Genomic DNA, 212,723 nt, shown 5'->3' on the forward strand with positions numbered 1-212,723 from the left:
TTTGATGTCAACACTATAGGTTCTTTATTCCTAAATAGAAACTCACTTATAAATTCGTCCACATCAAGTTCATCATCAAAACTCGAAAACAATTGCTTGTCCACATATTTAACTATGGTTATGAATAGACCTTGGAGGTTTTCGGAAAATTAACCCAATTATTTCTAAGTCATTTTACATTGTGTCATATTTGTGTCGATATGTGAAATATAAGAAAATGAACAAAATATTTTATCTGACATTGTTGTAAATGAAATGTTAATATTAGATTTTTATTAGCAACATTCATTTATAGATTTCGATTTTCGAATTCATATTAAGGAACATTAGGATTATTTTTTCAGAGATCTCGAAAACAATGCACTAAAGACAATAAGGACTGATACCTTTAGAGACATGCCTTATTTAAATGTTCTGTAAGTATTTTTCTTGATTACCATAGCTTTTGTTCATTTTAATATATCCCAAACTCAGAATCTGCCACTGCAATGGATTCACCAATTTACTTTTAATTTTTTTCTTTTGAATTTTTGTATGCTTAATTTCCTTAAGTTTGAATAGAACAATTAGATGTTAGCTTTCTAATGGAATAAATAAAAAAAACGTACTTTAAACTTAAAGTAATGTGTACCTTCCTTCACTGGGATTCCCTCTTGAATCTCTTTTATATGACTAATATACAAAAAACATTGACGACATCTCTTATCTACCAGTGGGTTGTAATTATGATGTATCTGCTATACATCAATTATAAATTTTAAGATGTTCCGATAATTTCTGCATTTGATATTTTAATACAAATGTACCCTTAAGTATTTAAAAGTAATATTTAATTTCCGCTTTCGGAAGTATGGGTTTGGATTATTAATGAATTAACCGTTTTGAATACAACATAAGAAGTCATTATTTGACGCTCCTATATATCTCATTCAATTCCGATGAACGACTGAAATGGACACAACATACGCTTAACATGTACCACCACAAACTGGTTTACAGATACAATGTGTCAGTGTCTCAACTCACTAGTAATATGTTTTCGAAATCTTTGGTCTTTATTTACGAGTAAAGTCATCTGTTCTGTTATTTTACCGCTTATGTCAAAATTCAGGTTGTGGAATATTGATGAAGTGTAATAGAGGGGACGCTTATCCTTTCGATTAAATCGGGCTAGCAAGTTTTTCAGTTTATGCGATTCACCTAGTTTCTGTTATTCACTTTGATATGTCTCTTCTCCATCGCTTTACGAGATTTTAGTTCCGATAATCTACTGTCGACTTAATTTGTATTATACTTTATTTGCTGTTGATAAAAGCTAATAAATAAGTCAACACATCAACAAGGGCGGAAATGATTTTGTTACGGTTCAAAAAGATTGAACACAACATGTCAACAAAAGAAACAGTTTACACAATAAAACAAAATGTTTTTCTTTTCCATATCCAATGAGAATGTAAGGAAGAATCATTGTGTTTTTAGCATTTTGCAAGGAAACGATATTAAAGAAATCGAAGAAAATGGTTTTGGCGAACTTCCAAGTCTTCTTTTCCTGTATGTATATTGTGATAAAATTGAAATATTAAATGAAATAAGCTTAATCACCAAAAAAATAACTATGACGTGAAGCGGTTATTTCGATGTAAGCATCATCTGTAAAGTCTAAACGTTAGTCAACTTTCACACTTATCATCTACGATTAATTCTGTAATCTTTAACTTTTTTCGCTCACAGTCAATTCAGTCTTCGTCAGCAGCTTTCAAGACAATTCAATATGATGTGTACGTGTACAGGTTAAAAAACAACGACTAAACATTTTCAACATAGACTAAATAAACTCATCATCGATATCAAGATTGAAATTTTGTATTTGCGCCAGACGCGTGTTTCGTTTACAAAGTAAAAAAAGCTCTAAAAAAAGTTTAAAAAAAATAATACTGTAAGGTCATTCTTGGTCATTCTACCTTCTACTGCGGAAATTAATTATTATTCAGATAAATCGCTCGCAGTAAATTCGGAGCTGTGTTGGCGGGAATTAACATTATATAATCATAAGTATACATATAAAGTAAAATCACAAAAATACTGAACTCCGAGGAAACTGTCTTCGATTCTTTTAAATACTAAGGCTTTCTCTACCCCAGAAATATATTGCCTTTTTGTATTGGGCAAAACGATGCTCTCCAATTTCGAATTCGTATTGTATTTAACCGTTATAACTATTTTAGATTCGAGCGTCACTGCTGAGTATTTTGTAGACGAAACGCTCGTCTGGTAGTAATCCTGGTATCTATGATTGGTTAATTATATAGAACCATGTCAATTTTGTCTGAGTTAGTTGAAATGTTTACCTATTATGTCTGTTTAGTTCACGCATCGTTGTAAATATAACGGAATTTGATGAGACCGTCAATCAAACGAGAGATTTAGAGCTATAGAACAAGGTTCAATCCACCATTTTCTACATTTAGAAATCAGGAATATAACAGTTGTTGTCCATTCGTTTGATGTGTTTTATCATTTGATTTTACCATTTGATTAGGGATTTTCTGTTTTGAATTTTCCTTTGAGATCATTATTTTTGTGATTTTACTTTATACCCAAGAACTAAACAGAATCAGGCTGGCTACAATAGCATGACGTGCATATTTATAGTTTTGTTTATTTTTTTTATAAAGGATTTTGAAAATAAATAACTCAGCCTTGATAATTACAAAAATAAATGGATTGTTCTGTGGTAGTTTAAAAATGAATTACCTGACTTGCAAGGTATTGAAAGTAAAGAATTCAGCAGGTCAGCAGGTTTAATCGAAAGTATGAGTAGCACTAGATTCTTCATAAATTCCATCTTTTTTCCCAAAAAAAATCGGGAAATACTTCCCAAAAAGTATAAATATTATTTAGATAAACTTTGATTGGCCAATGGGCCGAATTGACATTGTTTGATATCTACTCATCGTGTTCGGGGGTCATAAATGGTATACATCATATAGTAATATATAAAGTAAATTAAAATGGTGGTGTTGCGTAAACTAGATTTTATGCATTGGAAATGGTTTTTCGTCTAATAAAAAACAGCTGGGATGTAAAATAGTCATCCCATTTGGACTTGGTGTGTCAGTGTTAGATCACACTCTGGCCTCCGGCCATCGAGATTATCTTACACTGACACACTGCGTCCTCGTGGGATAACTATTTTTGCATTCCTTTTGTAATTTAGTAATTTTGTTATTAATTTGATCATGAGTTTAAAAAAAAAACAGAAGCCACAGACCTAACTATGTGAATTACATTTTTGCTTTATCAAGCATATTGGTCTTTTGGTGTTGTCCCTAGAAACTGAAGTCTTACACTGAATCAATACGTTTTGCTTTGAGACCAAAATATTGTCAAAAAATTATTAAAACAGAACTTGCATTTTCAGATTTAGAACACCGAGAAAGAATGATTTTGTATCATTTTTTCTATAGCTTATTGAGCCTTCAATGGCTTCAAAAACCTTTAAAAAAAAATTTTCTTCGCTCAGCTCGGCGAAACATGTTTTCCAATACTTTTAAAAAAGGCTAGCTTGATACCACCAAACTTTAATACTGCATATGTATACAAAAGATGAATATGCAGTTGGGAATATAAGAAGATTCAATTCTGCAGAGGATGATGATTCGTTCTGATTGAATGGTACATAAGGACTTGACTAAACATGTATTGTTTATGATAAACAAATAATTTAAAAATTGTACGTTTTCGTAAAAAATCTTGCTTCAATGGTGCAGAAAAAAGATAACCTGTCCTCTTAGTTTACAAAAATGAATAACCGATCCAAAACAAATCCTCCTGTCCCCCCCCCCCTGAATATGAAATGGTCGTCCCCTTACCAAAATGAAGGGCCGAAATAGCATATTTTCATTTTTCAAACCAATGACTTGTGACTTGTTGACGAAAAAAGATTTAAAATAATATACTTGTCAAGTGACCGTATATAAACGGGTGATTGAATATATTTTTTATCTTTATAATTCTTTTTTTTCCAGGTCTTTAGTTTCAAACAATTTAATGTGCAGCTGCATTATTCGACCATTTTATCTCTGGTTACTACAACAATCCGGAACGGTTGTTGATGGTGCTATTTGCTCGGATAGGAATGGCCAACTCATAAAAACTCTTCCAAATGTCGATGAGTGTACTGGTATGTAACTTAAAGACAGAAATAGAAGGGCAAGCAGTATTTTTCTGCGTCTTCATGTCCAAATCTTTTACGGTAACGTAACAGGTACCAAAATGATTGTAACAAATTAAAAAAAAATTCTAAAAACAAACAGAAACAACTTATTGGGTTTTGTGTACTATTGTTTGCCTGTTTGCCTTATTCTTATTCTTTTTTAGCCATGGCATTGTAAGTTTATTTTCCATTTATGGTATCTCTCGTTACTCTTTTTGCAACAGATTCAAATTGTTTCATTTGATTTTTTTAAAGAATCAACTCAAAAGTATTGATTTAATTATTCATCTACTCGACATGCCAATACCGTTTCTTACATTGTTGCCAAAATATGTCTTTAAACCATTGTGATTGAAAGTCTCTCTGTCTTTTCTAAAATGCAGTTTGAGTAGTAAGCAAGTTATGAAATCGTGTGACAAGTTCTTGGTTTAATTTGCTGGTTTAAAGGGTTGGCAGGTATGATGATTATTTGAACGAAATTTTGTGTAATGTCAAAGGAGTAGGTCTAGTAAGACCCCTTTTTGGCCTCAAATTATAGCAGTTTTACAAAATTGTTAAAATGTGAACTTTTATTAATGTATTGAAAAGTAGAATGCTGCTGCTACATAAATATTGGCTGTTTTGACAATACATTGCACATATTCGGGTACTAGCATCCTGAAGTCATGCTAAACTAGTGAAATCTTCACAATTTTAGCATTTTAGTTAAAGTTTAGACGGCTTCCGTCTTAAAAGAAAATGGCCGCAATTGTGTTAATTTTTAATATTGAAATGTAAGTTGTATTTGTTGATAACACATAACATAGATGAAGTTTGATGATAAACGAGGATGCGGCCACTTTCATTTTGACAAAAACCATCTGAAAAGTGGCATTTTTGGCATATTCGATAGATTTTTCATAGTTAAGCTTGAATCGGAGTGTTTTTAATGAGTTAATCAGTTAAAATCTTTCACATAAACTAATTGAATCAACTGAAATAGACACTTTAGTGTTTAAAAAATGTTTAAAATCTTTCGTCAGATGAATCTGAAATTTGAGGCCTAAATCGGCCCTTACCGGACTTACTCCCTTGAAGAGTTCACATCAATTAATCAATTGATTTATTTGGTTCGTTTGCTTGATTTATAGAATGATTAATGGACAGTTTTACAACGTGCTTTACCTAAATAAAATGTTTCCCTCTTCCAATTGAATAAGACTTACCGAAAAAAGTCTATTTCACATAATATACGGGGTTGGGTTTCAGAAAACAGGCAAACAAGAGGTGAGTTAGGATCTCCTGGCTGTATACGTTTTCGGGTCAGTAAAATATATCATACAGTTGTATTTATAGAAGTGTGCACGGATTCAAAATCCCCCTCTATTTCCCCTCCCCTAACATGTCATTGTATATATCATTATGAAAAGTAAAATAACAAAAATTATGAATTCCGAGGAAAATTCAAACGAAAGATGAATTTCAACTGAAACATCTTTCAATGCTCTTCAACTTTGTACTTGTTTGGTTTTATAAATATTTTGATATGAGCGTCACTGATGAGTCTTATGTAGACGAAACCCGCGTCTGGCGTAGTAAATTATAATCCTGGTACCTTTGATAACTAATTACACCACTGGGACGATGCCACTGCTGGTGGACGTTTCGTCCCCGAGGGTATCACCAACCCAGAAGTCAACACTTCGGTGTTGACATGAATATCAATAATGTGGTCATTTTTATAAATTTCGTTAGTGATGGCAAAAAGTAAAGTACCACCAGTGAAAAACCTAACATTACCGCAACTAGAACTTATGGCCGCAGTTATTGAAACTAGACTAGCGTCACATGTAAAATCGACTTTTGAATGTAAAAACGTGTTTCTCTGGTCGGATAGCTGCATAGTATTACACTGGTTAAAATCGTCGAAACCGTTAAAACGATTTATTGCGAATCGAGTGCGAGAAATAACGGAATCTACAAATCAACATGAATGGAGATATTGTCCTACAGAATACAATCCAGCAGATCTCTTAACACGAGGAATTGACGCCGATCAATACATCAATAGTGTCATTTGGAAAAAAGGACCAAATTGGTTAACGAATCGGACAAAATGGCCAGAAATAACTCCAACAAGTAAAGCAGTATTGACAATTACAGTAGAAAACGACGACGAGGAATTTCTAAACAATGACGTTCATACTGATAACTATGGTATTGGTAACATATAGACGAGTAACCGCTTACGTTCATCGGTTCATATCTAATTGCCGATTTACCAAACATCTAAGAAAAAGTGGAGTCTTGACGACAAATGATATTAATACCGCGGTGCGTTCATGGATATTAGATTGCCAAAAATCTTCATATTCCGCCGAAATAAAAAGTTAACAGGACACACGAAATAAAAACACAGTGAAATATCCAAGAATAAGACAATTAGGACTCTTCATAGATGACGATGGCCTTGTGAGATGCAACGGAAGGATTCACAATGCACCGATTTCAGAGAATACTAAATTTCCATATCTTATACCTGAATTCATCCACTTACCAAACTGATAGTGATAGATGCACACGAACGTTCACTCCATTCTGGACTAAATGCTACGCTTACTTATGTACGCCAATCGTATTGGGTACCAACACTTCGACAATTTGTTGTGAATTTATTAAACAAATGTGTAACTTGCCGCAAAGTTATGGGAAAATCTTACAACAAACCGGATCCGCCACCCCTACCGAAAATAAGAGTACAGGAAGCTTTGCCATATACCGTCACAGGAGTCGATTATACAGGTGCTTTATACATAAAGAACTTAGAAGGAACTTTAAGGAAAGCGTATATATGTTTATTTACATGCGCATCGACAAGAGCAGTTCACCTCGAAGTTCCAAACTTGAGCGAACATTCATTTATTCAGGCATTTCGACGCTTTGTTAGCCGTAAATCTTTGCCTAAAATTCTAGTATCTGACAATGCAACTACATTCATTGCAGGATCTGCAGAAATAAAAAGATTATGTGAATCGGATATAGTAAAGGATACTTTATCACTTATATGTAGAGTGGACATTTATACCGAAACGTGCACCTTGGTATGGTGGATTCTGCAGGGAGCGCTTGATTGCTCTGACGAAGACAAGTTTGAAGAAAGTGCTTGGACGATCCCAAGTAAACATGGAAACACTTCAAACAGTTGTTACGGAAATAGAAACTATCTTAAATGACAGACCGCTAACATATCCATCGTCCGATATCAAAGACTGTGAAGCTTTAACTCCGTCTCATCTACTATACGGAAGGCGCATTTCAACATTACCGTACCCGCAATCAGAAATTGAGAATATCCTAGACCCGACTAACATGGGACATAAAGATCTTAATAAAAGTGTATACAGACAAACGCAATTGATTCAAAATTTCTGGAAAAGATGGAAACCCGAATACCTTACGTCTTTACGTGAATTTCATAGGACAATCGGAAAAAATGAACAATTAATAAATACAGGAGACATCGTACAAATTCACAACGAATGTCCGAGGATAAACTGGAAAATTGGGATCGTAACCGAACTAGCCAGAGGTAATGATGGACTTGTAAGATCAGCACGAATAAGGACCAGCACAGGAGAAACTACAAGACCGATCGCAAAATTATATCCGTTGGAAGTAACACAAACGATGACAAACAATTTTAACTTTCCAATTGGTGAACAGGAACATATGGAGGACAGACCGAAACGAAAAGCTAGTCTAAAAGCCCGCGAGACGACACAGAAGTGGATTCACCAGTGATGTTAGCGATGAACATTAACAATTACACGTTTTAGTGCAAAGTTGAATTTTATTTTATTTCATAAGAGACTTTAATTGAATTTAATTGCTAAATGTAATTTCCGTTTTCATATGATTTTTTGCTCAGTATAACAAAGAAAAACACAACGCGAGAGACAATTTCAAAGTGATATTATTTTTAATTGACAATTGAGATTTTTAGAAAATTGTGATAATTTTTACTTTTTCGCGGTCCCAGTATATTGAGATTATCGCGGGAACATAACGTTCCAACTATTGTACATGTCTATTGTCGACGTCGTATTGTCAGTGACGTCGCCTTGGACGAAAATACGTACTTGTATATTAAATGTAATGGCTGAACAGTTGTTGTAATATCGTTGCCTGAACTATCATCTATAACATTGTTAATTTTAAGTTGTTGTTCAAATTTTATTTTTTTAAACATATTTCCTAAATTGATAACATTCAGTTAATAGATACAAAGAACAGGTTTAGGTTGGTTAAGACTTGGTCGAGTATGGTTCAGACTAGGTCGAGTATAGTTCAGACTAGGTCGAGTACGGTTCAGACTAGGTCGAGCATGGTTCAGACTCGTATAAAATGGTTAAGTACTGGTCAAGTACAAATTCAGACTGTTAAGTATGGTTCAGATTGCAGTCGAGTATTATCTAGTAAATTTCAGACCAATTCAGACTGGTCGAACACATATATAGGCTATTTCAGACTTTTACTGGTTTGTAGTGAAGTTGTGTTAAACATTATATTAAATACAAAATAGACCACACATGTCATTAAATACAAAATAGACCACACATGTCATTAAATACAATTTGGAATAATAAAAAAGGCCTGCATGCCAGTTGTAATACCGATTTCAATGCGTATAACACATATATCTATACCATTAAGACAAACTAATGAGAGCAATGGAAGAACAAAAGCAAAACATTAATCAAACTTCTTGAATTCAGCTGAAATTCGAGGAACAGAAATAGACATATCAATTAAAAAATAAATAACAAAAATACCGAACTCCGACGAAAATTCAAAATTTAAAGTTCCTTATCAAATGACAAAATCAAAGCTCAAACATATCAAACGTATTCATAACAACTGGTATTTTTTTAACTTCGTACTTGCATTCTCAGTGGCTTCATAGCTAGCTAAATCCCGCACTTGTGAGAGGTTTTAGATAGCGTAAAAAATGACTCCATCCACCATTTTCTACATAAGAAATGACTATATCAAGTGAGAAATATGACAGTAGTTATCCATACGTTTGGTATGATTAAACTTTAGACTTTGGTATTTGATAAAGAACTTTCTGTTTTGAATTATCCTTTAAAATCAGTATTGTTTTTTATTTTACTTATTTTTGTATATTAGTCGCATAACATTCAATCATATTGGCAAAACAAGCAGACATGATTGGTTAAAATGTCAAAAAGATTGGAACAGCAGTCAGCATTGTACTATAATCGTTATCACTATAAAAACACAAATATGTCAACAAAGAAAAACAAAACGGCATATTATCAAAGCACATAAGCATATAAAAAAAGACAAGAATACAATCATTTACCAAAGCACAATAACATAACGAGGAAAAAGTTTAAAAAAACATCTGTAGTGCTATATGATGTAGCGTTAAAAGTTTATCAAATAAGAAATTAAGCAACATTGAAAAAACAGTTTCACAAACTTTAAAGACTATCAACACAATCAAATGAGCATCGCTAGTTGTTAGAATAAACATTATAGAAATGTCCTTACTAACTCAAAATGTACACTTAAAATTTGACCACCAAAATTCCATGTATATGGATCCCTCCATATATAAAATGGAGAAACATATATCCTGACAAAATGTAGAATTGCAAGCAGTCTCACTACAGTATGTGTCAATATAGACTTTTGTTTGTTTCGATAATCAATGACCACAAGTATAATACGGGGATATTTATTGTGACTAATTGACTAATTATAGCAACTACTACTTGAGACTGCAATTGTAGCACAATATTCTAGGAAGTTGAAATTATTTTCCTTTTATATTCCTTATAATAATGCGTCAGCAATTTCATTCCACTAACTATTAAAAGTAAAACGTTAAAGTCATATGTAATATCAATGGTTTATTGTACTAGAACCATTTATGTAGACTTTCATTGAATCATAAATCGTTCTTTCCGTCAACTATATGATTTTGGAGAAACGTAACGTTTCAAGCCGTAATACCGAGTCTTTATAAACGTTTTAAATCGAATTAGAAAAAAAATATATACATTAAATCCAATAACTCATGTACGTAAACCATATGACTTTGGAATCTTAATAGAACTTAGACAGCTTGACGTATGACTGTCAGAGATAATGTCTTAATTTTGCTTACATAAAAAGAATATCATCTAACGATGTAACCTGTTTATCAGTATGAAAGAACCATACACTAAATATGAGTCTTTTAATCCCCAACCATTTTATCAATAAATATTAAAATAAAATTATATTCAAAATAATATTTTTTAATTCTCAAAGAATTTTTTTTAAATGAAATTGAATGCCATAATAATGGACATACTGGGTGCAAAAGTTCACATAATTTAACTTTTTTTTCCTCAACCAATAAATTTATAAATATATGTTTTGCATTTTTTTTTATCCTGATAAATGTTTAATAAATGTTCTACTGCTCTAAAAGTCGTGTTTGCATATATAATTAAAAAAAAAATGACTTCGTTTAAATAAAGCTTAATATCAATAAAGTTGACTTACATGCTCTTTATTCTTTTCAATCCAGCAAATGTTTTTGATGTTATTGTTCTGATTTGATTATGGTTCAATCTCCTATTTTAATCATACAAAATAACAATTGAGAAACCTTTATATGAAATCATATGATATAATACCCTTTATTGTACTATTGTTTTACTGTTATTTGTTATTTGTTTCATTTTTTTTTTTTTTGATTCAACGATTTTGTTTTTGTTCTACGTCATGTTTATACGGATTTAAAGTTAAAACTTTCGGTGCATACTTTCTTTGCATGAGCTGCACGACGTAAGCAGTTCAGCAGACACTTCTCATCCTGTAAGATCCCTTTAATTAATCCCTCGTTTATAATAGCGATTGATTTTGTTTTCCCTTGTTTGTATTGTATCGTTCTGTGGACAATTGTTTGTCATTTGTATTTTATCCTCTGTCATACCTAATGTTGCCTATCTGTTTAAATTTTTACTTTTTTGAATCTACATTTGAATTCGTTATTTTATCATACTTTTTTCGGCTAGTGATTTGGTAGCTCCTTTAAACTAACTGCCCTTTTTCATAAACAATTAGCGTGTGATATCACCCTTATTTTAGATTCTTTTTTCATGTAAAGTTAAAGCAAAATAAATATTAGAAAACATATTTTTCATAGACAAACCGTTGGAAAATAATCATATTTGCAGTCTGAATTTGTCATTTTGATATTAACACCGATTTATTAAACATATTATATGAATGAACCGGAAAAGGCGAAGCTTTTAAAAAATGAAAAAAAATATTATTCTTTTTTTTTCAGTACTGTTTTTACAGTTTATTTGCGGTCAGTCCAATACTGTTTATTATATTCGAAGACATTACCACAAAGGGTTCAAAGTAATAAGATTAAAGTCACCCCTACGAACATTTCACAAGCGTCAAAACGTATTTGTTGACCGTTTTGTAATATAGTCTTTGGAGGGTGTAAACTTCCCACTAACACGATACACCATTACATCATTCACCATAAACTATTATTCCATGAACCCTATCAGTGTGTCATAACATCATACACACTACACATATGCACCATACACCTTACACATTACATCATAATGCAATGCAATTTCAAAGAAAGCGTGTGACTAAAAAATATCTATTTATTCAAAATACGAATTTTGATCACAATATTGTAAATTAATGTATAGAATTAAAAATCAGTTCTTATAAATATTTTGCATAGTTTTAAATGTCGTACACTATTCCTGATTGCACGTTAAACATTTCCCCTAACACCATTCACATTAATATTATAATTAGATCATTGAATGTTGTTTTTATTGGTTTACATATTGATTTTGTTTTCAGTAAATTAAAAGAAAACTAAATATTACTATTAGGTTATATATATACACACATTCATGGATCTACAATCTGTCGATACCTGTATCATGCGTAGGGTCATGTTTTCTCAGACTGTTTATAACGTCTTTACACTAAATCCATTGGATGTTGGATGTGAACGGATTGATAATTTAGTCTTGGATGCTTGATTTTTTAGTTTTTAGTGGCTTTGAACTAGCTATCAGATAACTGCGATTACTCTCAGATCTGTTCCTAATGTTTTTTTTTTGGTTGTTGGATGTACAAGTACCCGGCCACGTCCACATGTATTTTGGTCCATCTGATGAGTTAAGCCTTTTTCAACTGATTTTTATAGTTTGTTCTTGTTTGGCTTTTTCAATATTTTGATATGAGCTTTAGTGATGAGTTTTCTGTAGACGAAACGCGCGTCTGGCGTACTAAATTATAATCCTGGTACCTTTAATAACTATTTACACCACTGGGTCGTTGCCACTGCTGGTGGACGTTTCGTCCCCGAGGGTATCACCAGCCCAGTAGTCAACACGTCGGTCTTATATATGTTATATTTGTTATTCTCGTGGGATTTTGTCTGATGCTTGGTCCGTTTCTGTGTGTGTAACATTTCAGTGTTGTCTCATTGTTCTCCTCTTATATTTAATGCGTTTCCCTCGGTTTTGTTTTTTGTCCATGGATTTATGAGTTTTGAACAGCTTTATACTACTGTTGCCTTTATTTGACATGAATATCAATAATGTAGTCATTTTTATAAATTTTCTAGTTACAAAACTTTGAATTTTTCGAAAAACTAAGGATTTTCTTATCCCAGGCATAGGATACCTTAGCCGTATTTGGCACAATTTTAATGGAATTTTGAATCCTCAATGCTCTTCAATTTTGTACTTGTTTGGCTTTATAAATATGTTGATATGAGCGTCTGGCGTACTAACTTATAGTCCTGGTACCTTTGATAACTAATTATGTTGTACTGTTATACAACTGTCCCAGGTTAGGGGAGGGTTGGGATCCCGCTTACATGTTTAACCTCTCCACATTATGTATGCTTATGTCTGTCCAAAGTTAGGAGCCTGTAATTCAGTGGTTGTCGTTTGTTAATGTGTTACATATTTGTTTTTCGTACATATTTTTTTATATAAACAAGGCCGATAGTTTTCTCGTATGAATTGTTTTACATTGTCATTTCGGTGCCTTTAATAGCTGACTATGCAGTATGAGCTTTGCTCATTGTTGAAGGCCTTACAGTGACCTATATTTGTAAATTGCTGTGTCATTTTGGTATCTTGTATAGAGTTGTCTCATTGGCAATCATACCACATCTCCTTTTTTACATTATCATCATACCTCTTCTACCTTTGTACTATATTCAATAAACCATTACACCATACATTTTTTTATGATTAAACCATACAAAGGCTGAATCTGTTTCACAGATGACGACAATTATGTTTTATCTGTCGTTTTTATAATCCTGTTCTTTTCCTCGAATGAGACATCACCGAATAAGTACTTTTATGTTTTTACTACAGTTCTAAAGTAAAACAACTTTTTTCCTACCCGAAAAGATGGCTTTCAGAAATATCGAGATGAGCTATCCGTATATTAAACCACCGATGAGAAATAAAATGCTAAAATAAAAGAATCAACAAAATCGTCTAAAATTAACAAAATTTAAATACACATTCCTTGTTACAGGACAAAAAAAAATCTGATTTTGTGAAGAAACACACTGATATACACAGCACACACGGATTATCATTACATCGAAATACCGGACTTGTTAATTGACAGAACTTTTGATTAATATTTAAGCTGCCAGTTGGTATTCCAATTGGTACTTATTATACCACACGCAACGAAGTTGCGGGGTATAATGATTTTGACAAGTCCGTCCATCCGTCGTACCGTCCATCCGTCCGTCCGTCTGTCCGCCAATCCTGTTCTTGTCATCCCAACTCTTTTTAAACCATCAGAATTTCATGAAACCTTTTTAGATATTAAGGATATATTATGTAGATGTGCATATCGACAAGAAATTATGATTTAATTTTTTCTAGGAGTTACGCCCCTTTGAAATTATTTGCCTCAATATACTACTGCAACAGTTTGTCACCTCAACTCCTCGGAAAACACACAATAGAATTTCATGAAACTTTGTAGATAATAAGGACATACTCTGATGATGTGCTTATCGACAGGAAATTATGATTCATGTTTTTTCTTCGAGTTATTGGAATTTATCCAGTGACAATGTAGGGTCGTGGGGTATGTGAGCGCGCTCGGTAAGATTCTTTAATTGTATCAAATATTCACCATTTCTAAATATGTTACCAGAAATTAATAGCTACAAATTGAAGATAATCTGTTTCTGTATGTTATATGAGAGTGATTTTTAAACGAATGATGAGTCTCTTGATGATATCTGTCACACATAATTATAAGCCTGGTATTTATGAAAAGATTTGCAAGCTTCGTTAGTAACAAGTGTATTCACTTATTGTTGTAAAAGAGCAATAACTACAAGCCAGGTTTTTTTTTAAATACATGTATACTTACAGAACCTCGACTTTATTCTGGTTAAAGAACGTAAAATCCTCAATGGTTGTTATATCATTGGAATGAATAGAACTGAAAAATAAAAAAACATTCACTGTATGCACGGCTTTCTTTAATTGTGATTACGAACAATAGAGGTGTACATGTATTAATAAAAGATACCGTTGACAAAAACCAGAGTGTTTACTTTTGATAAAAATAAAGAAAGAGATGATAGCTCTTTAAATAACTAAAATTTAACTGTCGAGAGTGGAGAAATATCGTAATACACGAGTTATAGTGTAGGAATTTGTCAAAGATTTTCAGAAATTTGTGTTTTTTATATGCGACGTCATCAGGCATGGTCGCCTTTTTTCATGACGTCACAATAGGAAAATTCAGAAGAAAACAAAACATTTAGACGTCATAATCAAATTTCGACTAATCATTTGCCGAGAACAGATTTTTCACTAGTGAGGAGAAATATTTTTCTCACATCAGTCAGGAAATGTGAAAATAGCACAAAAATTAGAGAAGATATATTTCATACAGGAAAATCGACAGAATTATTAAAAAAACACGACTGCCACAACTGAAAACGACCAAAAGGAAACACAAATATAAACTAGATTTTTGGAAACACGATTTGTAGAAAATTTAAATTCTCCACATGCAAAATAATCAAATAGGTAATTTCATATAATTTCAAATAAAAAAATCCCATAAAAATACGAAGATGGCTAGATCGGCATTTCGTTCGTTTTTTGTTGCTTTGTTGGCCACTATGTTAAACACATATTATTTATCAAATTTGAAATAATCATGAGCAACACAATGGATGTCATCAGTGGAGAAGGATATGTATTACCTTCAAGTGCATCTGACATCGGTTTTATTTTATGCCAGAGTTCCTCTATGTTTGTTTTTCTGTTTTATGGACTTGTATGTTTGTGGTTTAGCCTTTTTGTGTGTTTTGCCATAGCGATGTCAGTTTGTCTTCAACTGTGTAACAATTGAAAATGTGTCTATGCTTTGTTAATAAATCGATTTTTTTTCTGATCATTTTTGTTCAAATTTTGTATTGACGTTGTGATAATATTACTAACCAATTGATTGTAATTATGTTTCAAAAAATGTAACAAACACCAAAATATCTCAAGATGTATACATTTATTACAATGTATAGGACTCCAATGATCGTGTACATTAAGATAACATTTTAAATCACTATTTTAAGCTTCGATTGACATAAAACCTTTTCAAAGTCTACAAATAAAAAATAATATATATCCTATAGTCATTTATAACTTAATTAACAAATGCTAGTTATAAACATACAGTGTTTGAAGATTTGATAGATTTGAAAGCAATCTTGAGTTGAGTCCTCGCATTCTGTTTTCCTCTAAGCCCCTAAATAAATGGAAAACAAATATTTCAAAATAAAAATAATTTTACAATTAAAGACAATTAAAGACCATATGTATTTTGGTGTTATACGTAAGAAATGTGCAGCTTGCAAGATGATTGTGTGTTTCGTGGTCTTATAAAAACTGTGAGAAGCAACATTTAATGAAAGTAAATTACAAGTCAGCAAGTATCAATTTGACATCAGTCTTCTATAACGGGTTTTCTTTACTTGTACATCATGTAAGGTAAGAAAAAAAAACCTTCATTATTTGTTATTTATCAATTATGACACCCTTAAAGGTAACTTTTTAAGGCATATGAACATGAAGACATAAAAAAAATTGTGAACAGTGCAGATGGAATTTTATGATATAAACATATAGAATTTGATTCGTTATGGAGACAAATATTAATCTTCAAAAATTTATATGTTCTTTATTTACTTCTTTGTACTATAACAGCATAAAAAAATAGAGAGATGGTAAATAATAGCCAATGAGAAAATTATGCACGAGTGTTCAAATGACGTGGCTATTTCAGGCTATCATACTGCTTTCAGCAATGACACACATACTATATAGTCTGCTATAAAAAGTGATACAAACGGGGGAAAATTCAAACGAGAAAACTAACATTTAAATGTATATGAAATTATTTACGAAACACAAATATAACAGAGATAAACCACAACAACTGCACTACAGACCCTAGATATGGCACAAGCATATAAAGAATGTGGCGTGTTTAAACATATTTGTATACGCCTAGTCATTCCCCTACAATGGAACAGTGGTATAAGAGGACACCATAAGAACAAACTGTAAAAAACAGGTGTAGCTGGTTGAACTCAAAAGATCGGTACGAGGCATAAAAAAAAAACAACAGTAAAGGGCAATAGGTGATTAACTTTATGAAGCGTGATTTTCATTTACTAGCACTGGATTGATATTGCAGCTGAGGGGCTAAGCGAATTACTAGCTTAGTTGTGGAAATTAACCTAGAAAGTAAGTTTTCAACTGCCTCCAGTAAAGTGATTGATTTTGCGTTTTATTTTAGGTCACTTTTGGTCATAAGCTTTTTATGTGTGCATATACTTACTTTTTCCTTGAAAGATACATCGTGAAATAGACCAAAACACTACGTCAGTTTATGTGATGATACCATGTCGAAACTAGAGGCTCTAAAGAGCCTGTGTCACTCACCTTGGTATATGTGCATATTCAACAAAGGACACAGATGGATTTATGACAAAATTGTGTTTTGGTGATGGTAATGTGTTTGTAGATCTTAATTTACTGAACATTCTCGTTGCTTACAATTATCTCTATTTTTAATGAACTTGGCCCAGTAGTTACAGTGGAAAATATTTTGTAAATTTATGAAAAATTTTAAAGATTGACTATAAAGGGAAAAGGGGTCAATGGACCATCTTAGGTATGTTGACTCATTTTTAGGTCTTATTTTGCTGTTCATCATTGCTGTTTACAGTTTTTATATATCTATTATAATATGCAAGATAAAAACAAAATATGCTAATTTGGACAAGGTGAGCTAATAAGGTGATATCTTATATAAAAGTTCTAAGCATAAATAAACGTTTTGTAAAAGGGAAAATACAAAAAATGGAAGAAAAGGCACAAGAATTCCATTCCTTTTTATATGAAACTGTGTGTCAGTTCAATAGATCATTGTAGTACGATAATATGTATGAACTGTCGTTTCAATACAAAAAACTTTAAAAACATAACATTATTAGTGTAAATTCTGATGGGACAATACAAACTTACAGGGTTTGAAGATTAATCAGTTGACCAAATGCCTCATCTTCAATGGTCGATATGTCATTATATCCAAGCTCTCTGTGTGCCATTATGCATGTAATATTGTATAAATGTATATATATATATATAAAAATATCAACGTTGTTATATTCATCCAACTTAAAAGACTAAATATACAAACGCCAATTATTAAGAAATAGACAATTTAACTTTATTAAGATAAAACCGATTAGCAGCTGAAACAGATATGATTAATTGTCAATAAAGTCGGCCAATAGTTTACCAATGTAAAATCGCGTAAATCGATACATTTCAAGGCAACGACCAAAGCAAAGAACCGCATGAACTACATTTAAATTACAAATAAGGTGAATATCTACTGAAACAAAATGGCAAAGATGAAACAACGCAAGTCATTGCACAGTCTTCAACTATAGTAAAAGTGAATACCGAAAAGTATTCATATAATTTCAAAATAGAAAACATGAGGCTTAGTGGAAATAATACGTCAGACATCAATCAGGATATCCACCACGGTTCCTGGCATATACAAATGACAAAGTTAAATCCGTTTTGACCAATAACATGCAAAAGTGATGTAACAACAACTCATTAAAGTTATTAGTTAAAACATGTCTCACATGTAATTTTTATCTTTAAAAGGAAAAGAAGTTGAAGTTTCAACACACATTTGTAAGTTTAAATACATATTGGCTTAAATTCAGAAAGAGTCACTTCGTTTCCTTTGACTTCTGGCAATGTACAATATTAAACCTAGTTCCATTTGAAATTACATCCCAGATCCTTTGTTCTAACAGGGGTGATCTGAGCCGGATCACCCCTACCAGATCACTCCGGTTTGTGTTTCTTTGTTATGCATGCTTTCCTTTGGTCTGCAACATTTTGGTGGGAATGTCAAATCAACTATAAAACTTATAATTAATTATACTAAAAAGACTATCTATCAAAATTCACGTAGACAAAATCCAGCGTATATGCTGGGATTCCAACTCAAGACCTTTAGCATATCAAGCCACGACACATACCACTACGCCAGGACGACTTGATACGAACAATCACTAATTTAACATTCTTAAAGGAAGCAAGATATTTTTATAAGTGGAGCGAGTTGGTAGACCTTTATTCAGAGGGGTTTAAACCATTTTCGTTAATAAGTGAGTTGTCTGACTGATTGTTCAATTTGATTTTACACTTGTTCAAAAGCTGGGCGAGTCGGTAAACAAGATATGGGCCATTTTTTATAAAGTGGCACTATAGTGTGGGCCAATTGGCCACTGGGCGAGTTGACATTGGTCGATATCTACAAATCGTGTACGGGGGGCATAAAGGGTATACATCATATAGTAAAAAGTAAAATCACAAAAATACTGAACTTAGAGGAAAATCAATTCAGAAAGTCCATAATCACATGGCAAAATCAAATACTTGCAACAGAACGTTAAACATCCAACAATCAATCAAATGAAATGCAAATCAGACGCGCCGATTATTTTTAACTACATAAGGGAGATAAATCGAACACATATATTCGACATGTATACAAACGAAACTCAACGTGAGAATACGTTACATTCAACAACAGAAAGTTGATTGGAACACCGATCTTTAACCACAAAATGAAATGCAAGGTTACAAAAAGACTAAGCAATTGTGAACTGTTGTCTTTAAACACACCTCAATATCGGTAGACACTTATCGTGGATTTTATAAAAACAAAATTACTGCTCCTTAACGATACGTTCGTAGAGTTTCATCCGTTCGTAAGATGTTTACGGTTATGAACGTGTGTGATACTTTTGTTTTTTAGTTACATGGTCTAATTCTTTTACAATTCTATAATGGGAGGTGAAAAACATCGCATTATAAAATATAACATTAGATTAAAACAAATCGAAATTCTGTGTGAAAATTAAAGTTAGAAAAAAGCAATGAGATACGCGATACGTGTACGGAAGCAAACACATGTGTTTAGGAACAGCAAAAACAACAAAGAGCTCGGAGAAACTTTGTGCAAAATGGAATGAGATACTAGTCAGTCCGAAAAATAATATAGATTGTTTTTATGCAAAATGAAACTATAGCCAATTGGTTAGAAAAGTAAATGATTTAAATTCGATTATAATCATAAATGTAAAAGAACGAAGATTACTTGACCTCTGTTTTTGTAGTCACTTTTGTCCTGCTTATCTTAAACCGATCGAGCAAATCGAAATTATATATATAAATATGGGTTATTGACGGCCTTATTTTAGACTTCATGTAGCCATGTTAAAGCAATTATAATTATTTTTTAAGGAAATCTGTTAAGAACACATATTCTTTAATAGTTATCCCACGAGGACGCGATGTGTCAGTGTAAGATCAGCCCGATGGCCGGAGGCCAGAGGGTGATCTAACACTAACACACCAAGTCCGAATCCCAGCTTTTTTTTGTTAGACGAAAAACCATTTCCAATTCATAAAATCTAGTTTAGAACGCCACACAACCATTATAATATACTTAATATTACTAAATGTTACTGTTGCAAGTTCTGTTGCAAGTATTCCATGCTTTTCACGACGGGATTAGCATTTGTAAAAGGATTGAAAAATTGAAAAGTGATTGAGATGACACAAGTTTAGTACATTTTATTTAGTATATCCCATAGTTGGATCCGGTGGGATGCCCGCTCCCTCACTTCTGTGAGAAAAAAACTCTTGGATATATGTTATGTAGTAGTGATACACTACTTTTCAGGAAAGGGATAAGGTTGGATCCACTTAAAACGTTTAGATCTGCTGCATGTGTATGCACTGTCCCAAATCATGAACCTGTTGTGCAGTGGTTATCGTTTGTTTGTGTGGTTCATACGTGTTTCTCTGGGTTTTTTTTATCTATAAGAATAATAAGACCGTTAGTTTTCCTGTTTGAATTTGTTTTCCACTAGTCGTTTTGTGCCCTTTATAGCTCGTTGTTCGGTGTGAGCCAAATCTTCGTGTTTAAGGCTGTATTTTGACCAATGATTGTTTACTATGAATACATTGTGACTTGGATTGAGAGTTGTCTCATTATCACTCATACTACATATTCTAATGTATATGTCGTGTACAAGTTGCAATTTTGTACAGATTGTAACATGTACAAAAATATTGTACATGTTATGATTTGTACAATGCTAAAATACAAGTTATAACATGTACAAAATATTGCTTAAAAATGGTTTTAACCTCTACAAAATTTGAAAACAATAATAAAGCTGAATATAAATTCATAATTCAAATTTATTAAATAATAAAGAATAATTATTAAAAGCAAAAGAAGGTGTTTTATTTACAGCATGCAAAAAAAACTTCATTTTCATATATTTTAGAAACAAGTTTTTCTTTACTTTTTGCTACAAGACAGTCTGAGGGACATGCGATACCTTGAGTAGCACAAAACTTTCATTCTTCTACATTTACACCTACAAGACTTGCAACTGCCTTTCTTACACTGACAAATCACAAAACTTTGCCTTTCACTTAATGATAACTTCCGCACTATCTTTCTCACACTCATATCACTCATTTGGACTTCAACTTTAGACACATTTAAAGTTGCATTTGCAAAACATTGAACCTGGTTCGAGTATCCCTTCAGTTCAATCTTAATTCCATTATTAGATTTAAATTATCCATATCAATATTTTTACAAGCATAGATAGATTATTTTTTGAATTTTTATCATTTTAGAGTTAGCAATTTAAGGGGATATTACTCCGGAATGGTGAATTTCTGAGGGAATCTACATGACATTTTGCTATTTCATATTTTAGCAGGAAAAACCGTACGGTGACACTATCTTTTTTATTGAAATTTTCAAAGCATGTACTAAAATCTATCTTCTGGTATTTTATTTTACAATTATATCATTTAGTTTAGCTTCTAATCACATAATGATATTTATTCCTGAATAATCCATATAACATATGTAATTTTGTCACAACCTGTAGCTTAAGAAAATGCCCGATGATCTATATATGTTTTTATATTATTATATCATATCATAATAAATACTACATCATGTACATTTTGGCAAAGTATGAACAAAGTCTATCATTTTTAATTTAGACTCCCATACCACCTTGGGGTATTAAGTAATTATAAAAAAAACTATTTATCTTGTCATTTACTGTATCAAAAAGATATCACACTAACATTAATTGACAATAACACAAAAATGATGAAACTATTTTTGAGGTTAATGGCATGCTTTGTAATAATAGAAACAAGTTAAAACCATTTTTAAGCAATATTTTGTACAGGTTATAACTTGTATGAGGTACTTTTGTACATGTTATAACTTGTATTTTTGCATTGTACACATTATAACATGTACAACAGTGTACTCGACATATATATCTATCCGTATCTATCGAAGAACCACTGTGCAAATCTTTAAACTTTATAATTTTTTCCTTATATGCACATTTATCTAATCTAGACAAATCGGAACATATTAGTTTTTCACTTGTTGGTACTTATATAGAATTCAACTTATATATATATATACATATACACTCACAGTTGTAGTAAATTCACATTGTGTAGAAAAATATTTGCTTGAACGTAGAGTAGCTTACAATTCCTCAATATCCTAAAATTATAGATAAAAGACACATTATTACAAACTTTTTCATCAATGTTGATATTACACAAATTTAAAGGATGTCTTTCTGAATATATTAAACTACTTCAAAACATAGGAAAAAAGAGTATGTTTACGTTTAAAATTGGTTACGTTTGTTTTGTATTGATTTGGCTAAGGTAAAACATAGTTTTTGGTAGTATATCTTTTAATATTACGTAGTAAACTCTTTTTTATACTTGACCTTTTAAAGTTTTAAATATCAACGATTGAGAGCAAACGATTTGTTTGATGACCAGGTGGACAATATATATGATTCATATCATGAATATTCTACCGGGCCGTGTGTTGCCATCGCTTGTTAAATCAGCTGATGTACTAACAAAGTAATTCTGAAATATATTTCATGATTTCCGTACAAATTAACCTCCATAAGGTGCCGGTGCAGTCGTTATCAAAAGTGGGGAAATACCAAATATAGAACGTAAGAGAGCATAAAAACTTTTGAAAACCCAAACAAAACAGATGTGTCCGTCTAATTACAGCACTTTAGTGTTGACATGCATATTAATTATATGTTGTTGGTTTTTTTTGTTGTTGTTTTTTTTTAGAAATTAACTGTTTGCAAAAGTATGAATTATTCGCAATACTAAGGATTATCTTATCACAGACATAGATAATCTCAGCCGTATTTGGCACATTTTGTTTGGGAATTTTAGGTCATCAATGCTCTTCAACTTTGTACTTGTTTGGCTCTCTAAGTATGTTGATCTGAGAATCACTGATGAGTATTATGTAGACGAAATGCGCGTCTAGCGTATTAAATTATAAGCCTAGTACCTCTGATAACTATTGTCCCAAGGGTATACGACCTTAGCTGAGAAAATTTTCACGTACAATAAATTCACATTTGTTTGAGTGCATTTACATGTAACATGACGATTTTTTAATAAATGGTCAAAAATGCGATATAAACTATTGTGGTGTCAAGAAAAAGAGCATACAAAATAATGGTTAAATTTTATAAATAGTGACCTGGATTTAAAGCTGTCTCATTTGCACTCATACCACATCTTCTTATATCTATTCGATATCAGAATGCGAGTTATTATTTCTTACCCAGTCATATTTCGCATTAATAAAAACCTCGGAATGATTTCTAAATTTACATGAATTGGTTTGGGACCAAATTGATCATTGTATTATGTCAAAACTGAAATCCTGGATAATTGTATTTAAAACGAGGTGAACCACAGTGTAAATACAGTGTAACATAACATTTTACCATAGAAAAAATACTATTTTTTTCATGTATTCATCAATCAATGCTGGAAACTTTCAAAACCGATCTCTTTATAAGAAAATAATAAATTTTAGTACACCAGACTTCTGCATAACCTGAAATTAACACCTGTTTTTGGTAGAGGGTGTTTTACTCAATCTTTCATCTGTATATATGTTTTGTAAAGTGTTTTTTTTTGTCGGTTTTTCTTGCCATGGTTATTACAGTGTCTTTCTTCTACTTTGAATAGATTTTTATTAAGTTAACTTTTTCAAACATGGTTTCAACAGACACGGCTTCGTTCACCTTAGTAGCAATATACTAACTTCAACTGCATATGGGATATACATTTCCCAACTTATTCGGTATTCAAAAGCTTGCAGTTCCTAATAAAACTTTGCAAAACGTCACCAGTGTCTAGACAGAAAGTTGATGAGCCAGGGGTATGTCAAAAACGTCTCGTCCTATTTCTAAAAGGTTCATCGGAAGGTACCAAGACCTTGTTGGTAAATATTCCGTATCAACTTCAAAAATAATACACGATGGTCTTGAAGTATAGATTGTGCGTACTGACGTTGTTGATCGTCTCAATAACTTTTATAGTTTTCTTTTATTTGTCTTTATTACTTTCACTGTTTAGGTCTGTTTTTGGTGATATCCATTTGACTTGGCTCTGTACTTCTGTATGCATCCCGTCATTGTGTTGTTTATACTATCTTTAATGCACACCAGGAACTATTAATATTTTCTTCTCATTTAATATCCCTCGTAATTGTAATATTTTTGTAACAACATATTAATTACGTGATTGTTAATTGTATTGCCTTGACTTTTCTTATTTAAGGTTTCCAACAAATATCCCGTAATACGTTAGGGGTTGTTAGACGTGTGGATTGAACGTTTGTAAACTCCAACTCTGTCTGTGCAATAACTACTCAATAACCGTTAAACTTAGATTTGTGTACTTCGATTTTCAAACTTGTAACCCAGGAATTATGGTCCTTGTTTGATTGATAAATGGTACTTATATGTCGATTCAGAGTGATATCATGATCAATTCTAAAATGCAGTTTTTTCAAATTAAGGTCAGGACTGGTTTTAAAAGTTTTTGATCAATTAACTAATGTAGTCGTGAATAATTTGAGCAATTCTGTTTTGTAAAATACATTTGCACTTACAATGTTTGCAGCCTGACAAGATCTTTAAACGCATTGTTTGATATGACAATTATTTCATTATGATCCAAGTCTCTGTAAGAAAATAAAAAAAAATACGTGTGTACATCTATGAGACTGACTTCATACAGGAACTTCTTAGGAAGAAAAATAAGAAATTAGCAATAACCGTTAACTTTACTTCCGCTATATAGATGATGTTCTCTCACCAAATAATTCAAAAATTGGTAACTATATTGAACGAAATAGCCCAACGAACTAGAGATAAAGGATACAACTGATACAGTTAAGTCTGCCTTATATCTTGACTTACATCTAGAAATTTACGTTGAGGGTCGTCACAAAAGCTGACAATATTTTAAGAGTACAGGTAAAACAACAGAAAATGGACCCAACAAAAACCGGTATTAAAGAGCAAAGTTCAAATAAGGAGAGTCTAAGAGCGATTTCAACACTGTTTTCCTCAGTTTCAGCATGTAACCCTTTTTTTTTGGGTCTCAATCGATTTATGACTTTTGAAAAGAGGGACGAAAGATACCAGAAGGAGATTCAAACTCACAGATAGAAAATAAACTGATAACGTCAGTGCTAAAAATAAAGAGACAAACAGACAAATAATAGTACAAAAGACACAATATAGAAAACTAAAGACTTAGCAACACGAACCCCACCAAAAACTTGGGGTGATTGAGGTGCTCCGGAAGGGTAAGCAGATCCTGCTCCACATGTGGCACTCGTCGTGTTGTTTATGTTATTACAAATTCGGTAAATAGTCTAATTCGAACAAAGGTACTATACTTCTGTTGCCTTTCTTTGATCATTTGTTTCTCTGGTCATTTTTGCCTATTAAATTCGTCATAAAGGGAAATAATTCAGGTAGAAAGTCCTCTGTCAGTTTTAATTTTGATATCCAATGTCTAGATCTCAACCTTCTAATCATTTTTGCCCCGTAAAATTTTCTCTACTTTTAGTGGTTTTCTTGATAATAGACATAAATTTCCTTTTAACCCTATATACTTTGTTAAGCCATATCCGCCATTTTGTTTTGCAGATGTGATAATCAAACATTATAAACTAATTAAACATCCCAATGATGATCGTTGCTAAGTTTGGTTAAATTTGGCACAGTAGATTTTTTTTTAAAGTTGACTGACGTGGACTACAAAAACTGGCGCCACATTATTAGGAAGCTCGCTTGGTCATTTCAAAAAATTCAGCAAAAATAAAGGTCAAACGGAAAACAAAAAACAGTCAAGGATTCAATGATATTTATGAGCGAGATGGTCTCCTTAAATTTCGTTCCTCAAAGCTCTCCAATTTGGTACTTTATTTGGCCTATTTTTACTTCTTTGAATCGATCGTCACTGATGCTTTTTTGGATCCAAAATTGAAATAATTCAAGAAATACTATGTGGAATAATATCGGTCGCAGGAAAAAAAACAGTAAACGAGGTCTGGCGAGACAAAACAGAAGTAACATACGTTTTTCAAGTGGAATTAGAGTGGACGAGAAGAACGACTCAACACTAACGCAATGCCGTTACCTAAATAACGCTTTTCCGGTAGTCTGAAGATAGAAGAATTCAATACTGCCGGTTCTTATTCCGTTAATCAAAAAAACAAAAAAGGGGATATTGACAATTTGGCATACAAAAAAAAAGTGAATACTCGGAGAAGTAGTTGTAACAAACATCTATGCAAAGTTAGGTTTCATTTATTATTCTATTTTGTGATTCTTAGAACGATTTTTTGTAAATGTTCATTAACGGAAGCAATGTGATGAAAACTTCGCGGGTATAAACCTGTCCATCTAAAAAGTAAATATAATAAAAGTTAGTATATTACTATCGTAAATCCCCCTCAAAATAAGTATAAAATACATATTACAATGGAATTTGTTCTTTAAATAGCAGATTAATGTTCACCTCCAGCTTGACAAAGAAAACTAATGCTTTAGATTATGTGTTATTTATATATACAGTAAAGAAGAAAACAAGGGTCCTGGTTATCTTTCTACTGCAGAATCAACAAAACAAATGAACATTGAAATCAAAACGTCTACTTACAATTTTGTAAGATTTCGCAAATTTTTGAAGTATGTGTCTTCTATTTTTTTCAGCTGATTTGAGTCAAGTAGCCTGAAAATGTATATGTAGATATGCATATAGTTTTTAAAAGAGGGACAAAAGATACAAAAATTTGTAAGGGTTCCGCGGAACCCAGTGTCTCGCCTATTTTTGCTGTAAATTGCAGACTCAACAACAATGAGGGAAAAAATCAATAAAAATATTCCTCTTGTTACATGTACTATTTTATGATTGCAAGAAAATCTAAGTCCATTTAAAAGTAAATTACAGAAAAAACTGAGTAATCTTTTTACAAACTTTACTTCTGGATACAATATTATGATCATAAATAAGCTTCTGTCCAAGTTTGGTACAAACCCAGGATAGTTTAAGAAAGTTATTAAAATTTTTAAAACTTTAACCACAGAGTGAATGTAATGGTTCCCTGGAGAAAAACTAAGTCCATTTATAAGTAAAATATGGAAAAAATGGAATTTTATTTTTTCAAAATTTACTTCTGGATATTATCTTATGATCATAAACAAGCTTCTGTGCAAGTTTAGTACAAACCTAGGATAGTTTGAGAAAGTTATTAAAATTCTAAAAACTTTAACTACAGAGTGAATGTTTTGTTTCCTCGCAGAAAAAACTAAGTCCATTTATAGTAAAATACGGAAAAAATGGAATTTTATTTTTACAAAATTTACTTTTGGATACTACCTTATGATCATAAACAAGCTTCTGTCAAAGTTTGGTAGAAATCCAGTATAGTTTAAGAAAGTTATTAAAATTTCAAAAACTTTAACCACAGAGTGAATATTTGTTGACGCCGCCGACGACGCCGACGACGACGGAATGTAGGATCGCTTAGTCTCGCTTTTTCGACTAAAGTCGAAGGCTCGACAAAAAGGGACAGTCAAACTCATAAATCTAAAATAAACTGACAACGCACTGGCTAAATATGAAAAAGACAAACAATAGTACACATGACACAACATAGAAAACTAAAGAATAAACGATATCAAATAAAAAGTAATAAATGAATTGTTATTCATAAGAAAAGAGGCGGTAATTTCAAAACACTAAGTCGAGAAAAATATAAATAAAATTTTATACTAATTTCTTTACCACAGAAGAATTGAACAGCCGGGCAAAACATTGTTTATAACAAAGCAGGTACGTATACTAGTCAAAGAAATGTTGGACAGAGATTTAAATATTTTGTAAATGGAAAAAAGTGCTTAAATTACTCAAAGAGAACAAGTCATCCAGCGAAGATGGTATAATCTATAAGTAAGTATATTAGTCAAGAAAGGTTGGACAGAGATTTGAATATTTTGTAAATGGAAAAAAGTACTTAAATTACCCAAAAAGAACAAATCATCCAGCGAAGATGGTATAATCTATAATATTATATTTTATACTGGAACATAGAAAAAAACCCGATTTCTTTACTTTACTACAAGAAATCTATACAGATACTTTATTCAGTAATTCTTAATATAAGACGGTTAAAACCTTACTTCAGATCGAAGGACAAAAGTAACATAAACAAAAATGGATATTAACTAAATTGTGATGATGGATTTATTGCAAAGTTTTTATATAAAGCTTCCCAAAATCATTCATACAGAGCAGATAGGGTTTTTTGAAGAAAGTCATATGAGTGAGGCTTTCACAATAATTCAGAACATTACTATATATAATGACAATAAATATGAAATACAAGCGGTTAAATATTGGTATGAAGGATATATCATTAAATGAAAACAAATAAAACTTGTATACTAAAGTAACCATTGAAATTATGGAATGCCTTTATCGACAAAGAAAAGTTTGATAAAAAATATGATGATACTTTTTTGTATATAAATGAACGAACGTTAATAAAAAATGTGATGATACTTTTCGTGTATGTAAATGTCCAAACTATTATGGTTGAGATATGATCAAATTACCAGAATTTTAGCAGAAAATATGAATATGTAGTAGGGTTTCATACATAATATATGTACAGCTAAAAAATGGTTTTCAATACGAGAACATTATATGTTGTTCAAAAACAAACCATTGTTATATCTGATTTTATGTGTTGCAATTACATTTATAGGAAGCTAATTGATCGAAGAAACTTAATTTGCGAAAGTTGTGCAAATTGAAATTACAAATTACCTTTAATGTTTTTTTAAAAGTTTCTACATCGTTTGTACCTTTCCATGCTTATACTTTATGTCCAGGGGCAAATAGTACATGGGTATTTGTTTCAAGAAAGCAACTTGTGTTAAGTATTGAATATAATTTAAATTTACTTACAAAACCTGTAAACGTGGATAATCACCAAATGCATTATCTTCAATCTTTGTTATCTTGTTTCTTGCAAGGTATCTAAAATATAAAAAATATACCACTACCGTTCATGAGAATATGATATGAAATTATTCACTGAACCCTTCCAGTCCTTACATCAGTGATTTCAAAGAAGCATATGTTTTACACGATTTTATAAGTCGACAAATGTGATTCTGCAATGGAAAGTACCTCTGGTAGTCATGGTTTAAGTGAAATAATGATGTAAAGACGTTCTACGTTTCAATCTTTTTGATTTATGATTTAAGAGTATCCCTTGTATTGGTATCGTCTCTTGAAATAAGATCTGATTGTTTTCTTGATATATAGGAGTTTGTATAAAAAAAAAAGAAAATATTATATATGAGATAAATAAAAATACTTTTAAAACTAGCTAATAAATTGACTGGATCACGGCGCTGGCGACTACTTAATAATATTTCATTATGAGTCTTACTTAAATACTCAAAGTAAAAATACTCAATTTGTAATTTTTCAAGTTATTAAGCCCTTAACTTTTTGTTGTTGAAACCTTTTAGTAAAATAACATTGCAAATTTTAAATGTTCTTATATGTGAAATTTTGCATGTAAGGACTTAGGCAACCAACACCGATGTCATCGTGTCTTAATGACAATGTCTACAATGTACTTCAGATATAATCTAGTCCTTCTTCTTTTGGGGAAAAAAGGCAAAATAAAATTTGTCAAAACATATATAATTTCCAGTTTCGGCTTATCTTTAGACTTTAATTTTGAGAGTTAATTAATCCTGTGCATTAATTAACTACTTCTTACTTACAACTTGATATATTGAATAGACATCTGCATATTGTTCAATACTATATGGTACCCTCTACATGTCTTTCGGTTATCTTTGTCGTCGGATTGTTGTCGCTTTGACATATTCGGACATACGTATGTAAGTAGAGGATTTTTTTTTTTCAAAATGTATATTTGATCAAAATGAATCAATGTTTTATATAATCCATATAATCTGTTATCGGTGCCTTTATTTTTTCTAGTTTGCATTTTTTCGTTTTTGTATTATATTTTTCTATCTATTAATTGTTTGGCAATTTTTTTATTTTTTTGCAACATTTTATGTATCCCCGGATGATAATGATGTAAGTTTTCAAAGACCTGAGTGAACAAAGGTGGGGTGTTATGTACACCCAGGTAATTAACCAATCAAATTGCCGAATTTTTGCGCTCATAAGGACTTTTCCACTCCCGTGATCCTCACATATATGTATACGTACATTTCGTTAAGATACGGTATATTTGCAAAAGAACCACTGAGAATTTCTGGTATGGTATTGGTACTAAGATCACTGAAATGATATTTTGTTATGCAAATAATACTACAATATAAAATAGGTCTTCGTGAATGATTATATTCAACATGTTTTAAAATACCTTATCTGCTATTGAGCTGTTAAAAACCGACTTGTCCTTTGTCTATTTAGAACAATGTACACAGAATTGAAATCAAGTATAATTGAATTATCTAAAATTAAGCAATGACAAAAGAAATCTGAAATAAAACAAATGCCGTGTAAAAACTTTTGCTTTGACATTCACTACAAATAGATCAGAGTATGGAAAGACCATATTTTGTGCTCGACCAGTAAAATCGAATACACATTTTACTAGACTAGTCTCGACATGGTCTTAGCAATACTTAACTGTACTGAACTGAACTCGACTTTGGTTTTGATTTACTTAATAGTTCTGATGCAGAACTTGATGATCGTGGTGTAGTCTGAAATGGTTTTCGAACTGTCTCGACCAGTCTTGACCTATCTCGACGAGACTTGACCTACAAATTTAGTCTTGACTAATCTTAACCTTTTTCAAATTAACTTTGGTTCTCATAAAACTATACAGCAATCTCAGTTATATGGTCCGAGACCACAATTGTCGTCCCTTGATTTTCGTTGTTCATTGTCGTCCCTTGTTTTTCGTTAATTTTCGAATATAGTCCCTAGTGTTGACAGTGGGTTACTTGCCATTAATTTGTATACCCCTTCTAAATTTATTTCTCCATGTTTAATGCCTCAAATAGAAAGAAGGGGGGTGAAATTACACTGTAAAAAAATTGGGTCCCAAATTTTTAAGGAAAGTAGTGATTTGGTCCAGCTGAAAAAGGTTAAAAATTAGCACTTCGGAAGCTGTCAAAAGATTTCAAGACGCCCTAAACATAAAATTGTCCATATTTTTAGTTAGAGCCGATGAAGTTTTCTATAAATTAGATATAATTTGTCCCAAAAGTAGTACAACACACTGTAAAAATTTCAATGAGAAAGCGCAGGTGTCATTTTTTAAATTTTCATTTATGTTCTAAAAGAAATGCACTACGAAATAATTGTGGTCTCGGACCATATATTGATCTCAGGTCGTTATGTTGTTTGATGAATTGCTGTCATATTTAGGGATTAAATTGATCTAGGTAAAAAACAGTTTGCAGTTCGAACTTTATCTAGATACTCATTTTTAAATTTTTGAATATCTTTTTTTAAATTAACTAGGATTTTTATCAAACTTTACAGCAACCTCAGTTTTATATTGAACTTACTTACTTAGCTTTGTTTACCTAGATTAATCTAATCCTAAAATTTGACAACAATACACCAAACTGCATAACAACCTGGGATTCAGTAAGATTAATATATAACTTATATATAATAATACATAGCTTTTTGAAAATTCAAGTACATTTGAAAAAGAAGTGAACAAAGTTGACTATCTGTATGCAGTCTGACTGAAATTTCTAGTTTAACCTTTTTACATCCTCATTTTTGACACAATAAATCAAACAACCAAACAACCTGTCATTCCGTAAGATCAAAGTATACTTGAGATAGCTTTAGAGATTTATTCAAGTTGATTTGAAAAAATTATAAATTGTTTCAAAGATGACTATCTAAATTTATTCCGATCTGCAAATTCTATGTAAAAGGAGATGTGATATAATTGCCAATGAGACAACTGTCCACAAGAGACCAAAATGACACAGACATTAAAAACTATAGGTCACCGTACGGCCTTCAACAATGAGCAAAGCCCATACAACATAGTCAGCTATAAAATCCAGCTTTTTTACCTAAATTAATTCAATCCTTAAAGACAACAATACACCAAACTTCATAACAACCTTGGATTCATTAAGATCAATATATAACTTAGATAGCACCATAGCTTTATAAAAATCCAAGTTAATTTGAAAAAGCAATAAACAAATTCAAAGTTGACTATCTGTTTTCAGCCTGACTGAAAATTCTAGTTTTTTTTTTTTACTTATTTATTACATCCTCAAATTTGACAGCAATAAATCAAATTACTAAACAACCTGGCATTCTGAAAGATTAAAGTATAATTGAGATAGCTTTAAAGTTTTATTCAAATCTAAGTTGATTTGAAAAAGTTATAGAAATAATTAGAGATGACTATTCGAATTTAATCCAATTATTTTTTTACCTATTAATTAAAATCTTTTATTTCACAGCAATGAACCATACAACAAAATAACCAGCAATTTTGTAAGATCTATACTTAATTTAGTAAATTGCAGTCGAGACAGGCCCTTAGTTTTCTCGTTTGAATTGTTTTACAGTGTCATATCGGGACCTTTTATAGCTGACTATGCGGTATGGGCTTTGCTAATTATTGAAGGCCGTACGGTGACCTATAGTTGTTAATGTCTGTGTCATGTTGGTCTCTTGTGGACAGTTGTCTTATTTGCAATCATACCACATCTTCTTTTTTATATAAGAAAAAAACTACAAAAATTAGTAGCAGTTGGCTCCACTCGCACTAATGATACGAGGGATGAAAACTACTTCCATGAAAACACACAGTTACTGAAAGCTAGTTCAAAGCTTATAACAACTAATGATAAAATGATCTTCTATCAGATTAAAAAATCAATAAGTAAACAAACCTCGGTCTAAGTGTAAAGATTTCACAAACAGTATGAGAAACTCATAACCTTGTGTAATTTCAACGTTTTAGTAAAAAAAAGTATCGACAGGATGTAGAATAATCTTAAACTGCACATTTGATAGATATAAGAAGATGTGGTATGAGTGCCAATGAGACAACTCTCCATCCATGTCACAATCTACAAAAGCAAAAGTACGGTCTTCAACACGAAACTTTGATGGTACATGTACATGTCTTTTACTAGACCTTTTGCATATAAGATTTAGCTCCTGTGTCCAAGATCTGAAACCAAATAACCGAAAATGGTTAGACTAGGAAACACATATTGATTTGTGATTTACATATTAAAGAAGTTATTCCATTTGTTGTCTTAACAAATTTGTTATCCTTAGCACATACTTAGAACGTTTAGTCAAATCAAATCGCTTGTATGTGTATCTCATAGTACATACTTTTTCCGTGTACTAAGTAAATATGAATGACCACAGGGGTAATATTTCATTTTATTTTACCTCTATACCTGTCTAGGAATATGATTGGTTAAAAGCGTGTACTTATTCGATATAAGTTAGAAGGGGACGGCGCTTTTTCAATACACGGTTAGTAGTGGAGTCACAACTTAAGCACTATTTAATTACTCAGGGACTTTCTATACTAGTAAATGTATTGCAAGTTCTGTTTGGTATTATTATATAAAGGTTCTTCATGTTAAATTGTAATTGTTGAAATTAGTTTTTTTGTGCAGACCAAAGGAAGAAAGTTCTTATCATTGAACATTTAAACCTATAATAAAAAAAAAGGAAGATGTAGTATGATTACAAACGAGACAACTCTAGTCTAAATTCAACAAATAAAGATAGTCATTAAGATAAATTCGTTACATAGTGTGCTAGTGACCTAATACGATATACACGGGGGCAGTAAATTTCATTTTGGTTTTGAGCTTTGCTCTCACCCCAATGGAATTTACTGACCCCGTCTATATCGTATTAGGTCACTAACACACTATGTTACTTATAGTACCATAATCAAGATAATATAAACTTGAAATGCCACTACCTATTTTAAAATAAAAGAATGTTTCTCAAATTTAAAAAAAAAGGTTTGTAATTCGTTTTCACAATGATTTTTAAATTTCGGGATCTATGCGCTTCTAGAACAATGTACTATTAATGTTTTGTTTAAAAAGTATTTTTGACCAAATCCACATAAATAATAAAAATATAACGCTATTTTTATCTTATAATTGTTATGATTTATTATCCATGCAATACTCTTACACAAATTTGTTTTACTATGAAGCCTTGTGAAACCACACTTACAGAAAAGTAAATAAATGCCTCTAATAATTTCTTATGAAATGGCACAAATGATTCTAATCATAGATCAGCATATTTGTTTTCCTTTACTTACATGTAGTATGTATCATTAGGAAGGTTTGATGGTATCACTTCCCAATTTCCGCTATTACAAATTACTATTTGACCGTAGGGAACACTACTACTTGTCGAGCAACTGCAGTCCTTGGGACAACTAGTAGCTAATGGCGCAATGACTATCACCAATAAAACTAAAATCATATCTGTGTCTTGTGTTCTCTGATGTCTGTAAAGGTAAATATATAAACGATAACTAAACAAGAAATCGTGATATTTCATTAAACGAATATTTCATTGCATTTTCAAAGTGTTTGGTACACATGCAATTATATAACTCAGAAACTAGATGCCCTTAAAGGCGTGTATCGATCAACGGGATCTATGCGCTTCTAGAACAATGGTTCTTGTCCAATATTAGAGACTACAATATTATGATTCACGACTAAAATTTCTTACATGTTGATTGTATTTTGCTTATCATTTTTACTGTTTGTAGTTGCTCTCTTAAACTTTTTCCCTCAAGATGTATAAATGTAGAGAGTGGACAAACAATTTTGACTGTATTGACCTATTTTCAGATCTTGACGAGATGACAAGTTTAAGTTCTCAAAAACTTTCAAAAATTAAAAAAGATTTTATAAGACTTTCACAGATGGCTTATAATTATACATGTACAAGATTTATAAAAAGTAAAATGGGGGTCAACAGGCAAAACTTTCTAAGGCATTCAAATTGATGAAACAAGAGGATTCCGAAAATCTTACAAAAGTCCCAAAACATGATAAGCGAACATCCTTAAGGGAAAAACACTCCTATAAGAAGTTGACTGACAACTTCTACCATATAACATATTGAATAGACTGATCTGCTGATCATTTTTGTTGTATAAAGTTTCATGTATCTTATTGCAAGCTGATAAATAGTAGAGATGGTTAAAATTGATTAAAAAAATGTTATTCTAGGGCATTGACTCTGATAAAGAGTCAAGCAACGATTTTGCCAATTGTGATCGTATTTTGCTATTTAATGTTTTTCTCTACTTACCATACATGTAATGTAGCTTCAAATGAAAACACAAAGTGATGAAAATAGTTCATTTGACCTTAAATTCTCGTCAGGTGAGCTAAAAAAAGTGTACTAAAACTTTGATAAATCATAATTATACAAAAGATCACAATTGAATAAGGAATTTATCAGTATGTTATTGCGAGTTAATTATTCTAATAATCAGATAAATCATAAGTTCACATATCATCCTACACTATATATACAACACAAGGAAGTATATATTGTTAAAAAGATAATTTTCTTTTGAGATATTTGTTTTACAAGGTCTATTATAATTTGTACATAATTCTTTGAATAAAAAGTTAAATATTAAATCTTGTTATAATCTGTAGGAAAAATATCCGCATGCACTGGCTTTAAAACACAGAGGGTGGTTTCATCGACCGATCTACTATTCAAATACACGTATATAGACAACACGCTCGAAATGCAAATGTCTCTTATATATTCCCCCCAAAACAATTAATCGTTTTGTAAAATGTTTCCCTAAAGAAAAGTACTAATAAGGAACATATAATTCAAAGTACAATAAAAGAAATGCTCAACTTTGAAACTTTGGGGTGTTTCTCTGTGGCACACATAATAAAGCATAACATTTTGTGAAAACTCGTGTGAGATTGCTGCTTAATATACTCTAATGAACAAACTACTTTGTGTGCCTCAGGGAACACAAGAAAGCACAGTATAATGTTCCTCTGGGACACACATGTCATAGTTACCATTTAATGGAATTTCCATCTAAGCATGAGAGTATAATACTCACATACACTAAGGAGCACATAAAACAAGTTACCATTTAGTGAAATGTTCAGTTGAGGAACAATGTAATATTTACTCAGGACCACATATACAATTAACACTTAATCGAGAATTTTAAATGACATAATGATTTTACCCTTTCCATGCAGTACCCTCACCAGAAATTGAAAAGCATTTCAATAATGAAACACTTACTTCTAGGAGGTATATCTTCTTGATCATTTATGGCTATGTGGATCAATTGTACATGGACTATCTGACCTGCCAATGCAAGCAATTGATACGTTGAACGTAATATCATCTGTATCGTGGGACCGTTAAACCTGACAACTGATCTAATTTCATAAAAGATATTCAAGAACAAGAAAAATTGCAAGAAAAACCGGGATTGATCAAGGCATTCAAGTTATACCCAATTTGACTAGATATTTTGAGCGGATAATTCAAATTATACCGAATTTGACTCGATATAGCCGTATTAATGGTCGAATGGACTATCAGGATAAAATGAAACTATTAGAGAAAGCTTCTGTCTAAACATAGACTTAACCCACGAGAGAGCCAAAATTTCTTTGTTCTTATCTCGCTAAGATAAATTCCTCATTTCAATGAACCATCACTTTTAAAGGCGGATCAAGGATTTTCATTAAAATTATGCTAAATATATAGTTTGCAATCAAAAGAGATATACTTACGACAACTAAACCCTCTTAACACGAATCCGCCGATGAATAAACACAACAGTAGCTTAAAGTAAAAATACCGAACACCGAGGAAAATTCAAAATGGAAAGTTCCTTATCAAATGTAAAAATCAAAAGCTCAAACTCATCAACCCAATGGATATCAACTGTCATATTCTTAGTACAGGCATTTTCTTATGTAGAAAATGGTGGATTAATCTGGTTTTATAGCTAGCCAAACCGCTCACTTGTATGACAGTCGCATAAAGTTTCTGTTATATTGACAACGACGTGTGAACAAAACAAACAGACATTCATTATATGTAAAGAAGTCTAAAAGTGTGGTTCAGTTGTGTTATTGTGTTATAATCTTAATCACTTATAAATATGTATCAAAGAAACAAAAAAAAGGCATATAAACAAAGCAAATTAGCAAAAGTTTGTCCCTCTAATTGACGTCCATTTTTTTGCCTCTTTAATCGACGTCCAATTTTTAGCTCATCAAATCGACGTCCGTTTTATGGGCATATGCAAAAATCCAAACGCCGAGAAAATGTGGGCCGAGATGTCATATTATATGAATATATCCAATACAAATGTATGGAACGCAATGACTGCCTTATGTTGATGATCAGTATCATATGCAGTGGTCACACCATTATCTGCAGTGCTCACACTATTCATATAAGATGTGGTGTAATTGCCAATAGGACAACTATGTATTAGAGTTTGAGCGAAGTAATTTAAGCAATTATAATCAATTTTAAGTTCTTCAACAACGATAAAGTCGTTTTTTATATAGATTAGACCGTTGGTTATTCCCGTTTGAATAGTTTTACACTAGTAATTTTGGGGCCCTTTATAGCTTGTGGTTCGGTGTTAGCCAAGGCCTCGTGTTGAAGGCCGTACATTGACCTATAATGGTTTACTTTTATGAATTGTTATTTGGATGGAGAGTTGTCTCATTGGCACTCATACCACATCTTCCCATATCTATATGACATGAAAAACATTTCGAACTGAACAGTAACGGACTTACTTATAACAAAAAAAGTCCCGAAAACAGATATGACATACACAAACCAACTACAACCACTGGACAAAACACATAATACCAATTTATTTTTTATATGATTGCAGATGTAAAACTATGAATTTGTTGAAAAAATATCTTACAGAGTCCAAATTATAATACTCTCAAAACGGTTGACTTTACTTTTTTTTTAACATTGTTGAAGACTGATTGTTGAAGACTTATTGTTGCCCTCTATTCATATGTCGTTTTGCTTTCTTTGTCGTTGAGATATCATTGATGTATACTCACATGTCATTTATCAATATGAATATGAATTAATTTCGTCAACTTAGATCGAATGGATTAATTTCTAGTGTCAAGATAAATATCATTATGCATTTAACCTATTTTGGGTTGAAGAAAATCTCTATTGAAGGTATGTATTCTAGTAACTGTTTTAAGTTGTTATAAGAACCCTACAAGTCAGACCAAAATTCATCGTTTATTTCGAATTCAACGAACGTCCTATGCATGTACATGTATAAGTGTAAGTGCATTAATTTGTGAGTTCATTAGTTATTGATATTGGATAACATCGATTAGAGAAGACTAAAATTTATCGGACGTCGTTTTGGCAATACATGACGTCACATTGGACGTCAATTAGAGCACCAAAATATTGGATGTCTATTTGAGAATGTGACGTAAGATTAGGACGTTGATTTGAGAACAGACTTCTATTAGATTGGACGTCGATCTGCGTCTAACATATATATCACATACGGAGGTGAAATTGTTATAATGCTACTAAGGTGAGGGAAATGGATAATTTCAAAATTTAAATCGTCTCGTTTATCATACATTCTGGCACTAAGGTGACCGCGTATGTCAAATTGGAAGTATAAGTAAAAAATGAAGCGGAGGAAGCCGTGTCTGTTGTTTCTTTAATTCCGATTTCTGGGGAATACATTAACGGAACCCTAATCACAAAATAAATAAATTGTTAACGTAAAGAATATCATCAAGTATACCGGTGTTCAAAGTCATCATTTCACCTACTTTACACTTAATAATAAAATATATAACGTTACAAAAATCAAGTCTGCACTGGCTGGCAGCCAACAAATAATTTTTACACAAACTGACATTAAGGGTAGTTTAAAACTTTTATGTATTAAACAATGTATCTTCTACGACGTTCATACCGATCGTCTTACTAGATTATTATTAAATAGCTATTCGGTAGTTTTATTTGGTTTTGATTAATTGAACGAAATAAAGCAGATGCTTGCATTCTACTTTTTACATATAAGATAAACAAAAAATGTATCAGAATGAGTTAAATTTGTTCTTTTACATTATACGTAGTTGCATATTAGATAAGGATACCAGTGCCCGAAAAATACTTGCATCTTACGAATTTTGTCAACGTTACGGTATTAGCGAAAATACAAAAAAAAAGGTTAAATTTATAAATAACATTGTGTTCATGAAAGATTATTGCGAGGTATTATTTGTGATATTTGATACTTTACCATTAGGAGAAGTGCATTAATAAGTCTTTCTCACTTTTATTTGGAAAAACCTTTTGATTTTCATGTGATTAATTGATTTTCTACCTCCACTTGTTTTATTTAAATATGTGTGCATATTGTTGTATTACAAGACATTAATAATACAAAAGAGTTGCTGCTCTTTCGAAACTTGCAGCTAGTAACTGAACCTTGAAAGACTCCACTAAATTATCATGTAGAATGTGGGCAGTATTTGGAAGAAAAGCTTTGAATTTTGTGAGGTCTTACTTGGTACTAGTATACTTAAAGTTCAAATAGTTCCTTAATCTTCAAAGATTTGTTGTTTTTTATAATCTGTATAACCAGATTGTTTTTGTTGATATAAGAGACGATATTTTTCAGAATCTGCAAGAATTTGTCTATGTCGTTTCAGAGATATCAAACCTGGCTTCGTGAATTTTTTTTGATTGAATCATGTTTGGTAAAAAAAATTCGTCGGAAATTATTTCATTTGAAACGATCAATATAACTTTTGAAAACAGGCTGCACATTTTATTAAATCAAAAAATATCAACTGATCCAGGTAGAAGGGAGTTCTATACATCTGTCTTGTTTAAACCAATAGTTTCAAGAATTTTTGGAAACTGCTCTTATAACATGAGTTTGAAAAAAAATATGTTAGGTAAAATATCCAGACTCTTACATATGTTGACAATGAAGCATAGAATTGGCATAGAATTGGGATGGAAAAGGGGAATGTATCAAAGAGACAACAACCGACCAGAAAGCAGAAAACAGTATGTATATTGACAGACTTGCATTTTTAAAAATTAGGATGAGTGATTTTTTTATGTCCGAGCAGGTGTTGCGATGATTCTATTATTATTATAGAGAGAGCTGGATAATTGAACCTAGATCTCAAATCAGACATGGGGCGAATTATATTGCAATTTAATTCATTATATTACCTTACCATGAAAAAACATGCATTTAATTAAAATTACATGAATTTATCAAAGTTACAATTACTTTTGCAAAGTACTGCATTGAATTACACATTAAATTAAATTTTGTAAATGTTATAAATAAGAGAAAATAAATCAATCATTTTGAATAAAAAACAAACATGAAGTCACAAAAGATTCTAGCATGAATGACTGTTCTGTATGCAAATTAAATTTAAGTATCAAGTAAAAAGTCTACTGAATACAACTATTATATTTTAACATCATGAGGGTTACAAGGTATACATCTCTGTGTTTTCTCTAAAATGAAATTACAGAGATGAATTTAATGTTTATTTTAACTTATGTCAACTACATATTAATAAATATACATTTGCTTTATTAATTCCAATCAAAAACATTTACTGAGAATTTCTTACCTAATTGAATAATAAACAAAGAGCTTAATTTATGATCACGTGTCAACATGGTGAAAAGATTGAATATAAAACAATCTTTTATAGTGTTTTATGACAATGGTCAATTCGTTTGTTATTTAATCATGAAAAGGTATTCATTGATGTTCTGAAAACACTTTTACAGTAATGCTTTTCTAATTAAAAAAATCGATATACAAAACAGTATGTTCTCTATTAATCCAGAAACCTTAAGTTCCACTTTAGCTAAATCTCACAATCGGTGAACGATATATAATGTGTGAAAAAAAAGTAACGCCATGTAATGCAATGTAATGCATAAAATGTCATGTCAAAATTACTGTTACAGTATTACAAATTACATCCAATTTTTTGGGAAAACTTAATGCATTTCCATGCATTTCAATTACAAATTTGCATTACCCCATACCTGTTTCAAATACACAGGAATTTTATTCTATAAAACGCGGATCATACAAGAATATAAATAGACTTATACGACCACTGACAATACCCAAATCAATAGAAGGTCCTATACACATGATACAACAGTCAATAGATATTACAATATTATCCCTCGTAGGATATTATTTGCGGACTGCTTCATGTGAATTAGCACATTTCTACAAAGCAGGGTTCACATTCACGAAAAAAACAACAGCATCATGAATATGTATATAATATTTGAAGTTGGAATAATACAAAGATCAATCCATCCACATTGAACTTAGAATTAATATATAAGGGAAATACTTTTCACCTTACCTGTGACTTTCTTAACCTCCTTGCACCAAGCTTATTTTTTTTTAACAGACATTCACATTGACATAAATAGGTAATCTTATACCGGTAGATATACTTCACTGCATCTTCTACGCCGTTCGATGTTCAAAAATTGAATAAAATCACGCTTTGGTAGTTTTATTCGAAATGATGATATAAATTGAAAACAAGCCGTTGCTTGCATTTTTCATTTAAAATACCATACTCAAGACAAATGTTGACAATATGTTTACATTTTAGTTTTTTAAATTATAGTTTTATTTGAGAAATATTTATAGCAGAAAAGTCCTGGAGATTTAATTGCGTTTTAATTTTTTTTTTAAATCGGTCAAAAATCCGTCATTAATCAATTAAGGAAAATACTAAAATATTTATTGTGTATGTCAAAATATTTTGCGTAGTATTATTTAATGTATGGCATGCACAGTTGCAAGTTCATAAATCGGTTTCTTCAGGGAACTATCAGTTTTGTATTGACACTTACATACATAACTTTGAACTCAGATATTAAGTGGAAATTGATTATTTATTCCGATTAGACTATTTACCAGGTTTTTAATAACATGAGCAACATAAAGGGAACAGGATTTGCTTATCCTTCCAGAGTACCTGAGATCACCCTTAGTTTTTGGTGGGTTTCTTGTTCCTTAGTTTTTAGTTTCTATGTTCTGTCTTGTGTACTATTATTTGTCTGTTTGTCTTTTTCATTTTTAGTCATGGCGTTGTCAGTTTATTTTCGATTTATGAATTTAACTGTCCCTCTGGTAACTTTCGCCCCTCTTTTAAAGATAAATGCCGAATAGAAGAAATTCAAATTCTCCCTTACATATGTTTTAAATAAGCTGACATGGTTGGAACATTCACGCATGTGAAATAATTCATCTAGTAAACATTTAAAAGACAGGGAACTTTCATTAGACTGTCTGCAAGAACTACATATTATTTATAATGCATGCATATCAAAAGTCACAGAAGGGATTTCTTGAGGAAGAGGACAGTCATATTATCTTTTTTTTTCTAGACTAAGTTAATTCTTTCAGTGTTTTGTTTCTTACAAAAAACATATAAGATTTAAACGACCTTCGTCACTAATTTGACAAATTATATGTGCGTTGTAATACAGTTATACATGACAAAACTTTAAAATAAAAAAAACAATTATTTTTTAATTATGACAATAACAGATAGTGTTTTTAGTGCTCTTTATATCTGTTCAATCTACATTATTTGCATAAGTTGGTAGTGTAACCAAAATAAACGGTAGTGGATGTAACGTAGCAAGGAGAATGTCACCATTTTTTCGTCTTTCTTTGAGAAATTCGGGTTTGCCAGTCTTATTTGTATTTAGTTGAGACGGTGCGGGTGTTCCATCAAATGTACAAGCAACTCTGCTACGCTACGTAATGTACATCAAACAATATTAGATTACCATTGTTGTTTCATAAATTCAACTGTTTTAAAACATGAAAATAATGCATGCACTGTAAAACTGTTGCTTAATTTATATATAATATTATAAATTGTCTGTGACCAACATTAAATTCATTTTAGGACTACTGAGGGCAAACAAAATGTCTATAGTATGAGGTTTGGAGTAAAAAGGAATTTTTAATCTTCTCTTCATAAACCACAAAGCTTAATGTTTGACAATCGGTACCGATATATATAGTTCGCTTTTTTTTACCAGGCTATCATGTTTAAACTATAAAAGATAGAGACAGTGTTTAAATCGCAAAGATAACCATCAAACCAATATCTACAAGTACACCAACCTTTGAATTTCCCACTATCGTCAAATGGCTTCTCTAAAGGGATATTGCCAACAATGACGTTTTCAAGATAAAGATACTAAGAAGCATGATGTTTAGGGAAATCAGAATTCACTTTTTTTTTACAAATCATTTATTGATAAGGACGTTTGAAATATCATGTAGTATTATATTATAGTTACACACTAACTATGTTATACAATTATAGAAAATATATATATTTTGAACGAGGATGTCCACTATACTAGTATGTAGTGCAAGCCACAATGTTTGTCAACGGGAATAGAATAAAAGATTGTTGTATGCAGTGGTTATGAATAATCTACATATACAACCCATCACTTGAATCAGAACAGGAATAATACTAATGTTCTTTATTTTGCTTTATTAAATATTTCAAAGGCATGATTGTTATAACCTTGTTATTCACCACAGGGTTCACACTCTTTAATTGACAATATGAATAAAATTGATAATGGAAACGGGGAATGTGTCAAAGAGACAACAACCCGACCATAGAGAAGACAACGACAAAAGGTCACCAACAGAAGTATATATCACAGTGCTTACATATATGTATATATATAAAGAAAGTAAATTTATAGATCTAACATTGTTGGGTTGATGTTTAGACGAGTTATATATATATAAAGTAATACACATAAAATATTGATAAAAATAGACATTGAGAGTATATAGTTGTTCTTCAGTAACCTTCAATATTCTATAATTTGCTACGTTAATTGGGTTTTATACACAATAATAAAAGCCGTTAACACAGACATATACCTCGCCTGTATAACACAATCACATCCTTATCAATTGTTGTAAATAAACTCATCATATATACCAGGATTATTTTTTTTATTTACGCCAGACCCGCGTTTCGTCTACATAAGACTCATTAGTGACGCTTAAATCCCAAAAAGTAAAAACGGCAAAATAAAGTACAAGGTTGAAGAGCATTGAACTGCAGATGCTTAAACTGTTAAACGCACACATATATAACTATGCGTTCCGCGATATCGCTGCAGTCGAAAAAACAAATTCTCAATAAATTCAATGAATACTGATGTATGATATTTAAAAAAAAAGGTTGATCGAACTATGTCGTCTTCTCGGTAAAGTACGAAATTTCATCGAATGAAGGGGAACATTTCACTAAGAATAAGATAATTAAATCACTTGTTCTGTTCTATTTGTGCAACAATTTTGGTACACTTCATAAAAACAGCATAGTTCTAAGTTCAAAAAAGGTATTTATATGCCTTTTAAGAGAATGAATAATTTTTAATTAATCATATACGAGTTCCACAACTAACAGTGCATAGCAAGTTAAACCAATACATATTACAAACGGCATATGGTATCTTAAATAAGATGAATTCGCCTCAGATTTTCACTCTATGATAGAGACATAAGGTAATTCTAAAACATCATAAGCCATTACTTCGCCAGCATTTTCTACAAAACATAAGTCAGACTGATATGTAAATATGTATACATGCGTCAAGTATAATACCCCACTGGGATATTGGAAGGTTAAACATAACAAATAGAAATAAGTCGAATATATGACCGTTTTGTAATCTAAGAAATACCTTTTTTAATATGTTTATATGTTTGATATTGTCTTTAGCTGTTCTGTTGCACCTATTTTGAAATTATGTTCTTTTCAGCATACTTCATCGCTTTGTATATATAGGTACCTAAAGTATTCGCTTACATTTCCTTTGCATTGCAACAGTCGAGTCTATTGTCTAACAGTATGCGTAAAACAATATGTATATAAATGTTACATTTTATTGGTTGGTAGTTGAACATATTTTACTTCGATTACAAATTAGTGGTCCAAAACTCAAATTACAAAACGATTGGCTAAATGCTTCTCATATATGCATTATGCATACTTTTTTCCAACTTTGGCATACCAATTTATAGACTGATTATTCAAAGAGCATAAAGAAAAACAATTACAAATACCGAACTCAAATGAAAATTCAAAACGGAATGTCATTTTTTAAATGGCAATATCAAAAGCTTAAATAAATCAAACGAATGGCAAAAACTGTCATATTCCTAACTTGGTTATACATTCCCTTGTGTCGAAAACGGTGGATTAATTCGATTTTACAGCTAGATAAACCTCTTAGTTGTAGGACAGTCACAAAAAAAAATCCCATTTACTGAAAACCATGTGTGAACAAAACAAACAAGCTTACGTTATATGATCTCGGAATTCCGATAGGGACCAACTGTGCACAACTTTTTGCAGACCTGTTTCTGTCTTGCTATGAGTTATAATTAATGACTAAAATCAGTAAAGATCCATCGAAACAACATTTGATATAAAAAGTTTATAATACTTTAAGATTTTAGATGATCTATTGGTCCTCAATAATGACGGCTTCTGTATTTACACTACACAGATTTATCCTGTTGAACTAACTTTAAATAAAGATATTACCAACAACAAACAATGCCCTTTCCTTGATCTTCATATCAATGTCATTAAAAGAAAGTTAATACCAAAATTTATGATCACATTTATCTAAGGTACCAGGATTATCATTTAGTACGCCAGACGACTTTTCATTTCCTATTGTTAACTATCAATTTTGAATGGTGACGTTCCCTTTCACCATCTTGTAGTGTTTATATATCTCAATGTGTACAATTCGCTCGTGTATGTTACAATGTATTAGATTTAAGCGAAAGAAATCTATGTATTACTGAAAAATAATTACACAAAAGTTTTAGATCACAAACTAGTCAAAACATTTATACTAAATTTAGTCCTGGTATCTATGATGAGTTTATTTACTAAATTTTAACCTCGGTACAAGGACATCATTTGTAAACCGCTGTATTACAGACCCATTGAAACCAATATTGTTTTGTTTTTTTTATCTTAGACAACTAAAAATTTCTTTGTTGTTTTTTTTTGACAAACAATTCTTGTCTTTTTATCTTTTAGCCATGGCGTTGTTATTTTATTTTTGACCTATGAGTTAACATGTCCTTCTGATATTAGTATTTTTTGTCTCTCCCATAAAACTACTTAATTGCATTTGGATTACAACCACATTACAACATAAGCAAAGTCATTTTTCGAGCGTCACTGATGAGTCTTTTGTAGACGAAACGCGCGTCTGGCGTAAATATAAATTTTTAATCCTGGTATCTATGATGAGTTTATTTTCAATACTTACCCATCGTTGTACTTTCGTACATTTGCTTGTCTATATAAAAAAGGAAAGTAAATCAAAGTATTAACAAATATAAGTGAATATAATCGTATAACAGTATTAAATGATATTTCATCCAAAAGCACATCATCGGATTTCAGTCTTGTGATATTGTTGATCAACCAAACAAGGTTAAATTACCGTTCGAAAACAATCACTAGAAGCATGTTTGTTATGCAGTAAGGCGTTTAATCATACTAATAACCACCTTTCCACACATTTGCGATCGCAAAAGAAGTATAACTTGAACCTACTCAATGTAACCTAATACGAAGTTATGTATCTTTATTAAAAAAAATCACAGTTGACCGCTTGTTTTAACCTTCAAAATATGTCTACAAAGTATTGAAATATGTCGTTTTCACCAAATTAAATTTCTTGATCGTTATGATTGACTTTGTTCTAATCAATCTGTGTCACAGGTATGTGTCTTATACTAAATACTAGGACTAATATCTCAATGTATACGTCACAAAGCCTTGTAAGTAAATGGGTCGAACATCTGTTTTTCTAGCCTACAGAACTGCGGTTATGAGTTTGACTCCTACACGCAGCAGATACGCGCGTCCAATTCCTAATTGACTAGGGTTGTTAGTTTTCCTACCAAGGTGATGGTTCTCTCCACTTTTTCCGGTTTCTTCTTCTAATGAAAATTGACAGCAATAACATAGTACAATAGTGCTGGAAAAAATCAAACCTTTTTTTCCCAGACTAAATACAAACCTTTTTTTGAGCTAATTCGATTTTTATATTTTGTATAGGTTAATTACTAGTGCATATACAATAGCACTCTGTTAGCACGCTGTCGCCTTATTTGTCTAACCTAAGCTTTATACATACCTTTACATCTCTCTCGATGTAAGATATAAATGGCAATTGTACATGTTGTAATCAGTGCGATCGCAGCAAGGGTACAAGCTATAACTCCTAATAAAGTCACTTGCAGAAATGGAATGTTTGTTTCGGCTGAAAATAACAAACATATTTTTTATATTTATAATAAGAAAAATTTAAACGTTTCAGTACAGTTTCTGAAAAGATCGAGTTGTAAAACTTTTTTTCTGTAAAAATGATAAAACTGACAACTTTTCTAATAATTTATATTAGTTGTAGTATTTGCTTAATTTAGCTTCAAAATTAATTTTTAACTGTGATATTTATTTTTTTGTCGGCTGAACTAAAGTTTTCGACAAACGAGGGATTGAAGGCTATATATTATGAACTTTCCATCTTATGCAATATTTCAGCAGCAAATGCATATGAGGTATATGAGTCCTAGTGTATACAATCGTCAGGGCTTTTCCATCATGATTTACTTGTTGTTAACCTTAACTCATCAAATACCAGTATGCTTTATATACTAGGGTTTTTAATTTAATAATCGACGATGTCTATTCAGTTTCAGACTTCACAATATAGTTCATTGTAATATACTTTCGGTGTCTCTGGTGATCACCGATGTCATTCTCCCTCCATTGTCTATGAAATTACAAATGTCTGTAGTGGATAACGATTTTGCACTTTTTTTTCAAGCAAGTTTTTATCAACTTGTCTGTGTTATGTAATAGTTTTAAGCTATTGTACATAGTGTTTTTTAAGAGTGTTTATCCGATATTGTTTTACTTTAATCTTGAACATACTCATGGAGTCCTTCTTTAAATGGCACTGACCTTGAACACCGATCAATACGAAACATACAATTAGCAAAGCAGGAAACGCTCACATTTCGTGAGCGTCGTAAATTCACCCTAACCCTGAAACATCCCGGTTTTATATCGGGTTAATGTTCTACAAATCTTTAAATGATTTTCCTTTTTCTTGATTGTGACTGACAGTATAAATTCAAACTAAGGAAAATAGTTTGAAAAGTCGGTTTATGTTTATTTTTCTGACTTGGTTTACGGTTTATTTGTGTGGAAGTTTTAAAAGGAGAAAATTATATGTTAGGATTAAATGCAAATCTATCTACATGTTTTTATGTAATTTACTATTAATTTCAGACTGTAATGTGTATACATTTTAAAAAATAAATAAAAAAGTAATTGACAACTTCATAACATACATGAACAAGAAAATACACGCTGTATCGTGTTAATCACACCCCCACTCGTATTGCAGAGTTTATGAAACATAAAGTAGTTTTGGTATGTTTCTTATTATTCAATGTTTGTTTGGTGTTGTATTTTGGTAGCTGTTATTCGTCTTTTTTCGTGCTTCTATTAGGCATGATGTTGTTCGTTTTTTTAACTAGTTTTGAATTTCCCTATTGGTAGCGTACTTTCAATTATCTTCAATTCTGCTGTGTACAAACATTAAACAAAATATGCTTAAATAGTATAGTACTCTTTGGCGTTGGTAATTGTATATATATTGATTTCACTTACGTTTGGCCTCACTGGTTTCTTCTGACGTCGAGTATGTTGTTTGTAGTGTGTTATTGTAAGATGTTGTTGATGTAAACGTCACTGTTCTTTCATTTGAGGTTGTTGTTTCTGCAACATAAAACCAGGAACTCAAAGGTATGTATCGCTCATATAGCATCATTCAGTATATGTACTAGTAATACAATAGTGTATAGTCTCACAGAGAATGTGTGTAAACATCTAACTAAATTCGAAACATTTAAAACATGCCAGGAGGACACATCATGATTATTTGTAATCAAGGAAATTTCACAATGATTGTATATCAACCTTGAGCTAAAAAGATGTGTTTAACAAGATTCCACAGGGCAACGCACTCCACCAGTATCAACAAAATTTCCGTTTAAATGATATGTTCAATGTTGATAAAAGTCAAAATAGGGCGGACGCTATATTCTTAAAATCAACTGATGTCATTGTACATTCCACAACGGATATCGATCAACAAGGGCAGCTATAAAGTATTTGGCGTCCACAAAAAACACGTAACTCAACACATACATTTAATATCAATTTCAAAAATCTGTCAGACGAGTTTGCGTGTTAGGAGAATTCATGTAGACATTTTAGGTTGTATGGTATACTACTACCCCCAATGGATCAATAGAGGGTTGGTAAAATTCACAGGGGTGAGACCAAAGGCCTAATATCCTATGGTTTTTACTAACCCTCTATGGATCAGAAGAGGGCAAGAAGTGAACGTACTAGTATCTTATTTGTGTGCAGATATACTATTATAACAGGCAAAATCATATCACCATTTACCAACTAATTGTAAACGTGACAACTAAACACAAAAGATCAAACAAGTGAAACTGTTAGCTACTGCTCACTGATGAAACCCCCGCCCACATATTTCGGTAAACAGGAAGATATTTAGTGATGAATCTGAAAACGCATCCCATGGCTGAAAACTATGAACCCTTAAACCTAATTTCAGAAATCCAGTAATTGTAGTAACTGAGAAAAATGTGAAGAAAAATTTCAGTTAGGCTATCATATGTAAAATGAAACCTTTGTTCGGTTAACAGGAAGTTGTTGAGTGATGAATCTGAAAAAGTATCACACGGTTTAGCTGACTTATATAAACCTGGAAACCATATTTCAGAAATCCTTGCCATGTAGTTCTTGAAATAAATGTGAGGAAAATTTTCAAATTAGTTTTTATGTGTAAAAGGATAAAAGTGTTAGGTACAAGGAAATTGTTGCGACTAAAATATTCATAGGACAGACTGACCGACGGGTGGATGGACGGGCAGACTGAGGAATAAACGTAAGGACGGACAGACAGAAAGAGGTTAAACAGTATACCCTAATTTTTATAATGCGGGGGTATAACAACAAGGACCTAAACAACTTTATGACAGTATAAAGCACCAACAACGAGCAAGACCAAGAAAGCTTTGAAAGGCTTTAACATGTATAATATGACAAAATATTATACAATTCCAAAACGATACCTCTCTGGCCTGATATCTTAAGAAAAAAAAATTGTTTCCTTTGAAGGGGTTTGTGAAGTGTTATTTATTTATTTGTTTTTCTATCAAAATAAAATTTTTATAAATTTCAGATTTGAAATGATATTCTAGGGGCCGTTTTTTTTTTTATCATAATCCCCCTGATAACAGATTGTTACGTATACGGAAGCAATTGAAACAAAGGTTACTTATGGTAAAGTTGAAGTCAAACCTTCGAACCTTTTTCGAACAAAATCATGATTAGGTACATTTTTTTGCTGTGTCAGATGTAAATATTGGTTAACTATTGTTGCCTAGAGCTACTATGATTTTTCTCTGTCTCTCCACGACTAAATTAACATTAGACTTTGAATTTCATATGCAGAAGAGGAGCAAAAGATAACTGCCCTAACATTCAAACTCACAAATCCAAAAAAATCTAACAACGCCATGGCAAAAAAAGAAAAAAAAACAAACAAACAAACAAGTTCACAAAACACACCATAGGAAAATAAACACTAAGCAAACTGAACCTCCGAAAAAAATCTAGGGGTGATTGAAAGGGTAAGCAAATTCTGCTCCAAATGTGGTACATAAAGGCAACAGTAGTATACCGCTGTTCAAACTCATAAATCCATGGACAAAAAACAAAATCGGGGTAACAAACTAAAACTGAGGGAAACGCATAAATATAAGAGGAGAACAACGACACAAAACTACAATGTAACTAACACACACAGTAACGGACCAAGCATCAGACAAAATCCCACGAGAATAACAAATATAACGAATAACAAATATACCCGTCTTTTAATTTAAGTTTACGATTGCAGTTTTACTCATGCCAACTGGGATAAAAGCGGAAAATATTCACAAATTTCATATTGGTTAAATTGAAGAACGTCCCTCAAACCAGGTTATTGCGTTTTTTCTTAGTTTTATGTCAAAGTAGGACATCAGACGCAAGACGACCGACGGTAAATGTTTTGAATAGGCCGAATGTGATAGTATTGTCAAGTGACAGTTAAGCCACTTGCAATTATTAAAACTTTGAATATTTATTCGCACCGATTCTAATCGACTTACCGTTCATTTGCGATGACAACTTAGTATACAAACCTTGTTGATCAATGTCCGTTGTGATCACTGCAACTTGATTAATTGTTGTCTCAATATTTGTAGAAACTTCATTGGTCGTAACAGCTGACGTATCAAACACTGTAGTAGTTTCTGTAACAATGTTTAACATTTAAAATTTAATATATTGTCCCGTCTCAGGAACTATCTGTACTCAAAATATACAATGTTGACCTAATTTTATACGATCAGGGTGATTTTATCATAAGCTATAATAAAAATTGTATATAATAAACATGAACGTCTTCAGAACTTTCAAAAAAAGATTCCAATTACATAAGTAAAAAGACATCCTTGACTTGGACAAACAAACAATTCTTGATCGAGTATTTCCACACATTTGTTAGTCAACTTTGCATATGATTTTTATACGCCCGTCAAAATTTTGACGGGACGTATTATGGTATACAAATGTCCGGTGTCCGTCCGTCCGTCCGTCCGTCCATCTGTCTGTCTGTCTGTCTGTCTGTCCGTCCGTCTGTCCGTCCGTCTGTCCGGCGTAAACATGTCGCACCGTAACTTGAGAACGACTTATCTAAATTTCATGAAACTTAATATAGTTGTTTTTTATGATAGTCAAATGATCTGTATACTTTTTGGTGAAAATAAGATTTAAACTTTTTGAGTTACGGCACTTTGTAACTAAAACAGGGGTGTGTTTTTTTTTCACATGTCGCACCGTATCTCAAAAACGATTCTTGATTATGGCTTAAAACTTTACACACTTCTTAGTTATCGTAATCTTAATATCTGTATACTTTTTGGTGATGATTCAAAATTTCATTTTTGAGTTATTGAGTATTTTGTAAAAAAGGGGGAGGGTTTTTTACATGTCGCGCCGTATCTCAAAAACGATTTATGACTATTGTTTAAAACTTTACACACGTCTTTGTTATATTAATCTAAAGATCTGTATACTTTTTGGTGATGATTCAAATTTTCATTTTTGAGTTATTGAGTATTTTGTAAAAAAGGGGGAGGGGGTTTTTACATGTTGTGCCGTATCTCAAAAACGATTTTTGATTATTGCTTAAAACTTTACACACTTCTTTGTTAAATTAATTTAAAGATCTGTATACTTTTTGGTGATGACTCAAAATTTTATTTTTGAGTTATTGAGTATTTTGTAAAAAAGGGGAGTTTTTTTTTTTACATGTCTCGCCGTATCTCAAAAACAATTTATGATTATTGCTTGAAACTGTACACACTTCTTTGTTATATTAATCTAAAGATCTGTATACTTTTTGGTTTGATTCAAAATTTTATTTTAGTGATATTTGTAAAAAGAAAACAGGGTGGGGGGAGGGGGGGGGGTTTCACATGTCCCGCCGTGTCTCAAAAGCAATAAATGGTTATTGCTTAAAACTTTCTCAGAAACTATTTATGATCATTGCATAAAACTTCCACACAAGACGTCGGGCGTACCATGCGCTCATAGAGCAGCTGTTTATTTAAAAAGGAGCAATTATGGTCTTGCGTTAAAGAACTGTCGATTTTTTCACACCGATTTATCGTTGAAATATAAATAAAAGCAACAGTTGTTTACCAGCTTTCAATTGTCCTAACCAGAGACTCAATACATTGACGTAAGAGCTAACACCAATAGGTCACCATATGGCATTTGAAAAAGAGGGAAACGCATACCTTGTTGATCTTGTAGATCATCATTGACCGTTGTTATTGATGAAACTTGATGAACTGTCGTTTCAATCATTGTAGAAACTTCGTTGGTCGTAGCCGCTGTCGTATCAAACAGAGTAGTTGTTTCTGTAACAACGTTAAACATGATAAAAAAGAATCTAATTTTTTTTTACACAAAAACAAATATTTGCAGACATACTTATATAAAATTGGGAGTTATCTTTTGTAAGCCGAAATAATTATTGTATAATATAGACATGAACGTCTTCAGAAGTTGAAAAATATTTTTTAATTACACGAAAAAAATATTTTCACACTTTTCTCAATTAACCTTGCATGCGCCAAAATCATATTTAAAAACAAATAATTGTCATGCATTTAGGAGATAACTGTATTGTATTTGAGCTCCGACGGTATCAATTGGAGATTTGATGGTCGCAAATTAAGCTTACTGGCAACGCGTTAGCGGAGACAGTAAACGGGTATTTGCGACCATCAATTCCCAAATTGATGCCGTCGGAGCTTAAAATACAATATTGTTATCTCCATTCTAATGAAACTGACAGAAAACAACGTTAAAACATGTATTTAAAATCTGTCATATGCCGTCTGCGCTTGCGCGTACGTCCCATAGCATCAATTGTCAATTGATGCCATGTAAGAAAAAGACCTTATCAAATCAAAATCAACGCAAACGTTGTTGCATTAGAATAACAAGTGAAACTGCGAGCTACTGCTCACTGATTATACCCCCGCCGCAAGTGGATAATATTAAAAGTGTAAAAATATGCAACTGTTCGGTAAACAGGAAGTTGTTGAGTGATGAATCTGAAAACGCATCACACAGTAAAGCTGACTTATATTGACCCTTAAACCAAATTTCAGAAATCCTTGTTTTGTAGTTCCTGAAAAAATGTGACTAAAATTTTCAACTTGGCTATCATGTGTAAATTCATACAAGTGTTTGGTAAACAGGAAGTTTTTGAGTGATGAATCTGAAAACGCATCACGCGGTAAAGCTGACTTATATCAAGCCTGAAACCAAATTTCAGAAATCCTGGTAGTGTAGTTCCTGAGAAAAATGTGACGAAAAATTTTCAACTTGGCTATCAGGTGTAAAAATGATACAAGTGTTCGGTAAACAGGAAGTTGTCGAGTGATGAATCTGAAAATGCATCACACGGTATAGCTGACTTATATCAAGCCTGAAACCAAAGTTCAGAAATCCTGGTAGTGTACTTCCTGAGAAAAATGTGACGAAAATTTTCAACTTGGCTATCAGGTGTAAAAATGATACAAGTGTTCGGTAAACAGGAAGTTGTCGAGTGATGAATCTGAAAACGCATCACACGGTATAGCTGACTTATATCAAGTCTGAAACCAAATATCAGAAATCCTGGTACTGCAGTTCCTGAGAAAAATGTGACGAAAATTTTAAACTTGGCTATCAGGTGTAAAAATGATACAAGTGTTCGGTAAACAGGAAGTTGTCGAGTGATGAATCTGAAAACGCATCACACAGTATAGCTGACTTATATCAAGCCTGAAACCAAATTTCAGAAATCCTGGTAGTGTAGTTCCTGAGAAAAATGTGACGAAAAATATTCATGGGACGGACGGACTGACGGACTGATGGACTGACGGAAGGACAGACAGAGGTAAAACAGTATACCCCCCTTTTTTTCAAACCGGGGGTATAATTATTTCTATTCCTTTTACGTGAAATGTTTTCGTGTTCAAGACCTGAGTAAATGTTCTATTTAGCATTTGTCGTGTTCTCAGACGGATTTATCAGATACATTTAAGTGTTAAAATAACGCAATGCTGACTGTTGTAACCCTTTTTTGACCTTTTTTTACCGATTATATCTGTTTGTTTTGTTCACACATCGATGTCAATATAATGAAATTATACGCTTGAGAGGTTTAGCTAACTATAAAACAAGTTGTTATCAATTCGTTTCATGCGTTTGAAATTTAGATTTTACCATGTGATGAGGGACTTTCCTTTTTGTTATTTTCATCGGAGGTCGGTATGTTTTTTATTTTTTTATTTTTAAGGGCTAATACTAACTCGCCTACTTCAGTATTGCTATACAGTATATCTATTGGATGTATACTGTGTGTTGCTTTCGAAGAAGATTAGGTGAAATTGATATGTATGTTCAAATACATGGAATGATTTATTCAACAACGATATATGCATTTACTTATTTAAGCTATCTGGGTGTTGTTGAGTTTTCTGTTTGAACGAATGCTATATGCATAGTTAATCGAACAATGTGTTGTTCGTTGTTGTTCTTCTCTATTTTGTACCCTTACTTTTCCTTAGGATGATTGTAGATTGTGTGATTTGTTGTTCTGTTGTATATCTTTGCTAATTTCCATAACTTTGTTATTGTCTACATCCCAACAGTTTAATGTTTGTTCATTGAATGGTATCGAGCGTCACTGATGAGTCTTTTGTAGACGAAACGCGCGTCTGGCGTATATAATAAAATCGGTCCTGGTATCTATGATGAGTTTATTCACGAACATTGTTGCCTTTTTAAAAATCGACTTACAAAACGTTATCATTAGGAAGTGGACTTTGTGCATCAGTTTGCAAAAGGCGAACAAAGATTTTGGCACACAAAAAAAAACATTGCCAATCATATGGAAAGCTGATTATTTAAACAATGGTGATTTTAAGTTACAAACCAGTGCACTCTTCCACATTTGATAGAGTTTTTATACGTTGGCCGTTCTTATCTGCACAAGTAGCGCCATCTACCACCGTTGCTGATCGTTTCAACCAGAGATAAAATGGTAGAATTTTGCAGCTGCATATCAAATGGTTGGATACCAAAGACCTGACAAGGTAATTTAAGAACAAAATCGAATATATAATTACAAGTACGTTTCAAATCATTTATAACAAAAAAAATCACAAAAATACTGAACTCCGAGGAAAATTCAATCGGAAAGTTCCTGGCAAAATCAAACCACATCAAACGAATGGACAACAACTGTCATATTCCTGACCTGAACCATAATTTAATTTTTCAAATGTAGAACATGGTGGATTGAACCTGGTTTTAAAGCCCTTAACATCTCACTTGTACGACATCCTCGTCAAATTCTGTTATATTTTACAACGATGCGTGCACAAAACAGACTTTATAAATAAAAGAGTCAAAATATGGGTACAGCAGTCATCACTGTGTTACAATCTCAAAACAAACACTCATTTACAAAAAAGCACAAAAGCATCTATCAAATTAAAAACCACATTCATTGCTTCGCGTGTCTGACGTCAGAAAATGTAAACGTCGAGTATAGTCAATGAGACAGTTGGTTTTCCCGTTTGAATGGTTTAACACAAGTAAATTTGGGGCCCTTTATAGCTTGTTGTTCGGTGTGAACCAAGGCTCCATGTTGAAGGCCGTACATTGACCTATAATGGTTTACTTTTATAAACTGTTATTTGGATGGAGAGTTTTCTCATTGGCACTCACACCACATCTTCCTATATTTTTCATAAATTTGACAATATTTTGATTAGTTGTGTGTAGAAAAAAAAGTTATATGAGTATCCATTATTCTTTATTGCCAAAAAAATAACAAAACAATGACACAAGATGAAAGACTTGTTAGGATCACAGTCAATTGAAATAAAATGCTAATTACTGCTGATTAATGTTGATGTCTGAATTGTTTTAATATAATTATACCCAATAATCTTGAAAACTTGTAATAAAATCATAATCAACCTAGTTGTTTTATACTCATCTGAAGAAAATATTTTTTTTTTACCGTACACCTTTTATATTATAATAAAAATCATAACATTTATGAATTACATTAATATATATCTTTATTTTTATTCCTTATAAATATATTTTTTATTGGGGCCGGATCGACTTTACATATTGGCGGGATCGACGTGGGGCCGGATCGACCCGAAAGCTCATATAAGAAGATATTTTGTCGTTCAATGTTTATTCAAAACAATTATAATTTCACATGGGGAATGGTGGTATAAAGGGTTAAAAAATCAAAGTTGTATTCGACTTAATTTCAGAAATAGACCGATGTTTAAAATTGTCTCAAAGTTCTATAGGTTTTTATTAGAATCCACATATGATTAATTCCACTACGCGAGTAAAATAAATATCACGTTTGTCTTTTATATATACATTTGTAAAAATAATGGAATATCTTGTGTAATAGCCTTTCAGTTTGGTATCTACGTTGCAAACTGAAACTGAAAACGTTTCTCGAAATAAAATATTACAATTCGAAAGTATCAAACGTCGAGGAGCAACAGGCAAAAACTTCGGATCTTCCAACTTAAAAATATACTAAATGTCAACAGCAAAGCCCATTGCCCTATTAAAGTTTTGAACCTAAGTCAATATGCATCGTCATCAATGGACTCCCCCCAACATTGTGGACAAGAATAGGGTTAAGACAAAAATCTCTTTTTAGGTATCTTTGATGAAAGTTTTATCATTTAACACATTTTGATATAGATTATCACTTATTTCTCCCTCATAGCGCCTAGAAAATAGCAATTATCATCATTAAAGAGCAAGCATTCCATTAAGAACTCATTTTCGTTATTATCCATGTTGAAATATTTGAATATCTTGTCTTGCTGGTAATTTTTTGCTGTTTAAAATGTCTATCTGGCTGTCATATGTCCCTCCCTGTTTTCAAGTATTAATAGTTATTTCAAAACAAAACCTCCATACGGTATCATAAGCATAATTAGGTCAAACATGATGAATCGCCGTAATGGGTCTATCAACCGTTACAAATTGCGTCAACCTTTTCACTGTTAATATATTATTAGTAACTGTCAGCCAGAATTTTCCAACTGAATCGAAATGAGCAACGGTAATATGACCATTATGCCAAGTCGAGTCCATCGTGTAGTATCAGAGAAGAACATTAATATGTTTAACATCGATCGAGAGATGAAGAAAACCAAGTGATAAGAAAAATCGCAAATTTCTTTAATATTATTACTCGATTTATTTCACTTGACTGGGCGGAGTTTAACCGGTTTGCTCATAATAAACCAGTCCATCTATAGATAGGTGTTTTAGGATAAACTCATCAATGAAGTGTCCGGTCATTGTTTTGTAAATTCCTTTGATGACACTGATAGGTGATTATAAATCAGTTATAACTATAACGGCAATCATCCTGATCACACATATCTTCAAATAGACTGTCCTAATGCTTATTAAAACGTAAGCTCCGCCCGATCAGTTGAAATAACATTGGTAATACTTAAGATTAATAGGACGCTAAACAGCTATAGTATAGGTTCAATTCACGTTGACGAATCTAAAGTACGTATTACAAATGTTGATCATATGGATGATAAAATTATTAAGGAGCAATATGAGTCTTACAATCAGTAAACGCTACTGTTTGTAAATCTAAGAAAAAGTTGTTAGAAATGTCTGTTTACTTCGTACGTCTCTCAAAGAAGAAGCGACATTCTTACAGAAACTTTTGTTTTCGAATGTTCATTCAAAGCAGATTTCAGCAAATACGTATGAACAATCGAATTATCTGCAGTATATTTATAGATTAATTAATCAAAGAATTCAAATAGCGAAAAATATTCATTGAGTAACCGAACAACACATTAATTCACGAATGCGCGTAGTGCATGAGTTAAAAAAGGGGAGACGAAAGATACTAAAGGGACAGTCAAACACATAAATCTAAAACAAACTGACAACGCCATGGCTAAAAAAGAAAAAAGACAAACAAACAACAGCACACATGACACAACATAGAAACTCAGTGTTGTTCGGTCACGAGTTGAATATTTTTCGATATTTGAATTCTTAAATTAGTTATTCTTTTTATTACATTGGCAAATGGCTTTTTTTAAAGAAATTACTGTAAAACATATAAGGAACTATATCTTTTTTCGACGCATTCACAATTTGTTTTGATCCGCCGTTATCGACGTCTTGGCAACGCCTATTGTTGTATGACGCCATAGATTGAAATTATCGGTTTTTTATTTGACTGGGAAATCAAAGTAATTTATAGCAACCAATGTAATAAAATAAATTATGCCAATGCCATGCAGAATAGCGTTGTACAACAGAAACATAAACTACATTGTATTGTGTTTTTCAATATTTGTATTTGTTATTCCTGACATTTTAAGGGAAATGTAATTTTGATGCAATCAAATGACGGAATAGTTTATTATCAGTTAATCATCAAGGCAGAAATTCCTATCAATAATGAGAGGTTTTTCTCAAATGTTTCAGAGGATTTGCATTTTCAAAGTGTCCTTGTTGTTGGATAGTTCACAATATGCGAATCTACTTTATAACTACTTTGATCTGAGCGTCACTGATGAGTATTATGCAGACGAAACGCGCGTCTGGCGTATTAAATTATAATTCTGGTACTTTTGATAACTGTTCATGACGGTAATATGATGTCAACTACTTATGGTGGCGTACAATCCTACCAAGTTAAACACCTTTCTTTAAAATGGACACAAAGGAGTTGTGTGCGCACATGTAATTGGGATAAAAAGTCAATAAGGATAAATTCCATAATTCTTGTAAAAACTGACTGAAAATAAGGTACAATATGGCCACTGGCACTTGATGGCAAATACACTTATTAAGTTGAAAAGCTTTTGTTAAACGGTCTCATAAGATTTGCGTTCTAAGTTGTTATTATGTGACATTCTTCCGGAATTGTCAAAATACCACGATTGCAAATGGCAAATTACCAGCATAGCATGAGCAAAAGAATATTGTATCAAATAATTCCACTAACTGTGCAAGTTTTCTGTCAAATGAAAGAGCTTAGGATGCATCATTTAAAAAAGTGTTCCTGGCGCTTTCTTATAGTTGATCTTTATCGACGTCGTTGGACTGTTTATTACCCGAATGTATCGTTTGCTTGTAGCAAGAACTTCGAAACTGTCATGATTTAAAATAAGTCATTGTTTACAGTAACGTTCATGTTATTTTTTAAATATTAGGAAAGGTTTCAAAAAGCTGACTTATGGTTGGCTATCAGACTTTTCGAATTATGCTTTTTGAAGAATAATTATAGCAATTACTTCATTTGTTATTTTCCTTTTAGAGCAAAATAAAATGTATAACAAAAAACATACAAGAAAAGAAGTTCTGGAAGGTCACCAAAAGCATTTTCTTCTATTTCTAGGATATCATTTTCTTTCAAAATGCTGAAAATATAGTAGTTCGTCCATTATTGCTTTTATAGATATCTTTTGTTTCTTGTAGTTTCAACGTGAATAGAACTAACGATATCAAATGAATTTAACATAACAAACCATTATAGAGACTTTCACTCAATTAACGTGAATTGGTATCAACAATAAAAATGAATCAACAGTTGGTTAAGCTCCATTTGCATACGAATCTTATCAGATGAGCCTGTATACTTTGGTTTGTTTATTCCCGACTGTCCCTTTTTTTTTAATTTAAAGGTTCTGATTGTCCCACATAAAAAGTTCGAACAACAAAAAGAAAAAAAATACACAAAAGCAATCAACGACTACAAAAAGTTAAAAGATCGTCTTCATTCAAATATGTTGCTATTATATTATGTAAAATTGAAAATGGAAATGGGGAATTTGTCAAAGAGACAACAACTCGACCATAGAGCAGACAACAACCGAAGGCCGCCAATGGATCTTCAATGCAGCGAGATACTTCCGAACCCGGAGGCGTCCTTCAGCTGGCACCTAAACAAATATGTATACTTGTTTAGTGATAAAAGAGGGACGAAAGATACCAAAGGGACAGTCAAACTCATAAATCTAAAACAAACTGACAACGCCATGGCTAAAAATGAAAAAGACAAACAGAAAAACAATAGTACACATGACACAACATTGAAAACTAAAGAATAAACAACACGAACCCCACCAAAAACTAGGGGTGATCTCAGGTGCTCCGGAAGGGTAAGCAGATCCTGCTCCACATGTGGCATCCGTCGTGTTGCTTATGTGATTACAAATCCGGTAAATAGTCTAATTCGGTAGGTCACATTCATGAAAGGGAAGGGGATTGTAGTTACGACGTAAGGAACATATCCGATGTGAAACGGTTATTCCATAACGGTCAACCAACTCGTGATGGCGTCCGTAAAATTTACGAAGGGATGATTTCAACTGCACCATTTGGAACTATTGGTTTAATAGCCTCCTTGTGAGCAGTAACCCTCTATCAAGAAAATCATGATAGGAAATGCAAGCACGGGAATATCGTATCAATTGGGAGATAGATATATACCCCGTATGCAGGTTCTGCTGGAATGTTGCTACTTAAAAATGGAAAGTTCACAATTGGAAAGCTGAAATCATCTCTTTTGTCGTAAAGTTTTGTTTTCAACCGACCCTCATTGTCAATTTCTAGATGTAAGTCAAGATATGAAGCCGACTTAACTGTATCTGTAGTATCCTTTATCTCCAATTCGATGGGATAGATGCGTTCCACATAGTCACCAAATTTTGAATTGTTTAGTGAAAGAACGTCATCTATATAGCGGAAAATAGAGTTAAATGATATTGCTAACTTCTTATCTTTCTTCCTAAGAAGTTCCTGCATGAAGTCAGCCTCATAATAATAAAGAAACAAGTCGGCAAGTAGAGGGGCACAGTTTGTTCCCATTGGGATGCCGACAGTCTGTTTAAAAACACGTCCTCCGAACGTTACAAATATGTTGTCAATCAAGAAATCAAGCATCTTGATAATATCGGTTTCAGAGAATTTTTTGTTTGAATCAGAGTGATTCTTTACAAAGTATGATTTATCCCTCCCTAAGACAAGATACTTGTATCTACGTTGGACATTCTTTTTTATGAAGCAAAGTAATACCAACTCTTTCAATTTGTCTTTTAGTTTGGAATGTGGAATACTTGTGTAAAGAGTAAAAAAGTCAAATGTTAATAGACGTCATACTTAACTCCGAATTATACACAAGAAATTAAATTAAAGATCATACAAGACTAACAAATCGTAACTATATCCCTTCTTAAAAAATATAAAATGTCTGCATGCTGAGTCATATTTACGAATGATGTCCTTGTACCGATGATACAATTTAGTTAATGTTTTGAACTCCCTTTGGCAAAGTTGGCTATTTTTTTTAATTATTTTTTAATTATATCTCTTCAACGGTTTCGGTACTTATACATCTTTGGATTTCGTATGTTTGGCTTTGAGCGTTCCCGATGAAGGTAATTCCAAAAAGCGCGTCGGACGCAAAATTTTTCTAAACGTGTTGTTTCCAATTTTTTTGCGATATCAAAAACCCTGGTGTAATAACTTTTCAGTAATACAGCCTCGTAGTTCATATACTCCCTGCTCATGAATTATTTACTGCAACACATACACAAACATGTAATGTATTTCTGGAATAGCAATCATGTTTAAACCCGCAACATTCTGCATGCATGTGCCTGTCCAAAGTTTGGAGCCTGTAATTCAGTGGTTGTTGTTTATTGATGTGTTACATATTTGTTTATCCTTTATTTTTTGTTTTCTCGTTTAAAATGTTTTACATTTGTCATTTCGGGGCCTTTTATAGCTGACTATGCGGTATTAGCTTTTCTCATTGCTGAAGGCCTAACGGTGAACTATAGTTGTTAATTTCTGTGTCATTTGGTTTTCTTGTGGAGAGTTGTCTCATTGGCAATCATACCACATCTTCTTTTTTTTATAAAAAGTATGACCTACACACCACTAACAAAATCTTTTATTTTAGTAAATAACAACAGATGTTAGTATTTCTCAACCAACATATGATTAAAAAACACACTATTGCAAGTCATAAAATTACTTACACTAGACTTAGATTAGGCATGTCAATAAAAGTATCAGCTCTTATTGTCGTCAGTTTGTTATATTCTAAATCTCTAGAAAAAAAAAATAATAAATGTGTCAAATTTTCTTATCAAACTGTTTAAACAATTATTTGAATAGGTATTAAAACTAGAAATGTTCTTTCTTCGTCCTCCGATGTAATAGTGTTCAAATAGGATACTATGTTCAATATAATTCGGAATATTGAAAATAAATTTTTGTTGTTTCACTTTATGACACCAAAGTTTGTGCGCAAATTTTTAGATCTTTCGAAATACTGGTGCATAAATATACCTCGATTGATTTGAATATTGTTCATTCTAGTGTCACTATGGAATTTTATGAAGACGTGATAACACCAATTTTTTTTTTTTTTTAGTTTCCAGTTTATACGAAACAATTTCATTTAGAAATCTTTAACACTGATTATGGCAAATAAAGGCAACAGTAGTATACCGCTGTTCAAAACTCATAAATCCATGGACAAAAAACAAAATCGGGATAACAAACCAAAACCGAGGGAAACGCATCAAACATAAGAGGAGAACAACGACATAACACCAAAATGTAACACATATAGACAAAATCCCACGAGAAAAACAAATATAACATATATATATAACATCAAAACCAAATACATGAATTTGGGATAGACAAGTACCGTGACACGTCTTATCGCAATGTGAATTTACACCCAAAAATAAGAGAAAACAAACGACACAACGTTATAATGTAATACACACAGAAACGAACTATAATATAACAATGACCATATTCCTGACTTGGTACAGGGCATTTTTAAAGGAAAAAATGGTGGGTTGAACCTGGTTTTGTGGCATGCCAAACCTCGCACTTTTATGGCCATGTGAAATATAACATCAAAATGACAACACAGGACTACAATATAAGTAAGATTGGTTTTAAACCATATTGTAAAACATCAATGTCAATTCAGTATCTCAGGAAAGATGAACAGCTCGCGCTAAACTAATGGCACTTGTGTTTCATTGCAGGAAAAATTGGTTGCCAAGTCCCAATTGCAAGCAAAAAAAAAAGGATAAGGTATTCCATAACGGTCAGGGAAATTTAAATGACGTCAATATAACTGTCTCAAAAGTATTCAAACTACAACCACATTCCAAGACAAATAACAAAAAAGAGAAGTCCATAAAACTTATATTAGCTCTATTATCAACGGAACGAATGAACCACAGGTGTCATATTTCTGACTTGTTACAGGAATATCTTAAAACAAATAGTGGGTTAAACCTAATTTTATAGCTAGCTAAACTTCCCACTTATGTAATAGTTGTCAATAGTTTTGTTTTAAACGATAAACAATAAAAATAATTGAAAATTGGTGAAACACGAATCTAACCAAAAGCAGAAGAAATATTGGATGTTCTTTAAAAGTATGAAAATCATGTTACATTAATTTAACCATAAATGAACTTGGCAGAGAACAGCATGGAACAGAATAGCAATCAAAACTTACCCTATTGACGATCAGTTTCTCCTTTGATTTAACAGAAATTGTTGTTTCTGTTTTTAAGTAAATTTATAATTTACTTTTATGGTTAAACTTATCGCAACTTCTTTTTTATGACACATTGAATGGAAACCATGATAATTTCAATATTGTTATAAATAAAAAATAAGAAATAATATAACTTACATTTTCTCAACCCCCGTTAAACCTGAAAACGCTTTACTTTGTATTTCAACCATTGAATTGGATCGAAGATTCCTGCAATGAAATGTTTTGTCAAAATTTTGTCTCTTTAATTACACTTATTTTCCTTATATTTTTTGTATTTGTTCCTTCTGTTTCATCTTCTTTTCGTGGTATTAAATATATTGTCTATTGGAGTCAAACATCTTTCCTTACAAACATTTTACATTTACCACAGAGTTGATAACGTAAAATGCTACTTATTTTACCAGGATAGTTAAGCACAGACAGGCGTTTCTCTAACTAAACTGGTGACTGCAAATTGAAAACGCCTTAGGGATTCGCCTTATCCTTTCACTGAATTAACATTTAAACCATTATTTCTAAGGTACCAATTGGATAAAACTTTCACAAAACAAAACAAAACGTTAACATAATGACATAGTTTTTATCAAAGAGATAGCGCGTCTTCTTGTTCTTGAAGAAAACGCCCGATAACGCCCTAATATGGCCTCACTTCAAGCAAAAATTTCAAACACGGATTGTTGTACATGTATATAGATATAAGAAGATGTTTCAATGAGAATCAATAAAAATATGTTATAGCTTAACCAATGCATAAATGAAGTCTCTCTTTGGTAAATGTACCAGCCAGCGATCTTTTCATGAATATTTTTATTTTCAAGGAAAACACGTCACTTTCAATTGGTTTTATGGCGGCAGACATATGCCGGATACATCAACAAAAAAAACTCTTTTGATGTTATGATATAAAATACAACTATATAAAGTTGCCTGCTTATTTGAAAACGCAAATCTCTGACTAAGATAGGTTGAAAATAAATTAGTCGGTCGAACAAAATTTAGGATGCAGAATGAAATTAAGTACAAGAATAAAAAATATAAATGTTCGTGGGGGTGTATTGCCTAAAATAAATGCGCTGTTTTAGCAACCGGTGAAAATTCAGTCCATAATGCAACCTTATGTCCATCTCTCTAGACATCAAATAGTCATTAAAATAAAAAGTTATTTTTGCAATTGAATAGATATCATGTAAATTTAGAATTGTTTATATATTGATCATATTAAAACATATGTAGACAAGGGTCTTAGAAGTGTATTGGTAGGAAAAGATGTCATATTGAAAAACTAATCCTCAATTATAAACGAAAATTCATTCTGAAGGACTTCTCCGGTGGCGGGAGTTTCTCGCTGTATTGAAGACCCATTGATGGCCTTCGGCATTTGTCTGCTCTATGGTCGGGTTGTTGTCTCAATTACACATTCCCCATTTTCATTCTAAATTTCATACTTTATTGATTTGCATAACTATATTAATGCTAAATACTGGTTGTGTGGTTGATACCTTTACCCATCAAGTGCTAATACAAAAATACCAATGTAACCAAACAGTCAACAAATCCACTAATAAGTAGAACCTGATATATGTCAAGTAGGAAATGCAAAATGTAATTTTTAAACTGAACTGGAGGCTCTCAAGAGCCTGTGTCGCTCACCTTGATCTTGTGGAATAAAAAAAAAAAGCACACTGTACAACATTGAAGACGAGAAAATACCTATTGTGTTGATCTTCATAATTAATAGACAAAACTTGCTTTTTGATCCTATGTTCTAATTTTAGAATTTTAGCGATATCATCCCTGTCGGTTGGTAGGCAGGGTTATGACATATTTTTTAACAAGTTACCCTAGTGGTTATTGTTGCCGAGTTTGGTTAAATTTGAAGTTTCAGAGCAGAATTTTTTTGTAAAAGATTACCAAAACCTACAAAAAATTGTCAAAAATTTACTTAGTAGGACAATAACTCTTAAAGAAATCAATTGACCATTTTAGTCATGTTTGACTTTTTCTAGATCTACTAAGCTGAACAATTTTGCATTTACAGCTTATCTCTATCTATTATAATATTCAAGATAATAACAAAAAACTGTGAAATTTCTATAAAATTACCAATTCTGATGCATATTCATCACTGGTCAGATTTGCTTTAAATGCTTTTGTTTCAAATGTATAAAGAAAGGCAACAGTAGTATACCGCTGTTCAAAACTCATAAATCCATGGACAAAAAACAAAATCGGGGTAACAAACTAAAACCGAGGGAAACGCATTAAATATAAGAGGAGAACAACGACACAACACCGAAACGCAACACATACAGAAACGGACCAAGCAACAGACAAAACACCACGAGAATAACAAATATAACATCAAAACCAAATACAAGAATTTGGGATAGATAAGTACCGTGCCACGTCTTATCTAAAAAATAAGAGAAAACACAAACGACTCAACGTTAAAATGCAACACACACAGAAACGAACAATATTATAACAATGGCCATCTTCCTGACTTGGTACAGGACACTTTTAAAGGGGAATAAAAGTGGTGGGTTGAACCTGGTTTTATGGCATGCCAAACCTCGCACTTTAATGGCAAAGTTAAATATAACATTGAAATGACAACATAATATTACAGGACTACAATACAAACAAAAAGGAGACCATATTAGACAAAGAAAAGCATGATTAATAGACAACAAAAGCATCAAGTATATATCAGCCAAAACTACATTTTACCCCATGATCTACCTTTAGACATGGCGGCCAACTTAGTTGATAGGCAGGGTAATCGGATACATTTTATAAACTAGATACCCTAAAGATAATTTAGGCCAAGTTTGGTTTTATTTGGTTAAGTAGTTCAGAGAGAAGATTTTTCGAAAAGTTAACGGACAACGGACGACAAGTGATGAGAAAAGCGCACTTAGCCCTTGTCTATTGAGTACCGCATCTCGTTTAAACCTGACCGAATTCCCATCATTTTAAAACTAGTTAATGATAAAAGAAATGTGCAAACAAATTTTAAGTTTCGACTTTTCAAGATCAGGTGAAATCATGTCAATTATAGTGTTCAAGGTCTATTGTTGATCAAAATCACGATTGAAAACCTTCTACAACAAAACCTTAAGTTGATTAGGAGAAACTGTGTTCGATAATACATTATATGAATACGCAAACATGTAAAAAGTTGTGCACAGGACTAAGTTTAATATACATGCATGGCTTGGTTCAATCATACTTTTAGCTTCTCCTAAGAAGGTTAACAATTGAATTAGCGTAGCGACGCGTAACGGACATCTGGGTTAACGGTTATCTGTGTCATTTAAATCATTTTTATGTTTTTTGTCTAATTTAAATATCCTGAAGATAATAAAATTGGTATTCCACATTCAAAGTAAGGGTTGTAGTTGTGATCTTTAATGTTAACATTTAAAGGAACATATCAGTTGGGCTAGATTAAGTTGACAATACTTTACCGATGTTCTAACAATATCAGCGTTTTACAAATATGTTACATAATACTAGATATACTTAAATGCACACAGATACCATTGGAATTTTTGTGGTTGTTGGTGTTAAAATATAATATTAGATTTGAAATTGTATCAAGGTTATAAATTTGATGGAATGGGTTTGGATAATCTTGAAATAAATTTATACTTACAAGGTGAGGGTTCCAGTTAAATTGTAGAAAGCATGTGTTTCTATTGTGACAATGCGACAGCCTTCAAGTTCACTATAAATAAACAGCTGCATTATAGTTGAGCAAACATATTTTTATTGTTTATGTTCGTTTTGTTAGTCTCAAATGTATGGTTGAGGTCTAAATAAAAGTCTGTATATACTCACTTCTTTACATTGTCTTGTCTACCCAAAGTTCAGATTTTTGTCAGTGGCTGTTATTTCGTGTCATTTCCAAACTTATGTTTTGTTATTTGCAAGATATTTTGCTGATGGAAGATGTGATTCTTTCAAAATTAATTAGAACATTTTAGTCAACTAAGGACGACATACAGCTTGATTTATTGCAATGACGACTGTTGTCTAAATGTTATCTTTTTTTCTTGTTGGGATATTGCAAAAGAGGGACAAAAAGTACCAGAGAGACAGTCAAACTCATAGACACAACAAAGAAAACTAAAGATCAAACAACACGAACCCCACTAATACTAGGGGTGATCTCATAGGATTCGGAAGGACAGCAGATCCTACTACAAATGCTGCAACCGTCGTGTTGCTCATATAAACAGCATATAAATAAAACAAAAAATTAAGGTATTTAATATGACGCATTTTTTAGCAACATACGTTCTTGCTATCGCACAGAATTAACAATAGAAGAATTGAAAAAAATATTACGTATAAAAATAAGAAGATGTTGTATGTAATTACTAATGAGACCTGATGTCGTAAAAGACAGTTACTATAGGTCCGGCCTGATATGTGTACAAAATAACATACGAAAAACAAAATTATCATAATTCAGCAACAAAGGACAACCACTAAATCACAGGCTCTTGATTTTGGAAACGCACATCCATAATGTGACGAGATTAAACAAACATAAAAAATATTCCATACCATTCAATATGAGTTGGGTTACAAATGTATAAAAGAAAGTCAGTTAAAATTTGTTATTGAATAAAAGTCTTGCACCTTAAGTACTATAAATGAAATTCAATGGGAAGTTTATTGTCTCAATAAATCATATATATCCAATACACTTAAAAAGAGTAATCTTGAAAAATCATTACTCTATTACTGGATATGTTTCTTTCAGAATTGTTCCACCAAATTCGAAGAAAGGGATTTTCATTTACAGTTCTGGATACCAAAAATAAGCATATGTTTACAGATTACATCTAGCTATTATAAGTTTCTAGTAAATATAGAAACTTTTTAAAAAAAATACAGTTAAAGGTTAACAAATCTTTCGGAACTCAGTGTCAATTAAGGTTAGTTTGAGTTAATTGAAGATTTCATTTTGCTAGTCATTTTTATTGTAAAAAGTTTCTCGTCAGGTAACTAATTTCAACCAAACACACATGGGGAAAAAATTGTCATTTTATTTACCTCTTGTTTCGTCAATATTTCAACCAAAAATTTATGAAAATGGTATAACATTTAACTTTAATACTTTTGGATATTGCCTGGCAGGTTATTTTGCTTTAAAATATTGTTTTAATCAATTGTAAATAAAGCAAATGAAACATAACTTGAATAACGTTTCAACTGTCAAATTCTTTAATCTGACATTTTTGTAACAATGCGGATCTTGTGTAGTGGATATTTGTTTGCATATAATTATCAATTATTAGTAACAAGAGCAAGCATATCAAAGAAATTAACAGTGTATGTCAATAATTTGTATACAGATTCGATTGTGATTTCTGTTATGTTGATGATTTATTATATATATATTTCTTTACGCTAAATTAAGTGATTAATGCAAAAAGGCATCAGTAATTATTTGTTATTCAGGTAAATAATTATTTTGATACTGTATAGTGTTTCGCGGAATGTTGCTTGTTTTGTTTTTTTTTTGCAATGGTGTTGTCTGTCAATACATTATGAATAATCAATTTATATATAATAAAACATCCCTTCGAGAATTTTATTGACGCCATCACAAGCTGGTTACTGTTGTTTGCCTTTTGTTTCTTTGTCATGGTGTTGTCAGTTTATTTTCTACTTATGAGTTTGAATGTACCCTTTTTATAGTTCGACTCCCTTTTATAAAGTTTTCATTTGATTTTCATTTTGATTTGGCTTGTAGTTTGATATTTTTGTTTATTCTGTTTTCTATCTTTTTACTTCGTTCGCGTTGAAATTATTTGCAGATCATGAATAAAAAAAATATTCAAAGGATTTTTTACGATCAAGTCAAAGTCATCTTGACAGTGAGTTCAAAGTTATCAACAACAACATAAAGTGATATGCCAGGCAATTCGTTCATCTTAACAAGAAATGTTTAGGTTTCCAATCTTGCATTATCTCATAAATTTTAAATATTTTTTTTAATTATTTTTTTCGAATCATAGGAAGAAAAAACTTTGAAAAGATTGATTGCCGAAAAAAACACATCAGTTTGCAAACTAACAAGATAAGTTCATCTATTTGATTGATTATTGGTTCAAATACATGTACTTACATCAAGCTAATTTCTGGAAAATCGCGAAACGAATAAGCAACTAGCTTTTTAATATTACCTATGTTGCTCGAATGCCTAGAAAAGAAAGAAAATTCAATTTAATTATTGTATGCTGAAGTTGAAGAAACAAAATGAGTAGACACAAATGATACCATGTTTAAGCATTAGATACAGCGGCAGATAGTGAGTAATGAGATTTTAAACAAGGCATGCAATATATGTCAGTTTTTTAAGCTTATTGCAACTTGCGAAATTCTTTGATTTTATTTTCAGTAAAAGAGGGGCGAACGATACCAGAGGGGCAGTCAAACTCATAGATCGAAATTAAATTGAAAATACCATGGTTAAAAAGAAAAAGACTGACAGAAAAATAATAGTACACTAGACACAAAATAGAAAACTGAAGATTAAGCAACACGAACCCAACCAAAAACTAGATGCGATATCAGGTGCTCCGGCAGGGTAAGCAGATCCTGCTCCACATTTTACACTCATCGTGTTGCTCATCTTATTACAAACCAGATGAATAGTCTAATTCGGTAGGTCACATTCCTGAAAAAGGAACGTTTATCGTCTAAGGACCGAACGTGACGTATTCCCGAGTATGACTGTTTTGCCGAATGTTATTTCTCATGGCCAAACGATGTGTCTTGATATTAATGAAACCAACATTCATGTATTTAGTTATGAGGGTTCTTTTGTAAGTCTGTTTGAATATTTTATTGTGTGTTATGTTCGCTGTTGCAGACGACGTAATTCGTATTAATATATCCCGCTTTCGGGTATTTTGTTGTTACTTTATAATATGTGTGGACTTAGTGAATCATGTTGTGCTTAGTTGTCATGGTTGTTGTCAGTTTATTTTGTTTGTTTATTTAAATTCTGTATTTGCGGTGCATTTCACATTAGTCTTATTTGTCAGTATGGTTAAGCGACTTGTGGTTCGTCTACATGGTTTTTTGTTTTATTTTGTTTGTTTTCCTACATGATCTTGACTTATATTTGTAGGACTCTTAAGTGCGATGGGACTCTAACGTGCGATGGTCAAGCTAAAGTGCGATGGTCTATGTTAAAGTACGATGGTGTCTCACGCTAAAGTACGATGGTTGTTTGTTTGCTAAAGTACGATAGTATAGCAAGCGAATGGAACAATAGGGTAATGTTTAAGGGCTAAAACATTAAAGTAAATAGAGGTTTGGCATGCCACAAAACCAGGTTCAACCCACCACTTTTATTCCCCTTTAAAAGTGTCCTGTACCAAGTCAGGAAGATGGCCATTGTTATATTATTGTTCGTTTCTGTGTGTGTTGCATTTTAACGTTGAGTCGTTTGTGTTTTCTCTTATTTTTGAGAAATTGAGATAAGACGTGGCACGGTACTTGTCTATCCCAAATTCATGTATTTGGTTTTCATGTTATATTTGTTATTCTCGTGGTGTTTTGTCTGATGCTTGGTCCGTTTCTGTGTGTGTTACGTTTCGGTGTTATGTCGTTGTTCTCCTCTTATATTTAATGCGTTTCCCTCGGTTTTAGTTTGTTACCCCGATTTTGTTTTTTGTCCATGGATTTATGAGTTTTGAACAGCGGTATACTACTGTTGCCTTTATTTAAAAACAAATCTTTTTGCAAAAGCTATGGGGCGGATCCAGCCATTTTAAAAAGGGGGTGGGGTCCCAACCCAGGACAAAGGGGGGTTCCAACTATATGTCCCCATTCAAATGCATTGATCGTCCAAAAAAATGGGGGTTCCAACACCCTGAACCCTCCCCCTGGATCCGCCACTGAAGCTAGTATGCTAAGTAAAATATATGATGTGACAGGCTTTATGATTTACCGATAGGCTTAATAATTTGACCACGTAATAAAGGTAAATAATGGAATATTTTAAACTTTAATTTCAGTGCGAGAATCGGAGGTGTTCGCCAGGCTAAACCCTTTTTCGTAGCGAGTACTAATACATGTTATAATTTCCTACAATGAACAAACTGATGTTTTAGTCCAAAATTTATAATTTACGGTTATAAAATTGTACCTTTATAATCGACGAACATGTAACTTTTCAATACAAGCTGAGAATAGTATATGTTCCTAATAAAAGCGACAATATTTTAAACTTCAACAAAAAACAATGATTTTAATGTATTCGTTCGCTTTCAATAACTGCAAGATACAGGATATGACTATTTTGTATCTAAATAGTAAAATGGTCGATTACAGGATACAAAGGTCCTTTTCCCAGCATAAAACAAACACATTTGCTTCAGACGACAAATCGCGTTAGGTTTTGATTAATTAAGTCAGTGAATACTGGTTTATTTAAAAGTTGTTAATTAATACTTGTAATAAATCTTCCGAAGCGTTCATTTTTAGTTTGTATAAACAAATGTCAATTAAGGTCATAATCCAACTACGTTTCTTACGTCTATACTTTTGCGGACCATCGCACTTTAGCCTATGGAGTCATCGCACTTTAGCATATACCATCGCACTTTAGCGTCACCGTCGTACTTTAGCGTCACCATCGCACTTTAGAATCCTACATATTTACTTTTGCTGACAAAATGTGACGCTCTTATAGTCAATTATAACTGTTAAAGCTTCTATCCACTTCACAGACTAAGAAAGATTTTTCTACCCAGAAACGAAAATGTGATAGTAGTGTAAACGTCTTAACCATTTCCATAGAACTTTGATTTTAATGAACAAAGAATATGACCATTTGTCTGTCAGAGAAACTTCGTTGATGGGGATTCTCCAATAAATGAAATTTTAGAATATTTAAATGGATAATCCTTCAAAAAAAAAGTCTTCCTTTTTTTTTAAACTGAACGGACTTAACTTTGAATAGCTTTATGCATGCACAATCGTTTGTGTGAAATTATTTCTACCTCAGGCATAGATTACCTTAGCTGTATTTGGCAAAACTTTTAGGAATTTTGGTCCTCAATGCTCTTCAACTTCGTATTTTATTTGGCCTTTTTAACTTTTTTGGATTCGAGCGTCACTGATGAGTCTTTTGTAGACGAAACGCGCGTCTGGCGTATAAACAAAATTTAGTCCTGGTATCTATGATGAGTTTATTGAAAATTGCGAACATTTAGTTGTCAGATATACGTAGATCTTTGGAAATTGTATTGATATGCTAATGAGTATTTTGAATACTCTGAAAATTTGATTATGGAAAAAGTTTTAGTATTTGTGTGTACCCTTTTCAATTGTTTTATTTTAACAATATGCAACACAGATTGACTTTTAAAGAACAATATCAGTGTACAGAGCTTTGAATATAATACTCTAAATAAATAATTATTGATTATTTATCTATGTACCTATTTATTATAGATATACCTTATATTTTTAAAAAGTTTTTGTTCTCCCAATTTATATTTTTTATATAAACTACTATAATTGTTTTTTTCAATTTCGTCTTTATTATTTGAAACACAATATTATAAAACATATCATGGTTACTTTTTTTTAACAATTGACACACATTCTATTTCGAAATGCATATCGTTTTCAAGTTTTCCATAAGTTGAATGACATAAAAAAGAAGAGTTTAATTAAGAAAAAGCAGAATACCGATTAATCGGTATTATGAAAAAAGCACATTTAAAAGTAAAAAAATGATCATTAGTTCCGTTTGTTTCGATCTATGAGTGAATAAAACCAAGCACACGTAAGTACATTAAAAGATTACTGTTTATATACAAACTATCATTGTAGAACATTAGTTAGATGGTGGTTGCAATTTTAAAAAGATTTTTAGTGGAGCATCTTGACGATCCGGCTTTAAATGGTTTTTATAAGAATTTTTTAATGTTTAGGTATTCAGTATAAAGATGGGCGATTTTCATCGTCCACTCTTATATTAAATGCAAAGGAAAGAATGACGGGTTTGTGATTTGTCCTTGATAGAGATTTCTTTCAATGACACGCTATTCAGCCAAATGATCAAGTGATGAAGTAAAAATCATCCTTTGGAAAATTTTACTGACGCCATAACGAGTTGACCGTAATGTTATATCTGTGTCACAGATGATAACTGATGGATATCCACAATTATTGTAACCAAAAACCCGTCCTCTGTTTTGTCAATGTGACCTACCAAATCAGACTTATTGAAGGATTTTATCTAACATGATCAACACGACGGGTATTACATATATGTATGGAGCATGACATGTTTATATTTACGGTGTTGCACCTAAGATGAGCCCCAGTTTTTGGTGGGGTTCGTGTAACTAAGTCTTTAGTTTTCTATGTTGTGTTTTTTATACTGTTATTTGTCTATTTTTTTTTTTTTTTGCCATGATGTTGTCAGTATATTTTCAAATTAAGAATATGAATGTCCAATTTGGAATACTTCTTTTTTCTCTGTAATAAAATTCACAGTTTTATTATGAATTCCAAGTTCTTTAGTAAGGCATTACAAATAATGATTCTTACGAATAAAAACGATATTGTCTGAGAATTAGTCCCCTGGAACAAAAACATATACTGTTTCCGAGAAATATAGGGTACCGAAATGAATTCTGATTTTATGGAATTATGTTGTATTGTTTTATGTTGTATCAGCTTCTGTAGTGTACAGCCCTTGGATGGTGTAAACTTCCCAAAAACGTGTATGATGTAATGATGTATGGCATATGGTGCAATAGTAGAAGATGTATGGTGCTATGGTGTATGGTGTAAGGGGAATAATTTAATGATGTAACGTGCGATCGAGAATGGTGTGAATGAATGGTGTACAACATTTTAAACTATGCAAAATTTGATTTTTTATTAGTTTACAATATTGAGATCAAAAAACGTTTTTTCAAATAAATAAATAATTTTGTAATCGCACGCTCTCCTTGAAATTAAATCGCATTATGGTGTAAGTTGTATGGTGAAAAGACGTATCGAGTATGGTGAAAAGACGTGTCGAGTATGGTGTAATGGTGCGAATGAAACAATTTTAAAAACATGAACCGTTTACTGAGCTGTCATGTTCATTAAATACATTACTTATGAATATATTATATATATTTGTTCTTGGTCATGCTCAATGATTCAAAATAACAAATATAAGGTTGTAGGAATTTTACAATAAATAAAACAGTTTAGAAATATTAAGAGGAATGAAATAAACATTAACATCGGAACTAAACACATTTATTTAAGAATTGAATGCTCTTTTTTGTAAATTTATTGGGGAGTAAAAGCGTTGACCGAAGTACATTTTATATGAAGCGCGGCATACTAAAAATGTGCGCACGGTCAACGCTTTTACAACCCTATAAAGTTACAAAAAAAGGCATTCAATACTTATAATTACATTTCTACCTATAGGATCATGAAAACACGCCTTTTATCAAGTTTTTATTTCATTTACCTGTGCACTTTATTGTGGGACCTCGTGTCATCATGAATGAAAAGTTGCATTGTGTAATGCAATTGATTAAGGAATATCAAAAGATTGCTAGTTAGCCAATCAGAATAACGTATTATAATGAAACATACATCTAATGTAATTATTTAAAAACCAGTTGTTGGCATGACACGGGTTATGTTCTTCTCATATATGTTATGATGGTATGATACTAAACCCCTCACGGGAAGGATTGTGCCTGATATTCATATGATGAAGACATAATCTTTTAATCAGTTTAATTGAAGTCTGGAGCTGGCATGTCAGTTAACTGCTAGTAGTCTGATGTTATTTATGTATTATTGTCATTTTGGTTTTTTTCTTTGGTTACATCTTCTGACATCAGACTCGGACTTCTCTTGAACTGAATTTTAATGTGCGTATTGTTATACTTTTCTGCATTGACTAGAGATATAGGGAGAGGATTGAGATCTCATAAACATGTTTAACCCCGCTGCATTTTTGCGCCTGTCCCAAGTCAGGAGCCTCTGGCCTTTGTTAGTCTTGCATTATTTTTAATTTTAGTTTCTTATGTACAATTTGGAGTTTAGTATGGCGTTCATTATCACTGAACTAGTATATATATTTGTTTAGGGGCCAGCTGAAGGACGCCTCCGGGTGCGGGAATTTCTCGCTGCATTGACGACCTGTTGGTGACCTTCTGCTGTTGTCTTCTCTAATGTCGGGTTGTTGTCTCTTTGACACATTCCCCATTTCCATTCTCAATTTTATTAAAACGACATGCTGATAACCAAACGAAACTTTCAAACATGTATTTGCAATCGACACCATTTCACTAGTACTGTAGTCAAATACTAAGTTTCATTAGCAAACAATTGTTAAACTTTTGAGTTAACGTTGTAAATCGTTATGAATTAAGTATGGATTTTTTTGCAGAGTAAATTAGATCAAATTAATATACAATATCGTTTAATCTCATTTTTTTATTAGAACTTGTTTCCAATATCACTGACTCAACCAATTTACAATTTTTTATATATCAAAAGGAGACTAACCCTATCAAATCTGTATGAAATAATCGTAATTGCTTTTATCCCAGTACAAATGTGAAAAAGAATTAAAATCCCTCAAATTTGCAGACCCTGACAGATTACTGTTAAAACAGGCTTTCGCCGTTTCAATCAGTCTCCGTTGGTTCATTACAGAACGTGTATAGATTTACAACGATTTTATGATTATACATTCAGCAAACGAAGGACTGACAAAAGTTTGAAAGACATTGGATATATGTTAACGTTATCTTAAGTCAAAAACAGTATATGTAAAAAAACAATGACAAAAAACTATGGTTGGATCAACTACATTTGATACATATAAACATGTACATTTCTGGCATTGATCAACATACTTTTCCCAATGAACAATATGACCGCAACCAATAATCACATTTTTAGAAATCTAATGTGCCACCTTCCTAACCAAAAACAGCTATGATTGATCCAAAAACGACTGTCTTGGACACACCATATGTTTTTGTGCAGAATCATAGGACGATTTCAGTTATGATGCTCTTTTATGTTTGTCTTGAAAATTACTCTATATATCTTTGTGTATATTATGATATGATTTCCATTTACTGTTTACGTATAACATTATACAAGTATTCAATATTATCAGATTATTACATGGCATTTTTCATATCGCATGTAATATCAGCCCTATGTTCAATATCATATTTTTTTTGTCGATTCGGCCATATTAAAATGTTTTTTATTCTCTGTTGAGGAATATGATATGCAGTTCTTGGGCTTATATTGACCGAGGGCTGATAATACATGCGATATGAAAAATGACATGTTATGATCTTTTTATCATATGCTTCAACAGTAGAGAAAAATAACAGATTCAGATATTGATCCTTTTACGTGGTTTCATAAAAGAAGTTCAAAGAGTAAAAAGTCCACGGACGTCGGACCCAAAATTTGATACATTCAATATGAAATTTTTCTATCATATGCCTCAACAGAGAAAAACAACCATTTGAATATGGACGAATCGACAAAAAAAATAATTCAACAATATACATAATGAACATTGTTTGGAAAAGTCAACTTTTTAAAGTAACTTTCTAAATTATGTTTCAGAAAAACTTGAAAAATGCATTTATTAAATAATGTGATTGGTTTTTTTTAATTTTAATAATTTACACAATATGCTTTCCAGTATTCAAATAATTGTTTTGTACACTACCTTGTAATGTTTTTCATTGAAAACGTAGCATTGAGGCATGCGATAACAATCGAAGCATGTGATAAACTTTTCATATCAGCCCGCTAAGCACCAATTCGAAGAATATGGAATATACTTTAATTGAATGCTATTATCATACGGTAAAAATCATATATTATTTAGTCTGAGTATATGGAACGCCGGAACTGTCTTATAGTGTAAATATTTAATGTGTTCTGTCGCTTTGTCTTTACGTCCTGTCGTTTCTTCTTTATGTTATGTGCAAATGTCTGTATTTCATGACACGGCATCTCTGTGTTATGTCAAACTAGTTATTTGTTTGGTCAAACAGTAGTATGATTTGTCATTGCTAAAGTTTGTTGTGTACAATAGGCATTACATCATGCTTTAACTACTATATATTCTGTGAATACTTCGAAACTTTATGATCAACCACCTTTACATTCTCTCATATTTGATCTATGTTGTGTCTATTCTTCTTTTACGTAAGTCAGTTAAAAATTGCGTCCTGTCTCAAATGTGATTGTTATGCCGAATGTTCTAAAGGTTTTGTTTTGATACACCTTTGTTCTATGTAAACCTCATGATATTATAGTCTTTTGGCGTTATGTTGTGTTTATACATATGCATCTCCAGTGAAAAACACAACACATCATGGTATACTTCCTATGCGTTTTGCCGAACAATTGATACTCTCTGTGAGCATTCATTATGTCATGTGCAAATGCCTTTTACATTATGTGCAAACAACTTATACGTTTTGTGCAAACCTCGTTTACCTTATGTGCAAACATCGTTCCCCCTATGTGCAAACATCGTTTACCCTATGTGCAAACATAGTTTACCTTATGTGCAAACACCTATTGCGTTATGTGCAAATACCTATTAAGTTATGTATAACAACTACATCATTATGTGCAAACACTATTACGTTATTTGCAAATACCGCTTACATTATGTGCAAACACCGATAACGCTATGTGCAAATGCCTATTACATTATGTCCAAACATCTATTACGTTAGGTGCAAATCCCTATTACGTTATGTCCAAACACCAATTACGTTATGTGCAAACACCTATTACGTTCTGGTAAACGCTTTTTTGACACAGATTAAAACAAAACGCATCAGTGATATACACTTTGAAAATTAAGAAAATTATAAGTTTTAGCTTTCTAAAAAGCTCTGAACTACTTCGCTGTATTCTTTTTCAAGGTAATATCCATTGGATGCTGAATGTGAACTGAATGTAATATATGTGCATCGGGTTGTTGATTTAGTATATTGCAGATTAGCAATGCAAATAAAGACGTATTAATGATTGATATTTCAATTTTCAATTTCAGTGTGTAATAAATGCATAATAAAACGACCATGAATTAATAACATTTGATCTGAAATGTAATACACATAGTTAATTTTCCGGCATTTGATGGCTTAATATCCTCAGAAGAGAACAGTCTGTAATTATTTATCTCATTTAAGCCAATAGTTGTTGCTGAATATCAGCCACATCATGAAGCAACCAAACAGAATTTATATGTGACAAGTAATTATTTCAAGAAGGCGTGTATATCGACTGAAACTAAAAGCTCTGCCCTGTTATTCGAAGCAAAAAAAATCGACATGTAAAAAACAAAATGCAACCTCATTTTTTTACGGAAAATGTGAACGGAAAATAAGTTGATATAAAAAAAGAAGACGTGGTATGATTGCCAATTAGACAACTCTCCACAAGAGAACAAAATGACACAGAAATTAACAACTTTAGGTCACCGTACGGCCTTCAACAATGAGCAAAGCCCATACCGCATAGTCAACAATAAAAGGCCAGAAAAGATTAATATGTAAAACAATTCAAACGAGAGCATTATGTAATGTTCTCTTTCATCTGCACCAAGCGGGTCATTTCATAGGTCTCCATATCTTGCATACATAATCATAACATATGGTTTTGGAAGGCGCCGAATTACATTTATGAATTATAGACTTTTGACAAGGTCAACACATTATATATGCGTCTATTCAGATTATATTGACCGAGGACGAAGATATTTTCCCGCCACCTCTTATCTTGTATTTTGTTTTTGAATTAGCAGGGAGTTTTGGCAAAACTGAGTCCCGAGCCCCCTCTTAATCAAACTGCTTAGAACCAACAAACGCAGCTCAATCATTTTCAAAAATTCTGGTTCCGCCACTGGTCATTGAATGAGAAATCAAAAAGAGAAAAAAAAATTAGGTCCGTGTGTTTGTTTATCTAATGATATCTTAATGAACAACTTCTCTATTCATTTTACATCGGATGACCGTGAGGGCATTCATGTGTATTGCTGTCGCCTAAATTTCCATTACGTAACCTTCGTTTTGAGATTGTAACCGATCTATAAACATGATGATAATAAATACGCGGACATTATCGAGTGCAAAATTACATTGCTTATCACTTGTTCTTAATTCATTTCAAATGGATACTCCTAAAAATATATTTTTTTGAACATAAATTAATAATATGAAAATGTCGTTAAACTCGTTAGAAACATAAATAAAGTAAAAAATCTTTAATATTTATACACACGTACAGAAAAAGTGTGTTACCGCATGCGGAAGAATATCTCAAGAACGTTTGCAATCTCCCATGCAGAGTTATCTGACTTTGCTCCCTCTCTCTCCGTGGGACATTGAATGTTTTGCTAGAAAATATGAATGCCCACTCAAATTCAATCTATCAGAAAAATCGAATTATTACAGAAGATTGTCCACCATGCACTTGTACAGAACTATAATTAATATAGTGCAATAGAATGATATACAAATGGATAAAAATTATATATACATGTAACTGTAATTTACAAATATTAAAATAATGTATAACAAAAAAAACAGAGTTTACTGATTTGTATCAATTCTACGATGAGGTTGAATTTATCATCCACGCACAGATAAAATATATATCTTTACTTTAACGTCACTTTCAGGTAAAGAGATGTGATTTGGTTTTCTGAGACAAGTGCTTGTGACCGTCCACAAGAACTTGCGGTCATCTGATGTTCAGTACTTCAGTACTTTGATTAATATCTTTAACATAAAGATGTTCTCAAAAATAATAAAACATAACAAGGGTTTTATATTTTTACAAATGTCTTATTATCCTTATTTTATCTTGATTCATTTTGAGAACTCAAATCGTATCAATGACATACTGCACATTTAAAGATTTTTGAAAACTGGGAGTTAGCTGGCAATTGTTTCATGGTGCTTTAAACGGATGAACAAGAAGGTCCTTTGTCTTTTCTAGGATTTGGTCCTATTTTTTGTAGATGGGTCAAGACCTTATATTCAGAATCTCAGAGCTGTATTATAAATAATGGACAATGCTCTCAATTTTTTAATATTGGTCGGGGTGTTAGACAAGGTAATCCTCTATCTCAATATCTCTTTATATTATCTTTAGAACTTATGAGTGCTGCACTTAAAAATAACCCAGATATAAATGGTATGAAAATAAATGATTCTGAGTATCTACCCAGCCAGTATGCAGACGACTCATGTCTCTTATTAGATGAGGATGAGCAATCTTTAGATAAATGTTTATATACTTTAGAAAAATTTTCTGAGTGTGCGGGACTTAGGGCTAATTTTGATAAAACGGAAGATATATGGATTGGGTCAAAGATTCACTCAAGGGATAAACTAACAACTACAAGAAATTTGAACTGGAATCATACAGGAAAATTTAAACTTTTTGGAATAAAATTTGATCTGTTCAGTGAAAATAAAACGCTTGTAAATTTTGAAGAAAAAATTAAAAGAATACACAGCCTGCTAAATTCCTGGGTTTATAGAGATTTAACATATATGGGAAAGATCACTGTCATTAAATCACTAGCTCTACCTATTCTAATTCAATCATTGACAGTTTTGCCAAATCCGCCGGATGATAAAATAAAAGAAATTCAAAATATTTTTTTTAGTTTCTTGTGGTCAGGAAAACTAGACAAGATTAAAAGAAAAGTTATGATAGGGTTATTTGAAAATGGGGGGTTGAAATGCCAGATATAAGATCCTTTTGTTATTCATTAAAGATGACATGGATAAATAAACTTTTAGACCCCTTGAATATATCCCCATGGAAAACATTGTTAATAGATCAATACAACAGATTAGGAGCAGACAAAATATGGTTGATGACCCCTGATGGTATCCAAAAGATTTCTTCAAATTTTAATAATTTCTGGAAAGATATTTTACTAAACTGGAATATCCTAAACACTGTCACTAATTGCACTGCTGAAGGGATCATGAAACAATCCATATGGCTAAATAAGAGTTTGAAAATTAATAATAAAACTGTCTTTTACCAGAGGTGGGTTGAATCAGGAGTTTTCTTTATAGGTGATTTACTTGATGAAAACAGTAATTTTTTTACTTTAAAAGAATTTTGCGAAAAATATAATCTTAATATTAATTTCTTGGAATACCATTCTTTGCTGCATATGATACCAAAAGACTGGAAAAATTTAATAACTACTTCAGAGAAAATTACTCACATATCTAACGATAAATTTGAATTTATAAAAAACAATAAAAAGTCATGTCAGTTCTTTTATAAAAAATTCTTGTCAATGTATACAGATCGTCCTACAAAACAAGAAGACAAAATGTGTAAGGAACTAGGCACTCACATAGAAAATTGGGATTTCATTTATAGTTTACCCTTTTGTTGCACTAAAAACAAAAAATTTAGTATGTTCCAGTTTAAGATTCTCTCTCGCTACAAATGCATTAATGCAGAAATACGGGTTAAAAGAAACTAACTTATGTAGTTTCTGTAATGAAACTAAAGAAACTATAAGTCACCTTTTCTGGGAATGTATCCTAGTTAGAAACTTGTGGTTAGAAATTGCAGCACTTTTTCTAGTTGAAAATATTTTAACTTTAATTCTTAATGTGGAAAATATTGTTCTTGGGTCAGAGTCTTGGGATATTTCCCTAAACTTATTCACTATTCTGGTTAAATATTACATTTATACATGTCGCTTTAATACTTCATTACCGACTCTTACAGGTGTCATAGCTATGATTAAAAATTCCTACCAAATAGAAAAAATATCTACCTCCTTTTACAGATCCCCTAGAGCAAGAGAGAAATTTGATAGTAAATGGGAATTAATTAAAAACTTAGTTCACATGTGAGGAGAGATCTTTCTATTTATGTACTTACTTAAGGCTTTATAATAGTTCATGTAGAATTAATAATATGTTGCTGCCCATCACAACTGGACAGTGATTTGTGTGCATCTTAAAAGTACTATCTATGTTTATTGCTATTGTTATATGTATATTGATATACTAGTTTTTGTTTGATTGTATTTGAATTATCTCCCCTTGACTTAGGTTGACATTTATTATGTGACTCTGTCCAACATGTTGTCCAACATGTTATCTGTTAATGATCTCTGGTGGCCTCTCCTGGTACCTCTCATGTTCAACATCATTGTATAGGCAGTGATGCATGTGGCTAGAGGAGAAGGCTGTTGCCATCATTAACCTTATCAGCATATTCAGGTATTCTAATCCAGCGTGATAAAGGATGTGTATGATCGAGTAGAAAATTTAGAACAATTAGCATAACTAACTTTTTAATTTTAGACTGTTATTGAAAAATTTAATATCAATATATGTATTATGAATTAACTATATAATTATGTATCACAATATATACTTGGTGTATTTTCAGATGAAATAAAAATAAATTACACAAAAAAAACAAGAGGGTTCCGAAATACCAACAATACAAAACATGACAAGTGAACTTTCTTAATTTATAATCAGTAGCAGGAAAATTACAGAATAATTTAAGCCTTCCCTTTCGTGTTAAAGTCTGTCACAGTTTTCTTTTCGTTATATAGGTGATATTTTTAAAGAATTTAGACTAAATATGTTACGTCGATTTCAAGGCGAACAAGATTGCATCAATTCAAGAGTGTTTCCGCACTTTGAGGATAATTTGGATTGAATCATATGAACTTCATGCCTCGCTAGCTATTAATAAAAAAAAAACCGTCTCGCTCTAACAGTTGGCGAGAAAAGGGGGACCGATATATCTAAAAATGGCAATATTTAACGGAAACTGTCAAAACATATTTTAGAATGATAACATTTAGATCCAATAGAATATATTTGTATGAAATTTTATATTTTTTTAAATAAGATTTCTCAGAATAATGATGTGCAGCAAATCCCTATTATGAACATTTGGCTTAATTGTGCATTTAGCTATATTTATCGAATCATTCGCGTTCATAACTAAACGCATCTAAGTTTCCCGTTTATACCGTATATCCCGCAATAATATTCATTGAATTTATGACTCTCCGTTCGGAAAATAGGTTGATGTTTCTAATTTATACGACGATATTCGTTGAAATATTGAACAAAAAGATAAATTCATATCAACAACTGTGGAATAATGTATTGATTATAAATGTACTTTGTCGGTAAACGTGAAATTTATTTGTACGAGCTTTAGAAACAGGACGAAAAGCGAGGCGTGCCGAACTAATACATTTTATATTTCTGACAATGTACATATATTGTTTACAATTTACACCTGGTATTTGAGCATAAGTTGTTTAAATCTTAACCATTGTCTCTGAGTTTTACAATTATTGAAACGCGGACTCGAAGAAAACCCCAAAATGAACTAAAAAATTACCCAGAAAGAAATATCCATATTACCGATTGATCAACATGGAAGCGGGTAGCAGAAAAATTTATTTGTACATGTACAAACAAAGCAAAAAAATTGTTGTTTACCTGTTATTTGTATACGATAACTAGCTAATTGCAGGATAAAAGCGAATTACTTAACTGTAACCATTTTTTTTAAACTTGTGAAAAATTAAATGGGGTAAAAAAATAAATAGATTAGCTGACTATGCGGTATGGGTTTTTTGTTAAAGGTCATAAGAAGATCTATTGTTATCTATTTCTTTGTCATTTGGTCTCTCGTGGAGAATTGTCTCATTGGCATTCATACCACGTCTTTTATAGATAGTCAGTTTTTTCTGAAATTCAAAGGGAAAATTATGTTATGATGACCATTTTAGCAACGAAATTATTTATTTATTCTTATAGACAACAAAAGAAACGATATGCACATCACTTATAAAAAAAATAATAGAAGAAAACAATTACAATTTACTAGAATATATAAAAAAGAATATGTGGTATGATTGCCAATGAGACAACTATCCACAAAAGACCAAAATGACACAGACATTAACAACTTCAGAATATGTATTTTTTTGTATCGTTCTTGATGACACGGTTCGAAAAGTTACCGGACCAAATACGGAAAATGAAAGTCATTATCTGGAGTTTCAAGTTGCGGGATTTAATTTCGAGTATGGCCAGTGAAGGTGAAACAAGGCTGATAACCCTTTCATTCAGAAAAAAATATGTGTATGCGTCAGTTTTGTGGATTACAGAATAAGGCAGTTTTTAATATGAAAAAAATAGGGGTTTTTTTTTTTGAGAAATTGCAGCTTTTTGTTACACCCTTCTACCTGTCTGATCCAAAATCGGATCACATTTTTCCAACATCCCTGTTAGTTTTAAAAAAAATTGTCAAATAAGAGGGGCGGGTCACCTGACCACCCCTTTTAAGGACACCCACCCGTCTCAACACGCCTTGTCAGGGACGGAGGAAATAATAAGTCTTAGGAAGGTTATTCAGAATAATATTCACAACTGTTAAAGGAAATGAACGAAAATAAAATCTTAAACATTTTGTAGGATTCCTTAGCTGCTACATGAATCGTGGGAGACGTTATAATATTTGTAGCATTAATCTAGTACACGTTCTCGCTAGATGAAAACCCTACTGGGAGGGTAATAACAAATCATCCTGGTCTCTTGTGAAGAGTTGTCACATTGGCATTCGTACCACATCTTCCTTTTTATATCGCATTGTTTCTTTCGGTTGCACCTCTTAAAAACTAAAGTCGTGTCTGTATATTTGTTACAATTTTCAACAAGTAAAGTGAACAAATTTTCAAAGCATGGATGCATAACGCACACTCTTAAAGTAGAGCAAAATAATTTCCCATAAAACTAGATACATTGTATGTATATAGCATTTTTACACCAATCAATATAATTAACATAAAAATCCACAGTTTGTTAGAAAGGTCAAACTTTTAATTTTCTTCTTTTAACACTTTTAAAACAGTTTTGTTTTAATCTGTGTCAAAAAAGCGTTTACCAGAACGTAATAGGTGTTTGCACATAACGTAATAGGTGTTTGCACATAAGGTAATAGGTGTTTGCACATAACGTAATAGATGTTTGGACATAATGTAATAGGCATTTGCACATAACTTACATGGTGTTTGCACATAATGTAAGCGGTATTTGCACATAACGTAATAGTGTTTGCACATAATGATGTAGTTTTTAGACATAACTTAATAGGTATTTGCACATAACGTAATAGGTGTTTGCACATAAGGTAAACGATTTTGCACACAGGGTGAACGATGTTTGCACATAAGGTAAACGAGGTTTGCACAGAACGTATAAGTTGTTTGTACATAATGTAAAAGGCATGTGCACATGACATAATGAATGCTCACAGAGAGTATCAATTGTTCGGCAAAACGCATATGAATTATACCATGATGTATTGTGTTTTTCACTGGAGATACATATGTATAAACACAACATAACGCCAAAAGACTATAATATCATGAGATTTGCATAGACCAAAGGTGTATCAAAACAAAACCTTTAGAACATTTGACATAACAATAACACTTGAGACAGGACGCAATTATTAACTGACTTACGTAAAAGAAGAATAGACACAAAAAAGATAAAATATGAGAGAATGTAAAGGTGGTTGATCATAAAGTTTCGAAGTATTCACAGAATATATAGTAGTTACAGCATAATGTAATGCATATTTTACACAACAAAGTTTAGCAATGACATATCATACAATTGTTTGACCAAACAAATTACTAATTTTACATAACACAGAGATGCCGTGTCAGGAAATAAAGGCATCTGCACATAATAAAAAGAAAAAATGACAGGACGTAAAGGCAAACCGACAAAACACATTAAATATTTACACTATAAGACAGTTCCGGCGTTCCATATGAGTATATGATAAAAAGTGTTATCAGGACTTATCTTTATTGTATAAGAGGTCAGATTCAAATATATTTCCAAAATAAGAGAGAATGCTTCTGTGTAACTGTTAGTCTCTGATGATATCATCTGCTCAGTTGTCAGTTCTTTGCATCTGGCATGTTAAATATAACATTTATTTTGCAAATGGGATATATTCATATATTAAGAAACAAGAATGTATCCATAGTACATGGATTTGGGGTAAAAACTCTAGTTTGGCATTAAAGTGAGAAAGATCTTATCATAGGGAACATGTGTACTAAGTTTCAAGTTTACTGGACTTCAACTTCATCAAAAACTACTATGATCAAAAATGGTAACTTGCAGAGGGACGGACGGACGAACGAACGGTACAACAGATGAACGGACGTACAGACTAGAAAACATAATGCCCATAAATTGTGCATAACAAAAAGGTTCCAGCTGCAGTTGTCATATGTGATAGAATATTTGTTTTTCTGCTATTCTTTTGAGTTCCCTTTTTGTCACATATATCCCGTAGTACTTCCTTGTTTTTGAAATTATTTTGTTCAGCATTGCTGATGACGAAGAATTAGATATACATAAAAGCGTTTCGAACGCATCAAGTGCTTTATTAAATGTGAAAAATGTGAAAAAAAAGTATAATGATAAAAATACCGAACTCCATGGAAAATTTAAATAGGAAAATCCATTATCAAACACATCAAATGAATGGAAAACAACTGTCACATTCCTGACTTGGTACAGACATTTCCTTGTTCACAAAATGGTGATTTAAACCTGATGTTTTTACTCCATACTTCGTTTTTGGTGTATTGCCGCACTGTAGTAAACTCATTTGAGGTGTCCGTTGTTAGGCTCTTGTTTACATGTTTTAATGTACCTTTATCTGAATAATTTATGTATTTCTCTGTACTGAGTTTTAATGCATTTATTTTCACTTTATATTGTTATTTTAGCGGTATTTTTTACCCTTCCTATATTAGCAGAAGGTTTGACTAGCCATACTATCAGGTTTAACCTACTATTTTTACTTTTTATGTTTTTTACCGAGTCAGGAATATGTCACTTGTGATCAAATAGCCCGTGTCTATAAATGTTGGCGTTTGTTTTTGTTGCATTTTATTGTTTCTGTAGTTCCGTTGTTTTCCTCTCGGTTTTAGTAGGCTACCTGTATTTGTTTTCGCTTAATTCATTTATGACTATTGAACAGCTGTATACTACTGTTGCCTTCATTTATAGGTAGCTAAATGTTTCACTTCTATGAATGTTGGCCTACAATTCGATTATATAAACAAACAAATAGACATTATATACACATGGAAAAAAGTATTGCAACACCTTGATTTTTTAAAACTTGAAAAATCAGCCTCTTATTTTGGATGGAATATGATAAAATATTTGTAAAATAATATTGAAACGTAGTTAATGATAACATTGGCATTAAAACGAACAAAAAATGTACGAAAAAAAAATGTTTTATCTAACCAAAATTTTTATAACAAAATAAAGTGTTTTTTGTACAAAAAAAAATGAATTTTATAAATTTTACTGTAGTCGAACTTTACAATGTCAGACATTTCAAACTTAATCTTTAGATGATTGTTCACATCATGGTTGATCGTTATACGCCAAAGAATTAGTACTTTGTGCGCAGCCTCCATTCAAACGGATAACCGCATCTTAACGTCTTCTGATACCTGCCATAAGTCTACTAAGTTGTTGCTAAGGTAGCAGCAACCATTCCTGAAGAAGGGTATTGTTTATTTCATGATGTGTTTGAACTGGGGTGTCCTTTCGTGCACTTTACGCCCAATAGTGTCCCATATATGCTCGATATGGTTCAAAGTCGGGCTATGATCGGGCCAAGGAAGATTAACCGAATTCCATTGGAACAATGGATCTTCCTCCACGATGCTAATTTCTAATTTTGACGAGCTCTGCACTATATTGGATACGAGCAACTGTGTGTCTGTTCGTAGGCAAAGGTCCCCGAAATGGTCTTATCGTTCGATAGCCAGCAGCGATGAGCCGATCTCGAACAGTTCGTGTTTAAAGGCTCCTGTATGGTCATCTCTCTCTTTTTAGGATTGTATTGTTTGTAATCGGTTTCCTTCTGACCAACCTTCATTATGCTTGATTTTCCCTAGCAGATGTTAAAGGGGGTCTTCTTGATTTTCTTAAAGTCTTTAACGTCGTTTGTTGCCTGATTTATATTCTCAAAACGACTTATAGTGGAATTGTGATGACCAATAATACGTGCAATTGTCACAGCGACATACCTGCTTCTCTCATCCTGATTATCTGCCATCTTGCTGCAGTTATGGGTTGTGGATGACCAATTACAAAATGGCAATCACATAACTTTATAAACTTGGTTATTTAAAGTGTTGAAAACAATGAGGATAAAAACATCTGTTTTCTTGTTTACGAGTACAGTAGCTGCATGTGCAGATAAGAACTTATCGAGTCGATATTTATTGATTAAACTCAGGTGATATTTAAATAATGTTTAACTAGTTCTATTTCAGAAAATCATATCACAAAGAAATAAAGAGTGTTTTTTTAATTCGAATTTCAATTTGGTGTTGCAATACTTTTTTCCATGTGTATAGATAAAAATTTCAAAAAGCGGAATAGCAGTCAAAATCATTATCTTAATCATTATAATAACTAACAAATATGTCAACAAAGAACAACAAAATGGTATATAAACACAGTGTATAAGATAAAACGATAGACAAGAATATACAAAATGATCAAAATAGATGTTGGGCACCGCCCAAAAGATATAAACACTAAAGGTTAAAGTATCTGTCAATTATTCCTCAAATCATGAACTTAGAAATGACAGAAATGTTCGTGTCATTCATCTGGGATTAAAATTATCAGATCTTATTTTAAATGTATTTTTTTCATTATGTTTTTGTTAATGAGTTCAATTATGTTAAGTGCCAATGATAAGTCAAATTTATGAGTGATGTTCAAAACTAGTTATTCATAATGACCTGCTGACACAATGGCAGTCTACCGGGGGGACCACTGGGGAACCACTGAAAAAGATCAAAGTAAACCGATACGAGATAAGGTGAAAGACACTTATTGGAACGGAAAAGTAACTTTTAATAATTGACATAAAACTAATTGAGGTAGAAACTTAAATGAGGGATACTTACAGGCTCTTTATCTGTTTTAATCCAACAAATGTATTGGAAGTTATCGCTGTGACAGAATTCATGTTCAGACGTCTATTAAACAGAAAAAAAGTAAATGACAAAGCAAAAAAAGTAAACAAAACGTTCAAAACGTTATAAATGTCATGTGTCCGAAGCGCTTTTCTTTCTTATTAGTCATTTAAATTTAATTTATGTTTCGGAGTTTGTTTTATTTGCGTCATGTTTCCATAATTCATCTTTTGGTAATATATTTAAGCTTTTCAACAGATAAGTGTGGAAAATTGTTTTTGTATACAATGTTAGATATTGAGAAACTTAATGATTTCATTTCGTGCTCTTGTAGTGACTTAGGCTTCAATTTAGGACCACAGTACTTGCAACTCTTCTCTTCTGAATTGCGACTGCTATTTTACTTTTTGCTTTTGGAAACTATTGCAATTTGATTGCATAAAATATTCGTTTTTAATTTCATGTCGATCCTGATTTATGTATAGACAGATAATTATTGGTATACTTCAATATTATTCATTGGTGTATTAAATCCATCAAGAGGAACTGTTCCTTAAAAAAACCCTTAGGTAAAAGAACAAGGTTTTAGTAAGACTTGTAACTGTTCAATCTTCTGTTTTCGAAGCTCTCCATTTTAAACAGTAATCGGAGTTTCTTCAGACACAAAAACAAGAAGATCAAAGAAGCCAGATTATTTAATTTCACTTTCAGATATATTGATGATGTTCTTTCCATTAACAATCCGAGCTTTTCTGATTGGGTTCCATAAATATATCCCTCAGAATTAGAAATTAAAGAAACAACAGACACGGCTTCTTCTGTCTCATTTTTAGACTTATATCTCGAATTTGACATAAACGGTCATCTCAGTACAAGAATCTATGACATACGAGAAGATTTTAATTTTGAAATTATAAATTCCCCCTACCTTAGTATCAATATACCAACTTCACCTGCATATGGGATATACATTTCCCAACTTACTAGTATTTGATATTCAAGAGCTTTGCAGCTCCTACTCAGACTTTGTAAAACGTCACCAGTGTCTGAGCAGAAAGGTGATGAACCAGGGGTATGTCAAAGAACGTCTCGTCCTTTTTTTTTTAAAGTTCATCGGAATGTACCAAGACCGTGTTGACAAATATTTCCTATCAACTTCACAAATAATATATGATGGTCTGGATGTATATATTATGCGTACTGACGTTGTGTATCATCTTAAACACGTGTTATATTTCTTTCATTTGTCTTTGTTTTATTATTAATATTACTTTTACTGTTTGGTTTGTTTTCTGTGATATCCATTTGACGTGGTTCGGTACTTATACATGCCGTCATTGTATTATCTTTCATTTTTGCTGGTGTGTTTTGTATATAATTACACCTTATGTAAGAATCCTGGATTTTGATTGGTTTATAGCCAGTGTATTTTTCACCAATTTACTGTTATCAAATGAATATCGTTCGTTTTTTAACGCCGCCGGGGTATTTGCCAAAATGATATGCCTTTTTAACCCTCTCTGTCGTGGTATTTGCCAAACAATACTCTATCCGATTGGACGCTTGTAACGTCACGATCATCAATGCGTTTTTGAACATTAACATTCGGTGTAATTAAACAGATATAGCATGTTCTTGAGGGGTATTTGCGAAAAATACCAGTCTTGAGAATGAATTTTCCTCGCCTTACGGCTCGCGAAATTTAACATTCTCTCGACTGTTATTTTTCGCAAATACCCTTAACATGATATATCTGTTTATAAGACTTTTTGTGTTTCTTTGGTTCTGATAACGTGACTCTGTACTATAAAAGATCCCGTTATTATGTTATTGTTCTATTATAGATTTGGAAATACTTTGAACGGCAAACGACAATTTTTTTTTAATCGCGTCATGGTATTAACCTTATGTGGATTAAGAACTTCTGGACAATTTTAAATCTCGGTCTATTTCCGAAATTAATTCTAAAATAAATTTTGATTTTTAACCCTGTATACCACCATTCCCAATGTGAAATTATAATGGTATGAATAAACATTGAACAACAACAACAAAAATGTCCTATAGGACGTTTACATTTTCTGACGCCAGACACGCGAAGCATAAATGCGTTTTTTTTTTAATTTGATAGATGCTTTTGTGCCTTTTTGTAAATGATTGTTTGTTTTGATATTGTAACACAGAAATGACTGCTGTACCCATATTTTGAATTTTATTTATTATAGATTTAGGAAGATGTGGTGTGAGTGCCAATGAGACAACTCTCCATCCAAATAACAATTTATAAAAGTAAACCATTATAGGTCATTGTACGACCTTAAACACGACGCCTTGACTTACTCCGAACAACGAGCTATAAAGGGCCCAAAAATTACTAGTGTAAAACCATTCAAACAAGAAAACCAACGGTCTAATCTATATAAAAAACGAGAAACGAGAAACACGTATAAATTACATAAACAAACGACAACTACTGTACATCAGATTCCTGATTTAGGACAGGTGCAAACATTTGCAGCGGGATTAAACGTTTTAATGGCATCAAACCTTCTCTCTTTTTCTGAAACCATAGCATAACATCACAACAAAGAAATAGACACACGATAAAATATGTTTGTTTTGTTCAAGCATCGTTGTAAATATAACGGTATTTGATGCGACTGTCATATAAGTGAGATGTTTAGCGTTATAAAACCAGGTTAATCCACATTATTTCTACAATTGAAAATGCCTGTACCAATTGAGGAACATGACAGTTGTTGTACATTCGTTTGATGTGTTTTGCCATTTGATTTTGCCATTTGATAAGGGATTTTACGATTGAATTTTCCACGGAGTTCACCATTTTTGTGATTTTACTTCTTGTTTTGCATGTTCATTTCCTTAGTTGTTTATACATTTATATATCGTTGTCATAGGAGTTGAATATGCTTATTACAACATTGTATTTAATTCTGCTTTATATTCTCCATGGTGTCCTCAATTATAAAAAACAATCATGCCCACTAAACAAAATCCACATAACAAATCAAGAAAAATCCCTCTTAGCAGGAAACATATAACAGCAATTCATTTCAGTGTGCTCAGGTATGAAATTTGATTCATTGTATATCTTATTTTTTAAACACTTTTTCGTCGCAAGCAAGTTGGCAAAACTCCAGTGTTATGAACCAATTACTATCGTTGGTGCGGTCATCGTTTTCCTTAATATTCTTTTAATAGAATGTCAAATACCTTCGAAACGCTCAAGATAATCTCTTCAGGAATAGTTTGCTTTTGATATATATTTTGGGAATTTTGCAGAAAATTTGGTTTACAAAGTTTTTCGATTTCATAATTCCCTATGTGTTTCAATTGTTAATTGTCTCTGTCTACAATGATGTAAACATATGGCATCTAATTAATTCGTGTTTTGTAGCCGTAGTTTACCGATTGTTACCTCAGTTAGTAAACAATCAACAAAGAAGCATGAATTTGAGCACGTGCATAACATGAACAATAAGATTATAGATAATTTTATAAATAGATCCATATGTATTAAAACTAGACATTTTGTTATATATAACATATACATAATGTTTTTTTTTAATTTCAAGTTTCATATTACTTAATAATATTATTGTTTTCTAGTAACCCAAATAAATGCAAATTGGTGTCAATATCAATTGTTTCATTCTCCTATTAAATAAAGACAATTATCTCCTTAAGGAGGCTCGCGGGTATAAGATTTTCATACAAAATTAAACATTTATTTTTCATTACAAATTTTATTAATTACCTTAAGTAGTTGTTACTTTATCATATGGTACAAAAATCATTAAAAAAAATCAATTCGTGTTGGTCCCAGGTGACTTTTAAAATGTAGATATCATTGGAAAAGCTCCAAATTATCTCCCTTTGGTGCAAAAATGCCATTTATGGCATTAAAATTGAAATGTCTTTTTTAACTCATAGGTGACCTATATTTTTTTTGATGTTTTCGAATGAGCTGTACATTAACTAGATAAATAAAATGTAAAATTTAAGCGATTTCTGTAATTTAGTTCTTTTTTTTATTTCGATATTACCGCTTTTTCTCCTATTAGTTCAACTGAAAAAAAGGACATTTACAAACATGTATGCTTCTTTCGAAAGCAGATTGTGAGCGTAAATGAACGGTGACCCCATTTTTTTTATTTCATATTTCTATTAAGTATAAGATAAAGTTAATTTATAGAAAAATATAGCGAAATCTTATATTAAATAAAATTGATTTAGACCCGCGAGCCCCCTTAAGCTTGCAGATTAATAAGGAAAAAATCCTTTATATTTGACATCACTGATTGATAACTGGAGAATAATTGATACAAAGATTCATGTCAATATACATGTATACTTACACAATCTCAACTTTGTTCTGGTTAAGAAAGGTATTGTCTTCAATGCGTGTAATACTATTGAAATTTACATTGCTGGAAAAAAATGATGTCACAGTACAATGTAAATAGAGTTATGTATTAGAAATTATACATAGTTTACAAATTTTAAATGTCAAATACAAGTTTATTGCAGCATTACAAATTGATATTTGTTCTAGGATAGTATTGTCATAGTGATTGTTTGGCCCTGTCTGATGACGTTTAACTACTATCATAAAGAAAAGAGGAGCTTAAGAAAGTATTGATGATTTTTGTGGAAATCAGCAATCAAAAGTAATAAAAATATGTTGCACGATATATAATAATTTTGATTTGATTCTCAACCAACACAAAAGAAAACGCAAAAGACTGAAATAGACTGTTCTCAACTGAATTGGTCTAAATTGTACTCGACCCCAGTCTTATCCCAGGCATAGATTACCTTAGCCGTATTTGGCACAACTTTTTGGAATTTTGGATCCTCAATGCCCTTCAACTTTGTACTTGTTTGGCTTTATAAATATTTTGATATGAGCGTCACTGATGAGTCTTATGTAGACGAAACGCGCGTCTGGCGTACTAAATTATAATCCTGGAACCTTTGATAACTATTGTTTTAATTTTAAGTTTTTCAATCAATTTTTTTTTTAACAACCACATTAAAATAAAGATTTATATAAAAACAGATTATTGCGTCATTTACCAAATACAGATAGTTCAATTAAATTATCTTACATAAAAAAAAAATATGTTCGAAAAAGAGTTTGTGTCTGTTAGATTTTCTGTCGCCTAAAAAACACACTATATGAGGTGCTTCTTGTTATGCATGTGTTGTGTTAATTTGATTTACCTACATTCCTTAATAAAAACTACATGGTTACAATAATATAATTATTTTTTTAATGAGGTAACAACAGCCACTAAATCACTGAAATTGTTTTATCTAATATTAGAATATCTAAAAGAAATTAATAAAATTGTATTTCTGATTACTGGTAAACAAGTCCCCCTGCCTGGGGCAAACTCATTTAACAGTTCACACCTGTTCAGAGAGTATTACACTCTATATAACATTCATTTGAGATTTCAGCATCCTTTTTAACTTAAATCGCAAGGCCTTTATACTTCACTAGATATATAGATACACGAGTTTGAGAAAAATATGGCTTTCTTTTTACTTGAAAAACACATATCTACTGAGGTAATGAATAAAGCCAACAGTAGTATACCGCAGTTCAAAAGTCACCGATTGAGAGAAAACCAATCCATATAACAAACTAAAACAGGGGGAAACACATCAACTATAAGATGAAGACAACTAAACAACAGAACACTGAAGTGCAACAAAACACAAACGACAATGCAACATACGATTCCGCAAATATTAGATTACAGCAGCCATATTCCTAACTTAGTACACGACTTTTTAAGAAAAGATGTAGGGTTGAACCTGGTTTTGTGGCTTGAAAAACCTCATGCATTATGACAATATTTAATATACCGTTACAGGGACCAGATGATATGACGAAAATACAGTACAAAGAAATATAAGAACACATAAGACGGAGAAATACATGAAAAAATAATATAATAGTACATTTCGACATAAAAGCAACGAATAATTAAAACTCATTTAGGACAGTTAACAAATACAGCTTAATAGATTTACGAACTGTGTGTCTGTCACACGAATGTCACACGCCATAAAAAGTAACGTCACAGGTAACTATCTAAAAATTGGATATACATCACGATTAGGTTTCTAATTTTGTTATTTAAAGTATTTTATAACAAAAAGAAGAATGTTTATATATAATTGTGTTAGTAATTGTGCAACTAACTATGTCGGCCTTTCCTCTAAATCAAAATGTGTAAAACAAATAAATGTTGTGCACATAGTTGCTTTAAACTAAAGTTTATAAATGAACTGTGTGATTAATTATCTTTTCTCTAACATACGAATAGATCACTTGTTCAGACGTACTTATAAATATAATCATTTCTGTGACTGTATCTTACATTAATTTGTAGGATCCTTTACTATAGATAATTTAGCTGATCTATAAAAATAACATCTTCATGCCTTATATATCATGTACTGTAGTACGACGCTAGATTAAAACTGACGTGGCAAGGTAACACCCGGCCACCGAGAGCTTCAATTTTGTAAAGCCCAGGTGGTCGTGTGGTCTAGCGTGCCGGTTACAGTGCAGGCGATTTGGTGTCACGATATCTCAGAAGCATGGGTTCGAATCCCGGCGAGGGAAGAACAAAATAATTTGCGAAAGCAAATTTACAGATCTAACATTGTTGGGTTGATGTTTAGTCGAGTTGTATTATATATATAAAACGTTTGAATAGTAGTCAATGATTTTCCCCACGAGGGTGCTGAATCGTTACAAGTAACGATACATGTACACAATAAATAAATTATATATACGCCTAAAAAAGTGTACACAACAACTCCAAATACAAAAAAGGTAACTATAAATGAGGTATCACTGGTTCAGACGTACTTATAAATATAACTATTTCTGTGACTGTATCTTACATTAATTTGTAGGGTCCTTTACTCAGTCTATGGAAGAAGCGATATTGTCTTATATCAACGAGTTGCATTGTGAGAAATTTCAGACGAATGTTAGCATTTGTACGAAGAAGGCAGATTTCTCGGTATAAAGTAATGACTCTTTTCTTACAACAGGGTGACATTTAACACGACATACGTCTGCTTTATAATTTCCATGAATTATTTTATGTAATAACAAGCAAGGTGTATTTAAACGAGAAAATTGAATTGTTGAATAAATGAAACATAATTGCACGATTTATCATTTGTAGATGTACACATTCAATAAATATCATGTATCAAATTCAGTGGAATGCAATTGAGATGAATTCAATTGTTTGCTAAGCCAAAATCACCTATAAGTCAAAGATACTGCTTTATTTTATTATATTAATGCGATGTTTGTCATATATCATAGCGATGTTTTTTCAATATCAAAAGTTTATGAATGCGATACTTTTCTACTATAACTGCTATAGTTTTCTAATATAAAATGAATACGATCACACGTCACAATACATGTAAAGAAAACCTCAAGCTTAATTAGCAAAGCACATACCGCATAGTCAGCAATAAAAGGCCCCGAAATGAAAATGTAAACAAATTCAAACTAGAAAACTAACGGCATAATTTATGTATACTAAATTCACGAACAACAAATATGTAACACATAAACAAACGACAACCACTGAATTACAGTTTTTTTGTCATATTATTAAACTTTCCAAATAAAATAATATCTATATTAACTGGAATTGTTATAAATCCAATCTCCAATTTTAATCTAAAATCTGAAATTTTATAGCATGTCCAAAATATGTGCTCAATATCTTCTATAGCTTCCTTACATAAAGTACATTTATCTTAATTTTAAATGAAAATTCCTTTGTATTGATTCTGTGTACTATTCTGTATTGGGACCAATAGAGCTTTTAGTGGTGTAGAAAGACATATTATGCACTTTTTTCCAATCGTTTTTTTTTTGTTCAGTGTAAGAGACCATTTATCTTCACATCCAGGCCTTGGGCTTTTTTTTTCTAAGAAACACATTATGCATATCTCTTGACCCTTTATATGATAAAAACAAGAATGTGTTCTAAGTACACATGCCCCATCTCCACTATCATTTTCTATGATCAGATGACCGTGTAAATGGGGTAACATCTCTAATTTGGCATTTCAATTTAAAAGAACATATCATAAGGAACATGTGTAGTAAGTTTTAAGTTGATTGGACTTTAATTTCATCAAAACTATCTCGACCAAAAACTTTAACCTGAAGCGGGATAGACGGCCGAACGGATGAACGGAAGAACGGACGGACGCAAAGACCAGAAAATATAATGTATAAATGGGGCATAAAAATGTTTTTATATTATTTGGAAAAAAATCGTTCATGAACTTAATAAAGATTTTCTATAGAGATATCATGTTTAAGAGAATTTTGATATGATTTTATTGCTGATATAACCCCATTATAAACTAGAAAGTTAAATGCAATTTCATACATATTATTGCATTGCTTAAAAGACATTATTTTACCTTTTTTATCTAACATTATTTTACCCTCATTATCTATTACTCATTGGTAGCCTTCGGCAGTTGTCTGCTCTATGGTCGTGTTGTTGTCGGTTTGACACATTCCCCATTTCTTTTCTCAATTTTACCAGATCATTAACCAACAAAATACTGTTACCACCCCAGTCTTTATAGAAAACAGATGTGTTGGCCTTTTTAACTTTTTTGGATTCGAGCGTCAATGATGGGTCTTTTGAAGATGAAACGCGCGTCTGACGTATATAAAAAATTTAGTCCTGGGTATCAATGATGAGTTTATTTGCCTAATTTAATATTGTTCCAATATACCAAATTGATTTTGTCAAAAATTCTTCTTCATCTTTTGCATTTCTGTCCATGCTTCAAAAACCTCTTTCCTAAAGGGGTTTTTACATTTGTTTGCTGGATCTAGAAATACTAGGTTTTCAATATAAATATTTTCTGCGCTTTCTATTAGCTTTTTGGGTTTTGAATTGTTTTTTAGCAACCACCGGACTCACGTTAATTTGAACCCTTTAATAAATTCATCAATATCTAGCATTTTCAGCACCCCCCCCCCCCCCAAAAAAATCTATATCATACATAATATTTCTCTTATAGTCTTGTCAAGCTGATTTTCAAAATAAATAAATATACTGTCCGAATAAGTAGTTTCCGAGCAGTATAGCCTGGTGCTTGTTATGTTAAAATCAGATGTTTAATTTTGAATTAATTAGTGTTTTGATAATTGTTATCTTTCCCACTGAAGTAAGTGTTTGCTTAGACCCAATACTAATTATATTTTCAGTTTCTTTTATTTTAGGACAATAGTTCAAAAATTCCCTTTTTTGCAAATTGACCGAAAAATTTATTCCTAACAGTGTAAACCAACTGGAACCTCATTCCGATTCCAACTTTGCACACATGGTGTCTTGGCTATACTTTTTCTTCCCTATCCGGAGACCAGACATTTCAGCATGTTTATGTAATAGGCGGAGAGATGCATTAAGAGACTCTGGTGTATCGTCAAGAATAATTGGCGTGTAATTAGCATATTGAGAGATCAAATATTCGGTATCATCTATTTTACTTCCCTTTATTATTTTTATTTCTTCTTATTAATATTCCAAGTATTTCTGCACATAAAAGAAATATATGAGGTAAACCATTAAGTTCTGTATGTAATAAAATATCAGAAATAAGACGAGTATTTCCCCCTATAAATCTGCCATGAATGAAACCGGTCTGATCACTGTTTATAATTTGAGGTAAAACTAATTGTATACGATCAGCATGATGTTAATTTATTTGTAGTATTTAGTAAACTTTTTGGTCGCCAGTTTTCCATGAACTGTCTAGGTTTATATCCCTTTGGTATACAGGGGTATAATACCTTGTGTAATATATAATTCCCCCTTTTCGTAACCATTAATTATAGAGTGAAATACAAACTTTCCTATATCCATCCGAAAAATTGAACAATTCGTTTGTGAAACCATAAGACCAAGGGCTATTTTCAATTTCATTCTTCGTAAAGCTGTTGTGAATTCACTATAAGTAATTGCACCCTCCAAAGATTCTTTGATGGTATTATTTAGTTTTTTAATATCAGTATAAGTGATTTCATAATTAAGGTTAACATTATTCGATCTTTCTGTTTTAGTATATAGCCTTTTGTAATAAGTGTTTGCCTCTTTTTATATTCATCTTGCTCATTGACTAATTTTGGAATAGTTTTATTTATAGAATGTTTAGTTTCTATATTTAGAAAAAAGTTTGAAGGTTTTTCTCCTTTTTCTATCTATTGCATTTTGGATCTGATGTAGGACCCACTCATCTTTTCTTGCCTTAATACCTTTAGATCGGTTTTCTTTTTTTTTAATTGCAATAATTTCTTCTGATATGATTTCTTCTTCTAAGTTTTTTATATCTTCTGATAGTATTCTTTCTTTTTGTTTCTTCCTATAAGAAGCATATGAAAGTGATTTTCCTCTAATTTCTGTTAATGAAGTTTCTAAAAAGAGTTGATTGTGAGTGTAAAGATTGTTGCCAATCTTTAATAAAAAACAATATCTTTGGTTTCTGGATATTAAATAATGACTAAACAACTTTTAAAAGTATCAGAGATTATTATTATCAATAATAATAGATACAGGTAAATGAAATACAGTGTAAAGATTGTTGCCGATCTTTAATTTAAAAAACAATATCTTTGGTTTCTGGATATTAAATAATGACTAAACAACTTTTAAAAGTATCAGAGATTATTGTTATCAATAATAATAAATACAGGTAAATGAAATACAATATGTTAAAACGTTTGAATGTGTTTTTCGTGTATGCGTTATTACCTCTTGGATTCTTTCAAGCTCGGTTCAAATTCGTTTCGTTATAAGAAAAGTCCGGTTTTTATAGTTCTTAGCACGCATTTTCCTTGCGTGTAAGAATATAATCCGTTGCCGGTCAAGGTTAATCATGTAAATAACTGTCAGTACGTACATAAATATGAATTATAAAGAAAGCAAGATTGATTTCGTACGTCTCGACACCGATTTAAAAATATAAAGCATGTAAATACAAGTAACTAAAGAAATGTAAGATTCATAACAAGCTAGAAAACAGAGATGTTATTCGAACGCCACATGTTGGCGGAATTTCGTAACGTTAAATCGGCAACTGTCAAATTTGCCGGGAACGACGTAACGTTTACAAAAAGGTACTGCCGCGATATTTAACGTTCACAACACTGCCCACCGTCAAAATAGAATTTCGTCTCGAAATTTAAATAACTACGAAATATTAAATCAATTTAGACAATCAAACAAAATCAAGTTAAACAAGCACCTGCTGCTGAATATTAAAATTAAGAAAATTTGTTTTTTTCTAAATCACGAATAACCTAATATCACGATTCATGACACGTGTAATGGTAAAATTGTACCAACGGCATACAAAACAATATACATATAAATAATGTCAACAAATTTCTGAATTTGTGTCTTTTCAGTATAATAAAATGTTTTTAAATTTTTCAACGTCTTCTTTTTCCAACAGCTTCACTGTATTATTGGTTCGTCTCTTTTGGTCTGTCTGTGTATCTTCTGTTCTTTCTCCTTCTGTATCCTCTACTGCTCTTTTCTTCCTTTTTCTCCAATCTTTTTGTGTGTCTTGAGTTACATGTTTTTCATTCTCAAGTTCTTTCTTAGTTTGGTTTAAATCTGTGTTACGGAAACTATCTTTCAGTTGACTAATTTTTCCTTCTGACAGAACTGGTTTCCGTCTTCTTCTGTAACAGGAACATTTTCATCTGTAACACTTAAATTATCTTCTGTAACATGTTGCAAAAGTTCAGGCAACATTTGGACATCGACCTTGTCCGTCTGATTACCCTCATAACTTGCACTAATATTTCCTATATATTCACACATGTCCTGCGTACTTGCTACCATGGATTCTCTGTCATCTGCCATTACCGGCTCTTCCATTGAATCTCTGGTTGACAGGAACTCACTTCTTTTCGCTTCTTTGTAAATGACTAGCCCAGAATTGGTGTCCTTTTCTCCGACTCTGGCTACTTTCATTTCATCAATTAGGTCACATCCTAATAACATGTTCTCTTCAATGGGCGCTACATAAACTGGCCATTTGAATGTTTCACTCCTCAGATTAACTTTCACCTCTGTAATCCCTTCTGTTGTCAAGTTCTTTCCGGCCTCAGCAACTTGCAAATTTCTTGCTGCTCTCCTTTGTTTTGGCCGTTTACTTTCAGGAATCTGATCATACAACTTCTCACTTAGAACAGTCACCTCTGCTCCAGTGTCAATAACTGTATTCTTCACAATCTTGTTAATGACCACTGGAACTGCAATGCTAGCTGTTGTCACCCGATCAATGATAATATTCTCTTCTATCCTGCTGATCGTTTCTGTACTATCCATTACCTCCTTTGGTGTGTTCTGTTGTATCTCCTTAGACTCCTCAAACAACATCTCTAAGCTTAAATCTAGGTCCTGTCTATCTAGGCTATCTTCTTCAAATGATCTCTTTATAGAAACTGTACCCACTGATGTTTTCGGTTCAACCAAATGCTCTTTCATTTGACAAGGTTTCTCTTCATCTTTTAAATTATTCTCTCTAACTATTTCTTTATCATGTTTAGGGGCTGATACTTGGTCGATAGTCTCAACCCTTAGCAGTTTAAAGACTCTTCAGTTTGGTTTTGACTCCTTTCATCATTCCTTATAAAACCACTTCTGTTTTCTTTATGATAGGGGCTACTCTTTTCTTTTGGGCAATCTCTTATGTAATGGCCATCCTCATTACAGTTAAAACATCTGGGATTCTTCATTTTGGTCGTACGGTCTCCATACACGTGCTTATTTTGCCATGAAATACTGTCATAATCCTGTTGTACTTTGTCATTTCTTTCTGAATTATCTCCCCTACTGACTGGGTGATGGAGTCTTTCATCCCTCTATCCAATTGCGTAAGTCTTTCCTCAGTTACATATCTTTTCCCACCAACTTTCCTTATTTCAATATCATCTTCACCTTCATGTAAACCAACAGTCTCTTGCGTACTAAGCTGACGAATGTTTCTGTCTCTATTCCCTCTTTTATATGTTTCATATAAAGTCACCAGGTGAATAGCTTCAGTCATACTTGTAATCCTCTTTGTCAGTAATTCTATGACAATGCTCTGGTCAGTTAATCCTCTTAACATGAACTCTACACTCAATGTACTGTGAGTGGCTACGTCAATAGTAGGAAATGACCGTCTGACTAGCATTTCTACTCTGGAAGTATATTCATGGATGTTTTCTTTGCCCTGTTTCCTTAAAGGGAAACTTCGCAAAAAAATCAAAAATTGATATTATGTCCATTCTGTATAAAAATGCTCAAATTTATAGATATTAAAGTTTTATTCCGCTAAATAAGAGATCACCATCGATTTTAAATTTTGAGTATCAGTTCTCTACTCTCCGCCATCTTGTCACCTTCTCCGATGAAAAATCCCGATATGTCAATAAACCACAAAGGAACAAAACTACAGTAAACGATGTAGTCGTAATTGCGTGTCGATATCTTGTCAATCGTACGGTTGTTTTATCTGACTGACTAACTTGATACGGAAAATGGTCTTATATTTTTAAATAACCATATAGTCTGTTATTTTTAAACTGATAATATTGTAATTAGTTAAAAAGTCAAAGTTCAAATCATAAAATGATAAATAAGTGTTCCGTGGAAATTGTTTTCGAAAATCTTATTCGTTCATAATTCTTTCAAGTAATAAACTTTATTTAAATAAATTCGGATCTTCCCTTATCTGATCACCAGCATGGCTAAAGGTATTACTCCCAAAGGTATTGGAAGGGGTGTAAGGTGACACGTCCAGGTATTCAATCGATTTCCTGTCCGGCGGGCTCGCAAGTTCATGCATCGTTTCACTTCTGTAGGTATTGATCAGTGTACACGACCGTTACTTATAACTTTCCATTTTGAACTATCAGGTGCATGTATAATATACATTTTTGTCTTGCGTGTCCGAAAGTGATATAATATACTAGTCATTACTGAACTCATACGCTTGTTTATAAATAACATTTCTGGTGTAAAGAATATTATTTATAAAAAAAAAATAATACAAAAAAAAATAATTGAAGAAATACAAATCTATTTACATATTTTTCCAAGGGTTAATTTGGGAAAATGTAATATATACTCGTTGTCAATAGTTTAGGACAGATTGGAACATACCAGAATTATTGATCTAAAAAAATGTGCGCACTTGTCGACGATTCGTGTATACATACGCCTGGTAGAAAGTTACGGAACTATAGTCAGTAGCGCAATTTAAAATATGTATACATGTATACATTGAACATAAGAAAGAAACATACATTTTGTGTAAATTGTGGTAAAAGTTTTGTAAATAGACTAGTCCATGTATGCCAACAGTATGTAATCAACGAATTCGATAGACTATTGTATACCAAAAGAAGAAGAAGAAAAAAAAAGAAACAATTTGATTTAAATACAGGTCAATTTATAACTTGCTTTGGTTCATCGAAGTTAAGAACATAGTAAACTCACAGATTTATATATCAATTAAATTGTTCTCGAATAAAGGACGAAATTCGTCATCATCACAATTGTTCCAACATTCATGTAAAATATATGCAACTGGACGTACACTAATAATCCCAAGGAATGTGAATATTTTCTAGGAAAACTATTGAGTATCAATTTCGGGATTTATTTTCTTTCTTGATATTCAATGACAGCAATTTAAAGAATAAACTGCTTGTCGGATATTTGTCCGCTTTAGGGGTATTCTTGCAAGTTGAACAGACTTATAATAACATTCAAAAATAGGGAAAGATAACATTAAATTCGTTGTCTTTTAATTTTAAACATCGTTGATCAAATAGTTATTTAAGTATATATATACGTTGGGAGACGACGATTATTATAGTTGTCTCAGATTTTAATAAGGACGTTCCCCATTATGAATAAATTTGGTTGACGTTTATCACACTTGAAAAGAATATCTATTCGTAATTTTTCGATTCCATTACAAAAATATTTTTTTCTTTATTCGCACATATTATATTCCCCTTCGGTAGAGTTATCTTCAGATAGTTTCATATATTAATTAATACATGGCTTTCAAAAGTCTAAATGTAAGTGTTCTCGTACATTTTTTCGCCTTATAAAGACAAATAAAAATGATTTAGTAAAGCTATTTCTAATTTCTAAGTCCCCCTTTTTTATGAGACATAAATCAAGGACAAGACTTGTATATCATTTCATTCTGACATATGAATTAAGTTTCCCGTCTTTAACCGAAAATTGTGTATTTCTTAGTAAATTAACTTATTTGAATTCAAATAAATAATAGCACCAAATATAATTAAATAATTCCACGGCGACCAATTTTTATTTGTCACCAACTTGAATATGTATTTTTAATGTGTGTATTAAATGCTACCACTGATCCGAATAGACAGTCACACCTGGCAAGGTGTGCCCTAGAGGCGTGGTTAAATACCGAAGTGCAAATAACAATTTACCTTTCAACAAGCCATCTACGAGTATTGCCACAGAACCGTGAATACACACATCGTATAAACCTAGCCATAGCAGAGATAGTAAAAGGTCAATAATAGTACACCAACATATTGTCTTTACAGATTATTGTACTTTAATTTGTTCACCTTATCAGTCCGAAAATGCATTTATTAAAAATAAATTTATAACTTTTTGTGTTGTCTACAAAAATAATTCGAATATATACGTTTAACACAGATAATTTATCTCACGAATGAGTACAATTGAACGTCTGTGCGTTTTATCTTCTTATTATCGGATGGTTATTAGATAAAGCATAAGTCATCGGCGCGCTTACGATTACGTTAAAATATGATTAAAAACCAAGACTTTTAATGATTGTATTTTAAATCCCGGCATGCAAAAATCAGGAGAAAACGTCACGACCTACAGGAAGTAGTTGATATTTTTTCATTAATTATTGAATTTCTCCTTTATTACTGCACATATAGCGATAAAACTTTGTGAATATATATATCATGTCATAATGAACATATTTAAACCATAAGTAAAAAATCGTGAATTTTCCCTTTAATGTGTGCAATTCTTGTCTATACGTCTCTTGATATCCATGGTCACCAAATCTATTCGACATAGCTGCACATAGTCCAAAGAAAGATCTTTTGGTCTCTGGTGAGAGGTAGGAAGCATAAACCATTGCCTCATCTTTAAGTGCTGTTACTAATTCAATGGCTTTAGTATCAGTATCCCATCTGTTGATCTCTGTAATAAGCTCGAATTACATAAAATAGGCATTCCAAGGATCTCTGCCGTTATAAAATGGCACTCTGTTTCTTCTCCCATTGTCTATCTTGGAGTTTTCATAATTATGTTGCTGTGGTCTGCCATACTGTTGCCTAGGTAACCAGTTTGGTACTGAGGAATTGTTTGGATACTGCTGGTAGTCTGGACGTTGCTGGATTTCAGGCATGACTGTACTCGTACAAGAATAGTTTGGACGATGCTGGATCTCAGGTATTGTCGTATTTGCATAGGCATATGATGGTTGTTGCTGGGTCTCTTACAATGTTGTATCCATGTATGTATTGTAGATCTAGAACGTTGCTGGGTGTCTGGCAATGTTGTGTTATTATAGGAGTAGGTTGGACGTTACTGGGTCTCTGGCAATGTTATACTACTGCAGGAGTTGGTTGAACGTTGCTGGGTCTCTGCATAACTATTTTGACTATTGATAACAGGGTCAGATTTAATCTGAGTGAAATGTTGAGCATTATTCTTCATCTGAAGGTTCTTAAAATGTCTTAATGCCTCTAACTCTTGTTTCATCTTTACCATTTCTTCACTCTCATATGATTTCTGAAGGTTTTCATTTCTTAATGCCTCTAATTCTTGTTTCATCTTTATTATTTCATCACTCTCACATGAGTTTTCTCTTGTTATAGTCGCTATAGCACTATCACTCTTACTTTGAGTTGGGAAAAGAAATGGGTTTGTGCTTACTTCCCTTTGAATATTATTCACAGTACTACTAAATGGCCTGGGGCTTGTATTTATTTCCCTCTGGTTTAAACTAATAGCCTGGTTTGAGGCTAAATAATTATGAGAAGTGACATCACCAAATGAGCAGGTATCAATATTTGTAGATGCAACAGACCAAGTGGGAATGACTGGACTAGCTAATGTGGTAATTCCCCTACTAAGTGAATTGGACCCCTGTGGTATACGAGATCTGTCTCTTAAATTATACATTTTACTTGTAATTACTAAATGGAATCAAGAGTTTCAATTTACTAATCAACTTGGATTAAAATTTATCCTTGTTAATCTTGTACTTTTTCAGAATTATTCAACTTAGATTACTTTTTATCCTTGTTGAAATTGAAAAAGAATTTCCTATGTATTACTTTATAAACACCTTTTAAATTATGAATATATCCTTATTTTGTGAAATAGACTATATAAATAACAAATTTGAAATAGACTATAATTTTTTCAACTTTGACCTTATCCAAATATTATTATATCTATAACTTAGATTTATATTTATCCTTGTTGTACAAAAGAAACTTTTGAAATAGACTTTAATTTACAACTTTGAAATATACTATAGTTTTTACAACTGGACCCTTTTGAAAAATTACAGTCTAAATACTTTACTTGGATTCAGATTTATCCTTGTTAAAAATAGACTCCTAAATTTAAACTCAACTTGGATTAACATTTATCCTGGTTGAATATGTCACTTACTTTCATTATAATGAAACTTTCAACTTAGATTAAAATTTATCTTGGTTGAATTGTACCCTTAACTATTTTCAACTTGGATTTATATTTATCCTTGTTGATAATATTCTAACTAAATATATTATTACTTTTCAACTTGGATTAGAATTTATCCTAGTTGAATTTTAAATTATAACCTTTTCAACTTGGATTATATTTTATCCTTGTTGATATAGATTCTGACTAACTATTATATTTTTCCTTTTCAACTTGGATTAGAATTTATTTAGAATATATTTATTTTAAGTTCAGTTTTTTTTTATGTGTAACCAACTATTATAAAATATGGACAGAAACAATGTATGTACTTAACAATTGCGTGCCTAATAAAATAAAAGAAAACTAAATTCGCTGCCACCAGTGTAAAGATTGTTGCCAATCTTTAATTTAAAACAATACCTTTGGTTTCTGGACATTAAATAATGACTAATGATTAGATCTATAACTGTTAAGAATGTGTACATCATGTACATGTTGATAAAGACCTTGTGATATTAAAAAGAAATCCAATCTGGCTTGTTTAATCGGATTAGTTTTTCTCCATGTATGTTGTTTGAGTTCAGGGTACAATCCCTATTGGGATCGGTTAAATAATTATTTTCTATCATATCTAAAACTATCTCTTTGGCTTTCGGGTTATTTATATTTTTGGTAATTATAAGTTTCAAGAATTAAGGTTTAAGACTAAATTATAATCTCATTTATTAAGAACTGATTGGTTGTTAAAGTTTTCTTTTTTATCACTAACTTTAGAATAAAATGCAGGTGAAGCTTTATTTGGACCATATAAGCATATCAAAGTTACTAGAAATAATATTTATGTCTGTAGATACTTAATCAAAATTATGACAGAAGTGCTGATGGTCAATTATGAGAATTTTAATTGCCGAATAATTCATGCAATAAAGCATCATAGATTTTCCAACTACTCGCTCAGCATGGGAACGGAAGTGACGATGCCCGCTAAACGCATGCATGACGATCAATATAACCAAAGTTTTTTTTACGGAAATGCGTCGAACTCGAAAGTTGTTTATTGATTTTCTAAAAATCTAAAAGTGTGAGAGTCTTCGTAATTGTCACATGTTTCATATATTACAATTGCATAACGTTGTCCGTTTATTTTCGATCTATGAGTTTGATTGCCCTGACCCTCTGGTCTCTTTTGCCCCTCTTTCTTTTATTTAATATCTTTTAAAATATCAATTATATGGTCATTTCATTTTTTTTTAAATTTACTGTTTGCAAAAGAATGGATTATTCTAAATACTAAGGATTTTCTTATCCCAGGCATAGATGACCTTAGCAATATCTGGCACATCTTTTTGGAAGTTTGGGTCATCAATGCTCTTAAATAATTGACTGCTTTTATCTGATCGTCACTGGTGGGTCTTGTGTAGATGAAACGCGCGTCTGGTGTACTAGAAGTAACCGGTGAGATCACGAACCGACGAATAATTACGAACGAACGTATTGGGAGCTGTGATTTTCATATTGGATAAGTTTCATAAAAATCAACTAAAATACCCCTTGACACCTCACAAAGTTTCCTTTATCAGAAAACAATGATTAAATACGAGCTTTCAAGTATAAGGATGGATACACTAGTATAGGACAATGCATCTTTAACTTATATACCGGAAGTGCCTATTATAGTACGGATTAAAACGAACAGTACGTATAAATGTATACCTGTGGTGATCACCTTCTCTACTTTTAATAACCGCGTGGAATGATAGCATGATTTAATCATGGGGACAATCTTTTAAATACCACAGTATAACATACTACCGACCGTGCAAGGGCTGTATAGCCAGTCAATGTCGTTAAATACTTCCATTTGTGAAATACCACGGCGCGACAAATCATTTCTTACCCTTTAACATAAATATATTATTTCCGATAGAAACATGCCCCCGCCCCCTCTTCATGTTAAATGGTCGATCCGGGACAAATAATTTTTTTTATTATTTGTAGCAAATTTCTTGTAAGGGACTGAAATAATAAAAAAAAAACAATCCAAAGAATTCCCCTCCCCCCCCCTTTATTTGTTATTTAGCTCATTTGAAAAAAATGATTCGGACTAAAACAAATTTTCAGTTAATTCTTTCTTAAGCTTTGCATGTATGCACCCAAGGAGGGGTCACTTCCTATATAAAAGTATACATGTATACAGACGTTCCGCTAGAATTGATCATTTTTCAACTTGTGAAATACATCACTGAGTATGAAAAAAAATTTGGAGAAGGGGCTATGATTTTTATGCGGTTCATATTTTTTTTCGCCCGCTATATGTTCAATGTAGAAAATGTGTGTGTGTGGGGGGGGGGAGGGTCTAGGATGAAATTTTCTATCCTGCTAATTTATTTTAAAAAAAATATATGGGTGCTGCCTTTTTTTCTTCGTTGCTAAGCGTCGATTTAAAAAAAAGGGAACACAGGGACACCGAAAGCTTGATTTTTGTCGAGCCTGGAAGGTCGAGTGGTCTAGATCGCCGGACATCTAACATTGTTGTGCTGTTATTTAGAGTAATTATGTATATAATATGTGTTTTAAGCAATGTATCGCCTTCACTGGTGACCAAATGTATCTTGGTCATTATAAAAAAAAACATGCAAAACTATGTTATTGGGTCTTTTTAAGTCACAGACATGCATATGTTAGATAGGAATGTTTTGTGATTGGAGGGGTGATTGGAATTTACCACAAAATTATGATATGGATACTTTAAATTATTTGCATAAAAATAATCCTAAAGCTCAAAACAAGGTTAATGAAATGATGTCAGAAATAATTCTGGTTGATGTTTATAGGGAATTATACCCAGAGAAAAAGAGGTTTTCCTGAAGAGGACCTAACAAGAAGCAGGCAAGACTGGACTACTTTCTTGTCTCATCTGATTTTCAACCAATGATAACCTCGTGTGATATTGGTGTTGCATATAGGTCTGATCACTCACCCGTATCTCTATCCATTCAATTTAATACAAATGAAAAAGGCAAAGGGACATGGAAATTTAACAATGCTTTATTATACGACAAAGAATTTATTGCTAATACTAAAACTTGTATTGCTGATTGTATTGATCAATATAAAATAGTTGGTTCTGAAAATAAGGAAGAAATAGAATTTTCCATTTCAGACCAACTGTTTTGGGAAACATTAAAACTGATGATAAGAGGAAAAACAATATCTTATTCATCTTTTAAAAAGAAACAACGCAGTAGGGAAGAAGCAGAACTAGAAAGTCAATTGAACAATTTGAACAATAATGAAAACATCAATGATAAAAGGGAAGAAATTACACGTATTGAACTTCAGTTAAGGTCGTTAAGAGAATCTAGAATAAAAGGGGCAATAATGAGAGCAAAAGCAAAATGGCAAATTGAAGGAGAGAGAAGTACAAAATATTTCTGTAATCTAGAGAAAAGAAATTATATTGAAAAAATAATACAAAAATTAACTTTAGATAATGGGGAAACTATCACTGATCAAGCAAAAATTCGTGCAGAACAAAAGTTATATTATGAGAATCTACATTCATCCAAGAAAACACTTATAAATAATACACACAGAGCTAATTTCTTTTCTCTGGAAAACCCATTTATCAAAATTCTCTCTGATGAACAAAATATTAATTTAGAAGGGGAACTAAAAAGCTCAGAAATTCATAATGCATTAAAAAATATGACAAATGGTAAATCTCCTGGTCTGGATGGGTTTACAACTGAGTTTTATAAATTCTCTTGGCACGGCATTAATCCTTTCCTACTGCGTTCTTTCAAAGAAGCATTTCAAGAAGGTAAATTATCAATTTCACAAACACAAGGTGTTATCACCTGTCTACCCAAAGATGGTAAACCAAATCATTTTCTAAAAAATTGGCGACCTATTTCACTACTTAATGTAGATTATAAAATAGTATCAACATGTATTGCAAATAGAATTAAAAAAGTCCTTGATCACCTAATTAGTGAAACTCAAACTGGTTTTATGAAAGGCAGATATATTGGTGAGTGTACACGGCTTATATATGACCTCTTGAAAAAAAGACGACGAAGATATTCCTGGCTTGCTTGTCTTGTTGGACTTTGAAGAAGCTTTCGACTCTCTTGAGTGGAACTTTATATGCGAAACCTTGAAATTTCTAGGTTTTGGTGACACAATAGTGAAATGGTTCACAACCCTTTACTACAATTCAAAAAGCTGCATTCAAAATAATGGCTATCTATCTGATTTTTTTGTAATAGAGAGGGGGGTTCGACAAGGGGATACATTGTCTCCCTATCTTTTTATTTTATGTTTGGAACTGCTTAGTGCATCAATAAAATATGACAACAACATTAATGGTATAAAGATTAAAAATTCTGAATTTTTACTCAGCCAGTATGCTGATGATTCGACTTTGATCCTGGATAATAGTGAGGAATCTCTCAACAGTGCTCTAAATAAGATAGACTTGTTTTACTCATGCTCTGGTTTGAAGGCTAATTTTGAAAAAACCCAAGTTATATGGATTGGGGCATAAAGGGGCTGTGGTGAGGAGCTAAACACAAATAAAAAAATAATATGGAATCATTCAGGAAATTTCAAACTCCTAGGCATTCAATATTGTTTGTCAAAAGTTGATATATGTGTTGATAATTATTTAGAAAAAATTAAAAAAGTAAAAAATCTTTTAAGTGATTGGTCATTCAGAAATATTACTATATATGGGAAAATTGTAGTTGTGAAAACTCTTGCCCTACCAATTCTAATTCAATGTTTTACTGTTTTACCAGATCCATCCCCAGATATATTAAAGCAGATACAAGCTATGCTATACAGATTTGTGTGGGATGGTAAAGGGGACAAAATTAAAAGAAATATACTTATCTCAAATTACGAGGATGGTGGTGTACAAATGCCACATATTGAATCATTTATAAAATCACTGAAGTTATCCTGGGTTAAAAAAGTTTTAGACCCCACAAACTATTCATCATGGAAGGTTCTTTTGGCAGCTCACCTTGAAATGAATGGCGGAGAAAATATTTGGCATTTATCAAAATCAGCACTCAATAAAATTAAAGAAGAATTTAACCCTTTTTGGCAAAATGTAATCTCATCATGGGCCTCACTGTGTGAACCTCTGACCACAGCTCCAAGTGACATCTTGTCTCAACCATTGTTTTTAAATGAAAATATTATGATTGATGGAAAAACAGCTTTTTATAAAAGTTGGATACAGAATAATGTATTTTTCATAAATGATCTCATTAAGGAAAATGGAGAATTTTACAATTATGATGAATTTATTAGAAATTATAATATAAAAACAACTTTCCTAGAGTTCTATGGACTAATCTTGGCACTTCCAAAGGAATGGAAGAATGTTATTCATTCTGAAGTATTTCTCAAACTAAATACTGTCGGTCACAAAATTGTTACCGCCATAAAAACAGTTGATAAAGTATCAAAACATTTGTATAAAATTTTTCTAGATAAAATAAAGGAAACCCCATCACGCATACAAGAGAAATGGAAAATAAAATTGGGAATAGATATTGTGGCCGAAGAATGGAATTATTTTTTTAGCCTTCCTTTACTTATAACTGAAGATCCCACATTAAGGGCATTTCAATACAGATTACTCCATCGTATTCTAGGAACAAATATTTTACTTATGAAATGTAAATATAGTGAAACAGAACTGTGCACTTTTTGTACAGAAACTAAAGAAACATACATACATCTCTTTTTTGAATGTAGATATATTCGAACATTCTGGCTTAATTTTTTTCAAAAGTTAGAAGATGTATGTAATGTAAGCTTTCTCCCAACCTTATCAAGTATAATCTTGGGTGTTAAATATCATTTATTTAAAGATATTCTTAATACATGTATTCTGATATTGAAGAGATATGTTTATTTATGTAGAGTTTGATTTACAGTCCCATCTGTTGCTGAAGCAATTGAATGGCTTAACTATCATTATAGGGTTGACATGGTCTCTATGAGTTTGTGCTCTACCAATAAAGCAATAAGAATAAAAGAAAAATGGTCAAACATTGATAATATTATTAAGAAATAGAGCTCAATGCAGATGTATTCTGTATTCTGTTATTGACTTTGTATTTTATAATTTGTAACAAGTATGGTTAACTTTATGTTTAGGAGTTATAGCAGAATAATCTGTTTGTGCATCTTTATTTGTAGATGAGATTTGAAAATGATATGAAAAACATAAAATATATATTACAAAAAAAAGGAATGTTTTGTGATACACAATATACTGTTTACAGTATGAAATGTTATAAACACATTCTTAATGTTTTCTTAAACCCTTGAAGATAGCCAGAATTAACTGTTATTTTTTACTATAAATCCTTTCAGACTTGAAATAGGACTATTATTCATATCATTTGTTATTATGATTTATCACTTTTTATTGCATTTTGATAATACAAATATTTTTTAATGATTTTGGGAGGTGTATGTTGGATTTATAAAAAAAATTTCACCAAAAGGAAATGTAACATTTTTTAAGTCAATGGTGTTACCAAAAGACAAATTAGTATGATACGAGTTATCTTTCGCAAGACTTGGGCATTTACAACAGTTTCTTCCGTAGCAATGTTACCTGTAAGCATGTTATGCAAAAGAAAACAAACAATTATGTTGAAGATTTAGTGAAAAAATCGTAAAAGTAAGTAAAGGTTATATCGTAGTTGGAAATAGTGTCCATGGTGTACCCTTTATAAAAATCTTTTTTTGAAAACATTTCCTTAACTTTGAATAATGAAACATATTGATTATAGAAACATGCACCAGTAAAAACATATAGAATAGGGGAATGGAGCACTTATTTCGTAACTGAATCTTAAAATATACCTTAAATAATTTGTGTTACTGTCAATGGTGAGACCATTTTGATAAAATAACACCATTGACCAGTTTAGTAACACCACTGAATATTTCATGACAATCAGCATTGTTTTTGTGTTTCTTCCATGTTTAACAAGCTAAACATCATATTATTTATGAAAAACAATACTTATTTAACAATGTTTTAACAATATCATGTTTTACATATACACAGTTTTCACAAACTGATGTATGCTGGTAACACCAATGACACTATTTAGTAACACTATTGACAACATTTATATGTTATATAATTTGAGATTTTTTAGCCTAAGAATTATATTTTCATCTTTTTCTTTTGCTCGGTGATCTTGGCTTTGTGTTCAGTACTTGATAAAGGTAAAATTTGAAATGTGATGTCATTGGTGATACTTTTGTGTCATTGGAGTTACTAAAGGGTCAGTGGTGTTACTATATAAAAATGCGACATTTTTTTTAATCTTTATTCATAAATGAAAGTGTTTTTAGGTCGTGTACGAAGGATTAGGTATATTATTATCATTTAATCTTATACAATTCCTATATATTCAGTTTAAGTGTATTTTTAAGTATTTACAACGGCCATAATTAGTACAGCCAACCTTTTTACGACAATGTATTCTAAAAATCATGTTTAAATAGAATGCACAGCTATATGAATAATGTCTATAAGTCGTAATTTAAACCTAAACAACAAATTGGAACAGTTGTTTGATGTTAAACAATAATATTTAGTACCTAAATGTATGCTTTAAATTGGTAACACCATTGACACGATTCTTTCAAAGGATGACATAAAATTGTTAAAATTGAAGAAACTCTTCATTTTTCCCATTGCATATTTTTGAATATCGTTGCTACCATACTATAGAATAGCGGGACATTTTTAAAAGTTTCAAACAATGACATCATTTTTCAAAATATTACCTCGTCAAAAAATCAAAGATTCAAAATTTTTTTTCTAAAAAATATAAGCCCAACTCCCCATCCCCACTCCCACCCGAAAATGCTCCATGGCTGACGACGACATACAAAATAAAAAAAAATAGAACAGACAGTACGCGTATCAATCAATAAAACATGCACATATAATCAAAGCAAGATAATCATGAACACTAAGGCATCCTTACTCGAAATTAGTGATCCCGCTTCGTGTCATACGGAAAAGTAGGTGATACGTTCGTGATACGTACGTGATTCGTGATCTCACCGGTTACCTCTACTAAAACTTAAGCCAGGTATTTTTGACAACTATAAGCATGTCGAAATGTATCATTGTATTGTTTATCTGTGTATTTCTCTGTCCTGAATGTTCTTGCATTAATTTGTAATGTAGTCCTATCAGGTAGTTGTCCTTTTAGTGTTATATTTAACATTGCCATAAAAGAGGGATACTTTGTAAGCCATAAAACAAGGTTCAATCCTCCATTTTTTCTTAAAATGTTCTGGACTAAGTCAGGAACATGGTAGTTGTTGTCTTATAGTTCGTTTCTATGAGTGTTACATTAGTAATTTCGAGGCACAGCTTATGTTTTTTGTCATCTAGTCTGTGTGGTGGAGAGTTGTCTTGAAAGCAACCACACCACATTTTATTTCTATATGTACCTTTCGTTACTTTTATAGTAAACAGTATTTCAGTTTTTTTTCTATCCGTTAAAAATATGTTGCTTCATTCATATGTTTAATTTATAATCATACTATCAACTAAAAGGAAAAAGAAAAGCATTATGTTCTACAAGAGTGGGGTTTGAACACTGTCCTTTCCCCGATATTGATATCTATATCATTAACAGAAAGCTTAATACCAAAATTGATGATAAAAGAGATGATTTACCACTTCCTATCGTTTATTATCCATTTTTAGATGGTAACGTTCCTTGTCATCATATTATGGTGTTTATATATCTCAATTTGTACGATTCGTTCGTGTATGCACAAGTAACACCGTATTAGATTTTAGCGAGAAAAATTTATGAATAATTACTGAAAACAAATTACACCAGGGTTTGCCATATCATAAAATAGTTATAACATTTATTAAATTTTATCATCGGTACAAGGACATTATTCGTTAATTAATATAATTCAACATGCAGACATCTTGTACGTTTAGGTATTTTACATCCAGTTTTATGGTAATATTCTTTACAAAGCCCAAAAATGTCGACATTCACCTCAAAATCTAACAAAGCCATTAAACAAACTTCTTAAAAAGGGATATAGTTACGATACTGTTGTCAGGTCCTTAAATATTGTATAATTAGGATTTAATATTCACTTAGGAATTAAGAATCATGAATCGTAACAATTTTGAACGAATCAATCCATCGAACAAGAGATAAAGGATATAACAGATGCAGTTTAGTCTGTCTCATATCTTGATTTACATATAGAAATTGACATTGAGGGAGGTTTGAAAACAAAACTTTACGACAAAGAGATGATTTCAGCTTCCCCATTGTGAACTTTCCCTTTCTATATAGCAAAATTCAGGCAGCTCCTGCATTCGGCTTATATTTTCTATCATTATTTTCTTGATAGATTGTTGCTGCTCACAAGGTAGCTTTTAAACCAAGAGTTCCAAATGATGAAGTTGAAATCATCTCTTCGTAAATTTTATGGACGTCATTACGAGGTTCGTCTCATTATTTTTTCTTAAAATGGTCTGTACCAAGTCAGGAAAATGGCAGTTTTTATCTTATAATTCGTTTCTGTGTGTGTTGCATTGCCGTTTAGTCTTTTTGTTACATTTAAGTTTTTCTGTTGTTTCGTTGTTTTCCTATTAAAGATGATGTGTTTTTCGCCGTTTTAGTTTGTAACCCGGATTTGTTTTTTCTTAATCGATTTATGACTTTCGAATAGCAGTATACTACTGTTGCCTTTTATTTTATACCTGATTTAATTTTAACCTTATTACACTGTACTTATCAATCAGATCGCTGTGAAATAATTACAGTAGATCTAATCTGAGGGTGTATAAAAAATGTTTAATATGTTTAAGAAGAAAGTTTATTTTCAAGACTTAAAATAAATTTTGAACTGAAAAATGTAATCAGTATACATACAGTGTTTGTAGATTTGTCAAATTTGAAAACAGTTTTGAATTGAGGTCCCGCAATCTGTTACTCCGTAAGTTCCTAAGAAAAAAAAGATATATTCACATTTCGAAATTAAATTGCTTTTACGTCATGCTCGAGTCCAAATTATTTGAAATTGACACTTGGTTGCAACAGTTCTCAAGATTTTAAAACAATAAAATTATTCAGATAAATCTGTTACATATAAGTGTTGACAATTTGTAAATGTTGGCGGGAATTTGTTTTTTACTGTAATGGATTTTCTGTATTGAACGAGCCATAAATATTTGTTATCTATTAAACTTGAACAACTTCTTTATATAAGTTATGAGTATTTTGAAAGTGCGCATACGGTCCAAACTGTACACGTACAGTCTAAATACTCATACTGTCTTGAATATGTACATTTTGCAAGTAAGAACAGAAACCATAGAACAGTTACTATGGGTCTGTCATATTGTAGCAAACATCTGCCACCATTTGAATGCTCGTATATTTGAAGCATCACGTTTTGAAATTCCACTAAAATAGGATATTGTAATTTTGGGCCCCTTTGTTAATTTTAAACTAAATTTTAATAAAAACAAAATGTCATTTCAAAGTAACGTACTTCATATACAGATTAAACATGCCAGATCTCATAAATAAAACTCAATTTCAGAAAAGCACACTTTCTAAAACAATATCAGTGTAAAAGAATACAACATGTACTGTAACTCCTGAGTTTAGGTCACTGATTAGATATCAATGATGTATTATCAATGTACAAATGTTCATAAATGCTACATATGTCCTTAGTCTGTAGCTTGTAACGCAGGGATCAATGTTTGTTTTTCGTTTATTGTTTTATCCATAAAGCTGACCGATAGAATTCTCTTTTGATAAGTTTTACAATAGTAATTTCGCTTATATTTTTGTCATCTAGTCTGTGCGTTGGAGAGTGGTCTTATAAGCAATCATACCAAATTGTTTTATTTATGTGTTTTACTTCCGAATCATGCTATCAACGAAAAGGAAAAGCTTTATGTTTTACAAGAGTGGGATTAATGTAGATTAATTTTACTAATCATATGTAATCGTTACTTACAGACTATTAAGATGAACTAATTGACCAAATGACTCGTCTTCAATGGTTGAAATGGCGTTCGATCCAAGATTTCTGTTTTCATCATCATGTAATATATAAATGAAAACACGTCTAAAGAGTATACACCAATACCAATGTTATAAAGAACATTTGAATATAAGAAAATAGCAATACACATTTCGGATGACATGCATCTTCATCAGTTTGATTTGAAAATAGGTTTAATCCTTCGAAGTTAACGCAATTTTGTATTTGCAATAGACGTATGAATTCATTCCAAAATGAACAAAACTTCTTAAAAATGTCCCCGTATGTTCTTCGACAACGAGAAACAATTATGCTGTATAAGTAGCAATAAAAGGCCCTGGTACTGTGGATTTATTATTATTCGTGGTATATTAATTTTCGTTGATTTCGTGGGCACAAAAGAACCACGAAAATAAATATTCAACGAATTACAAATTTCAAATAGGCTTGTATGCAGACTTAAGCAAAACCACGAATTTAAATATCCATGAACATGCAATTTTCCTAACTCCACGAAAACTGGTACCAACGAAAATAAATGAATCCACAGTATGATAATATGCGAAATAATTCAAAGAGCAAGACCAAAACGAAGTAATTAATTATATCATCAATACATCATGAAAAAAAACACCAAATAACACAAAGACACATATCATAAATTACTAGTAAATATCTAATAGTTTTCGATAATGAAGTCACTAAAAGCTAGTCCAAAATAAATAAGAATGTGTAGTAAAATAGAAAATGATAAAACCTTTCACAAGAAACCATTTGACATAGAAGTTAATACTAATAACTTCATCAATGGCCATAACCAATGCCGCATATCTAGCTGCACAAGACTATAACAAAAATTTAGAATAATAACAACGTGAAAACTAGTTCTGATTAATAAACAAAACAAGAAACGAAATACAAATATGATAAACAACAATAAACAACAACCACTGAACACAGGCTCGTGACTTCGGACAGACAAAAAACAAAGTTTGGCAAACATGTCCAATGCAAACAGAAGTGTAACAGCAAAATCTAGAAAAAAACGATAAAAAACAGTTGAAAAAGGCTCGATTAATCGACATAAAGCACGGATAAAGAACACAAAAAAGATTTTAGAAACACAGTACTTACCGTTAATTAATCAAAAATAGTTCAAGGCAAATAAATCAACTAATACAACAATGAAATATCCTAGACCTAAATATTAAGTACGCATCTAACGGATTAACTGTTAAGATGGCATAAACAGTCAGAGAAAGTAGATCTTGTGGAATATTAAAATATAGTTTTTGATTTATTGAAAATAAAATAAAATGTTTGAACCGATAAAAGCAATATTCAAAGTTACTAGAATATATTTCTTTGACAGGGTATTTATGATAACGTGTAATTTTTCTGTTGAATTTTACGCCCTGTGGCACCCATCGTGGTGCTGTGGCACCCATCGTGGTGCTGTAGCACCCATCGTGGTGCTCATGTTAGATAATAACGAAGAAGGAATGGGTCTTATATAAATTGTGATGTTGAAGTATGTAATCAAACGTTTAAATGCAAAACACAATTTAAATATTGAAATTGAGTATAGCAATATCTGCAGCTGGAAAGAAAAATTATAATGGAAATAAGAAGATCTGGCATAAGTGCCAAAAACGAAAGTTCTCAATCCCAGTCCACAATGAGTGAACAATTATAGGTCAGAAAAAAATGCCTTCAACACGGCGCCTTGGCTCACACTTAACATCAAGCAATTAAGGGCCCAAAGTGACTTATGGTAAACCATTTAAACAGGAAAACGAACAGTAAAATCTATAAAAAAAAATGACATACACTTATGAACCATATAAAAAACAACAACCACTGGACACATGCACCAACCCTCACCCTAACCTACTAGTGTATCATTACCAGATAAAAATAAAATAAAATGTTTGAACCGATAAAAGCAATATTCAAAGTTACTAGAATATATTTCTTTGACAGGGTATTTATGATAACGTGTAATTTGTCTGTTGAATTCTACGCGGAGCAAGATCACGGACGTATGCTTTTCCTGAGGCCAACAAAAAAATAATAGGTGTGTTTCCCATTACATTGAATTTCAAAATAGGGTAGGTAGGTGTTTTTTCTTGTTTTCTTTTTTTTTTCTTTTTTTCTTTTTTTGAATAAAAGGGAGTTGAATATCAATATATATATTGTTAAAAATAATGAAAAATAAAATATCAGCTGATTATGTAGTCATCAGTAATGATTAAATTTGTTTGCAGTTTTTAAATCCTATATATTAAAATAAATCAAATGTCCTAAAATATGTATATGAATTATTATCTACCATCCATAGTTTGTGTCTTTATTTGTTTTGTAAACAAATTAATATCGATTATTTACATTATCACACAGCCACAGGTAAACTAATTTGGCTATAAGTAGATAAAGCATGTTTATGCAGAATCTCCAAACTAAAATCGTATTTGTTATAATTTTATTTCTTTAAATAATCAAGTATGAATTTATGAAAATAATCATTATTGATAAAATATAATTGCATAAAGTTTACGTTTTCTGAAGACTATTTCTTTTTGGTCATGGTTCTAGAGGCTTCCTCACAAATTTGTGTAAAATCCAATATGCAGCGTCCATGACATGTGTTTACTTTTGCACTTGTGAAAAAAAATATTTCTGACAAAAGTTAGATTTCTCTTGTCAAAGGGGATTTATATTTACATTGCAATAAATTATTCAGAAGGAGGTACATTCTATAAAGATTATATTTCTGATTCTGTGAGCATTTAGAGTTTTATTAAATTCTCCCAACAGCAACGTACTGATCTTGTCAACTGAGTCTTGTAAATTCAAACCATTTGGAGTAAAAGGGCATTTTATTCACATGGTTAAGTAAAATAATAAATGAAGACAATAATTTATCAAGAAATAGTTCTTTTTTATTCAGTAAAAACGAAATCTTCTTGTCTGCAAGATTGTAAATTCGAAACTTCCGGGTTCATTTCCTGTCAGAAAAACATTGAAAATATCCGATTGCGCATGGATTTGAACAAATTTACCTGAATATTCTTATCCGATTTGCCGATATATTCTTTTATCCGATATTCGATTACACGATGAAATTAACAGTAAACATATAGGGAAGGGTTTGGTGTTTTGAAATAATATTACAAAAGCCAATATGTTCGCTTAGCCGATATCCGAATTTTTCGAAAATCGTCAAAACAAAGTTTAGGTTGTATGGAGAGTTGTCTCATTGGCACTCACACCACATCTTCCTATATCTATTTAGGGTCGGGATTTTGGCTGGAAAAAATTGGGTAGGTCGAGTAACCGGAAACACACATATTTTTTTTTTATTTGCCTGATAGAGAATGATATGTGACGACATATTTGTCCTGATTAGTGCTTGTGGGTCTTGATTCTGTGTGAGATGGTTTGTTTACATTGTTTCATAACGGCAATACAATAACTTTTCTTTGGATTAATTCTTTTAAAGACGTTAGTTATTCGCGTTTGAATTGTTTTGCATCTTGACGGTGAATTTTATGGTTTTGCTCAGTGACGAAGGCTGAAGAGCGAAAAATATAAAATAACTTCTACGTCATGTTGTTTCTGTTAGAAATTGTCTCATTAACAATTATATAATTTCTCCTTTTTTTCATTTATTACCTTATAATAGAGGCAAAATATTCCAAAGGGACATTCAAATGCATAGGCAAAACTGACAACACCATGAATAAAAGAGAGAAAAAAACAGACAAACAAAAAAAGGACACAAAACACAACTAAAGACTATAAAACACTAGCCAAATCGAAACCCTACGGGTGATATCAGCTGCTTCGGACGATTAAGCAGATCCTGCTCCACATGGGGCACCCGTCGTGGTGCTCATGTTAGATAATAACGGAGAAGGAATGGGTCTTATATAAATTGTGATGTTTAAACGTTAATCAAACGTTTAAATGCATAACACAATTTGAATATTGAAATTGAGTAAAGCAATATCTGCAGCTGGAAAGAAAAGTTATAATAGAAATAAGAAGATCTGGCATAAGTGCCAAAAAGAAAATTCTCAATCTCAGTCCACAATGAGTGAACAATTATAGGTCAGAAAAAAGGCCTTCAACACGGCGCCTTGGCTCACACTAAACATCAAGCAATTAAGGGCCCAAAGTGACTTATGTAAAACCATTTAAACAGGAAAACGAACGGTCAAATCTATGTAAAAACAAGAAACGACAAACACTTATGAACCATATAAAAAACGACAACCACTGGACAACATGCACCAACCCTCACCCTAACCTAAAAGAGTAGTTATCATTACCAGATAAAACGATACACTATAAAATATCAATTAAATTGGCTTCCAAATGTATGTTTCAGAAATCGCACATCAGTTAATCCTTTGCCAAACACTTATACTAAAAAAGTACATGATAACCGGTATTTATAAAAATTATTTGGATAGATTATAAGTTTTTCTGTATCTGCAGTTATTATGGTCAATTTAATGTCATTGGTTTTAATTTGACGGAAAAATGAAAAAAATTCTGGTTTTTATTTTCCACAAATGATTTAAAAAATATTTCCTGTGTTAAGATAGTACAGCATTCTTTACCTTTTTTCCTACACCTGTGTGCACAACTGTTATTCTTTTTTAGAGTCAATGATTAGATCTAACAGCTTAGATATATGTGTAATTAGGCAAATAAAGTTTAAAACTATGTATATACTCACAGTTGTAATAAATTTCCATTGTGAACAAAAAGATTCGCCTGTATATATAGTAGCTTACAACCCTCAAATGTCCTACAAGAAAAAAACAATACTTTTCTCATTGTACTAAACATTGCATTTTTTTCTCATAATGTCATTTGCTGATTAAAAATGTTTAAAAAAAAATAAACAGTTTCTTTTTGAAACCTCTCGAAATATCACGTTTTAGAGTCGATTTTTAAAAGTAGTAAATGAACCATTCTGATGATACTCAGCTGTGGTAAATAAAACTGAATACTTTCCCCGTGCGTACCAAGCGTTCTGGTATAACTTAATCAGGTTGAATCTTAATCGCAAGTGTTATAATCAGAAAAAATAAGACGCTTCCAAAAATAAACATAAAACAGAAGCTGAAAAGTTTATCAAACCGTCAATGGTACTCTTTGCCTTGAAAATTGCAACCTTAGTACAGCAAAATTATATATTTCAATAAAAAAATGTGTTGTAAAATTACGATAAAATGTATCATTAAAATCGTATTGATATCCACATTTTGTCACTAGGCATATAGCATCATAGACTGCTAATAGTTTTACATATTCAAACATATTCAAACTCTGCTAATATATTCATTCACAGAAATGGAAAGGTTACAATGGAAAGATATGAATAATATAATCTGTCATATGGAGGTTCGCTACTCAGTTTTAAAATTACAAGTCTTCCATAACACTAGTATATATTAATAGGGGATAATCAAAGAAACCAAAACAGCAACAACAAAAATATAGGTCATTGTGCATGTTTTCGAGATATTAGTTATTCAAATTTTAACTGGAAAATGTTCTCTCTTGTTGTTTCATAGTTTTGTCATTGACAAGTTTAAGTGCTCAAAAACTATAATTGACTGTAATATTTCTCTGTTTATGAAGAAATAACAACAAAAAATGTGGTGCTCACTGAATTACGCGCGTAGCGGGTTATTTAACAGTGTGCACCACATTTTTATGTTATTTCGAATAGTCTGACTAAATATTACAGTTATTTCGTATAATTTAATTCTAAATTCCATTTTAAACTGAATTTGAATATACATGTTTCTTTTAGAATACAACTGGTATGTAATGATAGATATATTTATCGGTTTTCAAGAGTTAAATTGACAGCGTTTATTTTTCTACCCTTCTTTATATGCAACCGGGTGTGACATACTATGATTTTGGTGGTATTACACCTACATGAAAAATATAAACACGGTTGGATGTTTTCAAGGAATAAACTTAAATTAAAAATGACGACAACAAGATGCACGAGAAATGTTTTTGAGAAACACTTTTTTGCATGCAATTCTTTTTATTGTGTTGATGATATATGTCATTATACTTGGAACCATTATGTTGTAAATATTTTTGTGTAATATGTAATATATTTATAGCATATAAATGTTGAATAATTGAATAGAGATAATGACTAAAACAAAAACAAAACAAAATTTTTTTGGTCTAAATTTACCATTTTTATATTTATAGGATTGTAATAGAATTAAATTTTAAAGTCTACTTTGCAGGAACTTCTAAGGAAGAAAGATAAGAAGTTAAAAATATCCTTTAACTCTACTTTCCGCTATAAAGATGATGCTCTTTCACTTAATAATTCAAAATTTGGTGACTATGTGGAACGCGTCTATCCCATCGAGCTAGAGATAAAGGATACTACAGATACAGTCAAGTCGGCCTCATATCTTGACTTACATCTAGAAATTGACAATGAGGGTCGGTTGAAAACAAAACTTTACGACAAAAGAGATGATTTCAGCATCCAATTGTAAACTTTTCATTCCTAAGTAGCAACATTCCAGCAGCACCTGCATACGGGGTATATATTTCCCAATTGATACGATATTCCCATGCTTGCATTTCCTATCATGATTTTCTTGATAGAGGGTTGCTGTTCACAAGGAAGCTATTAAACCAAGAGTTCCAAATGGTGAAGTTGAAATCATCCCTTCGTAAATTTTGCGGACGCCATCACGAGTTGGTTGACCGTTATGGAATAACATCTCGGATATGTTCCTTACGTCGTAACTACAATCCTCTTTCCTTTCATGAATGTGACCTACCGAATTAGAATATTTACCGGATTTGTTATCACATAAGCAACACGACGGGTGCCAAATGTGGAGCATGATCTGCTTACCCTTCCGGAGCACCTGAGATCACCCCTAGTTATTTGGTGGGGTTCGTGTTGTTTATTCTTTAGTTTTCTATGTTGTGTCATGTGTGCTGTTGTTTGTATGTCTTTTTCATTTTAGCCATGGCGTTGTCAGTTTGTTTTCTATTAATGAGTTTGACTGTCCGTTTGGTATCTTTCGTACTTTTTTTTTGTTAATCTTTTGGCTAAACATTTTGAAAGGGAAGACATAGTTTTGGAAATCGTCTATAAATGATCTATTTGTGAAATTAAGAATAGATATAAGTATCAGGATATGTGTAGGGCAAAAACTTCTAACGCTTTTTGATAATTTGAATGCATTCCTTGTTGTTAGGTTTTATGTGAAAAAACAGTGCGCTAATAATAAATTGAATATATCATATTAATCTCAGATATAAAATGTTAAATAGCGTGATACTTACATGCAAAACAAATATCACCAAATCAATTCTGTAATAAAATTATTCTTTACTTACAAAGTTTGCAAACTGACTAGATCTTCAAAAGCATTGTTTGAGATAACAAATATGTCATTACCGCTCAAGTCCCTGAAAGAAGAGATGCACGTCATAGATATGGCCTACAAAGAACCATTTTTTTTCTCACCTCAATATATGTCCATAAACAACATTTGTAATCTATTAAATCTGCCATGCTTAATGCAAAATTTTGTCAATCATCCCGTACTTCTACTCTTAATGTTGCTATAAATTTAAAAGTAACAAAATTGTACATTGTATGATATTGCAAGTTGGACAAGTGTTTGTCAAGAGACAGAGATGTGCACAAATACAGGCAATTTTGTGACACTTCAAAACGAAAACCGACGACCAATGAGTACACAAAAAAAAACACAAAAAAAAAAACAATTCTGGCAGGAGACAACAAAAATGTGTGGAACTTAAACATTGAAGTCAATGCTTAACCCTGGACAGTTTATTTTAACATAAAATAACATATTATTGATACAATTATATAAAGTATGTTCCCTATTGAAATTTTGAAAACAAGGATAAAATAACAACAAAGTAAAAAAACATTTTTTTCGGAAATCGTCAAAAGAAGTTTAGGGTCGGGATTTTGGCTGGAAAAAATTGGGTAGGTCGAGTAACCGGAAACACACATATTTTTTTTTATTTGCCTGATAGAGAATGATATGTGACGACATATTTGTCCTGATTAGTGCTTGTGGGTCTTGATTCTGTGTGAGATGGTTTGTTTACATTGTTTCATAACGGCAATACAATAACTTTTCTTTGGATTAATTCTTTTAAAGACGTTAGTTATTCGCGTTTGAATTGTTTTGCATCTTGTCGGTGAATTTTATGGTTTTGCTCAGTGACGAAGGCTGAAGAGCGAAAAATATAAAAATAACTTCTACGTCATGTTGTTTCTGTTAGAAATTGTCTCATTAGCAATTAAACGCACGGTATGGTTGTCCTGCGAGAGAACGTTCTGTGCTGGTGATTTGGTCCTGTCAGGTGCTGGTGGGTCCTGATTCTGTGCTGGTGGGTTTGTTTACATTGTATCAGAACGGCAATAAAACGACTGTTTTGTTGCTTAATTTTTCTCTGATGCGTCATAAGTACCATGCAAAGTATATTACAACAATATTATATTGCAAAAGTCGTGCAAGTTCGTTAAACGGAATTATCCTGACGCTGTGCTGGTGATAAGAAAAACGGTCCTGGTTCTGTGCTCCTATGTCCTGGTTCTGTGCCTTTATATTTTAGTTAAAAGTTGCATATATTCAAGATCATTGATGCTGTACTGTTATTGACTAATTAACTGTTGTCTGCTTTCTTGAAATTGACATTGTTGTGAATCTGTTTACTGTTATTATGAGAGAAAAAATACCCCTATTTTATTTATTATTATTTTTTTAAATTAACTGTAATCTTATTTATTGGCCTGTTAATGGAACCCTTCTTGCCCCCTTTTAAGATAAGAAAATATGTTTACGATTTGCAAGATCACCAAAATACGTTGTAATTTATACAATACTTATATAAAGTAGATGATGTGGTATGTTTGTTGTCAATGGACTTTCCATAAGAAACCAAAGGAAGTATGTGTTAACAACCATGCGTCATCGTACGACCTTCAACAATAACCCATAAAATAAAAATGTAAAAGGTTTTGCATAAAAATGGAGAGCAAAAATATAGAACAAAAGACTTTCTGAGCGTTTGAATCATATGTCTTTAGCAGCTTAAAACACATTTGTTTGTGAACAATTTAGTGCTGACTATAAGAACGACAATAGTATTGCGGGTTTGTTTGTTTGTTTTTTTTTTGGGGGGGGGGGGGTTTAGGGGGGGGGTAAGTTAGAGCGAGGTTACAGTGAAAGTTTTAAGCTTGGAATAGTTTCCCGTAAGATTTAAAAGTTGTATTTTAAAAGAAAAATGTATCTTATAGCTATTAAGAACCACTTGCTGTATCTGTAAGATTTTTTCATCAATTTTTTTTTTGTCTGAACGGTTATTAGGTATTTTTTTCGAAAGTTCGATAGAACACTAAAAAAATCACTATTTTATGAAAGGGCAAACTAGAATATGTCAATTTCAAAAATTAAAATACCTGGTAGCTTCACTACCAATTGAGTATGAAACAAGTATATACGTTTAAAAAAGAAATTGTTAGATTAAACACCTACATTTAACTTTAAAAGGTCATAACAGTTTAAAACAATACAAATCTACACACACACAAAACTGGCTTAATTTCAACTGGTTATCAACCCGAATCGCTATAAGATCATATATAAGCTCACATGTGACTAGGGGTCGTGGGAGGTTCATGTATTGTCTTGGCGTCCGCAATTACAAAAAGATATAATCTGAAATTACTTGACCAAATGTTACCAAAAGATTTTTCAAGAGTGAATCTAGGAAAAACAACATTCATCAACAAACATGACCACTGTCTGTTAAAATGTATTCCAGTTTTTAGTTACAGCCGATTCCATTGAGTGTGTAGGCAGGGGTAATATCTTTGGTTAGCTTGCTTGTTAGCCAAACCGTGAAGTCATTGTTAGGTAAGGTATACTACCCTCCTTTCGAAGTAGCCTGGTCCTACAGACTGAAAGATGTGTCATTTGTCGGACTAGTCTACTCTTAAAGTAGGGTAGTTTACATAACCTAACAATGACTTTTCTGTTCAGCAAGCAAGATAACCAAAGATATTCCCTTTGTCTACACACTCATTGAAATTGGCTTTAATATTGAAAAAGTTCAACCAATTAGGGCAAAACTTACCGAGTAAAAAAAAATCAAAAGGCCAATGTCTATCTACCTTGCACATTTCAGAAAATTCAGATGGGTCCAGCAACATTTATAAGCAATTTCAGATTTTGACCCTCACAGTTTCCTTTCACCACAAATATTCTCGTTACAACGAATCATTTTAAATACAAAAATACCAGTTCCAGCCTTTTGCTTATCTATTAATATATGTATACGGATAAAGCTATGAAAGGCAGCAGGGTCACCAGGGTGAGGAGTCCATGTCATCTGTAATAAATGCTAGTAAGTTTGGTTTTTTTTTTTAGACCTTTTTCAAACAAATTGACACATAAAATGAATTATATAGTATTGTGGAATTTTTAACTTGTGTTAAATTCATTGGTTACACCTTTTACTAGGATAACAATCCTGTCAAGTATGAGCTGGGCAAAATATTTCAGAAAAGAAGATATAAATGTGAAATTTTCCGTGCGTCAGGTGCAACAGCATACGAACAGCTAACATGCCTCGTCAGGGTGGAAGCTAAAAAGTCCACAAAAATTTGATTTAAAACCTTTATTCGTTCCAACAAAGTTATTGAGATTTTGTTGAGGATTTAACCATCTACGACAACAAGAATTTTTTTTATTAGAATTTACAGCTCTTCTATAAATATATGCAAAGCAAACCATTGATCAAATTGCTTGCTATGATTGTTTGGATGTTTGTAAACGACAGGTAAGTAGTCTGTTTACTATATACTAGAAATTTTTTTGACAATAAACATTAATTTCAATTCCTGTCAGTTTGTATTTGTCCAATCAAATCCCAGTAGGTATTGAAACTCCGCCTACCTATTGCTTGAAAACATCCAAGCAAACATAGCTAGCAAGTCAATCAAAGTTTTGTTTTGCATGCTTTTATAGAAGAGCTGTACTATACAATGCAAAGAAGCGTTTAAGTCTTTCGCCAAAAAACTATCAATTACTTTTTGTCCTATGTAAACTTCCGTACCATTTCCTTTCATTCATGATCATTAAATTGAACTGTAAAATATTTCTTGGTACCTTCTTAATTCCTTTATAAGTCTTATGCAAACATAATAATGACAATAACTGTTGTGAGCACAATATTCACTGCACACTTTTAAAGTTCTGCTTCTTCAAACATTAAAATGTGAACTTAAGTTTTGAGACTTTTTTAATCGACACGATTGGGATTTTTGTATATGAGAACATGGTTTATCTATAAGTTGAAAACGCGGCTTTCAACTAGCTTTCAGTACCTGCGAGCATTCGTTGTTCAATAATGTGTGTCTTTGTATTATTATTTTATGTGATAAATTGTTGTGTTGGTTCACCACTGTAACAATGAAGGAGGAAATGAGGAGGGTTGGTTGGGTGGAAGTGAGGAGGGGTATGCGGAGCGCTAACAAACATGTCTATGCGGCATGGGCTTTGATCATTGTTGAAGCATCAATGTAAGGGGCATTTAATATCTTAATAAAACTATTCTTATTTAAGATACTATATATTGTTATCTGATATTGGACGAATGATGATGCCCTTTTATGTAATTATGTAATACAAGTAACGATCATTTGAAAACACATATTAAACAGCCAAATGGATGCACAAGAGCTAAACGAGGAGTCATAGATCCTATTGACAACAATTATCTGCCCAATTTTATTGATTTTTTAACATTTGTTTCAAATATGACCAACTTCTTATCCAAAATCACCAGCACCGTATCAGGACCCACCAGCACAATGACAGGACCCACCAGCACAGTATCAGGACATGAATAAATTGAGAAAATGCTAAATTTTAATAAATTGCAATGTTTTTTTCACAAAATAGTTTTGTCGTGTGGATTGCGGTATAGAAACGGACTCTATGAGCATTTTTGTTTTATTTTTTTCAGTTCTAGATTTTTTGAAAATGAGCATTTTTGCGTTACGCTTACTGAAACAGTTTAGAGGGCCAACTTTTTAATGGTTTACCTATGAACCGATAAGAAACAAAATTGAAAAATCTCATCTGTTTTCTTCAATTTTTTATGAGTGAAAACGTCGAAAATCATCATTTTCGTCTTTGTTTACATTTTTTCATTGATCATCAGCACCCGTCAGGACCGAATCACCAGCACAGAACGTTTTCTCGCAGGACAACCATACCCACCGTGAAACGTTTAAGTACGCTTCTCGTACGCCCAATACACCCTTAAAGCTCGTTATACACACGTTACAGATATGATTGACAGGTTGAATGCACCCAAAATTACTGGCGTATTGGCAGCGTGCATGATTTTTTAACACGCCCGGCGTACGTCAGAGGTATACGCTGATGTGTGACGCCGGTATTACGAACAACGGTACATTGCCGACGGATCTAAATGTTCTACAAAATAATTGTCCATTTGATTGACAAAAATTCTGTCCACAGTGAAAGATGGTCTTCAAAAATACGGAGAAACTGTTTACTCGCGTAGTGATTATAACCGTATGTGCATTCTAAAAACTCTAAAGAACTTCGTGATAATTTTAACTGTCAATCTTTCTCTGAATATCATGCTATCAAAACATTTGATTCTCAATCTTGTATACCACCATTCACCTTGTGAAATTGAAAAGAAATAATCCACAATGCTTTCAATATAAAAAAGGCATCATACGCTATAAATTATTTGCTTTGGGATGCGATACATATGTTTTTAATATCGAAAAAATTATGTAAAACATGGAACACAGAGGAACGAGTGGTCAGTATGTTGAACTGTCTCATTGACAACATATTTGTTGAATTTGGAGGTAAAAAATTTCAACAAGTTGTCAATATACTAATGGAACGAAAAGTGCGCCCCTCCTTGCTGACCTCTTTTTTTTTTTGTTTGAGTTGGAATCTGTTCAGACACTTGTCAAAACCAATAACATCAAAGAAGCCCGATCATTTAATTTCACATTCAGATATATTGATGATGTTTTTTCCTTTAACATTCCAAACTTTTCTTATTAGGTTCCATTAATATATTCCCCCGATTTGCAAATTGAAGAAACCACAAACACGGCTTTAACAAACTTCATTTTAAAAATTATACCTCCAATTTGACAAAGAGGTCATCTCAATACCAGAATCTATGATGAGACAATTTTAGTTTTAGTCCCACATAGCATCAATATACCAATTTCACCTGCACGTGGGATAGACATTTTTCAATTCATCCCGTATTCAAGTGCTTGCAGCTGCTACTCAAACGTTGTAAAAACGTCACCAGTGTCAGAACAGAGAGTTGATTAGCCAAGTTTATGCCAAAAACGTCTCGTTTTGTTTCTAAAAAAGTTCATCTGAATATACCAAGACCTTTTTGATAAATTTTCCGAAAAAACTTCACCCTTGTAGATAAATATTCCGTCCGTGAAAACTTCATGATAAGACCTCAGAGATCGACCGCTAAACAGTTTTAAACACAATATCCAAGCTTAATACTGTCTGAATTTCGATTGTGATAAAAAAAATTGACATAATAAAATTGAGAATGGAAATGGGGAATGTGTCAAAGAAACAACAACCCGACCATAGAGCAGACAATAATATAGGTTTCGGACACCTTATTTACCTAGTATGGTCTGATATTCAAAATCGAACAACATGGTTATATTCAGCACATAAAAAAAAACTAAAAAAAAACTTAATTTAAGTTATTAACAAATTAAACACAGTTTTTATTTGGACCCGTCAAATCATTATATGGGCAAATGTGAAAACAGGGCCTAAAATAAAAAATAAGATTCAGCATAACATAGAGCCGCAATGATTAAGTTTTGATGAAATCAATTAAAGTTGAATTTTGAACCCTTTGGAACTAAATGTAGACCAATTTAAAATTTGGGCCCAACATCTTAAATGGTAATATAATGTTCGAACCACTGAAAATTAAAGATTTGTATTTATTCTCAATTCGAGATTTTTTGATTTTGCGATATAGCCCAGGACTGTTCTATTGAACAATACTGTGCATTTGAAGATTTCTTGCTATTGCGCAATCCATTGACATTGCACAATACTCTGCTATTGCCTAATACTGTGCTATTGCGAAATACTGTGATATTGCGAAATACTATGCAACTGAAGATTTCTTGCTATTGCTCTATACTGATCTATTGCCTAATACTGTGCTTTTGCACAATACTGTGCAATTGAAAAAAATGACTATTGCGCAATACTGTGTAATTAACTTGCTATTGCGCAATACTGTGTAATTGAAGATTTCTTGCTATTGTGCAATTGAAGATTTCTTGTTATTCTGCAATTGAAGATTTCTTGCTATTCCGCAATACTGTGCAATTGAAGATTTCTTGCTATTAATACTATGATATTGTGCAATACTTTGCAATTCCATATTTCTTGTCAATGTGCAATAATGTGCTATCACGCAATATTGTGCAAGTCAAGATTTCTTGATACTGAGCATTGATGTTTACAAGCCCTGTTTGGTGTGTATTTCCTGCCATATCAGTATTTGTTGCTTGTATGTATAAATAAGAAATAATCAATGGAAAGAAAGAATAATGAAAAAGTCACCTACATCCCCCCCCCCCCAACCAACCAACCAACCAACCAACCAACCAATCAGTTCCCCTAAACTTAATCCAAGCCTTCCCTTTGTGATATGGAACCTTGTGGTACAATTTCAGAGATATGCATACACTAACACACAAGTTGTTGTCCTAAAACTACAAAAATGCTTGATCATTCGATGTGTCTCTTATTAATTGATTAATCTGTGGAATATAGTTTCTTAAATATACACTTAGTCTGAAGTGTACCCCAATAAGGACAGATTTCAAATTTTCAAGAGGTGAAGTTGTTAATATTGTTTTATAAAAACAAAAACTGGTTATCTTATTTATGTCAGTGGTATTGTCTGGAACAATTCGGCAAAAATTGTACATTTATAAAAAGACAGTTGTTTCGGGACGTACGATAGGTAAATATATAATACCACCAGGTGAAAGGAGATAACTCTACAAAATATACTTAATATAAGGAAGACAAGAAAAACATACTCCCAAAAACAAAACAATAAATCGTCCAATCCACCTCCCCCTACAATTTTCAAAAAAAATACAACATTGCATTATTTAACCAAAGAAAATACCAATGCAAATACATTGTCCACTATCCTGAGAATTTTTTTTAAAAAGAATACTTTATTCAATATTTGCAACGCCCACAATAATAAAATGGAAAAAAATGACCTTCATACTATGTCATATACAGGTGCTCATTTGATAACTTGTGAATCACCGCCCATCCCTGGGTAATATTCATCTTCTTGTGATGTGTCCATACACCGGAGTTAGTCTCTTTTATGGAACCGTTTTTATAGCGTATGATTGCGTTTTGGTACTGCAAATTCATAAAATTTACCCACTGGACGTCTAAAAACCGATCAACGCACTACAATAATGCCATTAAAATATTAATCGTGAAACTCGTGCTTGAACAATTCGCGTGAAAATATATGTAATCGTGGTTTACGTAGGTAAAGTAATGCACGTAAGTGTATTGACACTATTTTCTTTATTTTCTGATATTAAAAGCGTATATTATACGCGATATGCTTATTTTTTAAAGATAGCTTTTATTTAAAAAAAGAATGCTGTTTTGCCGGATAAAACAAAGATTCTTTTAACTGGTATTATGTAATACGTGCTCCCTTTACGTTCGTTTGTACCTTTCGTTGATTCGTAAGAAAGCTCTAGTAGAGGTAACCGGTGAGATCACGAATCACGTACATATCACGAACGTATCACCTACTTTGCCGTATGACACAAAGCGGGATCACTAATTTCGAGTAAGGGTGCCTTAGTGTTCATGATTATCTTGCTTTGATTATAAGTGCATGTTTTATTGATTGATACGCGTATTGTCTGTTCTATTTTTTTTTTATTTTGTATGTCGTCGTCAGCCATGGAGCATTTTCGGGTGGGAGTGGGGATGGGGAGTTGGGCTTATATTTTTTAGAAAAAAATATTTTGATTCTGATTTTGGTAAAAAAATAATTATATATATATATATAATATGTTCGCCTGAACAAGTGACAAGTCTACGATAGATAGATGGGTCATTATAAAAAAAAGTGCAAATTTCGACGAGGTAATATTTTGAAAAATAATGTCATTGTTTGAAACTTTTAAAAATGTCCCGCTATTCTATAGTATGGTAGCAACGATATTCAAAAATATGCAATGGGAAAAATGAAGAGTTTCTTCAATTTTAACAATTTTAGGTCATCCTTTGAAAGAATCGTGTCAATGGTGTTACCAATTTAAAGCATACATTTAGGTACTAAATATTATTGTTTAACATCAAACAACTGTTCCAATTTGTTGTTTAGGTTTAAATTACGACTTATTGACATTATTCATATAGCTGTGCATTCTATTTAAACATGATTTTCAGAATACATTGTCGTAAAAAAGTTGGCTGTCCTTATTATGGCCGTTGTAAATACTTAAAAATACACTTGTATAATTGTATAAGATTAAATGATAATAATATACCTAATCCTTCGTACACGACCTAAAAACACTTTCATTTATGAATAAAGATAAAAAAAAAAAAAAAAAAAAAAATGTCGCATTTTTATATAGTAACACCACTGACCCTTCAGTAACTCCAATGATACAAAAGTATAACCAATGACATCACATTTCAAATTTTACCTTTATCAAGTACCGAACACAAAGCCAAGATCACCGAGCAAAAGAAAAAGATGAAAAAATAATTCTTAGGCTAAAAAATCTCAAATTATATAACATAACATCCATTACTAAAAATGTCAATAGTGTTACTAAATAGTGTCATTGGTGTTACCAGCATACATCAGTTTGGGAAAACTGTGTATATGTAATACATGATATTGTTAAAACATTGTTAAATAAGTATTGTTTTTCATAAATAATATGATGTTTAGCTTGTTAAACATGGAAGAAACACAAAACAATGCTGATTGTCATGAAATATTCAGTGGTGTTACTAAACTGGTCAATGGTGTTATTTTATCAAAATGGTCTCACCATTGACAGTAACACCAATGATTTAAGGTGTATTTTAAGACTCAGTTACGAAATAAGTGCTCCATTCCCCTATTCTATATGTTTTTACTGGTGCATGTTTCTATAATCAATATGTTTCATTATTCAAAGTTGAGGAAATGTTTTCACAAAAAGATTTTTATAAAGGGTACACCTTGGACACTATTTCCAATTACGATATAACCTTTACTTATTTTTACGATTTTTTCACTAAATCTTCAACATAATTGTTTGATTTCTTTTGCATAACATGCTTACAGGTAACATTGCTACGGGAGAAACTGTTGTAAATGCCCAAATCTTGCGAAAGATAACTCGTATCATACTAATATGTCTTTTGGTAACACCATTGACTAAAAAATGTTACATTTCCTTTTGGTGAAATCTTTTATTATAAATCCAACATACACCTCCCAAAATCATTAAAAAATATTTGTATGTATCAAAATGCAATAAAAAGTGATAAATCATAATAACAAATGATATGAATAATAGTCCTATTTCAAGTCTGAAAGGATTTATAGTAAAAAATAACAGTTAATTCTGGCTATCTTCAAGGGTTTAAGAAAACATAATGAATGTGTTTATAACATTTCATACTGTAAACAGTATATTGTGTATCACAAAACATTCCTATCTAACATATGCAAGTGTTATTTTGATATATTTTCATGTCTGTGACTTAAAAAGACTCAATAACATAGTTTTGCATGGGTTTTTTTTATAATGACCCAAATACATTGGGTCACCAGTGAAGGCGATACATTACTGAAAACACATATTATATACATAATTACTCTAAATAACAGCACAACAATGTTAGATGTCCGGCGATCTAAACTACTCGACCTTCCAGGCTCGACAAAAATCAAGCTTTCGGTGTCCCTGTGTTCCCTTTTTTTTAAATCGACGCTTAGCGAACAAGAAAAAAAAGAAAAAAAGCAGCACCCATATATTTTTTTTCAAAATAAAATAGCAGGATAGAAAATTTCATCCTAGACCCCCCCCCCTCCCCCCCCCCCCCCCCCCAACACACACACATACATTTTATACATTGAACATATAGCGGGCGAAAAAAAATGTGACCCGCATAAAAATCATAGCCCAAATTTTTTTTCATACCCAGTGATGTATTTCACAAGTTGAAAAATGATCAATTCTAGCGGAACGTCTGTATACATGTATACTTTTATATAGGAAGTGACCCCTCCTTGGGTGCATACATGCAAAGCTTAAGAAAGAATTAACTGAAAATTTGTTTTAGTCCGAATCATTTTTTTTTAAATGAGCTAAATAACAAAAAAAGGGGGGGGAGGGGAATTCCTTGGATTGTTTTTTTTATTATTATTTCAGTCCCTTACAAGAAATTTGATACAAATAATAAAAAAAAAATTATTTGTCCCGGATCGACCATTTAACATGAAGAGGGGGCAGGGGCATGTTTCTATCGGAAATAATATATTTATGTTAAAGGGGAAAAAATGATTTGTCGCGCCGTGGTATTTCACAAATGGAAATATTTAACGACATTGACTGGCTATACAGCCCTTGCACGGTCGGTAGTATGTTATACTGTGGTATTTAAAAGATTGTCCCCATGATTAAATCATGCTATCATTCCACGTGGTTATTAAAAGTGGAGAAGGTGATCACCACAGGTATACATTTATACGTACTGTTTCGTTTTAATCCGTACTATAACAGGCACTTCCGGTATATAAGTTAAAGATACATAGTCTTATTCCTTATACTTGAAAGCTCGTATTTAATCATTGTTTTCTGATAAAGGAAACTTTGTGAGGTGTCAAGGGGTATTTTAGTTGATTTTAATGAAACTTATCCAATATGAAAATCACAGCTCCCATTACGTTCGTTCGTCATTATTCGTCGGTTCGTGATCTCACTGGTTACCTCTAGTATAACATAAGGTACCTACCGTAATGACATTCGATCGCGAAATTACGTTATATTTTGATTCCACTAAATATTGTCTATCACACTAAAACTTGTAATACTATATTAGTTTTCTACAAAATGGTGTATAAAACGAAACGCGTACTGAATCTGTCAGAAGCAAGCGTAGCAAACCTTCCAAGTAGGTCAATTATTTTCAAGTTGTCTTCCATTATGTACAGGGCCAAGTGATATTTTCTCATCGTATTCGTCCGTCGTCTTCGTCGTCGTCGTCCATTAACTTTTAAGAAAATATTCTTCTCTGAAACTGCTGTGCCAAATGAAACCAAAAAGTGTCCTAAATCATCCTTAAGGTATTTAGTTTAGTAAATGTATCCGATGACCCCGCCCATCAACCAAGATGGTCGCCATGGCTTAACATAGAACATGGGGAAAATGCCTTTTTTTGGCTCCTAGCTTATTTTAAACTACAACATTTAGAGGAAATCTCACATGGGGTTAATGTTCATCAGAACAAGATCTATCTGCACTGTAATTCTTGAACTTTAATTTTATCAAATTATATATTTCTATTTGAATATTGAACATACATTGAACAACAAAATTATTTTATATCTTCTCCTGTGTGACGTAACATTCTAAAATCTAACACGCGACTCTCAACTCGAGTTGATGTGAACCTCGCCATGCGGTCATCTGGGTTGATTTTGTTTACCAATATAAGTAGCAATGCATGTGGATGTTAAATTTTATATTTCCTTTTTATGCTTCTTTGTTACATATTTGTTTGTTTTTGTACTGATTGAGATTTTGACATGGTGATGATGGCAGTATCCCTATTTCGACAATTTTACTTATTATGTCTGTTTTGTTCACGCATCGTTATAAAGTTAATTGAATTTGATGCGACTGGTATACAATTGAGAGGTTTAGCTCTATAAAACCGAACTATGTCCAGTGCACGATGTTTTGTCGATATTGTCAACATCGCAATGTCAACTTTATAGTGTCGTTATTGTGTTTACATTGTATCCTATCAATATGTTCTATACCTTTCTGTTTACATCGTTCACATCGTATACATCGGGATGTTGACAATATCGTGTCGACATCGTGTTTATATTGTATATATATAGAGTCTATACCTTTCTGTTTACATCGTTCACATCGTATACATCGCGATGTTGACAATATTGTGTAAACATCGTATATTTATTGTATATATAGAGTCTATACCTTTCTGTTTACATCGTTCACATCGTATGCATCGCGATGTTGACAATATTGTGTCAACATCGTATTTATATTGTATATATAAAGTCTATATCTTTCTGTTTACATCGTTCACATCGTATACATAGCGATGTTGACAATATTGTATCAACATCGTGTTTATATTGTATACATATATATAAAGTCTATACCTTTCTGTTTACATCGTTCACATCGTATACATCTCGATGTTGACAATATCGTGTCAACCTCGTGTTTATATTGTATTTATATATATAAAGTCTATACCTTTATGTTTACATCGTTCACATCGTATACATCGCGATGTTGACAATATTGTGTCAACATCGTGTTTATATTGTATATATAGAGTCTATACCTTTCTGTTTACATCGTTCACATCGTATACATCGCGATGTTGACAATATCGTGTCAACATCGTGTTTATATTGAATTTATATATAAAAGGTCTATACCTTTCTGTTTACATCGTTCACATCGTATACATCGCGATGTTGACAATATTGTGTCAACATCGTGTTTATATTGTATATATAGTGTCTACACCTGTCTGTTTACATCGTTCACATCGTAATGTTAACAATATAGTATCAACATCTTGTTGTTGTTGTATATACATTTTTTTTCGTTCTTTCTTTAAAAATAAGTTTACATGGTTAAGCAGTTAGTTATATAGTTAAAATTGTTTTTCATTTTTCATGTCGGCGTCTTTTATTGTTAACTATGCCATATAAACTTTGCTCAATGTTAAAGGCCATACGGTTATCTATAGATGTGCCAGTTAGTATGTATGTACTGGAAATTTTACTTATTTACAATCATACCACTTCTTTTTTTATAAATACCTTTCTGTTTAAATTGTTTACATAACAATGCTAACAATATTGTGTCAAAATCGTGTTTATATTTTATATTGAGTCTATGGTACGTATATAAACGTTAAACTAACTGCATTTGTTTGCACCTGTCCTCAGTCAGGAATCTGTCGTTCAGTAGTTGTCGTTTGTTGAATTGTTCATACGTGTTTCTGGTTTCATCTTTTTTTTACATAAGACCTTTATTTTTCCTGTTCAAATAGTTTTACACTAGTGTTTTTTTGTGCCTTTCATAGCTTGCTACTCGATAAAAACCAAAACTCCGTATTAATGTCAAACCTATAGGGGTATACTTATAAAAGATGTAACTTAAATAAAAAATTGTCTCATTTGAACTTATACCGCATCTTCTTATATGTTTACATCGCTATGTTAACGATGTCAACGATGTAAACGATATATAAAAATTCAAACAATGTTAACAAAGTTGACTAGATATCGGTTTAATATTGTGTACATCGCGATGTTAACGATGTCAACGATGTAAACAATATATAAGAGTTTAAACAATGTCAACGATGTTCACAGGACATCGTTTTAACCTTGTAAACATCACGATGTTAACGATGTCAACGATGTAAACAATATATAAAAGTTCAAACAATGTCAACAATGATGACACGACACCGTGTTTACATTGTATACATCGCAATGTTAACGATGTCAACGATGTAAACAATATATAAGGGATCAAACAATGTAAACGATGTTGACACGAGATCGTGTTAACAGTGTATACATCGCGATGTTAACGATGTCAACGATGTAAACAATATATAAGAGTTCAAACAATGTCAACGTTGTTGACACGACATCGTGTTAACAGTGTATACATCGCAATGTTAACGATGTCAACGATGTAAACAATATATAAGGGTTCAAACAATGTAAAAGATGTTAACACAACATCGTTTTAACATTGTATACATCGCGATGTCAACGATGTATACATTATGTAAGGGTTCAAACAATGTAAACAATGTTGACACTATATCGTGTTAACATTGTAGATATCGCGATGTCGACAATATTGAATAAACATCCTTCACTGGACATGAATGATAAAACCAGGTCCAATCCATCATTTTCTACATTTGAGAATGCCTGTACCAAATCAGGAATATGACAGTTGTTATCCATTCGTTTACATTGATTGTTTTATCATTTGAATAGCGATTTTCGGTTTTGAATTTTCCTGGGATTTTTGGGGAATTTTACTTTTTTCTTCTTGTGTGGAATTTGATTTTAAGTATATATATATAAAAGAATTGTCACACTTTTATTTGTTCCACACTGTATCAATCATATATGAGTATATTGATTAAGAGTTCGACTTACAAATATGTAAGATTTCGCAAATTTTTAAAATAACCGTCTTTAAGTTTTGTCAGCTTGTTACCATAAAGTCGCCTGAAATTTAAAAAAAACTCACATAACACTGGGGCTTATGCAGTTTTCAACACAAAAAAAAACACAACCTTTGGTTTATTTTACAAACTATATTAATATATAAAAAGGGTGGAAATATATGATTTTTTAACTCTGTATGTGCATACAGTGTTGCTTCCTTTTGAGAGCATGCTGTTCACTCACATTTTATATGTTACCTTGATTTGTGCAGCATTCGGTATAAATAAACCAGTCTTTGTATTTGTGTTGTAGTAAAGAGGAAGATTCATGTCAAAGCTAATGCTCTATGCACTTCAAGTAAAAGACGAATAGGATCAGTTTCCGATTTTAAGTTGAATATTATTTTTTTTAAAGATTTTTTTGAAAGATACCAAAGGGACAGTCAAACTCATAAATCTAAAACAAACTGACAACGCCATGGCTAAAAATGAAAAAGACAAACAAACAACAGCACACATGACACAACATAGAAAACTAAAGAATAAACAACACGAACCCCACCAAAAAACTAGGAGTGATCTCAGGTGCTCCGGAAGGGTAAGCAGGTCCTGCTCCACATGTGGCACCCGTCGTGTTGCTTATATGATAACAAATCCGGTAAATAGTCTAATTCGGTAGGTCACATTCATGAAAGGAAAGGGGATTGTAGTTACGACGTAAGGAACATATCCGATATCATTTGTGAAACGGTTTATCCATAACGGTCAACCAACTCGTGATGGCGTCCGTAAAATTTACGAAGGGATGATTTTAAATTCACCATTTGGAACCCTTGGTTTAATAAATTTCTTATGATCAGCAACCCTCTATCAAGAAAATCATGATAGGAAATGCAAGCACGGGAATATCGTATCAATTGGGATATATATACCCCGTATGCAGGTGCTGTTGGAATGTTGCTAACTTCTATTATTTCTTCCAAAGATGTGCATGTATAAAGTCAGCCTCATAAGAATAAAGGAACAGTCGGCAAGACGAGGGGCACAGGTTGTTTCCCATAGTAATGCCGATAGCGGCTTCTAAACGCGATTTATCATTTCACTATTTCAAAAAATTAATCATAATAAATTATTCATATATCTTGTAGCTAGTGCCCTTCCAATTTGTTACTTTTTTTGTTCATTGAATCACTCTGATTCAAACAAAAAATTCATCTGAAACTGACATTATCAAGATGCTGGATTTCTTTATTAACAAAATATTTGTTACGTTTTGATGACGTGTTGTTTTCAACAATCTATCGGCATTACTATGGGAAACAACCTGTGCCCCTCGTCTTGCCGACTTGTTCCTTTATTCTTATGAGGCTGACTTTATACATGCACATAAAAAAATTGCAAAAATTTTCATGAAAAAACACATTAGTGTGCATAAAAAAAATTCTATGAGATAGAATTTTGAAATAAATTGTGAGAAGAAAGGTTTCATAATATGTTTTAAGAAAATAAAAAGAAAACATGGTGTCACCGAACTTGTATTCTTGCTACAAGTAAAAATAAAAAAAATCCCTATTAGCCCAGTATAAATTTTGTACTAAAAGAGTTATTTCCCCTTAAATGGCTCATTTGAAAAAAATAATTTTTATACCAAAAAAATTGATATTTGTTAAAATATTTTGAATAATACGATTAATTAACAATTTGTCTTCGATAAGAAAAAAACAGTCTAACCATTGAATTGTGTCTCCAAATTTGCAGATTTAGGCAAATAATTAGACCGATTTTGTACTGCGATTGTGCGATTGTGCAATCCAAAATGGCGGTATACCATGAATCTACCTTAACCTGGTTTGTAATAATATAAGCAACACGACGTTTGCCACATGTGGAGCAGAATCTGCTTACACTTCCAAAGCACCGGAACTCATCCTCATTTTTGTTGGGGTCGGTGTTGCTTAGTCTTTAGTTTTTATGTTGTGTTGGGATCATATCTAAAAAGTTAATTACATTGTATATTTAGAAATCTATACTATGAAATCCGAGCTCCAAAATTATTTTGACCAAACGCATTTGTTGATGTTCATATACGTTAACTCATGTGGTCCGATCAGATTATTCATCATGGAGGGTGTTATTTGCAGATTATCTTGAAATAAAAGGCGGAGAAAATACTTGGCATTTATCAAAACCAGCACTCAATAAAATTAAAAATGAATTTAACCCTGTTTTGGCAAAATGTAATTTCATCATTGGCCTCACTGTGTAAACCTTTCCTGGAGTTCTATGGACTAATCTTTGCACATCTAAAGGAATGCAAAAATGTGGTTCATTCACAAGTCTTTTTCAATTAAATACAATCGGTCACAAAATTGTAGCCGCTATAAAAACAATGGATAACGTATCTTATAATTTCTATAAATATTTTCTAGATAAAAGAAGGAAACCTCGTTCCTTATACAAGAGAAATAGAAATTAAAACTGGTATTTATAATAATATAATCAATTGTCTGGCCGAAGAATAGAAGTTTGGTTTAAGAATTCCTTTACTTATAACAGAAGACCCCAAATTAAGGACATTTCAATATAGATTACTCAATAGAATTCTAGGAACACATACTTTACTTATGAAATGTAATTATAGTGAAACAGAATTGTGAAATTTCTGTACAGGAACTAAAGAAAAATATATTTTTATGTGTTTTATCTTTTGATTTTGGTAATTGATTAGGGACTATCCGTTTTCAATTTTCCTCGGTGTTCAGTATTTTTGTGATTTTACTTTATGTATAGTATTAATATTAACGGTCCCAATTAAAACTCGAGGCTCCAATGAGCCTGTGTCGCTCACATGATATTTTTATTTACAATTGATGCATGAAATAGTGCAACCGTTATACTTTTGCTGTAGTGTCAGAGAAAAATATCAAAACCTGCATTTTCCCCCTATGTTCTATTTTTAGCCATGTCAGCCATGTTGGTTAGCAAGCAGGGTCATCGGACACATTTGTAATAACTAAATACCCTTATGCTTATTTGTGACTAAGTTTATTTAAATTTGTCTCAGTTGCTTCAGGAGAAGACTTTTGTAAAAGATTACAAAAATTTACGAAAAAATTGTAAAATTTGACTTTAAAGGCCAATAACTCCTTATGAGTCATTATTATTTATTTATTATTTACAAGTTTTATCGTTTATATCAATATACAATGTTATTTCCATTGTTTTATGTAATGAAGGTCTACATATAATAGTAATGCTGCAGCTGATTTAATAAGTTTATGTAAATAAATCGGAAAAAAAACTTTGGTTTCTTTATAGTACAATCTGAATAAAATTTGGATCTATTATAATTTTCATTCGTATAGTTCTGGACAAAATATTCAATTTCATGATGTTTGATGTATAGGGAAAACGGTAGTATTACATTTTCCCAGCATTAGGTTGGCCTTTTGTGTACCCAAGACAGGGCGTAGGAAGTCAACTTAAGAACGCTGTGATTGGATGTATTAAAGGGTACAAGTTATTTTTTTATTTTTCTATTAATAACTGCAGTGTGTATATTTACAATATAAATTTTAGATCCTATTGAAATATTTTCTAGAGAATTATTCGAAAATGTTGCATAATTAGTAAAGGTTGAATCTAGTGCATTTGGTTACTATGGAATTTTTCTAAAAATAGTAAAATCACGTGAAGGCCGCGTGGAGTCTGCATGCACAAAGCGTGATAGATATTGTTCGGAACCAAATTGCGTTCTGAAATTCTCTTGACTTTTTATTACTTTAACGTATTCCCAATCATTTATTTATTTAGTATATTGATATATAATTTATGTCAAATTTGCTCTAAATGCTTTAGTCTTAGAGGTATAAACCAAACACTGCATTTTATCCCTTTGTTCTATTTTTAGCTATGTCGGCCATGTTGGTTGGCTAGTGGGTTAATCGGACACATTTTTCAAACTAGATACCCTTATAATGAATTTGAGCAAGTATGACTTAATTTGTCTCAGTAGTTTCAGAGTAGAAGATTACAAAAATTTACAAAACATTGGTTAAAATTTACTATAAAGGACAACAACTCCTTAAGGTTGCATTTCTGTAAATATTGACAATGCAATTTCCCATAGGAACTTTTTTACGGCTAGAACTGTACCACTTTTACAATGAAGTTTTGAAAAAAAATCTTATCCTAGAATTGAAAGATCTTATGCACCACCATTTTTTTCAAAGGTCAAAATATAGGGCTGTGCGGCATATTTTCAACGTTTATATGCCCTGAACTTCTCAGGGTTTAAACTAACACTAATTTTCTTAACTACCCCTACCTTGAATGAAAGGTTACCACAGATTTCAATGTAAACAATATGTTTATTTACTGGTAACATTCCCAAATTATGTCTCTGTGAGATGGAATACAGAGAGCATAACTGGGAACCAGTATGTAAAGAAAATTAATTTTCTATGAATATTCAAGATCTCCCCAAAAGAAGCGTGTTTTGAAAAACAGCTGTATTTACCATGTTTACAAAGTGCAACATTAAGGGGTCAATTGACCATGTTGGTCATGTTGACGTATTTGTGAATCTTACTTTGTTGAACATAATGGCTGTTTACAGTTGATCTCTATCGATAATAATATTCAAGATAATAACCAAAAACTGCAAAATTTCCTTAAAATAACCAATTCAGGGGCAGCTACCCAACAACGGGTTGTCCAATTCGTATGAAAATTTCAGGACAGATAGATCTTGACCAGATGAACAATTTTACTCCAGTTTTGCTCTAAATTACCCCTATGTTCTATTGTTAGCCATGGCGGCCATTTTGGTTGGTTGGCCGGGTCATCGAACACATTTTTTAAACTAGATACCCCAATGATGATTGTGGCCAAGTTTGAATAAATTTGGCCTAGTGGTGTCAGAAGAGAAGATGTTTGTTAAAGTTAACAGACGACGACGGACGCCAAGTAATTAGAAAAGCTCACTTGGCCCCTTTTCGAAAAAAGGATAAAGAAATTTTGATTGCCATTAGAAAATGAGTGTATTTTGGATAGATATCGAACTTTTATCTTGAAACAGGCAGCATATGAACTCTCAAAGAGCTGTAATCTTGCAGAGAGCTTGGTAATCTTTTTACGTGAGCCATTTTGACTAATTTATTAAAACTTGGCTGCTTATGCGTACACCTCGTACAGCGAAACAAACGCACACATTGGTTTCACTCCCGGCGTAAAGCAGATTAAAGGTGGGTTTATACTTCGGTTGCGACGAGCGATGCGACGAATATCTATAATTAAAGATCCTCTTCGTATAATCTAACTGTGTCCTCGGATAAGGACGCATCATGTATTGTTTAAGAGGAAAAGCTTCGTCACCTACAAAAACATATACGGGCAAGTGTTATCTGTACCAGGAAGACAACACGGGGCTGGAATATTAAGTTCTTCATTTTCTGACCGTTGACCTATCTTGGAGTTCGAGAATATACCGCCATCACTAAATCGACCGGGACATCCGACATCTATCATTGTAAAGTTGTAATCTGCATCGCAAACTGCGAGAAGAACAATACTAAACGATTTCTTATAATTAAAGAAATTAGATCCAGAGTTAGCAGGTGATTGAATCGTTACATGTTTACCATCTATTGCCCCTATGCAATGTGGGAAATTCCAAGTACCACTGAATCTTTCCTCAATATTTAACCATTCTTGTCCTGTAGTTGGTGCTTTCAGATATTCTGTGTTGAGACTTCGCCATATTGCATTGCATACTTCAGAAATAGCGTTACAAACAGTTGATTTGGATACCCGGTAAGCAAGAGCTATCGAAGTTTGGGAATCTCCAGAAGCTAAATATCTGCAACAGAGCAGGAAAGAAAATCATAAAAGGATGATAAATTTCAAAATATAAGAAAAGTTTATTTTCTTTACTACTAATACAAGAATTGAAAACGAAAAATTATGTAAAAAATTCCACGTTATTTAAAAACGACATGCACCAGGCAAAATTATGCTTAATACTTTAAATGGTAGAAAACAGTCGTGCGACTTTCTACTTGTTAGCACATATGGCACAAAGAGACCACAGGGCCTTGCGAGCTTGCAAGCACTGGGAGTCTGTAGTCGTTTGTCATCGTTAACTATTTTAACCATATTCGCCTCCATAATAACTGGCCCAATTACTCCGCAAGATATTTATTTTGCAAAAATTGTGATGAATGGTTCCGTACGGAAGTCATAAATGGACACACACAAAAATAGAATTAATCCGTGATCTCGGATTGATAATCCGTGATCCCGGTTTAGTAATCCGTGATCTTGGTTAAATAACTCGTTATCTCAGTTTGATAATCCGTGATCTCCGATTGCTTATCGGTGATCTTGGTGTAATAATCCGCTGTCTCGGATTATTAAACCGAATTCATGGATTATTTAACCTAGAACACGGATTATTAAACCGAGATAACGGACTATTAAAACGAGATCACGGATAATGAATTCCGTGATCTCGGATTATAAATCATTAACAATCCGATATATCGGATTAATTAAACTTTTTATGAGTCCCTTTATGGCTTTCGTATCATGATAGAACGTAAAATGGCATTTGTTAACATGCATTAATGTACTTTCAACATCATAATTATATAATTATTGAGCAAATATATAAATATACAAAAAAATACAGATGAGCGGTTACAGGCTATCATTACACTCTAGTTTATTAGCGAGACCATTTTAAAATGTTTATTTATAGGACTTCTGAAACAGCACACGAAGGTTACAGTACGGACATCTACACGAAGTCCTGGTTCATACCGAATGGCATTAAAATGACCAGAAATTACCAGTGTAAACAACTAAAATGGGAAAACTAACAGGCGGTCAAATCTATACACAAATGAGAAATAACCATGAATTACACGAATAATGACATAATATGATAATAAGAGGAAAGCGCATATAACATGGAAGATACAAGTAGTAATACAAAGATTAATACATTTGCACAACTATAAACAACTACGGATAAGAGTGATACTTTACTTAAAACAGGAAATAAGACAACCTGTTAAGTATTAAATTGAGAAAAAAAAGTAATAAAATAACCATCACAAATAACCCATCCATCACTCCCGCGGAAAACTGCGCATATGGAGAATAATATAGTATATTTGGATAACTTCTTTTGATAAAGGACATACGTGTATACATATGATAGTTTGTCTGTGATCGTAAACGTGTACTAACTTCAATAAATTTGTAGATGGATAACAGGTTGGACAAAAGTATGTGTAAAAAAAAATGTAATTGAGGTCTATTCAATCGAATAGTCAAATATAAATATAGGAATGCAATACATGTTGAAAGTAAGTAATTCGGTTTCAATTGGAAAGTCAAAGCACTGTAAGCGCTATAAGTACAACTATTAAAAAAAATTGAAGACGATAGTTGAAACAATGGTTTCAACCAATAACCAGTGTGTCATTTTTTTTTGCAATTCTGGTGATGTAACTTATCAAAATACATGTACCACTGTCTTATTTTCATATACATTGTTTTACATGATTGAAAACATGAATATGTATTCGAAGAAAATTATGCCACATTCAATATATCTTTAGTCAGTTTTTTTGATATTTTCAATAGTCATTGTAATATGACGTGATGTTTTCGCTTTGTGAATAAACCATACTCTAAATCCAATAAAATTAGTTCGCACATGCGTTCAAAATTCCTCCCACGGAAAAATCACATTGCCAGTCGTTTATTTGTGTACAAACAAAAAAGGGAGGTTCGTGGAAAAGCCTACACATACGCTCTACACTTTAAACACACTGGACATAGAAATAACCTTAATTGTTCTAATTAGAATCGAAATAATTTATGTAAGCTATTCTTTATTGTAGTTTTGAACATGGATAGGCAATGTATTCGTGTTATTTTAGCCCTCTCTATCGCTCGGGCAAAAATAATCACGAATTTAATGCCTACCTTTGTTAAAACTACAATTAAGTATAGCCTGCATCAATTATTTCTTAATTTTAATATTTTGACTAGGCTTTTAATAGGCTTATAACACAAATATTGTTTTTTTGTGTTTGATGCCCTGCATGCAAGTCTTTTATAGAAAAAAAAAAACATCATCGTTTTTCAAGAGCCTTTCATGAGGATAGTCTTTTTATTTCTAGAAAAACATTTTTTGAAAGAAGTAATTTGATTACCGTAACGTCATTGCCAATCTTTCAGTAGCACTGATTGGATACAAATGTGTCCTGGGTCTTTCAAGCAGGGGACACACTTTTCTTGCCAACTTTTCAAAATGCTCCCGTGACATACGAAAGTATAGAATGTGATATTCTGGATCAAGTCTCATTTCCTGCACAAGATTTGCATAGTCTCCTTGTCGTCTTCTTTGGGCCAATATTGATCTTGTGTATTTGGTTCTTTTTCTTCTACTACTAAGTCTGTTGTACAGCAACCATATACCAGTCATGTGCATCAAATATACATGAACTAAAGAGTTGGTTTCATTTTGTACTATCTTCTCCATTTTAAATAGCTGTTTTGTTTACAAAAATCGCTAAGCAACGCGAACTAAAAACGATCGTGGCGACACGATTTTTTAGTATCGCATCGCGTCACATCGCTGCATCATTTTGTCGCATTGCTACGCCTTCGATAGCATCGCATCGCTTGTCGCATCGCTGCTGCTACCGAAGTATAAACCCAGCTTAAAGTGACCAAATTTATATTTCCCGTCAACCTTTGTGTTTTGCATTTATAAAAGTGATTGGCATTATTCATTATGAAACTTTATAGCTTTGCAACTCAATAGATAGCCAAGACTCGAATATTTGTTCTCGAACTCTATTAATACCCATAGAGTGATCTTCGTTGCCGTTTTAGCCTGAGTTGGCTAAACACTTAGCTTCAGATTGTGTGTTTTTCCCCGATTCTTTCGCCAATTCGAAGCATATATCCCAGAAAGTGCGATTTGTTTTTGCAGTTTATAGCCTTTCCCCTTTCCCATCTATCACGCATGATAATAAAAATAAACACAGCTCGAGCCTTCCCTTTTTAACTTTAGAAGCCATGCTGGCTTACATTTGCTGGTACCTCGCGTATGTCTTCGTCAATCGTACCGGGAGGAAAATTTCAGAAACCAGTTTTGTTGTGGAAAGGAGAGAAATTATTGAACTTTTATATTTTCAACCTCAAGATAATATATACCGACGATACATAAAGAAAATTTACAGCGTTCTCTTTTCAATTTTCGAAAAATACGATCCGATCAGTGGGTTAGTAAACATATAGTTAACAAATGTTGACCTACTTGTGTATGTTTAAAAAAGAAGACATCAGTCTGGAAAAAATACATGATATTTTAGTGTACTTACAAAATCTGTAAGCTTGGATTCTCCCCGAATGCATTGTCAGCTATATTTGCTATCTGGTTTCTTACAATATTTCTAAATAGAGAAACAGCATACCATTTATCAACAGCTTAACTGATATTTCAAAACTAAACAATAAATTAGTTTATATACATAAAAAACTATGCACTCCATATTTCACTTGTCGCTCCTGTTGTGTTGTTCAAGTAATAAAATGCAGTTTGATTAGCACAGGCTGTTTATTTAAGTTTTAACTAAACAAGAACTGACTGTGTTTTCTCAACTTTACAACAGTTTAAGTTTTATACTTCCTCAAAACCTAAATGGTGTTTTTGTCTTATCTGTTCTTTTTTATTTTATTTTCTGTCAATCTTTTACATAAAACTTAGCTTTTTTTCTTTTAAATGTTATTATATGCACAGATAAAACTGGTTCTATCCAATTGTTTCACTTGACGGTTTCGAATTATAGATGATTCAAAATACTTCTTTCAGTAAAATAAAGCAACCTAATAAAGCTAATTAGTCATTCTCCCGGTATAAACCACCCATCAATGTAGACATAAAACAAATACTTGCACCAAATAACCAAGTATAATCAATACTTGTACCAAATATCCAAGTATAACCAATACTTGTACCAAATATCCAAGTATACATAAATACTCTGAATATGCACGCCATTAAAGGCTATAATAAATACCAAAGACTTTGTAAAGTGGATAGTCGCTCGAAAACGCCGATGCTCTATATTTAATAAGAAATAAACACAATTCATACATATATATCTACACATATCATATATAATTCAAACATCAGTATCAAACAAAAATCTCTCCAAATATAAAGCTTAATAAACTTTAACCAAAATTAAAATTTACCAAGAAAATTCGACTGCTCAGATTGACGATGTCGTGCTGAATGAATACATAGGCAATAAAATACCGCGAAAATAATTTTGAAGCGGGAAAACATTACGCCCTCTATGCTACATATGATGAAACACCCAGGATAAATTAATTTCACTCTAATGCACTGCCCGTTTAAACGAATGAAATTAACAGATCATTTTCCAGTTTTAATCATTAACCTATACTCTGAAATGAGACTAGATTATTTCATCGGTTAATTCATTAACTATTTTTAACCTTTGACAAAATTGTTTTTTGAACAGTATCATCTATGGGATATATTAATAATTAATGGAATATCTTGTTGTCCATTCGTTTGATCTGTTTTATCATTTGATTTTGCCATTTGATTAGGGACTTTCCGTTTTCAATTGTCCTCGGAGTTCAGTATTTTTCTACTATATTAAAAATATTCTATTATCTGGTTGACTACAATTTTAAACTTTAAATTCAATAAACAACAAATTATGTTGTGCATGGAGACATTTAATATATTTTGTTTAAATATACTTTTTCACTTTTTTGGTGTCTTGGAAAATGTTGTTTGTGCTGTTTTTATACCCTTCTACAACGAAATTTGTTTTACATGCACACGTATAAAAATTTCGGTTTTTATCCAACGTAATCATACTTGTATTTAAATCATTAAATGGTATGGTTCCTAACTATTTACAAGAAAATTTTCATTTTACTGATAATCAAAATTATAACTTACGTTCAGCTGATGAAAAACTATTAAATCTTCCAAAACCAAAAACAAATTTTGTAAAGAAAACATTTACATATTCATGTTCTCAAATATGGAACAGTTTACCAAATGAAATAAAAATGAGTAATACACTTGTATCTTTTAAAACAAAATGTTACGAATTTTTTCATCAATTGTGCAAATTAACATGCTTTTTCATTATTATTTAAATACAATTGTATATTGTGTATAATATAACTTTATAATACTCTATGTACTTATAAATATGTTATTATTATTTTGAGGACTCTCAGGAAGATTAGTTTTAACTAATGGGATCATCCTCTTGAAATAAAGATTATTTATTTATTTATTTATTTATTTAGGTTTGAACGTAGTTTTCAATTTAGACTCGTTTATATATCTATATATATATATTTTCTGTGACTGTATATTACATTAATTTGTAGGATCCTTTACTATAGATAATTAAGCTGATCTGTAACAATAACATCTTCATGCCTTATATATCATGTACTGTAGTACGCCGATAGATTAAAACTGACGAGGAAAGGTAACACACGGCCAGCGAAAGCTCTTTTTTTGAGAGCCCAGGTGGTCGTGTGGTCTAGCGGGACGGCTGCAGTGCAGGCGATTTGGTGTCACGATATCACAGTAGCATGCGAGGCGAGGGAAGAACCAAATATTTGCGAAAGCAAATTTACAGATCTAACATTGTTGGGTTGATGTTTAGACAAGTTGTATAAAAACTATAACACAAATTCCCTAGGGAAATTCCCATACGTTTCGGCCATTACGGCCTTCTTCATTGGAATCAATGAAGAAGGCCGTAATGACCGAAACGTATGGGAATTTGTGTTATAGTTTTTATTATACAATCATTCAGAGACTTTATATATATATATATATATATATATATATATATATATATATATATATATATATATATATAGATAAGTCTGAAAATAACACCAAACAGTGTTAGAGTTAGATTTTCTGCTGACAAATTTTTGTCCGTCCCTCAGCGGGATTCGAACTCACACCTTTGATACACTACAGCACCAATCGCTTAGCCTCATGTCCAGCGCTCTAGACCACTCGACCACATCCACTATATTAAAATATATATATATATAAGTACGTCTGAGTCAGTGACAACTCTACAACAGATGTATCCATCGGATCGCCATCAATGATGGTGATACATGGCTGTGTACATAATGTATATACAACTCGTCTAAACATCAACCCAACAATGTTAGATCTGTAAAGTTGTATATATATATATATATATATATATATATACAACTCGTCTAAACATCAACCCAACAATGTTAGATCTGTAAATTTGCTTTCGCAAATTTTTGGTTCTTCCCTCGCCGGGATTCGAACCCATGCTACTGTGATATCGTGACACCAAATCGCCTGCACTGCAGCTGTCCCGCTAGACCACACGACCACCTGGGCTCTCATAAAAGAGCTTTCGCTGGCCGTGTGTTACCTTTCTTCGTCAGTTTTAATCTAGCGGCGTACTACAGTACATGATATATAAGGCATGAAGATGTTATTGTAACAGATCAGCTAAATTATCTATAGTAAAGGATCCTACAAATTAATGTAATATACAGTCACAGAAAATAATTATATTTATAAGTACGTCTGAGTCAGTGACAACTCTACAACAGATGTATCCATCGGATCGCCATCAAAGATGGTGATACATGGCTGTGTACATAATGTATATACAACTCGTCTAAACATCAACCCAACAATGTTAGATCTGTAAATTTGCTTTCGCCAATTTTTGGTTCTTCCCTCGCCGGGATTCGAACCCATGCCACTGTGATATCGTGACACCAAATCGCCTGCACTGCAGCCGTCCCGCTAGACCACACGACCACCTGGGCTCTCATAAAAGAGCTTTCGCTGGCCGTGTGTTACCTTTCTTCGTTAGTTTTAATCTAGCGGCGTACTACAGTACATGATATATAAGGCATGAAGATGTTATTGTAACAGGTCAGCTAAATTATCTATAGTAAAGGATCCTACAAATTAATGTAATATACAGTCACAGAAAATAATTATATTTATAAGTACGTCTGAGTCAGTGACAACTCTACAACAGATGTATCCATCGGATCGCCATCAATGATGGTGATACATGGCTGTGTACATAATGTATATACAACTCGTCTAAACATCAACCCAACAATGTTAGATCTGTAAAGTTGTATATGTATATATATATATACAACTCGTCTAAACATCAACCCAACAATGTTAGATCTGTAAATTTGCTTTCGCAAATTTTTGGTTCTTCCCTCGCCGGGATTCGAACCCATGCTACTGTGATATCGTGACACCAAATCGCCTGCACTGCAGCTGTCCCGCTAGACCACACGACCACCTGGGCTCTCATAAAAGAGCTTTCGCTGGCCGTGTGTTACCTTTCTTCGTCAGTTTTAATCTAGCGGCGTACTACAGTACATGATATATAAGGCATGAAGATGTTATTGTAACAGATCAGCTAAATTATCTATAGTAAAGGATCCTACAAATTAATGTAATATACAGTCACAGAAAATAATTATATATATATATATATCGGTGGGTTAATCTTTTGTGTATTTACAAAATAAATATTCACTATTTAATTTCGAATTTTTCTTTTACCTTTATCATAGAGTCGTAAGTCAATAAGAGTCAGTTACAGACAAAGATATATATGATTTGTCACTATGGAGTTTTATCAGCTTAAAAGAGGGACGAAAGATACCAAAGGGACAGTCAAACTCATAAATCTAAAACAAACTGACAACGCCATGGCTAAAAATGAAAAGGACAAACAAACAACAGCCCACATGACACAACATAGAAAACTAAAGAATAAACAACATGAACCCCACCAAAACACTAGGGGTAATCTCAGGTGCTCCGGAAGGGTAAGCAGATCCTGCTCCACATGTGGCACCCGTCGTGTTGCTTATGTGATAAAAAAATCCGGTAAATAGTCTAATTCGGTAGGTCACATTCATGAAAGGGAAGGGGATTGTAGTTACGACGTAAGGAACATATCCGATATCATTTGTGAAACGGTTATTCCATAACGGTCAACCAACTCGTGATGGCGTCCGTAAAATTTACGAAGGGATGATTTCAACTTCACCATTTGGAACTCTTGGTTTAATAGCTTCCTTGTGAGCAGCAACCCTATATCAAGAAAATCATGATAGGAAATGCCAGCACGGGATTATCGTATCAGTTGGGAGTATGCAGGTGCTGCTGTAATGTTTCTACTTAGAAATGGAAAGTTCACAATTGGAAAGCTGAAATCATCTCTTTTGTCGTAAAGTTTTGTTTTCAACCGACCCTCATTGTCAATTTCTAGATGTAAGTCAAGATATGAGGCCGACTTAACTGTATCTGTAGTATCCTTTATCTCTAGCTCGATAGGATAGATGCGTTCCACATAGTCACCAAATTTTGAATTATTTAGTGAAAGAGCATCATCTATGTAGCAAAAAGTAGAGTTAAAGGATATTGCTAACTTCTTATCTTTCTTTCTAAGAAGTTCCTGCATGAAGTCACCCTCATAATAATAAACAAGTCGGCAAGTAAAGAGGCACAGTTTGTTCCCATTGGAATGCCGACAGTCTGCTGAAAAACACGTCCTCCGAACGTAACAAATATGTTGTCAATCAAGAAATCATGCATCTTGATAATATCATTTTCAGAGAATTTTTTGTTCGAATCAGAGTGATTCTTTACAAAGTAGGATTTATCCCTCCCTAAGACAAGATACTTGTATCTACGTTGGCCATTCTTTTTAACGAAGCAAAGCAATACCAACTCTTTCAATTTGTCTTTTAGTTTGGAATGTAGAATACTGTGTAAAGAGTAGAAAGTTCAAATGTTTTAATACTGTTACACGATGAAAGAGAGTTAGATTGTATGTACTCTAAAAGATCTTTGGAATTTTTAAGTATCCACATCTGATTCACGCCCCCTTTAGAATAGGCAGTTTCACAATAACTTTGAAGCCCGTCTTTGATTGCAGATAAAATAGATGTTAATAATTTCGAAAGAAGTTTCGTGGAGCATTTGGAAGACCCAGCAATATACCGTTGTTTGTAAGGACACTTATGTAGTTTAGGTATCCAATATAGTGATGGCAGATCCAGTTCTTCATCTTTGGTTGAAATTCCAAAGGAACACTGAACAGACCTTTGATTATCTAGGATGTCCTCTTTGGTAAGTGTCGTGAGGGTATATGTTGAGTTTCCAAGTGAATTGTCAATACCTAATTCGTTTATCAAGCAGTTAATGTAATATGTTTTACACACAAAAGCGATGTTGTTTGGGGCTTTATCTGCGGGGACAACAACATATTTGTCATGGAGGTAGGATAGGTGCTTTGCAACATTTGGGTCTTTAAAGATTGACGTAGCATGGGCATTGATAGACCCATTCAGTTTCTTAATTCTGATTTGTATCAATTAATCAATTAATTGTCATCAATGTAGTCTAAAAATCATAATTGCATTTTTAGCGATATATGATAAAGCTCATGGTAATATATAATGCGATCGTTCAACTTGAATATCATTTTTGTACACCTACAAAATATGTAAGCTTGGAACGGTTCTCAATACATTATCATTTATTTCTGCTATCTGGTTCCTCCCCATGTGTCTAAAAGTAAAAACAGCATATCATTAATAAAAATCTTGAATGTTATTTTTTAAAGATTATTTATTCACAAAACTATACTATAAGCATTCCTTACTTTACTTGCCGCTCTTGTTGTGTTGTTTATGTCATTAATGTTGCATAATTTTAGCACTATTGCTGGTTGTTTCAATTTCATCAGAACACATTCTAATTTTATTTACTCTCTATTATTACATTTAAAGATTTATGCATCCTCATCATCTGAATTGTGTAAATTTTGAAATTATAAGAAACTAAAGTTTCAACTCCTTCGGGAAAAGTAACCCTTAGATTCATTTAGCTCTTTTTTAAGTTGGTATATGGTGACATAGCTCTTCAACAGTTTAGTTTATCATACATTCTTGTTTTTCAAATATTCAGCTTTGAGCGTTAATGATGAAGGTAATTCTAGAAAAGCTCTTGAACGCATGAAATTTTTACATGTTGATTTCATTTTTGTTATGTTTTTAATATCTAGTAAACTTTACCCAAAAAAAATCCATTTTGATTATCAAAATGTTTGGGTTTTTTTGTAATTATCATTTTTTTCAGTAGACACAAAGATTTTAAACTTTAAAATTCAATAATCAATAAAACTATTTACCGCCTGTAGGAATTTTTAGATTCTGATAACATATCTGACGGTAAGGTTATCATTTGTATACTAAAAATAATTTTTAGGGCTTGGTTTTGCAAATTTCGTTGATGCATTATCTATGAGTCGTAAAAATTTATTAGTTAAAAAGATTGGGTTGACAGAATAGACTGTAAATAACATAAATAAGCTTAATGGTCATCAATGGGTCAAACCCACTTTCAAATGTGCTTTTATACGTCATGTGATAAAGCAGCTAGTTAGCGGATTTAATTGTATGAATGATGCTTACGATAGTAGAGATTGATGTGTAAAATTAATATTAATAAAACTGTAAGATTTAAACAGATCATATCGCGATCATGCAACTCCTTCTAGTCCTGGATTTTAGTGTAACAAGACTATGTAAGAACGATCTTTTCAAATCATATAGAAATGGATCGACTATTCAGATCGAAGTATGATTCGTGTTAATAAGTCTTTGGTCTTCTATGTTGTGTGTTTGTATACCGGTGTTTGTCATTGATCGATTTTCGTTTTTGGCCATCGCATTGCCAGTTTTTTTGTTTTCTTTTATTCCTTTGATATCCTTCGCTTGGCTTTTAATGAAAGCTAGTGCAAAAACCATGACAAAAGAAAAACAGTCAAGTAGTTTGTTCTGTAAGTATTATAGCTATATGCTCGACTGTTTTACAGGTAACCAATTGGTTATCAAAATATCTTGGGGTGTTGAGCATTTGGCATTTGTGCTAAAGCTAATGCTAACCCAAATATTGGCAAAAAGCACTTTTTTAGCTCATCTGGCCCGAAGGGCCAAGTGTGATTTTCTAATCATTTGGCGTCCGTCGTCCATTGTCCGTCGTCCGTCGTCGTCGTCCGTTGTCGTTAACTTTTGAAAAAATCTTCTCCTCTGAAAAATAATACATACAGACTTCGTCCCCATTCACAGGTTATGCCTGCCTCATATTATCTTGAATAATATTATAGATAGAGATAAACTTTAAAAAGCATTAATGTTCAGCAAGATCTACAACAAGTCAACATGACCAAAATGTTCAGTTGGCCCCTTAACGAGTTATTGCCCTTTATATCAATTTTTGTCAAGTTTTCGTCATCTTTTACAAAAATCTTCTCTGAAACAACTCAGACAAATTTTACCAAACTTGTCCAAAATCATCATTAGGGTATGCAGTTTGAAATGTGTCCGATGACCCCGCCTGCGAACCAAGATGGCTTACATGGCTAAAAATAGTACATAGGGTAAAATGCAGCTTTTGACTAAAATCTCAGAAACCAAAGCATTTAGTGCAAATCTGAAGATGATCAATTTGTTTTGTTAGGTCAAGGTATTTCTGCTCTGAAATTTTCAGACCAATCAGGCAACCCGTTGTTTGGTTGCTGCCCCTGAATTGGTAATTTTAAGAAAATTTTGCAGCTTTTGGTTATTATCTTGAATATTATTATAGACAGAGATAAACTGTAAAGAGCAATAATGTACAGGAAAGTAAGACCTACAAATAAGTCGACATGATCAAAATGGTCAATTGATCCCTTAAGGAGTTATTGCCCATTATAGTCATTTTTTATAAATTTTGTAAATTTTTACAAAATATTAAAACTCCTGGGATAGATTCATAGGTTCATTATGGATAGAGATAATAGTAAGCAGCAAGAATGTTCAGTAAAGTAAGATCTATAAACACATCACAATCACCAAAACACAATTGTGTCATGATTCCATCTGTGTCCTTCATTTATGATATGCACATAGACCAAGGTGAGCGACACAGGCTCTTTAGAGCCTCTAGTTTATACGTGGTTTAGAATTCCATGTTTAAAAGTTTGTGACTGGTTCAGACGGTATTGGTACTATGATTGGAATTTTGAAACAGACGATGATCTATTTTTTGGTGTTTTTGTTTGCAATTGATATTACTTTACTTACAACTTGTACGTATCATTCGGTAGGTTTGATGGAATGGCGTCCAATCCCTTATTTTCACAAGACACAGACTGACCAAATGGAACATAGTATGAAGAGCAAGAACAGCCCACTGGACAACTACTCGTAGATCCTGACAGTAGGGTTATCACAATCAATATTAGAAAAGTCAGCCTTTGTTTATTCATCTACAAAGTAGAAAAAAATTGTGACTTAGTAACAAGATTCATATTCCACAAATGATACCTGTCATAAAACGAACTCTAAGACTTATTACAACTTTGATGATGTTCGGATAGATAGGTGAAACGAGAACAGGATTATGAAAACTAATCATCAAAGGTACCTGGCTTATAATTTTGTGTATCACATGTACATTTTTCCCTACAAAAAAAAACATCATGTGTGAAGCTAGTAAAAATTTCTAGGCCAGATAAGGTACTGCTTTCCTGACTAAGGGTTAAAAGAATATTCATATAAGGCTTGAATAGCATAGGTAATATATCGAGCATATGTCTTGTTAATAGTAAATAAGTATATGTATAGAACATAAGTTGATCACAACGTAAATATTTTATATAAGTAAGAATACAAGTGTTCCTTAAAAAAACATATATAAAAAGATATTCTGACACTTATTTTTATTATACATAAAGAGCCTTGGTTTTGTTTTATTCTTACGACACTTTATTGAGAATTTATCTTGTTTCGTCTGTTTTTATCTTGTTATCTTGTACGTATCTATTGGTTTACAATGCTAAGCTATTATCACGTACAATATCAAGCGAGATCTCACAAACATGTTTAACCCCGCCGCATTTTTGCGCCTGTCCCAAGTCAGGAGCCTCTGGCCTTTGTTAGTCTTGTATTATTTTAATTTTAGTTTCTTGTGTACAATTTGGAAATTAGTATGGCGTTCATTATCACCGAACTAGTATATATTTGTTTAGGGGCCAGCTGAAGGACGCCTCCGGATGCGGGAATTTCTCGCTACATTGAAGACCTGTTGGTGACCTTCTGCTGTTGTTTTTTTTTTTATGGTCGGGTTGTTGTCTCTTTGGCACATTCCCCATTTCCATTCTCAATTTTAATTACCAATACAAAGACCAGAGAATCACACAGCTGAAAATGTTTTCATTTCAGACAACATAAAGATGCTTCATTTGTTATTGACATAAGTTTTCGAATGCCTTATGGAAATGGTTTCAAAATGACAGTAGGCTTTCTTGTTGGAGCTAGATATGACTCTCAAAACGCCTATTTATAATTATTCGTATGAATAAGCAGAATGCGTGCACGTAAGAAGAATGAATAAAAGAGGAACGAAAGATACCAGAGGGACAGTCAATAAGAGAGGCGGAAGAAACCAAACACTAAAACATACTGAAAAAGCCATAGCAGGACTAAAAGACATACAACAGTTTATAAAACACAACATAGAAAACTAGACTAGACTGAGCAATATGAAACCCAAAAAATAATCGGAGGATCTGAGGTTCTCATGAATAGTAAGCAGATCCTGTTCCCAGGTAGAACCCGTGATTTTACTCATTTAAGTCTATACCTGGAGACAAGTCTAATTTGGTTGGTCTAATTCAAGAAAAAGGACCGGTGTATGTTTATGACAATTGGTTGGGTTCGTGTTACTTACTCTTTAGTTTTCTATTGTTTGTTTTTTTCCCTTTTTATTTTTAGCCAGACGTTGTCAGTTTATTTTCGATCTATGAGTTTGACTGTCCCTCTTGTATCTTTCGTCCCTCTTTTGGTACATATCCGTCATCAAATTGAAGCTTGCTGGCTATACTGGATATCGTTTAAGTAAAACGAGAAAGCACAAACTGACTAGTCAACTGTAAAAGGTTCCGAAAAGAAAATGTGAAACAATTCTTACGGCAAAATTACCGGTCTAAATATGTAGAACAAAAATTCAGAATTCCAAGGCAAATGCAAAAACAGGAAGTCCATAAAAACTGGCAAAATCAAACGTTATAAACAAACTGAACGCGTGAAAACCAACTGTCAAATTTCTGATATTTCAACCTGGTTTCATACCAAGCTATATCTCATTTATAACAATTCAATTTACGAAAACAAACAACAACTATTAAATTGTTTCGCACTTCAAATCAATATCTCTCGTGGAGGACTTTAATATGATATTTGAAATTTTATGACAACATTAAAGTTCGTTCAGTGTCTTAAGATGGAGAGAATAATTTAGTAGTAGCTATACTGTGGATTCATTTATTTTCGTGGGTATCAATTTTCGTGGATTACTGAGAACTTGCATATTCGTGGACATTTGATTTCGTGGTTTTGTCCATCTTTGTATGCAAAGATTATTGAAAATATGTTATTCGTTGAACATTTGAATTCGTGGTTCACCGGTAACCACGAAATCCACGAAAATTGGTATCCAACGAATAATAATGAAACCACAGTATGCAATCTTTGCAACCGCGGTGATAATCAAATAAATGCAGACCAAAACATATCCGAGTCGCCACATAGTGTTAACAATATATTGACCAACATTAAAAATGTATGGCTGGCAATATCACATAAAAAACGATCCAGATGGGGTAAAAGCAATATTTGTTAACGAAAGTATCTATATAAGGATTGATGCTTATCGGAAGAACTTCGGTTTACGCACACAAAAATATTCGAAGGGATGGAACATATAAAGACAGACATTCAGAAAAACGGTAAAATGTGAAAACAGTAATAAACAAACTCAAACTCCTTGGTGAAGGATTAGTTCTTTAAAGGATGATAATTCCACTTTCTTTCGTACAATCCCACAAACCTCAATGCAAATCCAACATTAAAAAGGTTAGAAAAAGAATTTGCCATCACTGCTGATGTTTTGTAAATGTAAAAAGAATTAGAATTAAAAAAAAAAACAGTTAATAATATTATACAGAAAAAGGTTGAGAGTTGACAAGTAGTAACATGCCAACAGGGGACAAAATACTTTGAGAAATTGGAAAACCAACTACAAAAATTATTGTTATTTTAGAAATATCGTGATAGATCTTTTTTAACACTTCAGTTAGTTGAAAATATGATTTTTCTTTTCAGTAAATGTCCTCAGAAAGAGAACTTTACAAGTGACTGTCCAAATGAATAGATGGATAAAAAATTATAAAACAACTTTAAGAAAGACAATTCAAAAAGAAATGACAGCTTAATATCAAGAATAGAAAACCCCAAAAAAATGAAGTTGAACCTTAAGACAAGAAAAAAAGAAACTCAAAACATAAAAATAAACTTATTTAACATATGTGGGTCATGGTTGAAGACCGTGTGGTGACCTATAGTTGTTAACGTTTATGTCTTGTGGAGAGATCTCATTGAAAAGCATACCACATTGTTATTACCATGCTGACCAATCTTAGTAGCAAAAGACAATTTTAGAACAATATAAGCAATTAAATTCAAAAAGAATATCTGGTTAAAGACATAAAAAAGAAAAGGATACTAAAGTAGAATATGCTAGACAAGCTGAGGGTATCTTCTAGAGTGCAAAATCAAAAAAATAACAATACTTCTAAAACAGATCAGGAATGAAATTCATAGACAAAAGGGCAAAAAGACAAAAAGACATTAATAGATTCGTCACTCTAAACTGATAATTAGCATCTCGGAAAGGAAGAACACCACATAGACCAGCATGGAGTAAACAAGACTGAAACAGGATGTGTTTGCTGTGTTCAAGACCGACTGGTAGATAAATAAAGGCAACAGTAGTATACCGCTGTTCAAACTCATAAATCCATGGACAAAAAACAAAATCGGGGTAACAAACTAAAACTGAGGGAAACGCATAAATGTAAGAGGAGAACAACGAAACAACACTACAATGTGACACACACAGAAACGGACCAAGCATCAGACAAAATCCCACGAGAATAACAAATATAACATCAAAACCAAATACATGAATTAGGGATAGACAAGTACCGTGACACGTCTTATCGCAATGTCAATTTACACTCAAAAATAAAAGAAAACAAACGACGCAACGTTAAATTGTAACACACAGAAACGAACTATAATATAACAATTGCCATATTCCTGACTTGGTACTTGGGCTCTTTGGTCAGGTTGTTATCTCTTTGGTAGATTCACCTTTTTAATTCTCAATTTTATTTATATATTATGATCTCAACAAAAAAACTAAGACAAAATTTACGTCTACGTATAATACATGTATGCATATTACAGTCTTTTATGTTGATATTTATCCTATCCGAAGCTAAATAACTTTGATAACAAAGACGCATTCTTTATGTAATATACGTAGCATCAACATAAAAACGATTGTTATCTCGATTATTTAATATTAAATCTGAATTATCAAAGATACTATCATTTATATTCTTTATATATTAACAGCAAAATTAATTAAAGCCAATAGCTATTTATATAAATTAAACAAATATTGCATCCAAAACTATACAAAAAACACACAACACAATGTATTAAGATACTAGTATAAAAACAACATAAATACTTACATTAGCTGTTATGATAATTTACGCTTGATTGATCTGTTCTAAAACCTCTATTAGAAAAATAAAACTACTTAATATACTATATGATAATATTTCTTATAAAGGAGTAAAGATCCTGTTTGTTGATAGATGTTTCAAGTTGCAAAACGAAAGCTTTGTAACATAGTAAGGAACGCATGTAAAGAATGTATGACTTTATCATGTTTATGGATTTGTTGTATTATTATAAATCATTGTGTACATTTATAATCATATACATTCATATACATTGGTTATTATGTAGCGTGTTATATACTGTTTGTTACTAGAACACAACATGGAAACCAAATGAGCGTATAACCTCTTATAGATGGTTTATGTTCTTGTCATACATTGCACATGTGTTATTGTTTGAATGATATATGAAGTGTATGCGCATGTGCTCAAAACTTGCTATCTCGTTAAGTACTCGTATAAGTGCTCAAGATATAAACCTCTTATATATAACATCAAAAAACATCCTGAATTGTATATTCAAATTAAAAATAATCACTTTAACTACTTTACTTTCTCAAATGTGGGACTTTTAATAAATAAATTTATCGACAAAACAGAGCTATCACTATTTAAAAGAGTAAAAAAAGTAATAAATGTATACTTTTTTAATTTTAGTATCTATACATTTTAAAGGAAAAGTGTGGTATGTTTTCATTAATTTGCCTCTACAATAAAAGAACATGATACGGGATAGATTTGATATAATGCAAAACTTTTCATTACACGTTTAAAACAATAAGAGAATAATATTACAATTGCATCACATGCTTGTGACCGATTATTAAATATAAAAGTGTACAAATGTGTTGCTTTACAATAACTTGACATCGTACAATGTAATGTGCAACCCATAATGAATGTCCATTTTTGGAGTTACATGTACATTACATTGTATGCCTGTTTTTTGTTGTTGTTTTTTTTTTTACATGAATAATAATATACCATTTTTCACTATTTCAAATTACCAAGTCTTCTCGTTTTTAAGAACAGTCATCTAATGTAATATCGGACCATATAATGCTATCCTGATTATTATTTTTCGAAGACAAAAAAGTTTTGGCAGTCAAAAGTGATATAACAATAAATGCTAAATAGTTCGTGTGAAGTTGTTAACCTGCTTTCCGCGTTATGCTTGTTGTTATAAGAAAGAAAAAAAACATATAGTACCCACCATTTTTAAGTTAATATAATAGATGACTTACCTTAATATACAACTTACAACTGATTCGTTCCTTGTTTCGTGTATTTAATTAATGTTACATTTTGATTGTAACTGGATACTATTTCTATCGTTTATATCAAAATTAATGTGATTTATACCACTCAAAATGAGACATTGGGCGTGTGTGTGCTTAATCGAACGAGAAACGAATAACAACTATGTTTAATGTGATCGTTAAGATAGGATACATTTTCTTGCATTTTTTTGCAAAATATGATATTTTTGGCAGAATATAAGTCAGAAAATGCATATTTCAATGTTTGCTTGAAATACAACACACCTTGGAGAGTTAGGATTGCCAAGAGAATCCCCTTCATACGGTCAGCCTTTTATTTTATCAATCCTGAAATACCACGGTGTGCTATACAACACGAAACCTTAAATTTTGCATTATCGATTGCAAAATTTATATAAAAAAGAAAAATCACAAAAAAACTGAACTCAGAGGAAAATCAAATCGGAAAGTCCCTAATCACATGGGAAAATCAAATGACAAAACACATCAAAAACGAATGGACAACAACTGTCATATTCCTGACTTGGAACAGGCATTTTCAAATGTAGAAAATGGTGAATTAAATCTGGTTTTATACCACTAAACCTCTCACTTTGTACGACATTCTCATCAAATTCCGTTAAAATCAGTCACGTTAACCTTAAATAACGAATGAAAACAATGGTATTCCTAAGAGCAAACAGCTGTTTAATACCATTAATGCCATCCATGTATGATGTACGTTTAAAGGGGCTTTATTAGCATATTCGTATTCGTGTTAACCAATTTGACTCGAATTCTAATATTTGATCTATTACAAACTAAAATGTAAATCCAAATTACATATATTAAAAAAGAATTAAAAATACATAGACTTATTATAATGTATCAGCATTTCGTGTTTGTTTTAGCTTAGACGCGATCCAATTAACTATCGAGATAACCTCGAAAAAATGTCAATGGTCTCGTACTCGATACAAACACAACAAAAGTATAACTAAGTGCAATCGTATCATGACGATTTGTCTTGGTCTGTTTAATTTCATGTACAAGATTAAAGAAAGTGTGAATATCATTATTTAACAGATGTTTTGTGTGAGACAAAACAATAAACAAAATTTTATTTTCAATTTGATATGTATTCACCAAACATAGATCTGAAGCTGACCAAAACAAAATATACACAAAAAAGTCATGTAATTAAACTGTAAACTTGTAAAAATATGTAGTATGAAAATTCGATTACAACAATAAGATAGAAAAAAAAATCTAACAATAAACTAAAACTAGTAGAACCAGCGAGCAATTTTAAATGATTAACCAAAACGCACACAATCTTATTAAAGATTTTATGATATTTTAACTAATACTTGGAAAGGTGAAATTTGAAATTTTCTTTTGAAAAAATTATTCAAATTCTTTATATACTTGACATAATCACGGAACATCGAATGTTTTATCCAAGAAGTGCTGAGATAAAAAAAAAATCTCAAACAGTGACATAAGAGTATGCAGACCAATACAGTTACAGTATAGGTTGGTGAAGTTTGCAAGGGGCATATTTATGGTGGACAGTAAAATAAGAACATGAATAAGAACAACAAGAGCAAAGAATACAACAAGAGCAATAACAGCAAGAACAAGAACAAACACAAAAACAAGAACAAGCCTGATGTACGTCAGGAAATAGAAATTGAAATGAAAGAGTTTATGGAATAAGATAAGCTTGAGTTAAAAGAGATTTTATTAAGTAGAAGAAAGCAGATAAGAAGGAAGATAATAACATACAAAAAGACTAGTTAAAAGTAAGGATAAAGGCAAAGATATACAGGAAAAGATGGGGTTAAAGACAGCAAAGGTGTTTAACTTTTTGTTTTAAACATTATCGTTTCAATACAGTCATGCAAACACACAAAAGACTGTGTATGAAAAAATATGAAAAATACGTAACCAAAGTGGAACTAAACATTTTACCTGTTTTTACTATTAGATAATCGCAAAAAAAATAAGAATATGAAATGTAAGTGGTCTATTAAAAATGAACCCTTTTATTTGTTCTTTGTTGGTTCTATCTCTCGAGGCTGTTGAGCGGTTGTGGTCTTACAGAATCGCTGGAAAAAGTTTGCCGACCTCGTACTGTTGCGTGTTGTTATATTTTGAGGAAAGGATATTAATTTTTCTGAGCTTAAAATATAAGTTTCTGCTGAAAGAGTGGAGGAGACTTTATTGTTAATGCTGATTTGATTGAATAAACAGGTTGCTACTGTTAAACATGTATAGTAAAAAAACTCATCATAGATACCAGAATTAAATTTTGTATTTACGCCAGACGCGCGTTTGGTTTACAAAGACTCATCAGTGACGCTCGAATCCAAAAAAGTTATTGTAATTAAATTATGAATCATACTGTGTTAAACCAGGACGGCTTGCTTACTTGGCTTCGAAGTTAACCAGACGACAAAAGTGAGAATGTTATTCCTTTACATGACAGGAAAGATTTGTGTGAACAGAACTAAAATATTAGCAATTAAAACTTCATAAAATCAAGTAAAAACTATACAGAGGATACAATTGAATATAAAATGATGATTTCAATTATAAAGATTAACAAAACGTTGATTATAGAAAAATAAATCACGGTAAAAGAATAAACTAACTGTGACAGATAAAGGTACAAAAACAAAAAATAATACTTACTGTGATTAAGGCTATCATAGTAAATAGTCATGAAATATTTAGATGTGTTTCACGATGTATATTTATAAAGTAATGTTATAACCACTCTTCAAAATAGGGGACATGTTTATCTAAAATTTTAGTTTTTCCATGCGTTCACAAAAGACCCGTGAAGGGGCATTGACTGTCAAATTCATGTCCACCAATTTGACTTAAATTTTCATATTTGATTTATAAAATACAAAAACGTATATTCAAATTATTAAAAGTCTAAATAAACATTTTACAATACATGGGCAAAAAATAAGTTACAGCATTTCGTGTGTAGTTTAGTTTAGACGACATCTTATTAACTATTGAAGTAACCCCCGAAGACTGCTGACGATCATATAACCCGATATAATTATACATTTAGATATAAATAGATAGCTATAGCGAACACGTGAAATTGGATTTTTCTAGGTCTTTTTTATTTCATATTATAGGTTTAAAATATATCTTAACCCTCATTTTTACCTGTGAATGAGTTTTTCAGGTTCGAATGAGTCAGTCAAATGGTATACCCTTTACTTGTTTTACTTTGAATATTGACATTCTTTTCCTTTTCATAACTAAACACGCATAATGTATGCGTAATTCATCTCTAGATTATGATTTAAAAAGAGGGACGAAAGATACCAGAGGGACAGTCAGATTATGATTAAATTGATGGGCACATGAATACGGATTCAATGAGGTTAAATTATTCACTTGCAAGTGAATAATTCATCATCGATGTTTCTTAGTTTATTTTGACAAAATTTAGAAAAACTTGCTGCTAATTTTAAGCGAATGATTATTTTACTTTTTCAATTTCATTAAAGATTGAACAAGTAAATTCATAGTGTATATTTTATATCGTAGCTAAATAAATGCTCTTTAAATATCGTTTATTTCACAACTTTAAGTCATAACACAATTTTTTGAAACACGGCAAAAGAAAATCGAATGTATATTACGATAATAAAAAAAAAACATATATACTTTACCTAACCTTTTTATTCTAATCCAAAATAGTTAAGATAAAAATAAACAATATATTCTTCAATTATGCAGGGTAACGATTATTTGATCACAGTAGTGGTTAGGCAAACTCACGATTGTTCTAAGTTGATGTAATTTGTAGACTGTACAAGGATAAAAAAAGCAAAGGTCAATTTCGGAAGAAAAGTAAGTACTTACCCATTTAGAGGAATTGCATTCTTTTATGTATGTAGTAGACATGTAACTAACTAACAATCATAGAATAGTTGTATTCTTTGAGACATCCCTTTTTTAAAAAATATTACTATATCAGGGTACTTACTATCTTGTTTTTGAAAGCTGAAACAATAAGGTAACTATAACAGTTGGATATGTTAGTCTTTATTTAGATACATGATTTTTTCCCTTTAGTTGTTATTGGCTTTGACTAGCTTTCAGTAACTAAGTTTACTCTGAGATCTGTACATGTATCTTGATAACTTATTCCACCTTTTTCTACATGCCTGTACCAAGTCAGGATTATGACAATTGTTATCTATTAGTTTGATGTGTCGAGTTTTTGATGGGGACTCTTCGTTTTGAATTTTCCTCGGAGTTGGGTACTTTTGTCAATTTACTTTTTACTAGTAACTCATTTCAACTGATTGACATAGTTTATTCTGAGTATGTTGAACTGTCCCGCTTCTAATCCCGCATCATTCTTTTAATATGTGACTGTTCAAAGTTAGAACTCTGCAATTTAGTGCTTGTCGTTTGTTGCTGTATACTATTGATATCAGTTATATTTATTTACAAGGCAGCACTCGCACCCGCAAAGAGGAAAGGAATTAATATAAGTTGCAAAACTCGTTTCTCAATCCACTATAAATAAATAAATTGTTATCATATTTGTTTTTAGTTTATTGCGTTGTTCATAAGCCTTATATAGTTGGTATTTTCTACGGCATTCGGTTGCTGGTAGTTGCTCAAAATTCAAAAAAAAGGTAAAAATAAAATTCATTTAAGGGCAATCACTCCTATAAAGAGTGACAGTCTACTTACTTCATCAGCAAATTTGGACTTTTAACATTCCTTGCTGATCATTTTTGTGATTGAAAGTGTTTACCAATCAATTAAAATTCAAATCACATAAGGCATAACGGAAAAAAAACGATTCTCCCTTCATATCATTGTATTTACGATAAAAGGCAAAAATGATTTTTTTTTTAGTAAAATCTGTCATTTATGGGCAATAACTCCTATCAGAATTTGTCTAACACTTTTTACGTACTAGGATATGGACAAATGGTAGAGCTAATCATTCTGAACATGTTTTTTTTTCCTTTCAGATTCTATATTTATTACGGTAAAAAAAAAGACAAAAAATGCATTTCACCCCAGCCATATCGGCCGTTGGTTGACAGGTAGGGTCATCGGACACATTTTTTTTTAAACTAGATGCCCCAAATATGATTGTGACCAAGTTCGATTAAATTTGCCCAGTAGTTTCAGAGGAGAGGATTTTGTAAAAGTTAACAGACGACGACGGACGACAGACGCCAAGTGATGAGAAAAGCTCACTTGTCCCAAAAGTAACGAATAGATAAAGAAAATAATTGACATACCAAACTCAGTGTCCTGTTGTCATGAGAGAGATAACGGTACACCAGGAACACGAAAACACATTTTATAGAGGATACAGTTTACTTTAAGTGTGCACTTGAAGCTTGTAAGTTATAAGGTCATGTTCTACAATGTATATTCGCTCGAGTGTTATGGAAATACTTCCCTTGCCAAGTGAAATTAAACTAAAGTTTCTGTTTTAATTGATAGATGAATATATAATTTTCTAGTTATATGCATTTAATAATAAAAATATCTGCATTACGTTAAAATATAAACACAATATTTTGCTTGACAAACTAGCATCATCGGGCATACGTCTATCCCGGCGAAATCGCATGCAGATTTAACAAAACTTTTGCAACTAAATGAATTTTTCTCTTTTCACTGAGGAACCGCAGTATTTCGATCGTCATGCTGTAACTTCGTTGCTCCAGTTTTGTTTTTTTTTAGATTTAAAAAAAATGCAATAACACCAGGATCAAAATTTTAACTTGTAATTCAAGAGATACAATAACTTCGTCCAATTGTTTTTTTTTTTTTTTTTTTCAAGTGTGTGTATCAGTGTATCAACACATGAATTTGATACCGTGATTAGTTCTCTATGTATAATACGCAATGTAAAATTTACAGATTTACGGGTAAAAAGGTCAGATCGATTGCGTTTTTAATTGCAGTGTGAACGCACTGGTAAAGATCGAAAGAGATCGTTTTGAGCGTAGAAATAATGTGCTAACTGGTTTTATTAAGATCGATTTGAATTAGATCGAAAAATGCTAGTGTGAAGGGGTTCTAATATAGTTTATAAGAAGATATCGGTTATCAATACTCTTCAAATTTCTACTTTTTTGGCTTTCTAATTATTTTGATATGAGCGTCACTGATATGAGTCTTATAATGCCGGCGTCACAAATTCACGGGCGTACAATTAAAGACCGGCGTGCACCAGACGTACAGAGAAAATCATAACAAAGTCGGTAATATACGTTAGTTGCACGCCAGAGGAAGAGGGGGGGCAAGGGGTTTAGCTGTTATGCTGTTATGGGGCATTTTAATTCTTTGTTATCTGTTATTCTGAAAATATATTTGCTGTTAGCTGTTATTGTCTTATTCTTTGTTAGCTGTTATTGGGTTTTTAGTTTTTTTGTTATCTGTTATTGTGATAATGTATTTGCTGTTAACTGTTATTGAAAATTGGAATGTTAACATTTTTGAGACAGCCAAAATTCGGTAGAAATTAAAGAACATTGGACACAGAAGTCTACCACTATTAATATGTTGGTCCCGTATTCGAAGAAGGATTCCCTTAACATATATACCATCACAAAAGTGAGGTTCAGGACAATTCCATTATATCTTATGATTATCCTTCGTAATACATTCCATTTTTTTTGGAACATTTATTTAAAATTATCTTATTTTTTTTGTATGAGGATAATGTTTCTTGTTTCCCTTACGAACATATTAAATTAGAACAATTCTTAATATGACAAAAAGGAAAACATATGGCCAGGAATATCTGACAAGGATCTCAATTAAGGACTAGGTCCTTACATCCAGTTAACCTTTTATATTATATGGTACATAGACTCAGCTCTTTCCAAAGCAGAACCAAATACATTGTACAATGCAAGTTCCCACCATGTACTGGGTTCAGAAGCTGTACATAACTCATTACAAACAAAGATTTATTTCGTCTTCAAGCCATTGTTCCCCTATTAAACTATGTATTCTACTTACTAGTAGACTTGGTACAATCAAAAATTTGTTCAAATAAGGCCTTGGAAAATAGTGGAATAAATTACTTTTGGAGTGTCAAAATTGGTCCTACTTGATAAATTGCATTCTTATAGTTGGTGCTTTTGATTTTTCTACCCTATATACAACTTTGCCACATAGTCTTATTCAGAAAAATTCACACACCTCATTAAATGAGCATTTAAAAAAGTCAGAATGAGAATATATATATTCAAACTCTTTTAGGTCATTTTTTAGTAGCAACAAACACAAGAACTATGTCAATTTGACCTACTTTGATTCCATAACTGCCCTTGAATTTTTACTAGATATAAGTTTTGTCTCTTTGACATATTCCTCATTTCCATTCTCAATTTTATCTCACATTATTTAAATTACAAGCATGTGTGAGTTTCGATATTTGTACAAAAATAAATGCTAAAAAAAGTATTCTATAACAAATCAACAGCTACGCCATGAGCGCATGATACGCCCGTCACCTTTTTAAAATATTCGATAACTTCTCACTGTCATATCAGATATTTATTAAAATCAGTCAATATATATCATGTATATAATAAACAATACATCAAATTTTCATGAGAACTGCTGAGAACATTTTTGAGTTATTGTCCGAAAACTGGAAAATACCATCTTTTTTAATGAATAAACCCCTTAACTGAATAAAATAAAATCGGAAATAAAAATTTCGAAAGGGCGCTTACAACAATAGATATAATCAATTCAGCAAAGTTTCATGAGAACTGCTGAAAATGTTTTTGTGTTTATGTCCGAAAACTAGAAAATCTCCCCTTTTTAATTAATAATTAAACCCCTTTACTCAGAAACGTAAAATCTAAAATTTATAAAAATTGAATCGGAGCTCATGTCAATAGATATGAACAATTCACCAAAATTCCTTGCAAATTTGTGAAAGGATTTTTGAGATATTATCAGAAAACAGGAAAAAAAAAACACCATTTGTATTGAATCAAACCCCATTACTCAGAAACTTAAAATCTAAAATTTACAAAAAAAAAAACGATAGGGAGCTCACGTCAATAGATATAAACAATTTCCCAAAATTTTATGTAAATTGGTTAAAGAATGTTTGAGTTAATGTCCGACATGTTGACGACGGACAGACAAGAATATACCAAATACATATCTAGATACATAATTCTGAAAACCATGTTCATAGAAAATGGAATTCATTACAAAGGATTATACCCGTAATAAGAAATACTGGATTTGTCAAGGACCCGACTTATTTTAATATTTCATTTACTGTTATCTGTTTTTGTCCATTTTAATTCCTTGTTATCTGTTATAAGCCAAATCAATTTGCTGTTTTGCTGTTATTGGGACCCCCCTTGCCCCCCCTCGAGGAACACTAAGTAATCGTTAAACTCGCGTTGCATAAGTTTGGAGTACGTCGAAGTGGAAAGGTATACGCTTTGTGAACGCTATAACTCCAGGAAATTTTCATGCAGCATAAAAATTTTCCATCCAGCTCAGTCAAGCGTTTGTCTAGCGTATAAGATATTTTTTATTTCCAATTATGGGCCCCAAAGGGCATAAACATTACAACATCAATAATTTTTTCATAATACAATACAAACAATGAGATAATAAAAAAAAAAAAAAGTTAAACGAGAACTATTTAAGTTCTTAAAGAATACGTAGATAAAGAATCTATAGTATGTTTTTTTTTTTTTAATACTAATGCATTTTATTGCAAGTGTGGTTGATATAGATAACAAACAAGTAGCCCAAAAAGAAAAAAAGAAAAATAGATATCCACATATGTATAATACACAAAAAGTTGGATCAATTAAATATATAATAATTAGCCAAAAAGAAAGTAGAAATTAAACATGTCCATGACTCATCCTGTGTCAGCAGCAAATAGGAAAGCATTATGATTTCCTAAAGGCAGCTGACACCAGGGGGCGATACCTTATGGGCCATAGGTATATATATATACATGTACGCTACACGCACGTAAAACATACGCTACTAGCGCGTTTAATAAACTATAGATAAGTTTGAGACACGTTTAGGGCACGTTGTATACGCTTCAAAATCGTTTGACTATATTTAAAGTTTGCAGCCCAATTTTTTTTTTGTACTGAAAGCTATAGTATAGGGCCTATGTCCTAGATAATTTTGAGTAGCATAAAAAGTAAAAATGATTTTATATTTATTTTTGGCCAGACAAGATTTGAAAGTCACCTTTCTCCAAATGATCCGTCCCGTTTTATACGCCAATGAAAATTGGTATCGTAGTCCTAAATGTTTCGGAAATTAGTCAAGTCTATTTTTGGAAATCTCTCGCAATAACACTGATCATGATTGGAGACAGGTCGAAATCTGATTGGCTCTTTAGGCAGCAAAAATATTTTCGGACGATATCATTTCATAGATTTATAAAATTATTAAGACATATACTACTTCAAAAGATTATTAATTTCAATTTGGATATTTCAAATCATCAAAATTTCAGTTTTGATGGATCAGCTACAATAACTATGTTACGAAACTAAAGCTTTGAATCATCAAAACAAAGCTAATCACGTGACTTTGTTGATGTTATGATTCGTGAAATGGAAGTGAATGCATACCATCTTATTTGTTTAGAGACAGGTAAATTTTTTACGAGACATTCAGATTAGAGACAATGCCTTATAATTTGAGAGTTTGTAAGTATGTACGAACACATTTTGGTGAATTGCATATAGTATGGAATGCAAAAATGATCTGCATAATTTTCTCAAATCAAGTCTCTAGCTGTGATTACCAAGAAAAAAGGTTAAGATGTCGCTTTTGACAGATGTAACGAGATTTAGTTTGTAATGTTTAAATGTGTACTTTCTCCAAAGAAAGATTTGAATTGAAAATTATAAAATTGAACTTCATGACTGATCTAGAGCGTTTTATTTGGAAAACAAGACGTTCTGTTTTTTACTTTGACGCCTTACAGGTCACTGTGCACATATATGGTGCATGCAATACAATTGTATATTTTTTAACTCTCTTTTTCCTTCTTTCTTTGTTCTCGGTGACACATTTATGTCAAGTTCCAAAGCTTTTTTAAGTACCCTACAGACGAGTCATTTTTTCTTCATGCTTGAAGACATTGATTTGATATTTGGTGTATTGTTTTATCATGACAAGTTACAGGTCAAGTTCAATTTCCACGATTTTAGCTTTTCTCCTTGTTCAGTTAAAGCTGGGACTATTATAATAGCAGGGATCTCAATGGATGAAAATTGAACGATGGAGGAACTTTCATCATCACAAACCGTGTTTACACTGTACAGTGTAGTGTGTTAGAAAGTATTTCATCCCTCCATGCCAGGAATGGTGAACATGCTAGTTGACTGCTTATTTAAATTATATTTATTTGAATTTGCATTATAGAAGTATCAATATTTTCTTTAATTGTTGTTTGTAACCATTCATATACCAAGCCTTCATGCATGGTCCCCCCTTATATAGTCGAGAATGACCAAAAGCTGTCATGAAGGTCCCTATGCAGTTTTCTTGCTATTTTTGGTAATTGTTATATATGGGGGTTAAAAATCATGTGGAGCTTATTTTTCACGGACACTTCGTGTCCAACTTAGAAGTCATGAACCCATTACCAGTATATGGCTGATTTGCAACAACAACAAAATGATTCGTATTGGTTATGTAAAAGGTTGAAGAGATTTGTAAAGCAAACGTTGACAATGAAAAGGTTTTTAATTACTTTATCTAGCAAATTGATGCTATGTAACATGCATCATTTGAGTCTGAATATAAACCAGAAACACGGATGTATCAATTTGATTGAAAACTACGAAATGAATTCGGAATTACGATACAGTATTTCTTCACTGTAAATTTTTTAATTTTAAAGTAATTCTATTTTATCATTGCAGGAGTACTAGAGTTATTTGCGATGAATAATATAAATGTTTTACATCTTATTGTGTACTTCTTAAAAAAGGGGGTGCTGATTGTGTTAGTCAAAATAAAAGCATGTGTTCGACTTGCTAAAGTAAACTGTTTTCTTTGTAACTGGATTATTAATTTATTTATTTAATCTAAGTAATCGTAAGCATTTGCTGAAACTTAGTTGAATAATTTGATTTTAAATCAGCTATCTTTAGAAAGCATCTCCTGTCAGAGAGAATACTATCTGAAGATAGCTGATTTAAAATCGAATTTTTTAATCTAAGTAAGTTGATCTACCTGTACAAGCTCAGGTACAAGTGATAAGCAATCTTAATCTGGATATTAAATTGTGAAGAATTTCTAGTTAAAGACTTAAGATGAATTTAATGATGTGTTTTGTGACTTACAAAAATGTAAGTACATTTGTACATGTAATAAGTCATAATCTACCATTTCAATCATCAATTTTAGATATACATGTAAACAGTCACTGAATATAGTTTTTATGCCCCACCTACGATAGTAGAGGGGCATTATGTTTTCTGGTCTGTGGCTCTGTTCGTCTGTGCGTCCGTTCAGGTTAAAGTTTTTGGTCAAGGTAGTTTTTGATGAAGTTGAAGTCCAATCAACTTGAAACTTAGTAGACTTGTTGCTTATGATATGATCTTTCTAATTTTAAAGCCAAATTAGACTTTTGACCCCAGTTTCACGGTCCACTGAACATAGAAAATGAAAGTGGGAGTTTCAGGTTAAAGTTTTTGGTCAAGGTAGTTTTTGATGAAGCTGAAGTCCAATCAACTTGAAACTTAGTAGACTTGTTGCTTATGATATGATCTTTCTAATTTTAAAGCCAAATTAGACTTTTGACCCCAATTTCACGGTCCACTAAACATAGAAAATGAAAGTGGGCGTTTCAGGTTAAAGTTTTTGGTCAAGGTAGTTTTTGATTAAATTGAAGTCCAATCAACTTGAAACTTAGTACATATGTTCCCTATAGTATAATCTTTCTTATTTTAATACCAAATTAGATTATTACCTAATTTCACGGTCCATGGAACATGGAAAAGAATAGTGCGAGTGGGGCATCCGTGTACTTTGGACACATTCTTGTTAACAGGTAATTTAATGCATCAAATTTAAACAGTTCATAACAAGCATGACAAGTATTGTATCAACATTTTATTCTTGTATAAATTCAAATAGGTGATTGGTACAAGATGTGTATTGCTATCAAATTTAAAGTTAATCAACTAAAACGCTACCATTAATTCCAATTCATTTCTAAGGCAAGTAGGAGAAATGATAAATTACCAGTATGATAGATAACTGTCATGATTTTAAATCAACAACATGTTTGTGTACATGCAAAGTTTTGAGTATTCTTGTCAGAATAATTTAAACGAAAATTATATTAAAAAGTAAGATGTAAAAATCATTTTATCTCTTCTTCATGTTCTTATACAAATGTTCTATTGAAAGAATTTGCATCAGTTTTGAGAAATCCTTGATCTTTAGGCAATAGAAGAAAGTCTATTGAAGTACATTCATTATTTAAAGGGGAGTCCAGATTGGGTTTACAGAATAGAGAAAAAAAATTAGAGAAGACAGCTCAAGCATGTCAAGAAAAAATAAGCAGACAAAATAATCAGCAATACAAGATCAACAAAAAAGAAATGTTTTATCATTCATGAAGTCTATTCTTGTCTACAATGTCATGAATGTTGGAAAGTGTCCTTTGTTGATTATAAACATCAGACCTACATGTATGGGTGAGCGACTCAGAGCCTTAAGTTTGTTATTAAAAAAAATCACTTCATACACATAATGATATTAGGATTATGGCTCCCTACAAATGTATATAGATTTGTGCTTTCTCTAAACTCATTTTATCATAATTTTTAAGCTGTAATCGATGTTTCTTAAAAGTTTATATATCATCTATTAAAGATCTATAAGAAATAAGATATTTATGGAATGTGTTACACTACAATTCTGTGTCTGTATTGTAATAAAATAATAATCATTATTAATCTGATAGTTAATGAAAAACTCAATAGTCATGATAGTACAGACAACTTATACATTTAACAGCAGTATTTTTATGCCCCACCTACGATAGTAGAGGGGCATTATGTTTTCTGGTCCGTCCGTTCATCCCACTTCAGGTTAAAGTTTTTGGTCAAGGTAGTTTTTGATGAAGCTGAAGTCCAATCAACTTGAAACTTAGTACACATGTTCCTTATAAATATGATCTTTCTTATTTTAAAACAAAATTAAACTTTTGACCCCATTTTCATGGTCCACTGAACATTAAAAATTAAAAGTGCGAGTTTCAGGTTAAAGTTTTTGGTTCAAGGTAGTTTTTGATGAAGTTAAAGTCTAATCAACTTGAAACTTAGTACACATGTTCCCTTTTGGTTGATCTTTTTACTTTTAAGGCTAAATTATATAATTTACCTAATTTCACGGTCCATTGAACATGGAAAATGATAATGCGAGTGGGGCATCCGTGTACTTTGGACACATTCTTGTTTGTAAACTACTCTATAAGGAAAAGGGCTTGGATCAATTCGCCGGACCTAACACAGGGAATTTGAACTAGCTTTAAACATAATGTTGGAAGAGAGGCCTCTTATGCCGGTGTCACACATTGGCGTATAGACTGGCATGCACCAAACGTATAGAGAAAATTGACAAAGTTGGTATACATTATTTGCATGCCAGAGGAACGCTAAGCAATTGTTAAACACGCGTTGCATAAGTTTGAAGTACGTCGAAATACAAAGATATACACTTGGTGAACGCTACAACTCGAAATTTTTATGCAGCATAAAAATGTTCATCCAGCTTAAGCGTGTGTCTAGCGTATACATGTACACTACACGCACGTTATACATACGCTACAAGCGCGTTTAACGCGCTAAAGATAAGTTTGAGACACATTTAGGGCACGTTGTATACCCTTCGAGATCGTTCGACTTTAACTAAAACGTATGTGGGTGTGTTTGTAACAAACACCCCATAATAGAACGTCCGAGATACGACCGGGACGCGTCTCAAATACATTCAAGAAACCTGTTTCCTTAGTAGCATGCATTCCATGTATGTTAGACAAACGACAGGCATACGCAACCATAAGTTTCTTGAACGCCTGATAAATGTTAGGTACGCTTCTTGTATGCACAATACACGCTTAAAGCTCGTTGTGCACACACACCTGGCGTACGTCGGAGCTATACACTGATTTGTGACGCCGGAATAAGGCAAAGTGATTGATTTAGTCAGTTTCACTAGTCTGTTAACACTGAAGTTATGTGTTCAAAACAGACAGGAGTATTTGGCTATATATCTGAATGGACTAAGGATTGTTAGATATTTTGCCAAATTTGGTGGTTCTCTCAAGGCATGCTGGCCAAGAGTGAATAAAGTGCTGATAAACACTGACAATCAGAATTCCCCAACAATGTTAAAAGCTAAATTACATTAGTGCTATGACTTCTAGCCAGATAAAACTCTCATATTTTATAGACTTAGTATCATCAACCCTGTCAATTATAGTTGTCATCTTGTCTAATTTGTGGGGATTTCTCCCATGAGTAAATTAGAGTGGTGTTACATAATTATATTAGATCTGTTACACACTTAAAATCCTTGAACATCTACAAAATGTACATGAACAAATGGTTGTAATTCTAAATCCTCCTAAAAAAAAGGCATTCAAAGGGCTTTCAAAGGACTCATAAGCACATACACAATGTACATGTATATAGCTATTCAAATCGCTGATAACATATATTAGGAACATTTCTATGATTTAGATACATGTACATGATCGATGTACATTGTAATTGATCATGAGGTATAAGCTTTAAAGATAAATTTTTCTCAGCTACATGAAGAGCACCTCAATTCCTTGAGCATATAATATAAGTGTATGTCAATGAATATGTGTTATTATGCATTAGATGTTTATTAAGTCTTTAAGCCTTAAAGTGAATTAAGAAAATTGAGACAACTTTATCTGAATGCATAAAAGTGAATAGTCAATAAAGGTTTTGATTTTTGATCAGTTTAATGTTTTATACGTATACGTAATGCATGCAAATGTTCATCATCATCATCTCTGTGAGCTTAAGACAATAGACAATATTTTATTCGCACAAACACATTTACATTAAATGGTTATGGCATACAAAATTAAAACAATAAACTGACAATAGTTAAATTGATTATAACTATATTAGAGTGACAGTGGTATTCACAGCGAAGAAGAAAAAGGCTATAAATATCAACAGTTTACACATTGTTAATGTTCATGAACAATTATAAAAAAGAACACAAACAAAAATTAGGTTGCATATTAAACAAAGTTACACAGATGTTCTTAATAAAAGACAATCATTAATATACTTTATGGTGATTTTTATAATGACTGGTAGACTGCTATTTAAAAGTACAGTCAAATGATTTAATGTTATAGTGGACTGCAATTTAATAAAATTGAAATTAAGATTTTTATTAATATTTTGTATATAGGTATCCCTTAATGATTTATAGCATGGACAGATTGAGAAGAAATGGTATTCATCCTCAATTTCTTGTCTGTTAAAGGATAAGCAAATGCGTTTATTTCTTTCAATGTTGGTATAACGCCCTCTTTCAATTGCTAGGGAATGCGCACTTAGTTTAAATTTACTGAAAACTAATCGGTCGGTTTTGAATTTACATATATCAATATATGGGGGCCTTTTTCTAATTCTTTTAGTATGACAAAAGAAATTTAATTTTTCACATTTATTGATAGAACAATTCATAATTTGATAAGCCTGGTCATAGATTCTTTGTTGGATACTATTTATGTGATATTTTAAATTAAAAGTATTAAAAGTGAGATGACCAAAACCTAATTTATTTAACCAGTCTTTTACAATGTTAACCCATTTACTTGTTTTCTCTACATTATTATATATTTTATGGACTAAAGTGTTAGGAGAGTTTACAATGTGGTTTAGAAATTTTATAGCTGAAAGGTGAATTTTAAAGTACAAAGGGATTCTGTTTGTCTCAGTTAAACAGGCTACATTTGTTGTTTTGCACTGTACTCCTAAAATTTCTTTAATAAATTTAATATGTAAATGTTCAAATGGATCTGAATCTTTGAACACTTGGCTTACACCCCAAACTTCACTTCCATAAAGAGTTATTGGAACAACTAAAGTATCAAATAATTTTTCAAGCATACTGCAGGAATTATCTAAAGAGACTGTTTTTTTAATTTTAAACCAAGCTTTTCTTCCTTTTTCCATAAGATTTTTTTTTGAATGATTTAAACTTCCTGAACAATTTATAGTTATTCCAAGGTAACAAATAGATTTAACAGTCTCAAGATGTTCTTTTTCTACTTTAAAATAATTACAATGAGATTTTCCATTAGAATTGAATATTATAATTTTTGATTTTTGTTTGTTAACATCAAGTTTCCATAGGGAACAAAATTTAGTTAACTAATTTAGTGCATTTTGTAGCCCTTCTTGGGTTTCAGACAATAAAATAATGTCATCTGCATATAATAATGATGTTAGTTTAACATCTCCTATAATAATTGGTTGAGTGTTTGCATGATCAAGGTCATTTACAAGGCCATTTATATAAATATTAAACAAAGTGGGGCTAAGTACATCCCCTTGTTTTACTCCGCAATTTGATATAAATTCATGGCTAATACCATTTTGAAATTTAATTCTGCATTTGTTGTCATTATACATTGATTGGATGACGTTAAAAAGTTTGCCTGGAAGTCTGTTTTGGAGTAGAATGTAGAATAAACCCTCCCTCCAGACAGTATCAAAGGCTTTTCGCAGATCTATAAATGCTGCAAAAATTTTCTTTTTTTTAGTTTTATATTTGTCTACAATAGACTTTAATGAGAATATATGATCTGCTGTTCTAGCTTTTTCTTTGAAGCCAATCTGATTTTCACTTATCAAATTATTGGTGTTAATAAACTTCATAAGTCTAGTGTGTATAATTTTATTGAATAATTTTCCCAAATTAGAAGTCAGTGAGATACCTCTATAATTAGAGGGGTCAGATTTGTTCCCCTTTTTATGAATTAAAGTAATCAGACTTTTGTTCCATAATTTTGGGAAGCTGCCTTTCATAAATACTAGGTTAAAAAGTTTTAATAGGGGTTCTAATAATACTGGCATACCGCATTTAATCATTTCGTTAGAAATTAAGTCTTCAGCTGATGATTTACCATTTTTAAGTGTTTTAACTGCATTTAAAATTTCAGCTGGCTGAATGTGTTTATTAAATTCGTTGTCAGAGTTGCATGTATTTAGTGTCTTTTTTAAGGCTGTTAATTTTTCAATAATTATGTCATGGAATTTATTGTTTTGGATATTAGAAGTACTGTTCATTTTTTTAAAGTAGTTTATAAATAATTCTTGATCAAAATTGTTTTCCTCTTTTATTTCTGAAAGAGAACTTAATTTGTTAAGTAAATTCCAAAATGTCTTTGGGTCTTTTTTCATATTTAGTGAAATTTGGTCACAGATTTGACTCTTGTAACTTCTTTCTTCTTGTTTACACCTTCTTCTTAATTTAGATTTGAATGAGTAAAATGATTTTCTATAGGATCCATTGTCTGGAAACTTATTTACAAGTAAACAGTACTTTTTAACTGTAGTATGGAGGTCATGACAAGAGTCTGAGAACCATGGTTTTTTATTTTTCTTAATAGGCCTATTCATGATTTTCTTTTGAACAAATTTAGTGGATAAAAGTGCTGTATCACACAAAATAGCGTTGAATTTTTCAACAGCTGAATTACAATCAATCTGTTTATCATGTACACTGGAAAAAAATGTACATTGTTAAGACATGTAAGTACATGTACAAGAAGGATATTAGAGTACATATATACAATGTATATGTATGTATTTTGATTTAAAGTTATTAATGTCATATTTACATGTACAAATATATAGGTCATTCTCTACCTGTTCACTTTAATAGAATTGTGATTAAGACAATTTCATTAAGCTGTCTGAATGTCATTTACTATTCCAGATTTTCATGTTGTCTCTAACATGTCTAAGAATGACTAAGGTAGGTCAAGCATATTACTTTTATATACATGTTATATATATGTTGAATATATATATGGTTTAGATTTGTTGTTATTAAGTACATACATGTATGTCTTGTAGGGAAGACTGTTTTGGATTTTTGTTAAATTGTGAAACAGGGAATCAGTATGACAACAGAGGAATCAAGCAACAGTAGTGACTGGGCCTTAGTTACTAATGAAGGGGAAATAGAGGTAATAATAACTTAAAATCATATACCACATGATAGACGTGTTTCAAGATTTGTAAATTGCTTTGATTCTATAAGTTATGTATCTGATACAAATTAAAATACCATAGAAAACCTGTCACTGTTTTTTTTTTTCTTTTTTTTTGGGGGGGGGGGGGGAGGGGGACTCAATTGTTAATTAAATTAAAGAGGGACAGAGATACATGTACCAGAGTGACAGTCAACGTACAAAACGTATGTTTTATTTTGGTTTCAAAATACAAAACAAAGTATATTACAAAAATACCCAGCTCCATGGGAAATTCTCTTATCAAATGAAAAACTCAAAAACATCACATGAATGGAAAACAAATATCATATTCCTGACTTGGTACAGGTGTTTTCTTATGTAAAAAATGTACATGTACAGTTGTATCTGTCAACCAACATCATGTTTATATAAATTCCAAAACTTTTTATGAAAGGTCTGATTTCTATTTACAGAGTGAAGATGATGCTTGTTCAGAAAGTTCTATAGAATTATTAACTTCAGAGGATGAAGCTGATAGTTCTTCACAAAGAAGTTCTGATACAGGAACAGATCCATCTCGTCCATTCTTTGTTCTCAGGTTAAGGTCAAAAGGTTAGTTTCCATGAATATTCAAGTTTACCTTATCCATTAATTATCTATTGTTTGCCCATTATTCACTTTTCTGTAAACCAGACACAATAGATATAAGAAGATGTGGTATTAGAGCCAATGAGACAACTCGATTGATATTGTGACCTCATCAAAGTCACAATTTGTAAAGTAAACCATTATAGGTCAAAGTACGTCTTCAACACGGATCCTTGGCTCACACTTAACAGCAAGCTATAAATGGCCCAAAAAAACCTAGTATAAAACCATTTAAACGGGAAAACCAACGATCTAATCTATATACAAAATGTTCCTGACTTTAGGACAGGTGCCAAAAACACAAGCCTTCCTATATATATGGTGATTACCACCTGCCTACCATTGGAAGAGTTCATTTTAGTCAAATCAAATGTTACCAAAGATTTATTAGAAAATATTGAATTCAAAGGCTTTATAATAAAAAAAATATGTAAAGTACACTAAATTCTTATGACCAAAGAAAAGACATGGCATGTTAAAAATTCTTCAAACTTATAAAGACTTTCTTAAAGTTTGCCAGCCGTCTCCCATTGACCATGAACTAGCATGACTAAAAAACCACACAAGTTGTATTGAAACAAAAGTGTTGATACTAACAGATACATTGTGTACTAATGGATAGGACTAATATACTGAATTTTTAACTTTTTTTCACATATTGACTTATGGCTAGATTCATTTTCTAATGTTGATGAATATTAGTATCATATATTTAACTGTCATATACATTTATTTAGAAAATTATAAACACATTAATAAAGGCCTTCTTGTATGGATTGGATGTTCCAACTAAACATGGTAAACCGTTGTAACTATTAAGGGATAAAGGTTAATAGTGATTTAAATCTATTGGTATACCTTTATTTTTATTTCATACTGGAATTTACCATGTTTACAGTCCAAATGTTAAAAAGCTGGTTGTTATTATGTTGATAAACATTTAGATTTTTTAAATTCTTATTGGCCTTAAAGCTTATACATGTTAAAATAAAACTGATCAGGGTAACTATTCACTCTACAATAAATAAGTTACTTTAAGGTTCAAATATTAATCAAAAAGAAAATATCAGCTCTCTCACTTACATTATGACCTATAAATTAACAAAAAATACTTGTATTTAAAAAAAAATGACAAGCCGTCAAAATAAATGATGCTAATTCTAGAAGTTTGCATGCAGGTAAAACACTAATTTAGTGACAGTAGATACACTAGAAATGAAAGTACATAAATGATATAGTACAAATAAAAAGATTTTACAGTTTAGAGGTCGGGAACTCTCACTTTTCAAAAATCATGTACAAATTATTTTTTTTTTTTTTTTTTTTTTTTTATAAAGTTATAATTTTAATGGGATACTGATTTATTAAGAGTATATATAGTATATCTACCGACTGTGCGAGGGCTGTATAGCCAGTCAAGGTTGTTAAACACTTCAATATATATAGTATATGATATTACTTTCTAGTGGATTTTTATACAACCGCAAAAATTTTAATTTTTCGTCGTATATTGCTATCACGTTGGCGTCGTCGTCTGCGTTGTCGTCGTTGTCGTCATCGTCCGAATACTTTTAGTTTTCGCACTCTAACTTTAGTAAAAGTGAATAGAAATCTATGAAATTTTAACACAAGGTTTATGACCACAAAAAGAAGGTTGGGATTGATTTTGGGAGTTTTGATCCCAACAGTTTAGGAATTAGGGGCCAAAAAAGGGGCCCAAATAAGCATTATTCTTGGTTTTCGCACAATAACTTTAGTTTAAGTAAATAAAAATCAATGAAATTTAAACACAAGGTTTATGACCAAAAAGAAAGGTTGGTATTGATTTTGGGAGTTGAGGTCTGAACAGTTTAGGAATTAGGGGCCAAAAAGGGGCCCAAGTAAGCATTATTCTTGGTTTTCGCACCATAACTTTAGTTTAAGTAAATAGAAATCTATGAAATTTAAACACAAGGTTTATGACCACTAAAGGAAGGTTGGGTTTGATTTTGGGAGTGTTGGTCCCAACAGTTTAGGAATAAGGGGCCCAAAGGGTCCAAAATTGAACTTTGTTTGATTTCATCAAAAATTGAATAATTGGGGTTCTTTGATATGCCAAATCTTACTGTGTATGTAGATTCTTAATTTTTAGTCCCGTTTTCAAATTGGTCTACATTAAAGTCCAAAGGGTCCAAAATTAAACTAAGTTTGATTTTAACAAAAATTGAATTCTTGAGCTTTTTTGATATGCTGAATCTAAACATGTACTTAGATTTTTGATTATGGGCCCAGTTTTCAAGTTGGTTCAAATCAGGATCCAAAATTATTATATTAAGTATTGTGCAATAGCAAGAAATTTTCAATTGCACAGTATTCAGCAATAGCAAGAAATCTTCAATTGCACAGTATTGTGCAATAGCAAGAAATTTTCAATTGCACAGTATTGCGCAATAACAAGAAATCTTCAATTGCACAGTATTGTGCAATAGCAAATATTTTCAATTGCACAGTATTGCGCAATAGCAAGAAATATCTAATTGCACAATATTGTGCAATAGCAAGAAATTTTCAATTGATTGGAGTTATCTTTCTTTGTCCAGAATAGTAGTTGAATCAACTTAAATCATTGTTGTATACAATATACAATGTATATTTACTTTTACTACCAACTGATAAATTAAAACAATCTTACCATTCAGTGATAACAAGCACCTTTTGTTACATTTTAATATTTTATGATGTATTTAAATGAGTAGTTATTGTTGCAAACTCCATTAGAAATTTGAATTGAGATCAGTTTTGGAAAAAGGGAAAGGGGGATGTGAAAACAAAAATGGGGGAGGGGGGGTAAATTTTTCTCATTTCAGATTTCATAAATAAAAAGAAAATTTCTTCAAACATTTTTTTGAGAGGATTAATATTCAACAGCATAGTGAATTGCTCAAAGGAAAAAAAAGTATTTTAAGTTCATTAGACCACATTCATTCTGTGTCAGAAACCTATGCTGTGTCAACTATTTAATCACAATCCAAATTTAGAGCTGAATCCAGCTTGAATGTTGTGTCCATACTTGCCACAACCGTTCAGGGTTCAACCTCTGCGGTCGTATAAAGCTGCGCCCTGTGGAGCATCTGGTTTAAAATGAAAAAGGATTATCTAGTTTTCATATTTGGGTATCTTTATAAAACCTGTTTGATGTACAGGATTTTCTTGGTAGTGGATACAATTTTCTTTAAATAAATTCTTCAGTTCACACTCAAGGATACATAAATAATGCAGATTATTCCTTGTCCTTTAAACTGTTGATTGCTAGTAATAAAGCTGAACAATTTCAACAATTTTATTGATGTATTGTATTGGTGTTTATTCCAGAACTGCTGACAGAATCTGACTCTGATGATAAGGAAGAATCAGCTAAAAATGTTACTAAACATGAGAAAGTTTCTACTGTACCACATGCAGCCATACAAGGAGAAATGGCTGCTACTAATGATAAAGGTTCTACTGTACCATGTGTAGCCATACAAGGAGAGATGGGAGCTACTACTGATGGTGCAGGAGGAAGCCAGGAAATTAATACAAAAAGCAAAAAATGTGAAGCTGATGAAATAAATTCAATCACTTCTGAAATGGAAAATGTTGGTTCTAATTCTGGAAGTAAGATAGAAAATAATGAAACTACTTCATCTGTCAACTCTGATATCAAAGATGACATATCATTTCCCAGTAGCTCTGGTCAAAGTTCATCAGATGAGAGTGTTCCTGAAGTGTTACATTTGGTGGCTCACTTATCAGACTCAGGAGAAAGTTGCTCAGACTTCAAAATTAAAGAAAAAGAAAATATGGGAAGAAAAGAAAATAGTGTAAAACAAACAGAGGAAAATGCTGAAGAAACTGATACAGGAAGTGACAGAACTCAAGAGACAAATAGTTTACAAAGTTCAAATTTTTCATTGATGGATCATGAAGAGAATGAAAATGAGGCTAGAAATGAGATAGAGGCTGAAGGTCAGGGTGCTTTCCAAAGTGATCAGACAGACAATGCTAATGAAGATGATACCTTTACCTTGTTAGAGAGAGATACTGAGGGTCTAGTACATAGATCTGGACACCGGTATATGGAAAATGGTGATGACTTAATACAAGAAACAGCTTTTCGAAGTAAGAATAAAACTTCTTTGCCAAATCATAATTACTGTTACCTGAAAAACTCATTTTTGTCGAGCCTGTAACTTTTGTTGCAGAAAGCTCATCATAGGGATAGTGATTCATTGGTAGTGGCTACTGCAGCGAGGGTGTTAGCTTATTTTTAAAAGCTTTATATTTTAGAAGGTTGAAGACCTGGTTGCTTCATACATTGTATATAGATGCCTCATGTTTCCGTCTGTCACATGTCCATTGTCCTTGACCTCATTGTCATGGTTAAGAGACTACTTGAAAAAAAAGTTAAAAATTTTGGTAAAGTTAATTTTTCTCTTAATATGAGTAAAAGGATAACTTTATTTGGTATGTGCGCACATGTAGCTTGCAAGGTCCTCATACCGTCATACAGTTTTCACTTGACCTCATTTCATGGATCAGTGAACAATGTTAAGTTTTAGTGGTCAAGTCTATATCTCAGTAATAGGTCTGGTATATTCGTTGTATGGAAGGACTGTAAGGTGTACATGTCCAACTGGCAGGTGTAGTTAAATTTTTGTGTATTAATCTGTTCTTATACTGTATGCAATAGTTCTACTATATTTGGTGTCATTGGAATGATTGTATGGTGTACATGTCTAGCTGGCAGGTGTCATCTGACCTTGACCTCATTTCATGGTTTTCAGTGGTCAAAGTTAAGTTTTTGAATTTGGTCTTTTTATGCCCCACCTACATGTATGATAGTAGAGGGGCATTATGTTTTCTGGTCTGTGCTTCCGTTCGTTCGTCCCTCCGTCCGTTCAGGTTAAAGTTTTTGGTCAAGGTAGTTTTTGATGAAGCTGAAGTCCAATTAAAAAAAGGATAGTGTGAGTGGGGCATCCGTGTACTTTGGACACATTCTTGTTTCTAAATACTATACATGCTATATGCAATATTTAATAAGTCATCCAATGTATTCATAATTTGGTGTATGAAAATATTTTATGATGTACATGTTTGTCTTGCAGGTTTTATTTGAACTTGACTTCATTTTACGGTTCATTGCTCAGTGTTAAGATGTTGTGTTTTGGTCTGTTTTTCTTAAACTATAAGCAAAAGGTCAACTAAATTTGTTGTATGGAAGAATGTAAGCTGTACATGTCTGCCTGGCATGGTTTATCTGACCTTTACCTCATTTTCATGGTTCATTGGCCTGGTCAATATTTAGTTTCCTTGGCTAAGTCTGATTCTTAGAAACTATAAGCAATATGTCAAATATATTTAGTGTATTGAATGATTGTAAGTTTTGGTTTATATGACCTTGACCTCATTTTCTAGGATCATGTTAATTTTATGTGAAAGTTGTAATATTTTATAAGCTTTATACTTAAGACTATATCAACATAATATCAATGATTAGTAAAGAAGGCGAGAGATTTCAGCGAGCTCACTCTTGTGTGAAGTTAGCATTAAATTTCTTTGTCTGTTTCCATTATTTAATTCACAAAGATCTTAATATTAAACATTGTTTTATTTGTTAAATATATTTTTTCAGATGAAGAAGACGACATACAGTTACAGAGAATACCAAGAGTAACAATCAGACAACCTAAGTTAGAAAAGACAGATGGTCTCATAATTATGATTGTTGAAATAATTTGTATCCTGGTAGCATCCACGGCTGCATACTGGGCTGGATATTCTCAAGGTAAAAATAAACAGAGAATAAGAAGCAATGTAAAAATTTTAGAAGAGAACATCCATAGAAATTGTAGGTATTAATATTTATTGTCTTCTACTTCACCTTTCTGCCCACCCATAAAATTAACTCTTTGTACACTTCTCCGCGGAGACCCAGACTATACCACTTCTTTACCACTATTTTGATAAATAACAACATTTGATGGAGTTATGGAACTTGACAGGAAACCTGTTCTTGTAAAAACTTCACCCCTGTCTATACATGTATATCAAATAGCTATAATACTTAGTAATTAAGATTATTTGTCATCATATATATTGGATAATATTGAACTATCATTTTGATACATGTATAAAAAAATTCCTGGAAGTGCATTTATAAAAGATGACTATGGGCGGAAAAAAAATTCTGACCATAACCCTTCCCTTTGAAGTTGAATGGTTGCTCCCTAACATGTTTAATTAGATAATAAGCTCCCACTCAGAGAGGCTAGTTTTTTAGTTAATTTTGAGTGTATTTTGTAGGAGTAGGAAACCATTCAGTGTGTTGCAGTGATCTACTAAAATCAACTAGACGAGTTGAAATGTTAACGGCCAATGGTATGGAACAGACACGTAAGGATATTGAACTATTGAAAAATACAACCCAAACATCAGTTAACCTTCTTTGGGATGACTTCGAGCAGAAGGGATTGAGTGTTGATCAATTGGTAAAGGACAAGACAGATTGGAAGTATAAAGATATGGGATATAATGTGGTAGGTTAAAGTGATAATATTTCACTATAAATAAAAAATAGAAATTATTGCAATGGCGTTTACTATTGTGTAAAATGCGACAACCTCGCAACAATTTAAACTCGATTTTTATTTTTTTGTAGTCACATATTGGTATCATCTTGTCGACGTCCACCTTGTCCAAAGACACTTAGTTTCTGGACAATTGAATGGAACTCTATGAACGGACAAGGTTCACTTATGGCACAAAATGGCCTAAAATATCAACTTTATCATAGAACACCAAAAACGTCACAATTTGGTTCGTAAATAGGTCTATTTCAAAAGCCTTAATGCTAAATACATCAGTTCTTTTCATGAAAGTACATTATATTCTGCAAAGTAGGCACATTCATTTTCAACATTTTGTCTAAATATGATGATGTTGTGCAATATTCAGACCTAAAAGCTTTGGCTGCCACCTACTATTCAAAATGTCTTGTAACCAAAAGTTTCCAATTTTGATATAGAATTTATCAATATAAAAAAATTTTGAATCATGGATTGCGGCCAAGGTTAATTATGCAATATACAATTAAAATTATGGAAAAAATTTACCAAAATTGACTTAAAATACTTATCAGATGACAATCCCAATACTAAAAAAGGGATGACGCATAGTTAAATACTTTAATTCAGTCACGGACCCGCGATATCACGGGTGTGTTTTAGTTTTTATTTAAAAGATTTGTAGGGATTACTGAATTTTATTAACCGGATTTTTGTGACAAAAATGTCGGTTATTGATTTGGGGATGTAAGGCGGGCGGGCGGCGGTCGGGTGGCAATCAAATGTCTGCTGCTGTTTTCAGGATAAATGATGGAATTGAGTCTGGACCAGTAGCTTTGTGTGGTTTAAGGTTTTTGAGTAGTTTGTGTACTCCCTTAGCGCTGATTTTGATGTCATCCATGGTGGAATATGGGCCTTTTCCTTTGTTGGGAAAGTTATTTGGTTTTTCCTTTGTGAATATTGACTGGAATTGATCATTGAGTATCTCAGCTTTGCTTTTATTGTCACTTTGCAGAAATCCCAATTTATTCTTCAGTGGTGCTACACCTGTCCATTCTTGACCTTTGCTCTTTATATATGACCAGAATTTCTTCGAGTTGTCTTTATAATTGGTGCTTACTTCTTCCATATATTTTTTGTTGGCTTGTCTGACTTCCCATTGTATTTCCTGTTTGAGTCTCTTATATCTATCCATGTCTCTTTTCTTTTTCGTTTTCCTGGCCTTCTTATGGGTTTTATTTTTTATTTATCTTCCTCCTGATGTTGGTGTTTATCCATGGATGTGTGTGTTTTCATTGGCTCATTTTTGTTGGAACTCTCTTATCTATTGTGTTTTGGATTGCTTTTTTGAATGCTTGCCACATGGTTTCAACATTTCTGTCTACAGCATCTATCAAATGAACAAAGCAGATTAATAAACAAACAAAAAACAATGTGTTTAAATATACCATTGAAAGTTCCTTTTTTATAAAGGACATGATGTAACTTCATTTTGTCTGTTATTGTCATGACTTTTGTAACAATTTTGTTCGATATAACAGCTGTCAATCGACCATGGACGAAAAAAAAATCCCAATTAACCTCGAGTGGTGAATTATTATCCACTCTTTATGAATTAAAATCATATATGAAACTTTCACGGGATTTATTATCAGATATATATATGATATCAAATAAAAAGGGACCACTTCTTCATTTTGAACATATCTGGTTAATACCTGCTCCATAGTGCTAAATATGCGTATCATGCACGACTAACTACGGTAAGCTATTGTAAAAAAAAGTACTGCTATCTATAGAATCGACAAAGAAAGTTAATTCAACGATAGCACGTTATGTGGATCTTTTCTCTACCAGCATACACAAGAGTGCACACGCTGAAATGTCTCGCCTTCTATACTAATCATTGATATTATGTTGATAGTCCTAAGAATAAAGCTTTATTACAACTGTCACATAAACTTAACATTAACCAAGATAACTAAACAAAGACCAATGAACCTTGAAAATGAGGTCAAGGTCAGATGAACCATGCCAGGCAGACATGTACAGCTAACAATGCTTCTATACAACATAATTATATAGTTGACCTATTACCGTTATAGTTTAAGAAAATAGACCAAAACATAAAAACTTAACACCGTCAATGAACCGTGAAAATGAGGTCAAGGTTAAATAAAACCTGCGCGGCTGACATAAAGATCATAAAATATTTCCATACACCAAATATAGTTGACCTATGGCATATAGTATTAGATAAAAAGACCAAAACTCAAAAACTTAACTTCGACCACTGAACCATGAAAATGAGGTCAAGGTCACATGACATCTGCCCGCAAGACATGTACACCTTGCAATCATTCCATACAACAAATAATATATAGTAGACCTTTTGCAAATAGTATGAGAAAAACATTAACTCATGAACCGTTCAACCAAAGCTTTTAAAATTTTAATAAGTTATTACTGACAACTATACGAAGGTCAAGTTCAATAATGGCGATTTTGACTTTTACCGTTCAGGAGTTATGGTTCTTGAAAGATTGAAAAATGGAGTTTCCAGTCGTGTCCGTGCATTTACGCATGAACTGTTCTACCAAAGCTTCCCAAATTTTAATATGTTGTTACTGATGACAGAATGGAGGTCAAGTTCAATAATGACGATTTTGACTTTTACTGTTCAGGAGTTATGGTTCTTGAAAGATTGAAAAATGAAGTTTCCAGTCGTGTCCGTGCATTTATGCATGAACTGTTCTACCAAAGCTTCCGAAATTTTAATATGCTGTTACTGATGACAAAATGGAGGTCAAGTTCAATAATGACGATTTTGACTTTTACCGTTCAGGAGTTATGGTTCTTGAAAGATTGAAAAATGGTGTTTCCCATTGTGTCCGTGCATTTTTTCATGAACCATTCAACCAAAGCTTTTGAAATTTTAATATGTTGTTACTGATGATAAAATAGAGGTCAAGTTCAATAATGACGATTTTGACTTTTACCGTTCAGGAGTTATGGTTCTTGAAAGATTGTAAAATGGTGTTTCCATTCACGTTGTTGCATTTACTCATGAACCATTCAATCTAATTAAGCTTTTCAAATTTTAATATGTTGATACTGATGACAAAATGAAGGTCAAATTTGATATTGACGATTTTCACTTTCACCATTCATCAGTAATGGTTCTTGTGATATTACCAGGACACAAATAAATGTTAATAAATCCGGTTTGCTGTCGTTGTGACAGCCTCTTGTTTCTTTTTAGTATGGATTTTTGAATTTTGTACACATTGAAAACAAACACATGAAAGGCAAAAGTTATCCTGATGTATTGACAGCATATATCAAATTCAATACTTGAGTTTTTTTTCTTGCAATAAATTTACTAAATTCTAAATTTAATTTACCGATCAGGAAAAGACAAATTTAATTTTAGGTCACTATAAATCTATAAATTCCTAATTTATTTCAATTTTTTTTTCAATGTTTATAATGCAGCAAAAAATTGGTTGATTATATAGGGAATCACTGAGGCATGACTGGAGCCCCTCTAGGCAGTCTACTTATAGCTGTTTGCAGATTTTCCTGAAATCTGAATAAGTAATTTTACATTTTAGTCCCTTCAATTAAGGGCATATCCAACAGTTTCAGGGGAGGTAATAACAAACGTAAACGTCGTCTATTGTTTCCCGTAATTTAACGTTGTTTCAACGACGTCATAACGGAATCACCATTGGAATTGTTATGGCCGTCTGGAAAGGGAGGGTTCTTTCATCAAAGGAAAGAGCACGGCGGGAATCGGCAAAAGACTCATGCAGAATATTAACAGAAAATTTAACTCAAATATTTTAAAGATATTTTTGTCCTCTTCGTCTATCATAAAAGAACTGCAATTATCTTGATCATTATAGACCATACTCACTTAAGTTTTAGTTTTATTGAAATTATCTTCAAGACATGCAGAAGAAACAACGAGAACAAATACGTAATGATTTATTATTTAATATTGCATTAGAATGCAAATTATAATTAATTCTTTACCAAACTTTTCCGAGATTTTGTCATTCAGAATAGAAAAGTTTGGTTTTACTTGAGAAAGATGAAAAAAGGTTTCTTGAGAAAAATAAAATACGGTGTAAACTAATTCATCATGCATCTAGCTTTGCGTTGAAGTGCTATCAATGTACAGTAGCTCTTTAAATGACTACGACCTTTAACTCGTAAACAATGTAAAGCAAAAGATGACACTGTAATAAAAAAAATGAAAAAAAATGAAATAGGAAAACATTGTAATCTATACACTGACGTACAAGTAGAAAACATTTATAATTTAGCAAAAAACCGGTGTAGGTCTTCATGTAGGTCTTGGCTAATAAGACACACCCTAACAAAATCAGCGGATCCATAATAGGATAGGAAAAAAAACAGCCATCGAAATACCATAATTCAAAATTGGGGAAAAGGGGGGGGGGGGCTAATAGCTTATCTCAAAATTTTGATCTTATTCAACTTTATTCTAGTACGGCATACGTTTTACCGCTAGCAAACTCTTTATCATGATAATTTATCAATGATTTACTTCAGATCCACTTTCGCCACGTCGTAAATATGCGTGATATATTTGCCACTGGAGCACGGGAGCAATCAATTTATCAGTTTCATATATTGATGCACAATCATTAGTTCTCATCTGATAATTGTTTCTCAGTTTTTCAGTTTTGGTATTTTATTTTTCTTTATATTTTATTTTTAAACGAAAATTTTAGACTTTCTTTCTGCATTTTTTTTTTAATTCATTTGTTTGAATAATCAATAATAAAATAGTTGTCAACATCAGTGGTTACATTGTATGCAGCCAAACTAGCTGGAGGGCAGTAGAATAGAAATCAATCTCAATTGTGTATATGCAATAACTCATATATTGAAGCGTAAAACAACGACAGTCAGGCTCGCTTTTCGGCCCTTTCGTTTATTCTCAATTTATTGTTTTACTGATCTCTTTTATTAAATCAAGTTTTTGTTTTCATCTACAACTGCAAATGGCGCAACAGATGAGTTAAAATGAGCAATGTGACTTATTTGAAGATTCATGTAACCTTTGTTGTTGTTTAGAGATTTTATTCGAAGTTCGTATATTCCTTCAATCATTTATTTAGATGTTCTTTTAACGTATAGATAGCGCGAAACTCTCACTGCACTATGCATCGGATATACATTTTTATTTCGACTAAACGAGTCAACATACAGATATATAGCAGCCTATAAAGAATAAAAAGCCCGAAACTGCAAAATGAATAAAGAATACGGAGTCATTGAGTTTTTAGACAAGTGTTTGGTTGCAAAATTTCACGTGCTCTTTGTTAATTTCGATATGTGAAATTATAGACGGTGTAATATAAATCAGTAAAAGCAAAACGCTTCATTGTAAAGTAACGGTAAAATAAATAATGATTATGGATGACGGACGTCAAGTGGCATACTAAATGAATATTCAGAACAACAAAATCAAATGGAAATATAATATGAAAATTAACCCTGCTTTGTACTATAGACCGAGACACAGAAACGGATTTCTAACGTGTAATACTTTTGTTTTTAAAAGAGGGATGAAAGATACCAGAGGGACTATTTTGATAGTTTGTAATTCCACGGTTTGTATGTTTCACACCAGGGTTTCAAAATTTTGACGAACACAATAGTAAAACTAACTGAATTGTTATCTCGTCCAGATACTGGTTCATTATGAATAAGAAGATGCGATATGAGTGCTATCGAGATAACTTCCCAACAAAGTCACAGTGTGAATACATTTGTCTACCACACTGTCGCACTGCCTTTGAAAAATTAGCGGGGAAATATAACGTTATTTTCGGAAAACGTCTTTTTGGCGCAATTTGTGAGGCTTACGGGAGGGATTGAGTAAACAATATTATATTTCTCAATTTTCTTCAAAAACGAGTATGGTGACAAATATTTTTCAAAACGTTATGACGTTCCATTTTTTTCAAAGAATAACATATCTTACTTTGGCCAAATCGACACCGTTAGAAATATTCAAAAAAATCAAAAATGTGCATTTCAAATGTTCATTTCTTGCCGTTGTTTGGGTCCACCATAACGTTTTTGGCTTTATTTGAATAAGAATTAATGCTTTAAATGGTAAAGTTAGATTTTTCTTACCATCTTGAATTATTTTGCTTCAATTTGAGCCCAAATATATAAGTATATGTTGATTAAAAAATCATATTTAATTTTTTTAAATAAAAAACGTTTTTTACTCCAAAATTGCAAAAATGTTCAATTTTCAGTAGCATTTTTTGCAAAAACGAAATCGACAACATATATTTTTTTGGGCAAAATTTGATTCTCTGTCAATTGAAGAATAAAATATCTTAATGGGAAAAAATTCTCACCGTCAGAAATAAACTGTTGGATATCCCCTTAACAAAACAATTTCCGCTTAACAGTGTATGTATACTTGCATATCAAATTAGAAAAAAAATGAAGTTTGATTTTGTGTTCAATTTTACAGGACAAATTCTCAGATGTAGAGTTCCAAAAATTAGACAATGAATTGAAAAGCCATATATATAGATTTGGTAATCTGTTACAACATCATGTCACCAAATTTAGAGCTGAAAACAGACATCAGCGGTATCATAACTCAAAACTGGAGCAAAAACAGAATGAACTGAAGAATGATAATGCTGATCTTAAAAAAGAACTTATTGAATATGGAAAAAGAAAATATTTGATCAGTGAACTGGAAGATGAAAATCTCGCCTTAATCAAACGAATAAGTGACATCGAAAATCAACTTTTATCAGCTGAAGATCAGATGTATGTCCTTCAACTAAAGGTATCACAATATGAAAGAAAGAAGGAGTTGAAACATAGCAGTGAATATAATGCAGAAGTAGATACAACTGATCTCAGTGTCATTGCACAGCTAAGAGAAGAGAACAATAAATTACAAGTCCGCATAATTGATCTAGAAAATAAGATTGCCGGGTTGGATGCAGATGGAAGACAGAAGGATAATTATCTACAGGAATTAAATAGTTATAAGGAGGAAAATAGAGATCTAATGAAGGACAGGGGTCAACTTCAGACAGAAGTCGATCGTCTCAAAAATCAACTTAAAGAAAGCAAACAATATGCATTTGAACTTGAAAGTCAACTTAAAGAACTGGAAAAGGCAGCTGATGATCGAGAAAAAAGATCACAAGAAGAAATTACAAAGATGAAGATGGAAAATATTAAATTTAGTAACAAAAAGAAAGAAGACTTCAAGAAAGATAAGGTAAATGTTAATAGTTGCTGTACATGTACATGTGCTGATTTGGAAATGAGAAGAAAATTGAAAACAGTAAAATCTAATAAAGTTGTTTAACTTTTTACTACCTATTAAAAAATCTGAATATGAAAAGTTTGACTGATGTAGTTAGATTTCCAATTTTAAATACATATTTATAGTCCTGTTTAAATTCTAAAGTTATCAATCATGATCAGATGACAAGGAAAAATCTTCCAACTGTTCAATTTTTATTATCCTACAGAAATGTGATTTGATCTTTTACTTTAAATATTTTATTACTGTAGATTCATTTATTTTCGTGGTTTGAGGAAAACTTACATATTTGTGGATATTTAATTTCGTGGTTTTGGCAAAGTCTACACTCATTCCTTTAGAAAATTTGTAATTTGTTGAACACTTGAATTCATGGTTCTGTATCCACGAAAAATTGGTATCCAACGAATATTGATGAATCCACAGTAGTTTTATTGTCAAAGTAGTCAACATTACCATTTTAACTATAATCAAGGAAATTACTGATAACCTTAATAGGAATGAAAGAATAACTCAAATATTTGATTTTAAATTCAGAATAACAATGAACGTGCACATACAAAGAAGAAAAGAGCAAGTTCAGACAATAATGGAGGATATAAGTCCTGGTCTGATGCTATGAATGATATTTTGAATAAAACGAGAAGTTCTATGGTGACTGTCAACAAACAGATACAGGAGACTCTCACACAGGTATTTTGTAATATGAAAAAGTTCTCTACTGTTTTCAAACATTTTATATTGAATTCATTTAAGACAAATTTTCTTGTGATAGATATGCATATGTGCAATATTATACATGGTTAAATTTTTGTAAGATTTAAATTTTGGTATCATTTCTACAATAACTAATAAACAAGAGGGAATTTCAACAAAATAGAAGTTTATCTTTAATAAAACTGATAATTGGCAAGAAGATTTTCCTAGTGAATTAAGGCATTTATGTTTGATTTATTATCTTTGTCTAGTGAATTAATTTTCATGTTAAAGGTATTGATGTATGCTTATATATAATTATTATCTTTGTCTGTCTAATAATTTAACGTGTACACCAAACTCTGAGGAGAGGATTTCATCTGTAATTAATATTTTGCAGGTGCTGTTTACTTTTATTAGGTATTAGAAATTAATTCTTATGAAGGAATCTGTTTTTATACGACCGCAAAAATTGAAAATTTTTTGGTCGTATATTGGTATCACGTTGGCGTCGTCGTCTGCGTCGTCGGCGTCCGAATACTTTTAGTTTTCGCACTCTAACTTTAGTAAAAATGAAAAGAAATCTATGAAATTTTAACACAAGGTTAATGACCACAAAATGAAGGTTGGGATTGATTTTGGGAGTTTTGGTCCCAACATTTTAGGAATTAGGGGCCAAAAAGGGCCCAAATAAGCATTTTCTTGGTTTTCGCACCATAACTTAAGTTTAATTAAATAGAAATCTATGAAATTTTGACACAAGGTTTATGACCACAAAAGGAAGGTTGGGATTGATTTTGGGAGTTTTAGTTCAAACAGTTTAGGAATTAGGGGCCAAAAAAGGGCCCAAATAAGCATTATTCTTGGTTTTCGCACAATAACTTTAGTATAAGTAAATAGAAATCTATGAAATTTAAAACAAGGTTTATGACCACAAAAGGAAGGTTGGGATTGATTTTGGGAGTTGAGGTAGCAATACGCAGTTAGGAGTTTAGTTTCGCATTTTGGCCCCTGTGGATTTTTCAAATAGGAAATTTATTGTGTAATAAAATTCATTTTTAGACAGATGAGTGCTAATTTAGCCATCAAAGATGGTTTATAAGAGCATCAAGATTATTTTTTACATGTTTTATGGGCTGTTTTCTGTTTGACAATCCGTATTTTCATAGCTAGACCGGCCATCGGTCCAGAAATTAATGTACTGTTTACAAACACTCTTTTTCTACACGAAGTTTTTGACGCAATTTTACAAAAAAATGAGATGAAAGACATATGACTTTCATTGGATTTGCTGAATGATATATGTACACAGTTTCAGAAAAGGTATTACTTCAAGCGATTGAAATTCTACTTTTAGCCAAATTTTGGGGAAATATGTGACATCTTTCCCCCCCCTTTTTGCAATATTTTATGACAAATAAATGCAGATTGTTGCCATGGATACACCAGAAAGAAATTATATTTTACCATTTTATATACTGGATATAAAATCTATGGAATATTCTGATAACATACATATGCCCATATAGGACACAAACAGTAAGCTTGATATTGCAAGAAAGCAATGAAAAGGGGATGGTAAAATTCATCAGGGCAAATTTGAGTAGTTTTTCCTAACTGTTTATTGCTACCTGAGGTCTGAACAGTTTAGGAATTAGGGGCCAAAAAGGGGCCCAAGTAAGCATTATTCTTAGTTTTCGCACCATAACTTTAGTATAAGTAAATAGAAATCTATGAAATTTAAGCACAAGGTTTATGACCATAAAAGGAAGGTTGGGTTTGATTTTGTGAGTTTTGGTCCCAACAGTTTAGGAATAAGGGGCCCAAAGGGTCCAAAATTGAACTTTGTTTGATTTCATCAAAAATTTAATAATTGGGGTTCTTTGATATGCTGAATCTAACTGTGTATGTAGATTCTTAATTTTTGGTCCCGTTTTCAAATTGGTCTAGACTACATTACGGTCCAAAGGGTCCAAAATCCACCTTAGTCTAATTTTAACAAAAATTGAATCCTTGGGGTTATTTGATATGCTGAATCTAAAAATGTACTTAGATTTTTGATTATTGGCCCAGTTTTCAAGTTGGTCCAAATCAGAGTCAAAAATTAAACTTTGTTTGATTTCATCAAAAATAAAATAATTGGGGTTCTTTGATATGCCAAATCAAACTGTGTATGTAGATTCTTAATTTTTGGTCCCGTTTTCAAATTGGTCTACATTAAGGTCCAAAGGGTCCAAAATCAAACTAAGTTTGATTTTAACAAAAATTGAATTCTTGGGCTTTTTTGATATGCTGAATCTAAACATGTACTTAGATTTTTGATTATGGGCCCAGTTTTCAAGTTGGTTCAAATCTGGATCCAAAATTATTATATTAAGTATTGTGCAATAGCAAGAAATATTTAATTGCACAGTATTCAGCAATAGCAAGAAATCTTCAATTGCACAGTATTGTGCAATAGCAAGAAATTTTCAATTGCACAGTATTGGGCAAAAGCAAGAAATCTTCAATTGCACAATATTGTGCAATAGGAAATATTTCCAATTGCACAGTATTGCGCAATAGCAAGAAATATCTAATTGCACAATATTGTGCAATAGCAAGCAAGTTTCAATTGATTGGAGTTATCTTTCTTTGTCCAGAATAGTAGTTGAATCAACTTAAATCATTGTTTTATATAATATGCAATGTATATTCACTTTTACTACCAACTGATAAATTAAAACAATCTTTACCATTCAGTGATAACAAGCCCCTTTTGTTACATTTTAATATTTTATGATGTATTTAAATGAGTAGTTATTGTTGCAAACTCCATTAGAAATTTGAATTGAGATCAGTTTTGAAAAAAGGGAAAGGGGGATGTGAAAAAAAGGGGGGGGGGGGTTAATTTTTTCTCGTTTTAGATTTGATAAATAAAAAGAAATTTTCTTCAAACATTTTTTTGAGAGGATTAATATTCAACAGCATAGTGAATTGCTCAGAGGCAAAAAAAATATTTTAAGTTCATTAGACCACATTCATTCTGTGTCCCAAACCTATGCTGTGTCAACTATTTAATCACAATCCAAATGTAGAGCTGAATCCAGCTTGAATGTTGTGTCCATACTTGCCCCAACCGTTCAGGGTCGACAACCTCTGTGGTCTTATAAAGCTGCGCCCTGCGGAGGATCTGGTTTACATATAAAAAAAAGACATTCAATGTTATTGCAAATAGATCACCAAAAATGCTTCGATTGTGTTTTTATTGAAATATTTATTAAATATTTATATTATCTATGTAAACTTTTATGTTTCAGGTAAAGAACCTGTCTGGTGACCTTTGGAAAAAGCATGAGCCAAAGGTCAATCATATCTTGGCAAGCACTTATGAAACAGTAAAAAAGAATGTCAACAATGTTTCTAAGAAAGTAGTTAAAGCTGCAGCTAAAATTGTTCAGAAATCAGCTAAATGGATAAGAAAATACAAGAAATCACGCAAAAATAAGCACAATAGAAACCAGAATGATGACTCTGACCAAGATGGGTTCACAGCTTCAACTTCTAGAAGGAAGTATGAAGATGGTTCTGATGATAAACAATCTGATGATGACAAGCAATCTTATGACCAATATGAAAAGCAATCATACGACTTTGATCAAAGAGGACCTGGCACACATGGTTCCACCCGTTTGAAGAAAGAATTAGAGAATCTGTTTGAAAGTGTTGAATATGTCAGTACTAGGAATGATCTCTCATGTGGTCAAATTATTGACATCATGGAAGATTTTCAGCATTTCAAAATGAACGAAGGGATCAATGTTTTATTGGAGGAAGAAAAAACTTGGTTTTATTGTCAAAAAGCCTGGTTTGAAAACATGGCCTATTCTGATCCCAATGTTGATACAGAGTGTAGAGAGAAATTGGGCAGACGTCAACTTGCTGCTGCTGATCATGGATGCTGCCCATGTCTTTATAAACATGGCAGATCACAGGGGAAATTCTGTAATCTTAATAATGGATGCAGTCATCTCAATCCAAAGGAAAAGAAACCAATTAATAAAAGAAGAGATCAGAAAAAGAGTAAACAGCAGGAAGGCACAAAAGATTATACCAGTGATGAAAAAACAGTCCAAAATAAAACTGAGGAAGACTTAACTAAGAACCATGGAGATTTTTCTTACTGTGATCCTTTCAGCCAAGATCTAGATTGTGGAGATGAGTCATGGTATCTAAAAAGGATGACAGACCGAGAACATTTAAGGAAATACAGAGAAAGTTCCAAAACAGATTGGGTGTTCCACAGAGCAGAAGAACGTGACTACCATAGAACTCAGCCTGACAGCTGGTATTTCAATAAGTACGGTGGTGGTCAAGCTTATGAGTCTCACCATGATGATATGGTATATAAAGACATGGACTTAGATAATGAAAGCCACGAAGATAATGAACATGAGGATGATGATGGACATGTGGAAGACGATGAACATGAGGAAGACATTGATTATGGTCATAATAAGTTTAGTTATGAAGATTTATGATTTGAAGTATTTTTATTTTATTCATATTTTCTTGAGAAGGGAGGGATGCTTCAATATTTAATTTCATTTCAGTTGACAATACTCCTTGTTGGTGTCAAATGAAACAGGAGGACTCATATGAATTCAGAATAGGGAATTTGTTTTATGTTTTCTAAAATATTTTATAGAGTAGCCTTAAGGGAATACTATTAGAAAGGTTAAAGCATGATAATCCTCCAATATATAACAGGTTATTTTCACAGAATATATAAGAGTGATTCAAAATTTGAAATTGTTTGCCTGTTTATAAGTCATGCATTGTTTCAGTTATCACATGAAGCTAATTAATTAAAAAAAGTATAGAAAAAGCCATTATTTGTAGTAAGCCTCTTGTACAAAACATATTCTGAAGGCTTTTAATGGTAAAGTAATTAGTAATATATATTTCTTTGGTTAACATTGAAAATGGTATGTTTGCTGTTGACTGATAATCAATACTTTTCAATTTATTGTCCATCTAATGAAAGATTTTAATCTTTTTTATTGACATTTTGCATTAATTAGGCATGGAGAAAGCATTTCAAGAAATTTTAACAACAATTTACAGGAAGGATTTCATTGGATAAATAGCAATTTGACAAACACTTATTTTTATCATTGATGATTCTTTATGAATAGTAGGTTAGCAAAACATTTGGCTCCTTTTAAAAGAGTTAACTCCCTTAGGTGTTCTGCCTCCCCCCTCTTTAAGCTTATTCAAATTTGTTGCTTTGTTACTACATGTATATGTAATAGTGCTATTTGTTAACAATGCCTTACCCATATAGTTATCTTTGGTATTTTTTGCCATACTGTTAATTTGATTCAATATGTTTGCAGTGTTAATTCATCATTTTATATTTGTAATCAATTAATTAGAAAGTGTGCCACTGTAGGAATGTTTATAACATGTAAGACACACACAAAGGAAATTTATATATTTTCGTCATCTACTTGCATTTATTGTACAAAATAGATCTTTTTTGGATGATTTTCCAATTGAATTCTTAAAAATCCTTCTTTTCACAATAGCAAGTAATATCTGCTGTTTTAATAAGAATTTTTGTTGGGCAGATCATATTATTTTTGTTACATAAAACATAGTGGCCTTTTGATAAGTTGTTAATTTTAAAATTTTATCATAGTATTTTACTATATATACATGTAAATCAAAGAAAGGGTATTTTTAGATAAGTGATAATAAATAATTCATTTTTGTGTTAAAAAAAACTTGCTTGGATTTAACACTGTGTATATACATACAATAAAAGTAGTGATAACAGTTTTGACTTCTATTATAACAGTCGTTTCATTGTATCTTTTCATAACTATTAGCATTCAGTGGATAAGGTCTTCCTCGTGATCAAAAATTAAGATTTAGAAATAAAAATAAATAGTTACACATAAATTTTTTTAATTAAAGACCATTGTCTCTGATATACAAAACCTCAAAAATCTCAATATAAGTGCATTGCTCCATTACAAACAGTTGTTTTTAAAATATAAAGATTATTTATATGTACTTTTATAAAATATATGTACTAATTTGAAAATAATTATCATAGCAGTGGGACTTGGGAATTGTATAGAAGTTATCAGTACTGTAAACCAACTTATTTCACAGATACTTTATTAAATCTCACAATTTTTAAAGTCACTTGATGTAGTTAAATGAGAAAAGATTCAATTTTAAAATTTTATTTTCACTTTATTATTCTCATTGGGGTATTTGTGAAAATAATTCACTCTCAAAAAAGTTGGTTTACAGTAACTTTAGTGATACATTTATTTTTATTTTTATTTTGTTCAAGTATTAATGACTGTGATCATTGTTTTCTGTTTTGAATATCTACATATCTGGTTATAAAAATATATGAAATTTATTTTCTGTTATAATACTTGATGGCATGACTACTAAGGATTCATTTAAATATTTGAGTGATGCCAATTTTTCAAAAAATTAAATTTTCTATAGGCATATGCTCCATTAAATTAAATATTCTCCAAAGCTATTTTCCCCAATCCATGGAAATTGGTACTCATGAAAATAAATGAATCCTCTATTACTTTTACTCATTTAAAATATAAAAACAAGAAGATATGATATGATTGTCAATGAGACAACTCTCCACCAGAGACCAAATGACATGGAGTAAGCAACTATAAGTAACCATACCGCCATCTACAATGATAAAAAACATGCAACATAAGTCAGCTTAAAAGGTCCTGAAATGACAAATGTTAATAAATCAACAGCCTGATTTATGTACAAAATAATTACATGTACCAAAAAGCAAGCATGATATACAGCAACAAACAACAACCACTTAATTACAGGTTCCTGACATAATACAGACACATACAGAAAGTGGCAGCTTCAACATACTTGCAGGCGCGTAGCTCCCTATACGCTAACACGCAGTTGCGTGCACAATGGATGTGGCATGCCAAAAAAAATTGCAAAATAAAAATTTATAAATTAAATGTTTAAAGGAAACACATATGTTGTCACTTTTTTAATTGATGAAATGTCATAAAATAACGGCATTTGGTTTCAAAATAGAAGTTTTATTGGAGATCATGACAAAATCAAACAGTAACTTGTATCTTTTACAAGATTTTAATTTGTTATACTCAGTCTAAGACAATGTAGTTTCGGAGCACATTTTACAGAGTACGGTTTATCTGTTTGGAATGAGATGTACCAATCGGCATTCGATTTATCAGTAACCTTCGATATCGTAGAAAATATGCCACAGCGATGTGTTCGACAGACTACCAGAGCCAATCACCCTGCAAACACGCCAAAAGCTGAGTATTGGAAAGTATCATTATATTTTTCGTTTATAGACCATATGATAATGAAACTGGAGAGTGAAGTCACATCTGGTGTTATCAGAAAATCGCTTCTTTGTGCCGTATCTGCTTCCTCATATTGTAGGAAATATAACAAACGAACAAATCTCAAAATCGTCTGAGACATATGAAACTGAATTGGTATGTAATTTTGGCGAATTCAGTTGGGAGGTCTCACGTTGGCGAACACGTACGCTGGTTTATAACATCTCGCAAGTGTTACTGTGGAGATCTATCAGTGTACTACGTCTGTTGAAATCAAATGTTCGATCAACAATGAACAAGGACAGGTTATCATTGCTTGCATTACTGCATATTCATCAGGATTTCAGTGTGAATATTGACAAAGTAATAGAGAAGTTCGTTTCTGCCTAGACCCAAAGAGCAGATTTTCAACAATTTTGAGTAAATTCTGTATCTGAAAAATGTGTAGTTTATGTTTTCAATTAACCATGATTTACCCTATTCAGAAGCTTTATCAATAGTTTGACGTTCATAAATTGTTTATAAGTCTTATCTACATGTAGCTCCTCTTTCAACTGTCCTATGACCGAAAACCAAAAAAAAAAAAATTTCTGCATGAATAGATCCCAAACTTTTTCGCCTCACTCCGCTCGGCTGTAAATGCTTGCACATCGTTTCTTTCTAGCTACGTCCCTGACTTGTGTGCGTCAAAGCCCTCCCCTTACCTCCGACAGTAGTGTAATAGCCCAGATCTGAATTAAAATAAGTTTAATGTTTAATTCATCAGATTGATACAAAGCACAAAATCAGGTAACAAAAACACCGAATAAAGTTGACGGGTATATACATCCCCACAACAAAAAAGACACTCGAGTACAGATTTGAGAGTACTCACAGTTACTGACATCTAGTCCAAAGCCAAAAACAATTAAATAAAAAAATTCCTTTCTCATAGACAAAAGTGATAATCAGTACAAAAAAAAATTAGGCTATAAACATCATCTGTGTAAAAATTAGGATGTGCTATGCTGTTTGAAATAACATGGAGATAGTCATACTACCACACCTATGGAAGAATTGAGTTTAGGATTTTAGTAATTTGTGGTAACATAATTCAAAATTTAACAATTATTAATTTACCAGTTATATATAGATTACATTAATTGCTATCCAAAACATTGAATATATATTGGTATTATAGACAACAACAAAGAAAAGCATATGGTGCTTAAGAACCATCACCATCCAAAAGACATTCTTTTTGTTAAAATTTTTATGTCGAGTTTCCCATGTAAAATTGAATTATCTGAATCTAGTAAAGGACAGTTATTACTGTTTATATATGATTATTAAAAGTCATTTTCTTTATGTAAATATCGGCAGTATATTTAGAAAATTCTTTATTAACAAATGAAAAAGTATTATCCAGTTATAACAATAAGTGTTGGGGAATTTCGCAATTAAATATGGCAGGTTTTCACTGAGTTTGGCCATTAATTGAGATTCATAACCGTACTAGAATACGAATAAATCTGATATTAAAGGGACACAATTGGTTCCCATATACTTACACCTTTAACTTGTCAATACACTTTAGATCAGATAATTAGTTCACTAAGGACGAAGTCCATGCAGACTTTAGGTTTGCACCCAGTCTGTCTGTCATGATATGTCAGTTGGGCAAATCACTTTTACTCACTTTTTCCTCATGGAACCTTTTTAGATTTAATCATGTTCTTTGTCTTAAAATTTATTTCAAGCATCTGTTAATTAAGTTCAAATTTTTACTCCTGAGTTATTACTACATTTAAGCTTGTCATCAAGTTTAATAATAAGTTTTATTGAGCCCTGCTACATGTGCCTTTTGGACAAAAATCTAAATTATAAAAAATATGTACTAAACAAATTATGTCTGTTAGAGACATAGATATTTTGACTTTTTTTCTGTTAAGTTTACATGTGATTGTTTCCCTGTGTACAGTTTTTGAACTATAGTTTTGATATTGATTTTACTCCAATCTAATTAAAATATTGATCTCTATTTACGTTCTACTACATGAAGTAGATTGATTTTACTCTCAACAGAATGATATTTTTGTATATAGTTGAAAGACTATATTTCGATTGATTCAAATGAAAATACATGTCCCGCCCCTCTTAATTCGTCTCTGTGCCGTGATTTTGTAAACCAAAATTAGAACTTACGTTCCTTTCTGAGATCTTTTATATTATATATATATTCCTCTGCCAGTTATATTATAACGCTCTAGCAAATAAGGGTACTAGTTTGAAATCTGTGTTTGTCCTAGTCAGTTTCCCGTGCATTATTTGCCATGATATTTTTTTTATGGATCCTGGCACAAGTACTTGAAGACAAAACATTTTTTTTCATCCACTTTTTCCACTAATTTCCTTAGCCTGTTTCCCTTTTCACTTCATCTATTTTCGTGTTTAGATATATATAGAGAGAGTCAGGCTAAGTGTAAATAAAGGCAACTGTAGTATACCGCTGTCCAAAAAATCATAAATCGTTATCGATTGAGAGAAAACAAATCTGGGAACAAACTAAAACAGAGATGAACACATCAATTATAAGAGGACAACAAAGGAAGAACAGAAACACTGAAATGCAACAAAAACAATTGCCAACATACAAAAGCGAACTATTAGATGACAACTGCCTTATTCCTTACTTGGTAAAAGACATTTTAAGAAAAATGGTGGGTTACACTTGATTTAATGGCTAACCAAACCTTTCGCTTTCTGACTCGAAATGTTAAATGGTATTGCTTAAATTACAACAACGACAGACACCACAGGATATCACATTTCACAATACTCGTCCGAATAAGTTTCATGACAAAGGTGCATGGTATTGAAAGGCAATTTTAACTAAATGCGGCGTGAAAAGATTTACTGGATAAAAAGGATTAAGTTTTATATACTTCAACTGCTAACTTTTTATAAAAGACGTGTACGTTGACTTTAAACCCGTTATCATATCTGTGAAATCCTTCAGAAATGTACTGCTTTTGAATCAGGGGCGTAGCTAGGTATTCAGTCAACTGTATGCATCAATCGGCAGGGGGTCTGGGGCCGCTTAAGGCCTCCAGCAGGTCAAGGGCAGAGCCCTGGTAGGGGGTTCAGGGGGCGAAGCCCCGACGGAAAACGGTTTTCAGCGTTTTAGCTGCAAAATTTTATGTACAAAAATATTAAATTTACTGGTTATTTAATCATGATAATTATAATATACATGATGAAAAGTTCGAAGAATTATGAATAATGTACCATAAAATCTGACTGTTGAATTAAAATACGCAGTACAATCCGTAATATAAAAAAAAATTACAATAGGCATTGCCCAGCGTAGATCAGCGTATCCCTTTAATTAAGCAGTACACCCTGTTTGGATTATCATATCTATTCCGTTCTGATTAACCTAACTTTGATTAATAGTACATATTGACGATCCTTCATTAAAAATAGGCACGTAACTTGACACTGATACTACTATATAATAGAACTATCCTTTTGGCTAGCATCAACCATCAATCTTTTGAATCTTAAACCTTCACCCTAGCCACACAAACACATACAGACATAGTCGATGCCTAACAAAATTCCAGAAAAAAATCGTAAATTGCTTTATATCCTCTAGTGTAAAAGCCCTACCTGCTTAGGAATTTTGAATAATTGTGGCCATTACACGCAGATTTGAGAGTACTCAAAATTACTGGAAGCCAGTTGATTGATTGACTTTTTTACATGCTGTCAAATATTCAGTATGCAAGTTCAGGACCGTTGAATTTTTTTTTTTTACAATAAATACAACTTGGAGCATAGGTCCTGTAATAGGTGTCGTCCAGGACGAAGGTCTGGACATTTAAAATTGCAATGTATTGTAAAATGAGGGATTATTGGATAGGAGCAGAAAGTTTGCCTTTCAGTAGACCAACTACGCACTCCTCAAAGATGCATTCTCTCTATACAACTAGGCGTCGGATTTAATGTCCCCATTCAGACCAGACGTGACTGCGTATTGATACATCCTGCATAGCCAAACGGACGGCCAACAATGGCAAGTCGGGTGAAAACTAACAACAACTAATTAAAAAACTCATGTGTCTAAGTTGAGGTTCATTCAAGTTTTTGTTTAGAGAAGTGAAATGATCTGAACCAAAGTTCTAGTTTATAGTTTCTATATAAGGTAAAATCGTAAAAACATTCAAATCTATTCAATATTCCATTCACTAAGGACAGTGTACACATACCATTCGATAATTAAAGAGTTTTGACAACTTCACCGGCTTTCATCTACAGATAACGTTGTACATTTTTTTTTTATTTGATAAAAAAAAAATATTTGTGCATGAAAAAATTATGTGCAGGCATGTGCCTAAAGTGCCTAACGGCAGCTACACCCCTGTGAATTATTGCATGCCTTCTCGTTTTTGATAACCTAGGTCTCGTGATTGAGGTTACCTTAGACGGAAAAGTCATCGGCCAATCAGTTTAAAAACGAGACGGCAATAATTAAAAAACCAACACAGAATTACGGAGCACTTGAAAAATAAGCGAAATGATAGGCAAACAATAGTGCAATGTTTAATATTTTATTATCATCTATGCTTTTTTATTTGTATTTTGTCATACAAATTGAAATGTACCCCGTCAACACTTTTACACCTCAGTGAATTTACAAAAAGAAACATTCAATTCTTAATTGCATTGGCCCAAAAATTCTATGTATGCATGTGCTATAATACATAAATAGATAGTGCAGATCACATCCCACATGGTCTTTATTGGTTTATAAGCATTAAATCGTCCTATTTGCTGCTCACGGTAACGTGAAATGTATATATACATATGTATACCATCAAAGGCCCGACAGTCCGACTGTGTACCGAGCATATTTGTGGACTGGTGCATATGATGGTAAATAATAAATTAGATAAATATATTTACTTTTTAATTTGTTGACTGTTGATTATGTAACCTCCAACATGTTCAATGGCAAATATTTCACGCACCAAGTTCAGGACAATCCAGGGAGGACAATA

General features: G+C 32.0%; 2 protein-coding genes and 1 long non-coding RNA gene across 8 annotated transcripts; 1 reads left to right on the plus strand and 2 right to left on the minus strand.

Annotated features, from left to right (window-relative positions):
• Nucleotides 1–10,764: 10,764 nt before the first annotated feature.
• LOC143070825 (uncharacterized) lies at nucleotides 10,765–16,060 on the minus strand. Its single transcript, XR_012976727.1, has 3 exons — nucleotides 15,998–16,060; nucleotides 14,681–14,752; nucleotides 10,765–10,846 (listed from the first exon to the last, which is right to left on the minus strand). It is a non-coding gene; the product is annotated as an uncharacterized LOC143070825 (long non-coding RNA).
• Nucleotides 16,061–43,074: 27,014 nt separating this feature from the next.
• On the minus strand, nucleotides 43,075–172,094 carry LOC143073308 (uncharacterized). Of its 4 annotated transcripts, none has more exons than XM_076248740.1 (25): nucleotides 172,017–172,094; nucleotides 170,735–170,751; nucleotides 165,464–165,510; nucleotides 160,944–161,128; nucleotides 158,314–158,385; nucleotides 152,078–152,149; nucleotides 142,663–142,734; nucleotides 127,432–127,503; nucleotides 124,766–124,837; nucleotides 119,992–120,063; nucleotides 118,893–118,964; nucleotides 95,464–95,535; nucleotides 91,076–91,147; nucleotides 71,096–71,170; nucleotides 68,609–68,680; nucleotides 65,086–65,157; nucleotides 63,392–63,463; nucleotides 60,695–60,766; nucleotides 56,242–56,393; nucleotides 53,546–53,668; nucleotides 51,884–51,994; nucleotides 49,269–49,376; nucleotides 47,725–47,850; nucleotides 46,849–46,878; nucleotides 43,075–45,100 (listed from the first exon to the last, which is right to left on the minus strand). In XM_076248740.1, the coding sequence occupies exons 4-25, from the start codon at nucleotides 161,126–161,128 to the stop codon at nucleotides 45,036–45,038; spliced, it is 1,911 nt and encodes a 636-aa protein (XP_076104855.1). In that variant the 5' UTR covers nucleotides 165,464–165,510; nucleotides 170,735–170,751; nucleotides 172,017–172,094; the 3' UTR covers nucleotides 43,075–45,035. The 4 variants fall into 4 exon arrangements, with proteins under 4 accessions (XP_076104855.1, XP_076104853.1, XP_076104856.1 ...); XM_076248738.1 differs by having other exon boundaries at nucleotides 51,851–51,994; XM_076248741.1 differs by lacking the exon at nucleotides 142,663–142,734 and having other exon boundaries at nucleotides 51,851–51,994.
• Nucleotides 172,095–176,274: 4,180 nt separating this feature from the next.
• On the plus strand, nucleotides 176,275–206,723 carry LOC143073310 (uncharacterized). Of its 3 annotated transcripts, XM_076248743.1 has the most exons (10): nucleotides 176,358–176,397; nucleotides 178,722–178,810; nucleotides 184,908–185,020; nucleotides 185,500–185,638; nucleotides 189,026–189,814; nucleotides 191,328–191,480; nucleotides 191,999–192,231; nucleotides 198,788–199,558; nucleotides 200,144–200,299; nucleotides 203,602–206,723. In XM_076248743.1, the coding sequence occupies exons 3-10, from the start codon at nucleotides 184,955–184,957 to the stop codon at nucleotides 204,820–204,822; spliced, it is 3,528 nt and encodes a 1,175-aa protein (XP_076104858.1). In that variant the 5' UTR covers nucleotides 176,358–176,397; nucleotides 178,722–178,810; nucleotides 184,908–184,954; the 3' UTR covers nucleotides 204,823–206,723. The 3 variants fall into 3 exon arrangements, with proteins under 3 accessions (XP_076104857.1, XP_076104858.1, XP_076104859.1); XM_076248742.1 differs by lacking the exon at nucleotides 178,722–178,810 and having other exon boundaries at nucleotides 176,275–176,397; XM_076248744.1 differs by lacking the exons at nucleotides 176,358–176,397; nucleotides 178,722–178,810 and adding an exon at nucleotides 184,788–184,806.
• The last annotated feature ends 6,000 nt before the right edge of the window (nucleotides 206,724–212,723 follow it).

This window comes from Mytilus galloprovincialis, chromosome 4, assembly GCF_965363235.1.
Source record: "Mytilus galloprovincialis chromosome 4, xbMytGall1.hap1.1, whole genome shotgun sequence".
Lineage (NCBI taxonomy): Eukaryota > Metazoa > Mollusca > Bivalvia > Mytilida > Mytilidae > Mytilus > Mytilus galloprovincialis.

What these genes read in the sequence shown, in the direction of transcription:
- LOC143073308 (XM_076248738.1), bottom strand. Translation starts at nt 161,128, where the DNA reads ATGAATAAACAAAGGCTGACTTTTCTAATATTGATTGTGATAACCCTA. An exon ending in AATCCAAGCTTACAGATTTT is followed by an intron (nt 142,735 to 152,077) that starts GTAAGTACACTA and finishes TTTAAATTTCAG; the next exon opens with GCGACTTTATGGTAACAAGC. An exon ending in ACATCGAGAGAGATGTAAAG is followed by an intron (nt 46,879 to 47,724) that starts GTATGTATAAAG and finishes TTTTTTATATAG; the next exon opens with ACAAGCAAATGTACGAAAGT.
- LOC143073310 (XM_076248742.1), top strand. Translation starts at nt 184,955, where the DNA reads ATGACAACAGAGGAATCAAGCAACAGTAGTGACTGGGCCTTAGTTACT. An exon ending in AAGACTTCAAGAAAGATAAG is followed by an intron (nt 199,559 to 200,143) that starts GTAAATGTTAAT and finishes TTTTAAATTCAG; the next exon opens with AATAACAATGAACGTGCACA. An exon ending in TACAGGAGACTCTCACACAG is followed by an intron (nt 200,300 to 203,601) that starts GTATTTTGTAAT and finishes TTTATGTTTCAG; the next exon opens with GTAAAGAACCTGTCTGGTGA.